Source organism: Lytechinus variegatus, chromosome 1 (genome assembly GCF_018143015.1).
Source record: "Lytechinus variegatus isolate NC3 chromosome 1, Lvar_3.0, whole genome shotgun sequence".
NCBI classification, from domain to species: Eukaryota; Metazoa; Echinodermata; class Echinoidea; order Temnopleuroida; family Toxopneustidae; genus Lytechinus; species Lytechinus variegatus.
Window position 1 is genome coordinate 44,209,465 of NC_054740.1, and position 288,358 is coordinate 44,497,822.

The 288,358-nt window shown below is 36.5% G+C and overlaps 5 protein-coding genes and 1 long non-coding RNA gene across 7 annotated transcripts in view; 4 read left to right on the forward strand and 2 right to left on the reverse strand.

Annotated features, from left to right (window-relative positions):
• The first annotated feature begins 11,106 nt into the window (after nucleotides 1-11,106).
• LOC121414944 (sodium- and chloride-dependent glycine transporter 1-like) lies at nucleotides 11,107-137,955 on the forward strand. Its single transcript, XM_041607993.1, has 13 exons — nucleotides 11,107-11,368; nucleotides 19,832-19,963; nucleotides 45,063-45,369; nucleotides 55,692-55,824; nucleotides 85,982-86,116; nucleotides 108,122-108,225; nucleotides 108,693-108,817; nucleotides 113,285-113,397; nucleotides 115,100-115,240; nucleotides 120,073-120,172; nucleotides 122,026-122,126; nucleotides 136,603-136,776; nucleotides 137,358-137,955. Exons 1-13 carry the CDS (start codon nucleotides 11,155-11,157, stop codon nucleotides 137,481-137,483), a joined length of 1,905 nt encoding a protein of 634 aa, XP_041463927.1. The 5' UTR covers nucleotides 11,107-11,154; the 3' UTR covers nucleotides 137,484-137,955.
• A 2,974-nt stretch (nucleotides 137,956-140,929) lies between these two features.
• LOC121430705 (flocculation protein FLO11-like) lies at nucleotides 140,930-144,851 on the reverse strand. Its single transcript, XM_041628064.1, has 2 exons — nucleotides 144,846-144,851; nucleotides 140,930-141,907 (listed from the first exon to the last, which is right to left on the reverse strand). The coding sequence occupies exons 1-2, from the start codon at nucleotides 144,849-144,851 to the stop codon at nucleotides 140,930-140,932; spliced, it is 984 nt and encodes a 327-aa protein (XP_041483998.1).
• Nucleotides 144,852-144,862: 11 nt separating this feature from the next.
• Nucleotides 144,863-147,027, forward strand: LOC121414955. Its single transcript, XR_005969931.1, has 2 exons — nucleotides 144,863-146,240; nucleotides 146,849-147,027. It is a non-coding gene; the product is annotated as an uncharacterized LOC121414955 (long non-coding RNA).
• A 19,755-nt stretch (nucleotides 147,028-166,782) lies between these two features.
• Nucleotides 166,783-205,755, forward strand: LOC121414962 (glycine receptor subunit alphaZ1-like). Its single transcript, XM_041608010.1, has 9 exons — nucleotides 166,783-167,326; nucleotides 185,334-185,419; nucleotides 186,005-186,072; nucleotides 189,467-189,684; nucleotides 190,496-190,578; nucleotides 191,190-191,321; nucleotides 191,733-191,984; nucleotides 198,426-198,580; nucleotides 203,292-205,755. Exons 1-9 carry the CDS (start codon nucleotides 167,232-167,234, stop codon nucleotides 203,670-203,672), a joined length of 1,470 nt encoding a protein of 489 aa, XP_041463944.1. The 5' UTR covers nucleotides 166,783-167,231; the 3' UTR covers nucleotides 203,673-205,755.
• Nucleotides 205,756-211,623: 5,868 nt separating this feature from the next.
• LOC121414973 (glutamate receptor 2-like) lies at nucleotides 211,624-241,424 on the forward strand. The gene is made up of 18 exons (XM_041608020.1): nucleotides 211,624-212,159; nucleotides 215,150-215,317; nucleotides 219,762-220,016; nucleotides 221,190-221,365; nucleotides 222,034-222,087; nucleotides 222,788-222,952; nucleotides 223,437-223,637; nucleotides 228,315-228,419; nucleotides 228,959-229,075; nucleotides 231,480-231,674; nucleotides 232,144-232,359; nucleotides 232,788-232,969; nucleotides 233,478-233,676; nucleotides 234,482-234,732; nucleotides 235,478-235,589; nucleotides 236,108-236,296; nucleotides 237,774-237,905; nucleotides 239,158-241,424. Exons 1-18 carry the CDS (start codon nucleotides 212,069-212,071, stop codon nucleotides 239,245-239,247), a joined length of 2,898 nt encoding a protein of 965 aa, XP_041463954.1. The 5' UTR covers nucleotides 211,624-212,068; the 3' UTR covers nucleotides 239,248-241,424.
• Nucleotides 241,425-246,410: 4,986 nt separating this feature from the next.
• Nucleotides 246,411-288,358, reverse strand: part of LOC121414984 (gamma-aminobutyric acid receptor subunit beta-2-like) — a 43,352-nt gene continuing 1,404 nt past the window's right edge. The window contains exons 2-7 of one of the 2 annotated variants that reach the window (XM_041608029.1): nucleotides 284,550-284,632; nucleotides 267,850-267,987; nucleotides 265,171-265,236; nucleotides 254,802-254,954; nucleotides 249,856-250,115; nucleotides 246,411-248,863 (exon numbers count right to left, since the gene is read on the reverse strand). In XM_041608029.1, the coding sequence (XP_041463963.1) occupies nucleotides 248,453-248,863; nucleotides 249,856-250,115; nucleotides 254,802-254,954; nucleotides 265,171-265,236; nucleotides 267,850-267,987; nucleotides 284,550-284,632 (1,111 nt within the window). In that variant the 3' untranslated portion in view covers nucleotides 246,411-248,452. The remainder of the gene's footprint in view (nucleotides 248,864-249,855; nucleotides 250,116-254,801; nucleotides 254,955-265,170; nucleotides 265,237-267,849; nucleotides 267,988-284,549; nucleotides 284,633-288,358) is intronic. The other variant, XM_041608034.1, reaches the window with a different exon arrangement.

The following is a 288,358-nucleotide window of genomic DNA, read 5'->3' on the forward strand; positions in this document are numbered from 1 at the left end:
GAGGGCAATTTTTTTTCAGCCATATTTTCCTTGATCGGCAGCTTAAAGTTGATTTTTGTTTGTTTCTTTGAAAGGGTAGTCCTAACAGTCAATAATTATCTTTATGCATATGAAATAAAGTAAATATGTAATAACATGATAAACCCTTTTTAAATAATGCGAGCGCGAGCTATATCTTTTATTGATATGATGGGCAATATGTTTGTGATCTTCAAAACGAGATGCCTATGTAACTAAATTTTAATAGATAACTGCGAGCAATTAGCGCAAACAGAAATTTTAAATATATAAGCTCTGACCTGATCTAAAGGGGACATTTTAAGAACTCTTTGCAGTTAGCCATGAAGACGATGCGTGTTTCAACCAGTGGCGGCGGAACGTATTTTCCTTGGGGGGAGGGGGGGGGGCAAAGCCAAAAAGGGGCCAATAGGGGCAATTTACAAACGTATATTTTCACCATGAGATTATCATCTGTGTAAAAAGAGGTTGTGTGTTTTGTAGTAATTGAATTGAGCAAAAAATGATGTTTCATTTCTGCGAGCGTAGCGAGCGAGTGGTTTAGGGGGAAAATCAAATCTGAAGATGTAAAATTCGCCTTTTTGGTCAATTACTGTTAAAAGGGCATCCTTGTGAGATGTTGCGAGCGAATCACGTGCTCAAACTTTTGGAAATGTCATGTAGGCCTATAATGATAATAATGATATAGATATTATTTACCCAGGGAAGCCACTTCAGTTCTGAAAACTGTTCTCCCAGCTATTATTATTTTTTTACAAGAATGCTTAGAATGTCCAGTTTTCAGGTTGGCAAAATCTGAAAATTTTGGCTCACGTTTCTCGCTCGCATCAAGTATTGTTTATTGAGGAACTCATTCTATTCCTGGTTACAAAAAAGTACAAAATGTCCAGTTTTAAGGTGGAATATCACAAATTTTTTAGCTTGCGGTTCGCGCTCTCATTATTTAGTTCGTGAGATATTATATTCTATTCATGAGTCACTAAATGCAGACCTTAAAAGATTACTTAGAAGCCTGTTGAACATAACTTTTTACCTGAGAAAACTCTGGTAAAAACTGAAAACTAAGATTAGTCTGATTTCCGCCATTGACTTTAGCACCGTAGGTCAAAAACTCTGGTAAAAACAACCTGAGTTTTCTCAGGTAAAACGTTTTATGCAACGGGCCCCAGGTTAGTATATAAACAAATTAAAGCTCGCACTCGAGTTAATTCTTTAGAAAGATACACATCTTTTTCACGATTACAAAAAAGGCTCAAAATGTTTAAGTTCACGTCTTGTTACATGAAATGTCTACTAGTTTGAGCTTGCGATTCGCGCTTTCAACATCTCACAAGGATCATTATTAGTATTAAATTTTATTTTTATTACCAGCAGAAGATGTTATTAAAAATGACATCCCATCCAATACAAATCCTATTATCTAGAGGTTACTCGCACGTGACCAACACACTTGATCCCCTGCATCTTTAAACCATTTGCTTAGGCAGCAATTGCTCAGATAAAATCGAAATTAGCCTATATATGCTTGATCAGGGCGCCTATTTTTAATGAAATACATGTTTTTGGCCACAACACACGCATGTATCATCGATCGTTATTACTATCATTGCATAATATCGTGTAATCTTGTAATGACAACACCGTTTTTGTTACCAAAATGAATAATTTTCATTTTCGGAAATACGAACCTTATTTAATTTTCGGATTAACGAACCTTATTTCGTTTCCGGATTAACGAACCTTCGGAATTACGAACCTTATTTCGTTTTCGGATTAACGAACCTTATTTCGTTTTCGGATTAACGAACCTTATTTCGTTTTCGGATTGACGAACCTTCGGAATTACGAACCTTATTTCGTTTTCGGATTGACGAACCTTCGGATTTACGAACCTTATTTCGTTTTCGGATTGACGAACCTTCGGAATTACGAACCTTCGGAAATACGAACCTTCGGAATAACCGAACCTTCGGAATTACGAATGTATGCGACCGTGTACAAGGTGATGGAATTTAGTACACATGCACTGACTTGACCGTGCGTGTACACGTGTACCCGAAACGGGCCTAATCGTATGTGATCAATCATTATTAAGTTAAAGTTACATTTCAATATATAATTCCTTTCATAATTTTGAAATATTTGGTAAAATGATCGAATCAGTAAAGTTCTGCCACATCAGGCCATCAATAATTGGACTTGTATTTTTTTCAGACCCTCATGATCATATTGATATCTCTACATTGTGCATGTAGAATTTGTCAAATCATTTTGGTATCTAAAGATTTAAATGATTTATTCAACACTATTTTGATGTTAGCATATACATGTACATGTAGTAATCGTTTTTAAGGAAACCATCTCCATAAATTATGAAAATTTATTTTCCGGGGAACCTTTTCAACGTCCACATGTGGTTTTTTGTCTCACCTGCGAAGCAGAGTGAGACTATAGGCGCCGCTTTTCCGACGGCGGCGGCGGCGGCGTCAACATCAAATCTTAACCTGAGGTTAAGTTTTTGAAATGACATCATAACTTAGAAAGTATATGGACCTAGTTCATGAAACTTGGCCATAAGGTTAATCAAGTATTACTGAACATCCTATTAGAGTTTCGTGTCACATGACCAAGGTCAAAGGTCATTTAGGGTCAATGAACTTAGACCATGTTGGAGGGACCAACATCGAAATCTTAACCTGAGGTTAAGTTTTTGAAATGTCATCATAACTTAGAAAATATATGGACCTAGTTCATGAAACTTGGACATAAGATTAATCAATTATCACTGAACATCCTGCATGAGTTTCACGTCACATGACCAAGGTCAAAGGTCATTTAGGGTCAATGAACTTTGGCCGAATTGGGGATATCTGTTGAATTCCCATCATAACTTTGAAAGTTTATGGATCTGATTCATGAAACTTGGACATAATAGTAATCAAGCATCACTGAACGTTTTGTGCAAGTTTCAGGTGTCATGATTAAGGTCAAAGGTCAATTAGGGTCAATGAACTTTGGCCGAATCGGGGGTATCTGTTGAATTACCATCATAACTTTGAAAGTTTATTGGTCTAGTTCATTAAACTTGGACATTAGAATAATCAAGTATCACTGAACATCCTGTGCGCATTTCAGGTCACATGACCAAGGTCAAAGGTCAATGAACTTTGGCCGAATTGGGTGTATCTGTTGAATTACCATCATAACTTTGAAAGTTTGTGGATCTGATTCATGAAACTTGTACATAAGAGTAATCAAGTATCACTGAACATCCTGTTCGAGTTTCAGGTCACATGATCAAGGTCAAAGGTCATGTAAGGTCAATGAACTTTGGCCATGTTGGGTTTTTTGTTGAATAACCATCTCTGTAAGTTTATTGGTCTCGTTCATAAAAAGTGGACATAAGAGTAACCATGTATCACTGAACATCTTGTGCGAGTTAGAGTAGTGTTCAAAATCTGCACTGCTGCTATATTGAACCGCGTGATGCAGGTGAGACGGCCAGAGGCATTCCACTTGTTTTAGTCATAAAATGAATACTCAATTTCATTTTTTCAGCAATTGAATGCTTGAGCCTCATAGGTTTGATACCCTTTTCATAAACCTATCCTCCAATTAGCCGCCTAAGAGTAATGCGGATAACTCAATAAAAATTGCGTTCACAAACTCCGAAAATAAGCCGCATTATTTTTACGAGCGCCCGTCCTGAAAAAGGCGGATAATCGTCATGACAACTGGACACGCCCCCTCCGATGTGGTTGTGTTGGAAAAGGGTGACCTTCTGACCCACCATGGCAATTATCCGCATTTTATGCGTTCATAAACTCAAAATCTTGTCCCGATGCTGCTAGTATGCGGATAATAGCATCAAAATAATGCGGATAACCCTGGTCCTCCTCCAATTTTACGACCAAATTATGCTGCTATTAGCCGCATAACTGGGTTTATGAAAAGGGTATGAGTTTGCATGATGCATATTTTGCCTCTGCTATTACGGTATTTCATTAGATGTATTTTCCAATTCATCAGAGTAATTGCAGCTTTATCATAATCTTGCTTTTCGAAAATTATGCTATTTTGTGTAAGGCTTTGTTTCGTCTGCTCTTTCTGCTGATACATGCAGTATTGATCCCTTGCGAGCCAGGGTTCTAGGCACTATAGCGGCAGTGCTAAAACTTTTGGTCTGGGTTTAAGCCGGGTTTTTCTTTCGGGCCCCAACGTTAAAGGTCAAGTCCACCCCAGAAAATTTTTATTTGAATCAATAGAGAAAAATCAAACAAGCATAAGTTCCCTGAAAATTTCATCAAAATCGGATGTAAAATAAGAAAGTTATGACATTCTAAAGCTTTGCTTTTTTTACAAAATAGTGATAAAAATGAGAGAATCAATGAGTTTGGATGAACTGCCATGCCAATCCCCACTGAAACAGCTTTATCATCACAAAATTGTACTGTAATGAGCATGTACTGTACTCAAAAAAGAGTCATTCAAACAGTTTGTTTACAGTTCTTTGGCCTATCATTCTTTTCAAATTGATTTAATGATACTGAAGGTGAGCCACTTAGAACATTTGTGCACTTAAAGCAACTGAATAAACAAGTAGATTACCAGACAGTTCGAATCGATGACAAGCTGGGCGGGTCGTGGAGTCATTTCCCGAAAAGTTCACAGGGGCGCAAAAATAGTCGCCCCCCCCTCGTAGTGCAAAATCCTGGATACGCGCATGTCCGTTGGGAATCGTTTCCAACATTGTACCTCTTTATCTATACCAGCGTGACACTATATAAGTCCATGGGTTTGGATGGGTTTACTTCCATTTCGTCTGATGCCAATTCGTCAAATTGCCAACTCGCCTACTATCATTTAGTCTATCATAAGTCCATCTGCTATCGTCTAGCAACCACTTTGTCCAATAGCCATTTAGTCCACATACTATTTGGTCTAATTGGACAACGTGCTATTGTGCAAAATGAATGAAAATGAATTGGATACTGGACCAAATAGTTGTTCGACGAAATATTGATGGATGGAATGGCTAAAGACTAAATGAAATTAGACCATGTGGTGAGTGGACGAGTTGGCACTTGGAAGTCGATGAATTTGCAATTTACCAATGGACCAATGAGGCCACTGAATTGAACTAGTCCGAGTGTGCCATAACACCTAATGCTTCCTCATATCCGATACCCCCCCATCCTCCACCGCCCCAAGAAAGGGAAGGGGGAGGACATGGAGGAGATAAGAAAGGAAGAAAGAAGTAGATTGTTGAAAGGGGATCAAAAGAACGATCAAACATGTCAAAAAGGAATATTAACGCAATATTATAATACTCTGTTTGAATCACTTCTCTTTCATGGAATTTATATTTTGAATAGATCGTTTCAGTCTTTCTCATTATTTTACCTTCAACCCTCTATTTAATCAGCTTTACTATTAAAAACCTGCGTAGCGAATTACAAAACATCCCATCCTCTTTTCACCAACCGTGATATTACGTAATTATCATTTTATTATTATCATGTAATGAAATTCATACTGTGTTTACACGCTGCATCGGCTGTCAGCTTGACTACCTTGTAAATATTTATTTACAAGGTAAAGCTTAGTTCCAAGGTAATATTTCTTTACAAGGTAAAGCCTACTTCTCCACTGGGAATAAGCTTTCGAGCTTTTGTGGATCATCCTGTGTAAGCCTGTTGTTTTCATGGTGACTTGCCAAATAAGATCAATCAATCAATATTGTGTTTGACCAAGGAGCTCCTTGGTTTGACAATGTTCAGTTGAAATCAGTGGCGTTCAACATAATGGGGAAGGATTGGGGCTATATGGATTCCCAAATTTGTCACGGTCAAGACAAAAAGAAAGCCAGAAGGGTAACTATCTGAATATTATGTAAAAATCTATTACCGATAAAAAAAATGATGAACCCCTTCATATTTTTTACGTTCATTATTTACGCCACTGGTTGAAATACATATACATTCATGCATGGTTCCTAACATCTTTCCTCATTTTTCGATGTTTATAAAATTCCTAGCCTTGGGTTGCGTGTATTCCTTATGTTGGCATTTTCAATGTTTTTTTTCTCTTTATGTCAATATCATTCTTTCCAACTTTATTATGGTATGACTATTCAAGGAAGTATAATTACTCGTTTGCTTGCATGCCTCATCATGCCCATGGCCCCTTTGCCTTCACTTTTGCAGATCGAAGTGTCTCTCAGTGCGTATTCAAAATTATTACTGTATTCTCATTGATCCCCCTGGAGTTGTAAAACACCCATAAAGGCAAAATATAATATTTTCATCGGCAGCATATGTGCATTACATCACCATAAATTAAGTACATCAGAACATAGGGTCCATGATCAGAAAAAGCGTATACCAATTAAACCTCTCCAGAATGGGCTTGCCAAAGGCAAACAACTATCTTTGTTTTGTTTCGAAAGTCACATCACCACATAGTTGAACCATTCCAACACTTTCTACAATCAATACGACCGCCTCGACTGATCTGATACGATTAATTATCCCGCGATTACATGGCCCTTGGAACCGGGGGGGGGGGGGGGGGGTGCAAAGCACCCCCAAGATTTTACAAGGGGGTGCGGCGTGTATTATTTCATAGGCTGCACCCCTGGAATTCTGGTAGGTGTCGAATTGGATAAATGTAGGAAAATTACCAATATTTTGTATTGGAATCTTTTTCATGTTTTTCTTTTGCTTTGTCAAATTTACCTCAGCACCGCCACAAAAAAAAAATTGTGACAGTGTGAACATTGGAACTTATTTTTCAATCACAAAAATTATTATATTATTTTCCCGCATGAGTTTCGAAATGTTGACACGCCGGGATCTCTTTGGTGATTGGTCCCAATATGAAAAATAAATTTCCACTCTATAAAACAACAGTTATCATTCGTTTTTTGTTTTTCGTTAGTCCTGGAGTACTTTCAGCTCCATGACATTAGATTCCGAAAGTAAGCCGTATTGAGCAATCCTTTGCTTCGTAATTCACGTCTGATAGTCAACGACTCAACGTGTCTGATTCATTATTCACGTACGATACAATCATGGAGCTATAGCTCAATGTAATATTCTCGTCCTGTGTGTGCTATCGCTAATAGTGGATTATATGTGAAACTAATGCAGAGCGCAAGCATATCGCTAGCCGGCCAGCATCGGCTCATTGAGCTTGCACGCACCGTTCGATGTTTGCTTTCTACTCAGCTCCACACACAGTACTGCACTTAGTTGATACGGGGATTTCTTGATACTGCGCATGCGCCATGACGTATATCATCAATATGCATGAAGTCCTAATGAATATGCATGATTCGAATGGTGTTCTAAATATCAATTTATTTCTTAACCCGAGAGGGCGTAGGCCTAAGTAAGTACGGTTAACCGATGGGCGTTATGATGTTTCACCCCTCAATATCATGAAAATAGAAAAGTTATCCAAGTTTCTTTTCCATGATGAAATAGAGCAATAATATAGGTATTTAATGAATGCAATAATTTCAAAATTGATTCATTGCCCTTGTCTGAGATCAACCAATCATACACTATACCTTTAATGTAGGCGAGCATACATGTACATGTAGGATTGCCAATGTTCACATGAATTCAGCTTCGTGACTTCAAGGGTTGTGCAAAAGGATTCTTCGTTGCAAATGAAATGTACATTGCTATTAAAAAGCCATCAGAAGTGACAGACAAAGTCTGGGCATGTTAATACCAAACTACATGTACCACTATTTGTAAAAGCTCTTGTGATAGAAGTTGGAAAGTTAGAAACCAATTTTCACTTGTTCTTGTCTACAGCACATACATGTAGATGCATTTTATTGCAAGCATGTAACAGTGATTTTGAATCAATAACTTGAAATTTTATTTTTAAAACCTTGTTTTATTATGTACTTATGGAGACCACTTTGAATTGGGGACGTCTGGTAACGTACATTATTCAATAATCATTTATAGTGAAAATATTGTCTAGAGGTCAATTCCAGCCAAATGTTGCATTTTTCCATTTTCAAAAATTTCTTTTCAGAGCAATTTTGTTTATACTGTTTATAAGTATACAGTTTAAGGTTTACAAAAACACACTTATATTTACTATACCCTCATTCATTCATAAAATACGCAATGTACACTCTGTTGCATTGTGGTACTAAGATTTCATAGAAAATGTACAACTTTCACCCATCCTTGGCTCCTGGCAAGCAAAGGGTGCTGATGAAAAATCCCACTGTCCATGTGACCTCCAAGCAATAATTTACCATTAGCTGTATTGTTTTACACGCTGCAGTGAAACTATGAGGCACAAAATACATTTCAAGGTGTGTATGTTTGATGTCCCATAAGTCACAGTTTTGAGCATTAAGTTTCCCTCATATGCTGCCATAGACTCCTGGAGACAAGTATTGGACTTTTTTATCTACCATAGTACATGCTTGCATCAACAAATCAAGCTGCATCTGTATTGGACTTGAAATAGCTATACTGGGGGGACATACATTTCAGTCCCATAAGTCACATGTCCCATAAGTCACATATACAGTTCGTAAACCATGCCACCTTAAAGCTGTCCTTGACAGCAAAGAGAGAGACAAGAATGCTTAAAATAAGCTGGAGAACAGTATGCTGACTGTCAGAAAAAAACAGTCTGAATATCAAAGGCAGTGCATTGAACAAAAAAAAATAAGTTTGCATTGTGTGCCCAGCCCAGAAAGGAGAAAACTTAATATGATCGCTAAAATGCAAAGCTGAGTGCAGGTAAATTGGGTTTGTTTCACCCTAGCTTTTAGTCATTTTTTAGGTCCAGATCATTCTCTTGGTTTTCTTGTCCCCTTAGAGTATGCATCAACTGTTTTACATATGATGTGAACTTGGTATATACACGTAGTTCCATGGAAACTATTAAAACCTATGTCAATGTCCCATCAATCACAAATTTTGTAGTTGAGCGACCCTCTGGATCCTGTCAAAATAAGAGCACCAGTCCTCAGATGCATTTAAGGCTACCATGAGCAGAGCTATTAAAGCCCCTGTAAATGCCAAAAAATTGTTCAGAAGCTTGCAATCAAGTTTTCTCAGAATCATTCCTGCCGCCTGCCAATAGAAAGGAACATGCGCATTTAAAGAGGACCAAAGGGTGGTGTCATAATGTCATGAACATCGAATCGCCGGTTCTAAACCTAGTCGCAGCTGCATGATCGTCTTACACATTTGTATTTGCAAAAATGGTGATGTGTGTTGTCCCTGGTTGTTACCATCATTCTGAGAGTCGTAAAAGGGCACTGGTTCATAAAGCTTTTCGTAACTTAAGAGCGACTTTAAGAACGACCGATGATCCTTGTGGTAAATGTCATCAATTGGCAATGTTTTAGCATATAAGAAAGGATCACTAGTCATTCTGAAAAGTTGCTCCTAACTTACAACAGCTTTATGAAATGGCCCCAGGTTATTTTGTTTAGAACCAGGCCGCCATTACACCATGACAACTAACATCACTTTGGTACTCTATAAATGATGATGTCCTTACAGGCATTCAGAATTTCTATGAAAGAGATGACATATCAACCCAAGCAGCTGGCAAAAAAAGAAGTTGTGATAGGGTGCATCCCCATGGTTTATTTTTTAACCAACATTTTTTGTATTGCCTGAAGTGTATAGTTAATGAATCTTGATGTTCCCTTTGTCAAATCGTGTCCCATGGGGTTCCAAATTGGCAATTTTGGCGGCCATCTTGGATTTTTCATGAAAATCAATTATTTTCATATTTTTTGCACAGACAATGGTAAATCTTCCGTGTAAATGAATACACTTTTTACTATACAAGTATACATGTACATGCAGTTTAGATAGTAGAAAGCGATTGCAACTGTTTTCTAGACAGTCCAGTTAATGAATTTTTTAAAAAGAATTTATGCCAAAATTTTAATATTTTTTGTCAAAAATTTGCCTGTGCACTGATATCCATCTGTTTTATCATAAACATCAACAGCTAATGAAAAATATGAGCATTTGACACAAAAGAGAGTATATTAACAAGAATATTGATTTACTTCATGGCAGCATTAATGTCTTAATTTCTCACTTGTAATACACTGTAAAGGTCATTTTCTTACCATACTGTATGAGACAGATAGAGAAAAGCAACATTTATTTGTCCCATCTGTAACAAATATGTCCTATCATTATGTCCCATCAGTCACAATTGAAAGTGTGTACATTCTTTCTAATTGTTCATTTTTCATCTGTTTGCTAAATATTTATGATTGTAATTGTTTATTGATTATTTTGTACTTATTTGATTACAGTTCTTAAAACTTGATGACAAGTTAGGAAGCTTTTTTTTGGTTAATGTTCCCTTTATATAAATGAAGTGCGTGAAAAGATGTTTCTGCCCTTTGTTGAATTTATTTCTGACACAATGGCATGAATTATTAAAGGTGTCATCTTATTAGGGAATATTTATTCATGCTGAAATTAAGTTTGACTTAAAAAGTCATCGAGAGGAAATGTTAATTCCATGAAATGAGATAGGGTCCCATCAGTCACATTCACTTGTCCCATAAGTCACACACGATTGCACACAACTACTGAAACAAATGAAATGAATCAAGTCCAATTCAAGTACTGTTAGTGAGCCCTATCACTAGTTAATCTCCAAGCCCAAATCTAAAAACATTGTCATAAAACTGAGATAGATATGGCACTTTGAACAAAAGAGCCCAATTTGTGTGGTCCATCGATGTCCCATAAGTCACAATGACATTTCTGAATATCTAGCACCCTATGCAACCAAGCTGAAAGCATACATTTTTGTATATAGTAAGTTTAAGTATTCTTCTTACAGTTTAATAAAGTAAATCCATGTTTGTGCAGCTACTATTTCAGATATGCACCTCAGTTATGTGGAAAAAAGTATCAAATGTCCCATAAGTCACAATGGAATTGACCTAGAGTGCTTCCCTTTCAAAATGTCAATTTCTACATGTACATGACTTGAAGAATGGCAACATGTGAAATCCTTCAATGTACAAACTTTTATCCAAATTTGCCATTGACTGTAAAAAAAACTACTTAATTGTTTTCTTGTCTGTCTGTAGGCAACCCTAAAACAATCATGAATGGAAAAGAAATGGAGGAAGTGAAGTATGATCTGTCAAAGAGCGCAGAAAAGACGGTTGATGGGAGCTTACCTGAGAAAGAGGGTAAGGCTACTGTTAAAAGGGAACATTGGAGTAATAAAATGGACTTCATTCTCTCCTGTCTTGGATGGGCGGTAGGTCTTGGTAATGTCTGGAGATTCCCCTATCTTTGCTACAGGAATGGAGGAGGTAAGCAATTGTCATACATGTAGATATTAATCATTTTTGCCATGCCCCTAATTTTAACTAAGTCAAAATCCTTTTTACTCTTTTGATAATTTAAAAAGTTCACACATCAATTTCAAACTTGGTTCAGATAGTCTTCAAAATTCAATTATTCAAGTCAAAGTGATGTCAAAGTGATTGTTCAGACCTGATGTGATTGGTTGAAAGTTGACTTTCAGCCCAATTGGAATATACTACAGGGAAAAAGAAACTTGGCATGATTTTGCGGGATGCGCATTTTCCCGTTAGGCACTTTTTGATCAAAACACGACGCAATCTCGTAGCAATCACTATGCAATCCCGTCATTTTTAGGCCATTTCAAAATGGATAACGGGATTTTCAACCCGCAAGATCGATATTTCAACACGCTATCAACCCGATAGAAAATCCTCAATTCCCGATAGACAGCGGGCCACTGCTAGCGCGCGCATCAAACGCGTCCCCGATAGAAATCCATGTGCGCAGCTCTTGACCGAGTGACCCAGTTATAGTTACGTCTTTGGCTTAAAGGACGAGTAGATTCTCTTTCCAATGTTTATTTACGGTGCTAGCTCCATGATTTATTTTCCAGTGTTTGTTATCAATGACGTCTTCTGTTTAAAGGACGATTAGATAATCCTTTTTTATCTTTTCTGTAATTTTATAAAACTTTAATCAGGTTCGTATTTCATTCAAACAACGAGTATTTTCATCATTTTCTGTTCATTACGTGTTTTTTTGTATTTCATCATGTCTTTTATAAAAGATTCGCTTTCTATCATTTTCTGTTCATTGTTGTTGTTTTTAATCAGTAGTAATTCGTTCATTTAAAGGACGAGTAGATTTGCTAACTATCATTTTGTGTTCATCAATTCTGTGTTTTTTTTGTTTCATCATCACTTACGTCTTTTATTAAAAGATTCGCTTTCCGCCATTTCCTGTTCATAAATTCTGTATTTCTTATTTTATCAGTTAGTCGTTCATTTAAAGAACGAGTAGATTTGCTTACCATCATTTTTCTGTTCATTCTTTTTTTCCCATTTAATCGGTTACGACTTTCATTCAAGGACGAGTATAATTCAGTTTTGAGTTTTATTATGGAGTCATGAAATAGAGATTGTAACAGAATTAATCGTAGTTATAGAAATTTGAATAAAAACACAACCTTTGAGATACGAAATCCATATTAAGAATGGAACAGAGATGACTATATTTGCTAACCATCATTTTTTTGTTCATCAATTCTGTGTTGTTATTTTCATCACTTACGACTTTTAATCAAAGAAGATTCACTTTCCATAATTCCATTATTTTCTGTTCATTAATTTTGTATTTTTTTATTTTATCAGTTACGTCTGCATACGTCGTTCATCTAAAGGACATTTAAAGAGCGAGTAGATTTGCTTGCCATCATTTTTCTGTTCATTCTTTTTTTTTTCATTTAATCGGTTACAACGTTCATTCAAAGGACGAGTATTATTCAGTTTTGAGTTTTTATCTATGGAGTTATGAATTAGAGATTTAGAATCAAGTTATTGTAACGGAATTAATCATATAGTTAAAGAATAACTTAAATAAAAAACACAACCTTTGAGATACGAAATCTATTAAGAATTGAACAGTGATGACTATATTGGCTAACCATCATTTTTGTCTCACCTGTGAAGCAAAGTGAGACTATAGGCGCCGCTTTTCCGACGGCGGCGGCGGCGTCAACATCAAATCTTAACCTGAGGTTAAAGTTTTGAAATGACGTCATAACTTAGAAAGTATATGGACCTGGTTAATAAAACTTGGCCATAAGGTTAATCAAGTATTACTGAACATCCTATTAGAGTTTTATGTCACATGACCAAGGTCAAAGATCATTTAGGGTCAATAAACTTAGACCATGTTGGAGGATTCAACATCGAAATCTTAACCCGAGGTTAAGTTTTTGAAATGTCATCATAACTTAGAAAATATATGGACCTAGTTCATGAAACTTGGACATAAGGTTAATCAAGTATCACTGAACATCCTACATGAGGTTCATGTCACATGACCAAGGTCAAAGGTCATTTAGGGTCAATGAACTTTGGCCAAATTGGGGATATCTGTTGATTTCCCCTCATAACTTTGAAAGTTTATGGATCTGATTCATGAAACTTGGACATAATAGTAATCAAGCATCACTGAAAATTTTGTGCAAGTTTGAGGTCTCATGATTAAGGTCAAAGGTCATTTAGGGTCAATGAACTTTGGCCGAATCGGGGGTATCTGTTGAATTACCATCATAACTTTGAAAGTTTATTGGTCTAGTTCATTAAACTTGGACATTAGAGTAATCAAGTATCACTGAACATCCTGTGCGCGTTTCAGGTCTCATGGCCAAGGTCAAAGGTCAATGAACTTTGGCCGAATTGGGTGTATCTGTTGAATTACCATCATAACTTTGAAAGTTTATGGATCTGATTCATGAAACTTGTACATAAGAGTAATCAAGTATCACTGAACATCCTGTTCGAGTTTCAGGTCACATGATCAAGGTCAAAGGTCATGTAAGGTCAATGAACTTTGGCCATGTTGGGGTTTTTTGTTGAATAACCATCTCTGTAAGTTTATTGGTCTCGTTCATAAAAAGTGGACATAAGAGTAACCATGTATCACTGAACATCTTGTGTGAGTTAGAGTAGTATTCAAAGTCAGCACTGCTGCTATATTGAACCGCGTGATGCAGGTGAGACGGCCAGAGGCATTCCACTTGTTTGTTTATCAATTCTGTGTTTATTTTCATCACTAACGACTTTTAATCAAAGAAGATTCACTCTCAATCATTTTTCTGTTCAATTCTGTATTTTTATTTTATCACTTACATCGTTCATTGCAAGAACAAATTTATTCCCTTTCCATCATTTTTTTAGTCCCAAAAATTATGTGTTTTAATTGTTTCATGAGTTACGTCTTTTATTCAAAGAAACGCTTTCCATCATTTTTCTGTTCAACAATTCTGTATTTTTATTTTATCAGTTACATCGTTCATTCCAAGAACCAAGAGATCCCCTTTCCATCATTTTTCTCTTCATCAATTATGTTTTTTCATCAGTTACGTCAAAGAACAAATAGATTCGCTTTCCATCATTTTTCTGTTCATCAGCAACTCGTTTTTTTCTATTTAATCAGTTACTTTGTTTATCCGAAGGAGGGATGGATTCGCATTTTCTGTTCATCAATTCTATGTTTGTTTTTTTCAGCTACGCCTTTCATTCAAAGAACATGTAGATTTGCCTTACATCATTTTCTGTTCATCAATTCTGTTTTTTTAATCACTTGTATCCATGGTTCATTCAAAGAACGAGTAGTTTTACTTTCCATAACTTTTCTATTCATCAAGACAGACATTGTACCTTGCAGCACTTCTTAAGAGGATTTGAATAGTAAATGGAAATGATCAAAACAAATTTTCGAAGCCTTCATTTTCTGAAAATAATAAATTGTTTAAAATAACGTGATAAGTAATTTTCCTATATTTCCAAATTTTCACGACATAATAAAGCACACTATCAGTAGATTTTATTTTCAAGAGACCAATCATTTTTATGGAAAGAGGGGTGCGATATTCCAAAGCTGGTGTCATATCGTAAAAAAATTGTAATAGGCCTATCTGTATTTTGGTGTATTTTTTCGGGGGTGGAAGTCTGATTGATTTTAAAAATATTTATGTATTTGATATGATGAGTGTTAAGTCATATCTATTGGCATTGCGGCATAGACCCCAACCGCCCTTCAAAGCATTATCATATTTTGTGCGAATAAATCTTTCATCCACCCAACTAATGTATAGTGAGTGGAATATAATGTGTACAACTTGTTATAAAGTTTTGTATATTTTTCTAACAACTGCGGATCGAATGCTGAGAGAGAAGAATATTGGGGATAATGGGAAATAAAATGCAGAATCGTGTGCAGGACACGGAGAAGATGACAAAAAGGACAACTCCATATTCCATATATACGTCCGACCGGGACATTCATGAAATTTTCTGTCCCTGATTTCTTTTACTTTTGACAGTCTGTGCACTGCAAAAACTGCGGTGTTAATTCAACACCAGTCTGGAATCTATATGACCACACTAGAGAGGTGTTAAAAAAACATCAGTTTGGTTTTGGACTAATTCCAAATATGCGTTTATACAACACCAATTATTATTAATAAATCATCGATTTAAATTCAAGCCGGTGTTGTTTCAACACTTCTTTCGTGTGGTCATATATTCCAGACTGTTGTTCAATAAACACCGCAGTTTTTGCAGTGTGGCCAGTTTATGAAAATGAAGTAAAACTTGAGAAAAAAAGGGAATCGGACGTACAAAAAGGTTGATAATTTTTTGGAATTGTCCAAAAGGAAGGGAAATAAGAAAGGACCAGGTTCAGGACATGGCTAAGAAGTCGAAGAAAATTATAAGGAAGATAAAAAAAGGAATAAACTACAAAAGAGGAGGAAGAGAAGAGGAAGAAAATATTTCGCACTGTGCAATGGTCTCAATCAAAATGAACGTCTCTTTTATTGCCGTAAACATGGTAAATGCGTTTGTTTCCGAACAATTTTGTTTTGGTGCCTTCTTCAAGATCTCAAGTCGTAACGAAACTCATTTGAAAAAAAATATTTTAGAAAAGGCAAGTACAACTCGTATCTTTCAAATGTTAGGGATGATTTCACGTCGTATAACATATTTTTGTGATATTTTTACCTCACAACTCTTTACGAATACAGAGATGCCAACTTTTGGAAATCAGAATTAGGGAGGATTTGCAACCGACACCAAATTATGTGCGCGTAGCACACATCTCGAGCGCGGAGTGCTCAACCCTTGCGGCCGGGGCCCAGGGCCCGCCTTAGGGCCTTGGAAGCTCTGGGTTTCTAGATGCTCTCTGGTGCAATCTGACCCTTATTTGGGAGCATTTCACATGTTTTTAAAAAAACGTTCCCACTTTTTAACATAAAAAATATAAAATATGCATTTTTACATGTAAAAAAAAATGAGGATTGAGGGGACAATAGAAGAAAAGTACCCGTTCAACAATAATAATAAGGAGGAATTATCAGCTATAGGCAGGTTATGTTCCACTATAAATCCAGTAAAGAAAAGCTTAACGCGGGTAACGTCTATCTGTGTAAAGAGCTTGTCTTGGGCAATGTCCGAATGCCGTTTGCTCCCAAAGTGCTTCCGAATATCATCACGAACTCCATGCTCAACTGAAATGTCCATGCTGCAAATTGTGCAAAATGCATGGTAAATTCCTCTTTTCGACTTCCGTATACACGGATACTAGAGACTCTCTTCAGTTTTATACTTCTGAGACCATTTCTTGGACTTCTTTTGTTGATTTTCCGCCATTTCGTGTCAATATCAACCCATCAACACGCCAAAATCACACACCGATATTCCACCGCACGACTCGACAAATCCAGCGGCCGCGAGCGCACACCACTCACAAAGCTAGCCGGGCCTACCGGCCTGGTGCACAGTGGATTCCTGTTGGGCATATCACATGCACCAGCTTTTCGCTGCTCCTTATTTGTCTGCCTTTCGCACAGAATTTAGTAGCAGCGAACGTAATGGAGTTAATACATGTACATGCTAAAGTTAGCAGACGATACATGTACTTCCAATCCAATTTGATCAATGCAAAAAAATCGTAATTTCGGGAGGATAAGAATGGTAATTGTAAGGGCGGGAGTTGGGATGAATTTTCGGGAGCCTCCCTAAGAAATCGGGAGGGTTGGCATCTCTGCGAATACGAACCTTCAACAATTCTTAGATTATCATTTCTTATACCTCTTTACCATGCAGTGTGCTCCAAGATCAATCGAATTTCGTATTATTTCGATTTTACGAATCCATATGTTGAAAACCTTCAACAATATTTCTAGATTATTCATACTTTTTATCAAGTCAGGGCGCTCCAATATCCAAGCAAAACTGGTATCTTTCAAAAGCTAATAATGATTTTTTAACTCTAAATTCTTTACGAATATGTTAAGAACCTTCAACAATTTTACATTATCATTTTCATGTAATTTGATCTGGCTAAGGTGCTCCAATATCCAAGCGAAACTCGTAGCTTTCGAAAGCTAAGAAAAATTATTTTACGTCATAGAAAATGAAAATGAAGGCTTTGAAAATTTGTTTTGATCATTTCCATTTACTACTCAAATCCTCTTAAGAAGTGCTGCAAGGTACAATGTCTGTCTTGATGAATAGAAAAGTTATGGAAAGTAAAACTACTCGTTCTTTGAATGAACCATGGATACAAGTGATTAAAAAAACAGAATTGATGAACAGAAAATGATGTATGGCAAATCTACATGTTCTTTGAATGAAAGGCGTAGCTGGAAAAAACAAACAAACATAGAATTGATGAACAGAAAATGCGAATCCATCCCTCCTTCGGGTAAACAAAGTAACTGATTAAATAGAAAAAAAGAGTTGCTGATGAACAGAAAAATGATGGAAAGCGAATCTATTCGTTCTTTGACGTAACTGATGAAAAAACATAATTGATGAAGAGAAAAATGATGGAAAGGGGATCTATTGGTTCTTGGAATGAACGATGTAACTGATAAAATAAAAATACAGAATTGTTGAACAGAAAAATGATGGAAAACGTTTCTTTGAATAAAAGACGTAACTGATGAAACAATTAAAACGCATAATTTTTGTGACTAAAAAAATGATGGAAAGGGAATAAATTTGTTCTAACAAAAGACCTAAGTGATGAAAAAAGAAAAAACAGAATCGATGAACAGAAAATGATTGTGAGCAAATCTTCTCGTCCTGTAAATGAACGACGTATTACGGATTAAAAAAACAATGAACAATGATGGAAAGCAAATCTTCCTCGAATAAAAGACGTAAGTGATGAAATAAAAAAAAACACATAATTGAGGAACAGAAAATTATGGGATACGAATCTCACTTGTCCTGTAGATGAACGACGTATTACAGATGTAACTGATAAAATAAAAAAATACAGAATTAATGAACAGAAAATAATGGAATTATGGAAAGTGAATCTTCTTTGATTAAAAGTCGTAAGTGATGAAAATAACACAGAATTGATTAACAAAAACATGATGGTTAGCAAATACAGTCATCTCTGTTCCATTCTTAATATGGATTTCGTATCTCAAAGGTTGTGTTTTTATTCAAATTTCTATAACTACGATTAATTCTGTTACAATCTCTATTTCATAACTCCATAATAAAACTCAAAACTGAAATATACTCGTCCTTGATTGAAAGTCGTAACCGATTAAATGGGAAAAAAGAATGAACAGAAAAATGATGGTAAGCAAATCTACTCATTCTTTTAATGAACGACTAACTGATAAAATAAGAAATACAGAATTTATGAACAGGAAATGGCGGAAAGCGAATCTTTTAATAAAAGACGTAAGTGATGATGAAATAAAAAAAAACACAGAATTGATGAACACAAAATGATGGTTAGCAAATCTACTCGTCCTTCAAATGAATGAATTATTACTGATTAAAAACAACAACAATGAACAGAAAATGATGGAAAGCGAATCTTTTATAAAAGACATGATGAAATACAAAAAAACACGTAATGAAGAGAAAATGAATACTATTTGTTTGAATGAAATACGTACCTGATTAAAGTTTTATACAATTACAGAAAAGATAAAAATGAAAGATTGAAAAGGATTATCTAATCGTCCTTTAAACGGAAGATGTCATTGATAACAAACACTGGAAAATAAATCATGGAGCTAGCACCGTAAATAAACATTGGAAAGAGAATCTACTTGTCCTTTAAGCCAAAGACGTAACTATAACTATAACTGGGTCACTCGGTCAAGAGCTGCGCACATGGATTTCTATCGGGGACGCGTTTGATGCGCGCGCTAGCAGTGGCCCGCTGTCTATCGGAAATTAAGGATTTTCTATCGGGTTGATAGCGTGTTGAAATATTGATCTTGCGGGTTGAAAATCCCGTTATCCATTTTGAAGTGGCCTAAAAATGACGGGATTGCATCGTGATTGCTTCGAGATTGCATCGTGTTTTGATCAAAAATTGCCTAACGGGAAAATGCGCATCCCGCAAAATCATGCCAAGTTTCTTTTTCCCTGTAGTGTATGTGCTAGCGCAACTTTACAGAGATTTCTTTTTTAAAGAAAGGACAGTACTCAGTCGCCTTGCTCTTTACAGGATTGACATAAAATGAACGTTTTATTTAATTATTAATTCATGTTTAGCTTTGTGGGGGTATCTAAAATAATGATAATATTTGATGATCAATTTTTGTGGGATACGTAGAAATATTGTTACTCGCTGATACAATATTTCCGCGCATCCCAAATAAGGCTATCCAATATTCCTAAATATTATATCTTAAAAGTTGGATTACATTTTTTGTATGCACTTCTACCCCATTACAGGTGCTTTTCTTGTACCTTATTTCCTCATGTTGGCATTGAGTGGACTCCCTTTGTTCTTAATGGAACTTGGTCTTGGACAGTTTGCTAGTCGGGGTGTCATTCAGATATGGTGTATGGCTCCAGCGTTTAAAGGTATGTGTTAACACACAGTCATCAACCACACCAGTTATAAAATCAGTAGGGTACAAAATTCAAGCATAAATTTGCAACTTGATAACATGGAATGGTCAAACAGTCAGAAAAAATACATGGTGACAAGATTAGCCAAATCACAGTTTATAAGCTCTGACTTAATAGTGCAAGCACAAAACTAATCGCACAGAGAGTATATCCTTCACTTTTCATTAATTGAATTACACTCCTGTAGACACGCTGTAGCTTTGTTGTCTTCCAAATAAAAAAAAAAAATATCTTGTTTTGAAATCAAATTACTGCAGCTATATGCAGAGTAAAATTGTACTTTTAGAAGGACTGTTGTCGATAACCTCTTTATCGCTAGTCCTGTCGTTAATCGCTTGTTTTTACCACCTAGCGATATTAATAACCTTTCTCTCGTCAATAATACCCGGTAATATGTAGGGACATGACAGTGATTTTCCACGGTTTGACAGAATTCATGGAAATGGCCCTTTGAAAGTGTCTTTTCAAAGGGAAAAAGTATTTTTCCTCAAAATGCACAGAATAGCAACAGAAATTACTCCACAATCTAAAAAAATTATGAATATTTACTAGCCACAAAACACGATCTCAGCTATAATCATGACAATCCAAACATCGTGACTGCACTCAACTCCATTCAGTTGGTAATTCACAAGCGCAAGCTCAATTTTATGGAAGTATCAACGTAGAAGGCAGCACAGATGTACAGCGCAATATCAAAATGGCGGATAGGCGAAAGACGTTGACTGCTCAGAACAATGTCCAAAAAGCCCCAAAATTATTGATTAAACTTTGTCCAACCCTAACTGAATTCTAATAATGTGAAAGGTGATATATTTATGCTAAATAATAATAAAACATGTTATGTAATCGTTTACACCCGGTGAACGCAGATTTAAAGCATTTTTGCGGCAGATACAAATTTGACTAACGTGAGTATTGTGTCATCACTATAATACAAAAGAAATGCGCATTGATTAGGTTCTTTTGTTGATTGTTGTCGATATTTATAAGATATTTTTAGCGATTTTCAGCACAATTATAATGTAGTTCAGAACTACACGCCAAGCCTTAATATGAATCAGGGAAATTCACTCTAACTTCATAAAAGCATGGTTTTGATAAAAGAAAAAAAATTGGAGGAATAAATTCATGAAAAAGTATTAGTTTTGTTTATGATGTGATATGGACTAGCTCCCCAAATGTTGAGTGACCATAATTTTGTCAGAAAAATGATTTTCCCTGTCTGTCACCAGACAACTGATATCAGACACACTTGCATGAATTTTTTTTTGATATCCTGAGCCATCAGAAGTATGAATTTATCAAAATTATGTTACATGATATAAGGGGTAGCTGCTCACATGTAACATCACAGTATATTAAAATATAAATGGTCATTTTCAAACAAAAGTGGACATGGGGGTGAAAATTAAAACTTGCTAGAAATCATTAGGCTTCAATGTTTTTTGAAACTAGACAACTTAAAGTATATTTTCCCATTTCATTTACATAAAATTATTAATTATGTCTTGAGATACAGTGAATTTTATGCAAGGGAAATTAAATGTTACAAAATGTTGATTTTTGCATTAAAATTCACATATTGCCTATCACAATATAAAATTTGTATTAGATGCACATTTGTTGGCAAGATACAAGCTGTGAATTGTATCTAACTCCTAAATAGCAAAAAAAAATTCTGTGAAGTGTTTTTCTGAAAAAAATTGGGTTTCAAAGTTTTCAAAACTGGTTGTCGTGTCACTCACGTTTTAAATGCAAAAAGTTTTCTAGAGCTGTGTATTCTTAAAATTAATTTATCCCAGTACTGGAGCAAATACAGTTTATCTGTACCTTATTGTATATAAAGTAACTTGGTCCAATGTGTTAAGGTAAAGCTAAATTTAACTGTTAAAGTTGTGTCGTGTCACTCACAATGTCGTGTCACTCACGAAATGTCGTGTCACTCACAGTATTATATTGTGTATAAAAAAGGACATCCAGTAATTTTTGAAGCGTTTTACCAGGGATACAGTCAGAATGTTGTTCCTGACATCATTTAGGCCTATTTTAGGCTAATAATTTCCTCCATCTTCCTAATTTCACTCCTTTTTATGGAAATATTGAATTTGACAATGAGTTCATCTATTTTCTCTCCTCTCCGTAGTTGCCTTGGTTTAAAAAATCCTGACAATTTTCCATTGGTGTGAAGACTCGGATCCTAATTCATATTTTGGTGAATGTACTGTGATTATTAATATAACAACATAATCAATCAACACAAAATTATGAATGTATCAAGAGAAAAACCACTATACTTTAGCAATGGACATACAATGCATAAAGGGTTGGTGATGGTTCAAGTCATACCTAGGTATTACTCGAACATTCTCTGTCTCCATTTACAGAAATGAGCAGAAAGTTCACCTTTCTTTTGAGCAATGTTATTTCTTTGTTATACTCATAGCTAGAAAAGTCAGGGATCCTTTTTTTAAAATTTGCAGAAATTTTAGTGGTAAAGTAGTGTACATGAGATATAAGAGATCACCATGAACACCAAACATTTTTTCAAATTTGGAAAAGAAATATTTTTTCTTTTCCTTCTGATTGATTAAATCAACCTTTTCATTTGCCATAAAGCTTGTATTCCAGGACATGAAATAAACAAATTTGCAAGATAACATAAACATTTCAGGTGAGAATGTACTGAGATTTGATAGAACATTTTGGATATTGCTTGAAGCAGCTACATGCCAAGTTAAAAATCATTATTTGTTCGGCCACCAATCATACCGCTAGTGATTAACTACATGTAGGGTCTGAACAGCAAACTACCGTAAGCAGGCCGATGTGTGTTCAGAGCAGATTTGCATTTACAAATATTCATTACAACAAAATGATGCATGTTCATGTAGGTCCCAGCAAGTCCCAACTGAGACCGCATTTTGATTTGAGCAACTTTGATGGGTTGCCATGTACCAGTAGATCAATTTTTTTTTGGGGGGGGGGTACCCTGATAAGATCAGAGCTGGACCTCGAGGGGAAAAAGCTATTGAGGTATAAAGGGAGCCTGGTTGGGATGCTGAATTGGATTTTAGTGTGACATCCAAGGGCTTAGAAAAGGAAAGGCTAATGACTTGTAAGTTGTAATAGTAGCAGACTGCAAGAATCAGGTACTGACTGCGTCTTTCACCTTGTGGCTTTCCCTGGATTCCCGTGGTATGGTATATGATCAAATAATCAGCAATGAAAAGGCACTTACAAGATTCCAGCTAAAAGCATAGCTCTGAATTTTGGTACAGTGCCTACATTTACTGCCTTGGGAGGGTCCACATACAAGCACTGTTCAGGAGAAAACCTATGCTTGTTGAGTAGAATTCCCAAGTTTCTCAAGGATTTGCTGATAGTCCATCTGAAGTGTGCAGCAACGTGATTGTGGTTTGGTACCAAAAAAGACATTGAAACTGCCATGTCCTATTTGGACAATGCCTAAAATATTAAAGGAGGATAATATTGTAATCCAATATTTCAAGAAAGAGGAGTCATACATGACATCATTGGCTACCAGACCATGCCAGATGATGTGACTATTATAATTGAGAATACCTTTCTTACAAGGAAAAATTATTCCATCCGTTGTGAATGCTGAATTATATAAACCCGTAAACTTTCATATACAGATAGGGAGAAAGAGTTAAAGTTTTGAATGATATCAGGCCACAAAAAGAATGTTTGAGTTGATGTCAATGCCAAGACCTCATAACATCTCCTTCAAGTGCCCCCTCTCCTCTAAAGAGGTGAGTGGTAGAAGCCCTAGTGTGACAATGTGGTATGGTATAGGGAATGTGAGTTGATGGGCAAATATGACCATAACCCAAGAATAAAACATCTGGATGACATATTCTGAACTTTAAAGAAAGCAGTTATTATGTAATCAAGCTTGTTTTTTGGTTAATGGTATTTTACTCTTCAACATCATGCAAAAAATACTTTCAATGTTGAGATAAATGTTGTATTTTGCACTTGTCGTGTCACTCACGTTTTGGATGTCGTGTCACTCACGGTATATAGGAGGGTACCATTTTCCATAGAGAAGGTTTGATTGATTTTGACTATATGTGTTAGATAGGTACACTATTTATGTCCATTTACTGGTACTCACAGTACTCCATGACAACTACTTGGGCACGAATCCAACCATATGTGTTAGTGGTCAGAAACCCATGTCCAAAATTTGTCGTGTCACTCACGCACCGTTTTTTAATCATATCTACTAAACGAATTGTTGAATTCAAATCAAACTGCGAGTGGCCCATGCCAGTCCTACATTGTATATAATATAGTAGTCATGATTGATTCGTAACCTTTAAGTTTAAAGATATGAGCCCTTAAACCTCTCCAATTGTCGTGTCACTCACGTTTGAAAATGACCAAATACAATTCTAAAAAAAGTACTTTTTTTTTTAACCAGACAGTATTACATGTTTCCGTCATTGAGTTTTCAGGATGAACCACCCAAATATGCATTGTAAAGTTATTCAGTTATTAAAAAAAAAAATGAGTGAGATCCACAGCACATATCGTGAGTACCATAACGCTCCAGTTGGGGGGTGGGGAACAATGTGTATTCCTATTCTTTAGGCCTATACATTGTTATTTTCCTTTCACAAGGGATTCACTTCCATTGACAAGGGATATCATGCATGTCCGAAAAAAACGCTTCAATCAGTGGAAGATACAGCACGTTAATACCGTAATACACCTGTCCAAATCATAAATTCTTTTTGTGTGGCAATTATGTGATTGGTGTGTGATTTCAAGTGTGTAAAAAAAACTAGAATTTGAAAAAAAGGTTAAACTTTGTTGCGGTCGTAGGGTGTGATTCACCCCCAAACCGATATTGGATCATCTGACACTCATTGCAAGTAAAAGGGTAAAATATAAGGTTAGAACAATAAAAAGGTTATGTTTCCTACCCAATACTTAGGGTGGCGTTCAGTAGCAAGGACATATAAGGGCAAGATTTTTTTTTCCAATACTTTATTAAAGGGATGGTCAAGGATATAGATATTTATATCTAAATCAATGGACGAAATTTCACAAAGCAAAATGCTGAAAATTTGATCAAAATATGATAACAAATAAAGTTATTTGATTTTAAAGATATGCATTATTGTGATGAAACAGTTCTAGGCGTGTCTTTATGAATATTCATTAGGTGGGCTGATGATTTCATATCCCCACTTGTTCTTTTGTATTTTTTTATATGAAATTAGGTATATTCAAAATTTTTCTACCAAGAACTAAATTAATTGGACTGATTGCATTATTAATTCTTTGCTGTAACTTACATGTATTTCATCACAATGGAGACACATCAATTACACATGTATGAAACATTCCTGATTTCATGTAATAAAATAAGAAAAAGGAAAGTGGGGATGTGACATCATCAGCCCACCTATGACGATGTGCATGTAACTGTTTTCACAAAATATTGATAAATTTAAAATTCATAACCTTGTATTAATTTGTTATCGGATTTTGATGAAATTTTCAGCATTTTACTCTGTGAACGTAACTCTAAAAATATTTAGATATGGATATTTTTATTTTATTGATTACTGCTCAAGTATACAGGTAAGTACTTTGATCCACTCAAAAGCAAAGTATAGGGCCTATTTTGATACTGCTCAGTGAGTTCAGGCCTGGCCAGGGGACTATTTTATTCTTGGTTTCTGTTTTAAAGAGCAAATGACATTAAAAAGGGAATCTTTTTATCATTTCTTTCCATAATTAATCCCACTTTTGGCTTTACAGATTTGTTTTTAGGAAGTCTGTTATTTTTTTTGTCTGTATGAATTTATCTTTTCAATCCTGCACAGTGGTTATATTCATCCCACTGATTCAATCAAAGCTATTTAAGGTAATTATAAGTTTGCAATCTGTCTGTTTATTTAATGTCTGCATGAATTTGAAGCATTACAAACAGCAAGTGGGGATGTGACATCATCAGCCCACCTATGACGATGTGCATGTAACTGTTTTCACAAAATATTGATAAATTTAAAATTCTATGACCTTGTAATTTGTTATCGGATTTTGATGAAATTTTCAGCATTTTACTGTGTGAACGTAACTCTATTTATTTAGATATGGATATTTTTAGCCCGGACCATCCCTTTTAAGGGCAAGTTTTCACTCTAAGCTCTTGTTAAGGGGTGCATTTTCAGATAACTGAAAATAAGTTTAGGGTGCCTTTTGAAACCCCGCGGACACACATGACAACCTCTGGATAATAGAAGTGCCCCCTAACCTCCCAAACATTTGCTTTTCAAGGGTCAGAAGAATGCTGTCCCCTTTGTTTGGTTTGTATTTATATTTTATTGATTACTGCTCAAGTATACAGGTAAGTACTTTGATCCACTCAAAAGCAAAGTCTATTTTGATACTGCTCAGTGAGTTGAGGCCTGGCCAGGGGACTATTTTATTCTTGGTTTATTTTTTAAAAAGCAAATGACATTAAAAAGGGAATCTTTTTATCATTTTTTCCATAATTAATCCCACTTTTGGCTTTACAGATTTGTTTTTAGGAAGTCTTTTATTTTTTTTTGTCTGTATGAAATTATCTTTTCAATCCTGCACAGTGGTTATATTCATCCCACTGATTCAATCAAAGCTATATAAGGTAATTATAAGTTTGCAGTCTGTCTGTTTATTTAATGTCTGCATGAATTTGAAGCATTACAAACAGCAAGTGGGGATGTGACATCATCAGCCCACCTATGATGATGTGCATGTAACTGCTTTCACAAAATATTGATAAATTTAAAATTCAATAACCTTGTAATTTGTTATCGGATTTTGATGAAATTTTCAGCATTTTACTCTGTGAACGTAACTCTATTTATTTAGATATGGATATTTTTAGCCCGGACCATCCCTTTAAAGGGCAAGTTTTCACTCTAAGCTCTTGTTAAGGGGTGCATTTTCAGATAATTGAAAATGAGTTTAGGGTGCCTTTTGAAACCCCGCAGACACACATTGTCATTATTATTATTATTATTATTTTTTAGTAAATCATATTTTATTGAGAAAAATCATCTCTGTATGTCTCTATTTCATAAAACTTACACAACTTTGGTAATTAGATGAATTTAATTTCATGTAAATTTCAAAACAATCTTCCAGTACAGATTATCTTTGCCAAATTTCAAAACTAAATATTTTTTTAATGTTTTTATTGAACAAATCACAAACAATCACAAGCCATCAACAGATTTACAAAATATTGTATCATTAAAAAAAAGAAAAAAGAAAAGGAAATGAAAAGAAAAAAAGGAGAAAAATAAAAAGGCAGCCTTTTTTATTAATCATCAAATTTTACATCAGCTCTAATCACTTGAAAAAAGAAATCAAACTTGAATTATCTTGCAAAGCATATACAATATAGTCATGATAGGGGTGATCAAACTTGGAATCTCCATTTTTAGAAGTGACAAGAAAGTGTGATAGTTTTCTTAGCAATAGAATTGCTGGTTTTTACATAACATTTATAACCTTCAAAGTTAGGTGGTTTGCTCTGAAATTTACAAATGTAAACATAGTATTTGAGCAAAAGAAATAAATATGTAAGAAATTTATCAGAAAGTAAACCAAACATTTTCTCAAATGCAGAGACAATTAACCTCTTATTAAAATTTCAGAACTATTACAATTCAGTATGTGAAAATTACTATGCAACTCGGTGTGTGAACATCACCTTGCAACTCAGTGTGTGAACATGACTCTACCACTCAACTTTTTATTACTTGACATATATTTGTAAAGCTGAAACTTGTTTTAGTGTGCTACATTTTTATCTTGGTGCCAAAGAAAAATATGTTTAACACCATTTATTGAAGACAAAGTATTTATTTGATACTTACCCTCAAAATTTTACATATGCTCAAAGTTTACTTCATAGATATGTTTTGTTACCATCTATATTAAACTTGGAGGAAAAATAAGTTTAGAAAGATCGTTATTTTCTGTTTCATATAAATGTTGCCACATCTACATGTACATATTACAAACAGTACCTGTTTCAGATATTAAACCCCTTTTTTCTGTTTTGTCTTAGTTACATGTACATGGACATGAAGTCCATGTAACATAGTTACAAATATTATTCCACATCATAGAAAAAACTCAAAAAAGTACATGAGGATTTTGTTTTTCCATCCTGTCTCTGTATTTGACATGTTTCGAGGTTTATATAAACCTGTTATGGGTCAGTTATCTATCAAAAAAATTATCACAGAAAAGATAAACTATGAAAAATTCAAAAACTAAGTGAGAAACTACTTGATGTTTGTGTAGTTTCTATAATCATTGTTAAAATGTCAAATGCATTTGAGAAGTTTAGTCATTGAATGTTATTCATCATTACCACAGGTTCCATGAAAAAATGTTTTGATAACCTTTTTGTGTCACTGTAGAGTATAATATAAGCAAGTCATTTACATTGCACCTTTGTTACATGGACAAGAAGTCCATAACGTAGTTACAAATATTATTCCACATCATAGAAGAAAGTACATGAGGATTATGAGTTTTTCCATCCTGTCTCTATATTTGACATGTTTCAAGGTTTATATTAACCTGTTTTGGATCAGTTATCTGTCAAAAAAAATTTATCACAGAAAAGTTAAGCTATGAAAAATTAAAAAAGGTGAGAAACTAATTGATGTTTGTGTGGTTACTATAATCATTGTTATAATGTTGTAAAATGCATTTGAGAAGTATTGTCATTGAATGTTACTGTCATGACCATAGTTTCCATGAGAAAAAGTATTATAATAATCATTTTGTGTTACTTTAGAATACAAAATATACAAATTGTTAAAAAAAGTCCATGTAACGTTGTTATTCCATTCCGATTGTTATGATGCATGACATAGAAGTATGAAGGTGAACACACATAATTTTATTGAAATCAGTTAGTTCAATAGTGCTGATCATTAAGGAATTGTTTTGGAAGAATTTAATTTTGCACTTCTCTGTCACACTTTTTGACCCAACCTCGTGGAAACACCCATTTATAAACCTTGGTCAACCAAGTATAGTAATGAAATATAAGTACGAAGCAGGATTTTTCATTATCATCACTTGAATTTATTGGCCTGAAGCATAATACATGTAATCTTGTTGCATATGTGCGCGCAGCCATATTGTTCTATGTTACCAATGAACGTAGAGGGTGTCAACACTTTATAACGTAAATGCAAATAAAAAACAATCAAAATGGCTGCATGCACAAGCAACACTTGGGGCTAATATATTCAAGAAAGAAAATTGAGAAATCCTGCTTTAACTACATGTATATAGTCCGGTAGCCCAGGAGATTTATACAACCGAAAGCCGGACAAGCAAATGACCCCATAGCTGGATGACATGGACCCTGAAGTTTACATAAAGGCATTGCTGGCGGGTTCTATCAGCGGTCTTCCCTCCGAAATAATGTAATATGTGACGTCACTACAAAATGGCCCTATTTCACCATTTTTCAGACATTCTACACATAGCATGAAGTCAAGGGAGAATATCTCAGCCAAACCATGCTCGTTTTCTATGAAACTTTCAAAATATATTGTTCAAGTAGTGCACAAGCGATATGCAAAATTTCACGGACAGAAATTATTGTTTACATGTGCAAATTACATAATGAAATTTGCATATCATTAGTTTCGGAGATTTCTTGCTTAAAAAATTGTCGAAAATCGATTCAGAAATTTATTTTCTTTTTTAGTGTATTTTCTTTGATGTATTTGCTCTCAAGCATGATATCATACTCTTCATCTATATATATCTCTACTTTTAGAAAATATATGTCAGTAAGTGGAAATGACATCATAGACTGATTTCAGCCCCCTTTTCAATATGGTGCGCACATAGAAATTGTGCATTTTTGGCCCATTTTCACCATATAGCTGAGGCGTGCGAATGCCTACTTTATTGATGTTTCCTGCATTTTGCATGATATTAAGGCTGCGTTTATGCGACCTCAACCCAGAATCATGATTTGAATCATAATTCAAAACAGCAACATGAATCACGATCCGACAGAATCAGCGTTTATACGACCATCTTTCTAACGCTGTTTCTCCCTGAATTCGGGCCGATCCAGTGCGCATCACAGTGCGCAGTTTGACCCAGGAAGTATAGGTCAACATTTTCGCTCGTGTTTCTAACTTCAAGTCGGCTGCTAGATTTTTGCTGCCGCCCGAGCTAACGCGCAATCGTTTGTGCAACGTTTACTCGGCTTCCGAAAAATAAATCTTTTACTTCCAGAATTCCGTGTATTGTACCTCGTATTGTTTTTGTTTACTTGTATTAAATCTTGTCGGTTCATCGAAAATGGTGTTCGGTAGCCGTAGTACTGGGTAGTGTTGTCAGTCGGTCCGGGATCGGGATGAATTCCCGGCGGTCTGAGGCTCCGAGACGGTTCCGGGATCAGTCAACTTAGACCGTATCCCGGCAGGAAAATAACATCAATAATGGCCAAATTCATGTTGTAATATTTCCCTAATTAGTTGTACTTACGAAATACGAGAGAACAATTTAGTTTCAACTGGCTGTGTGCACATGCACCTCGAAATATTACGCAATTACATAGCTACTCGTCGATCGCATGAGCATGCACGTAATTTAGCTTTGCACACGGCTCCGAGAGATCTACGCAGACAACAATCGTCTACTGTATAGTCTCATGTGCAGACCTCTTTCGCCTCAGTTCGTTTTACTGAGTCATTCATTTACTAGTACCCCATACTTTCGAGTTGAATCTGCTACGATATGTATGGACTAGTGAATTTATCATGAAATAATTTACTAACAATTGATGATGATGATCTATGATTATTTAGTCATTTAAAAAAGGTCGACATTAATTTTGTGATGATTGTATTTGTTGGGGTATTTTTTTGCGAAAGGGTTTGCAAATAACAACTAGACGAATGCGCATCATGTTTCAGCTGGTTAGAGCCGGGAGAGAGAGAGAGAAGGGGGGGGGGGATTACGGGAAGTGCTTGGTCGTTCACGACTGGGGACCATCTGTCATCTGTTGACTTGATGTTTACAATTGCAAACCAGTCGGTCAAATCATGGAGCTGTTAATAGCTCTATGGTCAAATCATTTCTCCTAGATGGGTCAATCCACGTCAAATCAACCAATTTTCAGACAATTTGTCACCCGACCCTCTTCGATTTTCTTTAAACTCGCACCAAATGTTGCCCCAAGTGTCTGACGGAAAAATCTGAAATATTTTGCCCCAAGGTCAAACGGTTGCTAAGATACGGCCTCCCATAGCAACCAATGCGCACTCAAAGAAATTATTTTAAATAAAATTGCCTATTTTTGATTGACTACTGCGGCAAAGTTTGATTGATTACAGTCTTCATTTTAAGTAGATTGGAAGAACTTTTTGGTCTAAACATGCGCAAATCAGCCCCTAAACATTCCGGTAGCAAAATTTCTCAAGTAACACTTGAAAATATGGGTAAATGTCTATCAAAACACAGAAATTGGTCCCCCTCCTCGATGGGATGGGAGGTGATCTGTGACCTTGAACTTGGCATCTTTTGAAAAAAATCCAACTTTGAGGGTGCCCTACAAGAAAATGGCACACACTCTTGGGTCAATTTTTTGTAATTCTGTTGAGTATATGAAAGTCCATTAATGTGCATACATGTAATATTTGGTTCTAAGCTAATTAGGTGGTCTGTCTATGACAGATCACCTATTGATTTCGTCAGAATTTTCTTTCTTTATTATTTATTTATTCTTAGCACCTATGTTTGTCGCCAACTTTTCTCGGAATTGGCTGAATCAATTTTGCTGATTTTTTCGTCATACATAGAATCTATCATAGAGACGGCATACTAAGCTTTTGAAGGTCATATGGTTATGATGACGTCATCTACGCGCCATTTTGTAAAATTCTTCATTTGATCATATCTTCATTATCAATTATCAAAAATTAATAATATTTACAGGACATTAACTTCATGTCAAGGGGCAACTGTCAATGTCATCAAAGGTCATGTACAGGTCATGACGCGCGCGTACGCGCGCGTCAAAGGTAAAAAAATCGTCCAAATGACCTATAAAATTTTTTGGGTACGTTTCAGGTCATTTTAAGCATTTCAAAAATTTGCGCGCGCGCATACGTGCGCGCGCGTTTCCGCACGTTACACCTTAACACAACGCAGAAAAACCGTTTCTTTTAACATCATTGCATTGCTAATAAAATTCTGAGCAATTTGATACCTTGATCAACCTTCTACAACCATTAATATAGAAATTAACACCCATTAAAGTTTGCAGCACGTGTGCGCGCGAGCTCTCACTATAGGCCATATATGGGCAAAAACATGCCTATTGTAAATTCACTGTAGCTCTTTAAAAAGTCCGTTGACCCCCAATTTTTTTTCATATATCGATAGAGTATGAGTTGTAAATTTGATTTCATGTCACCATTGTCCCTAAATTATATCGTGACGTCATCAAATAGGCGCCCAAACTAAAAATTTCATTTTTTTCAAAAATGACGTCATCAAATTTATGCAAATTTGGCTGTAACTTCTCGAATATATGTTGTAGTTTATAATGTACTCTTTCTCCTCAGTTAACATGAATATTCGTTTTGAGAAACGCATCATTGTGTAAAACAGAGATGAAAAGAGGCATGTCATTTTTCCTCATTTTGCGTGTAATCTCTATGGGACATGACTTTTTCCCAAAACTAGATTCGACATTCCTCTATTTCGTGAGCCATATCTCCATTTTTTCCTGTCAGCTTTCCTTGAGCTTTTAACATGTTGTAGCTGAGATTCTGGGCTATCGGAAGTGTGCCCTTCATTTTTTGATCAGATGCCGGGATCATGCCCGTATTTCACTTGCAAAATTGGAATTGTAATTCTCAAAATTGCTTACGTGTAATCTCTATGGGGAATATCGTTGCTCAATGGATAACGCATTTGACTTGCTTTCTCGAGGGCGGAGGTTCGATTCCTGGGGTAGAAAAGATGATTTTTTTTTCGTTTTTTTTTCTTTTTGCCACCTCTTACATGATCCTTTATGATAATTAAAAGGTATGAAAGTTAAAATTTAGCAAGATAAAACAGATTATAATTGTTTTTTTCATATCACATGTATTTTGTGTGTAATCTCTATGGGACATGACTTTTTCTCAAAACTAGATTCGACATTCCTCTATTTCGTGAGCCATATCTCCATTTCTTCTTGTCAGTTTTGCCGGAGTTTTTAATATGTTATAGCTGAGATTCTGGGCTTTCGGTAATCATCCTCCACTTTTTGATCAGATGCCGGGATCATGCCCGTTTTTCACTTGCAATATTGGAATTGTAATTCTCAAAATTGCTTACGTGTAAAGTCTATGGGAAACATTAATAATCACATTGAGCAATGGTCAAAATTTATTCTTAGGATGTCTAGAATCAAGATTATCAATCATATCTAAATTATTAATTTTATACATTAGCCGACTCTGAACGAAAAATCATGACAGACCACCTAATTCGTCCGCATGACGAATTAAATTCTAGTTTAGTTTTGGATTTATGAGCCTCCAAACATGCTTCTGAAATCATTGACACGGATGCTTAACGCCATTTTCGGTGACCTCGTGTGCGAAATCCGGTTGACAGGTCCGCGCTACAGTATACTCTGCATGTTTAGACCAAAAAGTTCTTCCAATTTACTTAAAATGAAGACTAATCAATCAAACTTTGCTGCAGTAGTCAATCAAAAATAGGCAATTTTATTTAAAATAATTTCTTTGAGTGCGCATTGGTTGCTATGGGAGGCCGTATCTTAGCAATCATTTGACCTTGGGGCAAAATATTTCAGATTTTTCCGTCAGACACTTGGGGCAACATTTGGTGCGAGTTTAAAGAAAATTGAAGAGGGTCGGGTGACAAGCATTGGTTGATTTGACATGGATTGACACAGATATATTTCGACTTAAATTATAAAATTGTACCAAAACGCTGTTAGAATTGGCGATGTTTAAAGTGGCGTTGTTTAAACTTTGAAACAACATTGTTTTGAAAGTCATATCATACCCTATATGTTGTAAAAATATGTTGTTAAATGCATCAAACAAATTTCCAATGATATTAACAGTTTTAAATAAAATCGTTGGAAATTGCAAAAAATATTTAAAAACAAAATGTTTAAATTTTTAAAAAATTCTATTGGTTTAATAGTTTAAAAATAGTTGTATATTGACTGGCTGAAACGATGTTTCTTAATATTTAAATAGTTGTTCAAAATATTTTTTTTTACTGTGAATAGTCTGAGTATCTATTCAAATAATGTTTTCTCGATCAAAAGTAATTCATGATTAAAGAAAAAATGAGTTTGTTGTTTTGATGCGAAGTGCCGGCTGCCGGGACTAATCTTGTGTAAATTTCCAAATAAGCTTCTCTGATAAGATAGTATTCACTTTTCTCAGTAGTAGTGATATCAAGGAGATATCTCCTTGGTGATATCATACTGTTCAGAATTACGACAGAGGGAGAGAGAGTGAAACTGAAAGTTAATCCATATTCCGGGCTAGCTAGGGCCACAGGCGCACTGACAAGACATTACGCAATTTGCTTATAACTGTCAACCACGTGCGCACCGACCACAGATCAGTGGCACCGACACGTGTGTTATTGGACTGTCAGATCAGCAGCTGGGTCGACTCAAACATAATTCGGGTCATGTCAGTGGTCATTAATGTTTACAGTTTGCGGTGGTGGCACGCTTTGACTGTCTCATCATTATTTTCCCCACGTTTTGAGTGAATGTTTACAATTTGCGGTGGTGGCATGCACACTTTGACCATGGAGCTAACAGTTAATAGTTCTATGCTTTGACTGTCTGGTGCACCGCCAGTGCGCAGTGTTTAAGGCTGGAAATGTAGGTATACACTTTTGGATTGCATTTGTGCGTGGAGATATGTTTCGGGATTCGGGACGAGCCGGGATCCCGATAAGGAAATTTTGAAGTTGCCGGGACGGTTTCGGACCGGGATTTTTTTTCTAGATAACAACACTAGTACTGGGCACGAATTCTGTTAATTTTGTCTCGACAGGCGGTGCCACATCTCCGTCGAAATCCCTCCTTCGCAAGCGCTGCCGGTAAGGGATGCTTTTGCTTCAGGCCAAAGCACAAGCAGAGCCCTGAGTTCGTCGTCAGTCCAATTTGTGCCTTTGGAACTTGAAGATATGATTGATGAAAACAATGAAATATACAAATGACGCTACAGTACGACCCCGGGGGTACAATACACAGAATGATAATTCCTAAATGCACGTGACAATTGGCATATACCGGTACTAGTACACTGGCAATACTGCTACACGAAAATTAACCAGTAAGAAACACAGCACGCGCCTGTGAGTCGAACCCGGAAGAAGCACGACACAATGACGTCATAGAATCATGATTCAAATCACGATATCGTTTATACGACCTTTTTCGTTCGTGATTCTACAGAAACGTCTTTCCAAACACCCCTTTTTCCGTGTTTCATGTTTGTGATTTGAAAGGCGTTTATTTCCACTTTCGACTAAACGCAATCGTGATTCTGCAGAATCGTGATTTAAATCATGATTCTAGGGTAAAAAAGTGTCGAATAAACGCACCCTAAATCTTCCAAACAACATATTTTCATCTTCATTATGTCTCTGCTGATATATAAATTAGTTCAGCAGAGATCGATTACCCGCTAGGCAGTCTATAGGCTTTGTTTTCAGCCTAGTTTTCAACATTGAACCTATACCATGTATACCATGTATGACTGCATTATTGTAGTCGAGTCGGAAAGGTGAGTTCCTTTGCACCATCATATATATATTTTTCACTCATCGTTTTTGTATTTCCTGAAGTGTCTAATTAGTGAATTTGAATGTTCCTTTGCAAAATCGTTTCCCACGGGATTCAAATTGATATCTATGGTGGCCCTTTTGGATATTTTTAATGAAAAGTAATCATTTTCATATTTTTTTCACAGAGTGTGACAGTGGGACAATCTTAAATGAATACGCATCTCACTATGATTCGGATAGTAGAAATCGATTGAATTCGTTTTCTGGACAGCTAATATATTTTGAAATAAAATTTATCCCGAAATTGGCATGATTTGGTCAAACATGTGCATGTGCATTGATATCTTTCTGTTCAATCATTAACATCAGCAACTATTGCAAAATATCAGCATTCAGCACGAAAGAGGATATAATGTATCGCTAATACTGGAACGCTTCATGACAGTATACTTATGTCTTAATTTGCTTAGTTAAAGGGCAAATGTTTTATTATACGATATTGCGATAAAATGACACCAAAAAGCATCCTCTGTAGCAGTAGATTTATCTCTATCAACTACATTATAAAGAAGTGAGGGCGTAGCAAAGCCTAACCCCCCCCTTTATGGGACCGCCAGAATCCCCCATCCTTTTTTCGTATTTTGCCCATTTCTTGGAATATTCTACATTTTTGGAGCCCCATAGAAGGGAAAAGACATTTCTGCTTTGCAGTAAAGTCACTTTTATTATTTATTAATCACTTAGGGATAAAAGACTAGAGTTTCCTCTATCTGCTACATAGAAAGAAGTGCTGGTACAGCAAAGTCTATACCCTCTGGGGACTGCCGAAGTTACCCACCCCTTTTACGTATTTTACCAATTTATGGGAAAATATGCCAATTTGGAGCCCCAATTGAGGCAAAAAACGTTTCTGATATGGAATGAAGCCACTTTTATTCTTTTAAAACTATATGATGATAAAAGAGTATAGTTTCCTCTATCTGCTTCATATAAAAAAAGTGCTAGCAGATTGAAGCATACCCCCTTAAGGGAGCGTCAAAATCACCCACCCTTTTTTCATATTTTACCTATTTATGGGAAAATATGCTATTTTCGAGCCCCCATTGAGGAAAAAAGTGTTGCTGCTATGTAGATAAGGCCACTTTTTTGTTTTTAAACTATATGGAGACGAAAGCGTAGAGTTTCATCTATCTGCTACATATAAAGAAGTGCTGGTATAGCAAAGCCTACCCCTCTGGGGACTGCTGAAGTTACCCGCTACTTTTACGTATTTTGCAAATTTATGGGAAAATATGCTATTTTCGAGCCCCGATTGAGGCAAAAAGTGTTTCTGCTATGTAGTAAAACCACTTCTATTGCTTTTTAACTATATGGAGATGAAAGCGTAGAGTTTCCTCTATCTGCTACATATAAAGAAGTGCTGGTATAGCAAAGCCTACCCCTCTGGGGACTGCTGAAGTTACCCGCTACATTTACGTATGTGAGCGTGATCGGTTCATCACGGACGGACATTTGATAGATTATGAAAGTTTTGAAGGCTTGTAACAAATTAGGAATAAGATGAACAAGGTTCCTTTGTGTTTTGTGGTGAAGGGTAGGACAAAGTATGCTGAATGATGAAAGTTTGTTGCCATGGTTACCTACAAACATAGGTATCCACTAAATGTGCCATATCACGGACGGACATGATAGAAATGTGGTTTTTAGAATTTTTGTACATTTTTATTGTTTCTATCTAAACAGCTTAACATGGACCAATAATTGTTAATGCAACTAACACTCGGGTATGTTAGCTTCTATGTTCAGCAAATTGAATTCTTAACCAATATCAAAGTTCTGAGAGAATTGCAAATATTTTCCATCACGGACGGACACAATCAAAATATATTGGAAGTACCCTGTAAGAAGTTCTTAATACTTTCTAGGGGGAACAAATGCTATTGTATTGATGATTTGTACATATCTTAATATTATCAAACATTATTAGTTGCACAATCGAGTTGCTACAACTTCAATCAAGTTGCTGCAACTTGAATTAAGATGTATAGCAACTTGTTTTCTATGCTAGACGCACAGTATAATCTAGACATATGATTGCTCTAAACACAGTTCTTGTCTAATTAAGAATATTGTCTTTTTAAATTGTAGAATACTACATGTACATGTAGGTTCCAAATCAACAGCTAGTTGATCAATGATCATGTTGATACAAGTATTTTTATGATCTTGATGATTTTTAGGCATTAATTTTCCAAGAGCAAAGAGGGTTTTTTTTAAGGTCAAAAATCTAAATAGAAAAGATCAACAGGTCGCTGATCCTTATGCTTGTTTGTTGGATCAACACTTGTCGGGGCTCTCTTTAAATCCATCTTTTGCACATATCAAAGTTGAGACACCTCATAATATCAACAGCCCTCATGTATTTAGGCACTGACCGAATCCAAAATTGAAATTGATATACCAATCCAAAGCTTATTAAAACTTTTAAACACTGCAGTGCAAGCTTTATGCATTTTCACAGTTTACCAGATATTAAGCGATTTGCTTAAAATTAGCTCCATAATGAACTTCAAAAAAGGTATTCATGTAATTTTCACAAGCCTCAAGACTGTGATGTCATGTTCTATTAGAAGCATTGTGAATCCATAGGTTTGAACATGGAAAAATTGATTTTTCTGCTAATATCAGATCATGCATTGCATTCTAGTTTCTTCTCCATCACTTTCTGCAAGCTTGAATTGATGAAATCTACAGCTTTGGACTTGTTCTTCCCATATTTTATTACCTGATTTTGGCGTATACATGTACATGCAGCTTTCCAACCCTATCTGCATTCCAATAATTTGTAACAATTTTTCCTGACAAAAATATAGCCCCAATAACGGCCAAACAAAGATATCACAAAAAATGTGACGAGTTGTAGGTAGTTACTCCATTTGAGTTCTGATTCTCAGAGCCACTTCTCACTGCAATTAGAAGCTAAAATTAAATTCATAATCTGCTCAGCAAAGTTTCTCATTTGAATATATGAATCTTTCCACAAGTATTTCACTTGTCCGTCTGTGATGAAATTAATGTCCGTCCGTGATCATTTTTGATTGATTTATTGTATGCATAAAATGTATGGATTTTAGCTATGTTCAAATAAAATGATATAGTGTCCAGTGAAATACTTCTACACAATTTTATTTCTGTTTCTATTCTGATAAAGAATAAAAAGCTGAATCCATAGACATTATCCTAATAAAAATGATCCCGGACGGACATTAATTTCATCACGGACGGACAGAAATGTTAACATCTACAAGGAAAGTTTACTTCCCATATTTTCTTCCTATTAATTTATGTTTGATGATAGATTAATGTTCAGAGTGCAAGACCATTTAAAAAAATTGGAGTAACTTTGAAAACAATAAAACTAGAGTGAATTGAATTTTTCAAAGGGAACATCAAGATTCATTAACTAGACACTTCAGGCAAATACAAAAACGTTGAGTGAAAAATATTTTGATGGTACACAGGATCCCCCATATCCGACTTGACTAACACGATGCAATCATACATGGTATAGCAACCGCGTAGCCAGGATTTCATTTTGGAGGGGGCGGTAAATGCACGCGAAGCGTGCCAACACTTACAGAGCGCGCAAAGCGCGCTCCCTAGGGGGTGGGTGCAGGGAGGGGGAGCTTCCCCCTCCCGCGCGAAGCGCGAAGCTTTTAGTGTTTCATAAATTAAAATGAAAAGGAGCCGTTTCTCTTGTCTCTAGTACCTCCAATTCGGTTGACTATAATGCGATTTTGAACCTTGTTTTCAAAAGTGATTGTGAAGGCACAAAAGAGGTATACAATGGAGGAAATTAAAATGATAATAACTCCGCGCGAAGCGCGGAAGCTAAAGTGTTTTATCAATTTTTCTTGCCATAAAAAGGGTCCCGAGAAAAGATATATTGAAACTGTCTTTGGAAAGATCAGATTTGATTACAAACAATTTAGCATCAGTGCATATTTTTAACTCGCAAAACAGAGGAGAAGATTGGTAGAGGAAGATATTCCTCCCCGCGCAGAGCAATGAAACTCTGAAATTTCAAAGGGCGGACGTTTCATCAAATGTAGATATCTCTAATACCCAATCGTCTCTAATTGATTTTCTAAGATTATTGAACTTCATTACAAAGAAAATGGTGCGCATAAAGTTGAAACTTCTTGAAACTATCTATCTATATAATAAAGGATGATTAATTTTTTTGACTTATCCTGAAGCGCTTCATTTTGAATATAAAGAAACTTAAGTGTCATTCAAAATTTCAAACTGAGGGCGCAGGACAGGAGATGAATGTATACAGGGAAATGACATGAAGTTTAATACAATTTGATAAAAAAAATATTGTACTTTTTTATTTAATATGACACGAATTCCATACCTTCCTCTTTTAAAATTAGGAACCTGTTTGCCCCCAAATTATGGTTGTTTATAGTAATGAGCTGAAAAGCGGGAGAAGCTGACTTTATGGAGGTGACGGCAGAAACTGATATAAAGATTTTACCCGCTCGGAGCCGACCAGACCAGAAGTTGCGCGATCAATTGAAAAAAAAGATAACTTCATATATGGCCTAACCTTACTCAAATTCATGCCCTAATGTATACAATTTTAACTTTAACTGGCAAGAAGCACATAGCTGAGGTGGAAAAACAGGGTTAGAGAAAAGGTGGGGAAACAATGGAGAACTTCAATATTGTCATTTGACCGCGCACAGCGCGGAAGCAAAATTCATATATGAATTTAGAGCAAGAAGAGTGAAGGATCGAGTTTCTCTTTTGAGAAAAAAATAAAGAATAAAAAGAAAAAAAAACACAAAGCTACCTTTCCTCCCTTCCCTTTTCCTTTTCTCCTCTCTTTTTTCCCTTCTTTTTGGGGACGTTTTGGGGGGGGGGCGACCGCCCCCACCGCCCCCCCCTGGCTACGCGCCTGTGGTATAGGTTCGTTGTTGAAAACTAGGCTGAAAACGTAGCCTATAGACTGTCCAGTGGGCAATCAATCTTTGCTGAAATCATTTATTTATCAGCAGAGACATAATGAAGATGAAAATATGTTGTTTGGAAGATTTAATATCATGCAAAATGCAGGAAACATCAATAAAGTAGGCACATCGTTCACACACTTCAGCTATATGGTGAAAATAGACCAAAAACGCACAATTTCTATGTGTGCACCATATTGAAAAGGGGGCTGAAATCACAGTCTATAATGTCATTTCCAATTACTGACATATATTTTCTAAAAGTAGAGATATACATGTAGATGAAGAGAATGATATTATACTTGAGAGGAAATACATCAAAGAAAATACACTAAAAAAGAAAATAAAATTCTGAATCAATTTTTGACAATTTTTTAAGCAAGAAATCTCCGAAACTTATGATATGCAAATTTCATTACGTTATTTGCATATGTAGAATATTATTAACGTTCGTGAAATTTAGCATATCGCTTGTGCACTACTTGAACAATATATTTTGAAAGTTTCGTACAAAACAAGCATGGTTTGGCTGAGATATTCTCCATTGACTTCATGCTATGTGTAGAATGTCTGAATAATGGTGAAATAGGGCCATTTTGTAGTGACGTCATATACTACGTCATTTCGGATGGAAGACCATGGATAGAACCCAGCAGCAATGCATTTTTGTAAACTTCAGGGTCCATGCCATCCAGCTATGGGGTCATTTGCTTGTCCGGCTTTCGGTTGAATAAATCTCCTGGGCTGCCGGACTAATACTTCGTCAATAGTTTCATGCGAACATTTTTATACATTGATCAAGATAGGGAAATATAGGCTTAAACTCGGTTAATCATTCATCCATTGGTGACACTGAATTTCTTATTTATTTAAACGACCCACCAGTTTCCGCCAAAAAAAATCTGGGCAGATACTGGTAAAAAAAAACACACCTTGCTATGAAGTAGGTCCATGCTATGAATAATCACTGTTTCACAGAGGAAACACAACTGGTATCACAGGCATTGCTGTTTGAATAATGATAGTTATCACCTATTGTATTTTCTTATCGGAATTGATAAGAATCATTAGGTCATTGACCTTGTAAGGTCATAGCCATGCAAATCAATCATTCCAATTATGAACCTGAATTTATACCAACCTCTGCACAGCTAGTACAATTCATCTTCCATACATATGGAATATCTTTCCATTAAAGTGATTGGTTAACATTGGTTTGACTTTTAAAAAATCTGAGCTAGAAGGTCACACTTGTCACCTGTGTCTGTGATATGTTACATAAATGAAGCCTAGAAAAAATTGCGTTCCAAAATGATTATTAAGTGCTTCAAAAATTGGAATATAAAGTGACCGGAAACACCATCTTAATTTCATCCCATACACTTATGTGTACTATTTAGGTGTCTATAAGATGCCTATTTACAAAATCGGGGTTTGCCTTGTAGTTTTAGCTTTTCATTCTCAATAATGGTTGTTTTCAGGGTTTATTAGTTCTACATGTAATACATGCACTTGTACACATGTTTCATCTTGGTTTGAGAATTTTTTAGATCGGCTGCTCACAAAGTTAAACAGTACCTTTAAGGGTTTTAAGATGAACTGTCAGCTTATTCCTGGGGCTCAAGAAAGATTGAATTTGAATCAAACATAGTGATTTGGGCCTTTATAGGTGTGCAGTACTATTTACTCAATGATGGTTAATATTCAAAACATCAATTACTCAGAGCCAATAAGGTACAGATATTAAAGTCCTCTCAGTTATTGTGATATTAAATGACCATATCAAACAAACTTTGGGAGACATTTCATACATTTTCAGTAAGTACATGTGAACCAGTATTGAGTATTATGACAGTTTTGTGGATGTTTCTACTCATTGTAATCAACAATAATCACATGTGAAATAATGTTTCTTCCCATTCTATTTCTACCCAAATTCCCTACATTGAATTTGTTAATAAAAATCCCTCACATGTACTAAAAAAATAGTACTTTGATGTTGAAATTGCAACTCCACTGATTATCCCACAGAGACCGAGACTGCTGAAAGACCTATGAAAGACCATGAATTCTGGTTGATTTTTCAGAGGTCTCTCAATGAACCTACAATGGTCTTTGAGGTCTTTCATGAGTCCTGATCAATCTTTTAGTGGTCTTTGTGGTCTTCATGGGCTCCAAAACGTTTGGAAACAGTCTTACAATGTCTTACAGGAAAATGGTCTTTCAGCAGTCTTTCAGCGGTTTTCAGTGAACTTTCAAGGGTCTTAATAGTCTGTCAATGATCTTTTGGCAGTCTGTCAAGATATTGGTGGAGATAACTGTAAGACTCATGAGAGATCATTGAAAGATCATTGAAAGACCAGGCAAAGACCATGGAAAGAATTCTGAAAGATCACTTGTTGCATAAAAGATCTTTGAAAGATCTCTATAGGACTAGCCTAAGACCAGTAAGACAAGAAATATCCATCAGTCTTTTAGAGGTCTTTGAGGGGTCTTTTGAGCCATATCACAGAGATGCACAATTTCAGTGATCTTGAAGACCGCTGTAAGACCACCAATTTTAAGTCTTTCAGTGGTCTTTCAATGGTGTCCGTTCTGTGGAATGGGGGTGGGGGTGTAGCGATTGAGGAAGATGCAAAAAAGGGGTTGTTTTGTGAAATAGAATTCACCATAGCATGTTCACTATAATTAATAGCACACAACCCAGTTCTTTTTTGTATTTCTTGGTGCAATACAGTGCGTATCAAAAAAACGGGACAGATTTGAAAAGTCTATAAAATTTTTGTTTCAAATAATGATGTCTATATTCTGGTGTTAATAGATGCTCTAAGGTCTTATCTTTGAAATGCAATTTAAAAATAAATTTTATTCATTCTTGAGCGAACACGGGACGTTTTTGTTGGGGGTTCAAAAAGAGGCTTGTGCCAGAATTGCAGAATATGTGTAATACAATGATCAGACTTCTTGCTAATCAGGAGACTTCCTCTTGACCTTTTCATTATCTGTGCCACAATTTTCAAATTATGCTGTCAAATTTCATTTACAAAGTTATTTATTTAATTGAATTATTTTGTTTTTTCATTTAAACTTCTCTTACCTTTTAATTTTCCTTCATAAGTAACTGAGAAAAGAAGATTTTTTTTTGTCAACCCAAGCAAGAAAATTTGAATTGTTAATTGGGAAAACTTGTGATTATTCAAATCGTTTTATTATGTGAAACAAATAATGTTATGTACCTTTAAAAGACATGAATCTATTTTTCAAGGGGTCATTAATTCCTTGACCAAGTTTAATTGCTTGACAGGAAACGCAGGAAGGGATTCATGTTTTCAATAACAATGGTGTATTGAGTCAATTTTGAGGGAGCTAGATATGGCAGATCGGGTAAAATTTATTAAAAAGTTGTGAGCGAGCGAAGTGAGCACGCAAATATTCCCACTTTTTTTAATTACAATATCAAATTTTGTGATAGATTTTGACATAATATTCAGAAAATGATATCATATTTTACTTTCTATCTTTCCTTATTTCCTGTCCACTTTTTTTCTTGGTCATGATTTTTTTTAATTGAGGGGGGTTGGGCAACCTTAGCACCCGCCCATCTGTGTGGCTTTGTTCAAAAGGCACCGTAACCTTTGTAGCACATAATGAAAGGATTTGAAAAAAAATCCATGCTCTCCCATAATTCGGTTGATAAAAAATAATTTTAGCTTGAAGAAGGAATTCCTTTCAAAGCTAACAGAGAGCATATTAAAAAAGAAATAACAGAATAATTCAAGCAAATAAATAGATCCGAAAACGAATTTTTGACCGCATGATTTGATAATTATGGCAAAGATAATGAAAAGGTTAAGAGGAAGTCTGCTAATTAGCAAGAAGTCCGAACATCATATTACTCATATTCTACCATTCTGGCGCAAGCCTCTTTTTGAACCCCCAACAAAAACGTCCCGTGTTCGCTCAAGCATGAACAAAACTAATTTGTTTTTATAGCATTTGAAAGACAAGACCTTAGAGCACCTATTAACACCAAAATATAGACATAATAATTTGAAACTTAAATTTTATAGACTTTTCAAATCTGTCCGTTTTTTTTTATACGCACTGTAGACATTAATGCTATGACTGTTTTGATAGATGGTGCATAATTGAAACTGTTTCGTTGTGTTCAGGTATTGGCTTAGCCATGTGCATGATTAACAGCTTAGTAAATATCTACTATCCTGTCATCATTGCCTACATCTTCTACTACTTCTTCATCTCCTTTGCGAGAGAGTTACCATGGAAATACTGCGACCCTGCCTGGGCCACCGAAAACTGTACTGACCCAAGCACTCGGGCCACAATGAATGAAACCTTTAACGAAACCTTTGGAGAGTACAGTGTTAGCACGTGGTCAATGACCACCATGCTTCCAAACGCCACCAATGGCTCCGATGTTGAGGATTATGCCACACGACCCGCTCAAGAGTTTTGGGAGTATGTTCCTTCTTTTTCTTTCATTTTTTTACTGAGCTTGGTGTGTGTGAGAGGGGTTGCCGTGTTACGAAGCCTCTTTTACCTGTTCATGGTGATTAGGGGATACCCACACCTTACCCTCTCACATACATGTCGCTCTGCTGTTGAAGGAAAGGCACTCAGAAGATTTGGACAAATTTGAGCTACTTTTGACGATATGACTTTTATCATGGCAATTATACATGTATGTATATTGCATTTTAAGTTTGATATTATGTTTTGAGGATGGCTCTCTCCTTTTAAAGATTCAATGTATGCAGTCTAGCATAACCATTTTTTCACTTAGATTTTGTCTATTAGAAACTACAGTACATGTAGAATCAGCACATGATCAGTTGCATACATCACTAAAATTGAAGAAAAAGGTTTACAAAGGGTTTTTTGTGAATATTAATATTTAATTGTATTTGTCTACTTTAAAAAGAGACTATGTTTGTGTTTGTACATGTAGTGCGAACACTGTATTGTGTGATGCACATTTTACTTTTCTAATAATTTCAGAAGGTAAAGGACCCTTGTGTCCCATTACATGGTTTTATTGTCATTCATTCTCATATATTTGTTTTATGAATACTCATGGATGACAAGTTCAAAGTTGGAGAATGTATTCGCTCTATGGTCTATGCTACCAAACATTTTGGCAATTACATGTATTTTATATATAAAAAAATGATAATTCAGACTGTAAAAAAGTTATTTTTTCTTGGCCACAAAATAGTTCTTTGTCAATACAAGATTGAAAAGTTATGAAATGCAGTATTGTTTGAATTGGACCATGAAATTTGGGTAGAATACATAGAACATTGATGAGTTTCCCCAAACTCATCTTGTGTTTTTGCTCCATGGTATGTTTGTGTACTCATGTAGGTGGATCACTGGTGGAGGTATTGTTTGATATTTTTAGGCAAAGACACAAAATAATTTGTTACTTATTTGGACTTAAGTCCAGAGCTTGTGTTCCTAAAATAGAGGACATGCCTGGTGAGAGAAGGATATATGTTTTCAGATTATAATTACATGTGGGGATTTAAAAGGGCAAGTCTATATAATCAGTAAGTTTGATTTTTCATTAAAATAAACAAGAAAAAGGAAACATGCCAACAAAAACCTCCAGAACATTATATTTACTTAAAAGTCTTGAACAATACCTATGTGTGATTGAATATGTGGAAAACTGTCATTACATGAGTTGCTTCATATTTCATATGCAAATGATACAACCATAAAGCCATACATCAATTTAGAAACTTTTAGCGTTAAAAAAAAAATCTTCCCAATTTTCCTCCAATATTTGTGTTTTCAAATTCATGAATATTCCACTTTTTTATACTTTAATTTAATTTAGATATTTTTTTTTTTACAAATTAGCATTTGTTTATTTTAGACAATCATGTATCAGGCAAATACATGTACATGTATGCCTGTATGAAATGTTTGGATGGTGACTGCCTGTTGTGTATAATTGGCAAGAAATACAGTATTCTTTGAAATGTTTACAAACATTAAATTTGTCTTGTATTATTTGATTTTGTTTTTAAAATGATGCTGTTAGGTTTTTCATCTGATTGCACAATACATACAATGTGCTTGATGAATCACCATGTTTTCATTAATAGTGCAAATGAAGAGGATTGTCGGGAAGAACAAAATCAATGAACTTTGATATCGCGTTGAAAAATTAAAGTGATGTATGCATGTAAATATCTGATCAATGTATGCTTAGTTTGAACAAAATGACAAGTATGAACTCCCTTTTGTTTAAACTATTCCGGGTAGCCTTTTCTTCACAGTGTTTCATTTCATACCATACCATCTGAAGAGAACTGGAAGCAATACTCCTATCATGAATCCGTCCAATAATATTAGATGCGGCTCAGAATGATACATCTCAGCAATAGAAATTGCATTCAGAAATGGCTTGCATTTTTTTATCAGAGTGCAGCTAATCGTCATGATGTTAGTTCCTGAATGTAAAAAACCTGTAGCTTACATGTAGGTCATACATGTAGGAAGCAGATTGAGTGCAGCTCAAGTCCTCATAAAGGACTCAAGCTTGTTGTGGTCTTCAACCTTTCATGAATATAAATATTCCGAGCTGCATCTATGGATTTATGATAGGGGTACGTTATAATATCAATAGGTTTCACCTATCCGGTTGTTTCCAGACAGTATTGGTAGTAATATTTTTCTTTATTTTTCTTAATTGTACCTTCAATATAATATCGGGTTAACAACATGTACAGTATGACAGATTAATTGAGTTTCAATAACAATTTCAGACCTTATCTGGGTGGAGAAATTAACTTTAATGTCATAATTATTTTTAACCATGTCATACATATGCTTCACACATGATAATTGGATTGTTAGGAATTCAGTCAGGAAATATTTCTTGAAAAAGTCTTTAATAGACAGCACATCATGCTCTATGTGATACATGAAGGACTTTGAAATTTGAAAGCCTTAATTTGAGAAATCATTTTAATATTTACTAGCTGTCACAACTCTACATAACACAACACCATATGGCTTGAGAATCACACCATGCTTCATGCAATCCATACCTACTTCAAAGTATGATACCGACATCCATCATTGATCTCTCTTTATATTGAAGCATGTATGAATAAGAGTGTACTTGAAAATGGACCTTACATATTCTCGTGATGATTGTAGAAAGGGTATAACTCCTCTGTCATATTGAGGAAAGTAACATCTTACTAGTTTAATAATAATCAGATCTTCTTGGGTAGCCAGCCATACATGTTGCCTACTTTTGGCTGACCAATATCTTGATATAAAAGTATTTTATCTACATGTACATAAAGGTGATATGTTGAGTCTGATCAAGATGGGCTAATGTTTCACCGAGCTTCAGCCAGCTTAACAAAAGTCATGCCTTGCATCAGGTAATTTAACACTAGAGGTGTCCTGACTGGTCTGAATTTTGACAGTAGTGAGGAGCATTTGGCAGACCTATTAAAAGCTTGGCATTGTGAAAAAAAAGAAGTGCCAAATAGATTTTGGCCATCAAAAATAATCTTTTTTGCTGACTGTTTTTGTATTAATTTAGCCTGATAGGAAAGGGGTTTCCGGGTATGAGGGTAGGAAAACAGAGAGCCGGAAGGAAGATAAAATCAAAGAGTGAAACAAAGAATATCCTAACCAGGTCATTTACCTATACTTCCAAAAGCTGGTAAAGTCCTTGAGCAGATTAAATCACATAGTGGAATAATATGATGCTAATCGAAAATTAATTTTTTTTAATGTTTATAAGTACATGCAGAACATTGTGTTTGTATAATTTCTGCATTTGTGTATACATTTTAATTTATTTACGAATTTATTGTCTTATTGTTTTCTTGAATGAAAATGGAGTTTAGATCCATTCAAAAAGCCTGCTTGACAGTAATCATTTATAAAAAGTATAATGATGTTTTAAATGAATGGGATTGCCACTTTTGAGGATCTGATAGGCTTACAAAACAAAAAAGAGAGCCCACAATACTGAAATAAAAGAAATAATTCTGGCTGTACTTCTTGTCCTTTATTAAAGTCGGTCTAGATCATACATGCTTCATTTTTGCTGCATATGGTTCATACATGTACTTTACTGACAGCATGCAGTGACCCTTCCTCTGACAGAAACAAATGAATTTCTTTTGGCAGTTGTTTCTCTTTAACAGAGAGAACTCCAATAGATTTTGTATTGGGGCTGAGGAGTAAGACCAAGAAAGACCATCTCTTTCCCCTCAGATAAACCTAGAGAATCACCAGCCATCATTCCAAACGAGTGTTGTCAATTTCACAAGGCATTATTTACACGCATCACCTTTTACATCACATCATCCTAAAGATAAACTACATTATACACCATATATCAATAGGTGGTGCTGCACCATCCCGAGTTTGCTCAAACTCAAGATTTTAGCGCAATTGGCTCTCTTTGCGATTTATTTCAAGATTCAAGAAACCCTGTCTCCACCATCGCAAGAAGAGCGATTCCTGTTCGAGCAGGGCATCGAGGCATCGATGCATTATGGTCTGACGCCGTGAATAAATAATCTCGAGTGCGTCTGCACCTACGAATTAGCACGATAATTTGTAAATAGCTTGCTTTTTTGCAAATAATCCCAAGTTGACTTGGGATTGCTATCTCGAGATTAATCCTACGAATTGTGTCTCCATTGCAAATAATCTTGAGATTGTTGAGATCGGGATAATTTGCCGGATCAGAAATAGCGGCGCTAATTTGAAAACTCAGGATTGTGCAGACGGCCCTATTGAGTGAACTATTAATCTGTTGACTCCCAGTATTTGCTTCCTTGACCTTTAATCAGGATCTCTTTGTGTACAGTACAATAGTACAAAATAGTACAATATTGTAATTTAGGAATATACAGGCATACAAGACAGTACACTATTTTTTTCAGTAACTTCTCTAATTGACAATGAAGCCCCCCCTCTCCAAAAAAAGTTTTGAAAAAATGATATTATTAACAAAGTTGGGGCACATGCATGTTTTAATATGACATGTTGCTTCAGTCATTATTGTGGAATAGAATCTTACAAATCCAGGCAACTTAGAAATTGAATGTCAGAGATATAGAGAAATCAACTAATGTCATAGAGTTTTGGTCTTAATTGAAATGGAATTACTTAGGGATCCAAATGTCGTCCGTCGTCCATTCCTAACAAATCTAATGACACATAACTCCACAACCGTAAGGTGCTTTTCAACCAAACTTGGATGGTAGATGGACTTGGGGGACCTGCATGTTATGCTGCAGTTGGAGGTCACATGGTAAGTTCAAAGGTCATTTTCAGGTCAACATTAAAGTTTACATGCAAGACTCTCTTATGACACCTAACTCTGCAAGCGTATGGTGCTTTTCAACCAAACTTGGATGGTAGATGGACTTGGGGGACCTGCGTGTTATGCTGCAGTCGGAGGTCACATGGTAAGGTCAAAGGTCATTTTTAGGTCAACGTTAAATTTACATGCAAGACTCTCTTATGACACCTAACTCCGCAACTGCAAATCACTTTTCAACCAAACTTGGATGGTGGATGGACTTGGGGGACCTGCATGTTATGCTGCAGTCGGAGGTCACACGATAAGGTCAAAGGTCATTTTCAGGTCAACGTTAACGTTTACATGCAAGAGTCTCTTATGACACCTAACTCCGCAACCTTAAGGTGCTTTTCAACAAAACTTGGATGGTAGATGGACTTTCGGGACCTGCATGCTATGCTGCAGTCGAAGGTCACATAGTAAGGTCAAAGGTCATTTTCAGGTCAACATTGTCATATTACAAAGAAGTTTCGATACAATTCAGTTGCGTGCCCTCGCAAATCACGATATTTCTGGTTATTTCATAAGTGGGCGAGACACAAAATCGCTTTTGCCTTGTTTTGGGTCTTAGTGATTTTGTTAAGTGAGTTGCTCTATTGCTTCTTTTTGTTTGAATCCCTTATTCTGAACAATTTGAGCACACATTTATAATGGCAATGTTATTGATAGAAGAAAAGCTTTTAAAATAGCAACCACGCTCCAAAACTTGTGAAAATACAAGTTACATGTATGATATTAAACTTCTTGTGGAGAACTTTAAAAAATACGCCATTGAAAATGAACAGTAATATATCAGCTGTCATAACATAATTAAGTTTTCTACCAATTGTTATCGGTAATTCATTCATTTCAATGGGAGTTGTATCCCAAGGTGTTTTTCAAATTCAATGAACATCTACATGTGAATTTATCCAAATATATGTATGTCAATCTTGTTTTCAGAATGAAATAAGCTGGATTTTTTATCAATCATCATCTTCTATCAAGACGGTCACATTGTCCCACTCACACAACCTGGCAACATTTCATTATTCAAGGGGGAAGGGTTTGTTACATACTACTAATCATATTATGAATCCTTGTTTCTTTCTTCATAATCGCAGTAAACTCAAATCACCTTTACTTGCAACAGCGGTTCCAGATACTTGTGAAGCCGTTGTCTCTGTGGTGAGATTATCAATGAAATAATGGAAGAGCTGATACTGTGTGCTCTTGGGTGTTCATAGATGTGGGAATATGTATCATGAGTTTGCTGTGGTGTGTGTGTGTGTGTGTTTGCAGGAGGTTGTGGGTGTGTGATGCAGTGGTTGGTTAATGTGTTTTCATGTGTCAAGTCTTGTGTTTGATGGTGATGGCAATTTTCACTTATTTGACATCCATGCGGAAGTCATTGCCTCATGACGAGCTTAATGCAGTTAAAAGTGTCACTAATTATGCATTATGATATCTTTCAATTCAATCAAAAACATCTCCTTTAATGAATACTGATATACTCCTGATATCCATCTTTGTATACTTAACATTTACATTTTTTTATATCTTTAATGTATTTCTCCCAATCTGTTCTTTCTTACAAATCAGATGATCAGGATTGTCATGCTTAGAAAGTATGCTTGAAAATAAATTTGCTGTTTGCAGATTATTTTCTCCCCATAACATATTTTATTTTGCTTGTGATAAAAGAATAAAACAGGGCTGCAATTATTTCAAATAGACTAATCATAGTTTTATAAGATTGTTTTTACCTTCGGTGCAGTATTCTTAAAATGTAGGGGGAGCTATGATTTAGGCCTACATTTTAAAGTCAATAAGCTCAGTTCTTTACAAAATATTTTAAAAACTTTATAATGTATACAATTTCTTTTTGCCCCCCCTCCATTTTTAGATATGAACAACCTAGGCCAGATATTCTGAATGTATAATATTCTAAAAGCCTTTGAACTTGCAAATTACCTCTTTTAGGAATCAAATATGTAAGCCATGGAATATAATAATAAATTTCCCAAATATTTCCAACACGTATGAATTTCCTTAATAATAATGAAAAGCAAGGCTATTTCTGCTTAAGCCTTGATTTATTGTTATTTTTTTTAAATCTTATTCCTCCTTATTTTCTAAAATGTTGATTGTCCCAGATGCTTTTTTCCTTCTATCATCATCTCTGAGCACTCTCTCTCTCTCTCTTTCTCTCTTGCCCCTTTTCTTCATCTTCTTTTTTCTTTCTTTTTTCCTCATTTCATTTTTAGCTCATCCGGCCCGAAGGGCAAGATGAGCTTATGCCGTGGCGTCTGTCGTCTGTCCACAATTTCAAAATGCTACTACTTCGCCATTTCGAGACTGATTTCAATTCTGTTTGCTTTATATGATAGCACTAGGTGGGGCATTCAAAAATTCTACACAGAATTTCGAAATTTATTAAACACGCTAATTTATGCGCATTTTTCAAAATTCACAAAAAATGCTACTTCTTCTTTATTTGTTGACCGATTTTGATTTTTTTGCTTCCATCTGGTAGAGCTTCATGAGGTTCACCAAACTTCTACACAGAATTTTTGACCAGAACAATTTTTATGCAAAATTAATTTATGCATATTTTCAAAAATTCACATAAAATGCTTCTTCTTTATTTGTTGACCAAATTTTGAATTTTTTGCTTCCATCTGGTAGAGCTTTATGAGGTTCACCATTCATCTACACAGAATTTTGAAATTTTGACCAGAACAATATTTATGCTAATTTATGCAAAATTAATTTATGCATATTTTTAAAAATTCACATAAAATGCTTCTTTTTTTTGTTGACCGATTTTGAATTTTTTTGCTTCCATCTGGTAGAGCTTCATGAGGTTCACCAAACTTCTACACAGAATTTTGAAATTTTGACCAGAACAATTTTTGTCTCACCTGCGAAGCAGAGTGAGACTATAGGCGCCGCTTTTCCGACGGCGGCTGCGGCGTCAACATCAAATCTTAACCTGAGGTTAAGTTTTTGAAATGACGTCATAACTTAGAAAGTATATGGACCTAGTTAATAAGACTTGGCCATAAGGTTAATCAAGTATTACTGATTATCCTATTAGAGTTTCATGTCACATGACCAAGGTCAAAGGTCATTTAGGGTCAATGAACTTAGACCATGTTGGAGGGATCAACATCGAAATCTTAACCTGAGGTTAAGTTTTTGAAATGTCATCATAACTTAGAAAATATATGGACCTAGTTCATGAAACTTGGACATAAGGTTAATCAAGTATCACTGAACATCCTGCACGAGTTTCACGTCACATGACCAAGGTCAAAGGTCATTTAGGGTCAATGAACTTTGGCCGAATTGCAGATATCTGTTGAATTCCCATCATAACTTTGAAAGTTTATGGATCTCATTCATGAAACTTGGACATAATAGTAATCAAGCATCACTGAACATTTTGTGCAAGTTTCAGGTCTCATGATTAAGGTCAAAGGTCATTTAGGGTCAATGAACTTTGGCCGAATTGGGGGTATCTGTTGAATTACCATCATAACTTTGAAAGTTTATTGGTCTAGTTCATTAAACTTGGACATTATAGTAATCAAGTATCTCTGAACATCCTGTGCGCGTTTCAGGTCACATGACCAAGGTCAAAGGTCAATGAACTTTGGCCGAACTGGGTGTATCTGTTGAATTACCATCATAACTTTGAAAGTTTATGGATCTGATTCATGAAACTTGTACATAAGAGTAATCAAGTATCACTGAACATCCTGTGCGAGTTTCAGGTCACATGATCAAGGTCACAGGTCATGTAAGGTCATTGAACTTTGGCCATGTTGGGGTTTTTTGTTGAATAACCATCATATCTCTGTAAGTTTATTGGTCTAGTTCATAAAAAGTGGACATAAGAGTAACCATGTATCGCTGAACATCTTGTGCGAGTTAGAGTAGTATTCAAAGTCAGCACTGCTGCTATATTGAACCGCGTGATGCAGGTGAGACGGCCAGAGGCATTCCACTTGTTTTGCTAATTTATGCGAAATTAATTTATGCATATTTTTAAAAAATCACATAAAATACTACTTCTTTATTTGTTGACCGATTTTGAATTTCTTGACCGATTTTGAATTTCTTGCTTTCATCTGGTAGAGCTTCATGAGGTTCACCAATCTTCTACACAGAATTTTGAAATTTTGACTAGAACAATTTTTATGCTAATTTATTTGAAATGAATTTATTCATATTTTTAAAACTTCACATGAAATGCTTTTTTTTCTTTAATTGTTGACCGATGTTTACTTTTTTTCTTCTTCCATCTTGTAGAACTTTATGAGGTTCACCAAACTTCGACACAGATTTTTGAAATTTTCAGTAGAAAATTATCTATGTTAATTTATGCAAAATTTATTCAGAAATCACAGAAAATGCTTCTTCTTTATTTGTTGACAGATTTCGATATTTTTTCTTCCATCCGGTAGAACTTCATGAGGCCCACCAAGCTTCTACACAGAATTTTGAAAATTTTCAGTAGAAAATTATTTATGCTAATTTATACAAAATTTATTCATAAATCACAGAAAATTCCTCTTTTTCTCAATTTGTTGACAGATTTTGATTTTTTTCTTCCATCTGGTAGAGCTGCATGAGGTTCACCAAACTTGTACACAAAATTTTGAAATTTTGTCTGGAAAATTATTCTAATTTATGCAAAATTTATTCATAAATCACACACAAAAAAATTCTTCATTTGTTGATCAATTACAGTTTTTTTTTCTTTATTTGATAGCTCGAGGTGGTGAAACAAAATTTAAACATAGAATTTTGAAACTCATTGAATCTGCTATTTATTCATATATTTTCAAAACTCACAAAAATTGCTTACTTATTTCTTGATTTATTTTGGTTATTCTTATTCTAAGAGCCAAATTAGGTTCACCAAGGTTCTACACAGAGTTAAGAAACTTTGACTAGATAATAATTAATACTTAATTCAAATGAAATTTATTCATACATCACAAAAAATGCTTCTTTGTCATTTCTTCATCAATTTCAATTCTATATCCTCAATTTATGTCACCAATATAATCCACTACAGTGTCAACTGGGCTGAAATTAAAATTGTGTTAAATTGTGTTGCGAGATGCCGGATGAGCTCCACATCATTGATGTGCTAATTTATGTCTTTCAATTCTCTTGCATTTTGTCTCTTTAAAATTTGTTTTTAACCCTACATATACGTCCTTTGTAGTAATTGTTGTGTCCCCAAGTTATATCTACATAATAATTTTTTTGGGCTGACCTGAGGCAATATTCTTGCATTCTCTTTTGTAAATATTTTATAGCCCCTTCCACACTCTAACTTTAATAATCCCATGCTAATGCTGGAAAAATGTTTTCATCTTCTTTTTCTCCAAACTCTTGTGGGTTGTGTGTGCGTGATGTGTGGGTGAAACAGCAACTTTGTTCTGCAACGTAGCTCTGGCCTTCATGAGACCGGGATCGTCCGATGGCAGCTTTTTCTCTGTTTGGCTCTGGTCTGGGTTCTGACTTTTCTTGCTCTCGTCAAGGGTGTCAAAAGTGTTGGAAAGGTAAGATATTCATTTCTACATAGCACTATCTTATATGCCTCATTTACACTGAACTTAGTTCCTGCTACCTTGTTTAGATACAGAAAAGTTTGTGCAGGACACAACCTTCATTGTTCCCCCCCCCCTGAAAATGAAATCCTGTTGCATGTTACATGTAATTGCTGAATGATGGTGTTTTCAGTTATCTTTGTGATTGATAAATTGTTCCCATTTGAGTATGAAACGAGACCTTTCATAATAACAAGTTTGAAAGTATTAAAGGGATTTATCTTTCAAAGTTTTTTTACCAGGCAAGTAATTTAAAATGTCTTTTTGAAACTGCCTCGGAATCATTATAGACTGGGGTTTTTGGCTGTTGCTGATAATTTTTCCTTTTCCTAAATGCAGCTTTTGTTCCTCAAAATGTTGCAATGCATTTTGCCCCATGCAAAATATATAACATTACATGAGGTTGATGTGAAACATGTTATCCTGGAAATAAATAGTTCAATGACATAATTTGCTCCCAGTGGGTGTTTCATAAAGCTGTTCGTGTAACTTTAAGAGCTACTTTAAGAACGACTGGTGAACCTTTCTTAAAGGAGAATGAAAACTTTGGAACAAGGTAGCTTGTGTGGAAACAGAAAAATAAAAGAAACAGATCAACGAAAGTTTGAGAAAAATCAGACAAATAATGAGAAAGTTATGAGCATTGGAATATTGCGATCATTATGCTATGGAGATCCTCACATTGGCAATGATTTGATTTTTTTCTGACAGTATTCAAAAAAAGAAACAACAACCAGAAAATAACTCTATGGTCACAATAGTACCAGATCTTGATGATTGAAAGCAAGTATTCACGTTTTCAACATACTGGTACCTATTCTTACACCAATTTCACTTTAAATGAAAAATTTGAGGCGTTCTGTTTTGCATGTTTGATTTCTAAATCCAACATAATAATTTTTCATAAATATTCATGATTTAGAGTGCAGTGGTGGACATGGCCCGGTTTGACGCGATGTTTTCCGGGGGCATGCTTTTGTTTAATTACATTGACGTGCCCCTGGAATGAGCTGTGTCTGTCCTCGCTGGGTCTACCAAGACTGGATTTTTTTTTAAATTTAAAGATCAAGTCAACCTCAGAAAAATGTTGATTTGAATCAATTTAGAAAAATTAGACAAACACAATGCTGAAAATTTCATCAAAATCGGATGTAAAATAAGAAAGTTATGACATTTCAAAGGTTCGCTTATTTTTATCAAAATAGTTATATGAACGAGCCAGTTACATCTTTTGTTTCAATTTTTACGAATTTGACGATTAGGACCTCCTTGCCTGAAGCACAAAATGTTAAAATGATGGAATTCCACGTGTTCAGGGAGGAATGAAACTTCATTTCACATGACAATGACGCGAAAATCAAAATATTTCATATAATAAAATACAAAAGAAATAGTGAGTGATGTCATCACTTCCCTCATTTGCATACCGACCAAGATGTGCGTATAACTGTTTTGTGAAATGAAGCAAAACTTTAAAATGTTAAAACTTTCTTATTTTACATCCGATTTTGATGAAATTTTCAGTGTTTTGCTTGTTGATTTTTTCTCGTTTTATTCAAATTAAGTTTTTGTTGGGGTGGACTTGTCCTTTAAATACCAGTTGTACGTCATGTATTCACTATTTCAATCCTTAAATTCTTGCATACCTCTGTTATTGAATAGTGTCCGTCGACTGGGCTCTGACCGGCTCCTTATTTTATCTTTAGTTGGGTTTTTTTTATCCCCAGCTTGTACAAGAATTAATGCATTTTCCAGTTGCTTGAACTCTTAATTGATATCATGGTCATCTCCAGTAATTTCACTCAATCCCAGCTTTTATTTTTGTCTCACCTGCATAGCAGAGTGAGATTATAGGCGCCGCTTTTCCGACTGCGGCGTCAACATCAAATCTTAACCTAAGGTTAAGTTTTTGAAATGACATCATAGACTTAGGAAGTATATGGACCTACATGTAGTTTATGAAACATGGCCATAAGGTTAATCAAGTATTACTGAACATCCTGCCTGAGTTTCATGTCACATGACCAAGGTCAAAGGTCATTTAGGGTCAACTAACTTATACCATGGTGGGGGAATCAACATCAAAATCTTAACCTAAGGTTAAGTTTTTGAAATGTCATCATAACTTGGAAGATATATGGACCTTGTTCATGAAACTTGGACATAAGGTTATTCAAGTATCACTAGACATCCTGCCTTGGTTTCAAGTCACATGACCAAGGTCAAAGGTCATTTACGGTCAATGAACTGTGGCCGAATGGGGGTATCTTTTGAATTACCATCATAACTTTGAAAGTTTATGGGCCTGATTCATGAAACTTGGACATAATAATAATCAAGCATCATTGAACATCCTGTGCAAGTTTCAGGTTACATGATGAAGGTCAAAGGTCATCTAGGGTCTTTGAAAGTATATTGGTCAAGTTCATAAAACTTGGACCAATCAAGTATTGCTGAACATCCTGTGTGCATTTTAGGTCACATGACCAAGGTCAAAGGTCAATGAATCTGTTGAATTACCATCATAACATTGACAGTTTATTGATCTGACTCTTGAAACTTGGAAAGATTAATCAAGTATCACTGAATATCCTGTGCGAGTTTCAGGTCACATGATCAAGGTGAAGGGTCATGTAAGGTCAATGAACTTTGGCTACATTGGGGGTATTTGTTGAATTACCATATCTCTGTATTAGTATATTTCATAAGATATGGAAATAAGAGTTACCAAGTATCACTGAGCATCTTGTGCGAGTTTTATAGTAGTTTTCAAAGTCAGCACTGCTGCTATATTGAATGGCGTGATGCATGTGAGACCGCCAGAGGCATTCCACTTGTTTTAAACAAGGAATGTAAATGCCAGTGCGTAATCTTTCCTTCTTTACATTCAACTTTCCAATGTATATTAGGAGCAGTGTCATTAAGGTTATTTACGTAATACATATGCTTTTCGTCGCAAAAAAGTTTTATTTTTTGTTGATCGATATATTAGGATGACATTCAGTTCTTTATCCAGAGATTTCCTCGACCTCAAACAATTTTATTTCTGATGCTGATAATGTATCTTACGATAGTTCTCACAAAATGACAATGCCAACAGGGCTTCATTTTATATCTTCACTTTTTCATCTTGTGTTTACTCCCTGTTATTTTCATATTCATGTTACTTGTCAATGTTTTTCAGTTTCTCATTTTCAAAGCTACATATGGATTCTCTACTCCTCTTTCCTCATTTCCTTCCCTCTTTGGTAGTGCCAAAATTATTTTCATATTTCATCCTACACGGTCGATTTACATGTACTGTAATCTGTTAGTGTTATCGAATGCATGGTAGAAAGCCCAAATAAGCAGCTACCTTTTCATAACGTAAGTTACATGTATGATGATTTTTTTTATTATATAGCCGTAAATAGGGATATTTCAGTTAATTTGTATGACAATCTTGTCATGGATAACATCAATTCCTCATTTGATGAACTTGAGTTTGATTTCGATGATCCTGCTCATCACACCTTTTCCAATTATGTTTCTGTCAAGTTTTCTGATACCGGTATTTAAAAAAAAAATAAATAAAATAATAACATCCCTCTTTTTCATGCAAACGTTAAAAGGTTAAATAGACATTTTGACGATCTGCTTTTGCTCTTAGATAACCAGTCGCAAAATCCTATATCAATTGGCTTGACAGAAACTTGGCTCAGTAGTGATTCGTGCCTCCCATTTCATATTGGTTATTACGAATACATTCATAAATATAGACAAAATATGGTGGGTGGCGGCGTTGCCTTGTATCTTTTTAAGATTTTTAATTACACTGTGCTGGACGAGATCTCGTTATGCAACCATTCATTTGAGTCTCTTTTTGTTGAAATTGCTATCCCTGGTAACCGTAATATAATCGTTGGTGTTATTTACAGATACAAATTCAAATGCTCAAGAATTCCTCCTACATTTAAGTGACTTGTTACATAACACTCATTTTAACAACAAAGACATTTTTTATGGGGGATTTCAATATCGACTTGATGAAACATAATTACAATACTGTTGCACAGGATTTTCTAGAATTGATGCTATTGGCCTCATTCTTGCCACTTATATTGAAGCCAACTCGTGTTGGAAATACCTCTGCCATGTTAATCGTCACCTCACATACTGATTCTTACATTGTCCTCTCAGATATTTCCGATCATTTTCCCATTCTAGCAGACTATCCCATTGTTCAAACACTAAACAATGGCACCAGTCGAAGTAAGCGTAAAGTCACTGCAGAAAATTTAGCTCGTCTCGGGATTAGTCTTGAGAATATTGAGTTGAGTGGTCCAATGTCTATTCTAACAATGATGTTGATTGTTCATTTAATTCATTTTCTGATGTAATTACCTCTCAACTGGATCTAAACTTACCAAAGCAAAAAATCAAGTCAAATTATAAAAAAACACTTAAACTTCCCTGGATTTCGAAGTTTCTACTCAGGTCAATAAATAAAAAAAATAATCTCTACTACAAATACAAAATAAACGGTACTGAACAGTCTAAGCAAAAAATACACAAACTATAAAGACACATTAACAAGACTTATTCGTTTAGAAAAGATAAATTATTTTGTTACTTGTTTAAAATGCTTCAAAAATAATACGCAAAATACCTGGAAAATTATTAAGCAGGAATGAACCAAGTAAATAATAATTGTGATGTTACTAAAATAAACCATGAAAATAAGATAACAGTAGACCCCAAAGAAATTGCAAACATTTTTAATGATTATTTTTCTTCAATTAGAAATATTCTTGCTAAAACTATTCCACAAACAAATATGAATTTAAGGATTTTTTAGGCAATTAAAATCCCAATTCCTTTTTCTTTTTACCAGCAAATAAACAAATCATAAAAATCGTTTCAGATTTGAAAAATAAACAGTTCAGGATATGATGAAATCAACAATGTTAGGTTTAAATCCATAATACCGTTTATCGTTGACCCTTTGGTCCATATTTTTAATCTTTCACTATCGTATCGTGTGGTCAATTTCCCATTGCAATGAAAATTGTAAAGGTCATTCCACTTTTAAAAAAGGTAATAAGCTTGATGTTGGAAACTAAAGACCTATCTCTTTATTATCTTTGTTTTCTAAGATATTGGAAAAGATTGTATATACTCCTGTTATTTCGTTTTTTAAGAAGTTTGATATATTTTCTCACTTTCAGTTTGGCTTCCGTGTGAAGCACAATACTGTACACGCTTGTCTTTTGTTGAGAAAGTCTCTCGCTCAAATGATTTATCATCCCACTTTATAGGTATATTCCTGGACTTCTCCAAGGCCTTCGACACCATTAACCATGTCATTTTATAAACTGTCGTACTATGGTGTGCGCGGGAAGGTCTTGGAGTGGTTCAGGAGTTATTTACTGAATAGGAAGCAATATGTATCTTTAAATGAATATGAATCTGAACTACGAAACACCAAGTGTGGTGTACCACAAGGAAGTACATGTATACTTGACCCTCTTCTTTTTGTTTTGTACATTAAACGACTTCTATAGATCATCAAACTCCTTATCATTATTTGCTGATGATACCAATATTTTCTTTTCACAAAAAGATCCAAATATTTTAGTTGATACAGTTAATACTGACTTACTACATGTAAGTATATTGCAATGGATACATGCAAACAAACTTTTACTTAATTTACAAAAGACAAATTACATGCTATTTAGCAGCTCTTACCTTCAGATATAATTCTAACAACACAACATTAAAACAAGTTTCTCATTCTAAATTTTTTGGGGGTCATAGTTGATAACCATCTTACATATTAACAATGTATGTATTCAGGCGCGCCGGAACACTTTCAGTTTTGGGGGGGCAAAATCACGAAGGGGGCACAATATTTTTGACAGCGTGAGATACCGAAGCGATCGAGCGGGAGAGGGTGTGGGACCCCCACGGTAAGGACTTTGTGTAAAAATGGAGTATAAAAGTTGCGTTTCTATAAGAGCATTCAAAAATAAATTTCTTGAGAATTAAACAAGTCTTGGAGTTCTTTTTGCTCCTTCTGTTTCCTCCCTTCTGACCCAGATTGGTGTTTCTTCATGATCAGGGTCGCAGTTCCAGCAAATTACAAGCCTTATTGCAAACGAAATTGTTTCAAACCAATGTAATATATTATAGGCCTTTACGACTTTAAGATGACAAACATGACCGTACGCAGCCGGGGGCCGCCGATCGAGAGGGCAAGATTCACCAAAATTGTGCACGAAATCCTTCAATTTTATTCTAGAAAATGCAAAAGCTCCCCCATCACCATGGGCGGAATTCCCAGGGGGACGCGCCCCCCTACCATTTTGGAAAGGGGGGACATAATATCAAATGTCCCCCCTACTATTTGTGCTCTTTTATTATGGAAAAAATACATAATTCAAAATCGAAATTATACACATGTATCCTCGAATTTCGAAATATATATAAACAGATAATTTTGTTAAGAACTTGGTTAGGAAAAAAAGGCATACCGGCCCAACTATTCTCGAACTCGCATCTAGCCCTATATGCCTGCCAAAGAGTGATGACATTGATGACATCGATGGCCATTGTCAATTTCATAAGTAATAAAAATGACGAAAAAAGAAAATCGCCTCTGGATACTTATAAGTAAATTTAGTGCATAGACGGTTAGACGAGAATGTTCCATAAGCCAATTCACTTTCCCTTTATTCCAAATTTACTTGGAATATAAGAATATTTTCATTATTCGTGTACTCAGTATATAAAAGAATAATTTTCATGAGTTATGATTATCCTTCACAGTGAACTTTAATTATGTTTATCCCCCAAAATTTGTTTTTAAATACGCTATTAACGAGACTTAGACTTTTATATTCCATTTTTACACAAAATTCCTGCCGTGGGAGGGGTCATCATAGTTAGATCAAGGGGCGAAGCGGCGGAAGGTGAGGAGAAAAATAAGAAGAAAGATAGGACCGGGAAGAAAGTTGAATGATGGAAGGGAGGGGAATAATTGGAAAAAAAAGAAAACTTTCAGGTCATAGTATAAAAATTTAAAAAAATCGCTCGCGCTTTGCATAAATACACAGCCATCTCTTTATTTCAAAACGTACTTGATTTTTTGTTCACTTTTTAGATCGAAATAATAAATCAAATCATTTATCTAAGAAGATATCCACCTTTTTCATAATTTGTAGGTTTAGATATCAAAAACAAATTAGCTTGTCATTCGGTTTCAGTCTGAAATGTATTCATTAAAAGGTTAAACGTTATCACACTGTAATAAGATGGAAAAAGGGCTTATCAAAAGTATGTTTCATAGAGGAACTATTCGTCAATTAAGACGCGAGGCTTACTATGATAATGTAATTGCCCCATCAGGGGCAAAAAATTTTCATTTTTGACAATGGAAATGACAATTTTTAGGCAGAAAAGTGCCTTCATCGTTTACTTTTGTCCTTAAATAATTTATCATTTTTCTACTTTCAGGGGGGCACATTGGGGGGGGGGCAAAATCTTTTTTTGCCCCCCAAAAATTTTATTAGGGGGGGCAAGTGCCCCCCCGCTTCCGGCGCCCTTGTATGTATTTATTAAGGCTATCATTAGAATGAAATTTCTTTTACCACAATTCTCATTATTTATGCTTTATTTGTCATTGATTTTGCCATACTGGAATTACGGTCTCTTGATTTAGGGTAATACCCATCAACTTTCTCATTTAATGTTCGATTTTTCTCAAACTTTCTTTGTTCTTATTCTTTGATTTTTCTGTTTTGACACAAGCCTACTTGTTCCAAAGGTTTCATTCCCCTTTAAACACTAAATCACAAATGAACATTGAATGGTGAATGGTGAATATCATTTACCACAAGAAAGGATCACCGGTCGTTCTTAAATATAAACAGCTTTATGAAAGACCCCCTGGGATGATTGCTCAGCCATGAATTCCAAATACTCTACTCAACGAATGACCAACTTCAACCCTCAATTTGACACTATATCCTACTCTAAACCTAACCTAAACCAGACATAAAACCATAGTGTAACCCCTAACCATAACTTTACAATCTCTACATCCAAAAAAAACCTAGAGTAATTTTGACTGGAGACAATTAGACAACCCTTAGTTTACATAGTGGTTCTCATGTGTGTGCCCCTGATGTTTGATGCAATCAGCATTTTATTACAGAGTTTGGGGAATTTGATTTAGTGCCTTTAATACAACAAGGCATTTATTTCTATGGTAGGCATGCATAATTCAATCAATATTGAAAGCGAATAGGCCACACTCTATAATAATTGTATCTGATTGTGTCCATCTTCGGAAGTATTGTGAACCACATCTTAACAGGTTATGTGTGATTGTCCCTAAGGTCCCTAAAGGCCCAACTCCTCCCCTAGGATGACTCCCCTAGGATGACTCCCCTAGGAGGAGTTAGGCCTTTAAACTAGAGATTTTGACATCATTGTAATATCTAGTTCTTTCATATTGGAGGCAGAACCTTTTACCTAACAGTATGGCTTTCGTGTATGCTCACAAAAACAGGAAATCTGATTAGGTGAGAAGTCTGATCCTGGGTAAAATCTTTTAAAAGAGATGGGGAGACAGTATTTAGATGACTAGCAGTTTGTCATCATTTTGATAGTTACTATGTTTTTTTTTTAACAAAACAGATAAAATAGAACAGGAGATCTAATCCTAACATCCTCTTGTCAATTAACAGTTAATTATGAGAAGAGAAATCATAAACCCAACTAAACCCACTGCAATATAAATACATTGGAACCAACATGCAATTGCCAATATGCAGAATTTTATCTACATGTATAATAGCATTTTTAAGGGAAAAGTGACACTAGGGATTTTCCCTAGAAAAGGGATATTTCTCAAACTTTCAAGAATGATTTTTTTTTTTTTTAGGATTTTAGGCTTGAAAATAGGATAAAAAGAAACTATTCTTTTTTGCAATTGATGTTGGCAGCTCTAAAATGTAGATTTTGTACAAAGTTGTTATTCTAGTGACCCTCTATCACCAAACTCAGGAAGCAAGCAGTCAAAAAAAAGAAAGGTAAAAGGATAGATTTAACAAAGGGAAAAAGAAAGAACAAGACAGATAGAAGAAAGGAAGGAATGAATGAAAGAAAGAGAGGGATGAAAGAAGGAAGAAATAAAAAAACCGAGAAAGGGTAAATAAATGATGGATGGAAGGAAGAAAGAAACAACGAAAGGAATGAAGAATGAAGAAAAGAAAAGGGTAAAAAGAAGGAAGGAAAGAAAGGAAGAAGAGAAGAGATGAATATAGGATGGACTCAAGGATTTAAAAAAAATATCAAAAAGAAAGGAAGAAAGAAAGAAAGAAAGAGAAAAAATGAGAGAAGAGAGGGAAGAAACAAAGAAAGATTTAAAAGAAAAATAGGAAGAAAACAGAGGAAGAAAGCTAAAACTATCATCATACATAATTTATCAGTATCTTTTTGGCTCAATTAAAATAGCTACAAAAGAAAGTCGGAAACCAAGTGTTTATCAACACACACATCAATGCATATGTGGGGCTAATGTGTAGTCAGACGTTATCATTCGAAACCAATCTGTTTTAACCAAACAGAAGTGAAAATTTTTCCTTTTACTGCTTACAAATAATAGAGTTACTCCAATTTTTAGGAAATATGGACATTATAAGAGCTTTTCATGAGTATGAACCGTGAATTTTGACAGTTCTGTGAGAGATTTCTGCCAGAGTTTAGCCAAGTTTCGTTCGCGCAGCTAGTAGAGAATACTGTATCTACTCTAATAACACTTACGTGCGATTCATTCTGTGTGTGAATTACAGAATTTATCGGGGGGGGGGGGAATGAATTTGACCATTTCTGGAAAAGTTATTGGCTCAACAATGGTTTTTATTACTGGTCATGTCGGACCCTTAAAATCTTGCTATTTTTGGAAAAATTACTGGCCCGACAACGATATTTTTTACTGGTCATTTTGGACCAGTAAATCTTCCTATTTCTGAATACCGTATTTTCCGGTATATAAACCGCGGCCGTGTACAAACCGCACCCCCAATTTTTGACTCTTGGAAAAAAAAAAAAAATTGAGAAAACCAGAAATAGTGAAATCTGTGTCATATTCTATATATTTGAAGGAATATCTTCATGCATTCTACGTGATATCAAAGCAATAAAATATACGGAAAGATATGATTTGTTCAATGTAAAGTGTTTTCACTTCGAAAATTTTGACGCAATTATCTCGCTCATGCACAGCGATAATTCCTGTGCGTGATCGATGCTGAGTCTACGCCTACGGTACGGGCAGCTGCCGGCTGCACCGAGCTCTGCCTCAGGCTCTGGTACATGTCCAAAGTGATTCGCCCTGACGTATGAATTTTGCATAAATACTCATAAAACAGACTTATTACCTGTTGACGGGGAAGTGGAATTGTGTTTACTTAAGGAACTCAACACCATCACATGACCAAATAATTTGAGAACGGACTCTTGGCTCATAACTTTTTTCTGAGCATACATGGAGAGAGCGCATGCGCGTTGAGTTATATCGCGAACGCGAGCTCGCCGGGGGGGGGGTGGTTCGAAGGGACGATCGAGCATGAATCAAAAGGGAAAGCACGAGAATGAACGAGAATACTTGAAAAACAAAAAGCTGAATGAGCGAAGGAAGTTTTAAAAAAAAATGAGAAAATGAGGTGATGTGGATGAAATAAAAAAAAAAAATAAAATAAAAATTGTTGTGTTGCTGATCGAGCATGAATCTAAATAGGGGAAAGCACGAGAATGAACGAGAATACTTGAAAAACAAAAGCTGAATGAGCGAAGGAAGTTTTAAAAAAATGAGAGAAATGAGGTGATGTGGATGAAATACAAAAAAATTGGCTGTCAATTACACTAGCAGATAGAGGGTAAAATCTTAACTACGTCTAGTCTACGGTACTGCGCGACGCTCCGCCTTCAGTTTCCTTGTACGTCGTCGCTAGGCTGTGGCGCGGCCAGCCATGACAGTAGGCGCTACCGAGGAGCGCTCACCGAACATGGATTGGCCGTCCCCGCGAACGCCACGACAAAAATCATTAAATTATGAAAAGAGAAAGACAGAGATGATGTAAAGTGAGTTTTATTTCATTCTTTTTACAAGTCCACGTTTCAATCATGTCACACATTCATTATATATGCTAAATTTTCGTCAAGGCAATCAAGTTTCTGAGGTCTGAATTCTCTGTGTTCGTGTATAAACCGCACCCCCCATTTTCAAGGTTTTCCCCGACGGAAAAAAGTGCGGTTAATACACCGGAAAATACGGTATCTACTGGCCCGACAGCGATTTTTACCGGTCTGGGACCGTCGGACCGCCGCTGGTGTCGAGCCCTGATGTAAGGACCTAATACTGAATGTCAGTAAAATAATTTAGTACATGTAGATCACCCATATGATTGCGTACACTGTTCGAAGCTCACTATACAGTGCGTATCAAAAAAATGTTTACACTTAGAAAAAATCCTGTAAAATTATACATTTATAATATCCTGAAAGTTTTTCAACATTTTAACATTGGTACAGATCCATTTAAGCAAATGACGATATAACTGTCAAAAAATATTTCCGCTTGAGTGAGCACCACTTACTTTTGAAAAGTTAGTGAAATATGATTTGCGCATAACTTTGAAATATTAGTTATGCGAATAAAATTAGACCTAAATCATGAAAACATGTGGAATTGAGCTAGTAAAATTGATTTGAAGATATGTTTTACCTTTTTAACTTCTTTCCTTTCCCAAAACACTTCGAAGAGTGCATTGCGCCCCACCCCACTCCCCCACACACCGAGGCCATCGTGACGATATTTGCTTTACACTGAGCTGCGATTTACATGAAATGGCTTAGGCTTGATTTTCATTTTGTTAATCATTTTCAAGCTTGGGAAAAGTGTGGAGAAATAAGTATTAAATGAAAAATGACATGTAAACTCACTTTAAATGTTAAAAACTTAATGAAAAAAGGTAAAAATGTTTGAGATACACTTTTATTCAGATTCAGTTATGTCCTCAGATCCAGCTGGCACAAAAGGGGTAAAGGTTGTGCTAACTAAGTGTTGAAATTTCAATTTGGGTGGCAAAATTGTTACAAAATGCTTGAATGCATCCCTTTTATTTCAACTGACCAAAAGTCCGAGGGAAATTTATGAGAAATGTTTCGCAGGGTAAGTTTGATTTCGCCCTTTTCCCTTGACACAGCGTGAAAACAAGCATTTCTGCGCAAACAGATTTCTGCGAGCTTTACAAAAATGGACATTGCTCACTCAAGTGTAACATTCTGTCAAAACTTTTACTTTCATTGGATAGATGAGACTCAAACCCAAGATAATATGTGAAAAAAATACCCACATGTTGTATAATTTTTAATTCCCAGGGCTTTTTCAAAGTGTAAACTTTTTTTGATACGCACTGTATACTTCTATGGATATCTTGGTCACTTTTTAAGTCACAGCGTTAAATCTGGTATGGCATGAGTACTTGTAGATAAACTTTGGTGTGGTTTAAAGATAAATGGTCACAATTTCAAAATGAATTACCAGTAGTACAGAATCCATTAATATCACCACCCATATGTATTCATAAAAAATCTGTATGTATTCATAAAAAATGTGTGCCTAAGAAATTTGGTAGGAATAGTGTAATTGCTGAGAAAGTACTAAGAAATTTCAAGCAAAATGAGCATGATCAGTTTAAAATCTTTTCTAAAGTCATTTCTCAGTTCCGCTTAAAAAGATAATTTAAAAACATAACAAAGTAAAGATCAACATTTAAAGCTGTATGATCACTATGTTTAGATTTTTTATGATTTCATTTTTATAGCTTCCTTGAAATAAAGAGCTCCTCAGCCCTCACTTTTTCACAATGAATCATTTAAGTTTAACCAAAGTTAACATTATTGGAGGAAAATTAAAAAGTTACATGCAGGTTGGTTTTATACATCTCAACAAAGTGCAATGTAGATACATGTACATGTTATAAGTTTGTGACATCATCACTTCTCTCATACCTGCTCATGATGTGCATGTTACTGTGTTGTGAAAATGAGCAAGAATTTACAGTTTTGAGCCTCCTTTGTATCTGATTTTTACACTATTTTCACTGTTGCTTTGGTTATATTGTATCTATTCAATTCATTATAGTTTTGTTTGTGTGGACTTTATTTATTAAATAATACCCCTCGAGGCTTTGAGTGGAATTAAAGCAAACAAAGCTTGAACCAATGATAGTCTACCAACCAAATACAGTTGAAGTCCTTTAAGAGTTGGTAGGCAAAGATCAGGCCAATTGTGAAGTGTAAGGAAGCCTATAGAAAGCTCCTCATTCATGGATTTCAGCATTCTTTCCCTGATCCCATTAAAAGGGTATTAAAAAATGAACAAGAATATGACATGCTATTGACATTTAGAGTATACAAAGATACAATGTATGTTTAATAGGAGTCTAGATGACTTAACCCATCAAATATGGGTTGCTGTGTGTAATGAAGCATCATTGGTTTATTGAAGATTCATGGATGTGTTTATGTATCATTGGTGTATAGACCAGTTCGTAGTTTAAAGGTCAAGTCCACCTCAGAAAAATGTTCATTTAAATCAATAGAGAAAAATCAGACAATCACAATGCTGAAAATTTCATCAAAATGGGATGTAAAATAAGAAAGTTATGACATTTCAAAGTTTCGCTTATTTTTAACAAAATAGTTAAATGAACGAGCCAGTTACATCAAAATCAGAGATTCGATGATGTCACTCACTCACTATTTCTTTTGTTTTTTATTGTTTGAATGATACAATATTTCAATTTTTATGAATTCGATGATTAGGACTCCTTGCCTGAAGCACAAAATGTTAAAGACCCTGACCGGTGTAAAAACAATAATAAATCAAAAGAAAGGTAATGATTCATAGAATACAAATATACCAAAAATATTACACATATCTCCTTCCATTAATTAAAAATATTAAATAAAAATCAAAGAAACTTCTCCAAAGTACGCTTCGATTGAGCACCCCCACGTCACCTGGAAATGATGACGTCACGTTGTGTCTGTAGGGTTGCGATTCCATACGTTTGTGTACAAAAGCATTGGGCATTTTCTTCCATTTCCATATTATGAATCCATTTTTTTTTCGTTTTCAGATGAAAATGGCCTTCAAAATTATTCACTGTTTAAAGTGATGTAAACCTACAACTATTCACTACCTTTTTTGTGATTTCTTTGTTTGGCTCTTATTGGGCCTAAATCGCTATGTCAGGAAAAGTTGTTATACATAATCTAAATGCAGATATAATTGAAATCTGCGCCAAATAAGCAGGAAATAAAATATGGCAAAAACTAGTTCAAAACTGTAGATTTCATAAATTCAAGCTTGTAGGAAAAAAATATATGTGATATCCCTCTGTGATAGAAGTGAAGAGAATGAAATGCGTTATTTGGAAAGCAAAAAAATCACCCAATTCTTCTGTGTACAAACCTATGGAATCACGACGCTTCTTACACAACGTGACGTCACGGTCTCGAGGCAGGTGAAAAGCACAATAAAGCCCATTTTCTAAGCCGGGTTCGAAGCCCGATAATTGGAATATTTTTAAGCAAAATACTCAGCTGGGAAGCGGTGAACATGCATAAAGCATACATTGCTGTATTTAGTAGCTTATAAGCTTTCGATTGGTATATAATTTGTCAATTTCATTTTTGGGTCCGGTCTGGATCTTTAAGCTAATGGAATTCCACTTGTTCAGGGAGGAATGAAACTTCATTTCACATGACAATGATGAGAAAATAAAAATATTTCATATTTCACATAATAAAATACAAAAAGAAAAAGTGATTGAGTGATTTCATCAGTTCCTCATTTGCATACCGACCGAAATGTGCTTTTACGTTCTGTTTTGTGAAATGAATGAAACTAAAAAATGCCATAACTTTATTTTACATCGATTTTGATGAAATTTTCAGAGTCATGCTTTTTTTTCTCTTTTTATTCAAATCAAGTTTTTGTAGGGGTGGACTTGTCGTTTAATACTTCATAGCAATTTTGGTCAAATGACCTTTCATTTCCTTTATTATGATAGGCAGATTTCAAAGAAAGATTCTAAGCACCAACTTAATACATGTAGTGCCACAGATAGTACCAAACTACTTGCCAATTCTCTTATTCTTCCATATTATGACTATTGTTGTACTTCATGGAGTAATTGCACTAAAGGAACAAAAGATATCCTGATAAAGCAGCATAAGCAGATGGCAAGAATCGTACTCAAAGCAAATATGTTTACTCCCACCTCCGAAATGTTTCGTACTCTAAAATGGATTTGCATGGAAAATAGATGGGAGTTCCAGAAGAGTAAATTATTGTTTGATATTATGAATAACAGTGCACCATTATATTTGTACAATATGTTTTCATTATCCAGCCATACTCACAGATATAGTACAAGAAGTTCAGATAATTATGGTGTGATCATTCCAAGAGTGAAGACAAAATGTGGTAAACGTGCACTATCAATTGATGGTGCTTTACTTTGGAATAGCCTACCCCCATCAGTGAGAAGTGCTAGTAGTAAGAATGCTTTTTGTTCCCAGTACTTGAATTGGTGCACTTCCAGGAAATAGCCCCTTCACTCTCTGCAACATGCAGATATCAGTATGTGAAGCACAGATATAGGCTTTTTAATATTGTATGAATTACATGTATGTGGGGGGTTCCTGTATTGTAATGCTGATTGAAATCTAGATGAATTAATGTTACTTCCCTACATGGTACCTATGTACCATCATCTTTTTTCCATGTATTCACTTCTGATTATTTTTCATGTTCTGTTTGTTTTTCCTTATGTAATTTGCTTGTTTGTTATATTGTAAACATTTGTTTACAGGGCCCCCTGGAAAACAGTACATGAACTACTGATGGGGCTACCTGTATAAATAAAACAAAATAAATAAATAAACAAATGTATGTAAGCATGCCTTACATGGCAGGATGGCAGGATGAACAAAGATTAACGATCAATCGCTTAATGAACTGACCAATCAAGATCAATATTACATGCACAAAATACTGCCCAGGAACAAATCAGAAGTGTTCTCTCATATTCGCTATTCATCGCTTATCTGTGTTACGGGACACGATTGACTAGAATAGCATACCAATTTAATAATCTAAGAAGGTATTAGTGGCATTTTTACTTTGAATACATTAGCATATTGCTATAACAACAGCAGTTGACGCATTGTTTTTTCTGATGTAAATGAAAAACAAAATTCGAAAGAATAAAAGAATAATCAAGACATCTCATTGAATATTTCACCAATGACCTGATCAGAATGAAACTGTGAACTGGCATATTGAAGCATCATTGAGAATGAATCAGGAGTCCCATTGAATTCTTATGTGGATTATTAAAAATATCTCATTTAATATCAAGCTTGGGGCACATCATGGGAATTTATTCAAACATGGATTTACAGTAGTAGGTCCATGATTCAAAAGCAATGAACACTGTACTGTATAGAGAGTGGGTAAATAAAGGTCACAGTGTAAATAAGGCAGCCTGAATAGTTATAAGCTACTCAAGAATGGTAGGGTCAAATCGATCAACTCTTTGTGTAGTATTTAGCCCGATTGGCCCTCTTCGCAATTAATCTTGAGATTCAAGAAACCATTATGGTCTGATGTCGTGAATAAAATAATCCCGAGTGCGTCTGCACTTGCGAATTAGTGGGATAATTTGTAAAATAGTGTGCTATTTTGCAAACAATCCCAAGTTGACTTGGGATTGCAATCTCGAGTTTACTCCTATGAATTAGCGCGATAATTGTATCTCCATTACAAATAATCTTGAAATTGTTCAGATCGGGATAATTTGTCACATCAGAAATAGCTCGCTAATTTGAAAAATAGTCGATTTGACAGTCCCATAGGCTCAATACACCAACCTAGTAATGTTCTTTCCGATTAAGTTTTTTTCTTGATTCGTGTTCCTATGGGGTCTGAGAACAGATTCAGATTGGTTGCCCAAAGTTACCGTTTGGGCAATTTTGCTAATTTGCATAAATCCAAAATGGCCGCCAGAGGGCATCTTGAAAAACTAACTTTTGAACCCCTTGACCAAAAATGACGAGTACAGACTCTTTTTAGGGGTTTAGGGGTGTGTAGAACGGATTTCTATTATTTTTGCAATGTAAGGTCATCTTCAGGTCAAATCCAAGATGGCCACCACTCCCGCCAGATCCCATTCTGAAAAATTGACTTTTGATCCTCTTGCCCCAGAATGACGAGTTATGCCTCTGTTTAGGGGTTTGGGGTGTGTAGAATATCTTTCTGCTATCTATTTTGCAATATAATGTCATCTTCAGGTTGAATCCACGATGGCAGCCAGAAGATGCCATTTTGAAAAATAAACTTCTGAACCCTTTGTCCAAGAATCATGATTAATACCCATTTCTTTGAGTTATTTGGTACATATATGTTGATTCCATTTCTGTCAATAATTTTGCAATATTAGATCATCTTCAGATCAAATCTAACATGTCCAAGATGGTCGCTAAACGCAATATAAAAAAATCTTCCTGTGACTATTGAACCTTGAAGAAGCACTCTCCCTAATAGCGTACACGCTGTCCTGAAGAGGTTAGTATTATGTGTAGATCATGTAACATTTCAGTAAGAATGATTCATTTCTTTTAATCACTCCATTTTTAGTTCAAGGTCAAGTGTTTAAGATGGTCAGATGGTTGATAGATTTCATCATTAACCGCTCACTTTAGAATGAAACCATTTAAGGTCTTAGCTATGATCTATTTCAGAAGTTCTAATTCTTGTTTATGTCCAACCATACTTTTCTAGTGAAAGGACTTGTATTATTGAATTAAAAAGTGATTTCTCCATATTTTTCAGAAAATAGTTAAGTTATTACCTTTTTTTATAACTCTTGCTTTATAACTATTATTGGACCTTTTGTCCTGACAAGAGCCATTGACTTGGTGAGCAGGAATGCACTATTTAGCCTCCTGTAGAAGTTCCCCCAAGTCTGTTCCCTGGTCATATCATTCCATGAGCACAGTTTGCTACAACACTGGAACACCTGGTACCTTTCCTCAGTTCCTGTGAGCAGTGGCGTGAAGCAAGGCTGCGCCTGGCACTGACACTCTTTGGGAACTTCTCCAAGCTTCCCCAGTATGCATTTGGCGAATGCACAGAGGGCTGCTATATCCATACCAACGCAGAGGGGAACTTAACATATATCGACCGACTACCTGCCAAAACAATGGTAAGGATGGTTCTCATTCGTAAGATATTGCACTGAAACGATGTCACCCCTGCCTCTCAAGAAGCAGGAGTACAAGACCTAGTCATGCAACCGCCTGTCCTGTGCATGTAAGGAGTTTGGATCACCAATCAGCCTGTGAAACAGAAAACCTGATCGACTCAGGACACTGACTGACCTCCAGATATCTCTATCAACAGCATGCACTCATCTGGTTGTGGTGGACTCCTCACCTACCTTGGATCACCTATCTGTCTCTAGCTCCCTTTCAAGGGACAAGGAGATAAAGCACCAGGATAGGAAAATCTGCCACAGTCATGGCAAAGCTCCTGTACCGAAGTAAGTCCTGGAAAACGTACGCCAACTAAGAAAAGGGGCTAAACACCTTCCCTGTCAGCTGCCTCAGACGTGTCATGCACATTAAATGGCAGGACAAAGTGAAAAATACAGAGGCCCTTCAGTGTACGTGCTGGCATCCCCAGCTTATTTTCGCTCCTTTATAGTCAAAGGTGCCTCATGAAACCTTGGTGAATCCCAGAAGGGATTCGCAAAGATAAGGTGGGCTGTGTGCTTGGTCTCACCCCATTTGTAGATCACACATTCGTTATAAAGACACCTACAAACGTGATATAAAACTTACCAGCTTAGACACTAACACTTATGAAGATGTATATGATGGTCGCCATTCTATGGAGAGCTAATAAGTACAGTGGTCAAGACGTCAGAAAATAATCGGAATGATAAATTGGCAGACCAAAGACCTAGGAGGAAGGCTAGGGCAGCATTTCTATCTACCCCGGTATACGTTTCTCAGCACCATCCTCCTTCACCTGTACAAACTTGCTCTAGAGACTGCCACTCTAGAGCTGAGTTCTACAGCCACTCTCAAAAATGCAAGACCTAGCACTACACCATCGTCTTTTAAGACGAACTGATGCCTACCAATCATTGGACACATTGAAATAGGAAAAATATGGAGAAAGTTATGGAAGCTTAAAAGTGCCACCCAGATGTTGAGATAACTATCTTGGGAAGTCAACATCTAGCTAGTGATAAGATCAGATGTGACGAGATCCCGGATCTCATCATGTCCACATCTTTTAGAAAAGATGATCGGATGACAAGATCCCGGATCTCATCATGTCAACATATGATCAGATGACAAGATCCTGGATCTGGTCATGTCGACATCCAGTGGAAGAGATGATTAGATGACATGATCATGGATCGAAGATCTTGTCATCTGATCATTTCTGCTAAAAGATGTCGACATGACGAGATCCGGGATCTTGTCATCTGATCATCTCTCCTAAAAGATATCGACATGATGAGATCCTGGATCTTGTCAGCTGATTATCTATTCTACAAGATGTTGTCATGATGAGATTCGGGATCTTGTCATCTGATCATTTATTCTAAAAGATGTTGACAAGACGAGATGAGGGATCTTGTCATCTGATCATCTCTTCTGAAAGATGTGGACATGATGAGATCCGGGATCTCATCTGTTCTTTTGCTATCAAGATGTCGACTTCCCAAGATAATTATCTCAAAATCTCGGTGGCACTTTTAAGCTTTCATAGAAAACACTTTTGAATTCAAATAAGACTAATATAAAAGCCTATTCATTACAAAAGTATGGATAAACAAAAAAATACACTAGAAATGGATCATAGAAAAAACCTTAAGAGGATTCATTCAAAGGGGAGCAGTTAATGTCAAAATCTGACATCTCAGATGTGACTTCACCTTGACCTACATATAAAACGTGAGAATTAATGAAATATATGAGTATTCTTACTGAAATCCCTTTACATTAGCTCTCACACTTATAAGCCTCGGAAAGTAGTTTTTGTCTCACCTGCATTGCAGAGTGAGACTATAGGCGCCGCTTTTCCGACGGCGGCGGCGTCAACATCAAATCTTAACCTGAGGTTAAGTTTTTGAAATGACATAACTTAGAAATTATATTGACCTAGTTTGTAAAACTTGGCCATAAGGTTAATCAAGTCTTACTGAACATCCTATGAGAGTTTCATGTCACATGACCAAGGTCAAAGGTCATTTAGGGTCAATGAACTTAGACCATGTTGGGGGAATCAACATCAAAATCTTAACCTGAGGTAAAGTTTTTGAAATGTCATCATAACTTAGAAAATATATGGGCCTAGTTCATTAAAAATGGACATAAGGTCAATCATGTATCACCAAATATCCTGTGTGAGTTTCATGTCACATGACCAAGGTCAAAGGTCATTTAGGGTCAATGAACTTAGGCCGAATTGGGGGTATTTGTTGAATTACCATCATAACCTTGAAAGAATGTTGGTCTAGTTCATAAATCTTGGACATAAGAGTAATCAAGTATCACTGAACATCCTGTGCGCATTTTAGGTCACATGACCAAGGTCAAAGGTCAATAAACTTTGGCCATAATGGGGGTATCTGTTGAATTACCATCATAACTTGGCAAGTTTATTGATCTGATTCATGAAACTTGGACATAATAGTAATCAAGTATCACTGAAAATCCTGTGCAAGTTTCAGGTCGCATGATCAAGGTCAAAGGCCATGTAGGGTCGATGAACTTAGGCCGAATTGGGGGTATCTGTTGAATTACCATCATAACCTTGAAAGAATGTTGGTCTAGTTCATAAATCTTGGACATAAGAGTAATCAAGTATCACTGAACATCCTGTGCGCATTTTAGGTCACATGACCAAGGTCAAAGGTCAATAAACTTTGGCCATAATGGGGGTATCTGTTGAATTACCATCATAACTTGGCAAGTTTATTGATCTGATTTCTAGATGGCGGCCATCTTGGATTTGACCTGAAGATATAGGCCGTGGGCCAAATGATCAAAAGTGCTTTAGTTTTTAACTTTTGCTGCAGTTGACCCTGAGGTATTTTTTATATGCTAAAAAAAGGAAGAAAAATACATTGATTAGGAAATAGCTTGTTCCCAACAGTAAACCCGCTGCAGTTAGCAAAATATGTAATTTAGAACTCCGGTTTCATCATGCTGCCTAGTTATTGTACGAGCCGCACATAGACATGCGCACTGCAATTGCACAGCGGGGAAATGTGAGCGCTGTTACTGCCGAACTTCGAGTCAATTTGGTCAGTAATAAATAGTATTAGTATTTCTACTCTCAGTATATCTTATCCCTGAAAATCTCATTGGATGTTAATCACCTACCTTTAGTTGTAAATCATAGCAATATATGAATATTCTTTCATAACATCCTCAAATTTACCAAAACTGTCGAGAAAATTGTTGCTTCGCGTTTTGAACTGAAACTGAATACACAAGCAGAAAATTTGCGTTGCCAATTCAGCTTTATGCATATACCGTTAGTAGTGTGCTGCGGGTCTGTATTATGCATTATGATGAAAATATGTATTCATAAACTGGTTTAAGCACAACAAACACTTGGAAACGGACATATAAACTAGTCTTTATAGAATTCTGGTATAGCATAACATTTCGCCGTGGACTTATTTCAAGAAATGATAGCAATTCCCTTTTCAAGTGACAAGGTATTGGGCAAGATATATTTAAAGAAGAAGGCATATTGTCCACTGTATTTGTCTAGACCTGCCTTTTGATCTTTGTGTTTCTGTGTATGTGTAGTTAAAGAGAAAGTGAGAAATGAGATATTATATAGTGGAAAGCGAAATAGAGATAGGGAAAAATGGAAAGATAAATGTCCCTAAAATTGTTATTTTGCTTCTCAAAAGAGGGGTGCTTCCCTCGGGATCTGCGCCTGTCTTCCATTGAACTTACTAAGATTAACATTATGCATTTACATTCATTTTTCCCTCGTTCTTCATCTATATTTTTTTTAGTATAATCTCTTATTTCTCTCCTCTCATCCCCTCATTTTTTTTTCTCTCTCTTTAACTCTTGTAACTACACACAGAAACACAAAGATCGAAAGGCAGGGCCAGAAAATGCATTCATAAAAGGATGCAATCTGCCTTCTTAAATCACATTAATGGAATCTATACATCTTGTCACTTTGTAAAAGGAATTACTATCGAAATTGGTCCAAAGCGAAATATTATGCTATTATACCAGAATTCCATCAAGACTAGTCTAAATGTTCATTTTCAAGTGTTTGTGAATAAAATAGCAGAAATGGATTCTACACACCCCGAACCCCGAAACAAAGGTATTACTCATTCTAGGGCAAGGGGTTCAAATTTAATATTTCAAGATTCATTGAAGATGACCTTACGATGCAAAAATGATAATAGAAATGGGTTCTACACAACCCTTAACCCCTAAAATTAGTTATTGCTCATCATTTTGGGGCAAGGGGTTCAAAACTTAGGTGTTTGAAGATGGTATGTGGCGGCCATTTTGGATTTTTGCAAATGACCGAAATTGCCCAAAGTTGACTTTGACAACCAAGCTGACTTTGTTCTAGGACCCCATACGAACATGAAGCAAGAAAAAAAAATCATCGGAAAGAACATTTTTAGGTTCTGAAAATGTCAAATAGACTACTCAGGCTGGTGCATACAGCCCTTTTGAGACAGTCCTTTAGCACATATTTTGAGCAAACTGAATGTTTCACAGGAGATGCACAAAACCAGCAGCACCTCAAAATCAAAATTTTGAAAGTAGCCACATTAGAGCTCTAGGCGAGTACTGTACCTACCCAGTAATGAGTAATAATTTTACTGGTATCTTAGTTTACTTGTGTACATGTGTGATATTATTGTGCATGCCAGAACTGTAGTTAACCTCATCACTTCCCTCTTTTTTTTCCCCCTCTCTGACTGAACACATAAGAACTCAACATGTCTGATGGGGCAAATAAGTACACCCAGATTGATACATAAAATGACTATGGTTACATATATGTTTAATCTTTAAAATACACTGTAAACATCACCACACTTGATGGTTGTATGTGTCCACTAGCAATGAAACACGTAGATACTCCATAGTATAAAGGTGGTAATAGAAAACATAATCCCATAATTTTTTTTTTACATACTATTGGATAGGAAATTCATCCTAAAATGTGGGTGTTTGGGTAAATGAATAACTAAATGTTTGATTGTTTAATAGTAAATGTTTAGTGATTCTATCAAACCATTTGAACTATTTTTTCTTCAAATACAGCAACATTTGCACCATTTCATTGGAGAAAATAAGGCCACCCAACAAAAATATTTATGGCTTATTAATATGAAAATCAGGCTGAATAGTTTCATCATTTCTAATTGTAATGGATAATGTTGGTCTAATCATGTTTTTACTGCTTTACATTAGAAAGATATAATTTGAATTATAAAAAGGTGGCCTTATTTTACCCCACTCCTCGTGCATGCATGAAAGTCACAAACCATGTGGGGGAAAAAAGGGACTTGCAGAATTTGAAAAATGCTTATTGACTTGCACTTTATAATCTCACCATCATGCAAGCCTGTGGTAAAATTCAGACAGTGCAAATTTATTACCAAATGTGGATTCCTTTTTTATGGGTTTTGGACATTTTCAATAATCCTAAGTCCTAGAATTTTACTACATTAGTTCTAATGAATGTTTTCCAAAACTTTCACAGATGTTTTGCATAGACTTATGCAGTTATGCTTGATTGTACAATTAGATGTTATGATGTTTACCAAGAATAGATGCATGAGTGATTCATAATAAACTGGCTGGGTGAGATTTGATAAACCCCTACAGCCATATCAATAGATGCTTTAATACCTATTCAACTCCCCTCCCCCCCCAAAAAAAAAAAAAATATATATATATATCTGGCACTTTTGTAGTACTTAAAGAAAAGAGAAAGTAGTTTACCCTTCAAAGAAATGAAAGTACCTTATTCTTGATAGAAAGGAAGTACTTTTTCTTTGAAAGTCTCCAGGATAATAGGATTTTCTGAGTGAGAGGAATGTAGGAATGTGATTCACGATGCTGGTTATGGAAATTTCCACTTCAGATGGATGTGATGTAATCAGGTATTTTAAGGCCTGAAAAAGTTCATAAAAATTAATTGGTATTTTTGTAATTTGGAATTAAATGAGTCTGAAATTATTAACAATTTATTACTCTTTTTTTGGACCTTTGTCACTAGTTATTATTTTATTAATAAGATTAAGGTTGTCATGTCATATGAGCAAGATAATTTTTGTCTTGCCTGCATAGCAGAGAGAGACTAAGTTAGGCACCGCTTTTCAGTTGGCTACGTTGTCAGTTTTTTCAAAAGTCATCATAACTTAAAAGTATATGGACCTAGGTCATGAAACTTGGACATGAGGGTAATTATTTGCTGAACATCCTCCAAAGTTTCAGGTCGAATGACCAAGGTCAAAGGTTTTTGTGTCACCTGCGAAGCAGAGTGAGACTAAGCTCCGCTTTTCTGACGGTGGCGTCAACACCAAATCTTAAACAAAGGTTAAGTTTTTGAAATGACAGCATAACTAAGAAAGTATATGGACCTACTTCATGAAACCTCGCCATATCAAGCATTACTAAACATCCTGCTTGAGTTTCAGGTCACATGACCAAGGTCAAAGGTCATTTAGGGTCAAATAGACCATGTAGGTGGAATCAACATCAAAATCTTAATTTAAGGTTAGGTTTTTGAAATGTCATCGTAACTTAAAAAATTATATGGACCTAGTTCATGAAACCTGGACATAAGGTTAATCAAGTATTATTGAACATCCTGCCTGAGTTTTCGGTCACATGACCAAGGTCAATGGTCATTTAGGGTCAATGAACTTTGGCGAAGTTGGAGGCATCTGTTGAATTAGCATCATATCATAACTGAAAGTTTATTGATCTGATTCTTGAAACTTACATATAGTCCAGTCATTTTAACTTTTCACTTGGAACAAATTGCAACAGAATTTATTCCAATGCAAAACATTTCTTTGAGGTACATAGAAGACTATACAAAAAGTCCCCCAAAATCCAAATAGGGGAAATTATTCTTATTTGCATGAACATGGTCAGTTTTGGTCATATTCGCTCATTTAGTTACACATAGCAGACGACACTAGTATATACTATGTAATCAGAACCAATTGCAAATCAAATCAATTCCGGACTCGATACTACTACAAACATTGGCCTCCTCAAATTATAGCTATATCATAAATATCACTAAGCTTAGATTTATACAACAAGAACATTGTTACTTTTAACATTAAATGCATGAATTTGATTCTGTTTTGGACTGTATCAATTATTGTTAAACATGAAATTGTATAGGAACAAACTATCATACGCAAGTCTTGTGACGTTGTGCACCAAAATAATGACATTTTCTGCCTGCTCGATCTCAGATCTAGACTTCAAGAGAAAAATGAAATGTAGCTATTAGACCTGTCACATCCTATCATACTATTATTATACTACCGAAGTCACCGTATTTTGCAAATTTATGGGAAAATCTGTCAATTTTGAAGCCCCTGAAGAGAGAAGGGGTCGATATGCTAACAATTTGTTATATGTAGCTAATACAAGGCTCCACATTAACTTTTTTTGGTGGTGGCCCGTTCGGGCCACCAAAACCTTCAAATAATTTTTTTTGGTGGCCCATTAGTAAAGTTTGGTGGCCCGAAAAATATAAAGAAAAACATTAATTAAAAATGAATAAAACAAATTGAATTCTGCAGTCACTAACACGTACCACTATTCTTTGTACATCTTGTATGTAAATCATGCTTGCTGTTTTACTTTGCTTATTTTGTGGTAATATATAAATTGTTCTATCATTGTAAATATGAAATGATTGAAAGAGAATAAAAGAATTGTATTGTTCCCAGGTTTTGTGGACTTTTAATCTCCGTATCGGCACACACTCATAATGGTAAAGTAAATAAATAGTGCATATAGCAAACTCAGATAGATACAATGATTTTTCCTTTCTTCCTTTTTGATCATAAAACCTAGATTATGCAGGCCCCAAATCCAGTTATTTTCTCTTTTCCAGCATATTATAGCAGGAGAAAATCACAGAAAAATATGCTGCAGAATTAGAACAATGTGTAAAAGGGGGAAATAAACAAAAATCATTTTTAGAATAGTATACTGAAAAAAGAAATAAAAAATTGTAAAAAAAGAATAAGTGAAATAAAACAAAAGAAAAAATGAAGAAAGAAAAAACAAAGAACAGGAAAAAAAATTTGAGAAAAAAACAAAAGAAAATGTAAGAAAAATGAATAAGACAAAATGATCAAAAAATGGGGAAAATTATTATTATTCAGTAGAAACATGTTCTTTAATCAGGCATATTCAATGTGAAGGGGTATAAATGGTTTAATCACTGTAAAAAAAATGAGAAAATGGCAAAAATTATCTGGGAAAAAACAGTGAGAAAATTCCTTCCCTATATTTGACAAAATGATGGAAAAATTCACATTTCATATCAATGAAATGCCTTCCCAAAGTATTTACTTCCTTAAGAGTGGTTTAAGAAGTCATTTGTAAACAAGAAAGAAAGAAGCTGCCTATTTATTTTTGGCTAGAATAGACACAGCTCCGAAATAAACCAAATATCAACATACATACAAATGCACATATGGGACTGTGATGTACTCACCTATGTGTTTATGTGTATTAATGCATTTGGAAATCGGTCTTTTTGAGTCAAGAGAGGTCATAATTCCTCCTTTTAATGCTTGCAGATAATCAGGTTTCAGTAATATGGACTGTAGAAGGGCATATCATTGGTGTAAAATGTGACTTTGACGTAGATTTTCAAAGTTCTGGGGAAGATTTCTTAGCAGTATCATTTCGTATCGCAGCTCCCTGAGTCTGAATAGTCTGCTCGCGCACGCACAGGTAACTGCAGTGGTTTCATGCGCTATATGCATGCAAAGCTCAGCCAGACAGCCGGCATGGCCGGCTGAATAATAGTTACTGTATGCTAGCGGTAGGCCTACGTACTGTCATGACTGTGCAATCTTTGTGTGTGTGTATTTGTGTGTAGATTAACAAAAAAGGCGCATGACGAATTGGCTTGCAATTTGAACTGTAGAAAGTTGATAAATACATGCAAAATCGGGAGAAAAATTGCGCTACTTTGAAAATTATTGGTTGCCCGATTCGGGCCACCAAAACTTAACATTTTTTTAATAATGGTTGCCCGAGATGAATTTCTGGTGGCCCCGGGCCACCGGGCCACCGCTAATGTCGAGCCTTGGCTAATAGAAAACAGCCTTCTCTTTCATCTACAAGTGGTTTTAAAAAATTAAAGAGACTTTACCATATTGCAGAAATGCATTTTTGCCTGAATGGGGGGGGGTCAAAACTTTGATTTTGTTTTAATAAAGAGGGAAAATAGGCGAAAGGGTGGGGAAACTTCGTCAAGCCCTGAAGGGGTAGGCTGCTGAGCCAGCACTTCCTTATAATTGTAGCTGATAGAGGAAAATCTGCTTCTTTTTTTAACTCGAAGTGGTTACAAAACAATGAAAGTGGTTTGCTATAGAGCAGAAACACCGTTTTGCCTCAATGGGGGCTCCAAATTGGCAGATTTTCCTATAAATTGGCAAAATACGGAAAGGGTTGGGTGAAGTAATTCAGAAGCCCTCTGAGGGGTAGGATTTTATTTGCCAGAACTCTTTTATGTGAAGCAGATAGAGGAAAGGCTACACTTTCGTCTCCAAGTGGTTTTAAAACATTGAAAGTGCCTTGCTATATATCAGAAAAGCAAAATATGGAAAAGGGTTGAGTGACTTTGGCAAATGCCGTAGGGGGTAGGCTTTACTGTGCCAGCACTTCTTTATATATAGCTGATATAGAAAAATCTATTTTTTCATCCCCAAGTGCTTCAAAAAAATTAAAAGTGGTTTACTACAAAGGGGAAACACCTTTTGCCTCAATGGGGATATAAAAATTGCGAACTTAAATGGGCAAAACACCAAATGAGGGTTGGTGACTTCGGCAGACCCTTGAGGGGTTAGGATTTTCTGTACCATATCATCTTTATATGTAACTGATAGCAAAAAGCCTACTCTTGTGCCTTCAAGTGATTTTAAGACAAAAGTTGTTTTCTCTGTAGGGAAAACACATTGGGGCTCCAAAAAGCACAATATTTTAATAGTTAATACCTCAATACCTTTGACAGGCTGTTACGGGAGTATGCTCTAATGTTCTTGAACGTAATTCAATGCATCATGCAGAGTAATGCTTCCTCTAACTTTTCTAAAGGATTTCATTAACATAAAAAGTTGCTTTAATGTGTAGGAAACTCCCTTTGCCCACATACTCATCTAAATAATATACACCTTTCTATCACTAGTGTATTTATGCGTGTAAGTCCCCCAACAAAGGGGAGGCAAGACTGATTTTATTGTACTCTCTTTAAAGGCATGCCAGCGATCGCATTGTAGTTGAATATCAACAGTGTAGCTACACACGGAGTTTGGTTTTTGGTGTCACTTTATTGCAATATCGAGTAATACATTCGGATGTACATGCCCTTAATCTAAGCAAATTGAGACATTAATACTGATATGAAGCATATCAATTTTCTCGTTGATATATTCCCTTTCTTGTCGAATGCTGATAGTTTGCATTAGTTGTTGATGTTAATGATAAAACAGAAAGATATCTACGCACATGAAAATTTTTGACCGAAAACATGGAAATTTCGCATAAAATCTATTTTTTTCGAACCGGACAGTCACAAAAAACGATTTCAATCGATTTATAATTTCTGAATCATACATGTAGTTAATTGCGTAGTCATGTCAAGATCATATTCATGTCCAATTATCTGTGCAAAAATATTAGGGAAAAGGCATATCAATTAATTTTGGCAGCCATCTTGGATTTATGCAAATTAGATGCCTTTCCCCTATTCAGTTTGGGACATTTAGTATGTTGTACTAGGGACCCCACAGAAATGCTTTGTGGTGAAAAAATCTGTTACAATTTGTTCCAAGTTTGGTCAAAATTTGGGCTAAAATGACTGGACTAATACCCAGTTACGGAGTGACGGTTACAGAGTGGCATCAAAAATATCTACTCACAGACAACGTAACATGAACTAACATTTTAAAATTTTTGTTTGATATGATGTAAATGATGGCCTTCAGATTTTCCAACAGAAAATTTAACCAAATAGCAATAGTTTTCTGTTAAATCAAAATTAACTTAAAAACAATATATGTAGTCCCATGTATAGAATTTCTTGTATGGTTTGGATTCTCCTATAGAGAGATGCACAAGAAAAAAAGGTGGCTAATAATGTCCCCCTATTGTATTTATGAAATTCCGTATGAGTTTTCATAGAAAAATTTGATCCAGATTTGAAATAGAGTCAATATAAATTTTTGGAAAATGTCCACTTTTGCTTTGAATTGCCCAAATCACTTAATAAAGACTATCATCTGATCATCAAAAATTTTGGCAGGGACTTTCAGTACTGTCAATTATTGAGTTGTAAAGTAAGAAAACTCTGTCGTGTCCGTCTTCTGGAGTGAAGAACTGCCTGAAACCTCAAGTCTTGCCTCCTGCTCCTGCTATACAACTCCCATTCGCCGACTCAAGCCAGCCTTCTCTTCTCAAGACTCTGACAGGTCTACAGAGAATACTCTACTTCCTAACCTCTACTTCTTGCCTTTCCATTTTATTTCACTTCTCTCTCTATCCATGTATTATCTAAGTCCTTCTAAGACTTACTACATGGGTACCGTAAACCACTTCCATGAAGTGGAACTATGGAGAAAAGGACTGACCAGTAAGACTTGGTCCTCATAAAGCAAAAATAATTGTCGTTTTCCTACTTGTCTATGTTGTTTAGGTGGTATACTTCACTGCTACCTTTCCCTACGTTGTGTTGACAATCCTTCTGATCCGTGGCTGTACATTACCAGGATCTTTAGATGGTGTCCTTTACTACATCAAACCTGATTTCACCAGACTACGAGATCCAAGGGTAAGTCTAAAACCTTGCTTGCATTAACCCTAAAAAGACTGGGGGGGCTGATTTAGCCCCCCCCCTCGACATTTTTAGTGATAAATCCGCCGCGCGAAATTTTTTGACCGCGTCGCTCGCTGACTTTTTACTTTCAAGTCTCGCGCAACTTTTGAGACCAAAATTGTGACCCCTGGGTATGCAGTTCCAAAATTACGCAACATTTCGGAAGTGCATGGAGACCCAAAATTACTCAAAAACGTGAATTTGTGTACAAATCCAATGCAAATAGTGTTCTTAGCCAAAATTCATAAATGTATCATTTTTCCTTTTACTGCTTAAAATCAATTAATTTTATCTTTTTATTGTCTCACCTGCATAGCAGAGTGAGACTATAGGCGCCGCTTTTCCGACGGCGGCGGCGTCAACATCAAATCTTAACCTGAGGTTAAGTTTTTGAAATGACATAACTTAGAAAGTATATGGACCTAGTTCATGAAACTTGGCCATAAGGTTAATCAATTATTACTGAACATCCTATTAGAGTTTCATGTCACATGACCAAGGTCAAAGGTCATTTAGGGTCAATGAACTTAGACCATGTTGGAGGAATCAACATCAAAATCTTAACCTGAGGTTAAGTTTTTGAAATGTCATCATAACTTAGAAAATATACGGACCTAGTTCATTAAACTTGGACATAAGGTTAATCAAGTATCACCAAACATCCTGCATGAGTTTCACGTCACATGACCAAGGTCAAAGGTCATTTAGGGTTAATGAACTTTGGCCGATTTGGGGGTATCTGTTGATTTACAATCAAAACTTTAAAAGTTTTTGGATCTGATTCATGAAACTTGGACATAATAGTAATCAAGTATCACTGAACATCCTGTGCAAGTTTCAGGTCACATGACCAAGGTCAAAGGTCAATGAACTTTGGCCATAATGGGGGTATCTGTTGAATTACCATTATAACTTCGCAAGTTTATTGATCTGACTTTTGAAACTTGGACATAAGAGTAATAAAGTATCACTGAATATCCTGTGCAAGTTTCAGGTCACATGATCAAGGTCAAAGGTCATGTGAGGTCAATGAACTTTGGCTACATTGGGGGTATTTGTTGAATTACCATCCTATCTCTGTAAAGTGTATTGGTCTAGTTCATAAAATGTGGAAATAAGAGTAACCAAGTATCACTGAACATCTTGTGCGAGTTATAGTAGTTTTCAAAGTCAGCACTGCTGCTTTGTTGAATCGCGTGATGCAGGTGAGACGGCCAGAGGCATTCCACTTGTGTTCAAAATAAATATCCCGACAATTTCCATTGAAAAAACAATAAAAAACAAGAAGTCGAAAAAACAAAGAAATACATAAGAAATTGAGAAAACAATAGAATAGATAAGACAATAAATGTGATGAATTTTTTTAAAGATAAATTTGATCAGAGGCCTATCTAGAGTATGTGAAACAAAAATTAGCATTTCAGGGGCATTATTTTATTAATAAGAGCAAACATGTGATTTTACGCATAAATTAGCATTATTTACTTCAATAACTCCATACATCTACTTGATTCGCTAGTCCAGCCCTCTGGACTGCCATACCCGAAAAGAACTCCCAAGAATTTAAAAAGCGCGCCCTCTGCCGTTCAGGCTTACTACCCACGATCACCGCGCAATTAGCGTCCATCTTCCTCTTTTGCTTTCGGCAAGCCACCTGTCAAGACGTGCTCAGATAAGTCTCCTAAAAGCTCAAATCTTTTTTGAGCTTTGGTATATTATTTTTGCTTATCTGTTGTGCATTCTCCCTTTTAAATTCAATCTTTCCGTTTGTGTGTAAGATTGTGTTCAGAATTTACACCTGGCGCGACTTTTTAGCGTGTTTTTGGTGACACTTAAATTGTTTTTCTAACGTTTGGGTTCTCGTCGCGCCGCATCGCTAGCGCGTTCGCGAGGCACCGGGTTTGGCCTGCCTACGTGGCAGCAAGCCTTCACCACCTGCCATGGTTATTGTTCTTCACGTTCAAAGTGTGGTGGTTTTTGGTGCCGTTTTTGAATTAAATTCTAGACAGCCTTTACACTTTGTTGTCGAGGGTGTTATTGTTATTTCTTTTTGCAGGTTGGGATCTTCAACTCTGTTCCTTCCTTGCTTTCCGGAATTGATTTATTAAGATTTTCGATTGATTATTGATTGATTAATTCTTCAATTCTCTTTCCTTTCTGTTCTGAATAAATTTCTTGATTGATATTTTTATTCACAGGCGGATCTTAAAGCTCAATTCCTTTTCCTTCTGTTCTGAATAAATTTCTTGATTGATATTTTATTCACAGGCGGATCTTAAAGCTCAATTCCTTTTCCTTTCTGTTCTGAATAAAATTCTTGATTAATATTTTATTCACAGACGGATCTTAAAGCCCTTTTTCTCTTCTGGGATTGTTTAATTCGACTTACGCAATTATAACTTGATTGATTGGTCATTCAATCCCCCCCAAAAAAAAAAAAAAATTTTTTACAGGTGGGGTCTTCTTCCTGTTAGGAATTTTTTGACCTTTCCCGGAATTGTTTTCTTCGTTCAATTCCCTCTCCCCTCCTAGTCTTATATTTTTTACTTCGACAGGCGGGCTCTACGATTCTTTTTTGAGGATTTACTGTGTCGTGCTTCCTCTTGGAATCGTTACTAGAGACGTTCCTCCTTCCTCCTGTTCTGAATTTCTTTACCTTTCCACAGGAGGTTACGTTTTTTTTTTTTTTTTTTCCTCTTGGAAATTATCGTAAAATTTCTCTTATCTGGAATTGTTTGTCTCAATCCCTTTTCTTCCTGCTCTGAAATTCTTGTTTTTGTGTTTCTTCGCAGGTGGAAACTTCGTTCTCTTCTGAGCTTGCATTCATTTTTGAATTCTTGCTTCGATTTTTTCCTTCGGGCACAAAAAAAAAAGAGAATATAGTAGGGGAACCTTGTAGGAGTTTCTTTTTTCAAAGTCTCCGACCTCCTTTCTATTTTCTTACAGGCAGATACCTAAACTATTCTTAGGTTCTTCTTCCTCCCTACCCCTCCCCTTTTGATTTGTTCTGTTTGCTCAAACAAATTTCTTATAGGAGGAGGGAAAGACCACTCCGGTCTCCACTTTTAATCTAAGCGAGATCTTTGTAATAATAACAAAAAAAAAAAAAGAAAAATTCTTGTTTTTCTTTTTTCAGGGTAGAGAGAGGTACCCCAGAGGACCTGGTGCCCTCCACGGGGACCGTCCCGATTGCAAGTTTACAGAAGTCGGCCGCTTCCTACCGGCGGCGGTGAGTATGAGGTTGCGTCAATCAGCATTCCGAATTTGCGGTCGGATGCTAAGAGTAGGAAGGCCGAGACTGTGGTGCCACGGTCTCGGACAAAGAAAAAAGTGGTAGCCAAGGCTTCCAAGCCTAAAACCAGGTCCTGCCGCCGCAGCACCCAAAGGGCTATGCGACCCACCGGCTACCGGGTCACCGGAAGTCCGGGGAGAGAGTGCGGTTCTCTCCCCCCGGCACAGGTCAGGCTCTCTGTTGTATAAGACGTCCTCCGTGATAGCATCGGCAGAGATCGCCCAGCCCCTGACCGCGAGAGGCGTCACACATCAGACTGTGACCACAATCTGACCCCGTCAGATTCGGGTGAAGTTTCGTTGTTGGCGGCCGCCCTGCCAGGGGCGGCAAATCGTAAGAGATCACCCGTGCCTCTTGTGCCTTCTTCTGCTCCGGCCACGCCGGCGGAGCCCGCAAAATAAGAAGAAGAAGAGGTCGAAGGAGAGGTCGGCCAGCCCTGCTGCCATGGGCGTTCCTCCTTCAGACCCTTGTATCGGTGGTCAGATGTTACAGCTATTCATGCTACTACATTCTGCTACCGCGAGAGGCGTCACACATCAGACTGTGACCACAATCTGACCCCGTCAGATTCGGGTGAAGTTTCGTTGTCGGCGGCCGCCCTGCCAGGGGCGGCAAATCGTAAGAAATCACCCGTGCCTCTTATGCCTTCTTCTGCCCCGGCCACGCCGGCGGAACCCGCAAAAAAAGAAGAAGAAGAAGAGGTCGAAGGAGAGGTCGGCCAGCCCTGCTGCCATGGGCGTTCCTCCTTCAGACCCTTGTGTCGGTGGTCAGATGTCACAGCTATTCATGCTGCTACATTCTGCTACCGCGAGAGGCGTCACACATCAGACTGTGACCACAATCTGACCCCGTCAGATTCGGGTGAAGTTTCGTTGTTGGCGGCCGCCCTGCCAGGGGCGGCAAATCATAAGAAATCACCCGTGCCTCTTGTGCCTTCTTCTGCCCCGGCCACGCCGGCGGAGCCCGCAAAAAAGAAGAAGAGGTCGAAGGAGAGGTCGGCCAGCCCTGTTGCCATGGGCGTTCCTCCTTCAGACCCTTGTGTCGGTGGTCAGATGTCACAGCTATTCATGCTGCTACATTCTGCTTTCGAGCAGTGCGGGTTCACCCCACCCTCGACGTCTACTCACCCCGCTGATGCCCCCGAGCATCAAGCGAGACAAGTGGGCAATAACCACCAGACACCCGGGAAATCCTCGAGCGATTCTGTTAAATCGCCAGCCAGTGCACCGGCTAACCGGGCACCTCAAGATCGCGTGTGCTTTCCAGCATTTTTGTCGATCTCAGAGCACGTGTCCCAGCCGACACGCGTGGCCACCCCGGCGCTTACTGGACTCCCTTGCCTTCATGAGAGCTGGCCGAGAGGCCGTACGGCTCCCGCGGCTCTCGGAGCTCCTCCAGGGGAGGAAACTTGTCATGGGGACAACCTCCCGGTTCAGTCCATGGAGCGAGACTCCCTTTACGAGGAGTCTCTCGAAGGCGGCCAGTGCGAGGATAACCCCTATCCCGCGTTCGTCTCCTCAGTAAGCGCTCAGGCGCTGCTTGACAAGTATCTACCTCACATCTACCCTCCGAGCGGGGGTATTGATGAAGCAGGGGAGTCCTTATTTTTCGCCCCGCCTCTTCAGGCGCTCCGAGCTCAATCGGCCGAATTGGGGGTCTCGGAGAGTGACGGGGTCGCCCTAGACGAGGCGGCTCCTACGACGAGGAAGCCTCCAGCTCCGAGGGTGCAAACCCACCCCCGCTCTGCTGCTGCCCGGAAGCGCCAGGCTCCGGCACCGCCGTCTCGAAACTTTCAAGTCTCTCGAGGCCAGCGAGAAGGCAGAGGCAGGGGAAGAGGGGGGCGATTATTATGCAGGTACTCCCGAATTCGCCCTCTACGTCAAGCTCACGTACGGCGACGACTCCTTCAGCGGTAACTCTCCATTCTACCCCCTAAGCGGGCCCGTAGATTGGAGGTATGAATCTCTTACATACCGCATGCCGCACTTCTCTCGTGAGAATGTTTGGCTGCTTTGAGAGGGCAACCTATCACGTCCGCGGACCGTCCGCCCAGGCGACGGGACCGTCGTTTTCTGGCCTGAACCTCACTTTCTATTCGAAAGTAAGGGTGCCCTGTCTTACTTAGCTCCTACCCTTGCAAGGCCAGAGTCAGGGCTAGTACAGACACCCGTTCTCCAGCGATCGCCGCTGAAGAGAGGGCGACTCTGATATGAGCACCATCACCGCTCAGCGGTATGTCCCACTATCTCATAGCTCTCCGAGCTTATGAGTATGTATTTTTATGTTTTTTAAATTTTCTTAGGCTTACAATTGAAAACATGCCTCCCTGCGGTTTGAGTCCGTGTTGGTCTAGCAAATCAAGTAGATGTATGGAGTTATTGAAGTAAATTATGAAAATACTTACCTGATTTTCTTATTTACGAGATAACTCATACATCTACTTGATACCCTCCCACCGACCCTCCGCCTTGCGTAGCAACATGTTTCAACGTATGGGCTTGCAAAAGTTGAGGAAGATGGACGCTAATTGCGCGGTGATCATGGGTAGTAAGCCTGAACGGGAGAGGGCGCGCTCGCGCTTTTTAAATTCTTGGGAGTTCTTTTCGGGTATGGCAGTCCAGAGGGCTGGACTAGCGAATCAAGTAGATGTATGAGTTATCTCGTAAATAAGAAAATCAGGTATTTTCATAATTGATGAGACATTACATTTTTTACAGAATTTGATGTTATAGTTTTGTAGATAATGCCATGGGTAACGCGTGTGCCAATTTTGGTCGCGATCGCGCTATCGATGGCCGAGATCATAAGGGGGGGCTGAATCAGCCCCCTTCTCCCCCCCCCCCCCAGTCTTAGGTGTGGAAATAGCCCAGTCTATGTAGGGTTAAAGCACCAATCCCTATAATCATGTTTTCACAAAGTTTCTTTTGAACTGAGAGCAATACATTCCAATCCAATGTAATAGTGATACAGGAATTGTATTACGTGTATGTAGTTTTCTAAAAGTACTGTTATAATTGTTTCAAACAATGGTTATTCCAAAAATAACAGTGCAATTAATGCAATATACTGAGTAGTTACTTTAAAAAAAACCTATATAAGGTAGATCGATGCATGTTTATGAATAGTGAAAATGCATGTATACAATAAATGTTATTTCTTATTGCTGTAGATGACTTGAAATAGATGTACAAATTGGAGAAAAATCTTTGGTACATTCATACCATAGAAAACAATGACAATATTTTTAGAGCCCCAATATGTTCACATAAGAAAAAAAAAACAGGAAGAATGTTTTGATTTTAACCAGGGAAAACAAAATTATTGACTACTTTTAGATGTACCAATTGATCGAAGTTGGCTCAGTGGGTAAAGTGTCTGCCTGATGAACCATAGGTCGTGAGTTCGAGTTCATCCCAGGTGGATTACTGAAGCTTGATTTGTTTGTATATGTCTCGTCCGTGGATCGGATGTTGAATGGATGCCCCGTGTAGAGGAGAGTCACCGCCTTAATAGCCAAACCCCACTTCACCATAATAATAATAATAATATACGTATTTATATTGCGCACATATCCACCTTGTTAGGTGCTCAAGGCGCTCCTATATTACCCGGCTAAGCTAGGCGTTCATAGTGCACACAGCTTTTTAAGGAATTACTTCCTACCGGTACCCATTTACCTCACCTGGGTTGAGTGCAGCACATTGTGGATCAGTTTCTTGCTGAAGGAAATTACGCAATGGCAGGGAATTGAACCCACGACCCTCTGTTTCAAAGTCCGAAAACTAATCCACTGGGCCACAACGCTCCATTCATATATTAGAGAGAAACCCTGTATGTAGTAGTCCACCTGCACTCCCCCAATCAGTTACTTTGGAAAGAGAGACCTGCTGGTCATTGTGATTCAGTTCATTTTTAGCTCATCCGGCCCGAAGGGCAAGATGAGCTTATACCGTGTCGTCTGTCGTCCGTCCACAATTTCGAAATGCTACTACTTCGCCATTTCAAGTCCGATTTCAATTCTGTTTGCTTTATATGATAGCAATGGGTAGGGCATTCAGAACTTCTACATAGAATTTTGAAATTCATTAAATATGCTAATTTATGCGCATTTTTCAAAATTCACATAAAATGCTATTTCTTCTGTTTTTGTTGACCGATTTTGATTTTTTTGCTTCTATCTGGTAGAGCTTCATGAGGTTCACCAAACTTGTACACAGAATTTTGAAATTTTGACTAGAACAATTTTTATGTTGTTTGAAGGTTTGCATGGTTGACTGTCCGTCTTCAGGAAGACGGACAGTCAACCTGTCCGAAACGTCGAGTCTCTCTACTACTCATCATCTCTACTCGCCGACGCAAGCCAGCATCTCCTCATCAGCTCTACTACTCAAGCTGTTCTCACTCAACATTCCTTCTGGTTTACAGTCCTTTTCAGGACTATTCTCAAGAAAGAATACTCTATTCTCAAATCTCCACTTTCTCGCCTATCCACTTCCTTCTCTTCTTCTATCCACTACTTCTATAACACTCCACATGGTGTACCGTAAACCACATCAGCAATTCTGGGCAATGTTGTGTGATCCTGAACAAGATTCGTATGTAACTAGATGGTTACTGCGAATGCCAAGCACGAGCAGAAATTTGTATTAACTGTTCTAGCATTATCTAAAGGGGACCTGTTAAGGACTGCTTACAGTTACCCACGAAGCTGGTATATATTTCAATAATGCGAGCGCAAAGCGCGAGCCAATTTTTTTGACATTCTGACTTAAAAAATGGTCATTCTAAGCACTTTTTGTATTAATAAATCGGATCGGTATGTAACTAAACAATTGATGCTTGCGCGAAGAGAATTTAGACCTAAAAGCAGGACACTCTATTCATATTTTGTAAATCATTGATAGGATATGGGTATCATTAATAATGCGATCGTGAAGTGTGAGCAGGCAATTATCGATATTCTGATGTGAAATTTGATAATTTAAGTACATTTTGACTAAACAACATGCAGGCTATCGTGCATGTTTTAGATTTAGACCTAGAATCTGGGCATTCTGAATACATTTGTTTAATGGAACATTATGGAATACACGTAGACAATATGAACTTGACAAATCAAACAATGTGACAACGCAGCGTGAGCTGTAATAATGCTCATATGTAGACCAAACGGACATTTTACAGAGCACTTAAATTTGTAAATGAAAAAAAAAATTGAAAGCTCGATATCCGAGCTAAAATATGTTTAATATATTGACTTCAAAACTTGCTTCATATCAGCCTATTGAGCAAGATATGAATTTTATCGAACAGGCAATTCTGGCGCGAAGTGCAAGCAAAAATTTTATATAGTAACATGAAAGATTTTTTTGCAAGTCTTCCCCTCACATTGTTTCATTCACTTGTCTTCCTCCTTAGTTTTCTCTTCTTTTTTCTTCTCTCTTTCTTCTTTTCCTTTTTTCTTTCCTGCTTTCTCCTTTTTATTTGCTCTGCCAATTTTTTTCTGGGGGGGCACGTGCCCCCCCAGGCCCCCCGTAGCTACGCCACTGGTGTTGTGAATATACACGTTACGGGGCCTTGTATTTTGCCTTCTCGAAGTTTCGAATGAAACTGCTGCGGATCACACCGTGCACCATTGTTGGCATACAAGCGCAAAAAGCAGCGGCTCAAATCGCGATATTTTGCGACTGGTAAGTACGTCTGTAAGGATGATGATGTCATCCAAGATGGCAACTTACGTTGACCAACGAAAGGATCGAAGATGATGATGTTTCGATCATTATTTCAAAGGAATTAGCGGTAACTGCGGTCTAAGGTACGATATTTCAGAATTTCAAACATTTTTCCGTAAATATGGATGTGATTTCTTTTTAATAATGTGACATTTATGTACAAAAAAACGATCGGAAAATCGGGTTTCCACTGTTAGATCTAACGTTGTACTGCTAAAATACGTTGTCTGTACGTAAGGGCCTCCAAGCTCTTTAGTCTATGTATTGGTGAGTGAGCCAACGCAGTTCAGCGGAACAACCAAAATACAGAGACTGAAGCTTTTGGTCTAGAATACACCGTGAATCGTGATGGGCAAATGCAGCGGCTTGGCGATTGTAAATAGTAAGGTAAATTTTCAGATTTTTCCGCTATTTTGTTGAAACCCCACTCACAGGCCTGTGTTGACCGATTTTGATTATTTTTCTTCCATCTGGTAAAGCTTCATGCGGTTCACCAATCTTGTACACAGAATTTTGAAATTTTGACTGGAACAATTTTTATGCTAATTTATTCGAAATTAATTTATTCATATTTTTAAAATTTCATTCATGTAAAATGCTTTTTCTTCTTCTATTGTTGACCGATTTTTATTTTTTTATATCTTCCATCTTGTAGAACTTTATGAGGTTCACCAAACTTCTACACAGAGTTTTGAAATTTTCAGTAGAAAATTAAAATTACTTATGCTAATTCATACAAAATTTATTCAGAAATCACAGAAAATGCCTCTTCTTTATTTGTTGACAGATTATTATATTTTTTCTTTCATCCTGTAGAACTTCATGAGGCCCACCAAACTACTACACAGAATTTTGAAAATTTTCAGTAGAAAATTATGCTAATTTATGCAAAATGTATTCATAAATCACAGAAAATTCCTCTTCTTTATTTGTTGACAGATTTTGATTTTTCTCTTCCATCTGGTAGAGCTGCATGAGGTTCACCAACCTTGTACACAAAATTTTGAAATTTTGTCTGGAAAATTATTCTAATTCATGAAAAATTTATTCATAAATCACAAAAAATGTGTTTTCTTCTTCATTTGTTGATCAATTTCAGTTTTGTTTGCATTATATGATAGCTCGAGGTGGTGATAAAAAATGTAAACATAGAATTTTGAAACTCATTGAATCTGCTATTTATTCATATATTTTCAAAACTCACAAAAATTGCTTACTTATTTGTTGATTGATTTTGGTTATTTTTGTTTCATCTGAGAGCTACATTAGGTTCACCAAGGTTCTACACAGAGTTAAGAAACTTTGACTAGATAATAATTAATACTAATTCATATGAAATTTATTCATAGATCATAAAAATGCTTGTATGTCATTTCTTCATCAATTTCAATTCTAGATCCTCAATTTATGTCACCAATATAATTCACTACAGTGTCAACTGGGCTGAAATTAAAATTGTGTTAAATTGTGTTGCGATGCCGGATGAGCTCCACATTGATGTGCTAGTTTCTCTTGTCAGGCACAGGTGATGCCAAAAAATAATGCTAATTACACATTATAGCAAAGGGGAATATTTTAGGTGGGCTGCTTTTTCATGTTTTGAAAGAAAGAATCGCCTTTGATAAAAACTAGCTTAAGCACTCTCCACTCCCAGGCATGATTATCTCTTGGTATTTGTGATTTTACTCAGCTAAAATTGAATTTATCTTTTTACCCTCTCACTCCCCTCTTCAGAAAAATATGACAGGAATGATTTGAAAAATGAAGGAATTTATTAAAATTTAGGTATTTTATGAGGTAAGACGAGGTGATTCCTTTCTTAATGCTATCATCTCAGCTTCCTTTGTTTTCTTTATGGCCCCATTATAAGAAGGAAATTCCCACTGGATACATTGCAAGTCTTTTTCCTGAAAAGAATCATACCTGAAATATTAAGCACCAATTTATTTCAGTTTTTGTACCGGTAATCTTATTCTAAGAAGAGAAGAGAACCCTTTAAATACATCCGACCTATCAGATATTTATTTTTATTTCTTCTGGTTTGTTATCTTACTTTTCCAGTGTTGGCAACTCTGGTGTCAGCTATCAAAGCTTTTATTTCCCTAAAAACTGCACATTCAGATTTGGGGATTTTGTATTGATTTTGGTGCATTTATTAGTATGTCAATATAAAAGAAAACTTCCATCAGTTGGGGATGATTAATTAAATAAATTTTAAGGAGATACAGTCCACCACAAGAATCAAAACTTTGTGACTGATCAATTGGCTTGAGAAAGTCTACAGGTGTGGAGAAAAGCTTGCCCCATATAATCAATAAGGTTGGTTGAAGCTTGAGAATTATTTAATTAGTGTGTCAATATTCTTTATTCTAAAAAAAAAGGTACATAATATACATTTATAAGGAGCTTACTACTGGTGTTTCTAAGCGCACTGTGTTCTGTTTATGGTTTGTACATGACATCAAAAGAAATAAGAAATGTGGTAGTGGAAAATGACACAGCAAATGCAATTATACTAATAATACAAAATCAAAACTGGTGTGCACCTCCAATTGACCCACCCACAACTGTGAATCATCTATTAAACAGGTAGGTTTTGAAGTGATTCACAGATTTGACATGAATGTAAGATGGTAGCTTATTCTAAAGGGAAGGGGCAGTTGAAGAAAAAACACGGTCACCATACTTTGTAGAGGTTGGAGGTCCAGGAGGTTAACTTGGGTTAGAATATATCCAATTATCCATTTCGGTATCCTGGTTAAGCAAATCATAACCCACCCAGTTTCTTGAGACAAAATTTTCAAGGCATGCACCAGAATTAAAACCGTCGTATCATACATATTACGGTGCAAACACATGTCAGAGAAAATCAAGTTTACTATAATTTTCATATTTGTTTTCCCAGCCTCACAACATATTCATTGCTAGAAAAATACATGGTTGGAAAGACCAAGACAATGCTTGACATTATTATCTTTGTTTTTGTCTCACCTGCGAAGCAGAGTGAGACTATAGGCACCGCTTTTCCGGCAACGGCGACGGCGGTGTCAACATCAAGTCTTAACCTGAGGTTAAGTTTTTGAAATGACGTCATAACTTAGAAAGTATATATACTTTAGGTCCATATATATAACTAGGTCCATATATGGACCTAATTAATAAAACTTGGCCATAAGGTTAATCAAGTATTACTGAACATCCTAATAGAGTTTCATGTCACATGACCAAGGTCAAAGGTCATTTAGGGTCAATGAACTTAGACCATGTTGGAGGAATCAACATCGAAATCTTAACCTGAGGTTAAGTTTTTGAAATGTCATCATAACCTAGAAAATATATGGACCTAGTTCACGAAACTTGGACATAAGGTCAATCAAGTATCACTGAACATTCTGCATGAGTTTCACGTCACATGACCAAGGTCAAAGGTCATTTAGGGTCAATGAACTTTGGCCGAATGGGGGATATCTGTTGAATTCCCATCATAACTTTGAAAGTTTATGGATCTGATTCATGAAACTTGGACATAATAGAAATCAAGCATCACTGAACATTTTGTGCAAGTTTCAGGTCTCATGATTAAGGTCAAAGGTCATTTAGGGTCAATGAACTTTGGCCGAATCAGGGGTATCTGTTGAATTACCATTATAACTTTGAAAGTTTATTGGTCTAGTTCATTAAACTTGGACATTAGAGTAATCAAGTATCACTGAACATTCTGTGCGCATTTCAGGTCACATGACCAAGGTCAAAGGTCAATGAACTTTGGCCGAATTGGGTGTATCTGTTGAATTACCATCATAACTTTGAAAGTTTATGGATCTGATTCATGAAACTTGTACATAAGAGTAATCAAGTATCACTGAACATCCTGTTCGAGTTTCAGGTCACATGATCAAGGTCAAAGGTCATGTAAGGTCAATGAACTTTGGCCATGTTGGGGTTTTTCGTCTCACCTGCGAAGCAGAGTGAGACTATAGGCGCCGCTTTTCCGACAGCGACGGCGGCGGCGGCGTCAACATCAAATCTTAACCTGAGGTTAAGTTTTTGAATTAACTTCAATAACTCCATACATCTACTTGATTTGCTAGTTCAGCCCTCTGGACTGCCATACCCGAATAGAACTCCCAAGGATTTAAAAAGCGCGAGCGCGCCCTCTCCCGTTCAGGCTTACTACCCATGATCACCGCGCAATTAGCGTCCATCTTCCTCTTTTGCTTTCGGCAAGCCACCTGTCAAGACGTGCTCAGATAAGTCTCCTAAGAGCTCAAATCTTTTTGAGCTTTGGTATATTATTTTCGCTTATCTGTGGTGCATTCTCCCTTTTAATTTCAATCTTTCCATTTGTGTGTAAGATTGTGTTCAGAATTTACACTTGGCGTGACTTTTTAGACGTGTTTTTGGTGACACTTAAATTGTTTTTCTAACGTTTGAGTTCTCGTCGCGCCGCATCGCTAGCGCGTTCGCGAGGCACCGGGCTTGGCCTGCCTACGTGGCAGCAAGCCTTCACCAAAGCGTGGTGGCTTTTGGTGCCGTTTTTGAATTAAATTCTAGACAGCCTCTACACTTTGTTGTCGAGGGTGTTATTGTTATTTCTTTTTGCAGGTTGGGATCTTCAACTCTGTTCCTTCCTTGCTTTCTGGAATTGATTTATTAAGATTTTCGATTGATTATTGATTGATTATTTCTTCAATTCTCTTTCCTTTCTGTTCTGAATAAATTTCTTAATTGATATTTTATTCACAGGCGGATCTTAATGCTCAATTCCTTTTTCCTTCTGTTCTGAATAAATTTCTTGATTGATATTTTATTCACAGGTGGATCTTAATGCTCAATTCCTTTTCCTTCTGTTCTGAATAAATTTCTTGATTGATATTTTATTCACAGGCGGATCTTAATGCTCAATTCCTTTTCCTTCTGTTCTGAATAAAATTCTTGATTAATATTTTATTCACAGACGCTTCGGGGATTGTTTAATTCGGCTTACGCAATTATACCTGATGATTGTTTGGTTATTCAATCCCCCCTAAAAAAAAAAAAAAAAAAAAAAATTTTTGTTCTTTACAGGTGGGGTCTCCTTCCTGTTAGAAATTTTTTTGACCTGTCCCGGAATTGTTTTCTTCGTTCAATTCCCTCTTCCCTCCTAGTCTTATATATTTTTTTATTTCGACAGGCGGGCTCTACGATTCCCTTTGAGGATTTACTGTGTCGTTCTTCCTCTTGGAATCGTTACTAGAGACGTTCCTCCTTCCTCCTGTTCTGAATTTCTTTACCTTTCCACAGGAGGTTACTTTTTTCCTCTTGGAAATTATCGTAAAATTTCTCTTATCTGGAATTATTTGTCTCTCAATCCCTTTTCTTCCTGCTCTGAAATGCTTGTTTTTTTTGTGTTTCTTCGCAGGTGGAAACTTCGTTCTCTTCTGAACTTGCATTCATTTTTGAATTTTTGTTTAGAATTTTTCCTTCGGGCACAAAAAAAAAAAGAGAATATAGTAGGGGAACCTTGTAGGAGTTTCTTTTTCAAAGTCTCCGACCTCCTTTTTATTTTCTTACAGGCAGATACCTAAACTATTCTTAGGTTCTTCCTCCCTACCCCTCCCCTCTTGTTTTGTTCTGTTTGCTCAAACAAACTCCTTTTAGGAGGAGGGAAAGACCACTCCGGTCTCCACTTTTAATCTAAGCGAGATCTTTGTAAAAAAAAAAAAAAAGAAAAAGAAAAATTCTTGTTTTTCCTTTTCCATGGTAGAGAGAGGTATCTTTGAATCGGACTAACACAGCCCCAGAGGACCTGGTGCCCTCCACGGGGACCGTCCCGATTGCAAGTTACAGAAGTCGGCCGCCTCCAGGCGAGCAGGAGGGACGCCGCGGTGAGCGCCCAGCGGCGGTGAGTATGAGGGTGCGTCGATCAGCATTCCGAATTTGCGGTCGGATGCTAAGAGAAGGAAGGCCGAGACTGTGGTGCCACGGTCTCGGACAAAGGAAAAAGTGGTAGCCAAGGCTTCCAAGCCTAAACTAGGTCCTGCCGCCGCAGCACCCATAGGGCTATGCGACCCACCGGCTACCGGGTCACCAGAAGTCCGGAGGGAGAGTGCGGTTCTCTCCCCCCGGCACAGGTCAGGATCTCTGCCGTATAAGTCGTCCTCCGTTGACAGCATCGGGAGAGATCGCCCAGCCCCTGACCGCGAGAGGCGTCACACAGACTGTAACCACAATCTGATCGTGACCACAATCTGACCCCGTCAGATTCGGGTGAAGTTTCGATGTTGGCGGCCGCCCTGCCAGGGGCGGCAAATCGTAAGAGATCACCCGTGCCTCTTGTGCCTTCTTCTGCTCCGGCCACGCCGGCGGAGCCCGCAAAATAAGAAGAAGAGGTCGAAGGAGAGGTCGGCCAGCCCTGTTGCCATGGGCATTCCTCCTTCAGACCCTCTTATCGGTGGCCAGATGTTACAGTCATACATGTTATGCTGCTATATTCTGCTACCGCGAGAGGCATCACACATCGGGCTGTGACCACAATCTGACCCCGTCAGATTCGGGTGAAGTTTCATTGTCGGCGGCCGCCCTGCCAGGGGCGGCAAATCGTAAGAAATCACCCGTGCCTCTCATGCCTTCTTCTGCCCCGGCCACGCCGGCGGAGCCCGCAGAAAGAGAAGAAGAAGAAGAGGTCGAAGGAGAGGTTGGCCAGCCCTGCTGCCATGGGCGTGCCTCCTTCAGACCCTTGTGTCGGTGGTCAGATGTTACAGCTATTCATGCTGCTACATTCTGCTACCGCGAGAGGCGTCACACATCAGACTGTGACCACAATCTGACCCCGTCAGATTCGGGTGAAGTTTCGTTGTTGACGGCCGCCCTGCCAGGGGCGGCAAATCGTAAGAAATCACCCATGCCTCTTGTGCCTTCTTCTGCCCCGGCCACACCGGCGGAGGCCGCGAAGAAGAAGAGGTCAAAGGTGAGGTCGGCCAGCCCTGTTGCCATGGGCGTCCCTCCTTCAGACCCTTGTGTCGGTGGTCAGATGTCACAGCTATTCATGCTGCTACATTCTGCTTTCGAGTAGTGCGGGTTCACCCCACCCTCGACGTCTACTCACCCCGCTGATGCCCCTGAGCATCAAGCGAGACAAGTGGGCAATAACCACCAGACACCCGGGAAATCCTCGAGCGATTCTGTTAAATCGCCAGCCAGTGCACCGACTAACCGGGTGCCCCAAGATCGCGTGTGCTTTCCAGCATTTTCGTCGATCTCAGAGCACGTGTCCCAGCCGACACGCGGGGCCACCCCGGCGCTTACTGGACAACCCCCCGGTTCAGTCCATAGAGCGAGACTCCCTTTACGAGGACAACCCCTATCCCGCGGTTGACTTTTCAGTAAGCGCTCAGGCGCTGCTTGGCAAGTATCTACCTCACATCTACCCTCCGAGGGGGGGTATTGATGAAGCAAGGGAGTCCATATTTTCTCGCCCCGCCTCTTCAGGCGCTCCGAGCTCAATCGGCCGAATTGGGGGTCTCGGAGAGTGACGGGGTCGCTCTAGACGAGGCGGCTCCTACGACGAGGAAGCCGCCAGCTCCGTGGGTGTAAACCCACCCCCGCTCTGCTGCTGCCCGGAAGCGCCAGGCTCCGGCGCCGCCGTCTCGAAATTTTCAAGCCTCTCGAGGCTAGCGAGAAGGCAGAGGCAGGGGGGGGGGGCGATTATTATGCAGGTACTCCCGAATTCGCCCTCTACGTCAAGCTCACATACGGCGACGACTCCTTCAGCGGTAACTCTCTCCATTCTTCCCCCTAAGCGGGCCCGTAGATTGGAGGTATGAATCTCTTACATACCGCATGCCGCACTTCTCTCGTGAGAATGTTTGGCTGCTTTGAGAGGACAACCTATCACGTCCGCGGACCGTCCGCCCAGGCGACGGGACCGTCGCTTTTCTGGCCTGAACCTCACTTTCTATTCGAAAGTAAGGGTGCCCTGTCTTACTTAGCTCCTACCCTTGCAACGCCAGAGTCAGGGCTAGTACAGACACCCGTTCTCCAGCGATCGCCGCTGAAGAGAGGGCGACTCTGATATGAGCACCATCACCGCTCAGCGGTATGTCTCACTATCTCTTAGCTCTCCGAGCTTATGAGTATGTATATCGGATCTGAATGTCACGGCGATTAAAAGTTCTCCTGTGCTTAATAATCGCTATGCCTTCACCACCCGGTGCATTATGGTTATGTTAACCTATTTGTCTCGTATTCGGGCGGCTCGTACGAACCCTGCCCGAGCTGCCACCACCGGTCGTCCCCCCGGACACCGCCGGCAGCACCCGCACCGAATACGTGGAAGGAATCAGCTTTTCATATGCTAGATATCCCTCCTGTTGACATTCACAGCTGTTCCCCGAGTCTTTCCCGGTTGGGTAAACATCATCTCGGAGGAAAGTAACCGCCGTACATCTCATGAGATTGTTGGCTATGTACGTGCGTTCAAACTTGTTTAAAGCCCCAGGATTCTCTGTCGGCATTCTACGCCTACTTTCTGGGCACACCCACCGTACCGGGTCGGCGAGTTCACACCAAACTGTACACCGCCAGACCATCGGTCGAGCTCTAACTGTCTATCTTATAGACTGCCCTCTATGTGGGTCAATCTTGCGGGCGTCTCCGCCGCTCCCTCCTTGTGCGGAGTGGTCTACGGTGGATGTCTTTACCGTGCCCGTTAGTCGAATCGGCTTCTTTCTTAGAAATTTTTTCACGGCACACTCGAGTCGCCCCGCATGCTGCTTTCATCCTCCTTCCATGCAAGGCATGTGGCCAGGGTCACCGCACGACCGAGGATGATGTAACAGTGGATGGATGTATGCTTATGCCTTCCTAACCACGATCACTACGACCCGCCGAGTGTGGATGAGCCTCTCCATGTAAGTGATTTACTTCACTGGAGCTCTTCTTTTAGAAATTTAGATTCTCATCCCCCGCTGCTTAGGGCGTCATTTTTGCCGCCCCCCGCAGCTTTTTGGAGCTCCTTATCTTACCGATATCGGACTGTTCCACGCTGCCGCAACCGGCGCCGGCGGTGCTCGCTCTTACGATCACCTGAGAAACAGGCCTTGTGACTGTTTTCATAAACAACTGGTTCTCACCGCAGACTGATGGAAATTTTGTGATTACTTCCTCAAGTCTCCTTCGCTTGTTTCTTCAAGCGAGGACTTCGACACTCTTAGCCAGTTTCCGTCCCTAACTTGATAGGACAGGGCCGTTGCTACCTCATTCGATTCCGTTGGGAATGTAACGGTTGATGTATCATATCTGGCGATGTCTGTTCGTTTAGAGCATCTCTTGATGGTCGTTTACACGTAATATCGTGACAGATTTTTTTTCGCCAGCTCCCTCTGGCGTACACTTGCTGCTGCTAGGGATTCCCCCGCACAGCGGACAGCCATCGCAGCCTAGCCTCACGGGCTCTCTCGGCGATGGTGGCTTGAGCCAAGCCACCTCTTCCACCGCGGGCACTGCACCCTCAGATGGGTGCTTCAATCAGTATGGGAGAAAGGGGATCCTGAGTTCTCTCTCGATCACTTGGTCTAACACACTTTTGTCGTGATGTGTACCGCGCTGTATCCCTGACACGCCCGGTTGAGCTGTTTTGACCAGACTGCTCTATTCTACATAGGCAACATGTCCGCGGCATTCCTTATTAACAGGATGGCACTCAGTCGCTTTCTCGACCCTTGTCTGCCTTACGAGTGGTTTTCTTCCTAAATCCCTACTCTCCGTCGTTCCTGGTCCCCTTCGGACCGCTAGTAACTTTTTACCACAGCTCTCTATCAGAATTCTGCAGATTTCTGCCCTCACGCATTTGAGACAGATATCGAATTCTGGGCGCTTTCTCCCACGCGGAGGCTTCCCCTACAGAAATTTCCAAGCTTGCGGGAAGCGTGCGACTAGCTTGCGCAAGCTTGCGGCATGCTAGTAACTAGCATGCGGTTAGCTTAATAAGCGTGTGATATGCGTGCAGAGTAATAGTTAAGCGATCTTTTAGCGAGCAGGGACTGTTCGCTAGCATGCACTCGCTTATTAAGCGAGTGCCCTGCTAGTCGCATGCTAGTTACTAGCAAGCGGCACGCTTAAATTTCGGTAGGGGTTCTGAGATATCTCGCCTTCTCAGATTGGTCGATTGATCACTTACTGAGCCTTGAAAGCTTCAGTTTTCCGATCACGATTCTTGTTGAAATTTTCAACAAATTTCGATTCTTACGCTCTAGTCAGCAGGTGATGTTGTTCTCCTGACACTAGGCCGAGGGCCCATGATACTTAGTATTCCTGAGTATACAGGGCATTCCTCTCGAGGACATTTTTGAGGGCCGCCTTTTGGCGCTCAACTAACTCCTTCACTTCTTTCTACTTGAAGGACATTCCGTCCAGCGAGGCGAGATTTGCTGCTTCGGCGCTTAAAGCAGCTGCGGCTTTTTCCCCCTCTCCCTAAATTTCGTTGTTTTTGTTTTTTCTTTTAAATTTTCTTAGGCTTACAATTGAAAACATGCCTCCCTACGGTTTGAGTCCGTGCTGGTCTAGCAAATCAAGTAGATGTATGGAGTTATTGAAGTAAATTATGAAAATACTTACCTGATTTTCTTATTTACGAGATAACTCATACATCTACTTGATACCCTCCCACCGACCCTCCGCCTTGCGTAGCAACATGTTTCAACGTATGGGCTTGCGAAAGGTGAGGAAGATGGACGCTAATTGCGCGGTGATCATGGGTAGTAAGCCTGAACGGGAGAGGGCGCGCTCGCGCTTTTTAAATCCTTGGGAGTTCTATTCGGGTATGGCAGTCCAGAGGGCTGAACTAGCAAATCAAGTAGATGTATGAGTTATCTCGTAAATAAGAAAATCAGGTAAGTATTTTCATAAATGATGTCATAACTTAGAAAGTATATGGACCTAGTTCATGAAACTTGGCCATAAGGTTAATCAAGTAGTACTGAACATCCTATTAAAGTTTCATGTCACATGACCAAGGTCAAAGGTCATTTAGGGTCAATGAACTTAGACCATGTTGGAGGAATCAACATCGAAATCTTAACCTGAGGTTAAGTTTTTGAAATGTCATCATAACTTAGGAAATATATGGATCTAGGTCATGAAACTTGGACATAAGGTTAATCAAGTATCACTGAATATCCTGCATGAGTTTCACGTCACATGACCAAGGTCAAAGGTCATTTAGGTTCAATGAACTTTGGCCGAATAGGGGATATCTGTTGAATTCCCATCATAACTTTGAAAGTTTATGGATATGATTCATGAAACTTGGACATAATAGTAATCAAGCATCACTGAATATTTTGTGCAAGTTTCAGGTCTCATGATTAAGGTCAAAGGTCATTTGGGGTCAATGAACTTTGGCCGAATCGGGGGTATCTGTTGAATTACCATCATAACTTTGAAAGTTTATTAGTCTAGTTCATTAAACTTGGACATATGAGTAATCAAATATCACTGAACATCCTGTGCACGTTTCAGGTCACATGACCAAGGTCAAAGGTCAATGAACTCTGGCCGAATTGGGTTTATCTGTTGAATTACCATCAAAACTATGAAAGTTTATGGATTTGATTCATGAAACTTGTACATAAGAGTAATCAAGTATCACTGAACATCCTGTGCGAGTTTCAGGTCACATGATCAAGGTCAAAGGTCATGTATGGTCAATGAACTTTGGCCATGTTGGGGTTTTTTGTTCAATAACCATCATATCTCTGTAAGTTTATTGGTCTTGTTCATAAAAAGTGGACATAAGAGTAACCATGTATCACTGAACATCTTGTGCGAGTTAGAGTAGTATTCAAAGTCAGCACTGCTGCTATATTGAACCGCGTGATGCAGGTGAGACGGCCAGAGGCATTCCACTTGTTGTTGAATAATCATCATGTCTCTGTAAGTTTATTGGTCTAGTTCATAAAAAGTGGACATAAGAGTAACCAAGTATCACTGAACATCTTGTGCGAGTTAGAGTAGTATTCATAGTCAGCACTGCTGCTATATTGAACTGCGTGATGCAGGTGAGACGGCCAGAGGCATTCCACTCGTTTAAATATCTATATTCAATTGTCAATTTCTGTATTCTGGTGGAGCAAATCATAACACACCCAGATACAGTCATTCTTGAGGCTGAATTGCAGATTGCACAATTTCTTATTCTTTGACTTTTCAAGAGAGATTTATTTGTGGAGTTGTTTCTTTTTTTTACATGTAGATTACGCAGTACTTAAACAAATAGTGAAAGCAAACACACATGTATTACCTCTTAGAACAACCTTGATTACCCAATTTTGAAGCTGATTTCAAATTATATGTCGATCTATCCGCCATTAGCTACCCTGTTTATTGTTTATACAAGCTATGATGTGAAGAAATCGTATCAATCTTAAAATGAATTGCAATTGTATGGGCTAGACTGAAAGTAATATCATTCAGTTGTAATATTAATTCAGGAAGCTTGAATTCAACCCCCCAGAATCCTATTCACATATAAACATACATGTAGATCCTCAAGGATGTACACAGCAATGCTTGCACGATCCGGGGAGGTCTGGCATACAGTAGTTATGCCATGAATTGAATATCAGTGAGCATTGATAACTGTACTCATGGCATCAAGACAGTATTTACAATGTGCACATGGACCATGCCGACAGAGTACATTGTCAACACGAACCATTATTGCAGCTACATGGACACCTCAATTACCAAGGATGTTTTTGACATCCAAAAAACTGCCATGTTGGCATCCAGATGTTCGGGGACCTGCATGGACCTCTAATGAAGTGCAATATTTCTTTCTCTATAGATCACGCTTGATCTGATCCATGTGGTCCTGCTTTGACTGGCGCTATAGATTAGTCAATTAAATGCCACTTAAAACTGTTTTCAAATTTGATTGTTTTTCTCATCACTAAGGTATGGAAGGATGCTGCAGCTCAAATCTTCTATTCTCTTGGACCATCCTGGGGTGGTCTCCTCACTATGGCAAGTTACAACAAGTTCCACAACAACTTCTACAGGTAATATTGTCCGTCTCTAATCTGTGATCTGTTTTTTTAAAAGAATTTCTGATAATGATAATTATAGTAATAATAATAATAATGATGTTGATGAAGGAGGAGAACGAGAAATGGTTAGAGTATCGTAATAACAATTGATATTATGATTAAAGTATCCGCCATTAGCTACCCTGTTTATTGTTTTTACAAGCTATGATGTGAAGAAATCGTATCAATCGTAAAATGAATTGCAATTGTATGGGCTAGACTCAAAGTGATAACATTCAGTGGTACATAATATTAATTGATTTTTTCAGTCTCAAGATAATTTCCTTTTAATAGGCTATTGTCATTCAGGAAGCTGTAATGCAACCCCCTAGAATCCTATTCACATATAAACATAGATCCCAACCCTCCAACCCCAACCCCAATCTCCAAAACTGAAATGACTAACTGAATGATTTATGATCATTTCTTGTTTTCTATAGAGATGGTATCATCATCGCCATTCTCAATTGCAGCACTAGCATCTTTGCAGGGTTTGTCATTTTCTCGGTCGTTGGTTTTATGTCATATGATTCTGGACTCCCAATTGAGAAGGTTGCTACTTCAGGTCTGTACCAAATTAAACTTCTTTTTCCCCATTTTGCTTTTAATATTGTAAGTCAGAGTCATTTTAAATTTCCTTTTCTCAGGGTTCCCACAGTCATGGAAAATCCTGGAAAAGTTTTTGGTAATGGAAAGTCAGGGAATTTGGAAAATTTGTGATAAGTCATAGAATTGCATTTACTTCTTGGCTATGGCAGCTTTCCAGTTTGTCTTGTCTTGCAACTCTCATACTCTGTTACTTACAAGTGGTGTTCATGATTTCCATTTTTCCCACTTTTGTGACATCCCAAATTCTACTGAACTCCAGGAAATCACAGGAAGTCCTGGAAAGCAGCAATTTAGTCATGGAAAAGTCTTAGAAAAGTCATGAAATTCTGTTTTCAAATTTCTGTGTGAACCCTGTTTTCTGTATTTGTGTACATAGTGCTATTAGGATCATGCTGGGACATGTGTCCGCTAGAAGGGTCCACCATTATCATTTTTGTCTCACCTGCGAAGCAGAGTGAGACTATAGGCGCGGCTTTTCCGACGGCGGCGGCGTCAGCATCAAATCTTAACCTGAGTTTAAGTTTTTGAAATGATGTCATAACTTAGAAAGTATATGGACCTAGTTAATAAAACTTGGCCATAAGATTAATCAAGTATTACTGAACAACCTTTTAGAGTTTCATGTCACATGACCAAGGTCAAAGGTCATTTAGGGTCAATGAACTTAGACCATGTTGGAGGAATCAACATCGAAATCTTAACCCGAGGTTAAGTTTTTGAAATGTCATCATAACTTCAAAATATATGGACCTAGTTCATGAAACTTCGACATAAGGTCAATCAAGTATCACTGAACATCCTGCATGAGTTTCACGTCACATGACCAAGGTCAAAGGTCATTTAGGGTCAATGAACTTTGCCGGATTGGGGATATTTGTTGAATTCCCATCATAACTTTAAAAGTTTATGGATCTGATTCATGAAACTTGGACATAATAGTAATCAAGCATCACTGAACATTTTGTGCAAGTTGCATGTCTCATGATTACGGTCAAAGGTATTTAGGGTCAATGAACTTTGGCCGAATCGGGGGTATCTGTTAAATTACCATCATAACTTTGAAAGTTTATTGGTCTAGTTCATTAAACTTGGACATATGAGTAATCAAATATCACTGAACATCCTGTGCGCGTTTCAGGTCACATGACCAAGGTCAAAGGTCAATGAACTTTGGCCGAATTGGGTGTATCTGTTGAATTACCATCATAACTGAAAGTTTATGGATCTGATTCATGAAACTTGTACATAAGAGTAATCAAGTATCACTGAACATCCTGTGCGAGTTTCAGGTCACATGATCAAGGTCAAAGGTCATGTAAGGTCAATGAACTTTGGCCATGTTGGGGTTTTTTGTTGAATAATCATCATGTCTCTGTAAGTTTATTGGTCTAGTTCAAAAAAAGTGGACATAAGAGTAACCATGTATCACTGAACATCTTGTGCGAGTTAGAGTAGTATTCAAAGTCAGCACTGCTCCTAAATTGAACCGCGTGATGCAGGTGAGACGGCCAGAGGCATTCCACTTGTATTGATAATTTAAGGCATTTCAATTCTTATGTATACTATTCATCAACTTGTTCATGATTTTGCTTAGCACTAGAAAAGAAATTCAGTATAAGTTTTATGATTTTTATCAAATTTTGTGGGATTTTTAAAAGAAAATTTCTGCATGAATATCATTCAAAATATTTAGCTAAAACAAGTACTTACAATATTTAAAACTATCATTTCAGAATAAACTCAGAGATGTAACTTTTCCGGAAATTGCCGGATTTCCGGTATTTTCATGAAATCTCAACTTTTCCGGTTTTCCCTCCCTCGAAAGTTGCCGGAAAACCCGGCCCCATCGAAATTTCACGATCGGCACGTTCTAAAAAAAGACGATCGATCGCCAATGTGTTTTGTACATGTGCTTTGCTTGCCACATGAATCGCGACATCTCGGCTACTGAGAAATTCGCTCTGATTACGTTACGGTCAGTATACAGTGTATACTGACCGTAATTACAGTATTCAATGCACAGAACGCTCGCTGTCTGAAATTCTGATGGTCGAGCTGTCGCGAGTTGGCTTGAATGCGGAAGTGAACCCTGGATCGCAATTTCCACACACAAACACATGCACATGTGCCGCACATATTTTGTTTGCCAACCTCTCGTTCGGACTGTGATTTAACTCGGAATTAACAGCTTAAACATTGCTTGGATAATTTTGTTATTGAAGTGATCGGATCAGCATTACATTTTTTTACGGTGCTTAATATTTTTTGTGCAAGAATTCGCGAATTTGTTTGAATTGTAACTTGCAATTTGACAGTACTTTTAAATTCGTTCTCGCTTGAAAATGGATGGTACCGTACATCGTGTAAATCAAAAGGACCTACACAAAAGGTATTTTTTTTTACAATTTAAACCCTGAAATGGCCTCTCCTGTGGCCCCAAATGTGCAATAATGCTCTGGCTTCGGGGGGCTTCGCCCCCCGACCCCCACCGGGGCGTTGCCCCTGGACCCCTCCAGGGGCCCTTAAGTTAAGCGGGCCCCTGGACCCCCGGCCGTAAGGCGCGAGAGCTTCGCTCGCTCCGCTTCGCATTTTCAGGTTTTTATACAAAACTCCAGTTACATCCCTGTAAACTGCTTACATTTGTTTAAAATGTAACAGAGTTTGAAACCTCAAGGGAATTTGTATTTTAATACAATTGTTGAAATAATGTTGATTAGGTCTTAGAAAAGTTTGAAAGAATTACAGTTATGTACCTCAGAATTTGATTACAATTGGTTATTATATTTGCTCACTCGGCTGTAATTGGCTGAAGGTTTTTCTCTCAGTTTCATTTTAATAATGTTAATACAATTCAATTCTATAGAAGATGAGATAATAGGATGAATATCAAGAGAATATGGACCACTTCAATTGTTTTGAAAGCTCTGAATAGTGAATATAACCTGTAAAGCATACCATTCTACACTAAATGGGCACTGGCCCATGTACTTTGATATATTGTCAAAATATTTTACAACTGACAAAAAAAACCTAAACCATAATACCCATTGTGAGAATATAAACCAATTGGATAGCTTTGGAAGCACTGAACTGAAAGCAAATCTTCATGCAATAGATGTGTGCTGCCCCTAACACTTCCATACATTGTCAAAATGTTTAATATACCTGATAAAAAACCTAAAGATTTTGTGAAAATGAAAATGAATTGCAGTTCTGAAAGCATTGAAAATTAAAGCAAAAATTTGATCAATGTAAGGGATATGCGGTATGAACATTAGGATAGCTTTGAAAGCACCAAACTTAAAGCAAATTATTTAACTGACCCATACTGCTGTACCATATTTTGAAAAAATAGCTCATTGTAAAAAGAGAGGTTTGTCTCACCCGCATAGCAGAGTGAGACTATAGGGGCCGCTTTCCCGACGGCAGCGGCGTCAACATCAAATCTTAACCTGAGGTTAAGTTTTTGAAATGACATCACAACTTAGAAAGTATATGGACCTAGTTCATGAAACTTGGCCATAAGGTTAATCAAGTATTACTGAACATCCTGTTAGAGTTTCATGTCACATGACCAAGGTCAAAGGTCATTTAGGGTTAATGAAATTAGACCATGTTGGGGAATCAACATCAAAATCTTAACCTGAGGTTAAGTTTTTGATTTTGAAATGTCATCATAACTTAGGAAATATATGGATCTAGGTCATTAAACTCAGACATAAGGTTGATCAAGTATCACCAAACATCCTGCATGAGTTTCACGTCACATGACCAAGGTCAAAGGTCATTTGGGGTCAATGAACTTTGGCCGATTCGGGGGTATCTATTGAATTACAATCAAAACTTTAAAAGTTTTTGGATCTGATTCATGAAACTTGGACATAAGAGTAATGAAGTATCACTGAATATCCTGTGCAAGTTTCAGGTCACCTGATCAAGGTCAAAGGTCATGTGAGGTCAATGAATTTTGGCAACATTGGGGGTATTTGTTGAATTACCATCCTATCTCTATAAGTTTATTGGTCCAGTTCATAAAACGTGGAAATAAGAGTAACCAAGTATCACTGAACATCTTGTGTGAGTTATAGTAGTTTTCAAAGTCAGCACTGCTGCAATGTTGAATCGCGTGATGCAGGTGAGACGGCCAGAGGCATTCCACTTGTTTTTAAGATTATTTTAGATTTTTTTTTTTGTAAATTATTATTATATAGAATAGACATCAAAAGAATAAACCATGTATTCTTGATAAAGCTGATAAGTGGAAATTGCTTACCTTTTTTTAAAGAAAAACCCTGTATGCCTGTGTGTGTGTGTGTGTGTGTGTGTGTGTGTGTAATATAATATCAAAATCACTGTCCACTTTGATACAGACATTGAAATATTGGAAAAGATTAAGAGTATTGAACATAATTTGTTTTTACAGGGCCTGGTTTGGTGTTTGTTGTCTATCCTGAAGCGTTAGCTCGTATGCCTATTGCTCCACTCTGGTCCGTCTTATTCTTCTTTATGTTCATCACTATTGGTATGGACAGTCAGGTATGGTAAAACACACTTTTATTTTAATTACAATTCCAATTTCTGATTCGATTTCAAATTCAGATGTTCAAATCCTCTCTTTTTTCCCCCTCTATTTTTCTATCCCTTCTCCTTTCTCTTTCTTTTTTTTAATTCCATGTCTTCCAAATTTCCAATTTAATTTCTATTTCTTTTTATTTTCGTTTTCATGTTTCATTTTTTTCCCTTTCCCCTTTCCTAATACCTTCAAACATTTTGTTTTTCTCCTTTTTTGTCTCGCCCACCAGAGGTGAAGGCGAGACTTAGGGATCCAAAAGTCGTCCGTCCGTCACAAACCTGTAATGACACATAACTCCCTAACCCTAAGTCGCTTTTCAACCAAACTCGGATGGTAGATGGACTTGGGGGACCTGCATGTTATGCTGCAATCTGAGGTCACATGGTAAGGTCAAAGGTCAATTTCAGGTCAACGTTGAAGTTTACATGCAAGACTCTCTTATAACACCTAACTCCACAACTGTAAGTCGCTTTTGAACCAAACTTGGATGGAAGATGGACTTAGGGGACCTGCATGTTATGCTGTAGTCTGAGGTCATATGGTAAGGTCAAAGGTCATTTTCAGGTCAACGTTAAAGTTTTCATGCAAGACTCTCTTATGACACCTAACTCTGCAACAGCATGTCGCTTTTCAACCAAACTTGGATGGTAGATGGACTTGGGGGACATGCATGGTATGCTGCAGTCGGAGGTCACATGATAAGGTCAGAGGTCATTTTCAGGTCAACGTTAAAGTGTACATGCAAGACTCTCTTATGACACCTAACTCCACAACTGTAAGATGCTTTTCAACCAAACTTGGATGGTAGATGGACTTGGGGGACGTGCATGTTATACTGCAGTCGGAGGTCACATGGTAAGGTCAAAGGTCATTCTCAGGTCAATGTTAAAGTTTACATGCAAGACTCGCAACCGTAAGTCGCTTTTCAACCAAACTTATATGGTAGATGGACTTGGGGGACCTGCATGTAATGCTGCAGTCGGAGGTCACGTGGTAAGGTCAGAAGTCATTTCCAGGTCAACGTTAAAGTTTACATGCAAGACTTTAACTCCGCAACCGTAAGTCGCTTTTCAACCAATCTTGGATGGTAGATGGACTTGGGGGATGTGCATGTTATGCTGCAGTCGGAGGTCACATGGTTAGGTCAAAGGTCATTTTTAGGTCTATGTTAAAGTTTACATGCAAGACTCTTAACTCCGCAACCGTAAGTCGCTTTTCAACCAAACTTGGAAGGTAGATGGACTTAGGCGACCTGCATGGTATGCTGCAGTCGGAGGTCACATGGTAAGGTCAAAGGTCATTTTCAGGTCAACATTAAAGTTTATGTGCAAGGCTCTTATGACAATTGTTATTCCATCCCAGTCATTTCACAATGAAGTTTCGATATAATCCTTTTGCGTGCCCTCACAAATCATGATATTTCTGGTTATTTTTTTCATAAGTGGGTGAGACACAAAATTGCTTTTGCCTTTTTTTTTCTTTTCCATTTCTATTTTGATTTAATATACCTGTATGATTTATTGCCTTTGCCTATAAATGACCTTTCTATTTCGTATTGCAAGCACGTAATATCAGCGTTTTGACTATGTATCATGTATCAGTTTATATACTAAAAAAAACTATTAATTGATTATTTATGTATTTTTTTCATTGCATTTATTCTAGTTTGTTGATTTAGAGACTGTCATATCTGGTCTGTATGACATAGTAGAAGAGAACATCCCGTTCATGAGAGGAAGAAAGACGTTATTGACTGGAATTGTCTCTTTCATCACTTTTCTCATTGGCATCCTCCTTGTAACACAGGTATATTAAATATACATACATACACACATACACCCATACATACATACATACATTTTAATAACAATTTCCAGAACATCTGCAACTGATTGGTGCAAAGCCATGTATTGAAACAGAATTTCTGCCAGCTTCGTGCAAAGGAGCAAATTTGCTGAGGATATGCTCATCTTGCTATCCATAAATATTATTTTGGGGCTTTCCATTCATGGTTGATTGTGATAAATAAAATTAAAATCAGTGAATAACTTGGAATGTGATGTTCAGAGTTAAGAGGGAAAAAAATGAATTGGCATAAAAAAGGAAAACTGGGATCTCTCAACTTGACTCTATAATTGCATTCATTTAGTAGTGTAGTCACACAAGCTCCAGTAGAATTATAAAATCAAGGTTAATGAAAGATAGATTTGTCACTTACAGGAAGTATTGCTTCCTTTTGCCCTTTCCCTTGACCCAAATTATGTATTCCATTGTCCGATTTGTTTTAGGGAATCAGGCCTATGTTTCTTGAGTGGAAACCCTTTTATTTCTTGTAAAGCATTTCCCTAGTACAAATAAGATCAGTTCCAGGTACATGTAGATAGGATCCTTTCTTTTGGTCAAAAAGCTTGAAAAAAAAAATCTTTTTTATGAAATGCTGGATGTGCCTCAGAAAAAAAAAATGCAGTTAAATACCAATTTGATTGCCACATGCACAGTAGATTTTGAAGTATGCTAGCTCAGCAAATTCATATTCAGTAATTGTGAGATGTTTTATCTTTATTGATTCATAAATGAGAGATTGATAGTGTCTCCAAACAAATAAAGTTTACATTGATATCAATATTAGGCACTTCAATATGGCTGTGCTAAATCTTTGCCAAATTTATTGGGGGTATTTCATAAAATAAATATACTTAACCTAAAATGACTGCACTATTTTTATTGCAAACAAGGATAGCTATAGATAAAGTAATAATAGTAATAATAATGATAATGTTCAACACTTATAAAGCACTTAATACAAGGTTTCTAACCACTGCATATTGATACCCTGGATCTTGATCTAGCTAGCTAGATCTAGATCTCGGTGATTCAAAAGAACACACCTTATCTGTGAGGGGAGGGGAGCTTGAAAGATTTTGATGAGTACTTTAGAGAAATTTTTCTGATTTTCAGATCTATTTAGTCAACATTTTTGCAAAGGATGTTCTATACCTCCACCCACTGCATGTGATTACCAGATGCATTATACAGTGCGTATCAAAAAAAAGATTACACTTAGAAAAAAATCCTGTAAAATTATATATTTGTAAAATCCTGAGAATTTTTCCACATTTTGACATTGGTACAGATCCATTTAAGCAAATGACGATATAACTGCCCAAAAATATTTCTGCTTGAGTGAGCACCACTTACTTTTGAAAAGTTAGTGAAAAATGATTTGCGCAGAACTTTGAAATAGTTATGCAAATAAAAGTAGACCTTAATCATGAAGAACACACATAATTCAGCTAGTAAATTGATTTGAAGATATCTTTTACCTTTTTAAAGTTGTTTCCTTGCCCAAAACACAGGATGCATTGCGCACCACCCCCTCCCCACACACCGAGGCCATCGTGACGATATTAGCTTTACACTGAGCTGTGATTTACATAAAATGGCTTGGGCTTAATTTTCATTTTGTTAATCATTGTCAAGCTTGGGGAAAGTGTGGAGAAACAGGTATTAAATGAAAAATGAAATGTAAACCCACTTTCAATGATAAAAACTTCGTGGGAAAAATGCTGGAGATGTCTGATATAAACTTTTGTTCAGATTCAGTTATGTCCTCAGATCCAGCTGACACAAAAAGGGTAAAAGGTTGTGCTTACTAAGAGTTGAAATTTCAATTTGGGTGGCAAAATTGTTACAAAATGCTTGAACGTATCCGTTTTATTTCAATTGACTAAAAGTGGAAGGGAAATGTATGAGAAATGTTTCGCAGAGTAAGTTTGATTTCGCCATTTCCCCTTGACACAGCGTGCAAACAAACATTTCTGCGCTAACAGATTTCTGCGAGCTTTACAAAAATGGACATTGCTCACTCAAGTGTAACATTCTGTCAAAACTTACTTTCATTGGGTAGATGAGACCCAAACCCAAGATTATATGTGAAAAAATCACCAACATGTTGCATATTTTTTAATTCCCAGGGCTTTTTCAAAGTGTAAACTTTTTTTTGATACGCACTGTATATCCTTGCTGTTATTCATGCCTGATGGTCTATTACGGGGGGGGGGGGGGGTTCTTGTGATAGCTTAAAGAACTGTTTGATGAATCAATTTAAACTGGCTTGTGACTATTTATAGGGACAATGGATCTGTTATGATTTTGGTCACAAGGTTCGAATGTTACAATGTGATAGAAGAAACATGCAAGGGACAAACTTCAGACTTGTATTCATGGCCGGGATCCGATAAGATTGCAGGTCATGTGAAGGCCAAAGATCAGAAGAATTTTTTTTTTTTTTACAATTTCAGAAAGTGGATCAGGTGTGAAGTGTATCTGGCAATGATGGAGGCATTAATTTTGACTGCATAGTGTACATGTAAAATGCATCTACTTTAGTGTGATATGTTAATACTGCAGTACAAATCACCCAAGATACTTTCTAATCTTTCCTATTGGTCTGCGCTATGGCTAACATTGGGCTTTGTATTGACATTTTTTTGTCTCACCTGCATAGAACACAGCAGAGTGAGACTATAGGCGCCGCTTTTCCGACGGCAGCGGTGGCGTCAAAATCGAATCTTAACCTAAGGTTAAGTTTTTGAAATGACATCATAACTTCGAAAGTATATGGACCTAGCTCATAAAACTTGGCCATAAGGTTAATCAAGTATTACTGAACATCCTATTAGAGTTTCATGTCACATGACCAAGGTCAAAGGTCATTTAGGGTCAATGAACTTAGACCATGTTGGGGGAATCAACATCAAAATCTTAACCTGAGGTTAAGTTTTTGAAATGTCATCATAACTTTGAAAATATATGGACCTAGTTGATTAAACTTGGACATAAGTTTAATCCAGTATCCCCAAACATCCTGCATGAGTTTCACATCACATGACCAAGGTCAAAGGTCATTTAGGGTCAATGAACTTTGGCCGAATTGGGGGTATTTGTTGAATTACCATCATAACTTTGAAAGTATGTTGGTCTAGTTCATAAAACTTGGACATAAGAGTAATCAAGTATCACTGAACATCCTGTGCACATTTTAGGTCACATGACCAAGGTCAAAGGTCAATGAACTTTGGCCATAATGGCGGTATCTGTTGAATTACCATCATAACTTTGCTAGTTTATTGATCGGGGGGGGGGATATTCTGAAAAGTCTTGTAAGTTTCCACTTAAATTTCCTTTTAAGTTACCCATTTAATGGTGCGCTAATGTACCTCCAAATTCGTATTCTGAAAACTCTATTAGTGCTCAATTAAGTCCCTTTAGGCCACTCCCCTACTGAGCCGAATTAGCCAATCAAATGCGCTCTTACAACTTTTCTCCTAGCGCGCAGTGTCTCTTCACTTTGCTGCCTTGCAGCGCCCGGCTGCTGCAGGTGCATTGCGCCGCGATCTAAATACAAAGAATTTTTGCTGAGAAATAATGCTAAAAGCATTTGCATCGGAGATTAGAGGTTCGTTATGTTGTTAAAATTAACTGTTTAAGGTTTACTGTTTAACTGTCTTTTCCCTTTCTCTCTCATTTATTAATAAAAGAAAATATAGAAAAATAATAGTCATATTTTTCCCTATAAGTACACAATTTCTGTCTCCTTTTCCCCCTTTTCTAATGTCTTTATTACCAATATAGTCCCTATTCATTATTCTACTTGTTTTTATATACCACCTTTTCCCCCTTTATTCTATTCCCGTTATATACCCCTCTCCTTTATTCTCTTCCTTCCTCCTAATTTTTGTTGCAGTATTAAACCGATTTGATGATATTTATACAAAATGAAAGCCACATTTAGCAAGATATGATGAGACTTAATGGACCTCTTATCACCATTATCTTTCCCCACTGGAAAGTCCGCTAATTGAGCGCTATGAGACTTTTCAGAATACCAAAAGTCTTGGAACTACTCAATTAAGTCTTCGCGCGCTCATAGCATGTACTATTGCAAGTGCGCGCAACGCAACCCTGCCAAATAAGGAAAGGGCCACTTAAGTGACTTTTCAGAATACCAAAATGCTAATTGACCGCTAATTGAGCTTTCAGAATACCGCCCCTGACTTTTGAAACTTAGACATAGGAGTAATCAAGTATCACTGAATATCCTGTGCAAGTTTCAGGTCACATGATCAAGGTCAAAGGTCATGTGAGGTCGATGAATTTTGGCCACATTGGGGGTATTTGTTGAATTACCATCCTATCTCTGTAAGTGTATTGGTCTAGTTCATAAAACGTGGAAATAAGAGTAACCAAGTATCACTGAACATCTTGTGCGACTTATAGTAGTTTTCAAAGTCAGCACTGCTGCTATGTTGAATCACGTGATGCAGGTGAGACGGCCAGAGGTATTCCACTTGTTAGTGGAATACCTGCCATTTCAATGAAAAAAATAATATTGAATTACAATGATACCTTTCTTTTTGATAAGCAGAGATCATACACTAGTATGTAATAGATGAAACAAATTTTAGTGCAAAACAAGATTGAATAAAGGATGACAGAGTGGGCTAAATGACACTGCTAGTTGATAGAATAATCTGTACAGGTAAAGATGGCCAGTCCGACAGTTGCTATTTACATGTAGTTTTATATTTCATGATTATGGCTATGATGCTATTAAAGTAATTGATTTGTTTTTGCAGAGTGGAATCTATTGGCTTACATTGATTGATAATTTTGCAAGTACCTTCACCACGCTATTAGTTGCTGTGTCGGAGTGTATCGTTATATCTTATGTATACGGTAAGTAATAATGATATGATATCCTCACTTCTATACAAGCTTATTGAATATATACATGGTGACAAATTTTGTAAATTGAATCATCAGGGTTTGTTATCCTCTGATTATGATTTTATCTTAAAATGATAGTATTTTAGAAGTCTGTTTACTGGTGCATTTTAAAAATAGAATGATTCTTTTTATTAGAAGAGTCTGGATTTATTATTGAACAAGTGTCAAAAGGAAATTAATCGCTCTTGTTATATTTTGATACATACAACCTTTTTGGCTCAGCTTTAATCTTCCATCATTTAGAGTAGTAGGTATAGTTAAGGAAATAAGAATGATCATGTAGTATAAGTACATAACAAATTAAGGTGTGAATCATGTTATGTCATGCACAGGGATTAGACTTCACTTGCACCCACACTAATACTGTTCCTAGCTCTCTTTCTAATGTACCCTATTCAGTGCATCCTCCTCCAACAATGTTACTCTAATCTACGTCTTCTATGCCTTACTTCCCTCTGACCATTCAACCCAACCCTCCTACATGTACTTCCCTCTGACCATCATTCAACCCAACCCTCCTACATGTACTTCCCTCTGACCAACTGACCATCATTTAACCCAACCTTTCTTCCCTCTAAACCAACTGACCATCACTCAACCCAACCCTTCCCACTGACCAACTGATCATCATTCAACCCAACCCTTCTTCCCTTTGACCATCATTTAAACCAACCCTCCAACTTTACTCTCACCAACTGACCATCATTCAAACCAACCCTTCTAATTTCCTCTGACTGACTGACCATCATTCAAACCAACCCTTCTATCTGACCAACTGACCATCATTCAACCCAACCCTCCTTTCCTCTGACCGATCAACCGCCATTTAAACCAACCCTTCTAATTTCCTCTGACTGACCATCATTCGAGCCAACCCTTCCGTCTGACCATCATTCAACCCAACCCTCCTACTTTCCTCTGACCAACTAATCATCATTCAACCCAACCCTTCTTCCCTCTGACCAACTGACTATCATTCAAACCAACCCTTTTTTCCTCTGACCAACTGACCATCATTCAACCCTTCTTCCCTCTGACCAACTGACCATCATTCAACCCTACTTCCCTCTGACCAACTGACTATCATTCAAACCAACCCTTCTAATTCCCTCTGACCAGCCGGCCATCATTCAACCCAACCCTTCTTCCCTCTGACCAACTGAACATCATTTAAACCAACCCTCTAACTTTACTCTGACCAAATGACAATCATTCAACCTAACCCTTCTAATTTCCTCTGACCAACTGACCACTTTCAACCCTACCATCCTACTTTCCTCTGACCAGCTGACCATCATTCACCCCAACCCTCTTTTCCTCTGACTGACTGACCATCATTCAACCCATCCCTCCTACTTTCCTCTGACCGACTGACCATCATTCAACCCATCCCTCCAACTTTCCTCTGACCATAAATCAAAAGAACCATCCTTTCCTATGACCGACTGACCATTATAAAACCAACCCTCCTACTTTCCTGTGACCGACTGACAATTCTAACCAACCCTTCTAATTTCCTCTGAACGACTGACCATCATTTAAAACAACCGTACTTTTATCTGACCGACTGACCATCAATAAAACGAACCATCCTTTCCTCTGACTGACTGACCATTTAAACCAACCCTACTCTCCTCTGATTCACTGACCATCATTCAACCCAATGCTTCTACTTCCCTTTGACCAACTGACCATCATTCAATTCAACCCTCCTACTTCCCTCTGACTAACTGACCATCATTCAACCCAACCATCCTACTTTCCTCCATTAAACATGTTTCTTTCATGTTTTATTGTTGAAGGTGCTGGCCGATTTGTGTCAGATTTGAAGGTAATGCTTGGCTATGGCATCCCTATCTACTGGAAGATTGCATGGATGTTCATTGCCCCATTTGTCATTGTGGTAAGAAAAATAACCCCAAATCTCTCTTCATACAAAATAATGATGATTTCAATATTAATTATGATTATATTGACGACGATGCTCATGGTTATAATGCTTGAGATTTATATAGGCATTTTTCAACCTAATTAAATACTTGAGGCACTTTTAAAAAAATGGGGGGTGTAATGAAAATGAATAAGTAACTTAACAAATGTAAGAAATAAAATAAGCTCAGCAGGCAGTTCGCTGTAAGATGTAATATGTTGTGCGTTTCATGACCTTATAAATCGCTGCAATACATTATTCAATGCATGTTTTGGATACCTCTCTGAATTTCCTTTTGAATGGTACCAGTTTCATGAAAATTGGTCAACACGTTACGATGCAATGGCCATTGAAAGTTGAAGGTCTCGCCCATTTTTGTTAAAACAAGGAGAAAAAGGTGGGCCGTAGCGCGAGAACCGACAGACCGATTTGACTTTGGTTTTGTGCTTGGACCATGGGGAATTTTATGTGTAACAAATACTGAGAGGGTCGGGTGCGAAATTGCACATTCATTGGGTGAATTGGCATGGAATGACCCTTCCTTCTTCCCCATCTGTGATTGGTTTTAATTCACATTTTGGCGAAAAAAAAATCTATTTTCTGATCCTCATTCCAGCTCTAAAGCAGCGTAATTCAGCATTGTTTTGATCCAATCATGAGCTCTTGTGACATTGCGAGGCGGATTGTGGGGCGGACATCGGGGAAGGCAAAACGGATATGATTTTGGGGTTCTAGCTTGATTGCTAAAATGTCTCCCTCTATAGGTCATATTATGCATTCTCTTTGCCAAAATGATACACGCAATTGAACCGCGGTTCAAAACTTGAATTAAAATATATGTTCAAAAATTTGTGTGTTTTTAAATTCTCGCTCGCCAATCTTGCCGCAAAAATTTCCACTTTTACAGTAGTTTGTTTTTAGACGCACTGTATATCAGTTGTGTCTAAGTTTCCATTTGTATAAAAACCTGATAAAACCACACCATAGTGGGTTGCCAATGGCATTATGTTTTTAGGTTTTCTGTCCAGCATTTTGTTCTTGTGATACCTAAAGGTCCTAAAAGCTAGGAACCAGGTCAATAATACATTGACTTCAATGAGGCTATTCATGAGGTCATACATATTTTATTATCCGCCCGTCCTAGACAGGACGTATTATGGTATCACGCTCGGTGTCCGTTCATCTGTTCGTCCGTCCATCTGTCTGTCTATCAGTAAGTGAACTTTTTTTTGTAAACGCGATAACTTCAGTTTGACTTAACCTATGATCATATGATTTGGTGTGTATGATACTAGCATGGATCCCACAAAGCCTTTTGATTTTCAGGTCAGAAGGTCAAAGGTGAATTCGCCACCTTCCACTTTTCTTGGTTCACCTATAACTCCATTTTCTGCGTTACAGGCGGGCATATTGTGTGCTCGCCTTAGCAACACTCTTGTTAATTAATTATGCAAGTAAGCGTATGAAATGTGCCCAAAATATTTGTGTGTATGTTTTTGCCTTAAATACAATTTATTTAGCTAGTAGAATGCTTATTTTTCATGAGAGTATCAATTTTTACATTTCTAACAAATATCTACCCCAAAAATGCATTTCTTACATGTATGTATTTTACTGTTTTTTTAATTCTTATACATGGATTTCTCTGTTTTTTTAGACCTTTGATTTTTCCAATGAACTTTGTCGCGTACCCTTTTATAGCATAAAGTAAATCCATTTAAACCAACAGAAGTAAAATCAATCATGCATTTATGATTTTTGGTTGAAAAGCACAATTTGCATTGACTTAGTACACAGAATCACGTTTTTAGCACTTATTGGTCTGACATGCACTTACGAAATGTTGCAAAATTTCAGAACCGCGTACCCAAGTGTCACAAATTTGGTCTCAAAAGATGTGCAGGGCTTGAAAGTAAGTCAGCGTGGAGCAGTCAAGAAAATTTGCGTGACAGCGCAGTGACAAAATTTGTCAAGGGGGGGCGGTCAAATTTACCCTCCATTTTATCAAGGGTTAATGAAAGGAAAAAGTATAAGGATACAATAAATAAATGTCTTTTAAAACTGAATACATTTTTCTATTTCATTTACTTTCTTCTAGACTGATACAAAGTTTATTAAGATTGTACTATAGTTTTAAAGGACATGAATTATATTGTTTTGCTAACCATTAGAATCGGGTGATGGGGGACAGTATTGTGACTTTTTACTGTCCTTTTTTTGTCATTCCATAATCAGATCAGGGGGTGTTTCATAAAGATATAAGTGTAACATACCGCCCTTTCACACAACAAAAAAATAGTAATTTGATTATTTGAACGATGATTCCAGTGAAAAATAAGGTTCATAACAAATTTTTAGCATGTGTGAAACCAAACAAGAATATGATTAGAATCATGAGTACATGCAATCATAATTACAATGATGATTCAAGATTCACATGTGAAAAGGCCCTCTGTTAGGTGATATGAAAAGAAAAGTAGCTAGTTCTGAGTTTCATTATAAGACAAAACAGAAAAAGTTCCCACAGACTAAGGCGGCTTGTCAAAGGTGTGCGTGCGTCTTTACCTTTATATTCCACGGCGATCCCGCTCAACGTTCCATTGTCCATTTTTCTTTCCTACGGGTCAGTGCTCTTGCCATTCAAGACGCCACCGTTCCCTTTTGCAGCGAAAACGGAAGCGTGCGCTTTGATCTTTTCTTTTGACACCACCCGGTTGTCTCTCCGATAAGATGTTTCTGCATGAGCGCCCTCTATGTCCACGATATCGGCATTTTAGGCAAACTATTAAACGCCCGATCTCTAGTCACTGATCTGAATATTGTTGTGTCCTTGTATCGGTGTGCGTAGTCCAGTGGGGTATATATTTTCAAAAGTTACGCTTTCACATTTTTTGGGGAGAATTTTTCGTTTCGGGTTTCAGTATATGACAAATTTCAATTAGATTTAGATTTCATTTTTTTAATAGAACAATTAAGCTTTAGCCCTTAATAGCACGAGCATGTTGTTTCATTTTGAAGAACATACCGTTAACATATTGAATTTCTGAAAGTAAGTGTTCAGGCGAGGGTAAGATTTTTTTTCATCACACTGAGCCCACACAGTCAGCATTGTCGGGTGAAGAGGAAAAATATGGAATTTTCCTTAACATCTTTGTAAAAGAAATGCAAAAACCCACGCAAAAGATACAATATAAATCATACCTTGGTCCAAAAATGATGGCATTTAAAGATATACATTGAAACGCTACCGTGACAAAAAATAACAATAAATACATAAAATGCAACCGTTTTTTTTTCTGGAAAAAAGGTTGAAAACTAAGGGCAGCGTTGAAATTCAAATTTGAGCTTAACATAGGCCTATGTTTAATTTAGCCCTCTTATATATATGTTCACTAGCGTACCTACAGGGGGCAGACCCCCCCCCCCCCCCCCCCCCCTGACGAGTCACAACCCATGCAACGGACCTATCCCTGCCCCCCCCCCCCCCGACGAGAAGTTGAAGACCTTTTTTTTTGCTTGTCAATTTGTTTTAGCTGTGAAATGTCCTTTATAGCTGTTGAGGACTCTTTTAAGGCGATTTTGCCCCCCCCCCCATTGTGGAAAATCCGAGGTACGCCACTGCATTTGTTTAAACATTGGAATTCTAGAAACTTATATATCCGCACATAATAAAGATGCCGTGCAAAACAAACGAATAAAATATCATTAATTTGAACTTTAAAAAATAAATTGGATGCTCAAGCTGTCATATCGGTAATTCTAGCTTAAATGCACAATTCTTGAATTTCATTACCCGAAATTCAGAACAAAAAGTACTTTCGTTACTTTTTAAGACCATTACAAAAATCTTTACCTTCGAACGAAATCAAAAGCACTTAAAAATAAATATTGAAATTATCAAAGTTGAGGTAGTCTTGACCATGAATAGAGTTGAGTGTTTATAAAGGAATTAAGCGTCTTCTATTAATCCCATTCTAAACTTTGAATGACCGATGAAAAATATCGCGTGAATTAAAATGAAACTTAACACATTGAAGTGACTCCGACATGACACTGGACAGGAAAATCTATACTATATCTTTTTACCTGTGATCCGTCTTTATTCTCTTATATAAATTTCCCCTGTGATCTAGAGTGCTCTGTGACCTAGTGTTCTTGATTACCATCCAGGAGCCACAGAACCGAAGGGGATCTGGGGCTGAGGCCTCCACAAGTACCATAATTTTATGCATGGTGACCCACCCCTTCAAACCAGTCCGCTCGGGGGAGGGGACTTAATTATTTCTTTCAATTTTCCTGTTCTACATACAATATTCAATTTTGTCAACTTAATTCTGATGGTTCCTTTTTTTATCCAACTTCATTTCTTCCTTTGAATTTTTCTAAAACTTTTCTATACCTATTTTCTTTTAACCTTCACGTTTGACTTGAACAATACGTGTATATTGCCGTTGATTTCTTCTTCCTATCAAATATCTGAATTAATCTGCAATGTGTGTCTGTCAAATTATTGCAAATTAGATTCCCAGTGTCTAAGGTAAACATAATTTACCGACGTAACACGAAAGCCTCTTTGGCCTAGTTTCCCTTCCAACTTTGTACCTCACCTCTTAATTGTATAGCTGCATTCTGTATAGCTTGCATATTCAAATGCGCACCAAAAATAAATTAACGTACAGGAAATGGTATTACCTCGGTCATATTTGCTTTACGGCGGCCATACAGCGAGTCGAAAACAGCCGTTTTATTCATTTTATTCAAATTTCCTATATTTAGCTGGTACAAAAACTGTTAAAATGACTGTTTTCGACTTGCCTTAGAACAAATGTGATCGAGGTATTTAGCATACTAGATCAACAAGGATGGAGTTCATGCTGGTGCGGATCCTGCCGGAGTAACACAATACAATCCAATAAGCGCCGTATTTATTTTGAACAATAGTTGGGCTCTCAAAAGTATTGTGGTCTATTTTGTGACCTCTACTAAAAGAAGTAGTGGGTCTGTACGGGGGTCTATATTCTGCACATGGAGGGTACAGTTATGTAGTGAATCCAGGGGGGATCCGGCCCGTGTGCCGGCCCCCCTTTGAGAGCCATTATCAATTTTGTTAATGTAAATATGCCATTTTACACAAGTGTGCCCCCTTTGAAACTCACAACATGTATTTTAATGAGAATATGTCGTTCATACCCAAATGAGGACCTTCACTTTAGCCTGGTAAACACCCCTTTTCAAAATATATTTGGTTATTAAAATCCCGGGGGGGGGCCACTTCCATTCACGAGTGGATACCATGCGCGACCATGGGGTCTCGAAAAGCACCCTAAACACGTAATTTCCATTTTCTGAAAATGCACCCCTTAACAAGTATTGGCGTTTGAAACCCTACCCTTTACAAGTATTGGAAACAAAACGATACTCTTGGCAAATGTTCCCTGAAATGAACCCCTAAACAAGTAAAGGAATGTTTTATTGTAACGGGTCCTTCGGTCGTCGGCTTGACCTTATTCGGTTTAGAACGACCCCACCTTCGATCTACACCTCGCGCAAATCGGACCCTAAACACGAAGTGTTGGGGCAAAAAAGACATCCTTTATAAAACATTCTATCTTTGTTTTATCATCCCCGCAAATTCGACCCTAAACACGTAATTTTCCTTGCGAAATAGATACCCTTCTTTCATTATTTTTGTGTTTTTGACACCCTTATCACGTTACGTACGTAAAGTGCCCTATCGTGAAAAAGACATCCTTTTTACGTGTTTTTTGGTCGCGCATGGTATCCACTCGTCAATGTAAGTGCCCCCCCCCCCCCCGGGATTAAAATGCACAGAGAGATGGTAGGCAATAAATATAACTCGAATGTTTACATTAAGAGTAGACCTATCATGCCTATAAAGAGGGAATTTACATGCTTAATTAAAAATGTGTTGATAAAATATCATTCGAACGTTATGTTATAATCTGCTTCGCCAAGCAGGTTTTATGTAATATTGCTCTTTATAAAGGCAAGCATTAAACTACATTAAATGTCGAAATGTTGAGAAATATATTGGAAACCATATCAAAATGCACATTACGAAAAGAAACCAAATCAAGGTTCTAGTATATATGGGGACAAAACGAGAACAAGAGAACTACCCATTTGATGCTAATTGTAATTCCCCGAAAGCCGGACGTTGAAAATGACATGGGCCAGTGCATTGCAAGCTGTATTTAACGGCTTACCCCATTGTCAAGGTAGATTTAAATTACCCCATTCTTGATTGCGGAGATTACCCTATATTCTTGAACATATAGAGGTGGTCTGAGTGGTGGCGGATTTCAATAGAAAGATGACCTCTTGATTGGTATATAGGGGTATGTCAAGGGGAGATTATCAGCGCTGGTGACTGTCTTGTTACTTTGATGTTCCCCGATGTGCCTTCTATTCGAAAACCGTGTTTGCAACTAATCCCAATTATGAGACTATTTGGCATCAAAATGAAAGCCTAACTGCACCTTTTTCATAGACTTCGTTTGAAAATAAAATACTTACATTTAAGGTAAAATTGGAATATAAGAAGGCGCTTTATAATATGGTAAACCAAATATTGTCACTTTTAAGCTTTATTCTTTAAATCAAATGTAAAATTAAATGTAAAATAATCTCACAAGCCTAATCTAAATAGTGCGAGCGCGAAGCGCCCGCTTTTTTAAAATTTTGTATTTCATGTATTTTGTCCTAAAATAGCATTCTGGCAATGCTTCTGATCCTAAACGAGATGAATGAATTTAGTACGCATTGATCGTTCTGATAAAAAAAGGAATCTGTTAACGGCTGCTCGTAATTATCCGTAAATTAAAACGTTACATATTTCAACAATTAGATAATGCGAGCGCGAAGCGTGAGCTGAAAATATTTACTTTTCTACCTGAAGAATGTAAGTTCTAAGCAATTTTTGTAATCATGAAAAAGGTACATACATAACTAAGTAATCGATGCGAGCGCGAAGCGCAAGCGGAAAATTTGAGATTTGTAGGAGAATTGTGAGTGGATATGGATCACATTTAAAAAGGAACATATATGATTCATTATTATTACTTTGAGTTTTGACATAGGGCCGGAAAATTCTAAGAACAATATTCCATCATATGAAAATTATGACTGTCTTCCTATTTCTCTTATCAAATCGCGAGATGAAACTTTTTGATATTCCATTCTGAAAAAGGGACAATTTATCATTAAATTAATTTATTAATCTAATAAGCCTAATCAGAGCGCGAAATCTGTCAATATTATAGCACTTCTATAATTATGAATAAGATGCATGAGTTGATATATTTTCAAAAATCAATGTGCGCGCAAATCGCCAGCCGAAAATTGTTGATAAAATGTCATAAAATGGAGATTTTAATTAGTTTGTAATATAATTAATATTGAAATTTTCATAACTCACCAATCAAAATGCGAGCGTGCAGCGCTAGCTAATATGTTTTCACAATCTGACATGAATAGGGATATTTTGATAACTAAAATAGAATACAGGAAAATAATAGGTACCTGACAAATCAAATTTTGTGAGCGCGCAGCGGGAGCAGAAAATGTTAATATTCAGACAATAAATTTTTTTTTTTCAGAACACTTTTTAAAAATGAAAGTTCGATTTCCGAGTTAAAATATGTTATGTATATTGACTTAAAAATTTGATATTTTAAGTTCCATATGTGTAAATCACCTAAAAGGCAATGCGAGCGCGAAGCATGAGCGAAAATTTTATTTAATGACATGAAAGAATTCTTTTTAATTGTTTTTCCCTCATCTTATTTATTCAATCGTTGTCCTCCTATGTTTTTTCTCCTCTCTTTTCCTTTTTTTCTTTCTTTCGCCGTTTTTTTTGCTCCGCCAATAGAGGGAGGGGCGGGCCCCTTGCCCCCCCCCTAGATCCAACTCAGGAACAATCTAACAGAAAGTACTAAACAAGCAGATTCAAGAGAGAAATTCAATTTTTTTTTTTTTTTTTTTTTGGGGGGGGGGGTAAATAGCCTTTCCCGCCGCATGTGAAGCCCCCTATCGTTTACAGCCTACTGTTAACTGTGCAACTACTTTAATTTTTGGTGAAATTCATTCTCTCTTTCTATTTGTTCCGTAGCGTTTAGATACATGTTTTGTGCTTCACTTGTAAGTGGTATACAAATAATGTAAATTCCTATTAATGGCGTGCGCTTCCCGATCTCCTTATCGAAATCAATATTAATGAAAGAGCACAATATTGTTCTCGCTCTAATGGAGGGGGGGGGGGGTCAGTGTTCTATCAAGCAAAAGACGTAGGCCTATATGTGCATAAGTTCATACCATTGGTGTAATGATAAAGAACCTGATGAATTCTGTTTTTGTATATCAACGTTATCATAAAGTTAATACAAATGACAATCAATATGATTCAGACGTACACCGCTTTAACTGATATAACATGCATCCAGAAATCGAAATGTCCGATGAATTCAAAACGTACGTAGCAGGAATGCCATGCAATTCGGATGTTACAGCACTCTAAAATTAGAATAATCTCGTATTACAAATGTCAATTTTGCTAAAAATGCACATAAACTCATAACTTGATAGACTCTTGGGGATGATATCGTTGATATAAGAATCGCATCGACCGCGATATGCAATCAATTTTTATACTGCATCGGACTTGACACCCGGGGGGGGGGGGCACTTCCATTCACGAGTGGATACCATGCGCGACCATGGGGTCTCGAAAAGCACCCTAAACACGTAATTTCCATATTCTGAAAATGTACCCCTTAACAAGTACTGGCGTGTGAAACCCTACCCTTAACAAGTATTGGAAACAAAACGATACTCTTGGCAAATGTTCCCTGAAATGAACCCCTAAATAACAAGTAAAGGAATGTTTTATTGTTACGGGTCCTTCGGTCGTCGGCTTTACCTTATTTGGTTTAGTACGACCCCACCTTCTACACCTCGCGCAAATCGGACCCTAAACACGAAGTGTTGGGGCAAAAAAGACATCCTTTATAAAACATTCTATCTTTGTTTTATCATCCCCGCAAATTCGACCCTAAACACGTAATTTTCCTAGCAAAATAGATACCCTTTTTTCATTATTTTTGTGTTTTTGACACCCTTATCACGTTACGTACGTAACGTGCCCTATCGTGAAAAAGACATCCTTTTTACGTGTTTTTTTTGGTCGCGCATGGTATCCACTCGTCAATGTAAGTGCCCCCCCCCCGGGACTTGACATCCCGCAAAATCTTTCCCATAATTAGATTGCTATCCATTCTCTTTCTTTTTAATCTAAATATAATCTATGTCTTTCAGGATCATGATATGAAAACCCTTTTATAACAAACATGATAAAGGAAAAACGCGTCTCAAGTTATACATGGTTCATTGCCTCAAATATACCAATCATCTTCGCTTGTTAATGTTTACATTATCACTGATATTATTATTCATGTTATTCGTATTATCATGTCCATTAATATCACTTCAAAGTTCTAATTATCACCATCATCATCACTGTTATCATTCATTCATTATCTATTTCCAATCGTTCTCCAGTATCAATTTATAGTTTATATCATTAAAAAATATGAAAGATAATAGTAACGATTATGGTGATGTTGGTAATCATGAACATTATATCCGTTCTGTGAGATAATTTATGCGATTTTACACGCTAATCGCTCCTCGATGATGGTGAAAGAAATCTTTTAAATAGCACAACAGAAGTCGGGATGGGAGTTACTGCATACACGTACTTTAATACACTACATTATTACAAAAGATTCCCCATCGGGCGGGCCAACGGTCTTTTGAAGTAGGTTTATCTATTGAAATTACGACAATAATCACGACAGCGGATATGGGGAATTAAAGACTGTGAGCGTCTAGCTCTCTCATTGTTTTCTGTGGCGAACCCGCTGAGCATGCTATTGTCAATGATTCTCTACTATACGGGTGAGTGATCTTGCTCTTTCATGATCATAGGCCTGGGCAATGACTAAGAACAGTTCGATGAGTATCAATGCCAAGCAATCCTGAAAGGTCAATAATGTTCAATTCTCTTGATGGAGAAGTTTATATCATGGCCCTATTTGCTTTGGCTTTTAGGCCAGTAAGTGTACCAACTAATATTAGTTATAAATAAATAATCACGTTCCATCTATTTTAGAGTAATGATCTGATGCTAATATATCACTCTACATGTCTCCCTGCAGCTTACGGCCCCATATCTTCACCCGTAAGGTACAGAATTTTGAAGCTTAAATTATTGAACATAATGGCATCCTAGTATTGTAATCATGTAATCACTGCAATATAGATAAAAACATTAATTTAATTCTACTCACATTGATTTTACTTTAGAACAAACTCACCCCCCCCTCTTCTATTTCTTCTGTTTCTCCGTCGTTATTCTTCTTTTCCACCTTATTATTCTTCTTGTTCTCATCCTTCGCCCCCTTCTTCATCTACTCTTCTTACTCCTTCTTTTCTTTATCTTTTTTTCTTCTTCATATCCTTAGTCGTCTTTCATTATTCTTTTTTCTCCACCTCATTCTTTTCTGCTGCTTCTTTCTTTTCCCTCCTCCCCCTTTTCTACGTCTCCTCTCTCTTCTTGTTCTTCTGCCCACCTGCTCTTCTTATACGTCTCCTACTGCTTTTCCTTCGTTCTTCTTCTTTTTCTTCTTGCATCTCCTTTTTTTCTCTATCTTTGTTTTTCCTCTCCATATATCCTTCCTCATCTCTCATTATTATTATCATCCCTTTTTACTGCTCCCCCATTCTACATGTACGTCTGCTTCTCCTTGGTAATTCTCAGTCTTCTCCTCCTTTTTCCAATTCTTCCCCTGGGCAATTCCACAGGTTGGGACAAATCTGTAACGTGAGTAACCGACACATTCCAAAGATTTGCCAGGAGCATAATAGAATTTCCCAAGTTTTGTTTTTATACAAAGGATAGTCAGACTGTGTACTTTGTTGTGATACGGAGATGTTTAGTTCCTATCAATAATAATGGAGTTACAGCTCCAAGTATGAGTCAAGGTTTCTCAAATGTAACGTGAGTAACCGTGGAATAGCCCCCCTCATCTTTTTCTTGTTTCCTTTCGGGGTCGGGCCGGCCGTTACGAGGCTGTAAATTACACATCATGGGTATAATAGCTCTTTCTTACTTTTCTTCCTGCTTTTCGTAGTTTCTATCAAGAAACACTTTTTTCTGCAGGTTGTCAAAAAATAGGGGGGGCCGGGGCCGGCTCGGCCCCCTCCTGGATCCGCGCCTGCACTTATCTTTGTAGAATAATGAAATCGCCGCTCAATATCGATAATTCTGATGATTGCTAAAACATGTGAGGGTGCCGTGGCCGAGTGGTCTAAGGCGCCTGGCTATACATGGAAAGTCCGGGGTTCGATCCCCGGCTACGACACCTGTGCTCTTTTATCCTGCATTCAAATAAATGGAAATGCTTCACGCATTATTTGTAACTAGGTGTGTACTTGTTTTTTTTTTTTTTTTTTTAAAGCATACGTGGTACAGTGTGTTATAATATTGCCTCAAAAATACCTGACATTTGATGGAATTCTGTGCTTATATCGGTCATTTCTCAGCACTTTTACCATTTTCTTTCACAGGGCTATTTGGCAAATATTTTTCATTTATACAAACAAACACTTCGTTGGTAAAATTCATTGCATTCTGATCGAACTAATTTTCTGATCGTTACCACAATTGGTATTTATCTTTAATTCCGAACATTACGTTTAATACGTTAAACCAATTAAATGAAGTTATACTTTAGTCTGTTATATGTTTTTATGTTGTACACTCATGCCCCGAGAGGGGATCGATAGTGTGAATAAAATGTAAATCTAAATCAGGGGTGGATCCAGCCTCCGCCAATAGGGGAGGATGATTTCATTTTTCACCCATATTTTCCCCGATCGGCCGCCCAAGGTTGATATTTGTTTATTTCTTTGAATTGGTTGTCCCAGTAGCGTAATGATTATTAAAGTTATTTTCTAAGTCTTCGCCTCATCTTATTCACTCGCCTTCCTCCTCTTATGTTTCCCCTTCTTTTTCTCCTCTCTTTTTCTTTCTTTCCCCTTTTTTTGCTCCGCCAATAGGGGGGGGGGGGGCGGGCCCTATGTAAATGTAAATCCAACCAAGAATTGGGTCTATACAACATAATGTCTAAAGGTCGGTGGCGGATCCATGACAGGGGGGGAAATTAGGTTCGCTTTCAAGGGGGGGGGGCACTCTTCTGTTTTGGCTGCATTTTGCATTACAAATTTTAATTGTGCCTCTCATAATGGGGGGGGGGTAGAAAGGTAACGGAAATTTGAGGATGCTGATTCATTCATGGCATACAATATTCAAATAGACGACCACAATTTCGTAAATATCCAGTCCACGCGCATGCGTACTCTCATTCCGAAGACGCAAGTCATGAATTTTGGGGAAAATGTTTTTAACCCCCCCCCCCCCCCCACCTGATCACGAATTCTGCGAGAACACAACTCTGCTTTCTCATGAATATTGATTTCGATGCAGAAGCAGCAATCGGGATGCGCACGCATTTGGTCAAACAACGAAAAAAAAAAAGATTAATATTAATCGATGACAGTCGTTTTTAACACAATCGGACATTGATGTCGAGGGACATGGAATCGCTTATCTGGAGAACCCCTCTCAAATTTCCGAGTTTTTTCCCACTCTTTCAACTGTATTTCCTCCATTTTTTTTCTCACCCTTCCTCTTTTTCCATCCCAATATTATTTTCTTATTTCTCTCTATTTCCCCTTCCTTTCCTCTCCCTTTGACTTCTTAGTTTTCTTTTTCCTCTTTTCACAATCTCTTTTGGTCCCGCTTCTTTACAACATGGAGATAAAGAAAATTAAGAGACAATATGTTATCATGGGGAAATTGTTGCCCGTCAAAAATTTTTAGAAACTATTTAAAACAGTTTCTAATAAATCTTTGATCTATCTATGCCTAATAGTTTCAAGCTGTTCCGGTCATATTTATTTTATCATTCTATTTCCTTCTGGTTTTTTTTTGGAGGGGGGGGGGCTCTCGACACTTGTTTGAGATGCGAGTAATAATTAATATTCTAAGTCGACGTGAATTATACGAATGGCTTGGGCCTACGAAACGAAAATATGTGGAATCTTATTTTCCCACCTAAAACATCATGAATAGACTCTCTTCCAATTGCAAAAAAGAGGTTTTCATGTTTATTGCAGCAAATTCGTAAGATCAGTAACGATTAATGACATGTGCGTGATTTTTTATTAAGCTACCGTGGCTTTATGAATGCACCAGAACTTCCATTATAGATGCGAACCACAGTTCAGAACAGTGACGCGAAATCTCGATCCAACAGTCAATATGAACATGATGAAGGCACACATTTGTTTTGGTCGTAGAGGGAGCTATTTAGAATAAATTCTTCGGCCTTTCGACAGAAATTAAGACTTGCAGGAAAGACGAACAAAAGAACGGTGGCATCAAAGGGCCTTTGATGGCGACCGTTCTTTTGAAGAGAAGGGAACGTTGGGCGGGAAAGCCGAAGCGAAAACCCGGATGCGGGAAGAACGATGAAGAACGGTGCATGGACTTTTGACATGCTACCTAAACTAGGTTAATGGTTTTTAAATTATCTGCGATGAGCATTGACTATGCTGGGCAAAAATAATCAAAATATTTTGGGAAATTAGAAAAGGCCAAATGATAGCCAACTTGCTTATACATGTTTGCCCTCTTTTGCTACTGAACTATTTTCATTGTGTATCAGAAGGTATCTCTTGTTTTTTTAAATTTAAAGTATTCCTTTTGATATAATGCCTGCCGTGTAGGTTTAAAGGTTGTTCATAAGGTTAGTTTCCGGAGGTATATCCTTTATTTAGTTTGTACAGCTTGGAAAGTAATTTGTTTGCTTTCCCGTCCACAAGTATTTACTCAGAGAGGTATAAATTTCCTAAAGGTCATTATTCCAAAAATCTTCAACTGCCATTCCTCAAATTGGCAACCATGTCAGTATTTATTATTTTGTCCACATTTATTTTTTTTTAATCTACTTTATTTTAGTCGTAAAAATAAATAATTGCAAGGCTTTCATTAAAATTTCCAATATAATTGATACTTATTCATTCCTAGGAATACAACTATGGCAATAGCAAATATATATAGTATATTCATAGTTTTGATTAAAAATACATGCAGAATACAATAACAGAAGAGAAAGATAATACACACAATAAATCAAGGTTCTATTAAATGATTCTCCCTTATTATCAGGACCAATGTTAATAGAACATAAAACTGTTTGATGAAGTAGCCAAACTGGAATACCGTGCTTTATGAAGCACATATTAACTTCCAAGAGAAGGTGTAATAGCAAAACATTTGATGAAATTTTGTTTTAATTCTTTGCAGTTCATTTTCATCTTCTTCTGTGTGGTGTATCAACCATTGATCTATGATGCAAGCTATACATATCCTCGGTGGGGTGAGACCCTCGGATGGCTAATGGCTCTCTCTGCCATGATCTGGATCCCGGGATACTTCGCCTTCTACTTCCTATTCAAAGCAGAGGGATCAGTTCGTCAGGTAAATAAACTCATCTTTAACATTTTAATTTATTCATTATTTACAGAGTTCTTCACTTGATTCTTTGTGGTCTCCCTTGTCCAAAGAAATCATTTTCTTGTTTGTACATCAATGATAACATCTTTAAGAATAAAGTTTCAACTTCAAGAACGGCTCTTTTGTAGAAAGAGAATTAAATTCTTGAAACAAGCTAGCTTGTGTGAAAAAAGCAATGTTAAGAATTAGATCAGTGAAAGTTTGTGAAAAATTGAAGTAGCGATAAGAAAGTTATAAGCATTTGAATGTCAAGAATCCATGTGCTGTGTAAGAGATAAAAAATATATTTATGAGATGAAAACGCGACCAAGACATGTGTTGTCACACATGCATAACTCTCCATTTTAATAGAAAAAAGAATAACCCATGCTCATTCTAATAATAGCACAAACTCTTGATCCAAGATAACAATGTTAAACCGCTATTCCATGTCATCCCATAAAAAACGGACACCTGATATATATATATTTGATAAAAGAGACATTTCAAGTGAAAAAAATGTACAAATGTGATATAGAATGTTTAACTTGATTGTTTGTGAACAGAGATTCGAGGCATGCATCTCACCATCAGAGAAATGGGGACCGTTACGTAACGAGGATCGGATGAAAGCAGGTTATCCACTCCTTGAAGGACATGATGCTGATGATATCAACCAGGCTAATATTTAACAACCACTTCACTGCCTTCTTTTGAGTAGCATGCTTCTCTCAGCGGTGTGTTCACATTTTATTGCACTCGATGTAAAACAGAGTACCATTATGGTTGTCAGCTATCTGTGACTTTGGTCTGCATTTTGAATGATAGCTATGTAGAAATGTTAATGTAGTTCGCTTCCAATTATTCTCAAATGACAAGACAAATGATATCACAATGAGGTATTTCAATTATCATATTTTGATTCTTTCCTCTCCAGCAAAACAAAAATTACAATTCTAACTGAAAAATTGAACGTGGAGTGGTTTGTTACATGAGATGAGTTAATATTCACATTGGACAGCCTGTGACTTCTTGTCAATCAATATTTTGATTGTACTTAAAATTGATTTCAGTATAATATTTTTAAAACACTCAAAGATAGTCAAGGTCAGTTTGATAGGGCATATCCTTTAGAACTTATTCTCAGGACTAAAGCCCTTTAACCTTTTTAAAGGTCAAGTCCACCTCAGAAAAATGCTGATTTGAATCAATAGAGAAAAATCAGACAAGCACAATGCTGAAAATTTCATCAAAATCGGATGTAAAATAAGAAAGTTATGACATTTCAAAGTTTCGCTTATTTTTAACAAAATAGTTGTGAACGAGCCAGTTACATTTAAATGAGAGAGTCAATGTTGTCACTCACTATTTCTTTTGTTTTTTTATTGTTTGAATTATGCAATATTTCAATTTTTATGAATTTGATGATAAGGACCTCCTTGCCTGAAGCACAAAATGTTGAAATAATGGAATTCCACGTGTTCAGGGAGAAATGAAATTTTATTCCACATGACAATGACAAAAAAATCAAAATATTTCATATAATAATAATATACAAAAGAAATAGTGAGTGAGTGATGTCATCAGGTCCCTCTTTGCATACTGACCGAGATGTGCATATAACTGTTATGTGAAATGAAGCGATACTTTAAAATGTCATAACTTTCTTATTTTACATCCGATTTTGATGAACTTTTCAGTGTTATGCTGGTTGAATTTTTTTGTTTTTATTCAAATCAAGTTTTTGTTGGGGTGGACTTGTCCTTTAAGATTGGATCCAGAGAGCTTGAATAATTTTGCACAAATATGTACATGTATTATTTTCTTTTTAAGTTTAACGTATCATAAGAGGAGGCTGATTTAGTTCTTATACTGGAAGACTTAATCCATCACTTTCAAAGTCATTTTTAGCTCATATCCGGCCCGAAGGGCAAGATGAGCTTATGCCATGGCGTGGCGTCCATTGTCTGTCGTCTGTCCACAATTTCAAAATGCTACTTCTTTGCCATTTCAAGTCCGATTTCAATTCTGTTTGCTTTATATGATAGCACTAGGTAAGGGATTCAAAATGTCTGCACAGAATTTTGGAATTCATTTAATATGCTAATTTATGCACATTTTTCAAAATTAACAAAAAATGCTTCTTTATTTGTTGACCGATATTGATTTTTTTGCTTCCATCTGGTGGAGCTTCATGAGGTTCACCAAACTTCTACACAGAATTTTGACCAGAACAATTTTTATGCTAATTTATGCAAATTTTGAAAAATTCACATAAAATGCTTCTTTTATTTGTTGACCGAATTTGATTTTTTTTTCTTCCATCTGGTAGAGCTTCATGAGGTTCACCAATCTTCTACACAGAATTTTGAAATTTTGACTAGAACAATTTTTATGCTAATTTATTTGAAATGAATTTATTCATATTTTGAAAATTCACATAAAATGCTTCTTCTTTATATATTGACCGATATTGATTTTTTTCTTCCATCTGGTGGAGCTTCATGAGGTTCACCAAACTTCTACACAGAATTTTGAAATTTTGATCAGAACAATTTTTATGCGAAATTAATTTATGCAAATTTTGAACAATTCACAGAAAATGCTTCTTTTATTTGTTGACCGAATTGATTTTTTTCTTCCATCTGGTAGAGCTTCATGAGGTTCACCAAACTTCTACACAGAATTTTGACCAGAACAATTTTTATGCTAATTTATGCAAATTTTGAAAAATTCACATAAAATGCTTCTTTTATTTGTTGACCGAATTTGATTTTTTTTCTTCCATCTGGTAGAGCTTCATGAGGTTCACCAATCTTCTACACAGAATTTTGAAATTTTGACTAGAACAATTTTTATGCTAATTTATTGGAAATTAATTTATTCATATTTTGAAAAATTCACATAAAATGCTTCTTCTTCTTTATATATTGACCGATATTGATTTTTTTTCTTCCATCTGGTGGAGCTTCATGAGGTTCACCAAACTTCTACACAGAATTACAAAGAAATGTTTTTTCTTCATCTGTTGATCAATTTCAATTTTGTTTGCTTTATATAATAGCTCGAGGTGGTGATACAAAAATGTCAACATAGAATTTTGAAACTCAATTAATTCATTCATATATTTTCAAAACTCACAAAAATTACTTATTTATTTTTTGATTGACTTGGATTATTTTTGTTCCGTCTGAGAGCTACGTTAGGTTCAGCAAGGTTCTACACAGAGTTAAGAAACTTTGACTAGATAATTATTAATACTTAATTCATGTGAATTTTTTTCATAGATCACAAAGAAATGGTTCTATGTAATTTCTTCATCAATTTCAATTCTATTTCCTCAATTTATGTCATCAATATAATTCAATACAGTGTCAACTGGGCTGAAAATAAAATTGTGTTAAATTTTGTTGCGAGATGCCGGATGAGCTCCACATCATTGATGTGCTAGTTTTTTTTCAGAATGTCCATCTTCTTTTTATTTTGGCGATACCTAAGGAATTGTTTACTAGACCAACTTCAGACTTGGTCAAGTATACATATCAGAGTGACGGTACATTTTTTTTTTGGGGGGGGGTTGTCATGGTTATAGGTCATTATGATTGAATATCTAAAGAACCATAATGCTTGCGAAACAATTATTTTCAGTAGGATTTATTCACAATCGCCACTACTATTCTATAGCTTGGTTTGTGCATTGACAATAAACCCAAATAATGTAGAATAATGAAAGTTCTGAAGTGCTATCCTTCCATTCATAAAGCATTTGTAAGCCAGTGCTTTTTCAATGTTAAGCAGTTTTACTCATTCTTAAACAATTATTTGGACCAATGGCTAAATAATTCCAAAGTACCGATATGAGACCATAGTAGTTCTACAGTGTGCGTTGCCTCTTGGTATTTTGTTTGTTTGTTTTCTTATTTATAAAACCTTTGCAGCATTTCTTGATTTGTCCAAGGCATTGGCAAATGTGATTCTTGATATCATCTTCTAAAAAAAATTGTCAAATGATAATGTATTATCTCTCAAACCAAACAAGCGCTCTAATATTATATGCTTTTGAATACTATATGTGGTCTATCATGATGAATTTATTGAATCAGTGTAATTATTCAAATTATGTGATGCAGCAGTTACTTCAGCAAATGTGATGGCCAACCTCAACTCTGCTCGTTAGTGGAGTTGGAACCTCAAGTCTGCTTGTTAGAGGAGTTGGAACCTCAGCTCTGCTTGTTAGTGGAGTTGGAACCTCAACTCTGCTTGCTAGTGGAGTTGGAACCTCAACTCTGCTTGCTAGTGGAGTTGGAACCTCAGCTCTGCTTGTTAGTGGAGTTGGAACCTCAACTCTGCTTGTTAGAGGAGTTGGAACCTCAACTCTGCTTGTTAGTGGAGTTGGAACCTCAACTCTGCTTGCTAGTGGAGTTGGAACCTCAGCTCTGCTTGTTAGTGGAGTTGGAACCTCAGCTCTGCTTGTTAGTGGAGTTGGAACCTCAACTCTGCTTGCTAGTGGAGTTGGAACCTCAGCTCTGCTTGTTAGTGGAGTTGGAACCTCAACTCTGCCTGTTAGTGGAGTTGGAACCTCAACTGTGCTTGCTAGTGGAGTTGGAACCTCAACTCTGCTTGTTAGTGGAGTTGGAACCTCAGCTCTGCTTGTTAGTGGAGTTGGAACCTCAACTGTGCTTGCTAGTGGAGTTGGAACCTCAACTCTGCTTGTTAGTGGAGTTGGAACCTCAGCTCTGCTTGTTAGTGGAGTTGGAACCTCAACTGTGCTTGCTAGTGGAGTTGGAACCTCAACTCTGCTTGTTAGTGGAGTTGGAACCTCAACTCTGCTTGCTAGTGGAGTTGGAACCTCAGCTCTGCTTGTTAGTGGAGTTGGAACCTCAACTCTGCCTGTTAGTGGAGTTGGAACCTCAACTGTGCTTGCTAGTGGAGTTGGAACCTCAACTCTGCTTGTTAGTGGAGTTGGAACCTCAGCTCTGCTTGTTAGTGGAGTTGGAACCTCAACTCTGCTTGCTAGTGGAGTTGGAACCTCAGCTCTGCTTGTTAGTGGAGTTGGAACCTCAACTCTGCTTGTTAGTGGAGTTAGAACCTCAACTCCGCTTGTTAGTGGAGTTGGCTATTGATAAAAAAAACATTTCTTTCAACAGATTGAATAGCAGATCTTGAGCTTCAAAGTGTTGAGTAACTAGTCATAACTCACCTACATCTATTAATACACCATATAATCATTTGATGGAATGTTAAATTTCGAGGGGATATTCTAAGCTCAAGGAGGAAAAAAAAGATCTTCAAGAAATTCTTGTATCCGGTGTTTTGTTGTATTTCTCAGCTTCACATTCTAAGGGAAAATAGAGGAAGAGTTCCTCCTTCAAATCAGCATATTTCTGAATTTTTACAAACTTAAACAATCCAAAAATGATATAATGTCCATTCTCGTGAAGCCTGTGCTTTCAGCTAGGTGGTCCCAAATGTTGATATATTAAATCATTATTATGCAATGGAAACTTGTATATTTTGACAGATCTATTAAGATACCTTTTATTATTTAACATGTACTTATCATCTTGTACTTGCCCTACCAATAATCCTTCATCCTTTGTCTTATATAATGTGTTTTGGTAGTGTTTTTCCTAGATATATTCATATATCATTATCCCTTATTTTCATTAATCAAAAGGGGCATGTAGAAAGTAGCATGCAATCAAATTGTTTAATATATAAATGAAGTGGGCATTTTGGGTTTTTTTTTAATTATTATTACTGGGTAGTATAAGATGGTCAATCTGCTTTTTATTTTTCTATTATGCTTACTTCATATTCATATAGAATATAATGTATTGACATGCTCCATGTATTATTTTGTATGTTATGCCTTTTTGTTAATTTAACAATGATCGAGTGCAATGGATGAGATATTTTATGATGGTTCCAGCACTAGTGAAGATGACCTTGGCATATTCCATGAAATAGTTTCTAATATTACATAGGTTCTGTAGATTCGAATCAGTGGTAGGTCAATATGCCATCATGTGACCATAGCTGCGAGGATCGCATTTGTCATATTCTGGGTTTTGACGTCACCTCAGTAAATATAACTGCGTTGTATTGTCAATTGTGGCGTTTTGTCCACTAAGGTGACGTCACTTGCTGCTCATATGTTGTAATGAGGTTATTTACTTGATGTACCTGCTAGTGTTAACGCATCGATTGCATGAAGAATGCGCTTGATGTATTTTTTTTAAAAAATCTATTATGATGTAGATGGATCAGAGATGTAGCAAGAATTTCATGTTGGAGCCAGATGATGAATGCAATCTCTGATGGCAAATTCACATAGACTATATAATATAACATAACAGATATTGCCTGGTCTATCATTTTAATAACAACATTTCAACTCCCCTCCGAAGCAATATTTTCTCTCAGGAGAATATTTTTCTGCAATAAATCATATGACATATTCATCTTTATTTTGTTCATGATCAACTATGGATGGATGCTTTTCACTAAAATCCACTCAACTGGTAATGGTGATTTATCTAGTGGCTGAAAGGAAATTTAACTGGAATACTGCTTAGAATACATCACCACAACATGATGTTCATTTGAAAGGGAACTGAAATTTGGTGGTGCATTTAATGGCTGATTGGAACGATTAATAAATGCGCAAAGGAAAGCACAAGGTTGGGAAATTGGTTCTTTAAATTTGATTGGGCAAGGGGCTGCTGCTTCGTATATGTATGAAATTAAATATGGTAATACATAAGAGAAAGAAAGTCATTGATTTTAGTTATGCTTGTAATGAGGTTCTATTTGCTGTCAAGTCTAATATGATAGCGCATGCACTGAAGTATTTATTTGGTTAATAATTTTCCTGTATATAACATGCAGTTCCCATAATATTAACATCTTTGGTTTGCTCAGTTTGAATTATACACAGAGCGATTGAGATTGTAGAGTGTTATTTTCAAAATGATAATTCAGATGAAATGCAAGCATTTCCAGATAGAGTTACAATGTAGTTGATTGAGAATATAATGAAGCATTTGTGTACTAGTATATTATTTAATTGTAAATGAATAAAGCCCTCGATACAATCAGCTATTTAATAACCCCAAAACATTGATAAGCATGTATTTGATATTTATTTCATTATTATGAAGCCAACAATAACTTTTTTTCCTAAAGTAGCTGATTATTAAGTTATAAGGCAGTCCTTGTGCCAGTTAAAATGAAACTTTAAAATCAAATATGAATTATAAAATTCAAGCTAAATAAGAATAATTGCAGGTTTGCAATCATTGCATGTTCATTTACAGGGCATTGAGTTTTGAGTGGATGTTATCAAATCAATAGAATTAGGTAACTTGTCAAAAGTCACATCTGCTATCAGGTATCATACAGGTAACACATCACAGCATTCCTATACTCAGTTAGTTTAGTCCGGGATTTTTTCTAGGGTGAAATTTGATCATTGTGTATGAAAAGCCGCACATGAGACACTCATTTCTGTGTTATGGCAAGTTGACTTAATTCTCTATTTTAGTCAGATTTGTATAACTTAAAGTGTACTCTTTAAAACCAAATGTAATGTTGAAAATGTGATAGCAATCAATTGTAAATTCATTTTTATGTTTTTATTTTTTTACTTGATGGTAGTCGCAGTTTAAGAAAAACCATGAAACAAACATGTAAGCTCTTAATATGGATGTGTAGTCTACTGCAGTGCTGTATTGTGGTACTCATTACTTTGAACCATCTTCAATGTGAATTTTAAGCTTGGACCAAGTATAGATTACGACTTTGTGATTACTATGCACACCACGTTATTTAGTATTTCATTATCTTCTGCTCTCATCAAAGCTGTGGATATTCTGGGCATTCAATGCAATTTTATTAAAGATATCTGGTACATTTTTGATAACTGATATGGGTCATTCCATGGGGTTGGGGCAAAAATTGTGACATCAGGGTAAAAAAATAGAAATGTAATAAATGAAATGTTTTATTTCTTATATGTTTCATGGGACAATCCTTCAACTAAATCCACTTACAGGCATTTCATACCACCCTGCATATTAAAGTAAACTGAGAAATAAGATTTGACAAAATACCACCGTTACATGGACATCATTTATCATCCTTACTAAGACTATGCTCTCCCACTGTCAAAATAAAGGGGTTGATCTCCATTACTCTTGATAAATATTTTGCTAACAACATTGTTAGTCACTTTATTCCACACTTTTCAACATGGCATATATATTTTGAAAGATTTAGCATCAATAAATGGAACTTGATGCTCTGTGTGTATACCAGTGCCATGTTCTGTGTCATTCTTTTTTCTCACCAGTCTAGAAAATTGAATTTATGATGGCATGTAGAACTAACTAGTTGAGAGAAGTCATGCCTCAACAGAATGGAATATTCTCTTTGGAAAAACTAAACTACTCTTTCGGGCATAACCTTCTATTTTTAGTGTTACCACCGTTACATGGACATCATGTCTCAGTAACAGAGGTATACTTAGAAGCAATGTTAAGTTAATGTCCATTAATGGCCATTACACACCAAATTCCACTTCATGCCTTAGAATATTTGCACAAGATCAATTGATTACACTAAAGAAAAACATTTTGCATGTCAAATTCTTTGCAAATAAAAGCAAATTAAATTAGAGTTTAAACAAGGAAAAATGTACAAAATTATTGACAAATTATATTTAAAATCATACTACGATAATCCTCAAGTTTCCACTTCCGTCTACCTCTGGAAACATTTACGTTTCTGCCTAAAGGGAAAAAACAAAACAGTGCTATCTTATGATCTCCAATTCTTTTTACTTTAAAATAACTCCTTCAAGATATTACTTTCAAATGTACATACCACCGTTACATGGACATCATGTCTCAGTAACAGAGGTATACTTTGAAGCATTGCTAAGTTAAGGTCCGTTAATGGCCATTAAACACCAAATTCCACTTCATGCCTTAGAATATTTGCACAAGATCAATTGATTATACTAAAAAACATTTTCCATGTCAAATTCTTTGCAAATAAAAGCAATTTAAATTAGAGTTTAAACAAGGAAAAATGTACAAAATTATTGATAAATTTATATTTAAAATAATACTAAGGTAATCCTCAAGGTTCCACTTCCGTCTATCTCTGGAAACAAATGTTTCTGTCTAAAGGGTAAAAAAACAAAAGAGTGCTAGCTTATGATCTCCAAATCTTTATTACTTTAAAATATCTCCTTCACGATATTACTTTCAAATGTACATACCTCCGTTACATGGACATCATGTCCTTGTAATGATCATATTGAATAGTATTACATGTACTTGCCATTCTTTTAGTATCAACACACTAATGCGAGTTAACTCATCTTACTCAAGTGTAGAAATACAACATCTACAGGCAAGCTTCTAAAATGCATCAATGAACAGGTAAAATGTTTTTTTTTATTCATACATGTACACGATTATAATTTTGATACCTTTGATACAATACTCGGTGAAAAAGATGTAGGGAAAAGGTACTAGTTTAGTTCTTCTAAGCTACATGTATGGTTTTTCAAGACAAAACAACACAAAGTTGGCATGCAATTCATGGACAATGCATTAATACATTACACATATAACTTGTTCAATTTGTTTACTCTAACTTATTTTACCTCAGTTACATGTACATGGTAATGTAGTTCTAAGTGACATTAATTAAAATATAATCATGTCATCACTGGAATAAATGCATTGGATAAAACAGTAAGTTCCAGCATGCCAAAAGGACAATTGTAAAGTACTTAGTGGACAAATTGAATAAAAAAACTTACATCTGTTGTTTAAACATAGAGTCGTGAACAAGAAAGTAAAATGTACTATTTCTACTAAGCTATTCTAATAAATGTTCAAGAATAACACTGCAAACTACAATCTTTTCCTTTGGTTAAAAACTCTATGGTAAACTTCTTACTGGCAAATGCAAAAAAAAGTATTACACTGTACACTAAACCTGACAATAAGAAATAACATGCAATATTTCTCTCTGCATTCAGGTTACAAGTTTATGAACTTCAAGATGATCGGTGACCCAATGACAACTGTGTGGAAGAGGACTCTGTCAATGTCACAAAATAGATAGAGGTAGAATTGTGCCTCGCCATCAGGCCAGGAGTACAGGTCACCAGATTGACACTTCATGTACTGAAGATATATATTTTTACCTTCAACAGAGGCTACCTGTAGTTATTTGAGAAAAATAGTATTTGGAAGTTTGACTATTTTTTTACACAATTCAAATTATTACATTTTAATCAACAAAACTTGCTGGATTGTTTCCACTATATTTTATATTATATGAAATCATTTACTCATGTACATGTCTTGACATTTTCTCATTAAAGTAAGGGGGGTGGATTACTAGGGCAATGACAAGGAATCTGATCTGTTCTTGCAAAATACACCCTCACTTTGTATTTTTTTCATAGCAATTAGAATTCATCATTTCCTAGTTCATAAAGTAAATATAAAGTTATGTTTTATACAAGGTTTTTGTATTTGCTTTCTTGTGTTCTACTTTGTTTTCACAATACAATTACTTGCCCATTACCGGTACCTTTTCATAAATTATCTTTACTTTAATTTCGTTTCTCAATGGATGAATTTAATCTAATTTTATTCTGCATTATAATCTAGGGTGGTTATCTCGACAATTCCATTTAGTTTTGTATGACCATCCTATTTAATTTTCAACTATGAAGTTTAATTGTTCAAGCAATTACATAATATATTTGTTTTATTGGAATTAAATGAATTAATGGAATTCAAATGTGCAATTTACCTTCTGATACAGCAAATAAACTCTTGTGAAACAAACTCGATTGTGTCACTTTTTCTTTTCTTCGCTTGTACGTTTTTAAAATGTTGTTATATTGCAATAAAAAAAATCACATTGAAAACAATCACAAAGGCTTTTGCTTTCTGATAAAACAAATACCCACCCCCTCTCCTAACAATTGAATAAATATAAATTAAAATACGATTGAAAAAAATCCTTAACTGAATATATAGAAATAAAAAAATACAATTGAAAAAACGGAGAAAGAAATGAGGGAAAAAGAATGAGTGCTGAAAAGTATACCAACATTCAACAAGATGAAAAGTTTGGGGAAGGTTAAGCCTATAGCTAAGAATTACTAGTAATTGAATTATTCCCATGCTTCATCATACACAAAGCCCATCTACTATGTGTAGGGGGGGTAGTAACAGAAAAATTATTTTGCCCCTCCCCCCTCCTTTCGGGCTGGGATCAGCTGACAAGCAAAAAAAAAAAAAAAAAAAATTTTTTTTTTTTTTTTGGGGGGGGTCTGCCTCCCCCGTGGCGCCGCCACTGGTTCTAAATTCTCATTTTTTTGCAAATTCAAATTTGATCATCAGGTCTTTGATACCCATATTACCTAGAATCAGTAGGAGCCAATTTAAACAAGGAGAAATTTTGTACCAAATTTGAGATGTCACCGTCATGATCATCAGTGAAAGAGCTGTTTCTGAGTATCCATTGGCCTATTGAATCAACATATTTTTGTGTAAAAAAAAATCAACTAAATTACGATTGAATCATGTCAGCTACCATTCAAAACATGTTTGCACAGAATCACATTAATAAAAGCATTATTTTCTTTGGAACCATTCAGCAAATCTGGAACAAACACGGCAATGTCTCAATCACATATTTCACTTACACGAGAAGCTACATGTGGGACCGAAGTGAAAGATGATGGAAAATTAGCGAGATTTTTCAAACTTAAAAACACTTTCTGCATGGTAATACAGTTCCACATTTTAAAGATAAGGTTTAACTAGTTTCAAAATACGAGTATCGGGATAAATCTCCGTACTTACGTCGCTTTGAAAGGGAAAACATCGTGGATATCCAATCCACCGTTACAAAGACATTGCAGGAATATTCCCAATTGCAATGCTTCAAAACGCCCGCTGTTCATGTGCATGTGGATTTCGGCTAACAACCCGTCCGTCTGATACAACGACGGTCTCTTCTCCGGTGTCTCCTTCTTACATACGCGATGAAATGTGATCCACCGTTACAAATTTGGCCCGGACATCGCCCAAAACATCGGCGACTCTCGATTAATTTAGATGACATTACCATAGGTTTTCAAAGCTAATCTTTTGATTAACAGTTGCTTACTGCCTGCCCTTTATTTCTGACACATAATTTTGGAAAAAATGATTTCTGATTTTTAGATATTAACCACATTACCGCCGTTACAGAAAAAATAAACGAGGACATCGCATGTAACGGTGGTATGCCGATTGGTAGGAATGATTTATGATATGAAGTCTCTTTTCATGTGCTATCCCATTACTGTTTTGTTATTAAACAAATGTTGCTTTATCAATCATTGCCATTTGAATTTGACTAAGTCTATCTTTTGACTAGATATCTTCAACTGAAAATGACCATTTTGGATGTCACACTTGGTACCCCAAAAAAGAGTCTGGACATCATCATTTAAAGTCTCACCATCAATAATACTTGCAGTTCAACATTTTTATTTCTGCATCAAGTAATTGCTTACATAACTGCCTTCCAACAAAACCACATTGCAACATCAAAACACCAAACACATTTTCAGGATAAAGCTAACAGTTCATAAGGAACACAAAAAAGTGCTGTTGCCCCAACCCCGTGGAATGACCGATATGAGTTATGAATTCAGAGGGCCTTTCCATCATATTATTGATTAGTCATAGGGCTGTAAATCGATTATAGCTGAAGTGTAAGTGGTAAACTGTGCAGTAGTTATGTTGATTGTTAGTAATTGGAACTGGTGAATGATAATTAGTGAATGCACAGACTAGAGGAAGTTTAGGTAGGAACATATTGTTGCCTTCGTTGGTTAATTTGATACCATGTATGAAATAACTCGATGAATACAAGGCATTTCAAGTCTTACAACTTTCTTATGCATGTGCATGTACAGAGTAAAATTACCAAAGAAAACCCCCTATAATTGTCTACATGTGCTCAGTATAATGCAACTTTGATGTCAACAAAGATTTGTAATATGTGAGAACAATGTTTTACAGCCAGTTTAATGGTGGAATAATACTGGCTTCAATGAAGCTTGATTAAGTAATCAGTCGCAGATTATTTTGCTTCCAAATAATCCACTCGAGGAAATTGACCCTTGTCTGTCAGAATGGCTTGTGAGAAAAGGTGACATGGTCTATACATGGACCTATTGTAGTAGGTTCATGGTTCATACGCGAGTGGGTAATTTTGAATCATTGCGACATTTTGAATTCAGATGAATGAGATTTAAAGGCGTTTGTGTTTTAATCTCAATCAACCATTCCAATCTGTTTCTAGAATAGTCATCATTGCAGATTTCCAATGTAACATTATGAATATTGACAACCATCAAGTATATTTCTTAATACCACAAGATCTTGAATTTCAATCATTTATATCCATTCCTACATTTCAAATTCTTCATTTCTTGGACATTGCAGACCTGGGGGAGGTTTCATACAGTCATATCTAAAGGCTAAATGCATGCATAATACTGAACAAATGATCTGATTGCACTTGTGAAACACTGCCCCCAGAGACAGTCAAATAATACCTGCAAAGTATAGAAACACACAGTAAGCAAATAACTTTAATTTTGAACCTTTCTTTTAAGTAATAAAAATGAGGTAAAAATGTAATAAACCAAAGTAAGAAAATCATCTATGCTTTAAATTTGTTCCGATCCATAAACCAAATTTGAATGTACATAATTTTTGTTAACTGTTTGTTGTGATTTTCAATGGCATCCTTAATTTAATGTTGCTTTTTTGAATAGCAAAGATGGTCAAATATAAAAAGTCACATGTTGTGTCCTTTGATACACACTTGTAACTGTAAGTTATAATTTTGCATTTTCTTTTGTATACAGCTAGGCAGATCTTGATTTAACCTTCAGTCGTGCTTGTCACTTGATCATAACTCATGAACTCATCAGTAAAATATTTAGAAATTGGAAAAAATTATATATTGTGCTCTTAAAATCTGTAAGTTGCTTTCTCTGTTTTGTTATTTGGCATGCTGGTGGTCATGTATATAGCTTTCATTGTAGGTGTCATTGTTTCTATCTGCTTAATATATTATTTGTGTATCACGGATATAAATCAATAAACCAGTCAAGAAACATGTTTGTGAGCTGGAATAGTGATTATTCTGTGTTATAGAGTGTGGGTCATTTGTAAGGAGAGCTGTATGTATGAGGGTGCGTGTGTGTGTGTGCGTGTTAGTGAGAGGGGTGGTTATGGAGATGAGTGTATCTTGGGTAGCAATCATTATATCGAACCTGGGACCCTTTTTTAGCCTCTCAAATGGCTCCAAGAACTAACAATATTGGATTGGCAACTTCTTTAATACATTAGATATTCATTGTGCCAACTTATATTATCAGAGAGGCATATCACACATATGAAAAGTGAAATAATTATTGTCACATTGGCGGACTCCAAATAAAATTCAAGTAAAACTCAATGTGTAACAAATCACAATTTATTTATATATACAAAACTCCAATATCAAAACATCTCTCTTCGAAGTTCAATATTGTCCAACGTATGAAGTTTAAAAGGGAAATAAAACTGTAACACCTAAATAAATGATAAAGTATTCTGAAAAGTACTCTGATTCACAAGTTTACAATCAAAGGATCCTGCATTGATCCAAGCTATGATATTCCACTCTCGATCTGTCTCTAACTCCAATATAACTGAAAAGATCCTGCACTGATCTAATCACCAACGACAACGTCCAGTGTATTAAATTTGGTTACACTTCGTAATTTCGAAAGTTCTTTATTCCAAAGTTTCGTAAATCCGAAACACATAAATTGCCTATACCTCGAAGTTCGTTAGTCCGAAAACGTAAAAGGGTTCGTTAATCAGAACATTTGTGGCGTTACTCCGAAGGTTCGATAATCCGAAAACGAAATAAGGTTCGATGTTCCGAAGGTTCGTTAGTCCAAAAACAAAATAAGGTTCGTTGTTCCGAAGGTTCGTTCATCCGAAAACGAAATGAGGTTTGTAATTCCGAAGTTTCGTAAGTCCGGAAAAGAAATAAGGTTCGTTAATCACTACGTTTTCGGACTAACGAACCTTCGGAATTACAAACCTCATTTCGTTTTCGGATTAACGAACCTTCGGAATTATGAACCTCACTTTGTTTTCGGACTAATGAACCTTCGGAATTACGAACCTTATTTCGTTTTCGGATTAGCAATCCGGCCTTTTACGTTTTCGGATTAACGAACCTTCGGAATTACGAAGTGTAACCGTTTAAGACAATATTTTTACTCGTATATCACAGTTATATGCATTTTATGATTCTCACTCTTGTAAAAATTAGTTTCTCCATTCGCATTGTACATGATAAATATAGGGCCTATGGCGGCCATTTTGAATGTCAAAATACAGCATTTATCACAATGACATAAATGGCATATTGATGGCAATGATGTTTTTAGTCAGTAGTCCACTCGTTTATCTTAATAATATGCATTTTAGTGCTCACTCTTTGCCATTTTTTTGCCCCGGCCATTTCCATTATACATAATACTCTTTGGGCCCGCAGTGGCGGCTATTTTAAATATCAAAATCCCCATATATATGACATAATAAATTATATATCTCGTTAGTAATGATGATTTGCATATATTACTTCGTTCATACATCCCGATTTTTTGCGGTTTAGAGCTAGTTTTTGTGAAAATTAGTTTTCCCTATTCATATTGTACATAATAGAGTGCACAATGGCCTATGGCGGCTATTTTGAGTGTCAGGAAAATAAACATTTTGTCAAAAATTATTTTTTCAGAGTATTTCAAAGTATTTATTTCATGCATTTCATAGCCAATGTGTGGACAATTTTATGATTTTCATGGGTAATTTGCATATTTTGGCGGCCATATTGGATTTTGCCAATTTTCGGAAAATGCTCAAGGTTACACGAGTGGCATCATCCAGATTCGTAATCAACACCCTCGAATTGACAAGAAACCGTCAACAAACATTGTATACAGTGTATATATAAAAAGCAAGGTTTGGTCAAGTTTCTATGGGGCCTATCCTGGACTATAGTAACATTGTGAGCTAGATGAACTGAAGATAAAAAGTGTCTTGTGTGACTGGAAAATATTGATATTGGTTATAATCCATCTGATAATAAATTTTACGCATTATGTACATTTTATATACCGTCAATTTTTTTAATCACTAAGACGATACAGAACTTAAATTGACTCAAGTTTGATACTTGTATAGGCTATGTACATACGTAATATGGGACTGCAAACATACCCCCATTCCAGCATTATAATCGGTCACTTTTCTACTTAATTAGTATGCATTGTATGACATTAACCCTAAATCTAACGGGGTATTTTTATTCTTATCATTCGGGGGGGGGGGGCATTATGGCCCCACCTTTAAGATTGCGCGATCACAACGAACATTTGCATGATGGTAGAGAATGACGTGATCTACGCAGTTGCATTAGTAAATTTCACTAATTTCATATATTTTTTTATATGAATTAATTATGCTGATTTATTCATGAAATCATACGTTTTGTTCATCCACTAAATAAAGCTCCTAGAATGTTATCTTTTTGGTGAAAATATTCTTTATAGCATTCCTTAAAATTGTGAATGAAAAAAATTCTGGTACCATGACCGATTTCTTATGTATTTTTTTTAATTTCTTATGTATTTCTTTATTGTTGTTTTCTTACTCTTTTTTTATTGTTTTTTTCGATGGAAATCGTTCCAGACATAATTCTTATCATAAAATAAGGAAAAATTGATTAAGTTTAATCAGTAAAAGTAGAAATAATGATACACTTATGAATTTTGGCTCATGCACAACTTGCATTGGATTTGTACACGAAATCACGTTTATGAGCAATTTTGGGTCTTACATGCACTTATATAATGTTGCGTAATGTAGTAACCGCGTAACTGGGCGTCACAAATTTGATCTCAAAATTTGCGCGAGACTGGAAAGTAAAAAGTCAGTGATCGGCTCGGTCAAAAAAATATGCGCAGTAGATATATCGCGAAAATTGTTGAGGGGGGCATTACCCCCCGGAGAATTAGGGTTAATTATGTCTGCTCTAAAGCTTGTATGGTGTAATTGACAAGAAATAAGAACTTTTCTTAATTGGATTTCTTGTGATTCTACCTAAAATTTAATTGATCAGAAATAAACTTTTTAAAGCACGAAATGGGATGAGCGTTTCTACAATAATTTGTTTTTATATCTCTCTGATACATAAGCACTGTATTTGTATTACAAATTATGCAGACCTTTTTAAATTTGTTTTTGTCCGAATAGCAAAATCATAAAGGAGCGAGGAAGCTGAATATTTAAACAAAAGAAAAATCTTATTTTCAAAATTAATAGACTGACAATAAAGATTTAATGGTTCCAGAAGGTTAAATTTAAGAGTTGATACTACAATTATGATTCACATTGTTGAACCTATATTATATGGATCTCGATAAATATCAGTAGAGGTGTTGTGGCTCAATGGATAAGTCTCCGGACTTTTGAACCACAAGGTTCGGGATTCAAATCCCACCGCAGCACTCGAGTCCTCTGGCAAGGCGTTTATCCACATTTGCCACTCTCCTCCCAGGTGTAGTAAATTGATATCCAGTAGGAAGTAATTGAATGCTCGAGCCTCCGATCAGGATAGCTGTGCTATAAAGCTGAGGTAATAATATGCAGCGCTTAGAAACAATTGTATTATTATTAATATCACTATTATCATTATTATTGTTATTATTATCATCATCATCATTATCATTATTGTTATCATCTTGATTATTATCATCATCATTTTTATTGTTATCATCTTAATTATTATCACGGTCAAGCGTGATCCTGTTTTTTTATATATATTTATTAACATATTTACAAGTTAATACATTAACACAACACGAACCCAGAAGGGGACATCCCGATAGACCGCGGGTCCGATAGACCGCGGGTCCGATAGTCCGCGGGTCCGATAGACCGCGGGTCCGTTAGACCGCGGGTCCGATAGACCGCGGGTCCGATAGTCCGCAGTGCGGAAGAAAGATAAGAAAGAGAGAGATGGAAATGAATGTCGAATGTCCCATTTAATCGTTGAAATATGTATCGTCTAATGGCTAACTTTTCGACCAGGTCATAATATGTAACATTTCTGCTCGCGCTTCGCGCTCGTGGTAATTATCTAGTTACATACGCGTCCTGTTCAGGTTCACAAACATTGCCCAGAAGGTTAAATTTTCAGGACAATATACATGAAATTCAATTTTTAGCTTGCATATGGCTTATGAGATTATAAAACATTTATGTTGCTTATAAAGTAAATCTAGGAAATGACTGTTAGGACATGGGCGTTTGCCCCCTCCCCCCAACAAAAAGAGAGAATCAACGCTAAGAAAAAAATAGAGAGAAATGAAAGGGATATTAGGATGAAATATACTATTATTTTCCAAATATTATGTCAAAATCTATAATACTATCACAACCTTGTATTTTTGTAATAAAAGTGTCAACATATTTGCTTGCTCGCTTCGCTCACTGCCAACTTCTTATTAATTTTATGCGATACGCCATATCGAGCCCCCTCGAAATTGCTGGCTCATTACGGCACTTGGACAAATCAACTTTGAGCGGCCGATCGGGGAAAATATGGGTGAAAAAAATGGCCCCTCCCCCATTGGCGGAAGCTGGGTCCGCCCCTGAATTAGGCTTTCAAGATAAAATACAGGAAAAAAAATCAGATCGCGCTTCGGGTTCTCATTATTTATTTAGGCCTTGTGAGATACCTCAATGTGTTTTTCAAGAATAAAATCTCAGATTTTCTTTAACGTCTACCCCCAATTTCATCTATTTTTATATCTTGGTGCCCTCGGCCCCCCCCCTGCACCCATGCTGAATAAATACACCACTGATGAGGATAATTAGTCGAGATTGCATATTCCCTAGAGGTTATCATTAATAATATTGAAGGGTATACTAAAACAACAGTACAGAAACTACAGCTCCGGTTCACAATATTCTAGTAGGGCCTAATCTGGTGAGAAGTTAAACCAAATTGAAACCCCCCAAAATCACTCGTGCTTCGCGCTCCCATTGATATTACATCATGGGCGAAAATCCCAGGGGGGAAGGGGGGGGGACGTGTCCCACCTACTCAAAATAGTCGGGGGGACACAAAATGTCCCCCTATTTTGGTCTTTTATTATCATAGAAATACATTATTCTAAATCGAAATAAAACATGTATTTTGGGACGAGATGACCTTACTTTGGCGATGATAACCCTTTTTTTTTTGCTTGTCATATTTTCCCGCCCCTTGTCCCCATAGGCGGATCCAGGGGGCCGAGCTCCCCCCTCCCCTTGGCGGAGCAAAAAAAGAAAAAAAAGGAAAGAAAGAAGGAAAAAGGAGGAAAAAGAGAGGAGAAAAGGAAGAGAAGGACGACGAAGACATGAAATAAGATGAGGGGAAGACTTGGAAAATAAAAAGAATCTTTCGTGCAACTATATAAAACTTTCGCTCGCGCTTCGCGCTCGCATTGCCTATTAGGTGATTTACATATCTTGTTCAATATGTAGTTCGAATATCAAGTTTGGAAGTCAATATACAACACATATATATTTCACCTCGGAAATCGAACTTTCATTATTTTGTGTAATTTACAAATTGGTTTTTAAAAAGTGCTCTGTAAAAATGTCAATTTTGTGGTTTGAACGTTAACATTTGCTGCTTGCGCTACGCGCTCGCAAATTTTGATTTATCATGTACCTATATTTTCGTGTATTCCATAAAGTTTTCAAAATATCCCTTTTCTTGTCTGATTGTTAAGACGCATCAGCTAGCGTGCTGCACGCTCGCATTTTGATTGGCGAGTTATATAAATGTTTCAATATAGTTTATACAACAAACTACTTAAAATCCCCTTTTCATGACAGTTTATCAAAAATTATAGGTTGCGACTTGCGCTCGCATTAATGGTTAAAAATATATTAACTGATGCATCCTATTCATAATCACAAAAGTGAAATGTCCAGTTTTTATGCCATGATATCATCAGATTTCGTGCCCTCATTTGGCATTAATAAATATGATATCAATTTAATAATTAAATTGTCCCTTTGTTTCATCTCGCGCTTAGCAAGATGAATAGGAAGATAGTCATCATTTTCATATGATGGCATGTCGTAAGGATATCCCGGTCCTATGTCAAAACTCAAAGTAATAATAATATCAGCTCTTTTTTAAGTGCGATCCATATCCACCTTACAATTTTTCTACAAAGTGCTAGAAATATAAAGCTGAAATTGACTCTTTTTTTCAGATCGGACTATCAAAGTTTCATGATTTTCATGATTAAAGTTGTATTTAGAATGCCTAGATTCTAGGTCTAAATATGAAACACGCTCGCGCATGTTTATTCAGATACCCAACTTGTTCTCTAATTTAAATCATCCAGTTTCAGATCACAATATCAAAAATTTTCTGCTCGCGCTTTGTGCTCGCATTATTAATGTAGAAAGACCCCATATTACTCATCCTTTTGATGATTTACAAAACATGAACAGAGTGGCCCCCTTTTAGGTCTAAATCTCATTTTTTTCTGCTTGCGCTTCGCGCTCGCATCAATCGTTAAATTACATAGGTATCCTGATCACGATTACAAAAACTGATTGAAATTTTCCATTCTTTCTTTAAAAAAGTTCAAAAATATTCAGCTCGCGCTTTGCGCTCGCATTTTTTGATTGTTAAAATATGTGACGCTTTCATTGCTAAGTGCAAGCAGTCCTTAACAGGTACATTTTCAACAGGTACCAGTTCAAAACGTATAATTTTTTTGCTCGCGCTTTGCGCTCGTATTATTAATACTCATATTTTTAGGATTTACAAATCATGAATAGAGTGTCTCGTTCAGTAAATATTATGGGACTAAATCTAGAAATTTTCCGCTCGCGCTTCGCGCTTGATTTAATTGTTTTCTCATATACCTATTCTGCTTGAGTTAATAAAAAGTGCTTAGAATTTCCTTTCTTTGGGTGAAAATTTCGAAGAGATTCAGCTCGCGCTTCGCGCTCGCATTATTTGATTGTTAAATCAAATTTAACAGGTATCTTTTTCATCAGTTCATTTCCCTTCGCGCTTTACGTTCGTAGTAATTATTAAGTTGCATACATGTACATGTCTTTTTCAGGAAAACAAACATTGCCCAGAATCAGTTCAACTTTTAGGAAAAAATACATAAAATTCGCGCTCGCATCATATAAATGAGGATTATGATATTATGTATTAATTTATGAGAATAAAGCCAAGAAGTGACTAATAAGGACTACCCCTTCAAAGAAACAAACAAAAATTATCTTCGAGCTGCCGATCGGGGAAAATATGGCTGAAACAAATTTCCGCCCCACCCCCCACCCCCTATTGGCGAAGGCTGGAACCGCCCCTGTGTCCCCCTACCTTTTGGTATTTATGTATTCATGGAATTTTTTTTCAAGAACACATTAAAAAGTGGTCTTTATTTTTTCTATGTGATTATAAGATAATTTAAGTTAGTCTGACCGGGAGGGAGTAGGCGCCATTTTTCGAAAAGTACACATGGGCGCCAAACATCAGGTCAAATTTGCTCCCCCTCCCTCCCCACGAAATCCTGGATCCGCGCCTGCATGGGTTCTATAACAATAACCCAATTAGGGCAATCACCCCCTGACAACTACTTCAAGGAAAATATTATCCCCATATTTTTTACCGCCGGGGACTGTTACCCCCCCCCCCCCGGAAATTTACTCTCCAGACAATTGCCACAGATAATTATGAAAATAATAATTGTGAAAATGCCTTAACGTGACGACATGGCGTGGTACTTTATCTTACCATGTCTTAATTAATCATTGGCGGCCGAAGGCAAAACATTTAGGGGGATCCACCTGAAACTTTGGGATGGACACAGGTAAAAAAATTGACAAGCAAATCAACCAAAATTTTAGGAGGAACCACCAAAATATTTTGACAAGGAAAAAAAAGAGAAGGTTATCAACCAAAATTAGGGGGGGGGCAAAAATATTTTAGGGTGGTCTACCTCAATTTAGGGAGGGGGACGTAGAAAAGATATTGACGACCAAAAAAAGGTTCTCAACTAAAAATTTAGGGGGGAAAGCCTCCCCCCCGCTTCCACCGCTTAAGTAATTAATAAGCTTATTATTTCGACATAGCGATATATTCTATCTTGTCAAGTCGATATGTCCACATGGCGAGATATGAAGTGTACAAGTCCCGGCAAGAATCCCGATGAATCGCCATGTTGACTGTTGACATATAACTTTTTATAAGTGGACTGACTTGGCAGGATAACGTATCTCGCCATGCGGACATAATAAGGTTATTTAGTCGATATGGCAAGATAAAGTATCTCGCCATGTCGTCAAGTCGATGGCATTTTAGAGGCTCCGTATGGCGTGTAGAGTGTATATTTCCGGGGGGGGGGGTAACAGTCCCCGACGATGAAAATATGGGGATAATATTTTCCTTGAAGTAGATATGTCAGGGGGCGATTGCCCTGTGGGTCATCGTTATAGAACCCCATGGACTCGTATCATTGACCTTTTGACCTCTTTATGACATGGATTTCACTATATTGTCATGATGATAATTTTACACACACCGCGGACTATCGGACCCGCGGTCTATCGGGCCCGCGGTCTATCGGACCCGCGGTCTATCGCGGGCCCGCGGTCTATCGGACCCGCGGTCTATCGGACCCGCGGTCTATCGGGCTGTAACCATTACCAAAGAATCTGGACTGAGTCTGCCCGGGGGGGGGGGGGCACTCGACCAAAAAAGTGGTAGGGGTGTGCCGCGGGAGAGACAAAAAACGGGGGCCTTGGAGCAGGCTTATTGTTAAAAGGAGGGTCCACGGAACTGGCTTCGCTACTACAATTATGTAAACGGGGGTCCTTGGAACGGATCGCCAGCGTGTGAGTTCGTGCGTATGCATCCCTATGGAACGGGCATCCGTGCATGATGCAGCTAGCGCGGCCTCCGCCGGGGCGCTCGCGCAGAGACGATGGTCGGACAGCGCTCTGCAGCAGATCAATGCGACCGGAATGGCGTAACGAAAAATATGCGAAGCTTTGGAGCGGATCTCTTTCTTCTTTTTTCTCGTTAAGAATGAGTCTGAGGCCTCGTAGTTTCAAATGAAAAAGACCATTTTCTAAAGTGAATACTCAATTTATATCCTTTCTCTGCTATTTTATATTCAAGCGTATTCCAGTTGATATATGCCAGGCAGGAATGGATTACCGAGGCATCTTCGCATTAATTAATTCAACAAAAACTCAGAACAATCGATTGGGGTGATGAATTCAAAAGAAAAATAGAGACTGTGGATAAATCACCAAGATTTATTTCAATTTATTTCATAAATTTAGTTCATTTATACCTCAGTAGGGACCAAGTCACATCTCCAAAACAACCAGATAACAATCAAAACTATCATGTTATCCCCCAATACATACCATCGGTATATATTTGGAATCGGTTTGTTAAATGTGACTGTAGCATCTCAAAGCTGATGACCGAACAATTAATATTTAGACACGAGTCCGGCAAACAAAATATAATCAAAATATAGCTTCTACGTTTCATAATTTATTAAACCACCCACACGTCCCGTGTGTTTAATGGTTGGTATCAATTGGGTCACCACAGTAACAAAAATTCAATGAGGCTTAACAAGACACAGATCACTTTGACAATGGTTAGTAACAATGCTTAAAGAGTGTTTCTTACTTATATCATAATTGTACATGATCTGGCAACCAATATTTTTTTTCTTATTTTGTTATTTGCATAATATGTAATTTTCAATACCTCATTATGAAAGATTTCTGCCTAATTGAGACAGAAAATCGTGTACAACTCTTGAACGCACACACAGGTCACGGAGTGACCCTGAGTGCAAACAGCTGACTGTGTTACAACTTAGGGGTGATACATTTTCACAATAGGGGTGATCAAACTCACTGGAGGGACTTTAATTCACTTATAACAAAGAAATGTGTACTACAGTACTCCTGTTGAATGCTCTGATGAAAATTATATGAGTTTCACATTCATTTGAACGGGAGGACAAGATTATTGTGTATATCGAGTGCATTATGCATAAATCATACTGCCATTGCGACCCCTGCCTGGCCGATGGTTCAGGCATGACAATCCTGAGTGACGTAACCGATAGAGACCTCAAATGCCAGGAGAGCCTATTCGACAACTAACTTCATCTATAAAACACGTATTGAAGATAACATCCAATGGGGAAACGGCTTTCATTTTCATGAAATATACATTCCATTCTTCAATAAATCTTTCACCCCGTCGTTAACTGCCCATTCATTCTCGAGCAATGGGGGAATGAATACAGAGTGTCTCAAAGTTTGTGTGAAAAAAGGTGCATTTTCCATAGAACTTCTGCCAAAAAGCAATGCGATAAGGGAAAGACTAGCCCCAAAACACGAATAGATGAGTTAATCAAATGGGATGAATCATGAAAATCAGTGAAATATAGTTTCTCCTGTACTCATTACTGAATACGGACTTGATACAATTAATTTTCCCCCCTCTCCATCAACTTTTAAGAAAAAGGGTGCATATTTTCATAAAAATATCATGTGTTATATCGACGGACGCCCGTGCGTACGAGCAGGAGGAAGTCAAATGTCTCGTATTTTTCATAATGTGACTCATAATTCTAAAATTTCCTTTTTTATGTTTCAATTGTTTTTGTTGATGTTATGTTTTGTGATTATTACCATTAACCTCGTGTTGAACTGTTTATAAAATATGTTATTTGGTACACTATGTTTCCTCTATTCATTTAAATGTATATTATTTTCAATCTTTTGTAACTCGGCTTCATGTAGTGATTCATATTTTGAACTGAATAAACAGAGTGATTAAAAATGTTTAGCAGTTATTTTTTATTCGAATTAGAGTAATTTATACTATCATATTTGAATAGAAATGAAAATAAAAGTCTTTAATCGTGAATTAGAGCAATTGTTTAGCAGTTTAAAACCGGGAAACTTTTATTAAAATATTATCCTTGCTTATATTGGGACTGTTATTGCAATTTTCTGGAAAACATAAACATGTGGACTGGTGGATCTGAAATGATTATGGACAGAAAAGAATAAAATCTTCAAATATAAAGAAATTCTCTCTTAGTTTTATTTTCCTGCTTATAAAAAGGCATATCCGCATATTTGATCTTGTTGGTACATCATCTCTATAAGGCCGCAGTGATGTATTAATAGATGATAAAATTTTCTCTCTCGCTATTAAAAAATACCTTTGTGTAAAATCTTGGCGACAAAATGCTACGACTGCGCGCATGCCCTTAAAACATGAAAGATACTACGTGCCCGAGCGGAAAACTACTTCAAACTAAACCACATTTCTACATAGTTAGAATGAAACAAACTATTGGTGGAATTTGATAATTTCACTTTTCCAGTCAGACACGTCATAAGCCTAAACGAAAAGTTAAGTTTGATAAGCGCATGCATTTTAATTGATTATGCACTACATAAGAACCAATTTATTATAAATCAGAGAATCTGAACCATGGATTTTGATTCCGGGACGGAGTGAGAAGGAGGGGAAGGGGAGGGGGGGGGGGTTGGAGGTCCCTTCGACGAATTAAAAGATATAACGAAATCGCCGCTAAGTGTCTAAACCACTTGCCCAAAATATTATTACGTCAAATAGATTCTGTAATGCTTATATAAAACAAGTGGAATGCCTCTGGCGGTCTCACCTGCATCACGCAATTCAATATAGCAGCAGTGCTGACTTTGAAAACTACATAACTCGCACAAGATGTTCAGTAATACTTGGTTACTCTTATTTCCATGTCTCATGAAATATACCAATACACTTACAGAGATATGATGGTATAATTCAACAAATACACCCAATGTGGCCAAAGTTCATTGACCTTATCTGGCCGATCTGGATTTAACTTAAATCCTTGGAATTTAGAGTGTTCAAAAACATAGAAAATATATTGTCAAAATTCCTTCATGATAAAGAGCAACCGAACAGTCTTTGTCGAAAATTTGTGAATCAGAACATCAGTCATGTCAGTTTCGTCCTGGATGATTCTGGAAAAACGACATATTCGATTTTTTTTCGTCAGCTCCGAAACTTACGAAACTGTTGTTTTGATTCACCAATTATCTACAAAGACCTCCCAGCAGCTCTTTGTCATTTGATGGGCATTACCAATATATCAACTTCTCCTTGATTCCGTTCATCGTAGCAGTGTGAAACTCTCTAATGTCTGCGCCAGAAGACGGACGGAAGTGGGATATACAACTCTCTTGAATTATATATCAGAATTATAGTGCAAGGTGTTTAAGTGCATAAATGGCATTCTCAGAGGAAGAACAGAATCAGTAAAATAATGGATATAATCTAATAATAGGGACATTTTGGTATTGATTTTGCTTCTTTCTCCCTCTATCTCTCTCAGTTTTCTTGCAGCTGTAAAAACAAACAAGTTGCAAACTTGAGAATTCAGGGAGGGAGGGAGGGGGGGGGGGGGGCCAACATTATTGTTGATATTCAGAAGGGGGAGTGCTTTGCTTTAATACAACGTCTATTCGACTATGCGGCTTGGTAAGGTAGTCTGGGTGTGACGGATAAAAATAAGTTAAGAATAATTCAGAATAAGATTGTAAGATTCATGTAACGTTTTAGGCCCAAGAACACACGTTGAATGTAATGAACATGAAAAAGCAGGATTAATCCATCTACGTCAAACATCTAAATAACTAGTAATGCATGTGTATAGAATGCTCTATTCAGATACATTAGACCGTTACATAGCCGAAAATTTCACCCGTTTCCCAAATATCCACGGGTACGATATTAGTTATAGTAATTTTGATTTTGTATTACCAAATCGCAAAGGTCATATAGGGAGCTTTTTTCAGTGGCATCCATTTCTTCAAATGTCTTGCTAATAAAGTTAAAAATGTTTTCAAAATTCTTCACTTTAAGAGTGCGTTAAAGAAATACCTTAACTGGAATCTACGGAGCCTTTAGAGTGCCATCGACTTGACGACTTGGCGAGATACTTTATCTAGCCATGTCGACATAATAACCTTATTATGTCGACATGGCGAGATACGTTATTTCGTCAAGCCGACTTATAAAACGCTATATGTCAACATAGCGAGATGCTGTATCTTGCCAAGTTGACTTATAAAACGATATATGTCAACATAGCGAGATATTTTATCTTGCCAATACGACTTATAAAACATTACATGTCGACATGTCAAGATATGAAGTGTCCAAGTCCAAATATATCGCCAAGTTGACATATAACTTTTTATAGGTCGACTTGGCAAGATAAAATATCTCGCCATGTTAACATATAACTTTTTATAAGTCAACATGGCGAGATAACGTATCTTGCCATGTCGACATGTAACTTTTTTATGTCGACTTGGCGAGATACTTTATCTCGCCAAGTCGTCAAGTCGATTCCGTAGGAATCTACTTGAGAATAGTATTCCCAGTAAAAAAAAACACACACACACACATTTTGTACAATGTTGGTTTTCGATGTTGTAGATAACTTAGGGTGCGTTAAAATATAATCTTATATCTAATAAAGTATATAATTGTTCTTTGCTTCAGGCTTTTGCAAATTAATTAATTAATGGATATGCAACCTTTTAACCATGTTCTTGTACTTGTCGTAGACAATACACTTTGTTGTTATAATAATGTTTTCATATTACAATAGTACCCCATCGAAAACAATGCCTTCGGGCCTTCATGAGTTATCCTGTAGGGTATTCTTGGCATGTATATCTTGTGATATTCTTGACGAATGACATCAAGCAATCAATCAATTTGAAAATAACGGACAAGGAAAATATATTACAACAATCTGTATGACAGCATTAGGGACGTCTCCCGGCCCCCCCCCCCCCCGAACGAGTCCCAACATCTGACGACCTTCGACCTTTTTTTTGCTTAACATATTTTTTTCTGGTACGAAATGAATGTTCTCTATTTGCGGTAGAACGCCACTGTATGGCAGTAATGGTTATTTATTAGTTGTTAATTATCATTCATCAGGGGATCTCCCCCCCCCAAGTATGATGTACTAATAAGAAATAGGTTTAGAGAGAAGGGAAGGGGGTTGTTGTTGGAAAAAAAAGAGAGCGTAGAAGATGTAAATTGAGAGCTTTATAGATGTCGGTTTAGGGCAAAGGGACGAGAATAGAAGGGGAGGGAGGCCGCGGGTTGGAGTAAGTTTAAGGAGGCTGTAGGGGCGTATCTAGCTTTTTTTCCAAGGTTCCAATGGGAATGACCAGAAGGATCGTCACACACGAGCCGCGAAGCGACGAGCCGATTTTTATTTCTATTTTCAGGGGCGGATCTAACTTTCGAAAAAAGAAATATTTATAAAGAACACGAAGTGAATAAGTACTTCATAAATCAAATAATGTGAGCCCGCAGCGTCAGCTGAAAATTTTCAGAGGGATTCAGATCACAAAACGAGACATTTCTCTATAGCACTTCTTTTTAAATCAAACGAAATTTCGAAAGGTCAATGTCCGAGCTGAAATATGTTTTGTATTTTTACTTCAAACCCGGATATTTTACGTTTCATTTCAGCCTATTGAACAAGATCTGCAATGCAAGCGCAAGAGAAAAATTCACATAGTGCCATGAAAGTTTTTTTTTTCCAATTCTTCCCCTCACATGTTTTATTCACTCATTTTTCTCCTATTTTTATCTTTCCTTTTTCTTCTACTTTCCTCCTATATTTCCCCCTTCTTCCCCCTTTATTTTTAACTTGGCAGCACAAGAGGGGGGGGGGGGTGTTAAACCCCCTTCCCCCATAGATCCGCCACTGGGCAGAGAGGGAGGGGAGGGTGGAGTCATGATTATAGTCGAACTTGTCGATGCTTATCGAACCACCCTTCTCATTGATTTTCCTTTGTTTTCTGTTCTTTAACTGATTACGTCTTAGATGGAATTCGCTACACAGTCCTTATTGATTTTACAAACCGTCTTTTGTAATAAAACCTATACGGTTCAGTATGAGTTCAGATGACAGTCTTTTGTAAAAATCAATTTGGGTTTTCACTAACTACAGAAATGGTCTTAAAATAAGCGCTATAGCTGTATTATCAAGTTAATACTACTCTATATGCAATTCATTTTCTGAACACAGTTTGATTTTTTTTTGTTCATAAATTTGCCATTATTACCATGGGCCCGGGTATGGTTATCAAAGTGGTGGTGGCGGCCGGGAGGCTAAATGATTTTTTTCCTACATTTCTTCCCGGCGTCAGAATCAGGTTTATTTCGTCAAAGACTGCACATTTTTATAAACACGAATCTACAAGTTATAGGCAGTTGGCGGCAATGCGCCAGCATGGGGGTAATCATTGTGCTTACAATGGCAAGGTTGTTGGTTCGAGTCCCAATAGGCAATGACTTAATGAAATATTTCTACTTTTTCAAATATTATTGAACAATAAACAAGCCAAAGTCTTGTATAACCTAATTCAAAGCGGATTCAAAGACTCCATTACCATGAATACGGCTTATCTCTGATACTTATCTTCTGATATACGGAGAGATAAAAAGGCCGAAAGGTTTAAAGATTTAAGAAGGTGAAATGAATGACTGACTGAATACATCATGAATAATCGTTGATCAATGTGTTTGACAAACTACCCATGATTTAGGTTTGTTCGGTCAGGATTGAGGTTTACTGTCTTAACACGAACCCCTTGACAATTAATAACTGAATGAACTTAAGTCCCGCTAAAGAAAGGGGGCATGGATCAATACTTTTCTTGTACCGTTATATACGTAGATGTTACACTGAGGTTAAAGCCAGTTTCTTATTAAACATGTTAAGTACTGAAACACTTGAAGGCGATTTTTAATGTGCAAGTCGATCACGCAACATAAATTACAGTTGGAACAACTATAGTTGATGATTGTCTACGATATCGCTTCTACGCGGTAGCTGCCTTTTGTTTCCGACATCCTTAAATATCGGGACCCTCCTTCGAAAAGGTCATTTGAGACACTTCTAATTGTTTGCGTTGGAAACTCCCGCCTGAACATCGATTGAGACGTGTGATTACATTGTGACACATTGACTACAGAGAGTAATATAATCATATACCAATTCAGTCTCACCACAAGCTAGTCAATTATTCTAGTTTAGGAATGAACTATTGCAATCATTAATATAGGAAGAGTTAGCATTCTAAACATCGAACCCGACGATGAAATACGGAGGGGTGACGTATGTCTTCTTATTCCTCGTCGTTGTGCCCCTGATCGAACAATGCCAAGCAGCTTCGAAATCAAACGATGACGAGTAAGTATCTGAGTCATTTTATTTCACTGGTGAATACATTTTGTAGGCTTATAAGCAAAAAATTCCCCCAATCGCTCTGTCATTTAGACATCGGATAATTTCTGGAGTGGAGACAACGATGGTTCGACACATAGACAATACTTTCGAACCTATCGGACTTCACTGGAGTCCATACTAATGTAGGCGCCTCATTCACGTTCATGCTAAATCTTAGCATACTGAAGATATATCATTAATACATGAGATATGACATTTATTTTCCGATTTATGTCAGTATTGGGCAAAAGTTAAATGAATATAATAAGATAATAATGATGAGTGTTGCTTGTATAGAACACATATTATACCAACATGATCAAGAATGTTTCTAGGCTCCTACAGCTTAATGTATGTCTGGTATATGGAGATGAAATAAAAATAACATTCCCAAAGATATTTAATTTGAATTAAGATTGATTGTATATCGTTAAGTTTACATGGCACTGTAAAAGTGACATCTATCATGCATCTAATTATATTGATATGAAACAAAGACAATGTGCGAGCTCATCTGAAAAAAAAATTGGAGATGATTATAATATTTTATTTATAAAATATTGGTTCGTTTATCATATTCATTCAAAAATTGTTAACATGAATATGGTGTGAAACAGAAGATAATCATGGGGTGAAGGGGATAAGTTTAAATAAAAATGAAAAGATTTAGTATTGCTTGGCACTCGCATATTTTGTGAGGGGGATGGAAGGGGATTTATTAAAACTTCTTCAACAGGATAAAACATTGATGAATGGTATGAAAATAAAACATAATGGTTCTGTATGAATAGGAAATCAAATACACAAATTGAAAAGTAAGATTCTGCAAAATAGTAATAATTTACAACACAACAAAAGCCAAGAAAGTAATTACAAAAAAATAAGATCACAAGGACTAAAACAAACAAAAGTGAACAAACAGTAAGATTTAGCTTAGTGTGAGATAAAGGCGTGAGGTGAAAAGAAAGAGAATTTATACATCGAGGTTCGTATGATATAATGAAAACAATTGGTATTCTTTCTTTGACTTTACCAACGTGGGTATCTGGAATTACTGAGGAATTGAGAAGAGAGAAATAGAGGGGACAGAAAGGGAGAGAGAGGGGGTGAGGATGGAGGGGGGGGGGCGTTTAAACTAGTTTATACAAATGCTCATGCTGCTTTCATTCTGGCAGCATTATACATTATCAAACAAAGACTGAATATGTACTAATAAGAAAAATAAATCAAACCTCAATAAATGTAAATATGATAAAATAATGTAGAGTATGAAAGAATAGGCATTTAAAAGGTACTACCACTCATAGTAACACTGGCAGTAAAACCAGTCACTTGCCCAACTTTTCATTTATTTTGAAGATGTGAGAAGCCTAAAACAATAAAGACACACATGAATTCGCCAAGAATTTCCTGTTAAAAGTAACGTAAGTGAGGAGATTCTCATCTTTACCTTGCTACAATTGGACCATCCTAACACACTAATGAAAAAGTAATAACTCACTACCATAAAATGTTTTATCTTTGAACATGATAAATAGAGGGGAAAACTTCCACATACCCTATACTGTTGTGCAAGGGTGACAAAATGAAAACTAGGAATCAAAAGAGTTTCTGAAAAGGACCCGAAATCATTCATCAAATTACTTCCAAAGTTGGCATACTAATTAATCACACGATTATGAAGGAGAACGAATGTAACAACAGAATTTCAGAATTGGTGGGTAATTTGGACATACATCAAATAAACAAAATTTGCGTCTTTACCAAAAACTATAAAGAATAGTACATTGTGTTTTCTTGGAACATCTAATTATGCACAGTATGAACATATAGAAGAAAGTATAACCCTAAAAGAAAATATTGCAATCCGAAACTGATCAAAACCACTCTTGGTGGCCTCTAATACAAATCATATATTTGGTTGCAAAGCCTGGTCACGTGACATTACATACTATCAAGATCACGTGACAGAGTATAACATGAATTATAGGGTATCCCGCTATGTTTGATAGCTTATTCATGCCTTATTACATCGAAACGTTTAATAATGGGGAAGGTTGGATTCCTTAGTGGACGGGTAAGGGACCCCCCCCCCCCCGTATAGAAATGTGGAAACTTTGTGACTTGGCTTTCTTTGAAGTAACGAGCTGTAGCATTCATAAATACCGTCAAGATATAACAGTCTTGTATTTTTATTTGTCACCACAACCACCGGCATCACATCACCATTATCCATTTATCCTCATCACTATTATCACCATCATTATCATCATCATCATCCTCAAGACGACGACCACCACTAACATCACCACCATCATCATCATCATCGTCATCATCATAGTCATCATCATCTTCATCACCATCACCGTCATCATCATCATCCTCATCATCTTCATCATTATCATCATCATCATCATCACCATCATCATCATCATAATCATCATCATCATCACCACCATCATCATCATCACCATCGTCATCATCATTATCATCATCATCATCATCATCACCACCATCATCATCTTCTTCTTCCTTTTCTTCATCCTTACCACCACCTCCACCACAATACTTTTGTAATAATCATTTTTCACGACCATTTTATCGCTTAGAAAGGGATGGTGAATTAAGCCATGCAGTGCCGCTTCCAATACGTATTAAGCGCTATATAAATGTTAATTATTGCTATTATTATCTACGCTACCTCATAAAGCTTTATTCAACTTGGATGTACCCAAAATAAGACCCCATATGATTGTTTTACTCTTCTTCATGTGATATGTTAATTAAGACATCCAGCGATCATCATGCATCAAGCTTGCTTGAGGTAGCACCACACATTGGTTTGTTCATGCTTTCCCGAGGCAATATTATTACTTCCATCTCCAACATTCTCGCATAATGACCTTTGAAAAGAAAGGCCATGTGCAAAGTGAAACAACTGCTTTCAAGGTGTTATGATCTTTGGATTTATTTGCCACATCAATTCGCAATGCATTTCTGTTTTTTAAAGAACAATAAGTACAAAAAAGCACAATTCCTTCATCATAATAATGAACTAACCACCCTGAAAATAAAAAATGCCGGTAATTCTTACTTTTATCGTATTTATTCCATTCCATTTTACATGTTTTAGGTGTCATGTACAGATTATTGATAAAGGACAATATGAAGTTTGTTAAACCGATTCACATTTTGCTATTATACAGATATTGACTAATGGGGTGTGTAATATAAACATTCTTTGGACCGCCGGATTTGTATTTTCCCGAGGGGTTATATTTTCCCGAAGTGCGCAGCGCGGAGGGAAAATATGACCACGAGGGAAAATATTAATCCTTTAGGTGGTCCAAAGAATGTTTTTTTTACACATCCCATCAGTCAATATCTGTTATATTAGATAGCCTCTAGTGATGAAGATAAAGTTAGGCCTAATGATGCGTGCAGCGTGTTTATGATATTCAAAGTGATTGATTGAACTGGTATAGATCTAACATTAGATCTTGATCTATATATATCTAAGTAACGTTAGTCTAACGCAGTGAATGGCCCTTTTCTATTCAAATCAACTTTGTTTAGGCCTAGCCCTAGATCTAAATCTAAGTTCGAGCCCAGTCCAGGTCCAAGGCAGGCCGATAATGCATGGTAACATCTAATCCCCAAGAGGGCGCCATACACGTAAAAAATATATTCATGGACCGGTTAGTCAATATATTCATCGAAGGTGGACAGGCTGAGAAAATACATGGATTTCGATCATATCACGTGACGCGCAATGGACCAATCGCGCTTGGCTATCTAATATATTGTAAGTTTGCATAGAATTAATAAAGTGAAAATGAGAAAACAACAATATGGAAGATGGACTGGTAAAAACCAATGATGCATGGCTAAGACGCATCACATACTCCCAATTCAGAATCTACGGACTGTCCACGAAAATGCAAAATTAATATTTCGAACATATTGTCGCATAATATGTCAAATCATTGTGGGTTTTCTATCCTTTTATTTTAAGTTGAATGTTATAAATCGATTTGCATGAATATGTTATTTCAAATGTTATGAATGTGTAATTGATGACGATGATGATGACGATGGTGATGATGATGATGATAACGATGATAATGATGATGATGATGATAATGATGATGATGGTGGTGATGGTGATGATGATGGTGATGAAGATGATGACGATGATGATGACGATGGTGATGATGATGATAACGATGATAATGATGGTGGTGATGGTGATGATGATAATGATGGTGGTGATGATGATGATGGTGATGGTGATGGTGATGGTGATGATGCTGATGATGATGGTGATGGTGATGATGACGATGATGATGATGATATTGATGATGATGATGGTGATGACCTTGATGGTTATCATGACAACAACTGGAGATATAATGGTTGATCAATCAACAAACAATACCCTGGAATTGATGATGACGATAATCGTGACGATGAAGTCAATGATCTCGACGACAAGGATGACAAAGATAATGATAAAGCCAGTCAACTACCTAAAATACATGCGTTGTGTTCTCAGAGCTAGCGCTTGTGGGAAGAATAAACTGCTAAGACAACGTCTATATAAAATACCAACCCTGACCCGTCACTTTGATACACAACCATCATAACAAACGAGATAATCGTCTACTTCATGTCCTTAGACAAGACACCTGTTTAAGAAACATATTTGTGTCATATCTTATTTACGACATCATAATAGGCTTAGCATCATTATACAAACATACCGGGATTTTCGTTCCTGATCAGATATTAAAAAAAAAAAGAAAATTGAGATAAATAAAATCAATTGAAATGCATCCAAGTAAAATTGTAACAAAATGTAAAGTAAGGTATTTGTAAAATAAGACATCTGAATAAATAAGATTTAGAGTAAAAAAAAGTCGACGAACGGCTTCGCATATTATAGATACATAACAAATGCACGAATTATATGTGGATAAGTTGAAATAAATATTGAATACTGAGAGTTGTTATCGAATATAGGGTGTGAATGGATGGATGAATGATTCAGTAAGTGATTAGTATTATATTACACATAGTACGCCTCAAGGAATATAAAACTCATTCATGCTAGATTACTAAAAGGTATAAAAAGATTTGATTTAGAAAATCTAAAGGCCTGGTCACACCGCCCGTATGGCAAGCCGTATTGATATATATTGTGATTTTGTGATATCACGAATTCGAATTACTGATATCACGAATTCGAATTACTGATATCACTAATTCGATTTAGTGATATCACTAATTCGATTTAGTGATATCACTAATTCGATTTAGTGATATCACCAAATCGAATTAGTGATATCACTAATTCCCATATGTTTTTCACACAAATCCCTTTTTTGATATCAAGAAATAGAATTTGTGATATCACTAAATCGAATTAGTGATATCACTAAATCGAATTAGTGATATCACAAATTCGAATTTGTGATATCACTAAATGAATTTGTGATATCAAAAATTCGAATTAGTGATATCAGGAATTGAATTTGTGATATCACGAATTCTATTTCGTGATATCAAAAAAGGGGTTTGTGTAGTAAATGAATAGAAATTAGTGATATCACTAATTCGAATTTGTGATATCACAAAATGAATTTGTGATATCACTAAATCGAATTAGTGATATCACTAAATCGAATTAGTGATATCACTAAATCGAATATGTGATATCACTAATTCCAATTTTTGATATCACAAATTCATTTAGTGATATCACTAATACGATTTTGTGATATCATTAATTCGACTTAGTGATATCACTAATTCGAATTAGTGATATCACAAAATGACAAAAGAAATTTAGCACTCATGTTGTGAAAGATATCGCTTTGATTTCGAGCTTTACCTCAGTGCTAGAATTCACGTGGTATTTTGAGCTTTACTTTAGTGCTAGAATTCACGTGGTATTTTGAGCTTTACTTTAGTGCTAGAATTCACGTTGTATTTTGAGCTTTACTTTAGTGCTAGAATTCACGTGGTATTTTGAGCTTTACTTTAGTGCTAGAATTCACGTGGTATTTTGAGCTTTACTTTAGTGCTAGAATTCACGTGGTATTTTGAGCTTTACTTTAGTGCTAGAATTCACGTGGTATTTTGAGCTTTACTTTAGTGCTAGAATTCACGTGGTATTTTGAGCTTTACTTTAGTGCTCAAATTCAGCTCTGTTTCTATCGCTAGTTTAGCGTTTTAATTCACTTGGTATTTATTACATTGATGCAAAAAATAACCTGTGATCTAAACCTTTACATTAGTGCAATAATTCAGTTCTGATTTTTTTTGCACTTTATTCGTTTAAATCGATTGACAACATATCAAGAATGAAATTAAGGATATGTTGCCAATTTCTATGTAATCATTCAGTAATTCTCTTTTGACGTATGATATTTTGGGGGTTGTTTTTTTTATTACAAAAAATGAACAACTTATACTTTATTTGCATTTTTATGGTTGAAATTTAGTTGGCGAATTTAAAGAGATATTTTGTCACCGCTGAGCAGTGTGGCCAGCGCTCAAAATGAAATTATGCTAGGGAGGACCGCAAAGTTATGCTAAAATTATGCCAAATGAAATAACAACATGGAGCAGAAAAAAATACTAAATTACGCTAAAAATTTATGCAAAAATGGGTGAGATAACTTAACAATTTTTTTAAATCAAATGAAATAAATAAATATGTCTATATAAATAAAATAAAAACTATTAAAAAAACAAAAAATTGAAAAATAAAATTTGATTTTTTTTTGAAGATTATAAAATCAAATATAAAAAAATAATAAAAAAAATTGACAATTTATTTACAATAATCAATTTGCTCAGTAGATGCAAAAATGCAATGACTTGCACGGTTCTCATGCACTGGGAGAAGCCTGAAAGAAGGGGCGGGGGGTATGAAAACCTGTATGTATCTTGTCCAGATTGTGAAGACTTAAAAAAACATAAACAAAATATTGGCCTGAGCCCCCCCCCCCCCCACAAACAAAATGCATCCAGCCTTGCATCGCCACTCACACCCTGCCTGTCTTTATTCTAATCTTTAATAAACAAAATAGTCAAGCTTGCTGAAAAGGGGTATAGTTCTATATTCAAAATAAGTTTTTTAGATCCTGCATGGGAATACTTGGTTGACATAGTAACCGAGGGGGAAACTCTCTTGTCGTAAGCATGTAAAATTCATGTTATATCTTTTTTCTGTATGATGCTGCAGGAATTGCTTCAAATCTATAAAAGACGATTAACAACATTATTGAATATTTCTGTCTCAAATTTTGTGACTGCTTAAAATAAAATTTAAAAATGGTATATTTTTTTTCTCAACCCATTTGTTCTTTAACTGCGATTATTACATCATGAATCAACATCTGTCATGCGCTATGCACAACTGAATTACAACCAGAGAAAGAACAACACAAAATGACGCATATAGATGTCTGGTATAATTATTGGCATCTGCAGCTTATTTGTGAGGTATTTTCACAAAGACCCTGAGTCAACATAAGTATTTTGATATAATCTATAATGTGTGCATGCACAAAATGAAATACCTCAGACTTCTGACCTTTAAACTCATGACTTAATATCAAATCTATATACAAGCATAACAATGCATCTACCAACATGTATAACAATTACATAGCTACCAAAATTCAGAAGCAGATAACAGTCTTACTTCATGAAAACAGGAGTACACATGTACTTGCCAACTGCATACATTTTACATGGGAATTGACCGACATATAAGCTAGATTCTGCAATTCGCACACTAACGGGAGGAAGTACCTCTTTTTGGTTTTGAATAGAATTGGTTGTAAGGCTATGCAGTTACTTAATAAGGTATAACAAGGCATGTATATTTGTTAGTTGTCAAAGTTTGCAAAGCATATGAAAATAACTACAAAAGTAAAGTTTGAGGTATAACAATTAAGTCATCAAGTTTGAGGTATGGCAAGGCATCTCATAGTAAAATTCAAGTGTAATGTATAAAAAAGACAAGTGGAAAGACAGCAGCAAGTTTCATGTATGTACCCGGTATATCAAGGTATCTGAACACACGAGTTTCAAGTTTAATGTATAAAATAGCATGTGGAAAGTGAATTAACACAGAAGTCAAGTCAAAGGTCCAAGGCATCTGATGACACATGTACCTAAACCATTCAAGTTTAGGTATATCAAGGCATCTGAAAACACCTACAACATTCAAGTTTAAGGTTTAACAAGACATCTGGAAAAAAAAGTTTAAACAAATTTCGAACATCAATTCTAAAAACAGATAATTAGACTTGCCAGTGGCGTACCGTGGGTCACGGCATGGGGGGGGGGCACCAGCAAAAATCTCGGGTCACTTAGGCCGGAGCGCGCGAAGCGCGCTCAGTTGTCAGGTATACTGACCTAATAGAGATATTTTAAGGACATGCAGTGCCATCAAACGAATATGTAACTCTCTGATTAAATAATGCGAGCGTGAGCTGAAAATTTTTGATATTGAGGGCTAAAAATTGACATTATAAGCGAATTGTTTTGTAATCATGATACTTAACTGTCTCGTTAAACAAACAATGCGAGCGCGAAGCGCGATCTAAAATTTTTGTATATACTGACCCTAAACAAGGAAATTTTAAGGATTATATGTTAGAATCCATTAAGAGTATAAATATCTCACCATAGTCATCTAATGCTATAGTGCCATCCTTTGCTGATTTAAATTGTTAGAATTACATCTAAACACAGTCATGAAGCACATTTTGTAGTCATGTAATCATGATTATCATACGTATCTTACTAATCAAATACTGCAAGCGCGAAAGTGCGAGCTGAAAATTTAGGAAATATAGACCTGAAGAGGGGCATTCTAAGGGTTGTTTGTAGGAATTCTCTAAGACCCTACGTATTTGACTAACCAAATGATGCGAGCGCGAAGCGCGAGCTGAAATTTTTGTATATATTGACCCCAAACATGGATATTTTAAGGACTACGAATCCATTTAGTCAGAGTGTACATATCTCACCATAGTAATCTAATGCAAGTGCCAAGCGCTTGCTGATTTTGTTAGAATTATATCTAAACACATGGAGCACTTTTTGAAGTCATTGTAATCATGATTATCATACGCATCTCACTAATGAAATACTGCGAGGGCGAAGTGCGAGCTAAAATTTTTTGATATTCAGATCAGAAAAATCTACATTTTAAGGACTGATTTTAGGAGTTCATGAAGAGCAGAAATCTCACCAATCCACTAATGCGAACGTTAGCACGGACAGGAAATGTTTTATATTAAGACCTTAAAATAGGGCAATAACTTTCAGTAGTCATAAAAAAGAATATATTACTACTTAAAACAATAATAACTCTAATTGAGAGGAAATGTATTATTTTGTTGTACATTGATTTGAAAACGGGAGGCTTTAGTACAGCAGTTTTATATATCTCGTTAAAAAGTCTATGTGAGCGCCAGGAACAATGAAGACACAATTAAGCAAAAAAGTAAAGTTGTGAAAAAATGCTTCTTATGTTACATAACATAATACTATGATAAACAATTTCTTCTTTCCCCCACTACGTTTCTCTTCCTTTTTCCCTCTTTTTCTCCTTTTCCCCGTTTTTTTTTTGCCAACCGATTGGGGGGGCACGTGCCCCCACATGTCCCCACATGGTTTCACCAAAAAAAGTCCAAATTATGCTAAAATTATGCTAAATTTTGTCAAATTATGCCAAGCATAATGCCAGATGCTGAAGCGGTCCAAATTATGCCAAAAAGCATAATTATGCCAACTCTGGCAACTATGCCGCTGAGCGAGAGTTGAGTGAGCTTAGAGATTGCGTTGTAAGGGAACTTCACTACTTTGAATCGAGAATAAAGTCAAAATTAGTGTCATGAAGGTGGGTGCGTTTGTTATGGACAACATTTAATTAATATTGCAATAATCGCTTCCCATTACCTGCGGCTCATACCCCTCTAAACGACATTGCCTGGGCGGCTACGCCCGGCCACTCGATGTGTTGTGAACTGGCAGACATCGTACATGTACGGGAGGGGTTACGGCGGGCTGGCTCAGACCCGTCACCGTGTATAAACCGCACCCCCGACTTTTGCTTCTGCCCCGCCGAGAAAAAGGTGCGGTTAATACACCGTTACTTACGGTACTCAAATTTGGAATTGTCCATAAAACATGAAGAGATAATTAATGATGGACTGGCACATGAAAATTTTGGCAACGTGAGTGTAGTTTAGCGAGAGTGTGTAGTAGACGCGATGTCGAAAAAATAATAATAATATTTAAAAACAACAAATTGGCAACATATCACGAAATGAATTACTGATATGTTGCCAATTTTTGCACAATTAGCGTTCATTTTTTTTGTCTAATGTGCCACTCAAAACTAAATTTCAACCATAAAAATGCAAATAAAGTATAAGTTGTTCATTTTTTGTAATAAAAAAAACAACCCCCAAAATATCATACGTCAAAAGAGAATTACTGAATGATTACATAGAAATTGGCAACATATCCTTAATTTCATTCTTGATATGTTGTCAATCGATTTAAACGAATAAAGTGCAAAAAAAAATCAGAACTGAATTATTGCACTAATGTAAAGGTTTAGATCACAGGTTATTTTTTGCATCAATGTAATAAATACCAAGTGAATTAAAACGCTAAACTAGCGATAGAAACAGAGCTGAATTTGAGCACTAAAGTAAAGCTCAAAATACCACGTGAATTCTAGCACTAAAGTAAAGCTCAAAATACCACGTGAATTCTAGCACTAAAGTAAAGCTCAAAATACCACTTGAATTCTAGCACTAAAGTAAAGCTCAAAATACCACGTGAATTCTAGCACTAAAGTAAAGCTCAAAATACCACGTGAATTCTAGCACTAAAGTAAAGCTCAAAATACCACGTGAATTCTAGCACTAAAGTAAAGCTCGGAATCAAAGCGATATCTTTCACAACATGAGTGCTAAATTTCTTTTGTCATTTTGTGATATCACTAATTCGAATTAGTGATATCACTAAATCGAATTAGTGATATCACTAATTCGAATTAGTGATATCACTAATTCGAATTTTTGATATCACAAATTCATTTAGTGATATCACAAATTCGAATTTGTGATATCACTAATTTGATTTCGTGATATCACTAATTCGATTTAGTGATATCACAAATTCTATTTCTTGATATCAAAAAAGGGATTTGTGTGAAAAACATATGGGAATTAGTGATATCACTAATTCGATTTGGTTATATCACTAAATCGAATTAGTGATATCACTAAATCGAATCAGTGATATCAGTAATTCGAATTAGTGATATCAGTAATTCGAATTCGTGATATCACAAAATCACAAAATATATCAATACGGCTTGCCATACGCCCGAGCGTCGTTGGAGCGGTCATGGAGCGGTAGGGACAGAGGGTCGAATTTCGCTCTCGAAATTGGGGGAAAAAATCGAAAACATAAAAAAAAACAATCGAAAATGGTGAACGGTATAGCGAGCGGTGATGATTTTTTTCTCTCCGCTCCACGACCGCTCCAACAACGCTTGGGCGGTGTGACCATGCCTTAAAGAGCATAATAAACCGTTGCCGCTAGTATTGGAGGACGGGTTTCACTTTCAGTACCGTGGGTCCATATACTTTTTAATATAAAGATCGTATACCATCGCCTTTGGGAAGCAGTGGTGCTGGGGGACACCCTCTAATACCCCTTTCAGTAACTCATGATTTTTTGGTCCGCACCAGGCCCGCGCTAAGATAGTCCGCACCAAGCGATAAAAATTGCTTTCAGTAACTATAGCAGAGCCGCACCACTTTTACGATCACCCATTCAAAAACTCGGGCACGTAAGCTAGGGCAAACTGTCATGGTAACTGAACACGCCATATACAGAGCAGAAGTGTTCCGTATTCGCTGAATATTCGATGCGGAGGCACGGCCAGAATTGTGTGACCTTTGACCGTGCGAGGAATTTTGGCCGGGGCCTGGTGCTGCTATCGTTCATAAACTCTTTGGTCGGCGCCTGGTGCGGGCCTGGCGCTGGCCTGGTGCTGATAAAAGCAGCACCAAAATAGCCCGGGCCTGGCGCGGGCTATTTTGGCCCGCGCCATTTATATCAAAATTTTACGACTTATAGCCCGGGCCTGGCCCGGGCGCGTCTTTTTTTCCTACCGTTACTGCGTAAAATTGCAGAACTTCACTCAGGAGCGACTAGTGCGAGAGGCTATTATCAATATAGAAGTTATAGAGAATATGAATTACGCAGTACACCCGCACTATACGCATGCGCGTGGACTTTGTTCGTCGATCGCGTCGGCTTGCAATGCATGTTATATGGGCTAGCTGCGTACACATAATGTAATCTAGATGAGTACAGTGCATGCAGTGGCAGTATAATGGTATCCATGGAGTTGTACACGTAACAGACGTAGTAGTACTTGTAGTGAAGTCCCTTTCACTGTCAGTGTCACTGACACCGACCGTGATCAAGCTCTCCATGGCAGGGTCCATGGTGTTCTCAATTGACATTATGGTAGACTATATACCTATACACCACAGCTAGCTGTACTTCTTTCACGGTGAAAATAAAACTAACGTGGTTAAAATTAAAGATTGCTGGGCAACTTGAGAGCGAGACGTATCAAATGCACATATTCCATATGACCATGCACTCGATCTATCTACTCGACTCGCGTACGTACGTACGTACTCTGATATATCATGCATCTAGCTAATATAGCTAGCTAGCGCTAGCTAGTTAGCTTTAGCTCAGCTCAGCTCAAATCACGCGCGCTAACGGTTGCTATACACATATTGCATGGATGCATGGAGTCCACGCTCATGCGTACTGCGTGTGTTCTGTGTAGCCTCTCGCACAAGTCGCTTCCTGAGTGAAGTTCTGCAATTTTACGCAGTAACGGTAGGGGGAAAAAAAAGACGCGGCCCGGGCCAGCGAGTTACTGAAAGGGGTATAAGATTTTTTCAGGGGGCAGCTTATATGTCACCATATCCAGCAGCAGTACCCCCTGGAAATCAGGTTGAAAAGCAAAATATGAATGAATGAATAAAAACATTAATGAATAAAACATTAAAAAAAGGAGTATTGTTCCAAAATCTGTGTCATTTGGGAGCAATAACTCTTTTTTGCCTTTCAATTTTTTTATACCAACTTCAAAAGCATCTTGGAGTGAAATATTTTTGCTTTCATTTTTTATCTGAACAAAATTAATAGTCCAGAACCTCTATTTTGAAAAAAATTGCTCCCAGTGCCATGGGTTATATGCAATGTGATTTAGATTTATTGTGTCAGGAATCCATAATTTATTTTAAACACGTATATCAAGGCATTCTTTCATTTTATCGCTAACATTCCAAAGAGATCGATTAGGCACCGGTTGATTTTTTTCTTCTTAAACGAACGTGTTGTGAATATGGCAGCTTTTGCATGAGATGTGCAGTTCAGTGCACGTACTGATTTCTATATTAATACCGTTACTTAGACACTTTAGATTTAGATCATTAAATTGCATTTTGTACAACATCCACTCCCAACCGCGCATTTTTTCCATACGATTGCCGTCAGGGTTTGTGTCATGCATCCATTGCAGATCCGAATTTCTTACTGTAAAAGGATTATAATATCATCATTTAAAGAAATTCTTATTTGGAAACAGACATGCGCGCTCTCACTTGTAATAAATTTACGATAATGAGATGACTCTTCATATAGAGAAGATGTTACAATTTTTAACTGATTCATTCTGATAATGACTGCGAAAGGAATCCATGACCATGTTTACACATTTTATTCTTATACTCCTATATACTTGGAAAGGTAGTAAAGCCTTCCCCCAAAACAACATATTTTATTGAAAATCTTAGGCATATAAAAGGACAATTTTTCTTCAATTATGTTATTACCCTCAGTTGGCACTGTTGCTTAAAGGCCGTTTTATGAAGGAAATCGACTGCTTCATTATTATATTTTGTGCTTAACGAATTTGTTGAAATGTCCCTTTCACAAAAATGGGTAAGCTTTTAAAATGAATAATTATTGATTGATCGATGAAAATAGCATAACGATAAAACAAATATTAAACAGGAAATCGTAGTTCATAAAAAACGAAATGACACCCTTAAGGTTTCATTTGTGCCTAATTATTGTGTGGGTCGTCTATATACTCAGAAGATCATTTTCAATACAACGTTGGAGACGTTCATTATATAAAATGAGTTAAATTGTATAATATGAAAACGTTTTCCGGCGGATAAAGAGGCAATTATGATTTGATATGATATGTCATGGGAAGAGAGTCTGGCAGACTTCGGTGAGATTATTAGTGAAAGCTTATTCGGATATCAGTGTGTCATTTTTGCAATCTTTATTACCCAGTTCATATCAGTATGGCAAGATAATATCTTTACATCTTAAATAATCAATGTAATACGATTCTCATTGAAAATCAGGCATGTTAAACAACGTTTTCTTCCTTTAAATTGTCATAATACGTTTAGATGATTATGATAAAAAAATGATGCAGAAAGACATGAAAGAAAAGGAAAGAAGGAAGAAAAGGAAGATGGGAAATAGTGAAATACGAAAATGACAATCATTTATTCATTGATTGATTGATTTATTTACTTATTTATTTATTTACTTGTTTATTTATTTATTCATTTATTTATATTCATTCATTTATTATGTTTAATTTATTTTATATGGTCGAGTAGGCCTATTCAATTTTGAAAAACTGCTTTACAAAAGCGCCCCAACACAACAACATCAGTCTTATGTAATAATGATAGAAAAATACTTTGAGGAAACAATTTATTCGGCTCCTTTTTTGAATGTTTCTTTCTAGATTCATAAACTGTCTGGGGCTCTCTATGAATTAAAGTCAGACTGTTGTACACATAAATCTCCAAAGTTCGACAGCTGAAATACATTTATCCTCGTGAAATTAGTTTTTGTTTATGTAAATAAATATTTATACATTAAAGTACTGAATTTCACAAGTTTAATTTTCCTCTGCAAACTGTATAAAAAAATGTAATCTATAAATCACTCGAACGATATGTTATTTTCTACTTGCAAATGTATGAAACAAAAGCCCCACCTGGCATAATTATTACACCGCATAAATTGAGACTGTTATGATTAAAAATAAAGCCGATTTTTAAACCAGCTAGTAATTTGAGTTTTTCATAAGCAATTACATAGTTGGCAAGAGACTAACATGCATAAAGATTTTGGATCATTTTGTTTTTATCAATGATTTGTTTCCGATTGGTCAATTTCACTTCTAATTTCCTTTGGGGTTTTAAGAGTTTTACAAGACAGGCAGCTGCATTTTTTTACAGAAGCTGAGCGATATCTTCATCCATGTTTGCATAAAATCCGATATAATAGGTCTTACAACAAATGTTTTGTCAACGTTTATTTTTTTTTAGCCGGGGGTGCCGATCTCAACTTGACAAGGAAAAACAAGTTTTCACTACAAAATGATGGTCATTTTATCTCTTACCTCCGTCACTTCTGCCCCATTCCCTATTTCAAATTCCTCTGTCACTGACATACAGCTATTAAAAAATGATTACAGTTTGATATTTCAAGCCTTATTTTATGTTTAGATGAGATCTAATAAAATTTTGCACTACGCCCCGCCCTCTCTTCCCCTTTATTCAAGTAATTGTTGACAGGATTCATCATGTAAACAGCAATTGACTGACAAAACAAATTAAATTTGACTAGCAGATAAAATATTCTTTTGACAACATTAATAAATATTACGCAGTTTTATGACTGAAAATCTGACCGGTTTGTTGGCTAGGTTAATCCAGTTTACTTCCTCATGAAAATTTATTTTAAATTCCTTGAAAATTTATAGGTCTTTGTGTCTTTTTGCTGTATGGCGAAAGATGTTTTTTATGATCTCTAAATCAGCTTTCATGCGCTAAATTCATTTTCAGAATCAGGAATATTTATCAATTTCGATATCCACCAACAAAATAATTTCAAGTTGCGCGTGGGAGAAAAAAATCATTTCAACGCTGCAATCACGTATACGCGAATGAATCGGTAAAAAGTTATAGCTATATGTAAAAACTGCTAATTCTTGCACATGCCATGACAAACCAAAAACCACTTCATCATCGAAAGTACAGGTTGCAATATTTTTTGTCCCAAAATTTATGACAATAAAGGAAATAATTCATTTTTTTAAACAGTTTGTGAAATCGAACTTCGTTTAAAAATGGGTCGAAAGGAGTCAACTTCGTCGCTTTGGGGACAACCTCATACAGTTTCCTGCGAGTGGCCTTTAACTCTAAAAGGACTGAGGGGTCATGATGCCCCCCCTCCCCCCCCCCCCCCCCAGTCCTCAGTACATCTCAAATAGCCCAGTCCTTTTAGGGTTAAGTGAACATGACATATTCACGTGAAATTTGTTTTCAATCAAGAATCATAAGAATTTTAAGAACACGATACGATGATTTTAAATGTCAATTAGACATGTTAGTCACCCCGATCCCTATACCACCACGCACCCACTGGTGCACGCACCGCTATATGCAGGCGTGTCTTTATGACACCAACTATTCATTTTGAATGAAGAGATTGAGTAAGAGTCAAATTATAACGTGTTGGGAACCCTTCAGGGTTTGGAAGCGTTGACTTAATTGCAGACTGGAAAGCTCTTTGCACTGCCCAATATCATACTAAATGGATTTTTTCAATTAAAGTGGTGAGTGGATTTTTACTCAAAGATTTCTGGGATTGAGTAAATTCACTCTAGGATAAATGCAATATCAAGAGATTAATTATATAGTCACTGCGGTATTCTTGAAAAGCAGAGTTATGCTAAAAGAGGTTGGATTGCTTGCTTTGAGACAAACGAGGAAGTGGAACTAAATCATGAATTTTTATTCAAAACATTTTCCGCAATATATTTCAATTTAGAAGAGATTTCATCGTGTTGAAAATTATTCATAGATTGTCCTACAGCCTCTTACAAAGATCCCTACAAGCATTACTATGTCTTAGAATGTCACTATAAATTTACAGAAAGTGATAGGAAACAAGGAAAGGGAAACAAAAGGGGGAAGGGACAGTGAATTAAAGAGTGAGAGAGGTAGACAGATAATAATGAGGAATAGGGAGTTAAAGAGAGAGAGGGGAGGGGTGAGGGGGAGAAGAATAGAGTATGAAGAGGGAGAGATAGAGGGGGGAGGGAGAGAGAAAGAGAAGTAAAGAGGGGGTATTGTATTTATAGGGGCTTCTAATTGGGTTATACATATTCATATTCCAACATCACGAACAATACCCTCATAGTAATTGCAATTATTTGAAACAATAATATATGCAAAATATTTGCACATCTTGTCTCGTAGAATACTTTCTATAATATTTTGTGCATTTTGTAGGAAAGAAATATTTCGAATAAAAATCGAAAGTTTAGTAATTTTCATAATCAAGGTAATTATTTTTGTATCGTTAATGACATAAGTACAATAAAGGCCACCTTCATCCTTCTAGAAAATCTATATAAATAATTTTGGATTGCATCACACGGTCTTAATATTTGTTGGTTTACTAGTAATGTACCGATCTCGGTTTCTTTCAGCGTTACAATATATATTACCTTTGAATAGCATTAAGCTAAAATGATTAGGTAATAATTAATTACTAATCTCATGAGGATTGAAATCATTTTATTAAGGGAAAGTTGAAATGTTTTGAATTTTATCTGATTAAAAGGCGCATGTTTGACATCCGACTTTAATCAAATTCTCAGAATCATGCTTCACATCTATTTTCTATTTATAAAGGTAAACTTTTCTTTTTTGCTAACTTGACCTATATTATTTATTGCGGCCGGTATTTATTATTTGATTTTTTTGCTCTGATTTCTTCCCTTTTATAGCGTAAGAGAATTACAGAATCAAACGGTCACAATTTTAAACGGGATACTTGATGGTTATGATAAAAGGTTACGGCCTGGGTTCGGAGGTAAGTCAACTTTGCTAAAGATAAATAGATTTGTTTAATAATCACTTAATGTTCGGCTTTAATTCAATGTTCAAAATGTTTCTTTATAAAAAAATGTGTCCCTCCACAAATTCTACGAATGACTGAAATATATAAGGCAATCCAATTGTGATTTCAGTATAAACATCATATAATGATAAGTTGATTTTTTTATAGATTAATAGTACTACTGTAATTTTCATATGGTTTGCTTTGTGTCATTTTAATTGATTTCCCCCTTTGTAACTAATGTTTGAGTGTACAAACGTACATTTGCTTATTTTTCAACATTAAAAATTAACATCTAAAATCGTTTAAAATCACAAACTGACAAAGATGTACCAACAAATTTAGCCAGGACCTCCAATCAGCAACTTATGCTTGTGGATGAATTATTATTACCTTTGTATAGTTTGTTGATGTTTCATTAATAAATATTAAATGGAACATGACAAGTGCAAGTATAAAGCTAATTTATCCAGCTCATTTTGTAGGAAAAAATGACCCCCAAATGACTTATAAATTTGAACATTGTGTTTAATGTAGTACGTTTCCCTCTAAATATAGGACCACCTATTACGGTTCGTGTTAGCATGTATGTTTACAGCATGGGACCAGTGACAGAGGCCAAAATGGTAAGGATAGGGCCTATTCATCAAATTTTTTAATAATATAAAACCTCAGGTTAAATTAACAACAGTGGCATTGACCAATTTTGATCCTCCTTAATTCATTGTCTTACAACTTAATCCTATTTGCCCATGAAGATGGAACAACATCAGGGGCGGATCCAGCCTTCGCCAATAGGGGGGGGGGGCGGACTTTTTTTCAGCCATATTTCCCCCGATCGGCCGCTCGAAGATGATTTTTGGTTACTTTGAAGGGGTAAATCTAATAGTCATTTCTTAGCTTTATCCTTATGAATAAACATAAATATAATACCATAATCCTTATTTATATAATGCGAGCGCGAAGCGCCCGCTATTTTGTTGGAAATCTTATGTATTTTTCCCGAAATTTTGAACATTCTGGGCAATATGTTTGTTATCCTGAAAAAGATGTACAATCGTTGATGTGGTTTACGGTACACCATGTGGAGTGTTATAGAAACAGTGGATAGAAGAAGAGAAGAAATGGATAGGCGATAAAGTATAGAGATCTGAGAGTACACTATTCTTTCTTGAAAGTAGTCCTGATAAGGACTGTAAACCAGAAGAGATTGATGAGTTGAGAACAGCTTGAGTAGTAGAGCTGATGAGGAGATGCTGGCTTGAATCGGCGAGTAGAGATAATGAGAAGTAGAGAGACTCGACGTTTCGGACAGGTTGACTGTCCGTCTTCTGGAGTCTATAACACTCCACATGGTGTACCGTAAACCACATCAGACGGACAGTCAACCTGTCCGAAACGTCGAGTCTCTCTACTACTCATCATCTCTACTCGCCGACTCAAGCCAGCATCTCCTCATCAGCTCTACTACTCAAGCTGTTCTCAACTCATCAATCTCTTCTGGTTTACAGTCCTTATCAGGACTACTTTTAAGAAAGAATACTCTACTCTCAAATCTCCACTTTCTTGCCTATTCATGAATCTCTTCTTCTATACTCTGTTTTTATAACACTCCACACGGTGTACTGTAAACCAGCGATTGTACATGCCACCATGCAAACCTTCAAACAACATCTGAAAAAGATGTGTATGCAAATGAATAATTACTACGGACGAGAAGCGAGAGCAGAAATGCACTAATGGAAAAGGTACTGTTAAAAACTGCTTGTTAGCCATGAAGACGTTACATATTTTAAAAATCAAATAATGCGAGCGCGAAGCGCGAGCTGAATTTCTTTTTGACATCTTTACTTCAGGAATGGAAATTCTAAGCACTTTTTGTAACTTAAACAAATAATATAAGAATATAACTAAACATCAATTGCGAGCGGAAATTTTCGAGATCTAGACCTACTGAACTAGACACTCTATTCAAGTTTTGTAAATCATGAAAATGATGAGTAAGTGGGGATCTTCCTTACATTAATCATGCGAGCGCAGAGCGCGAGCAGAACATTTTTATACACGTTTTGAACTCAGTGATCGAAAACATACCTGTTACAGACTGCTTGCACTTAGCCATGAAGACGTTACATATTTCAACAATCAAATAATGTGAGCGCGAAGCACGAGCTAAATACTTTCACATTTCTACATAAAGAATGTAAAATTCTAATCAATTTTTGTAATCGTTAACAGTATAGATATATAACTAAACAATTGATGAGAGCGCGAAGCGCGAGCTGGAAAAAAATGAGATTTATACCTAAAAACAGGACACTCTATTCATGTCTTGTAAATCATGAAAAGAATGAGTAATAGGGGATCTTCCCACATTAATAATGCGAGCACAAAGCGCCAGCAGAAAATTTTTGATATTGTGATCTGAAACTGGATAATGATTTAAATAGAGAACAAGTTGACTATCTGAATAAACATGCACGCGCGTGTTTCATATTTAGACCTAGAATCTAGGCATTCTAAATACATCTTACATCATGAAAATTAAAGCGAGCGCGAAGCGCGAGCTTAAACTATTTGACATTCCGATCTGAAAAAGAGTCAATTTCAGCTCTATATTTCAAGCACTTTGTAGGAAGATTGTGAGGTGGATATGGATCGAAATTTATAAAGAACTGATATTTCTAATTATTATTACTTTGAGTTTTAACATGGGATCGGGACATCCTTAGGACATGCATATGAAAATGATGACTATCTTCCTATTCCTCTTGCTAAGTGCGAGATGAAACAAAAAGGACAATTTAAATATCAAATTAATATCTTATTAATTAATGCCTAATGAGGGTGCGAAATCTGATGATATTATGGCTTAAAATCTGGACATTTCAAGCACTTTTGTAATTATAAATAGGACGCATCAAGTTGATAAATTTTAACCATTAATGCGAGCGCAAATCGCAAGCCGAATTTTTTGATAAACTGTCATGAAAAGGGGATTTTAAGTAGTTTGTTGTATAATGAATATTGAGACATATATAACTCGCCCATCGGAATGCGAGCGTGCAGCGCTAGCTGATACGTTTTGTCAATCAGACCTGAAAAGGGATATTTTAAAAACTTTATAGAATACACGAAAATGATACCAATCAAAATTTGCGAGCGCGCAGCACGAGCAGAAAATCTTAATATTCAGACAATAAAACTGACATGTTTACAGAGCACCTTTTAAAAATCAATTTGTAAATCACACAAAATAATGAAAGTTCGATTTCCGAGGTGAAATGTGTTTTGTATATTGACTTTTAAACTTGATATTTAAACTCCAAATTGAACAAGATATGAAAAATCACCCAACAGGCAATGCGAGCGCGAGCGAAAATTTTATGTAGTGACATGAAAGATTCTTTTTATTTTCCAAGTCTTTCTCTCATCTTATTTTATTCACTCGTTTTCGTTTTTTCTCCTCTCTTTTCCATCCTCTATTCCTTTTTTTCTTTCCTTTTATTTCTATTTTTTGCTCCGACAATAGGGGGGGGGGGGCCTCGCCTCCCTGAATCCGCCTTTGAACATGAACAGGATTGCAACGTTGCTAAGATGAAGTGATCTCAAAAGGAATATTTCGGGGTTTGTTTGGTGTGGTGAGGGGCAGCACAATGGGATTCATTTTAAGGGCATCCATGATAATACGTTTGATGACTACAAGCATGGTAATTAACATGTTATTGAGACACTGGCTTGTTCTCATGTTGCTGATGGTAGGGCCAAGTATTTAATATCATTTTAGTTTCTCTATTACCATAACTTTAAAGGAAACAAAATATGCAGCAAGATTTTGCACTCATTAACGAGAAGACAGGTGGTGGGGATTTGGGTATTGTTATCTGATTGCTAAGAAGGCTTTAATGTTTGCAATCAAGCAACCAGAGGATAACATCTTAATTATTATTAATAATAAAAAATAATCATAATAATATTAGGTTATTACTATCATTACTGTCATTTTCATCCATCCTTTAGGAGTACACAATGGACCTTTACTTCCGTCAACAATGGCGTGATGAGAGATTACAATTCAATGCTGACTTTGGTTTGGCTCTAAATGCAGAGATTCTCGATAGTTTTTGGATACCTGATATCTATATTATAAATGAGAAATCAGCCAATTATCATACCATCCTTTATAAGAATTCTCTCCTTCGTATTGAACCCAACGGAGACATGCTCTTCAGTACAAGGTAAATATATACATCACTGCTCCTTCCCTCATCTCCATTCCCGGTCTCCATGTCTCCCTCTCCATTAACATTTTATTAACCTCTTTTTGTCTCTCCCTCTCTCTCTCCCTCCCGACACTCATATTGCGCATTCCTCAATCGTATTTCCGCATCCCCCTCTCCCCTCCTACTCTCCCTCTCTCTTATTTGCTTTGTTTCTATCTCTCTTGCTTTCCTTTTCTTCTCGTCTCTAAACTACCTCTTTGTTTTTATAATGAATAATTTTCTGTCTAAGTTAACATCTCTGGAGTCTTATATGAGTACAGTCATCTTGTCATTTTTTACCTCTTCCTATCAAGTAACTCCTGACTTTTTGTCATTGTTGTTTATGTTTTCCTCTCACATCCACTTCATTCTTGATGTAAATCAAAGTTAATTTATCATGCATTCTCAGTCGCTTTTTTAGCATTTTATTCCAACGGTCACATCACAAAATGACCCCCAACCTATCAAAGATAATACCATTAATGAGTCTGATTGGAACATTAAAGATTTTGATTTAATTAGATTAAACGATGTAACTATCGTTATGGTTAATATGGTAATGATATGACTAAATCATTTTTGTTTTGATAGAATAGCAAGTGTATCATCATTTTCTGGGGAGTTTCACACGTCGAGCTAGTGTCTTTTTTTAAGCATGCTTTCATCGTTTAGACTGGTCAAAGATCATCAGTATCTATTAATATTACTTGTTTTTGGTTTTTCAAACGGCATAAGTGTGATGTGTAGTTTTCCATTTTCTTATTGTCCATTTTTATTTCTGTTTTAGATTGACCATTACGGCTAGTTGTAACATGGATCTTTCACACTTTCCCTTTGATAAACAACGCTGTTCCCTAGACATGGAAAGCTGTAAGTATTATTACAACTATTTTCTAGTAAATTCCGTCATAGGGCTTATAAGCTTAAAAAAGTACTCCAGACTGATAAGACTTATATCTAGGGAAATAGAGTAAAATTCATCGATCAAAAAGCTGGCAATTTAATCAAGATCTAACAGCAAACAACAAGGTTAGGTAATATTTCGTGAAAATGGTTACTGTAATGAATATTCAATAGATTGGCTGCATGATGCCATGTCCTCGTTTCCCTTTCTAATGTTATTACATAGAATCGTGTAAAACAAAAATAAGTTGCAGCACTGATTATCATACACATTCAGCCAATCCATTTTCTTTCATTCTTGGAGGATTAAATTTTAATAACTGCATTTTTTTACAAAACTAATACAGGTTTCGTTTTTTTTTTCTGGGACGCAGTGTATATTGTGCATTATCGTAATTATAACTATTCTTATTTTAAATGTATTAACCATTTTGCTTGTAAATGAAAACTGACCCGGTGTGTTATGCCTTATAAAACAAATGTAATTTAAATTGATAACAAAACCTTTGAAAAAAAACCGACATTTCAGTAACAGTAAATAATTTTCCTCTTCATTACCATTCCCTTTTTGGTTTTAGATGCATACAGCGATAATGATGTTCAATTTATTTGGCTTGAAAATAGTCCAGTCTACGTTGATCCTGCTATTTCACTACCTCAGTTTAAATTCCTAGCCTCAAGTACCCGTTCAAGAATCGCTGAATACTTTGGTAAGTATTATGTACTGCGAGGAGGAGGGGGGGGGGTATGTTTTATTCATCCAATGTGAATATTCATGACTTGTGTATTCGGAATAAGAGTACGCATGCGCATGGACTAATCTAATTTACAACAACAACAAAAATTACAGGTGTTTTTTTTCTCTCATTTTGATTTTCTCTGATTGCGCCACCCAAATGAATGTCGTTCCATTAGATATCGGCTTATTTGACCTCATAGGCAGGGCTTGCATAAGTCGCTAACGAAATGTAATTATGAATATTATTTTTCTTACATTTTCCTTATTTTCATTTATCGAAATTATAAATGAGATATAGCCTAATGCTCGTCACTTTTTTTTAGTAACAAGGCAATCCTAAAGACCTATTATCACCACTCTTGACACTTCTTACAACCTGCAGTTGGGAACTACACGGTCGTCAGTGCCGACTTCTTCCTCGGGCGTGACATCACTTATTACGTCATCCAGACTTACATTCCGTCATCAATGATCACGTGTTTATCATGGCTATCATTTTGGATCAACCGCAATGCCGTACCGGCTCGTGTTGCTCTTGGTATTACTACGGTACTGACGATGACCACGCTGGTTGGCAATGCAGGCAACTCCCTCCCTAAGTTATCTTATATTAAAGCTATCGACTTGTTTCTTGGTAGGTCTCTTGAACCCTTTGTCGCATAACTATACTAGCAATTTAATTGGCACTCTAATAAATTGTCTAATTTGTCACTGGTTTTGAAGTGGACTTAAGGGATAGTCCTGGCTGAACATACTTATATCTAAATAAAGCAAAATGCTGAAAATTTTATCAAAATCGGAAAACAAATAACGAAGTTATTGAATTTTTTAAGTTTATCAATATTTTGTGAAAACAGTTAAATGCACATCGTCATGAATATTCACTTGGTGGGCTGATGATGTCATATCCCACTTTCCTTTTTCTTTTGTTATTATATGAAATCATAATTGTTTCATTTTAGTTTCATACATGTGTAAATGATAATGTCTCCATTATGATGAATTAAGTTGCGGCAATAAATAACTAATGCACTTAATCAGTTGTCAATCCAATTGTTTTGGTTCTTTGTAAAAAAAATGAATAAACCCAAGTTCATATAATAAAATACATAAGAACAAGTGGGGATATGACATCATCAGCCCACCTAACGAATACTCATGAAGACATGCCTACAATTGTTTTACCGGAATTATACAGCAAATCTTTGAAATTTAATAATTCCGGTATTTGTTATGCGATTTTGATCAAATTTTCAGCATTTTGCTCTGTGAATATTACTGTAATATTTTTTTTAGATAGAAATATCTCCATTCTGCACCACCCCTTTAATATTTTACATTATTGAACTCTTGTTTCTTGTAACATCATTTGGTGTCCTTTAATAGTTAACAGGGCCTCGTCCTCATCCATATACCCTGATCTTATTATTTCTAATAGAAAGTTATCACTTAGTTTAATTATATACTAAATTCATTTTCTTTAACGTCTATAACTAGTTTCTATATTTCATAACTACATCTGTACCCCTTCTTCCTGCTCCCATATTGTTTTGTATTCTCTTGACTCAAACTCCTTCGCACAGAACATTAATGTATCATACTAGCCATCATGAGTTGACGCTGAACTACAACATTATTTGAACAATCAAACCATAATTGGATTAAGCGATCAGCAGGGGGGTACACTATAACAACAGATCATTTAATCAGCATGATCATTAGCTTATTTCAATAAATGAGCTGTTTCAATTTATGCACCGGTACGATTCGACCTTTTTGAACTCTATTAGAATAATTGGATTATAAAGGAGGGACACTCTTCGTCACGTCGCGTGTATCACGGAAGGGGGGGGGGGTTGATTATGATCTACATAGTAAAAACGCTGTTAAAAATTTATACAATGCTGTTTACTATAATATAAATCATACAGTAGCTGTTTAATAGTTTATACATCCACACTTAATTTATTGAGAAATGAATATTAAACTTTGATGTTTAAGATTTTAAAGACTTGTTTAAATATACACTTTTGAAATGGCTGCCAAGTAAAAAATGCAGCACTTTAGGGGAAAATACTTATAGATATGGAAAGCCAGTAAACTCAACTCTCAAATGAAACAAAAAAGTTGAAAAACTATTCATGCATGAGCGAGCACTGCCCACTTTAACAAAGGGTATGAAAATTCGGGTGGGCCGGAATTAGCCTTCCAATTTCTTTCAGGTTTGTTTGTTTGGTACTTGCAAAGTTGAGAGTTATTTGGTGAATTAAAGATCAGTTGTGATCAGTTTGTTGTTTGTGAAAATTTAATGCGTTATTAAATTGAAATTTAATGCATGAGTGATCATGAATTGCAATTTTTAGTGCAGCATTTTGTCTTTATCATGTGGATCTCAACAATGTGTTCATGACAGTCAAGAGAAGAGGGGGTAATGTGACCTAGGTAGGTGAAGTACGTGGATGGTAAAGGTCTACAGAACTAGCAACCCCTCTCTCCATCTAACCCCCCCCCCCCTGCTTCTCTTCTGAGAGACTGAGCTCGGCTAGGCTGGGCAGAAATTAGCCTAACAGTTTTTTTGTCTCACCTGCGAAGCAGAGTGAGACTATAGGCGCCACTTTTCCGACGGCGGCGGCGGCGGCGTCAACATCAAATCTTAACCTGAGGTTAAGTTTTTGAAATGACATCATAACTTAGAAAGTATATGGACCTAGTTCATGAAACTTGGCCATAAGGTTAATCAAGTATTACTGAACATCCTATTAAAGTTTCATGTCACATGACCAAGGTCAAAGGTCATTTAGGGTCAATGAACTTAGACCATGTTGGAGGAATCAACATCGAAATCTTAACCTGAGGTTAAGTTTTTGAAATGTCATCATAACTTGGAAAATATATGGACCTAGTTCATGAAACTTGGACATAAGGTTAATCAAGTATCACTGAATATCCTGCATGAGTTTCACGTCACATGACCAAGGTCAAAGGTCATTTAGGGTCAATGAACTTTGGCCGAATTGGGGATATCTGTTGAATTCCCATCATAACTTTGAAAGTTTATGGATATGATTCATGAAACTTGGACATAATAGTAATCAAGCATCACTGAATATTTTGTGCAAGTTTCAGGTCTCATGATTAAGGTCAAAGGTCATTTAGGGTCAATGAACTTTGGCCGAATCGGGGGTATCTGTTGAATTACCATCATAACTTTGAAAGTTTATTAGTCTAGTTCATTAAACTTGGACATATGAGTAATCAAATATCACTGAACATCCTGTGCGCGTTTCAGGTCACATGACCAAGGTCAAAGGTCAATGAACTTTGGCCGAATTGGGTTTATCTGTTGAATTACCATCAAAACTATGAAAGTTTATGGATTTGATTCATGAAACTTGTACATAAGAGTAATCAAGTATCACTGAACATCCTGTGCGAGTTTCAGGTCACATGATCAAGGTCAAAGGTCATGTATGGTCAATGAACTTTGGCCATGTTGGGGTTTTTTGTTGAATAACCATCATATCTCTGTAAGTTTATTGGTCTCGTTCATAAAAAGTGGACATAAGAGTAACCATGTATCACTGAACATCTTGTGCGAGTTAGAGTAGTATTCAAAGTCAGCACTGCTGCTATATTGAACCGCGTGATGCAGGTGAGACGGCCAGAGGCATTCCACTTGTTTGAGTGGTTAGTCCTTTGGAACTTGCTACGCTAAATTAATGAGTGAGATAAGTTTTGGATTCCTAGACAAATTTCATGAGTTACTAAATTGAAATTTAATGCATGAGGAAGAGGTTTTGTAATTTTAGTGTAGCATATTCATCTTGTGGACCTCAGAAGTGTGTTCGTGGGAGTCAGAGTAATGTGATGGTACCTGTTACAAGCAAGAGGGCGAGATATGCTAAGACTTGGTTAAAAGGGCATTCCTCTTCTTTTTGTCCTTATACAACTTAAAAGTACCTTCCCCTCTCCACTTCCATTTCCCAGCCCAACCTCTCCCTCTCTCTGTCTCACTCACTGGATTGTAGCCTATTCAAAACTTAACTGCCAAGTGATCGGTGGCTGTTGGTCAGTTTTTTTTTATTGAATGATTACCAAGAAATTTAATGATTATGATGATTAATGAAATAATTTATTGAAAAAACCCCTGAATGTTTGATTGATCACATTGCACATTGAATGAGTTGATTTACTGATAAATTGTTGATTAAATGATAGGAAAAATTTGATGCCCCAATTCAGAATTAATCATTAAATCAACATTCTGCTCTGGACTTTGCGTAAATGACAATAGCCCTCAGTCGCTCAACAGGAGCGAACGGCGAGAAAGAGGGAGGGGGCGGGGGCTGAATGTTCTCTTGACCCCGATTCCATCAACCTACTTCTCCCACTTAAGTCCTATCTCACCCTTTATTCTCCCGACTCCCATGAACACATTGCTGAGATCCACATGATCAAGTTGAAATGCTGCCCCAGACGAGATACAAATGATAAAGTTGAAATGCTGTCAAAAAAGTGTAATTTGTGTTCACTCATGCATCAAAGTTCAATTTAATAATTAATAAAATTTGCTTAAGCAACCAAAACTGGTCACAGTTGATCATTAATTTATCTCAACGCCCTTAACTTTGCAAGTTCGAAAGGATTCGCCTCTCAAAAACTGACTTAAATTGAAGGCTAATTCCAGCCCACCCTAATTTTCATACCCTTTGTTTCAGCGGGCAGTGCTCGCTCAAGCATGAATAGTTTTCAAACTTTTTGGTGTCATTTGAAAGTTGATTTTATTGGCTTTCCATATCTATAAGTCTTTTCCCCCAAAGTGCTACATTTTTTTTATTTGGCAGCCATTTCAAGTGTATAGTCTTTTTTGGGACGCACTGTATAAGGTTCATCAAAGGAGTAGGTCCATGATATAGTAAACAACCTTGCGCAAACATTTTAAACAGCGTTTTTACTGTGTATAAATAAATTGATTAAAAGTCAGTGAATATATATAAATAATTGATTAGATAAATGATTAAATAAAATATATTGATAAATGAATATAGAAATCGATTTATGAGTAAACAAGCAAATTAATGAATAAAAAAGTTAATGCATAGATAAATCGATACATAATATGTAATGTGCTTCTAGCTTTAGTCTAAGCAATTATGCTAATGTATTAACGGACACAAAACTGAAAGTTATCCCCCATCTGTTTAATATCCGTACTGATGATTTTGTTTTATCCATTATAGGTAAATTTGAGTATCCACTTTGTTTGTATAGTGTGTGTGTATGTGTCTGGATGCGGGGTGAGTGTGAGCGCATGCCTGGGTATATGACTGTTTAATGAGTGTGTCCTTGTGAATATTTTTTTTTAATAATTCTTTTTGATTATCAATATTCCTTTAAGTAATATGCAATGTACAATTTTATTGTAAATTCATGGCGCAATTTAGTTTTAAAAACTACTATGCCTGTGTGTATTTTATATGTGATTTTGTATTAATAAAACCATTTATCTATCTATCTATCTAAACTATTATAATAACCAGCTTATTCTCGATTTCAAAGGGGCTTAAATGTTCGCTTTTCTCATGCAGAATATGGAATTCAAGCGTCTGTGAATTGTTTCAACCATGTTGTTTGTCGAAGAAATGAAGGGTTTGAACACTGTTTATAAGGTTTCTCTTCTACAACTCCAACGATGTGCTTGTTATGGGTAGGAGAAATTAACAGCCGATCAATCAATGAAAATAATGAAAGTCAAGAAAATTTGTTAAATTATAAATTTTGATTTCTTTCACTTGTTTTGATACATCCTTATACACTCAGCAAAAAAAGTTCTTGGACACTTATAAAAGTTAAAATATTCGATATCGATATTTGATTAAAGGCAAATTATTGTATGTCAACATGACCGATGACCAGACAATATTCCTCTTCCAGTATGACATGACATTTTCATGTGAACAGTCATGCATGGATGGTTAAATGCTTTAAACAATAGCAATTTCAGTAAAAGAAAATTGAAAGAAATGGATCAGTCAGTGCATGGCTGGTTACAGGCATTAAGCAATAGCAATGTCAGTAAAAGAAAAATGCAGGAAAACGATCAGTCATTCTTTCAGATTGTGAAAGTTTGTGTGGCATAAATATCCATTAAACGATAAAAGTAAACTTAAAGTCAAATACCACTCTAAAAGTGAAGAGAAAGTTATCCACCTAGGATGCATTACTATTCCACTGGAATTTTAAGTCAAAGTTAGTCGATGAAAAAAATTGTCAAATTTCATTATCTTGGCAAGAGCAAAAGAAAATTATCATATCCTCTTATCTTCTGCAGGGGTGGTGGCCCTAGGTCGACCACTCCTAGGGCGGTCTCTAATTTCATCAGTAGCCAATACCGCTGGTTCAAATTTGAAATTGCTGTTGGTGAAACTTGGAAATATCCAGCCACTTGTTTAAATGACTGCCCAGATAGCAACATTCCTATTGCTCTTGCAACGCTCTTGGTTAGAAAGCTTCATCTTGAAAGTGAGTGTCCAAATGATCCATCTCATTATGCATCTCATGATGCATCCCTATAATCATTCAATTCAAATAATAACCACAGTCTGTTGAAATTGTTGTATGGCCGTGATCATTAGCATTTGAATGGTCCATTTCTTGCAATTTTCTTTTATTGACATTGCTATTGTTTAAAGCATTTAACCACCCATGCATGACTGTTCACATGAAAATGTCACGTCATACTGGAAGAGGAATATCGTCTGGTCATGTGGACATACAATAATTTGCCTTTAATAAAATATCTAATTGGAATATTTTAACTTTTATAAGTGTCCAAGAACTTTTTTTGCTGAGTGTATTTTCTAAAATCACATTTACATCTAAAAACTTTGTTGTTGTTGAAAATTTGGTTATTTTGTCATTGAATTATCATTATCTTTTTTTTTATTTCATGTTTACTTTATATCTATCTATGTTATATTCTTAAATTTCTCCATTCGGTTAAAAAAAGAAATGAATCTCAATCCTGGACTGAAACTCGTGTTCTTGCATTCATCTATTCTCAACCTCTCTACAGGAATGTGTTATATTTTCGTGTTTGCTGCCCTCTTGGAGTACGTAGTCGTTATTTATTATGATCAACCTCGTTACCAGAAAGCTCGTCAACTCATGAAAGAGTTCTTAGAGAATGGACAAACAGCAAAAGAAGATGCAGCCAAGACAATTGACGTGGTAAGTCACTGTGATGTCAGGGAAGATGCAGTACAGGAAACCCATATAGTCCAGGATAGGCCTCATATAAAGTTGACCAAACCTTGTTTTTTTTATATATACAATATTTTTTTATGGTTTCTTGTCAATTCGAGGGGGCTGTTTACGAATCTGGATGATGCCACTCGTGTAACCTTGAGCATTTTCCGCAAATTGGCAAAATTTAATATGGCCACCAAAATATGCAAATTACTCATGAAACTCATAAAATTGTCCAAACATAGGTTGTGAAATGCTTGAAATTGTATGGCAGGAGTGAAATACAATCTTAAAAAATAATTTTTGACGAAATATCTATTTTCCTAATATTCAAAATGGCCGCCATAGGCCTTTAAATACACTATCATGTACAATACGAATAGGGAAAACTAATTTTCACAAAAAATAGCACTAAACTGCAAAAATCGCGATGTTATGAACGAAGTAATACATGCAAATCATCGTTACTAACGAGATATATTATCTATTATGTCAAATATGGGAACATTGTTGAATTTTGATATCTAAAATACCGCCACTTGCCCAAAGAGTATTATGTACAATGGCAATGGCCGGGGCCAAAAAGAAATGACAAGATTGAGCATTAAGCATTAAGATAAACGAGTGGAATACTGACTAAAAACATTATTGTAAATATGCCATTTATGTGATAAATGCTGTATTTTGAAATTCAAAATGGCCGCCATAGCCCCTATATTCATCATGTACAATGCGAAAGGAGAAACTAATTTTCACACGAGTAAGAAACATAAAATGCATGTAATTGTGATCTATGAGTAAAATATTGCCTGACAACATGTTTTATAGCAAAACATATCATTTCTTTAGTCATACATGAGACATCCATGTAATCCTGTTGTATGAGTAAAACGTTATTTGAAAACATTTCTTTTTTAATCATCGCATTTCTTCTTCCATATAGGTGATAAATACTTTTTTGACATTCAAAATAACCTCTAAGGCCCTAACTAAATACGTAACATGCGAACAGGGAAACTAATTTTCACAAGAGTGAGAATCATAAAATGCATATAACTGTGATGTACGAGTAAAGATATTGTCTTAAACATTATTTCTAACTAAATACATCACATATTGGTCGTGGACATGGTGGAGGTAATAAATGCTGTACTTTGAAATCTAAAATGGCTGCCATAGGTCCTAAAAGTATTGTGTACATTGTAACATGGGACATATAATTTTGACAGAATTTGGTTTTGCTCGACTCTAAATATTGCATATAATTGTGAATTGTGATATAAGGGTGAATTATTGTCTAAAGTCATGGTTTCTAACGAGATATATCATAATGTTGTGTAATGAAGGTGATGAATGCTGCATTTTTTAATTGAAAATGGCCACCATAGGCACTTATCGTATAATATACAATTTGGGGGAGACAAATAATGTTCACAAAATGGGCATATGGCAGCCATTTTGAATGTTGAAATACAGTATTTATAACCTAAATTACATAAGATATGATATACTTTGTTATAAATCATGTTTTCAGACAACATTCCACTCATACATCACCATTTGACCAAGCAAACTCAAATTCTGTTGAAATGATTTGTTCCCATTCATATTGTGCATAATACCGTAAGGGACTGTAGCAGCCATTTTGACTTTAAAATAACCGAATTTATTTATCACCTAACTGGGAGAATAAATGATATATCTTAATAGAAATCATGCTTTCAGACAATATTTTACGCATAGATCACTATTACGTGCATTTATGGTGCTCACTCCTGTGAATATTGGTTTCCCACTATGCATTGTACATAATACAGTTAATGTAGATGGCGGCCATTTTGAAAGTCGAAATACAGTATTTAACACAAACTTGAAACCTGAATGATATATTTCATTTGAAAATACGCTTTTAGACAGTATCCAATTAATTTATCACATATATATGCATTTTAGCGCTCACTCTTGTGATTTCCTTTATCCCATTTCTCATTGTGCATTATACATTTAGAGCCTTTGGCAACCATTTTGAATATAAAAATACAACATTCACCACATACATGGCATATAAATTATATATTCCGTTAATAATTATGTTTATAGTCAGTATTCCACCTGTTTAATCTTCATAATAAGCATTTCAATGATCACTCTTGTGAATTTTTTGGCCCCCATTGCCATTGTGCGCAATACTGTTTGGGCCATGTGGCGGCTATTTTAGATATCAAAATACAGCAATGTTCCCATATTTGACATTATAAATGATATATCTTGTTAGTAATGATGTTTTGCATATATTATTTTGTCCATACATCGCGATTTTGTGCAGTTAAGTGCTCATTTTGTGAAAATTAGTTCGCACTATTCATATTGTACATAATAAGGTATACAATAACATATGGCGGCCATTTTGAATATCAGGAAAATGAATATTTTGTCAAAAATATTTTTTTCAGAGAGTATTTCACTCCTGCCATACAATTGCATGCATTTCACAGCCAATGTGCGTACACTTTTATGATTTTTATGGGTATTTGCATATTTTGGCGGCCATATTGGATTTTGCCAATTTGCGGAAAATGCTCAAGGTTACACGAGTGGCATCATTCAGATTCGTAATCAGCACCCTCGAATTGACAAGAAACCATCAAAAAATATTTTATATATAAAAAAAACAAGGTTATGCCTCTTCTATCCTGGACTATTATCCAGAGAGAGAGAGAGAGAGAGGGGAGGGGGAGAAAGAAAGGGGGAGAGTATGATCATGGCAGTCCCTCTGAAATGAATAGCTAAAATGCATTTAAAAATAATAAGGGGCTCACATCATATTGCATTTTCAAATATATCATATCTATTTGACCCCACGAACATGACGAAGTAGTTAGGACACCGTCAACCTACCCCGCAATTTATTTTTTTTCCCATTAAACTCACATATTTATTTCCTTCAATTTCACAAATTTCTACATTTTTGTAAACAGCAATCCATACAAGTATCAGTTTATCGTGAAGAAATAAAATATATGTACATGCTATGTTAACATATAGGCCTACTGTATCCTAAAAGCAAAGGCTTGTGGCGGTTGGTTGGGTGGTTTGTTTTAGAGATGATGGCGCTATTCCATCAATATCGATGATTTACGCCAGGATTTGTCTATAGGCGTAAATTCAATACAGTAAACAATACAAAGGTTTTTTATGTTAAAAGAGAAAGTTGATTACAAAGCTCCCCAGCTTTGTGCGAAGCGCCGAAAATGAAAGAAAAGTACAATTAAAAATCGGAAAAATCAAAGCAAAAAAAAAAAAATAAAAAAAAAAATAAAACAAAATCTACCCATGATCAAACTTGATCACTTTGTTTAAACTGTTTACCATGTGCCTCTAATTACTGTACATTAGAAACTGGTAAATATGTGTTATTTATGTGAAACAAAATCACTTTTCTAGGCTGAACATGCATCATTGTGTTTTATTTTTTTTTGTCACTGAAAAATATGGAATGAGGTTCAGAGTACCAAAGAACACGAAATTGGCATTTTGGAAAACGGAAAACTGGGATCTGCATCATTGTGTATTGTTTAGTGTTTTTGGTACTCTGAACCCCATTCCATGTTTTTCGGTGACAAAAATAAAAGAATGATGCACTACACCATATCTCTTCCCATAAGCTGTTTTAGTAATGTCTATATTGTGATATAAACATTAAAGGTATTGTTTAACTTTGTGAGCAGCCGATTTAAAAAATTCTCATACCAAGATGAAACATGTGTACAAGTGCATGTATTAGAACTAATAAACCCTGAAAACAACCATTATTGAGAATAAAGAGCTAAAACTACAAGGCAAACCCCGATTTTGTAAATAGGCGTCTTATAGACACCTAAATAGTACACATAAGTGTATGGGATGAAATTAAGATGGTGTTTCCGGTCACTTTATATTTCAATTTTTGAAGCACTAATGATCACTTTTAAACGCATTTTTTTCTGGGCTTCATTTTTGGAACATATCACAGACACAGGTGACAAGTGTGACCTTCTAGCTCAGATTTTAAAAAAGTCAAACCAATGTTAACCAATCACTTTGAATCATTAGTCATGACTTGTCATGAATTTTCGGCAAGCACAAGGTAACCGCATTCTTTGGTAATTCTATAAAGTGTTTCAAGTTTACAAAGGCTGGTTTTCTTGCAGCGCTATGAGCACTAAAAAGTGCACCTCCGTGAGATACAATTAGCCACTATTATCATTACTATTAATATCATTATTATTATCATCAATATCATTATGATTATTATTATTAATATTGTTATCATCATCATCTTCATCATCATCACCATCATCTTCTTCATCATCATCATCATCACCATCATCACCATCATCTTCATCATCATCACCATCATCATCATCATTCATCATCATCATCGTCGTCGTCGTCATCATCATCACCATCATCATCATCAGCTTCATCATCACCGTCATCTTCGTCATCATCACAATCATCATCATCATCATCATCATCATCAATTAACCTTGCATGCCTCCTCAAATATTTTCCTAAAGCAGATCAATAGATGGCTTTTATCCAATCTTATTAACGTATTAACTGTTTAAATATTCCATTTTCTTTGTTTATGATTTCTAATATCTGTCTTATTTTCTTCCTTGTATTCTACCCGCCGACCCTTGGACTTCAGGCTATTGATATAGAAGACGAAGGAAACTCACGATCACGATCCGAACAAAACGGACGAACGTCGAGTCGACCTCCTACATCACAGGACATCTCCCGGAGCATGCAGGCGGATGCCAAGCGAAAATCGGGCGACGATTACGGGTTCATTGAGGGCAAGGTATCTAAAGAAGAGCCAGATTGCATGGAAGAGACTCTGTGCTCGTACACGCAGTCGTTCAGGGAAAAGATTTGCGTCTTTGGGTTCAACCCGTACTCCGTCGATAGGGTATCTCGTATCGTCTTCCCGCTCGTGTTTTTCACCCTAAATCTAATATACTGGTTGGTCTATTTAGTCTTTGATAACATTACAGTTGAAGATCTCAAACACACGAACACATTATAATAATAACTGTTTGGATTACAATAAAATGGAACTGAACATTTCCGTTGCTTCGGATTTGAATCAGGAACCCTGGCTCTCACGATCAGTACCTGCTGAGCTATTTGTGTACCCGTCGAGATATAGCCATTAGAGCTGCTTATCATGCAAGCCAGGATCCCTGGGTTCAAATCCAGGTCGGAGCGGTGGAATTTTCTTGACGCCTGACTTTATCTTTGGTAATACGTCAGTCACATTTGCTTTACTTCGGCCGTCCGGCGAGTTGGAAACAGCCGTTTAACCGTTTTGTAATACATGTAGCTACATACTGTATAGGTGTTTTGAAGAAAAAAAAAATCAATAAAACGACTGCGCGCGATAGAGCAAATGTGACTGAGGTATAAACGGTCAGTAGGCCTAATGTGATAGATCTACACTCGAGTATAACTTACACTTATTGAATGCATTTCTATTAACTATTGGGATAATGATATCTTTTTAGCGTTTAGGATTGGAATTTGAATATATGCACCCTCTCTTAGTTATGCTTTATTTTATTTTTTTTTTGGATAGCCGTTTGAGAACTTACTAACATATTTATTAATTGGATATCAGAAAGCTACTGACAAAGATTGTTACCTAAAATTTCCATCTCATCCAATGGTTGAGAAGGTGTTTTATATAAACATAACTCATTTTCGCAGAATGATATTCTATTATGTCCGGGCGCCCGCTCAAATGAAAATCTGACGTGAAATCAAAAAAATGAAAGTGAATCCCTTCCATTATTTTGATTGCCTGACTTTTTTAAAGGAAATTATCATTGAAATAATACGGTTATCATTACACTTGGTTGAAAATACAAAGTGGTTTTTCATTAATCTTTAAATGAAAACGCAAAACATGCATTTCTTATCATTTCTTCGACTAAATAAAGTCCTCAGTAATATCCATCGACTGAAGCTTAAATCTAATCGTTTATTTGAGATTTCGTTGTTTGCCGATCCTAGCTCGATAGGGCATAGAATTCTCATTAAACTTACAACATTCCTTTTATCACTCATTTATTAATAAGTGTACGCGAATTTTATAAGGCTTGTCATTTGATGCAAGGTAAAATAGCAATACCACGGACTTTCATGGTGTAGTCGGGCTCATTAGACCTCCGCATTAGACCATTCGGCCACGGCACCTCTCTCTGCCAATAATAATGAAGTCAATCGTGTTAGTCCTAGAGAGATGATATTATTTGATCATTTGAGAGTTCTCTGGTCATTGTATTATTCTTTGTACTAAAGAGACTTTCTTCTCTGGTGAAAATAATGCATTTGAAATGATATTGCATGTTTTGTGTCATTGATTAACAAAATCTATGAACGTTTTCTATACATTAATACATTTGCATTCGGAATTAGTCATGATGGTCAAACATATTTTACTGACCTGCTGACCTAATATTCGATATTCAAGACAAAGGCCTATACGTATTGATTAATTGCATGCATTTTATACACTCATAAAAATATGTTATTCAAGCAATATTATTTTCCCCTGCTTCATGAATGCTGTTATCAATATAACTGACATAAAACATGAAAAATTAAGGTCTACTGTGAGAACCTTATGAATGGATGAATTTGAATGTTTCATTCTGGACTATTTTTAACAATGTGTATTCGTAGATTATAAGCGCTTAGATGAATTTGCTTTCGGTGATAAACGCTATATTGTCAAATATTATGGTTATTATCATCATTGTTATCATTGTTGTTGGGTATAGCATTTGGCAATGGTAATGATAAGCACCGTACGAGTATGTTGGTGTTATGATTATCTTTGTAGTGTAAATAAGTCAATGATGGTATGTCTGCATTGAACAATCAGGAGTCCGTTTCACAAAATTTGTTAAAATAACAAATAACAGTACAAAGCTACTGACATCCTTCAAACTGATTGGCTGATAGCAAATTTGTTATAGAACTTGTGCATTGGTTATGAACAAATCTTTCAGAAACGGGATCTAGTAGAGTTATTTAAAACATCTTTCAAACAAGTTTATACATCGTACTTTAAAAACATGATCTTTTCATACGAAAAATACATGATTCATTGTTGTGTCTTGTTTGTCTGTCTGTGTCTGCTTGAAAAGAAGTTGTAGTTCCTCAATAGACTCTGTAATCTGAAAATAATTTTTTTTTGTCCAAGGTAGACGATTTTTTTTTGCACTGAGGAGAAATAAATGCAGATCGCTGGGAGTGATTACCCGGGCGTTGCATATACTCACGTTCAGCGAAACTTTAAGGAGACGTGATGAAAAAATCTTTTCTTGAGTTGGACTTACCGCGCAAAGCATTGGGGATGGGGCTAATACACCTTTCCCTCTAGTAAAAGCGATAAAGAAATCCAATTTTGACATCAGTGGCGTACCAGGAGGGGGCAGTCCCCCCCCCCCCCGGGGCAGCCTGAAAAATGAAACATTAAACTACCAAAGGGAGAAAGAAAGAAAGATAGATAGATAAATAGAAAGAAAGAAAGAAAGAAAGAGAGGGGAATAAAAGATAGAGAAATAGAAAAGAGAGAAAAGGAAAAGAAAGGGGAAGGGAAAGAGACAGAAAGAACAGAGATATTTATAAGAATTGAAAACGGAAGGAAAGGGGAAAGATTGGGCGCACGCACGTCATATTTTTTCAACGGCGCCGAAGGTGAGAAGATGAGAGTGAAAAGTAAGAGATATATTAAAAAAATTGGCGATTATCTATACAAACAAGGGCAGCGGAACTATTGACAAAAACGCCTTGTTTTTCAAAATGAAATGTGCTCCTTTTTTTAGTAAAACTATTGCAATCTGTGCTTTTCGTCCATGAAGTTGATTTTCATCACAAAGCATTTCCTTCTTTTTTATTCACTTTTTTTCAAAGAACATGAAAGGGTAATTTATCATCTGATCTTACTGATGGGCAAAATAGCGCTCTCCTGCTGTTTGCCTCACTTTAAAGGCAGGGGGCACCCCAAAAAAGGCGAAAGGGAAAAATGCTTAAGATCCCTTACTGTGAGCCACTTACAACACCCCCCCCACACATTTCACATTGTCCGTGATACAGGAAATTAGATAAATACACTCGCTCGAATTTTAACTTTCCCAACCAATTACAAATGTATTTTTTTCAAGAAATATAGCAATTTGCACAGCAGATTAATTTTCTGCTCGCTCGCTTAGCCCTCTCTGGTTAAAACTTTAAAGTCCCCTATTATCCTTTTAAAGTAATACTTTCCTCTGCATTATTTGAAGCAAAATCGTGTACGGTTGAAATTGCCTAAATATGAGCAGTAAAAATAATTATCCTCCCCACCATCCTGCTTAGTGAGTCTTTACTTCAGGATTGAATTTCTACACCATTTCCCCGCAGTCGGTGATATTCCTCATGAGTCATTCATTAGCAGCGGAATGTAGCGATCAACAAGATACCAGATCGGTTTTCAGGCCAGAATAGAAAAAAAATCGATTAGCGCTTCGCGCTAGCTCGCATAATATTTCTGTGCCTCTGATTTTTTTTCAATTAAAGTGCTCTTTTTGTCTCCCTTAAACCAAATAATACAAATAATATTTATTGCTTGAATAAGGGCACCCCTTCTTCGATGTGATAAGTAATACTGCTTTCACAATTTTTCAAAAGCGCTGTCATTACTTTACAAAATGGGCGTCGATCAATCGCACCCCCCCCCCCCTCTTTCCTGCCAAAACCTGGCTACCTCTATGCCCTGGATGATCCATGGAGAGAAAGAGATATCTAGGTTTGGAAAGTGAAGCTCATCATTCACGGCTCGTTTCACATCATCTCTTATGATCGACTGGAGATAAAGAAGAGAAAATTATAAGGTGATGGAGATCGCATGTGGGAGCAAGTGATTGGAATAATTCATTTTCAACGCGTTCGTTGTTTAGGAAGGAGGGAACTCATGAACTACCCGAGTATTTGTTACCAAGTGAGAATGAGTACCTGAATTTTGCGCATCGTTCTCATCAACCACCATTTTGTAAATGTTACCATCACATCCATTCAATACCCATTTTAAGGTGAATATTACTTTGGTCTTCATGAAATATACAAGGCGTGGATTGGGCGCACTCCGTCAAATTTAAAAATGTAATGGCACACGTACTTCGCCTCGTTCTCAAATTTAGCGCACACGGCGCAGTCTTTGCAAACAGACTCTATTTGCTAGTATGACGAGCCAACGTGGAATTATATGGCGCTATACGAGTCTGCATAGTTGTATGATTCAGACCCTAATGTCTACAGGCAGACTTTATTATTCAGACCCTGTAAGCTCCGTGTATTGGAAATGTATTTCAACCAGACACTTGAGTGGTTTACACGGTTATTGGTGGGCCTATGTGATAGAACATATAAAACATTTTGTATTGTTTTATATTATTTAATTAGACCTTGTATTGTTGTCATATACCATACACTGACTGCTCTCTCTCTCTCTCTGTGCTTGTATATTTTTGGGGTTAATTTTAGTGATTTAAATGACGACTGTGCACACATACATAATAACTTTCTCTCTCTCGATCTCTCCATTATCCAAATATCTCTGCTTGTTTTTTTTTATATCTCGCCCTGAACATAGAAATAATATGAATGAGACGCCCACATGTCCACGTTTGATTTATATTGTAGATACTTAAAGGGGTACTCCGTAAAAGAGAACGTTCAGAGAGCAAAATCATGACATTTCCATCAAAATCGGATAACAAATAATTAATCTATTAAATTTCAAAGTTTAGCAAAATATTTTGTGAAAACAGTTATATCAGGATTCGTTTCAAGAAAACGAAATTCCCTGATTGTTTTTGTGTTTTCGCCAAGAAATTTTTGTAGTATAAAATACTAGTCTGACTCGTTAGATATTTTGGCCAATCAAATTTCCCTGATTTCCCTGATGGACTGGATACCCTGTATATATGCGCGCCATCATGATTATTCATGAGGTAAGCTAATGGCATCATGTCCCCATTTTCCCTTTTCTTAGATTATTTTTTTTCTTTTTTATACATGTGTGTATGATATGTCTCTCTTTTAAACAGAATAATTTGCAGCAATGATTACTTAATACATTAAATCAGATGTCAATCAAATCTTTTCCATTCTTGGTGAACAAAATTTGAATAAATATATTTTCATATTATAAAATACAAAAGAATATGTGAGGATATGACTTCATTAGCTTGCTCATTGCATATTCATGAAGAAATGCAAAGAACTGTTTCACCGAAATAATTAAAAACTTTAAAATAGATCATAACTTTCTTCTTCCTTGCCTGATTTTGATGAAATTTTAACTGTTTTGTTTGTCTGATTTTTTATCTTTAATTCCTATTATTTTCAGCCCAGATTACCCCTTTAAGATTATTATTATTACTGTTAATATTTTTCAGTGTTGACCATGGTCAAGTTGATTACAAGATAAGTTGATCATTGAGTATCGGTTTAATTGTTGATGAATCACTTTAATTATTTTGATAACAGACAGCATCAGATATTAAAGTTATAAGAAGTTTTGTGATATTTTGTATAAGCACATGAGCACATATAAGCCACATTGCTCACTCCCCTTTTTAATGTAGGCTTATAAAAAGGTAATATTAGCACCAAATTACCTTCTCTCGCGCGCGCTCTCTCTTTCTCTCTCTCTCATTGACAATGATTAAGCATTAATTTTGCAGTGCAGGCAAATATAAAAACAAGTTCTTTTTATCCTTTTCAATTACTTTTAATCCTTTTCCTTTCAATCCTGAAGATTTTCATCAAATAATTAAATGATATAAAACAATACAAAATGTTCTATCACATAGGCCCACCAATAACCATGTAAACCACTCAAGGGTCTGGTTGAAATACATTTCCAATACACGGAGCTTGCAGGGTCTGAATAATAAAGTCTGCCTGTAGACATTAGGGTCTGAATCATACAACTATGCAGACTCGTATGGCACCATATAATTCCACGTGAGCTCGTCATACTAGCAATAGAGTCTGTGTGCAAAGACTACGCCGTGTGCGCTGAGTTTGAGAACGAGGCGAAGTACAAATTTGGCAGTACAAATTTGGCAAAGTCCAAACGCATGCGCACATGGGTTTATTGCGCATTAAAGTACGGAAAAAAAATCGCGCCCCGCTCCCAATGCGATGAAAATGTAGTCCAGATTGGACCTTGCTGTTTGGAAGTGCCCTCTCCCAAAGCTAACATAGAGGGCACATGTCTCCCAATCTCTAATCAGCGCCGAAAGAGCACACGAGGGTAATTCATCTGCGCGCAAAGCATGACGGACAGGCGTAAGTAGATATCACATGACTTTATTGATTAAAATAATTCATTGAAAATAGATCAAATGTTTGTATATCAAAAGAAAAATGATAAAGATAATGCCACGTTCATACTCTTTCATAATTAAGGCGTTTGGGGAGGCTACACTGCATTTTTGTATTTCATTTTAATTATTATTACCCACAATGCAGTTCTGGTTTTTTGGCAATGAACTGGCCGAAATTATGGTTAGTCTTATTTCAGGCCATTTAACTTTTGATTGAGCTGGGCAAGTACCTGATTAACATATCAAGTCTTAATGTACTGTTAATTGTGACTAATGTCTGTGAATTAAATCAAAATCTATCGAGGGATTGATTTTAAATGATTTTTTTTGATGAGCTATGATATAACACGTGAGTGAATGGGGGTCTGTAATACTCATGTGTGCCCCAAACCACTCATCTTCCCTCCCCTTGTTGGGGAGGGAAGATGGGTGGTTTGGCGCTGATTAGAGATTGGGAGACATGTGCCCTCTATGTTAGCTTTGGGAGAGGGCACTTCCAAACAACAAGGTCCAATTTGGACTACGATGAATGCCTTGACCGCCTTGACCCACGGTATCTATAGGAATACAAATGCATCCCAATCATTGAAAAACACTAGCGTACCTACGGGGGGGGGGCAGACTAGTCTACCCCCTGACGAGTCACAACCCATCCAAAGGACGTATCCCTGCGCGCCCCCCCCCCCTGTGGAAATTCTAGGTACGCCACCGTGGATAATGCATTCCACGATGGTTTGATATTCCATATGGCATGCTGATATTAACCCTTCGGAGCCGACTTGCTACTGCAGAAGTGAAATCTAGAAGCATTGTCTTGGATCCGTTTTTTATTATGGAAAAAATGGAAAACCCTTCTGATATTTTTATGTCAATTTAGAACAATCGTGAAAAAAGATATACAATTTTATGACTACTTACAAAATTGACTAAATTCTGCATTAATTTTTCCGATAATTTGCGCTATTTTAGAGCCCACACACTATGAAACATGTATAAATATCAACATACTTTGTATAGTAATTTATGCGTGTTCTTGCATGAATCTGAGGTAATTAACGTTTTAATATTACTCGATTAATGAATTTTTGTTCGCTGATATCCGTTATACCCACAAAACGTACTAGTGCGTCATTAAGAACTTAATAAGCCAACTTAAGTTAGAATCTGACTTTGTCTTGTTGTTCCGAGAAAATGTCGTCAAATAAAAATGTATATATTATTTAAACACCTGAAACGAATTGTTGAAACACCTGTCGTCGGCTCGTCATATGGGGTTAAAGCAGCCTTGTACTAAACAGGTACATTCCTATCATTATTAACACATCCCTGATAGACTCCATGACATTTGCTCCGGCGACAATTGCTCCACTATAAATCCCATACACAAGTCGAATGACCAACTTTTACCCTGGGTTTAACAATATACCCTATACCCGAAACTTTACCTAAAACCCTATTGCAACCCTAACCCTACATCTTGGACGAAATTAAGCCAGGAGCAATTGTCGCAGGAGCAAATGTCGTTTCACCCCTGGTAATGACTAAGTTTGATGAAACTGTGTCAGCGAATATCAAGCATTCTGATATTGAGTATGGTAGAATTCCGAGCAGCTGAGTACAATGTAGTTCGCGTTGCTCGGCATTCAGTTTGCTAGAATCTTGATCATATTCACGTCATTAACTCAGAAGGCCAAAATATAGAAGTAACGGTGTTGACTGAGAGTAAAGGGACATTGTTTCTCACCAATAGATTCACTTCAAGAACAATAAATTATGAATATGCATACTCTACAGATTACCTGAACGATTTGGAAACATTGGCAAACATAATTGACAACGTAACCATTCACTGGTGGCGTGCACCAATTCAACTTGAGACTACGGAGATTCGCATTGCATCTTTTCTGGAGAAGCCGTTTGACGCAGATTCCAAAGTTAACTTCCATTGCATGATCCAGATAATACAAATTGATTCATTTAATACTGCATTTTAGGAGCATTTCCAAAGGGATTGATTCTAGAAGAAGAAACATCGAAGAGTATGGCAAATCAAGCAAGAAAGCTTCATTTTATGATGTGTGTTCTATTGAGTCTAGTCTACGTAACATCTGCAGGTTACCAGATTACAATATGTAAGTATTCAAAGTATTTTATTTCGGGATTAATTTCATTACTTTCTTCATTCATGATCAAAATCAATAGTTCATGATTAACTGTTCGACGGAGTCCATCCAAACCACAGAAAGCTATTATAGCACTGAAAATAACATAAAAGCTGATTTAACAGTTTAAGCAGGACAGTTTTAGGCGTTACCGTTTTTTAAAATATAAACATTGATGAACATATATATATTTCGTGTCTAGTATGCACGAGGAATCCAAAATATATCTAATTTTTCAATTTATACTAACTTATGTTATGATCATCAAAAACAGCCTCTCCCGATTATATTTAGTGGCATAATCCGCTAAGAATTGAGGATCGAATTATATTTTAAGGCCATCGCACACCTTACGACTGGTTCACGATCCGATTTTGGAACTAATTGCATTTTGCTAATTTTCTGAAAAAGAGAATGAAAAGTACTTTTTTAAAATTTAGGATCAAATTAACTGAAAGGATAATAATATAACGATTTTCGATGATTGCAAGCATTTATTTTGGAGTATGGCCGAGTTTCAAATCGTAGCGAATCGTCCGAATGCTTTGATGTCATTACGACTAGATATTATTCGCTTTTATTCTAATAATGATGTAGCATAGTCACATATTTGAACATAAATTATGTATTCGTACGATGATTTAGAAAATTACACATTAAGATATTCCATATTAGCATCAAGGCCTACTACGTTTTATTTCCAAAATCGGGTCGCATAGCAATATAGCATATTTCAAAATCACACCAGGGATGTGTTTCCACCAAGGAGTCTGTGATGTCATCGAACCCATCATTGTGCATATCACTGTTAAAGCACAAAATTACAATTTTATGAAATCATTACACTAAGTTCTTTCTTTAAATCGTTCTTTTCTTTCTTTAGATCATAAATGTTTTCATGAATTATTTATATCTTAATGATTTCCAATATTTTATTTCCAATCAATAGGATATTGTTTGGCGAAAGGGCCAGGGAGAGAAAAACGACCACTATGAGTTTTTTTTTTAGTGGAGGGGAGAAGGAAAAAAAGAGTACAAGCCGTGGAAGCGCAAAGATAATTTTATGATAAAAGGGGAAAAATATACCACCAACTTCAGGATGTCTTGCCCACTCCTATATATGAAACATATTTAAAAAACAAATGGGGGAGAAAGAAAGGAAGGAAGAAAGACAGTGAGGAAAAGAAAGTATTAGCAGGGGAGAGAAAGATAAAGAGATGAGGTCTGGGAAAGAGGAGAACTCGAAGGGTCGGGAAATAATAAGTGATATAAGTAAGGGAGTGAAACGTAATATGATTTATAATATCCTACCATTCCACTCAATCTGTAGTTAAGTCACGTTGAGACAGTGGGAATAAACCCATGATTAGTTCATGAATAGTTAATGATCCCGCGGGAAATCATAAATCTTTGCCAATGCCTACCGAATATCAATTTACCAGAATGTAATTTGCAAACAATAATGATACACCGGATAGGAAGAGTAAGCTCGTAAGGAATTGTATTTAGAATGTTCGAAAATATACTCAATATGAGAGCAATCTTTATTGAACTCGCTCTCATGTAGACTTGTAATCTTCCATTTTATCATGATAAGAACTTCATTGGGAAAGTATTCGTTAAAGGGGGTGCTCACATATCTGTATAAGATCTGTTAAAGATTCAAAACAATACCTATCTATTTACCCGTTTATTGTATTTTTCATGATTGCCTATGATCATTCATATTAAAAGGGCAAATCAGGTGGTAGCAAAATTCGGTGATCAATTCAATTTGAAGAAGGTTGATTTATTTTCTATTCTCTATTCCCATTTCTTTCACAGTATTCCAGCATATTCAAAAAAAGGAGTTTTCAAAGCAGTTGTAAATGTGATTACGTAGGTAAAGTAATCACATGTCTTGGCATAACATTTTCTGTCTTTCCCAAATTAATAACCTAATCTGAAATCCGCTCTTTCGTTTGCATAAAGATCCATGATCTGCACTTTTCTGCTTTTATCATTCAAAGAAAATCAATCTTTCAATTTAACAGATGCCATTCCTTATTTGATATCCGATTTTCAATATTTCGAATTGTTATGCTAGTTTCATTTCACTTAAACCAGCTTATAATAATAATAATAATAATAATGATAATAATAATAATAATAAATTGGTACTTATATAGCGCATAATCAATTGAAATCGCTCTTTGCGCTTTACACAAATTGCTCTCCAATACTACAGTTACACTACAACAAAAATAAATATGTTTTTAAATTTATTCTAAAAGATTCAACAGAAGTACATGATCGAAGGTGAATTGATATACTACCTATTCCATAATTTGGGACTGCAAAATGTTCCTTGCTTTAATTCTTCAAAATATGTTAAGGTTGGAAGTTTGAGGCCTAATAACATGAATAAACAATGCTCCTGATTATAGATCTTAGCTGCACGATTGATAATTCTTCCGCATTTTACCAAACACAACATAAGCAATATCACTATATTTGAGAATCTATGTACATGTACATGAACGAGAACCTATTGAATGGAATACGAAGAATTATGATATATGCATCGATGTTAAAGGATTTTGATAAAAGAAAAATAACAATGATAACATATTGGTATTGTCTTTACCATTTGCCTCAATAATGACCACCAAAGCTTCAAATGTTGCATTTTTATGAATTTATTTACCTCACATTTCAAATAGCCACAAGTCTTTCATCCATTGCTTGATATTTTCAAACGACCATTATCCTGTTTCTGTTCCTTTTATCTCTATGTTTATATCTTCATTAGATTTCATATATTGGATTTACTTTGACATAGGAAAACGAACATGGAGCTTTAAATACAGTTCAATATTTTTCTTTGCATAAGCCCGACGCTTATGTTGGAGAAGCAATGTTTCCGGCTTAAATCAAGTGTCATGGAAAATGATTATTTTGTTTGTTTTTTATTGAAACAGTCGGGATATTTGATGAGGATGTGACGGAGCATGACCCGAAGAGTGTTGGCTTCAGAAGGGGTATGATCAAGTATAACGTTCAAAGTAATAGCACCGGAAGTCCTTTCCAACTGATGGGGTTTGAAGTTCGAATCCCAGTCAACAACAGTTTTATTCTCACCAATCTAAGTAAGTAAAAGTAAAACAAAGCTAAACACTACAGATGAAACTTATCCATGCATGGTAATTATTTGTTCAGTATGACCAGTCCTAGTAATACTACAGTTCTACATGAAATTGTGTTCAGTTTTGAATATGCCAAACAGTAAAACACTCTTCAACATTTTATACAACGTTGTATACTATGTACAGTTTTTTCATTATTTATAGTAGTTGATTAACGGTTTAAAGAACAATACTTAAAGATTCATTTGTAAATTAAGCTTCGTTATTTAAAATTGTTTAGTCTGTGAAAAAACTACTGTTAAGTTTATGATTTATAGTACGCAAATTAAGTAATATACAAAATTAAACAATGTTATCAATTCAGACTCAGAATTTACATCAGTCAGTAGAGGTGGCACCAGAGGGGGGGGGGGGGCAGAACAACTTTAATGTCGTAAATTGTACATAATCAATTGTTAAGCATTAATTCGTGATCAATACTTAGTTGATTTGATGCAAGAAAGAAACAAAGATGGATTTCCATTTTAAGTTTCTTTAAAAACAGGTTGGACCTGACGTGAATGTGTTCAGAAAAAAGGGTATAGGCCTTGTACATAATTATAATCAACCGGTCTGATACTTCTATACTAACGTCATCATAGTCACTGATATATTGGACATAATCATATTTATTACTGTAAGTAAAGACTATATTCAACAGCACATAATCGTCATCTTGCAATTTCTGAAACTTTGAAACTTTTGAGCTAAAATGACTGGGTTCATGTATAATAGGCCTAAAAAACGACACATTTTAAACACCTTTGAATTCATGAAATTGGTAGCAGAGGTAAATTCATTGGATAAAGTGACATAAAATGTTAGGCATACAGCGGAGTTTTGGCTCAAAATTTGTTCAAATGAAGTGAAATATGAAACATCGCAGGAACTCACAGGAACAGTTGTAATGGATATTTTTAAACCCATTACACTGTTAGCGTGAGAGAGGGGGAAAACTCGGGAATATGATTACTTAAAATTAAATAAAATCATGTTAGATCTCCCTCCTTCAAAATTAACTTGACCATTGTCTTATTTCCCATTTTAAAACAGTTTATATTGCACGGTACTTGAGTGCATTTCAACTCAAGAATGGAAATGCACATGTATATTTAAAACAATCAAGTACCTTCAAGATCGATTATAAGGGTCGACGTTATTGTAAATTCCTTTCTGGGTATACCACATGACACCCATTGATGGTGCAGTTAAAATTAGCATACAGTCATTAGAATTCATGTTTCCATACTGCGGGTATGATAAGTCGTTAACAGTATGTCTGTTCAAAATTCCATAAACGAAATAGTATTGATGAAAAATAAAAAAAATCTCTGTACAAGGAAGAAATGTTTAGATGGTATATACTTTGCTTACAGGCAAGAGAACTTTAGTCGTGTTTTCAAGGTTTGCAAAATTCTATCATTCAAAATGTATCTCACTACTAAAGCGTTACTAAAAGAATGTGAAATTATCCGACCCCTCACCATTATGCAGCCGACAATTTTAACAGTCAACAGTGTGAAAAGAAAAGGATGTGCATAGTTATTAACAGATCAGTGATTTGATGGTAATGTTAGTATCAATAGCATTTCTATTTGTAGTTTTGTTTTCCTTTAATAATAATCTAAGTATCTCTACATGATGTAATTGATCTTTTGATGAGAGCACAAAAATGTAATATCTGTAGTTAGGTTCCAAGAACGTGTTAAGGAAGCGCAATTTTAATTTTTGCATAATTTATTAGAGGCCGCAGAAACTGGGGGGGGGGGAGCTGGGTGGACTTAAGCCCCCACTCTTTTTCCCAAAACCGTGTTAAAAAACATAAAAATGACCATCTGATTGTGATTTTTTGCATGGACAGCCCACTCCCCCTACTTTTGGCTCCACTTTCAAAACCTTTCCCCTGCTCTTCAAAATGACGTTAAAAAAATGCAATAATATTCAATAGTTAATAGTTGACAACTTTATGAGAGAGTACTAAGAAAAAGGCAAACTATGTTTTAAAAAAAAGTGTTCATAAAACATGATCATGTATAGGACACAGCACCCCAACATGTATACCGGACGAGGGATCATGGTGGATAGGGTTATTATTCAGAGAGACAGAGTGATACACCGCAAATCTCAAGTGGTTTAGAACCGCTCGAAATGTCACACCATCAGTGCCGCGACACCATTCATTATTCAGACCGTGCCTCCGTGTGTCATGAAAGACTTGATGAGACAGATCAGTGGATAAAAAACAAAACAAACAGTTAAGTATAACGACACAGTCAGAAGGATAAAACTGACTCCAAACAGATCAAAGATAAAACGTTAATTTCAATGACATCTATCGATCGGTGTGGAGTAGGTTTTGTTGGTGTGACTATAGGAATAAAAAAGATTAAGAGGTATAATGTTCATGTTGTTATTATGGACAAATTAATTAATATATATCAGGTATATCTCTGCTGGATGGAACAATACACTGTCACACAAACAGTGTGATCACAGTGTGTTCACATAGTGGACTATGTGAAAATATTATACACACTGTTAAAATGCTCAAGTTCAAAAAAGTGTGTGACTGTTCACATCATGTTCATATGGAAACTTTGTGAATATATGATTCACATTGTTGAAATGTGTTCAGGTGATTTCACATATTGTGTTCCACACTGTGGCGCACACGTACTGTGGGAAACTTTACACGCTGTCGAAATATCAAAACCCGACTACACCAATATACGTGATGAATGTTATCATTACGATAACAAAAAAAAATCTCGATAATCATGCTAATGACTGTCTTGCTATTTTTTCATCGTTTTCTTTCAAAGTAGTTGGTGTCAACATAGGCAATTTTGCATTCCAGTTTTATCAACTATATCATCAATTTTCATCAATAATGAATCTCTTTTCATATATTATGTAGGCCTATTTATTGAAATAAACCACACAAAAACATCACAATCTTTAAAAAGGATTTACATGATGGAAAACATAAAATCAAGAAACATACTTGCTCGATAGCAACTATGGAAGTTATTCGATTCTCTAGAGCTTACATTTCAATATCTATCCTTTTATTTTAACTTAATGGTCAAATTTTTGCTCGCATGCTCTCATTTTTTTTTAAAGCTTTCGCGCCATCCACTTTGCCATTCTAAATTCCAGGTCATCACGCCATTGATAATGGTTGGGTATTTTGATAGGAAGAAGGGTCGAGACAAGCAGGTGGCATCATGATTATTTTCTATTCAACATATACAGTGCGTATCAAAAAAAAGTTTACACTTTGAAAAAATCCTGTAAAATTATACATTTGTAATATCCTGAAGATTTTTCCACTTTTTAACATTGGTACAGATCCATTTAAGCAAATGACGATATAAATATCGAAAAATATTTCCGCTTGAGTGAGCACCACTTACTTTTGAAAAGTTAGTGAAAAATGATTTGCGCAGAACTTTGAAATAGCTATGCGAATAAAACTAAACCATTATCATGAAGAACACGTAGAATTTAGCAAGTAAAATTGATTTGAAGATATCTTTGACCTCTTTTAACTTGTTTCCTTGCCCAATACACTTCGAAGAGTGCATTACGCCTCGCCCCACTCCCCCACACACCAAGGCCATCAAGACGATATTTGATTTACACTGAGCTGTTATTTACATAAAATGAATTAGGATTGATTTTCAATTTGTTAATGATTGTTAAGCTTGGGAAAAGTGTGGAGAAACAAGTATTAAATAAAAAATTAAATGTCAACCCACTTAAAATAATAAAAACTTAGTGAAAAAGTGCTGGAGATGTCTTGTGTTCAGATTCAATTATGTCCTCAGATCCAGCTGGCACAAAAAGGGTAAAAGTTGTGCTTACTAAGTGTTGAAATTTCAATTTGGGTGGCAAATTTGTTTTGAAATGCTTGAATGTATCTGTTTTATCTTAATTGACTAAAAGTGCAAGGGAAATGTAGGGAAAATGTATCGCAGGGTAAGTTTGATTTCGCCCTTTCCCCTTGACACTGCGTGAAAACGAGCATTTCTGCGCAAACATATTTCTGCGAGCTTTACAAAAATGGACAGTGCTCACTCAAGTGTAACATTCTGTCAAAACCTTTACTTTCATTGGATAGATAAACCAAACCCAAGATTATATGTGAAAAAATACTCACATAATGTATATTTTTTAATTCCCAGAGCTTTTTCAAAGTGTAAACTTTTTTTTATACGCACTGTAGATTTATACAACTCATACCATTTAGATTCCCTTCTCCTTTTGTCAATTTTGTACAAATTTGATTCTTTGTCCCTTTTTTAGAACTTGAATATCAGCCACCTCGCATGCCATGTCAACGGTTGAATTTTAGAAAATGAAATTGATATTGGCTCACATTATTCATAATTTTCATATTCTTTAGTCTGCGGTGCATTGAGTGATAATCGAATGCTAATAGCCGGTGATGCTGACGTGAATACTATCTACAACGCAGCCTATGCCAGCCGAGAGGTAAAGATCCCATACTTCATTACTAGTTTTGCCCCTCGGGACGTATACCCGGACTTCTCCGCTGAGTATCTACTAGCCATGCAGCCTCAAGTCTTACAGCCTTTAGTTGATTACATTGGATATTTTCATTGGTCCAGTTTGGCATATATTTACGAGGGTCAAACAGGTTAGTATAGGCTTAGGACAAAGTCATACCAACAGAACTGAACCCACAGCGTCACACGGTGCGTCATTGGAAATAACGCAGGTCGGTCTGGAGTCGGTATCGTTGGTATGACTATAGTGAATCAAGCATTTTCGAGTACTACTATAAAACGAATAAATACCTGCAACCATGACAAGACGGAGTCCAATAAAGAAACATGACGATTTGCTGTTCCCGATAGTGTTTTTGGGGTACTTCACAAGGAAAATCTTGTTAAAAGCCTTTCCTTACAAATCAGTATTTGTCGAAAATCGTTGATTCAAAACAGCAGTTTCATCCTGGGGAGCGTTTCATCAACACTTCTGTCTGACAAGTTGTCAGATCTGACAACTTTCTTTGATATTGATTGGCTAGGTATTTTTGTCACAGTGGAAACTGTCGGATAAAACAGGAATTGACGGATAAAACGTCTGACAAGTCATTTCATTACACGCTCCCTCTGGACTTTGGAAAACCGACATAATTTGTCATTTTTCGTCAGCTCAGAACCTTACGACGTTCGGTTGTCCCGGTTCACCAATATTCGACAAATACCTCTCAGCTGTGTGATTTGACGGGCATTTTCAATAGAATTTCTATGTTGTAGAATCCATCCCAGGCGAAAACTAGATCTTTGTCCTAAACCTCTAAACCTCTTTGTCCTAAATTGGGCAAGACATTCTCCGTAAGGTGCCTAAAGGAACCAAGGAATACAGGTCATACTGTTTCCAAGGGAAAGGGGAATTAAACCTCTTAGTAGCCCTGCATAATTTGTAGCAACCACTAAATCTTGTTTGACAATGCAGTGTGTATGAAAGAAAATGGCATACTTATGTCTTAACAAAGTCAATAGCATATTTTGTGCTACTTGATTCTCAGATAAATAACCCTATGGCATAAATCCCAAGAACGACACATGATGTTAAAGACAAAGTAGAGGCTAGCCTCTTAACATCTTAGTTTCCCTTGATAAGTTAATATTACTGGCATATATTACTCAAAGATGTAAGATATAAGTCGAGTATATGAAACCTCGACAAACCTATTCCTCAGACACATTAACGACACTGACTCTGAATAACCTCATATCGGCCTGGAATTGGTTTAGCCGATGAAATTGCATCTTTGAGTTCATGATTTCCTCTTCCAATCTAGGGTTTCTCCGGCTTCATAACTTCTTAGATTTGATTCGACCTCTGGGTATCGAAGTGACCCATCGACGTATCAACATTGATTCGGTAAACGAGACCCTGAACGAACTCAAGGATACCGGTAAACATAGGATCATCTGTGATGCCAATCTACCATTGACCGATACTGTTCTTCGAAATGTAACTATTAGTTTTGGTTGTTGCTTCACATCACTGATTGATGGTAATCAGTGAAACCGATTCCATACTGACAAGATGCAAAACATCGACCAGCATATGGAGTCGGTTTCACTGTAGTGACTGTAAAATGATAACGACAAAGTGCAGAAACACAGACAATACGCGTACAGTGAGAAATAGTGATTTAGAATATAGACAAGACTCGCGATATGAATTTTACATAGCAAGTTGGATATGGTACAACAGGGATTAGGTTTAATTTCGGACAGAATACCGTAGCCTGTGTAGAAAATATTATTTAATTTTGGGAATATGCGGAGAATCGCAATGGTCGATAATATTCGAACTTTAAACTGACATTGCATTTCAAAGCAGCATTCTCAGGACCCCTCCATGTGGTACATGTATTTTAAAAATCTTGAAATGGTTACCAAAATTATGTTTGAAAAATTGCAAATTGATCTGATTATTATCTATTGGTTTGAGATATTGCCTGACTTTGGGATGTAAACCCCCCCCCCAGTAGTGATGCTAAGGTGTTCATTAAAACGGATATGTATGTCCCTGTGACTAATGTAATGTTGTAGGAATCTATAGAAGTAATCGTTGTGTTGAAATGATTGCAATTGTGACTCGGTTTGCATCGTTTTCTTATTTATATTCAACAGTCCATAGATCTCGAAATGACAACTGCATCTTATCACATGGTTTATCTGAATTTGGTAAGATATCATTTATTTTTATGTGTTGTTCCAATACGATAAATTCAAAGCAAGGCTAAAAAGTACTTCACCAGAATGAGGAAAACGAGAGGACACATACTATAAGGAAAATTCTTTTGGACGAAAGACGTACGTAATTTTATTCCTTATAGTACCAAATACTAACAATAATTATTAGTTATGATTTTTATTCACTCTGCTATATGAAATGATGATGATAATGATAATCAGATTTCTAAACGCTTTAGACATCAGTTGAAAAGCGCTATTTACATTCAAATTTTGAACAATTGACATGTTGAATTATGATTGGGAATATTGGAAAATATCTTGATATACATGCATGTCACATGCGACTTCAGAACAACTTATGACAGCCATAACTATAGGGGCTTCCAAAAAGAACAAAACCCTCCCATCGGTTATGCAATAACAAGGTGTCTTGCTATTTCAGTTAATGCATTATATTTTGATAGGGAGGCTTACCAGAAGGCTCCTGTTCATTATCATTAAAAAATCCTTGTAATCAAACTGGAAGCGCACTGAATTGTCAAAACAACGATGAATGCAGAGTATGCATTATTATCTAGAAAATATTTTGAACAAACATGCTTTCTAGATTACGACGTTGCTGGCAATCTGTAGTCTTGGTTGATCGGATCTATCGCAACCGTTAAGACGGGCCTTGTTTTTTTTACAGGATTTCGACACGATAGATACAAGTAACATGTCTTTTGGAGGAATGAACCTGACTGGATTCTCATTGATCACCAACAAGAGTAGTGAAGCATATCATGAGCTATTCGGTGATTGGTCAGACAAGTTTAGATACTCTCATCCAACGCTTGCAAATACAGAAGTAGGGGTAAGCAAATAGCAAGGATGGGTAAGGAAGAGAAGGCGTCAACAGTCATGACAGTCATGGTCAAGCTGCTTTTCTTTTACGCCAAATTATTTTCAACTGTAAAAATACTGAAAATATATGGAAACACGCACGAACAAAATAAATCATATCAAAGATTTTCAATCATTGATTAAATGACAGGACATGAAAATGTGAGCAAATTATCGGAACTTCAATACTGAAATGTTGAATTTTTTGTAAGAATCTCATTTTCTGTGATCGACTCTGATGCACACTTTATGAGATGTGCATGATGCTTAATTTGATTAACTTGCTCGATGTCCTATTTCTAGCACAATCCATTTAATTATACATCATCATTTAAGTGTTAAAAGGGGGCAGGCGAAAGGTAAAAATAGTTTAATGCACTTTAACGAGTTATCGATTACTTTTTTACTTACCAATTTTATGCATCACTTATTTTTCATTTCTTTTGATATAACAGTACGAGGCGATCCTTGCCCATGATCTGTGTCGAGTAGCCGTAGCTGCAGCTCGTTCAATACATGAAAGTGGTAGACAATTACCGCTACCAAAGGTCAATACCTTTCACACTTGTTTTAAGCATGTCAGGGATGGCACAGATATCATGACAGAGACAGTATCCTCAACGGTGGGACCGGAACTACTTGATGCTATAAAAAGGGTATGAACTAAAATCTTTGAACCGAAAGATAATTATTATATGGGTGAATCGGAAGCTCAGTGGTAAGGGGATGATTGTAGTTCAGCACTAAAAAGGAGCATGCCTGAGGATGGACGAGGAGAATTAAGAGATGGAGTTACAACGAAATGTAGAAATGGTAGATTAATTCATGTAGCTCATACATGCACAGGTGCACTGTAGCCTTTGGTGGCAACCTATGCTGCCAGTTTCAAGGGAGAAATAAAAAGCGAATTGTGTAGAAAATACATAATTTGAGAATGAATTGTTATTTCCAATTTTATTTGATCACAAAACAACGATATTAAACACATGACGAAACATATCTTAAAGCCTTATTTTCTCCAGAAATTGGGCGAAATATTATATGATAAAACCCTGCAGAATTTGACAATTTTCAATCAAAGTTTTACAGATTTTCACATCATTACCAAAACTGATTTTTGATTTGTAGGAATGTATCTATATGTGGTGTGTCACAGTAGCCGTCACATGCGCCCAGTCGAGTGATTTGTATATTATATTTCAAGAATAATTAATGCCATTTATTTTTGATTTCTCCGGTAAAAGTTAGCAGTGTTGCTGCTCATAATATGTGCCAGGGACAGCGCGAAGTGATTATCTTTTTTACAATAGCATATTCCCCTTTGTCACTGGTCAGTAAGTCCGTTAAAAGGCAGGAATCTTTGTCTGAAATTGGGCAGCAAAAATCAAATAGAGCCTGACATACTCTATCCTCGTGGCGTCTAAGTGGCTTTAAAGGAACTGTGTTGGATGGTTCTCCATCTCTTAAAGCTCCTTAGGACTGCCTATTAAAAGATAATTGAAATTGTTTTCCATCTATTCAGCTTGTTGACGTGTTCAGTCAGAGCCGGGTGGAAGAGCGCTTAAAAACTTTCTGTTGCAAGCAGTCCCTTTATTCCTATAAAAAAAAAATATATGTGAAACCGCTTTACGCGATAAGTGGTCATTTTATCTATCTAAGGATGATGTAAACTTTTTTTTTGGGGGGGGGGTCGACTACTGAGTGGATATCCCAGGAGATGCTTAGGTAACTTTGGTCGCTGTCACGTGACTATGTCTCTTAGTTATCAGATTCCGGCAAACCTTCTTTCGAAATATTCAGGATCGGCTCATTGCGATAATATTATTTTATCCATCCAAGCGTGATATTAACTTTTTTTTTGATCGACTACTGAGTGGATATTCGTTTTTATAAATTCATATGATTACAATACCCCTTTTCCACTAGGGCCATGACAGCGTCAGGACAAGGCGCGGAATGTAATAATTGCAATCCGCGACCCTTCCGCAACCTGTCCGGACATTCCTGGGAGTGTCCGCACGCTGTCCTAAAGCCTTCCTGGTGTTCGGGAAATCAAAATTTGTCCGCATCCAAATTTTGGTCTCGATCAAAATTTCGACGCGGATATTGAATTCCTGACACCTTCGGGACCTTGTCCTAACGATGTCCTGATGATGTCCCGCCCTTCCTAAACCCTTCCGCGTCTTCCGGAAACCATCCGCGATCAGGTCAGCTTCAAGTAGCGAAGAAAAAGCCATGCGGAATGTTTCAAGGCGGTTTTCCACTAGGGCGCGGACAAGACCATGAAGGGTTGCGGAAGCTACTTTTGTCATTTCGGCATGCTGTCCGCAACCAAATTCCGTAAAAGATTATGCAAATGATCTTGTCCTAGGACACAACCAGGACTGTCTGTGTATTGTCGTAGGTCACTCCTTGGACTCTCCTAGGACAAGATTATCTAAATAAATTTGTCGGCGTTCGGTGCGGACAGCATGCAGATCGTATTAGGACATAACCGGAGACATTTAGGACAACGTCACGAGTGTTAAAATTCAAGGACTAGGACAATCGGACAACTTGCGAATACTCCATGAAAATTATCATCCATATATTTTTTTTATGAATTTAGGGGTGTTATTTTGGTCTTCTTCGACTACAAAGACTATATAGGATTTTCTTTTATTTCAAATCAAATTGCATACATTGGTGGACATCCCAGGGGGACAGGGGCGACGCGTCCCCTCACTTTTTGGAAGGGGCGCGGGCATTTGATATCAAATGCCCCCCTCCCCAATATTTGGAACGAGAAAAAAATTAAAAAATGGACAGAGAGGGAAAAGAACCAGAAGGGAAAAGAGAAGAGAAAACGAAGAGGAAAAACAAGAGGAGAAAGACGAGTGAATTATATAAGATGGGGGGGGGGGGATTTCATGTCACTACGTTAAATTTTCGCTCACGCTTTGTGCCCGCATTGCCTAATCTATGAGATGTATAACTTGCTCAATAGACTTATATTGAGCTTAACAGATCTATAAAATCTATTTGTAAATCAAACAAATTTAAAACTCAGTGTCCGAGAAATATTTTGTATATTTACTTCAAACTTGATATTTTGAGCTCAATATAAGTATATTGAGCAAGCTATGTATCCAATAGAGTAGGCAATGCGAGCACAAAGTGAGCGAAAATTTAACATAGTGACATGAAATCCCCCACTTCATCTTATTTTATTCACTCGTCTTTCTTTTTCCTCTCTTTCCATTTTTTAATGTTTGCTCGTTCCCAAAAATGGGGGGGGGGGCATTTGATATCAAATGCCCCATATTTTAAAAGCGTGAGGGGACGCGTCCCCCTGTCCCCCTGGGATTTCCACTAATGTATGCAATTTGATTTGAAATAAAAGAAAATCCTATATAGTCTTTGCAGTCGAAAAATGTTTAAAAATAGCGTAATTTCATGCCGAATTTCTTTATTCTCGACTGCTCCTAATTCGGATTTAATAACAAGATCAAGGTTTCTTTTTAAAAACGCACCCCAAACCCCAAATAACACCCCTAAATTCATGACAAATATATGAACAATAATTTTCTTGGAGTATTCGCAAGTTGTCCAAAAATTATCATGATTGTCCTAGTTCTTGAATTTACCACTCGTGACGTTGTCCAAAATGTCTCTGGTTTTGTCCTAATACGATCTGCATTCTGTCCGCGCCGAGCGCCGACAAATTTATTTAGATAATCTTGTCCCAGGACAGTCCCAGGAATGTCCTACGACAATACGCAAACAGTCCTTGTCGTGTCCTAGTTCTGAGAAAAGCGATATTTATAAACTTGTTATTTATTATAATTATTTCCTATTAATGACATCTCATTTATGATCAAACAAAGTGCTTAAAATGCAATAGGAATATAAACTTGAATTAAAATTTGAAATCTATACCTGTATTATTAGTTTTGTTATGATATTTGTCCTATTCGTAAAGTCAAGCGCTGCCTATACGTTCCCTTTTTTCAGTCGAGTACAGTAAAATAATCTAGTTCACAAAAGTTGCATGAAACATCTTTTTATGTTTAGTACAGAACAAAATAATCTGCTCGCATCATTGCCAGGTGAGCTTAACTATTGCAAGAGATATTTGAAAAGTCCACTTTTCGGATCAGTAGAAAATTCTTGAAATATTCCTCCTTCAAGTCTGTAACCCCCCCCCTAAAAAAAAATCAACTCGTGCTTTGCGCTCGCGTAATATGTTTAAAACACTGCTTGAAATATTAAGTTCTCAGGTTTGTTTAGTGATATACTAATTAGGCCCCTTGACCCCGTACTTCGTTACATTTTGTAATTTTATTGTCTTGTATTTTCCCGTTACCTCACTGACCTCAAATGGCTTTTGCTAATAGTGTACTCGTTCCATGCATATTAGCATTGGATCCACACATTCCTGAATCACTCCGCTTGCCATCCTATTCCAGTCCGCATGTTCCTGAAACAGTCCGACTGCCTTCTTATTCCTGTCCGCACGTTCCTGAAACTGTCCGCTTGCCTTCTTATTCCAATCCGCACGTTCGTGAAACATTCCGCATGGTTTCTTCTTTCCTTCTTGAAGCTGACCTGATTGCGGTTTGTTTCCGGAAGACGCGGAAGGGTTTAGGAAGGGCAGGACATCATCAGGACATCGTCAGGACAGGATCCCGAAGGTGTCAGGAATTCAATATCCGCGTCGAAATTTTGGTCGAGACCAAAATTTGGATGCGGACAAATTTTGATTTCCCGAACATCAGGAAGGGTTTAGGACAGCGTGCGGACACTCCCAGGAATGTCCGGACAGGTTGCGGAATGGTCGCGGATTGCAATTATTACATTCCGCACCTTGTCCTGATGCTGTCCTGGCCCTAGTGGAAAAGGGGTATTAAAAGGCCAAACAATTCTTGCAATTATTTCAGTCTTTAGATTTTCTAGGATTTTGATAGAAATTTTTCATGAATGACCTGTCTCATGTGATCTGAAACTCAAGCAGGATGTCCAGTTGCACTTGATTATCCGTATGTCCATGTTTCAAAAACTAGGTCTACATTTAAAAATCTTAACCTCAGGTTCAGATTTCCATGTTGACGACGCCGTCAGCAAAATGGCGACTTGGTCTCGCTTCTGTTATGGAGGTGAGAATAAAAGCGACTGAATATATAATTCAGTACCAAGGTAAATAATGTTACTCTTTTGTACACTGGGTTTATATTCAGGAGAACATAATTCATTTCGTAAATTCATTTCGTACTGGATGGACAGGGACAACAGGTCTATTCCTAAACTCTGATCATTGCAAATTCAAATTGTTTTGGTGTTGTTGTTTTTTCCAGACTGCAACAGATCAATTAAGTGGACGGGTACAATTCGATGAAAATGGATCGAGGACCAACTATTCTCTTCAGATACTTGGTCTTCATAATGGCGTCCTGGAACAAGTAAGAATGTGGATACACAAATCCGTTAATGCGATACAATCACCAATGAAAGCGACTTCAATCCGAGTTATGATAATATCATTGGATATAATGTAATACTTTTAGAATGTCTAGAATCGGTTTGGCCGGTGAAACTGTGGCAACATTAATTCACTTTTACATGATTTGCACTTCACATCTCTGTTTATAAAAATGGAGTGGAATCCCCCCCCCCCCTCGATACGTTTTCTGCAGTGGTTTGGGAAGTTCAATCTGTCAAACACGGAAAAAGGCCGGTAACGTTAGAGGTCAACCGGAACACAGAGGATTACACCATTCATTTTACCCTAGTGTTAAATTTACAGTATTAGTTCAACATAAACAGGCCAAAGGTGTTATTTGTATATGGTTCTAACTGTATCTCATTTTGTATGTCCAATCTTTAATTCTAAGGTGTAATAATGGTGACACCTTAGGGAGGTGTCCTTTAGAGACACGTTTTAACACCCCGTTTTAACAGTGTTAATCTTTGCATCCCTCGCTCCGTCGTTTTACTCCAGGTTGGCACATGGAATCAGAAAAACGACCCTTCAATATCCTTCTTTGATAGTGACACCCACGGCCGAAAAGGAAGTCATGATTACGAGAACCGAACTTTCACTATTACATCAGTTTTGGTAAGTGGACAGATTAAAGAGGTAGTTCTACCAGGGGCAATAATAGTTTTCTCGGAGTGAAATTGCATTAGGGCCGTGTGTTGATAAATGTCGCACTTATATTTTCAATGTTTTTATTTATTATTTATTGAGCGATGGAGAGTTACTTAGTGGCTTTGTCTCCGGACCTTGAAACATAGGGTCGTGGGGTCGAATCCAAGCTATGGCATAATTTCCCTATGCAAGAAATTAGTTAACCTTCAATTTATTAAATGAGTAAGAAAAAAAAGATGCATCATGACTGGAGAGCTAGCAAAGGGTGAGTGGTTCCAGATGGCTTAGCCAAAACCACTGTTGCGGGCAGGACATTCCATAAGCAGATGCCCGGGGGGGGGGGGGCACTCGACCAAAAAAGTGGTGGGGGTGTGCCGCCGGCGAGAAAAAAAACGGGGGCCTTGGAGTGGGCTTATTGTAAAAAGGAGGGTCCTCGGAACGGGCTTCGGAACGACAAATGTTTGTGAAAACGGGGGTCCTTGGAACGGATCGCCAGCGTGTGAGTGCGTATGCATCCCTATGGAACGGTCATGTGTGCATGATGCAGGAAGCGCGGCCTCCGCCGGGGGAGCTCTGCGGCCGCTTTTCACCAAAATTTCGGCTCATTCAATGCGATCGGAGCGGCGTAACGAAAAATATGCGAAGCTTTGGAGCGGATTTCTCTCTTTTTTTTTCTCGATAAGAAGAAAATGCTATGCGTTCCCTGAAGGAAATGCCAGTAAGACCAGTAAATTTTTTTTACTGGTTTCCAGTATATTTTTACTGGGCCAGTTGATTTTTAACTGGACCAGTAAAAATCAACTGGAGACCAGTTCCAACAATTGCATTCCAGTTGAAGCAATTAGTAATACCAGTTAAATTGTTTTTCATTAAACTGGTGTTACTGGTCGAATAAATGGTTTCCAGTAGATTTTTACTGGTTTCCAGTATATGTTTACTGGACCAGTTGATTTTTAACTGGACCAGTAAAAATGAACTGGAGACTAGTTCAAACAATTGCATTCTGATAACTGGTCCAATAGATAATGACTTTATTTCAAGTAGATCATTTAACAAATTATGAAAAATGAATCTTGCAATTCAGAGAAAGTTATTATCGTTTTCATTTATCATTGTTATCATCATTGCTCTTATAATTATCACAATTATTATTATGATTATTATGATCATTGTTGTAATCATTCTTATTAATGTTATTATTTTTATTGTAATTATTATTAATATCATAATTATCAAGTATTGATATTATCATTAAAATAATTATTTCCTCTAAAAAATGTATGATGAAGATCAAAGCAAGATATATTCCTCTGATATAGTCAACTGGTCTAAAGTAATTCAATGTTTGAAATTAAACTGGTCAAGACCAGTAATACCAGTGATTCTGACGATGCTGATCACGTGGTTTACCTCATTTACATATTTCCTGGGTTTTTTTTTAGAAAAATCAGGATTTATAATGGAATATCCTTGCAATAGCACTCATTGTTGTTTAAAAGCCTTCAAAAAAAGTGTGTGAACTTATTCACAATGAAAATGTTTAATTTCATACATCACATTCAAAATAACAGCAGAAAGATTAATTTACTAACCATCTTTTCCATCACATTTCACTGTCCATGGTATATAACAAACCAAATGCAGGTAATAAACTGATCAACTGGGCGTTGTGGCGTGCGCCTGTAATCCAAGCTGTGGGGAAGTTACAAATTGATGCAGAGGTTCGAGGTTCGAGCCCTGGTCACGTCTTTCGGATGGTGACGTTAAAGGTCGGTCCCAGACGTAAATAATCATATCTGACTGATACACGTCTGACAAAATCAAATACACACACACAATAAACTGATCCAGTAAGACCAGTACGAGGACCACTTCGACCAGTTTGAAGACCAGTGAGACCAGTACGAAGTGAGACCAGTAACAACCATCAAAACAACGAGGCAAAAATGCAGCTATGCCTTGGAACGGAAATTTGCCCACTATACCCACTATGCATTATATACTGAGTGCCCCCCCCCCCCCGGGGAGCAGATGGTACTTGACTATCGTCTTTCAGTCACAGGGATCTGATTTCGAATCCCAGTCAAGGCGCATTTTACTTCAGCAAGAAGTATACCCACATTGCTGGTGCTGCACTCAACCCTGGTGAGATACCCGGCGGGATTAATTCTTTGAATACACCAATCACCTTCACCAAGCACCTTCAGCAGCTGGAGCTATATAGCTGGGGTGACATATAGTGCGCCAATGAATAGGGAGCTAGATAATTAGCACCTCATAAATACTATATATTGTCATTATCATTTAGTTTGACAAGCAATTAATGTACATTTTTGTTATTCTCTCGATGTAAATTCATATATCACCCTAGGATGATCCTTTCTTGATGAACGTGACCCTACCGGACGGAACGAGTCGCTATGAGGGATTCTGCGTTGATCTTCTTAAGAAGATTGTTGAGATCTACCCATTCAAGTATCGCATACAGCTAGTTAAGGATGGAAACTATGGAACACAGCAGAAGAATGGAAAATGGGACGGAATGATCGGGGAGCTCATGTATGGAGTAAGTAATGGACACCATTCCACTACCCCCTGTCTCCCCCCCCCCCCTCCTTTTTACGTTGGTATGTGTTGTGGAATCTCGGGGAGAGGAGTGTTTCGTCAACACTTTTCATCTGAAAATAAGAACCAAATCTGATAATTTCCTTGATTTCGATTGGCTGAGAAGCACATATGACTGACTGTCACTGTCGAGTGAATGATTAAAGACATGGCGAGTTATTTTGCATGAAATGCTCTCCTGTCCTGATCACATTTACTTACTCTGTCCTTTTAATAACAGCTCTTTGCCAAAGATCTATTGTTATTTGTCGATATTATGAGTGTAGATTACTTATTGTATAAATTTCAGAAAAAGATTGCAAGCGAACGTTCATAATTCACAAATGAGATATAATTATGTTTTCCGCCCCTAAATGAATAAATTGAATAATTATTGAAATTATAACATACTGAATATTCTCCTTTTATAGAGTGCTGATATATCGGTTGCTCCTCTAACAATCAACACCGACCGTGAGCGTGTTGTCGCTTTCACTAAACCGTATATGAGTTTCGGCATTAGCATCATGATCAAGAAAATGAAATCACCTCGTCCATCGGGTTTCTCCTTCTTTCAGCCGTTTACCAATGAGATATGGATTTGCCTTGCCTTAGCTACATGTGGTGTCAGTATGATCATGTTCCAGGTAATCATTGAAATAATGTGGTTTCAGTAAATCAGACACTTTCCTTCTTATCACCCTGCCTACTGAATTATACTCAAAGCCTATTTTAAGTTTTGGTATATGCCCCTCAACTGAATGCCGCAATAAGAGCCAAACAAAGAATTTTTTAAAGCTGAATAGTTGTAGGCATCCATCAATATGAGCACTGTGTAAATGTTGTTGCCATTTTCTTCTGCAAATCGATAAAAAATCAATTTTTAATCCGTATCTTACAATCTAATGCAAATTATTTCCTTTACAGGCTAAAAGAAAACTTTTCACCTTGTTGGTGTTAAAATATCCATGTAAATGATCTCTTCGAAAAGTCAAATTCACTCAAGTCATTTGGCTAATTACTTTATGACGCTTCCTTTCTGTAGGTTTATTATATCGATTCTTGTGTCACATAGATATGTCGCTTTAGCTCATCAGAATGGCGTATCGAAACAGATAATTCTGATGATGTCTCTAACGGCAACAGAGTAGCAGGTGCCGGTAAGGGAGTGAAGTGGACGAACGACTTCTACATCTTGAATAGTCTCTGGTTTGCTTTGGGCGCCCTCATGCAACAAGGGAGTGATATTCTACCAAGGTAACTATCATCATCATTTTACGTTTTATTTTCGGAGCTCCTTATCATATAATGCAATGCCTGAGAATCTATTTTCATCCCTAATAATAATGATAACTTGATTTATTAAGCGCCTTTTGCCTGAGGATACAAAGCGCTGATATTATTACCCTGGCTTTAGCCGTGCTACGCCCTGAAACATTCAAGGCATTCATTCACCCATTCACCTCACCTAGGTTGAGTGTAAAGCACCTTGTTGGTAGATTTCTTGCTGAAGGAAAAAAAAAACGCCATGGCTTGGAATCGAACCACGTCCCTCAGATTGATAGACGAGAATCATAACCACTAGACCACTACGCCCTTCATCCTTCCCTTCCTCAGACCAGAAGAGAAAGTACCCTATACTTGCTTCATCAGGGGACCTTGCTCTGCAAAGTGAACCTCCCTAACCGCCGCTATGCAATCATCAAGTCTGGCAATGACAATAACGTTATTTGCACAATTTTGTTGCCTCCTCTGAATATTGTAGGTCTATCTCTGGACGCATTATGGGAGGAGTATGGTGGTTCTTTACTCTAATCATCATCTCATCATACACAGCTAACCTAGCAGCCTTTCTTACAACTCAGAGCATGCAGTCACCTATCAAGTCTGCTGAAGATCTGGCTGCTCAGACCAAGATCCAGTATGGTGTCCACAAGGGTGGTTCCACTGTCGAGTTCTTTAGGGTAGGTATAGTCCAGAAAGGTAACGAGACGACGACGAGGTCTGTCTCCAGGTTACCATTATGTTAGAGTCACACATACGGAACCGACTCTATTGACCGAATAAAGTTGATCTAATTGCCAATCAGATGGTTTGAAGTAGGTGTTCTTGGTGTGGATGTAACATATTAAGCGGGGTCATCTTCGTCTTTGTCCGAAATGTCAATTCGATTAACTTTAAATAGCGGTTAGTGATTCGGACTCCTAGCTTAGACTCGAAGTAAAACATTTAGCTTAATGGGATAAGATGCTTTAATATAGTTTGATGGGACTGACAGGGGGATAGACCGAAGAACTTAAGAGTTTTGAAAGTTTGATTTTGGACTAACCATAGTATACCGCCACCTACGTGTAGTGTCAATTTTACTATGCATAATGATATAGAGTGAAACGAGGATTTATGATTGTCCAAATGTGCATGTGTGACGGTTGTCAGCTGCACTTAGTATCCATTGATATTCTCAACACTCATCATAGCAACGCCAGTCATTCATCATCCATAAATTGCCTCCTGTAAATATTACTACCCACAAAAACTAGATAATATTATTAAACAGTCAGCTGTAATATCTTTACTTGTTGAGACAGTGTAACAACTCAATAGTTTCCCCCACATCTACAATCAGCCATTAAAAAAAACATGATGAAGTGTGTGCATTGGGATCCAAAATGAACCACCAAGCACCTAAGTGACCAGTAAATAATCATTACTTATAGTTTGAAATACAAAATTATGTTTGTCGTAATTACCTTTCCTGTGAACTTTCAGAAGTCTAGCCATCCGCTGTATCGCAAGATGTGGTCATTCATGGCTAACACTGAGCCCTCCCCTTTGGCAGAGAGTACGGAAGACGGAGTAAATCGCGTCCGAGAGAGCGACGGCAAGTATGCTTACCTCCTCGAGTCTAAGATGAACGAGTACAGAGAAACACAGAAGCCATGTGATACAATGGCTGTAGGAGATCCGATAGGTACAAGTAGCTACGGCATTGCGGTGTCCAAGCATCTTGTAGAACTTCAGTAAGTTATACCAGGGTTTCATTGTTTCCGATGGGGGAGGGGCATTATCATAAAACAAATTGTGATTTTTATCCCAATATTGTAATAAGCTACTGGAATTCTTGCACTGATTGCCTCAGAACAAAAATTTTTGTAATGAAACACTTCATGGATATTATAAAGAATGATCGAGAACCAGTCACGTTGATCGATGGGAGTGTTCTAAGATGAAGAGTTGGTCAAATTCTGTTCATGTGGATGGGTAGTCCAGATCCCGACCTTTTCTTCTTTTAATTCTCCCCATCAACTGGAAGCCTCCAAAAAGCTTGTCAGACGAGCTACGAAAAAAAAACTTCCGAGAGACGGAAAAGGGCTTCAATTTGGCGGTGACCCCATCTTTAGCTTGTACCAATCAGAGAATGACGTAATAGTGAATATTATTGAAGAAAAATATACCCGAATATATGGTAGATGGTGGGTAGTCTGATACCTTAAGGAATGAACCCATTAAACTCTTAAATATACGATTCGGTGAGTCTCTATACCCATAACCTTGGCATTAAAATACTACTGTGGTATTATAGTTTTCACAATATTTTTAACCTAATCAATATTCCAAAAAATAGTTCGGTTATTATCGGTAAGTAATTGATATATTCCCATATCCAAAGCAGTATTTTGCTAACCCAAAAAGTGAATTATTAAAACGAATAAACAGTATAGAAAGGAAATTTATCCAAATTGATATAATTTTTCTGCCATGCAGGAAAGAACTGACTGTGGCTATATTGGAGTTAAGAGAAAGAGACATCCTCCGCCGACTGGAAGAGAAGTATTGGGTCAATAGATCACAGTGCGTCAAGGATGACACAGATGGAGTGAGTCAGTTGATCTATTACAGGCCTATATGCCATCATACAGCTCAATCAGGGATATCAATTTTTGTTTTAAATTCTAAACGAAGTAACCAAATGACTGTACAGTTATGGCTTTCATATTAGAAAAAAATATTTTTAAAGTGGGGACTGCAATCTACACCGAGCACAGCTTTTCAGCAGTCCCGTCCATACCAAACCTCTTACATGAACTGCATATTGGATATTATTACGAACTCATTGTTTTATTAAGTTTAATGTTCTACATTGTACAATACTATGTCACTTTTCTCTTTGATTGTTGCATATGGAAATAAAAGTGAAATGAAAGTAAATGGTAGTGTTTTGGGGAATAGCATATTTTGGCATGAACTCTGTACAAAACGTTGGTATTTTTGCAAATCTCTGACTTGCTTTGCGAAAGAATCTTGTCATGAATCGCCAGGATCTGTAGTCTTTATCACAAAACTATAGACATGATAAACCTGAAATAAACTTCTGCTTTGATTTCTCCCTTATAGACGGACACACGAGCCTTAAACCTGGACAAGCTGGCTGGAGTATTCTATATCCTGCTAGCAGGGACAGCTGTAGCGCTTTTGGTGTCCATCGTTGATCTCATTTATCGTTCTAAAAAACAGATCAGGGAGGAACTTGGCTCCTGTGGGCTTCGAAGGATCTGGCTGAACGTCCGTGCCCGCATCGCTCATGTAGGTATAGATGGTGACAATGGCTATTTTGTTACCGGACAGCTAAGCATTTTAGTGTTTGTTAGGAAGCAAGCATGGGAAAGACGGCTCAAGGTCCTCTCTAAGGGACCTGGTAATGAGAATAACTGCATTACCAGATATTAATTATTTATTTTGCTTACTTTGGAGTTCACAATCACCTATAGCCCTATTAAAGTGTATATAAGGTAATAAAATTATTTGAGTAGACAATAATGTTAACAGCTCGTGAGTATGAAGGAAATAGCATATTTAACTCTATTTTCAAGTTGGAGGCGCGCTCTCAATGGTATAAGAGATATGTTGACTTTACTTGCTTTCCATAGTTTCAATTGATTGGATCAATTGCAATTCTTTGTATGACGGGGCCCTGGAAATACAGAGTTGTTATCTTGGTTACCTTAGTGTTAAGAGTTGGCATTTATTCTTGAATTATCTCTTTCTCACAAAGTCCAAAGACCAACTAAGAAAGTCTTTATTCAAGAAATAAATCGCTTCTGATTCATGAATAATGTTTTGTATTATGTTTATAGTTCGAGCTATTACTCATAATACATCATGAAAAGTGAATAAAGTTGGAAAGTTCCTTGAACAAATTGACCTTTGAAAATATGAATCACAGTGAAGGCCTTATTGAGGCAATGAATTAAAACGTTCATTAATACATGCTGATTTTTCGTCTCTCTCCTTCACTTAACAAGTTCATTGGCCCGTTTCACAAAGCGTTAAAGGGGAAGTTCACCCTGACAAAAAGTTTATTGTAAAAATAGCAGAAAAATTAATAAAAAATATTGCCGAAGGTTTGAGAAAAATTCATCAAATAATTAAAAAGTTATTAGAATTTCAATTATTTGAGTTGTGACGTCATATGCGAGCAGCATTTATACATAGCGAATGGTAAAAAATCAAAGAAATGTCATTTTCTCAGAAAATAGAAAATGTTTTTCACTGTACCTTTTGTATATCAATAGACAAATCATTTCACACCCGATCATGAAAAGAAAACAAAATTAAGTAATCAGGAACCATAAAAAATTTTAAAGTCATGCATTTTATATTACATAACACATGGGGCAGCTGCTCGTTTATGACGTCACAGATCCAAAACTTTGAACTCTAGTAACTTTCTTACTTTTTAACGGATTTTCCTCAAACCTTCACCAATATTTTTTACTAATTTTCTGCTATTTTTACAACAAAGTTTTCTTCAGGGTGAACTTCCCCTTTAACATTATGGTAACTTTGCCATTATGGCACCTTCAAACATGATAAAAGGTTGTAACAGGGTTACACAAACGCAATTACAATCGAGGTTACTTTGGTAGTAACAATAATAGCAAAGTTACCATAGTTATAATTCTTTTTTAAATGGGCCCCATATTTCACTGTATAACATCTAACATCGTCCAATATATATTTGTTTTCTTTTTCGACAACCACGAACTGATGCGGAAAACAGGAGAGGCTGGTTGCTTCACTCCGTCGTCGTAGCATGCCTGCTCCTACTAAGTCGCCCTCTGACGGCACGTCAGAGACAGGCACAGATGAACTATCTACCCCTGCCACTGCTCAGAAGTCAATTGTCCCCTCGGTCAGTAAAGTGTTAACCCCCCCCCCCCCCATCGCTATTCTGAATAGATTTTTACGTCAAGATATAAAGATTATAAAAATTGAATCCCCCCCCCGTGGGCATGTCAACGGTATGTAGTGGCGGATCAAAATCAAAATTTATATTGCTTTCAGGGGGGGGCACATCTGGCTTGCCCCCCCCCCCCCCCGAAAACAATATAAATTTTCGTGTATACTCAAGTGAAGACTTTCTTTTCAAATTTTTCGAGATATAAATCACCTTCATTTGGGAGTGAAGACTTTCTTTGTTGTTGGTCGAAATTGTTCTCTGAATAAAAATGCCCCCTCCTCTGAGAAATGCTAGATCCTTCCTTGCCAGTACGTCAATGGCCAGTGCTCTGACGAACGAACGTCTTCTACCTGTTGGACACTCTCATATACCCTTGTGATTAAAAAAAAATGACACCTCGAAAATCACTAATTTACGGAATAAACATGTCATAAATATACATGGTTATTATTTATAGCCTGAAAGAGTATTTTCTCCCAAATAATTTCATACCATATTTATGTGGTATGTGTTAACGCTTTGATGACCAGGAGATATTCTTTGTAATGATGTCAATTTTGATTTGCGCCAAATTAAGGCATGACTGCAATAAAGGAATCAAGATGTCAATGGTGTCATAAACCTACAAAGGTTGCATTAACATCCATTCCACACCACCTTTTCAATAATTTCCATTAATAAACACATGCTAGTATTAATTTTCAAGTTAATTTAATTAAAATGGATTAGCAGATATGTTCACTGATTCGTGTAGGATTATGACATCATTGGCATCTGGATTCACTCATTGCAGTCTTGCCAATCAAACTTTACATCACTGCAAAGAATATCTACTGATTATCCAAGCATGAATTACATGCAACATGAATATCGTATCAAATTATTTGGGAGAAGACACTCTTTCCAGCCATATACATGTATAATGATTATGCATTCATTATGATATATCCCCCCATGTACATTGGGGATTTGTGAAATGTCAAAGTTTTTTTTACTCACAATCATGGTAATCATGTCAAACTAAAGTAGACAATTTAACGAGGGTAAAACAAATATTCCATTGGTCATTGTAGAAACTTCAGAAGCTCCTATATAAGTCCAATGCAATATTTTGCTTTCTTTTTAATTATTTGATTCATGACAATTTTTGATGTTATTTTTTATTTGAATTCCCTGTTTCAAATTTTCTTTCTTTGGATTCCAGATTGCCTCTGAAGAAGGAAATGTAAATAGCGCCCTCTGTAAGAAGAAATCCGGCAGTCAAGGGAGTGCAGTGACCCACACTGATGTTTGAAGAGTGAAATCAAGAGAAGATGGTTAACAATAATCTCTTACCTACAAATATAACAATCAAAAATGGAAGTACATTTTTAAAATTATTCATTCATTTCCCCATTGCATGCATTATCCTAAAATTATTCGTCAGTGTTAAAAAATATCACCATTTATCAATCGGTGTAAGTTTAAATTGTTTATTGACTGAGTCAAGGTGCAATAATTATTTAGCTTAATACGCTTAAATTTCAAATGTATATTATTAGCTTTTGCCATATACAGTAGCATTAAAAACAGACTTAGGCGGGATAACTCACGAAAGCTCGAAAGTTTTCAGTGGGGTCCTATACAGTAATGTACATGTATAGCATAATGAGTCGCTTATGATCTTTACTGTACGTAGATATCGTTTTCTTTTTTTTTAATTCTGGTCAAATTTATTCTGGTGTCAAGTGAAAATAGAGATGAGAAAACTTAGAAAGTAATAAGTTGATTATGATTGCTGGAGGTTGTGATGATGATATGATGATGGTGGTGGTGGTGATGATGGTGATGATGATGATGAAGTTGAAGATGAAGATGAACTTCTTGAACGAGAAGACCAACTGATGAACATCCTCTCCTATCATAATGGTGATGTCTTACCATCAGGGATGTTAGCGGATAAACTCGGTTGCGAATCTGGGTTGCCGGATTGCGATATCACTATCTGAACCATCGTGTCTCCAGCTCAATCATATTGACCATCATCATGATGATCACTGGGGTATAAATGGGGGAGGGGCATGGGGCATCCCCCACACACAGACAATCACGATTAAAAAAAAGCAAATGAAAAATGAGGTGAGAAAGGAAACGAACAGAAAAAGGTGAATACGATATTATTTTCTCAATATTTGGTCAAAATCAATCACAATATTAGATATTCATTAAAAGGTCTGTCGAAATTCTTGGCTCTTCTTCTTATGTTGGTTTGAGTGGCGATTAGTCATATTTGACTATTTTGCCACCACTGATCATCACGATGGTATTGGTAATGGTGACAATAAACAATCCTGATGATGATGGTGATGATGACGATGATGATGATTATGATGGTGATGACGATGATGAAGAAGATGAAGGAGAAGGAAAGGAAGAAAGAGAGGAGAAGAAGATGATGATAGTGAATATCATTACGATTATGATGTTGATGGTTGCAGTTAAGCGTAGCTTTACTCGTATTAATGACAGCTGACAGATAAAATATTCGGTTTTTATAAGAAAAACATTTTATTTCTTATAGATAAAATCACAAGCATTGTATGTAAATTTTGTACATAGATGTATAATATTGACACAATATAATGTTAAACATAGTGATATATCATCCTATATATTTAGTCATTTAAGGCTTAAAACCCCAATTCCATAAAAAGGTACAAAACGTAAATAAAAAAGGATTTAATGCACTATAATCATGATAACATTCTTAACCAATGCGATAGCCGAGAATAAGATTTGACGGGATATCTATTTTACATGATCATGTTCTTGTTACAATCGAATCTTAGATATTTGGTTGTGAAATAGTAGAATTTCCTTTTTGACATGATTAGGAGGTAAATGAAGCCTTACGCTTCCGACAAAAGGGCAAAGGAAATTGAAATTAAACACAAACGAATAATGTGATTTTTCTTCTAACAATAATATATCCGCTAATTGTACAAAAATATTGTAAATGATATATCTTTTAAAATATAATATAAAAAGAAAATGAACACATGATTCTTAATTCATTATAGCAAGGAACATCGCCCCCCCAAAAAAAAAATGCCCCTCTGATATACGGCTGAATAATAATAAAAAAAATCATTCTCAATTACATGGGCGGATATAGGAAATGCATTTCATTATTCTAGCTTCTATAAAAGTTCATTGGTCTGGTTCTAGCGGTTTCGAATACACAATCTATTATTTAACAGTGGAACTTTTTAGCCCATTCGTAGTTTGCATGCAACACTGCTGTATCTTCTACACTGTCTAGCATCATTCTGTATGCAGAATCTGATTAGGGAATTCTTGATCTCATCAGGGTCCTGATGCATAAAACTTTTTACCTGAGAAAACTCAGGTATTTTTTACCTGAGTTTTTGCCCTGTGTTAAAGACAATGGCAGTAGTCAGACTAGCCTTAGTTTTCAGTTTTTACCAGAGTTTTCTCAGGTAAAAAGTTTTATGCAACAGGCTGCAGGGAATTCCTTTATCTGACCAGGGAATTCCTTTATCTGACCAGGAAATTCCCTGATCTGACCAGGGAATTCCTTTATCTGACCACGAAATTCCCTGATCTGACCAGGGAAATGCCATCCTCTAAACTAGCCTCATCAATTCACAGCCTTGGGCATGATTAGAAGGGCAACAGCAGTGCTTGGTGTCTCTTTTTATAATAATAATTATAATAATAGTAATAGTAATGATAATAATAATAATTAGACTTATATCGCACCAAAATCCACCCTGTAGAGTGCTCAAGGCGCTTTTTTTTTTGGGGGGGGGATTATAGAGGAAATTAAGAAGAATTGAAGAGAATTGTTTCAGAGGTCAAGCACTGTTTAATGTTTTCAGGGAGATTCCATACTTGGAGGATGAGTGGACAAAATATCTCCCCCCCCCCGGTTATGGAAACTTTGAGGATAAAGAGAGAACTGGAAGAGGAGGAACGAAAGGATCTTGAAGGGGAATAACTGCATAGGGTAACGCATAACTGTATATTGCATTGGGGCACACAAGTAATTTCGTTATAAATGTGCTTACATGGAAATGTTGGAATATGTAATGATATTTGTCATGATTGATAAGAGTCGACTGGCGAACGCAGTAAAACAAAATAATCAGGTTACATAAATTTTAAACAACCTCGTTGGCCAAATCTTGGCCTAAAATGACTGGGCTATTGTAGCCCATTTTTGTTCTTCTTCAAGAGCTTAAAGAAAATTGAAAACAAATTATTGTCTTCAAATTTAATCGGATATATTCAATTCTAAATATATATTGAACATTTCTGTTTAGCATGTATAATATTAAAACCGACCTGATTAGAGACTCGTTTCATAAACGACTTAATATCATGCTTACGTCACCAGTAGTATAATTCCCATGGTAACAGTACTCAGTACAGCCAATCAAACTTAATGTTACCAGTAAGTGCAATGTTTCTACGAATCGGAGACTCAGTAGGCTTACATTTAAAACCAGATAGGAGAAAGGATATATACTGCTTATCATTCTTTCAAATGTCTAAATATATATCAAATCTGTGATACTGATAGAAAATAAAGAAAGATGGTGAAAAATAATCATTCACTCACTTGTTCGTTATTAAATTAATGCTTCTATGTGCTCTTATCATCTCATCTTAATAATTTCGTATGTCTAAGTATCAGATTTTCCTCAATTTATTGGATCCCTTTCCTCTCCCCCTTATTTACCCGATTCTTTTCTTAAACTGCCACTTCTATACCCTTTATGTTATCACTGCCCTGGGAAGCGGGAGGGGGGGGGGTGCTGGGGGATTTACTTGGGGTGTTTTTTGTGTTATCCAGCACACCCTAGAAATTTGGTAGATAATGCTAAATAGCAGAAATGTAACAATTTTTTTTTTGGCTTGTCGAATTTCTCGTGACCCAAAATGACCTGCATTTTGTAGTGACAACTTTTTTTCTTCAATTTAAACCAACTGTTTAAACCTCCTGTTTAAAAAAAACCCCAGGGTCCTTTCCCCTATCGTTCCCTTTGTATTCCATCTGCAAACTTTCACTTCTACCACCTTTCCTCTCTCTTCTTGTTCTCCTCAAACTCTCACTTCTACCCCTCCAACCCTTCCCCCTCTCTCTCTCTTTATTGTATTATTTCCTCAAGCTTTCACCGCCTCTCCTCGTTTAATTCTTTCATCCGACTTTCACATCTCCCATCCCCTATCAATACTTTCCTCAAACTTTCGTTTTTACCCTCCCCTCCCCTCCTTGCTATCAGATTCTTCCTGAAATATTAACTGGTACCTCCTCTTTCTCTCTCCATTTGTTGTCTCTCCCCTTTTCTTTTACCTTCAGTTTATCTTCCTCTCCTTATACTCTACCTGTTTTCAATCACACTTGCTGTTTCTGCACACACACTCTCTTTTCATTGCTCTCTCCGTTTCATTCTGTCTTCCACCATCTTCTACCTCCCCTCTCTCTCACTCTTTCTCTCTTTTCCTCATTCTTTGTACGGCCTACATCCATTATTGTCTGATATAAGGGTAAAACAGGGTCCATTTAACATGTTTAATTCAATTATACTTGCCCCGACTTATTAGGGGATTTAAATCGGTATAATAAGTCGACTATAGGAAATCCAAGGGAGTGCAAGAGTAAGATACAGAGAGAGAGAGGGGGGGGGGGGGTGTAGGCTCTCAAATATTATTTCGAGAAGCGTTCTTGTCCAACGGGTTTCACGGGCCTAATTACAACTGGCAGGCAAAAGATATCCAACCCATAGCTCAATTTTTGAAATTGATATTGCTAATTGAGAAAAACGAATGAATATGACTGAATGACTGAATATACCTACAAATGAATGAGCTTCCTTTTTTCCAAATTGGAAAGATATATCACTTATTTGGAACATTTTCTTTAAATGGCAGAAGAATTAGGGCTATTTTACTCTCTCAAGTGATAAATTTGATCCTGTCAGGTGTATAGTCTTCATAAATACCGATTTCTAAAATGAGCCGGTCGAGGTACCCTTTTCTGGCCAGATATGGAATGTCAGACGTATATCCTGTCCACTGGTAGTAAACTTTCAACCCTCGAATTATCCTTATTTTTTATGATTTTTTAAAGTGCCGCTTTAACACACGAGTCTATGGGAAATGAATAAGGCCTGTGATACCAATAGGAATGTCGCCTCTTATTGCGCACGGGGACTCTCTAGGGCACACACTAGTAATTAATTAAGAGCACAATTCATATGAACAGACCTAAGGTAAATATCATGTGTTCCAAAGTAAAAAAAAATCGTATTAATTATATGACATGATAAACCAAAATAATAAATGGAATTCTTTATTCGCACTCTTTCATAATACGAACCTTTGGAGAATCTGTTTTATTTTATTCTAATTAATTCTCTAATACATTTCTGGTTTTCTCTCTCTGAATTTTTTTTCACGTTTAATAAACAACCTTTCCTATTTAGATATATTTCTCCACATTTAGGGGTAGAGGTAATAATTATGATATGTTCATGCAGTTATCTCTTTTCGGTTCTTTCCTATTCTCGCCTTGTCCTTATCATTCCTTTTTTTTTGGTTAACATGATAATATTGATCTGTATTCTTTTTTTTTCCTTTCATTATTTTTTTTCTTATCGAATACAAATCGAGTTAGTCTTGTTTCATGAGTAAAAATGGCATTTTCAGTACTTATTTACATTCTAAAAAAATCATAAATACATATTTGTATATATATTTTACAACGGTTTCTCTATATGATTTATTATCAATTGTCATTTAGCATCCAAATGAATGTTAGTATGGATCATTCTTGTGTGTCTAGGGGTGATGACATTGCACGTCACATTAACCAATAGCGAACTCTCTCTCCCTCGAATGCATATACCAGGAGGATAATAACATTTACTGACGTAAACAAATTTAACATAGTTATTAAGGCAATGATTATCTGAGATTTTTGTTCATCCTCTGACACGAAATCGGTTTGCAGAGGAAAAAAAGAAATAAACGGAACAGAAAATTGCAAGGCGCTAAACACACTTACATATATCGACCGTGTCGAATAATTTCATAGGTGGATAAATGCATGTAATATGATGGCACTTCATAATTGGCTTTGGCGCTTGCTAATTCAATTTGCCGTATTGGGTTTGTAGTTTGAAGAGTACCGACAACCCAGGTAGCTCTTCATAAACCTATTGGGATGGAAAATGTTAGATCTTGTTGGTCTCTCGCGCACTCCCCCACCCCCTCTCTCTCTCTTTCTATCTCTCTATGATCTTCTTGAGAATGGTGAGACGACAATTGCAAAGGTCAACGTGTGTGAAATGTTTTTCCGCGTCTTTTGCATTAAATCAGATGGATTTTTAAGGCAAAATATTGATTTATTAAAATAAGCTATTATCTAACTTTGAAGTAGAAAAACAAGCTTCCTCTGAACGAAAGATAATGAAAAAAATAAAATGTTTTCAGTCTCCAAACCAAAGCGACAGCTAAGAATTAGATTTGTCGGGATATCTATTTTACATGTTCACATTGTTGTTAATATCGAATATTAGATATTTGGTTGTAAAATAGAAGAATTTCCTTTTTGACATGATTAGGAGGTAAACGATCAGCCTTACGCTTCCGACAAACAGGCAAAGGAAATTGAAATTAAACACAAACGAATGTGATTTTTCTTCTAACAATAATATATCCGCTAAGAATTGTTCAAAAAATATTGTAAATGATATATCTTTTGAAATATAAAATAAAAAGAAAATGAACACATGATTCATAATTCATTATAGCAAGGAACATACAGCGCACCGCCACCCCCCCCAAAAAAAAAATGCCCCTCTGATATACGGCTGAATAAATAAGATTAAAAAAAATCATTCTCAATTGCATGCGCGGATATAGGAAGTGCATTTCATTATTCTAGCTTCTATAAAAATTCATTGGTCTGGTTCTAGCGGTTTCGAATACACAATCTATTATTTAACAGTGGAACTTAGCCCATTCGTAGTTTGCATGCAACACTGCTGTATCTTCTACACTGTCTAGCATCATTCTGTATGCAGAATCTGATTAGGGAATTCTTGATCTCATCAGGGTCCTGATGCATAAAACTTTTTACCTGAGAAAACTTAGGTATTTTTTACCTGAGATTTTGCCCTGTGTTAAAGACAATGGCAGTAGTCAGACTAGCCTTAGTTTTCATTTTTTTCCAGAGTTTTCTCTGGTAAAAAGTTTTATGCAACAGGCTGCAGGGAATTCCTTTATCTGACCACGAAATTCCCTGATCTGACCAGGGAAATGCCATCCTCTAAACTAGCCTCATCAATTCACAGCCTTGGGCATGATTAGAAGGGAAACAGCAGTGCTTGGTATCTCTTTTTATAATGATAATAATAATAATGATAATAATAATAATGATAATAATAATAATTAGACTTATATCGCGCCAAATCCACGCTGTAGTGTGCTCAAGGCGCTTTTGGGGAAAATAAACAGAAATGAAGAGAAATGTTTTACGGTCAAGCACTGTTAAAATGTTTCCAGGGAGGCTATTCCAGAACTTGGAAGATGAGCAGCGAACAAATGATCTTTCTCCTCAGGTTGTGGAAACTTTGAGGATAAAGAGAGAACTGGAAGAGGAGGAACGTACGGATCTTGAAGGGTATCAGTGCTTAAACCTTTTATATTGTTAATCGAAATATTAATCGTGAAACAAACTACTCTCTTTCTTTTTTCGTCGTTCGAAATATTCCATATTTTGCTTGGCTAACCAAACTTCTGCTCTGTTGTTTTATACCCCCTCCACTTTTATCTCTCCTCTCTCTCTCGCTCTCTCTACTAGCATTCTCATGCCTGAAGCTTTCCTTCAACTCATGCTCATTCCCCTTTGCATTATCTTCTTTCTATCTTTATCCTTCGAAACCTCTTCTTTTCAGATTTTTTTTACACCCGATACTAGATTTATTCATATCGACTATTCCACTGCCCTCCCTACATCTTTTTGTCAGGTGTTACTCTTGTCAAGTCTCACTCTCATCCTTCGAGTTTGTACCTCCTACTAATCTCTGCTCATCCCAAGTCTCCATAAGAGAAGGCGAAAATAGAGAGGACTGGTATATTGGTAAGCATACTATAATTATGCAATGAATGAAGACATGGTTTTCTGAACGTCTAGATCTAGACCAAACTCCCCCTCTCTTTTATCCCTTCTCTGTATCTTACCCTCTCCTGCCTTTCTTCTCTTCACTCCCTTTCTTATACATCAACTCCCCCTCTCTCTCCCCTCTCCCATTTCTTCTGAGTTAAATTACTGAGATCGAGCGGACAATTAACTGGTCCTGTATTCACGAAACTCGGGTTCGAACGCTGCCTAAAAAGGAAAATCCATAGTTTCTTTATGTTAGAAAAAGATATAATAAATAGAAATACTCCGAAAATTAATTTTGCCCAATCGATCGTGGGTCTGGCAGGCACTCAGCAGAGCCAGATCGATGTTTCTCCATACCTTAAATCGTTGAGCGCTAAACAGGGTAGCAGCAACTCCCAATTTTTGGTCTGATGCGGCCGGGGTTTGAACTCCGAACCTCACTTTTTGAGACAGACTCTCTACCAGCTGAGCCAACACACCAGTTATACTTGTCCCTCGGCAATGAAACAAAATTTCACATTACATGATCTGATGCAATATAAGGGGTGTGACAGCAGAAAAGACTCTATGCATTGACGTTATCACAGTGCCTTATGTGCATTGGTCATCTGCAGCTGATTCATCTCTTAAAACTTCGCTTACTGGGTATACCCTCTGAGATAGGACACTATGAAACTGTGTCGTCACATACATAAGGTCTATTGGAAATTCTATGATTTAGCAATATGGTGAATGAGAGAGGTATGAGGAAAATTTTTATTTGCGTGATGTGAAATCAGTATTTGGGGAATGAAAACTTAAATTATTGAATTCTTTTTTTAAAACCATCTGAATCATTGATGTATGGTTAGGATATCATAAGACTAATTCAATAATATAAGGATAGAATCAAATTCATATTCGTCAATGTTTTCAACATAAATATGGTGAAAGAACAAAAAAGAAAATTTTATAGTGAAAACGTTAGTTCCAAAATAACTTAAAAGGTGCATATCATAATATTTGTGAGAAATTTTGGTCAAGAACTGAGTTCAATATGATCAGAGATATCTAATGGTGTACAATATTATTTTTGAAGAGGCCCAAAACGTTTGCTTTCCCTTCTTTTATCATAATTATGAATAGTATGATGTAGAAAATATCTAACATTTCTATTAGCTTGCAAATTCTGTATATGCTATGCTATATGTAATTCAGATGTAGAAAAATTAGGGATTGCGAGTTTATTCTTTCTACGCAATAACTATGCCGTGGAGATACAATGTAATCTATGTAGTTTGAGATAAATATTTAATGCTGATAATAAGTGTATATAGAATGGCTATTCATGTTTTGACTTATTAGGCAATACATAAAGATACCCTACCCAATATAATACATTAAAAACTAAAAACAAAAAAGGGAAGAGGATTCGTGACACTCGGTCTACTGTATTTACATTTCGGATCTTCGGCAAAACTCGGATCTTCTTCGGCTTCTTTTTCCGACGCCGCGTAAGGCTCGGATTGACGTTCGTGTAACGCGGTCCGTATGACGTGCTGTTTCTTGCATTGTTTTGTGTTGTGCTTCTGTGCTGTGGTCTGTATGTCAGTGATGTTCGGCGATGACAGCGGTCGTTACCGTTGATGGCGTCTAAACCTATGCTGTTTTTCATATCGCCGTCGTCGACGTTATCCTCTTCGGAATCCAGTTGAGATAGTCGTAGCGCCACCTGAGGGTTGAACTGCTGTAACTGTTGAAAATAATGGAGTTTTCAACAGGAAAAGCATGAGTAATCATAAATACAATTTTATCAAATATCGCTATAAATATTCTGATGAGTACATATTTTCTGGGTTCTGATGTAAATCTTAAGAGTTTAGAAACGCAAAGGACAATGTTTCAAACTTACTGAAGAATAATTTTAAATAATCATTCTCGTTTGATTTTGGAATGATGATTATTATTCTCTACTTACCCTCTATTTAGTGTGTTGCCAAACTTTCCAGCTTGAATTTTTTAGGGAATCTTTAAAGATTTGTTCTGCTTGTATATTTTTAAATTTACATTCTTCGCATTGTCTATAAAGACGTATGTAACTGCTAATTCCCTCGAGATTGAAGATTTTCAATGAAACATATAGATCACTCCGAACCTTCTGATATTGGGATTTTCGCACTGTCACGCAAAACGCTTTAAAATCAAAGAAAATGTATCATATGGCCTTCTGGAGTGATAAAGAGCAACTAAGAAGTATTAGTAAAATAAATAGTAAAATAAAACGGCAGTTTCTTCGTGGACTTTGGAAAAGTCACATATTTCTAATTTTTCATCAGCTCCGAAACGTAGGCCGTAACTGGTGTTTCGATTTATCTATTTTCGACAAAGACATTCCAGTGATCATTGTCATTTAATGGGCATTTTTTGATAAATTTTCTATTTTTGATCTTAACATTCACGTAGTAAAAAAAAAATAAATAAATAACTGAGTCTACTTTTCCACTGGTTGGTTCCAAAAAGGGCAAGTTCCCTAGAGTCATACTTTTAGCATATAAAAATTCATATTCGCATTCGTCAGGTCACGTGACATTTAAAGTACAACACCTTCCTTTAAACATCAATGCTTCAGTCACATTAATGAAATAGCTCCCAGACGTTCAAAGCTAATACATATATTTCGAATGGCAAATCATAGGTCGGTTTGGGGTCAGTTTCATTGGTGTGACTGTATTAAAGTGGACAAACCTGATCATATCTGACCTCAGGCTGCTTCTTATTATTGCTATTTGACGAAGGGTTATTCTTGATGCCATGCGCCTCTTTTACTTTCTTCTTCTGTTCCGACCAATAGTGGAAGTTGACGATGGCGTACTCAACCAGGGCGGCGAACACGAAGGAATAGCATGTGATGACGTAGATATCGATGGACTTGACATAGGAGATTCTTGGTAACGATTGCCTCACTGCCGTGCTGATCGTGGTCATCGTCAGGACCGTAGTTATTCCTAGTAAGATCAAGAAAATGGAATGGTTGTTAAAACACATACGTGTACCTCTAAGTCGCGTTTGTCTAGCAACAAGTAATGTTTACGTTATTTCTAGTGAAGCCCACCAAAACCAAAAGAACAACGACCGATTCGTGATCGTTTCAATTATCGATGGATTCGATCCCCCTGTGTTTGCTTCGCTTTAAAAGAGAGAGAAAAATCCTAAAAGTGTACAATGATGAAACGTATCAAATAGGGATTTCAACCCATCAATTTTTTAATGTAAATTGATTTCGAATTGCTATTGATAAAATGATAAAAAAATACAGGTTATGTTTTATTTTTCGGATTGTTACTGCTATCCTGATTACAATAGCCTGATAGCTGCATCCAATAAGACCAACGGAGTACAAACGAACAGGATATCATTTTCCATGCTCGAACGGAAATGCACGTAGGCCGTCCCAACACTTCCATCAGAAATGCCTAACAATAATAGACAGAAGTCGCTGCCCTCAATTACATTTTCCCATTTATCAAAATAGACGATCAACGGATTGTAATAAATATAAAGTCAACGATCTGAAGGAAATGGAAATGCTTTTCGAGACAATTCATCAGGAGGGGGAGGGGTACGAATGGATTGGGTATATTGTGATAGCAGCAGATAGAGATAGCAGATAGGGGGACAGCACAGAAGGAGATGTGATTGAGAACGGGAGGGGAGGGGTCGATATGAAAATGGAGGCACAGGTTAGAACGATCCCCAAATAAAATAAGACATTCGACAGATAATATTTCATAATAGCTGAAGGAACTGACACCTACAAATTGGAATATTATGACTATTACCAGTTTGTACTCGATGAAGCGGTAATTCTTACACGCTTGGCCACATCCTATGAAAATTCCGATATTAGATTCTGGCGAACATTAGTCAATCCAGGCGTAAACAAAATGGCCCATCGTTGACATAGAGGTTACCAATCCTCAGTCGTGACGGTAGTAATATCCTCCATCAAGAATTTCTTTTAAACTTGACTGAGTTGGAACCCTTAGGGTTTCCTGATTTCCTTGGCCGACGTTCTTTAATTTCCCGTTGTGCACGAAGCAGGTGCCTATTCTGACTCTGGGATACTACAGTCACACTCCAAAGAAACCAACCCAAACCGAGCAATGGTATGCCATTCGTAATAATGTAATATCTGTAATCGATCGTGAGTCCTTTAGCTGGTGGGACTGTAGCATAAAGAAAGCATTTTTGTCACACCCCTATTCTCGTCGATCCTTTATTTCCCCGTATATCGTTTCGAACATCATTAAAATTTGATGAAGATATCAACACGATTGTTTTCTTTTGATTCCCTTGTTATTATGGCAGGAAGAAGATTAACTTCATCGACTGAGTGGTCATTCACTTCTATATAAGTTTGGAATTATATTCGGAAATCGAATGTAAATATGGAGCAGAACTATCACAAAGTTTATCAATACACTAACGATGCTGGAGTATCATTGATGTTTCATCCTATTTTCAAAATTATTATGTCCAACAAAAGGAAGAAACAACACGAGGAAAACGTATTGGTACCCCTATCATTTTGTTGTTATGAGGGGTGCTTTACTTTTGGTGGTAGAGCAATAGTCCCTAATCCTGCAATCAGGATTTGATTCAAAATTGATGCAGCAGTGATTGACTTCCAATTGCCCGGAAAGATAGATTCCTCCCCCCCCCCCCGAAAAATATGATCATTTATAGTCATGTGTTTATCGAAATATACACCTAGGTTCTTAAATCTGTCTGAAGGATTAATACTGAGATCATCAATTTTAAGTTGAATCTTCGGCAATTTCGTCAAATTATGTGAGAAAGCAGTGCAGCTATGAAACATTCAGTTTTTGAATCGTTGAGCTTTAGTTTGTTCATGGACCTACTATGTGTTAGTAGGTCCATGGTTTGTTAAACGTCATCCACTGTTTGATGTCAAGTATGCATCTATGCAGTTCCTACAGTTCAAAACTAAATTTATCTGACCTTAAGGTATTTACAGATTGAGGTATCCTTTTCCTATACCATAGTATATTTACATCTATACACTCTAGTGCAGATTCACTTTAATCACGCGGAAATTACAATTTTATGAGCTAGATCCCTTTCCACTACAGTAGTAAAATTCAGTTTTAACGAGATACAATTTCCCTTTTCTGAAAAAAACCAACTTCAAAGAGAAACTAAAAAATGTCCATTTCAGCAAAGGTACAGCAGTTCAACTTTCTTGCCAAGTAATTTCTTTGACCTTGAACTTGACCATGAGGTGTGTTTCACTCCTCCTCGGCTGTGAGACCATTAAATGCATGGACACACATCATTTCAAGGGGGAAGAACCATGAAAAAGAAATGCATATTTTATGATTTTATGAAATTGGTGTCACGTATAAAATGGAGGTTTGCGGCCTTGTTTGCGCAATGGATTAGCAGCTAAAGCGCAGACGTGAAAAGCATAATTTGTTGTCACCCCCTTCCCGCGCTTAATCTGTGAAGATTTTACGATCGGAAGAGCAATCGATTCCGTCAAGGTGATCGGCGATAATTGTCCCTATTAGCCCGAACTGAGTGATTGAATAAAGGGAAGACAGTAGAAACGATTGAGCAACTGGATAATGTAAAGAATAATAATGACTCAAGGATACCGGAGACATTTTTTTTTATTGATGGGAAGCCCCAAATCGAGGATTGGCTAAGAAGGAAGGGGGGGGGGGGTGGCTTTGTCTCCATATAAAATAAATGAGGACAAGCCAAAGAAAGGCTCACAATGTTATGAGACGGGTGAGAGTTACTCGGAAGAGCATTTTAATGCATTTTTTTCAAGTCAGTAAGCAAGCGGAAATATTTTTTTTTTCTGGAAAGTAAGATTATGTTTTTTTTTCAAGATCTTCGAGGACCATCTTAAGGACTTTCTTCTGAAATAATCGACAATAACTTTTACAAATTGAACACACCGTTGCTTACTTTGGCCACATGAAATTGGGTACAACACTTCATGTGATTTTTATGTGGTCACCGATGAATATAATGTGATGATGTGATCTTTCGTAGCAAGCGTTCTTGGTGAGAAACATCGGGTAATGATGAGTTCTAGAATAGCAGATTTTGATATCGCATGGTTTTTCGAGTGAAAGGAAGACGGCGCTTGAGAAGATATTACTGTCTTGTATATGAACTCTTTGATCTCAGGTCACTGATATCACCAATACCCAATGGCATGATATACATGTGCTCTATTAAATGATTGGAAGCGATTCTGAACAGAACTTTATCTTGTATATGCGTCACCTTGCCCTACTTCAGATGTTTAAGAGGTTAAAACTCAATACAATAATTTTTCCTTGAACATTAGAAGAAAAAGGGTTGGAATTATTAAAATCTTATAAACTAATAAAACAAAAAATCCATGAAAGCAATTCTTATTCTTGACAACTTCATATGTTTTTAGTTTTATCTCTTTTGTGTCATTGATTTGTTTATAATTTTTATCTATTCATGTATCACTTTCTTTATATCCGTCATTAAACATTTCCCTTTTTTGAAAGACAAATAAATGTGACATAGATTTCACATAGTCCCGTTGGAAATGTAAAGTAATATACACGTTCAACCAAGTAAATGAATGCACTCTTCGCTTCCAGTGAATCCAAACCAAATATTTTCAAACTTAAGCATAGTTTACATACATCCATGTTAGGCATTTCCACGTTTTTCTTCCATTGCTTTTCTCACGATATTCAATCCACGCATTGTCCACACGTTTGGCCAGCCCCCCTCAATAATTTTGTTGGATATATTACGATTGTGATTTATTTCATTAAACCCATTCTTCGAAAATGTATTTGCTATCGACAACATCATACAATGACTATCGGATGAGTATTTTATCAATATTTTGTCATCTATCAAGCAGATAGAGACAAATTTCACTAGTCGTTATTGGCTGACAAACACACTTACTATGAATTTGTCGGATAAAATAGACTGATAACGCAAGCCAAGTCCTTTCATAAAATTATTCCATCTTCACGAATAATATTGATATGTCGCTCTTCATAACATTTTTTGGAGGGTTAGAACATTACTTCAAAAGTGGAGGTATCTAAGTCAATGCTTTAAACCTCGTTGCACAATATCAAAATCCATACAGGTTTAAAATCTCTTCCATCTTGTCCAACCAATTATTTCTGACATCATTCGTACGAATTGATTTTAACCATTAACTTGAAGATTTAACTTTGAAAACTGGGGATGCTAAAATGGCAACACGACATTTGCTCCTGGGACATTTGTTCCGATCTTTATTTAGGCTAGAGCAAGAATTATAACATAATTTTTTGTTCAGAATAATGTAATGATTATGATTAGGGTTTATTTGGTTTAAGAGGTCGGGATTTATGTTTGGCTTAACGTATAGATTTTTCATCGGAGCAATTGTCGCAGGAGCAAGTGTCATAGAACCGCTAAGTTGGTTTCTCCAATCATGCCAATAGGGATGCCACACCAAGGTGCTGAATTTACAGGTTTAACATAACACTTAAGAGTGCAAGAGTATAACAACCAAAATGTGTACACATAGGTATTGAAATAACACATCATATTGGATTAAAATGACTGGTATGGCTCAGCCAATCCACACAATTCTTTGTATCCCTTACCTAATGAAACTCTTGCTGATGTTGCTTCATGATTGATCCAGAAAGACACCCATGATAACATGACGAGTAAGATTGATGGAAGATATGTCTGAAGGAAGAAGAATCCCACATTTCTCTTGATTCTAAACGTTAAAGCTAGACGAGGATACGAACCTGAAATTAGAAAATCAATTCAAATATATATAGATTATCATATGATGCCTTTTCTAAGATGGAGAGAAAACAGGGTTTGTTCAGTTCTGTCCCTTCAATCTTCAATCTGTAGGGTGTGTTACGGCTCGGTTCATGTTGATAAAAGAAATTTGTTACCTAAATGTGCCGATAGTGCACCTATGCCTGACAGGATTTTTGGTTTACCAAAATGTGCAGTTATAACGTGATGAGCCTGCACATTTTGGTAACAACTTTAAAAAACAGATTTGTCGGTTATATTGGAGTAAAGACTGATGATTATACATGTATGGTATTGAGTTAGAGACAAAGTCAGTGGTAGTATTTTTCTGTGTGTGTGTGTGAGGGTGCGTGTGTGTGTGTGCGTGCGTGTGGTTGGGTTTGATTTGCCTCTAAGTCCTATGCTATTTCGTTCGATGGTTACTAGTATGTCGTGTAATGCCGTTTGGTCTAATATCATTTCGTTTAATAGTAAGTTCATCCTATAGCCAGTTAGTCTAAGAGCCACTTCGTCCAAAGTCCACTTCGTCTAATAGCCATTTTGTCCAATAGTCACTTCATCTATGAAGCACTTCGTGCAAAGCCACTTCTTCCAATAGCCAGTTCGTCTAGATTAATTGCCAGAAGTTCCAATTCCCATTTTGGTCCAATACCCACTTGGTCCCAATAGCCACTTCGTCTAAATTCATTGCCAGCTGGTCCAATTGCTTTTTTTTTGTCAAATACCCACTTGGTCATAACTGACAGTCCATCCAATACCCCATTATTTTGACGCACATAGCAATTTGTGATAAACGTCTCTGCGACAGATTCAGCTTATGCCCAGTTTTCTAAAATTTTATCACTTTTGGTGTTGTAATTTATTCTTCTCATGAACATTAAATCATGTAAAATTTGATATGACTTAAATTTGAGTCATATATGCATAGATTTTTACGAAAAAACCCCATCAAAACATAATACTTTGACTTTCCCCATTCTTAAACGTTTTGTTTGGATTTTTCAGAATTATCCAATGAATGTGATAAAATATAGAAGATTCCATTATTTGTTTTGCCTCATTTGATTTCTTTTACTATATAGGGGCGTATTTTATTTATCTGATATTAAAGTTAAAACCAATGAATTGGGCAGAGTAATTAATGTTTATGAAATATTTAATATTTTTGAGGAACTGTAGTTTTTGGTCTTTTGTTTATTTTGGGGGTGTTCGTACATATATTGCTCTCTCCGCTTCCATCAGTTAATTTGGACAAGAAATCATTATTATTTATTTGTTTTTTAATCCATAGAATTGTAACCTATTTTGTTCTGGGTTTTTTTTGTGTGTGTTTATTTTGCATTTGAAACAAATGGCAAGCGAGAAATAAGTCCACGAAAACAAGTTTTCAATTTTGAGGTCTGAAGTGAAAATTAATGCATATTGTATATCTAGCATTGGAAAAGTCACTCGTTTTCACAATAGGGTGAATGTGTGCATACAGTATGTGGTGGCGTGAAAGGCAATAGCCGGGGCGTTCACTCCTGCTATTGCTCAGACTTACACACGCATTAGACCAAATGGGAATTAGGCCAAGTAGTCATTGGACCAAATGGTTATTGGACCACGTGACAGTTAGATCACGTGGGTATTGGACTAAATGGGTGTTGGACAAAATGACATTATGACAAATGGTCATTGGACAAAGTGGCTTTTGGCCTAACTGGCTATGGGGTGAAATGGCTATTGAACAAAATATTCATTGAACGAAGTGGCATTTAGATGAATTAGCTCTTAGACGAAGTGGATTTTTGAAGAATTGACTCTACGACGAAGTGGCTTTTGGACAAAGTGGCTCTAACACTAAGTGGCAAATGGAAAACAATTCTTATTGAATGAAGTGGCATTTATATGAAGTAGCTCTTACACGAAGTGGCTATTGGACGAAATGGCTCTTAAACAAAGTGGCTTTTAAACGAAGTGATCTCATCTTAGACGAAGTGGCTATGGACAAAGTGACTTTTCGACAAAGTGGCTATTGGACGAAATTGCTCTTTGACGAAGTGGGGTTTGGACGAAGTGACTCTAAGACTACCTAGCTATTAGACAAAATCTTTATTGAGCGAAATGATAATGGACTAAACAGCATTAGACGATATGGTCATTGGACGAAATGGCACTGGACGTAGTGGGTATTAGACCGTGTAGACCAACCGAGGATTGCATTTGCAACGTATTTTTTTTTCTAACGCAATGAAAGAGTACATACAACTGAGCAAATAATCCCAGAAGTTACCAAAATGTGTCCTCAGTGTTCTGCACATTTTCGTAAATTTACCAAAATGTGCAGTTACCAAGATTTTGGCAACTACACATCTTTGTAAACTACCAAAATGTGCCGTGGCATAGTTACGGCACATTTTGGTAAGTTAGCAAAATGTGCCATTTACCAAAGTGTGCTGTAACAGGATGGCTGGGTAGGGAACATCCATTTCGTCTTACTACTCTGAGGCATTAATAGGTTATTGTATAATAATACACTAGGAAGAATTATGGTATACCTCTCACTTAATCAAAAGCGAACATTCTCCTACTTATTACAAAGCTAATTAATCATTTTAAAATTTTGTCAAACATTTGAAAATGACCCAAAGTAGTCAAAAATTTAAATTCAATCTTGATATGCTATTCATTCCCTTCAAAAGTGTAGAGAACAAGAAAGAGAGATGTATAATTGATTGTTTTCCTATTGAGATGTGTTGAATAATATGAGTGTCATACCAATAAAAAAAGAATAGTGAAATTCAATTTCGCAAACAGAAGTACATGAATTGTATATCGATAAGAATATTCATACATCGTGGAAGTAGTAATGATAGGCATTCAATACCCTGGGTGATAATAAAAAAAAATACATATGATTTGAGATATTGGGAACACCCTAGCCAAGGCCCCCCTCTTCTGGTCGTCTCGGTAATACCTCTCAATCCTCAAGTACGTGATCGCTGTAAATGGAAACTTTCGAGGGGACCCCTAAGGAAGATGTGCAAGAACGTTTGCACACACAATAAAGGTGCGAAAGGAATGTGAAAAGAATATGAAAAGAAAGACGCCGCCCTCTCTCCTCTACCTCTCGCGATTATTGATTGAGATTTTTTTTTCTTGTTGTCTTCATGTGTGGAAGAATGTTGAAGGATTAGAGAAATTGTCACGGAGAGCCGGTCCCAAGAGAATGAGGGGAGTATTTGTCTTTATCGACGAGGAGATGCCTTGTCGGCAGCAACCAGTATGCCGTCATGACAGCCGGGTACCATGTAGCATCCATCTAACAAGAACCGTCATCGAAGGATGAAAAGGGTCCCCAGGGGTGAAAAGGGAAGGAGGATGGGGGTGATGATGGTGGTGGTTGTGGTGGTTTCGGAAAACTTTGCTGACTTTATTAATGGGATGTATGTCATGGGAATTATTGGGGTAAGAGACGTGACGAGGTTCCGGAAGAGCGAATCGGTTGAAAAGTTATACTATTGGAATTTTAAAGTTTCATGAATAACATTATATAAACACAAACGAGTGTATGCTGAGTATAGTCCTGATGACATCCCGTCATTTGCATTCTCGATATCAGGGCGACACAAATTTCCTCTAAAAACGAGTAGTCTACATTAATTATTCTCACTTACATGTAACGGTCAAAAGAGATGGCATAGTTTCTTTGCTTTCTGAGACATAAACCTTCCTGGGGCCTGTTACATAAGATATTTTACCTGAGAAAACTCTGGTAAAAACTGAAAACTAAGGTTAGTCTGATTTCTGCCATTGACATTAACACAGGGCAAAAACTCTGGTAAAAACAACCTGAGTTTTCTCAGGTAAAAAGTTTTATGCAACGGGCCCCTGATGTAACTCGAGAAGCTAGTCTATTTGGTCATTATTGTGCAACCTATTAAATATTTCGAGGAAACTCGCATATTTTGTTAAAAGAAAGAGGTCATTATTTCACACGAAAAGTGTTTTTCCCTCTATAAATTCCTTGTGGAAATCAAAACAGCAGTAAATTCTGCTACTATACAAAAACTATTGCTACTACCACTGCTCCTGCTACTGTTGTTACTGCTGCTTTTACTACTATTAACATTTCTGACATCATTTCATTTCGTCTACTCTACTACAAATACCTCTATACTACTGCTACAACAACCCCAACCAAATCTACTACATGTACTTCTACATGTACTTCTTCCTCCTCCTCTTCTTCTTCTTCTACTACTACTACTACTACTACTACTACTACTACTACTACTACTACTACTACTACTACTACTACTACTACTACTACTACTACTACTACTACTACTACTACTACTACTACTACTACCACCACTACTACCACTACTACTACTACTACTACTACTACTACTACTACTACTACTACTATTACTACTACTAATTCTACTACTACTACTACTACTACTATTACTACTACTACTACTACTACTACTACTACTACTACTACTACTACTACTTCTACTACTACTACTACTACTACTACTACTACTACTACTACTACTACTACTACTACGACTACTACTACTTCTACTTCTACTACTACTGCTGCTGTTGTTGTTGGTTGCTACTATATACTATTACTACTGCCACTACTAACTGTATTGTAGTATAATTTCCACAGTCACTGTATAATTCCCTCGACAAAGTCGACGTATTTTTTTGTACATTTATTCAGTGCTTTGTAAATTTAGCTTAATGTCAACCAATGTATGTATGTACCCCTAACTACATAATGACTCTATAAGTCAATCCCACTCTTTATTACACACAAAACAAACTCCAATAAACATCGGATGCTTGCACCAGATTTTAAATCTCGTTTGATGACGCTCTTTACACCTAGAGCATAGAGGAATAGCTCTATGCCTAGAATATAACCAAACATGATAGTGGAATGCCTCTAGACTGCATTCCATGTTAATCTCATTTGGGTGCATGTGGCTCGACGTAATCGTAGAAATGGAGGTGGAACGCTTGGGGATCACTCAACAAAAGCGGTATAGGAAGGGATTCCTAGGGTCATGATTTACACAACTGTTCCTCAAAGAAATCTATTTTCAACACTGCTAGCAGGGATGTGTCAACGCCAGCCATATAGCGTATTTCGTTCATGGGTGCCGATGATAAGAAGACAACCCCACATGACTCCCAATGATTGGAACGCCTCTGGCAGTTTTGCCTACGCGATTTGATAAAGTTTAGTGCTGACTTTAAAAATAGTTATTGAATAATCATTCACAAATGAAAACATTCATAAAATACTATGCCCATTGACCTATGACCATGATAAAGTGATCATTCACACTTGACTTCCCTTATGTCTTTGTTTCATGAATTAGATCCATTAACTTTTAAGTTACAATGCCAACTCAACAAATACCCACCCCCCCCAAAAAAAAGGCAAAAGTTCACTGACCTTATGACCTTTGATCTTTGTCTTGTGACCTGAAATGCACACAGGATATTCAGGGATACATGGATACTCTTATGTCAAAGTTTCATGAACTAGATTCAATAAATTTCAGTTATAATAATAATTCCACAAATTCCCCTAACTTGGCAAATCCGTTGACCCTAAGTGACCTTTGACTTTGGTCATGTGACCCTGAAGCTCAGGCAGGATCTTTAGAAATACACCATTATCCTTATGTCTCAGTTTCATGAAATAGGTCCATGTACTTTTTAAGTTACGATGAAAAACTTGACATTGGTTAAGATTCCGATATTGATTCCCCCAACATGGTCCAAGTTCATTGACCCTAAATAACATTTGACCTTGGTCACATGACCTGAAACTCAGGCAGGACGTTTCATAATACCTAATTACTACAATGTCCAAGCTTCACTGATATACTTTCTAAGTTATGATGACATTTTACAAACTTAACCTTGGTTAAGATTTCAATGTTGACGCCGTCGCCGCCGCCGTCGGAAAAGCGGCGCCTACAGTCTTGCTCTGCTATATGCAGGCGAGACAAAAATAATAAAGCGAAAATGAAATATCGATGGGAAAGGAAGAGGGAAAACAGAAACGAAATGTCGTCTTCATGAAACTATATTATACGACTATCTTCATCTTTTAATCATATCTCCCATAGCCCCCCCCCCCCCCCACCCCGCCTGTATCCCGGGCCTTTCGCAATTCCTAGGAAGAAACTCTCCACAACGCATCAATTCCTTTGAAAATGCAAGTCAAATCAAAATGGAGAGCTGAGAGGCTTCTGTCGAAGGTTGATGGACCAGGACAGCATCAGAATCTCTTGACTCTGGACAACGATATATTTGCAACTGTACTTCCGCGGCAAATCTTTGGATGATATGCTGTCCCAATCCACCAACTTTCGACAAAAGCCTCATTGTGATCTGAATTGCATTTTCAAAAGAATCGATGCGTTGAAGAGAATTTTCGCGTAGTAAAAGCAAAAACTCTCAATTGTCTATTGCTGGGGCACATTGGCATCCCTGAAACAATTTGTTTAACATAACCAATACATTTTCTATCCAAAGATGATAGTCTATCATTATATATATATATATATATATATATCTTCTAGAAGCCTCCAGTTTATCGGTTCTTCTTCAAACGTTCATTTCTCGAAACATCCTAAATAACCTCATGATAAATAACATTTGTAAACAGAATACCGGTTTTATTAGCCTTTTCCTTCCTAGATATCACTGTCGTCTGCTGAGATGGATACTATTCTTCATTCAAAATACTCAGAATTCTACTGCCTCATTAAATCTGCCTATTCTCACATACCATTAAATTGACTGTTGCTACATTACTTAATTGAGACATGTCGAACATTATTTTTCACATGAATACTACAACAATTCTTAACTTGTCACCATCACCATCAAAGGTGATTTCCCATACGCAACTATTTTTGTGTGTTTATGAATACCCAAACGAATGAAAATAATGCATCTTATTATTCTTTTATGTAGCAACCAAAAGTCACGATTAAAGGTGTTTATAAATGACCCAGTCTCGGGCCGAGCACGATCCAACAGAACGGATCAAATAATTGAGTCCATAACTCCTTCATTCATCACTTTATGAATCATTAATGACTTTTTATTTCATTCCAATGATTACCAATCAAACTGAATACATCAAAAACCTTCTGCTTCGATGATGAGATCTAGAAAGTGTAGTCAACTAACCATTAATGTTGGCCATATCAGTATGACGAACTATTTCAAAGAATGAAATAAAGGGATACGTCATTCTATGTCTTCTTGTGTCAGTTCTAGTCCTACTTGAACACCATATCATCCAGATAGAAAACGACTTTCAACAATTTTTACTTCAGGCCCTCTTCCCAGGAAAGTTGTTAGGTGTAATCGAGTTAAACCATATGTAAAAAATTGTCCATGCCGACAATTCGATACATTTCGAATAATGTTCCAAGCAGTCCAAGGAATTTAAGGCATGTAAGTGATGCACTGTGTATACTTCAATAAAATCAGGTTGAGGTGAAAGTAAAATAGGCTTACGAACGTGACAACAAGTAAAAAGACGAAGAGACGAATATTGGGTTGATATATCCTATGGCTTAGATTATAATTTACTCAACTTAATTCCCTAAACCATGGCTTGCATGGGAGGGGTCATAATCTCGTTAAGGTATTCAATCATATCCGGTATTCTGAACGCTACCACTATTAAGCATCTTGGCAAAATGGAGCCCAAGAGAAATACAAATCACTTCTTTACAGACACTTTGTTAGGGTTGGAAAAAGAGTACGAATGGAAATAGATAAAAATCCTATCGTACGAATGTTCCTATCGTATTAAAAATCCTATCGTACTCAAGGCAGCTCGAGCTAAAGCCGAGGTAATTATAATAATAACAACGCGCCTCGGAATAGAATATTTCTAGATAGATTGCGCTATATTAATGCCTATTATTATTATTATTAATGTATTTATATGAAAATGTTCACACACTAAACTTATTATCAAAACAATTTTATATAATCAGACCCTTGCATACTTGCCTAGAACTAATTTACCTTTTAAAACATATATAATGATTCACCCCGGCCAATGACTAAAAAATGAGGTGTATAAAAGAATCCTCTTGGTAACCTACTGCCACGATCACAACGTGCAGGTTTTAGTTGGTAAGGATCTTTCAAAGACGCCCTACAATTTAACTAAAAGGTGATTAAGAAAGGTAGCTTATAAATCTTCTGAGTAAAGGGATTAGTGCGGTCAACAGCTTTGCATTTCAGAAGCGGATCTAGAGGGGGGTTTGCAACCCATCCCCCAAAAAATCCGGGGATCATTTTTTTAAATCTTATCTTTTTTTTAAACTTGTAATTTTATTTTATTCTATTTCTATGTATTTATTTCATTTATTATTATCATTATTATTATTATTTCTTTTGGGGGAGGGGGGGGGGCGAACAAATGTCACAAAGTCCCTTGCCCCCCCCCCCATCAGCTTTTTTGAGGATACGGGCCACCGCCGAAGTGACAAGCTAGGCCAGCGTTGCCGATTCTCATCCCCCAAATCCCCACATTAAAAAAGAAAATTGGGGGATTGTTGAAGTCTTTGGGGATGAAAAATAAATATTTGGGAATGAAAATAATATTGAGTTTTATGAAAAACGAATTTGGGGATTTTCTGTCAAAATTTGGCAACTTTGGGGGTATTTTAAGTGTCGTTTGGGTGGGGATTTTGTGAAGATTTAACCTGGCAACGCACTCTGAGCTGGGCTGCTCATTTCCTGGATTACTTGTTCAAGTTGCTCATTTTTTTATCAGTCTGATCTGAGTGTAGTGACAAGCAATATGGAAGCAAACAGGGCAAAGAAGTTGCGGCAATCCAGTCTCGCATCTTTTTTTACTGGAAGGTATGTTTGAATCATGCAAAAAAATTATCATTGACAAGCTGTTGTTAATAAAAGTATTAGGCTAACAGTGCTTATTCCAAGGTCCCCAATTCTTTGTATCTGTGTTGTTAACTGGCTTTACATTGCAGGAAAATGCAGCTTAATTTTACAAATTTTCATGGGGGTTAGTTTGGCAACGACCTCTATACCAAAAATAGGGATGTTTTAGATGCAAGAAAACGCCATTTCAAAAATTTTCCCTACTGTGGGAGGGGGGACACCCCCTCCCACACCCTCCCCCTCGCTCGCTCCGCTCGCTTGGACTCGGTCGCTACGCTCCCTCGAATACCACCCCAACCCAACCCCCTTTATAAAAAGCTGGATCCGCCCCTGCATTTTGTTCATATAGTATTATGCACTGAAGTCTCGCAAAATAAAGTCCATGCCCTTCACTTTGATATCAAAAGGCATGTTGTGCGTCGACAATAATGTTCTAAGATAATGAGGTACGTGGATAACGCCCTCGAATTTAAGTAAGTGTTGGGTCAAACAGTGAAGAAGTATTTGTAGTAGTCATCACTTCGGTACTATATACCTTTGATCGGTCTGGGGTCTGTTTTGCCGGTGTAATTGTAACATCACATGTTTAGTCTGTCTGTGTCAGTGTTGAAATCACAACATCAAAGTCCATTGTCTCTTAATTTACGAATTTATGATTTATTGTAATATTTTTGTTTCCATTTTTTCATGGTGTAAGGGATTCCAACATGGTCTGTCTCATTGGTTCATCGCACTGGTTCATCTCAATATCTGAATTAGATAAATTCTTTCGTTTGACCTGAATTTGAAAAAAAAAGATATTTGGAATTTGATTTGAATTTGAAGACAAAAATGTTTAGAAAAAATATATGTAATAAAAAGAAGAAGAAATGGGCGCAGATTAAGTATGATGAAACGTTTTAATCTAGACGGCCCATGTTAACTAAAATTTCGTTTCTTCTGAGGGCAAGTTATTTATTTCCAGAGGAGGAGCCCCTCCCCCAGTAAAAAATAAATAAAAAATAAATAAATTTTAAAAACATCAAACAATTTTGCATCACCATGTAGCAAGCCATTAATCATATCACAGTATCTGATGTTAAGATATCGGGAAGTTTTATTTGCCTTTACATTTCACTTGCCAGATAATAAAACAAACGCCTATTTCGGTTTCTACTCCTCTTGTCCCACTCAACACAATATGCGTATACTTTTATATATCACATTTCTAAGAAAATACCTCAAAAATTAATAGAACAAACTCACTTCTTCTTGTACGTGGGTTTCTCTCTACCTCATCATACCTCTCCACGTGAGGAGACGAGTGTGCCCCTTTAATGAAAATAAATAAAATGAATCAATATAATAGTGAGGTTTAATGTGATTTTTCGTTTGTTTTCCTTGTTTCTATGCGAAAGGTTATTCAGGTCAGTTGTTGTTCAAGACCATATAGAGTTAGACCCGATATCATGTAAGCACAAAACTCGAATGCTTCGTGCTGTTACCGTAAAAGGTGAATGGGGTGAAGAAAACTTCAAAGACAGGAATGAAGCGAACGCCATGAGAAGACACCATATTTAAATAAGATAATGTTTGTTGTTAAATTACGAAATAAGGAAACGGGTGGTTAAACCCAAACATGTATGGCCTCTTCAAATTGCACGGGCAAACGGTTAATACAAAAGTATAGGACGTCACTGTTATTTCCCCCAAACTAACAATTAAATGTTTCAAGTGCGTCATATTGCAACTGATGATTTAAAGTCTGGTGTCGACTATCGACCTAGTGGTGTTGGTGTTAAGAAGACTTTCACATCGACCTACATTAGCTCCAATATAAAATTGATCCAGGCACAAATCTCGTCGGGTGTCTTGGGTGTGTAGCCAACCAGAATGTGTTTTGGATTATCATCTGTTAAAGCTTAATTTTTAGATATAAAGCTTGGGGAGGCAATTTGAATTACAACTCCAGTAACAACACCGAATTGGAAACTCCCTTAGATTTCCCATTCCAGGCTAAAACTTGCGATGTCAATTCGTTATGCAAGGACTTCTTGTTTGGCAACAAACAATTTTGTGTCATCATTAGATCCAATCAATGTAGTCAGTAAGTGAAAGTAAACAGAGTTATACTATTATTAATTACCATTTCATTCACAGCCTATATTAACCAAATTCTGGTTTTGATTTTTTTTTTTTTGGGGGGGGGGGTGGATATGTACCACCGAACCTTTCTTAAAATGATTATGGCATCTCTGTCAGAGCACACACGCTTCTGCATATTTAATCTCGTCCATAATTATCATTAATCTGAAAAATGAAAATCCATAATTTATTGTTCAAAATAGACATGAAATGAAATACTCCGAAAATTTGCTTTGCCCAATTGATCGTGGGCCCGGCAGCCACTGTGCAGCGCCAGATCGACGAGGCTCTATCCCTAATAATCGTGGAACGCCAAACAGGGTAGCAGCAACTCTCATCTTTTAACGTCTTTTGGTCTGACGCAGCCGGGGTTTGAACCCCTGACCTCCCGGTTGTAAGACGGACGCTCTACCAACCGAGCCACCACACCGGTTCTTACGCCAACACACCGATTCTAATCTAATGAAACTAGTAATGAAGCCTGAGACAGCACTTCCATTCATCTCTTCAAGCTTAAATAAGATGAAAATGTAATGTCGGGCACTCCTTACTAATTTCTTTATTCTGTGGTTATTATGTTAACTGGAGAGTGTTTCATTACCATACCTCGAGGCTTACCCGACTTTTATTCCTCAAATCCCTCAAGTCTACATCTTTTCCCCATCTTCTTTATCTTTATACTTTGTCCTTTCGTCATCCTATGTGTTGCCTTGATGACCCATAATTCCCCCGACATCCCTCGTGTCACAGAGAATGACGTCACAATGACGTGATTGAAGGAGAGAGGGGGGAAAGTGACGAAGCAGAACAGGTTCAGTGGGTGCTGCACCGGCCCACCACTTAACGGAATTGAAGTATGACATGGCAAGTAAATAATCGTTCACAAGTCATATCGATTAGGTCTTGGGGCCTGTAGTAGGCAGCGGCTTAGGGGTAGTACTAGCACTACGAACTCAGGGCCCTTCTTGATGGCGGATCCATGAATTCGTATAGAGGAGGTTAAGGTTAAATGTTATTTGGTTTCTTTCTTAAATTACTTTGTCAGAAGAAAGATACCAAATATTTTGGTGGGTGCGTCTATAGAAGCCAAAAGGAGTAAGCATAAATCTGTGATCTGCCCCGAACTAAATCCTTGCGAGAAAGATGAAGTGAATAAGTGTTTGTTGCCCATTTCCACGACCGGGTAATGGTCACCAGACAGTTTTGCACTCAATACTAGAGCGTTTGCAAGAAAACTTACCGAAGGACTATCAACTGACACTTCATCTCATTTTCTAAAATCTTTGTATACCATCATGTAAAGACATCAGGAATGACGATTCTTCCTCATGCAATTATGATTGTGAGACACGGAAAACAATGATTTCAATATAATGTAATAACGTCGAGAGTAACAATGAATTCATCTCATGCAATTATGTCGATACACCAAGAACATAAAACTGCAAGTAAATGAACTATAACATTTATCAGCCAACTTCCTTTATCCATACCAAAAAGATAACATGGTCCACTTGCATTGACATAGTTATATACACGAACACATGGTTCACATTGTATGAAACTCACATCAATGTTACCAGTTCCCCGTCATAACTTACATGGTAATATTGCTCAACGGACATATTTTTCATGAAAGTTTGCAACAGAAAAAAAATCAAAGTAACAATAGCCGAGCGCCCTCTATCGATTGTTTATTTGTTTTGTTATCGCCTATTCCCTCAAATTGTACCAAATTAGATCTATTGGCTTTGCATGCATGATAGGGTCATACCTGTAGCAAGATTTGGGGTGACTTACCTGTTGAAAAATTCTGCATTTTGACTATAAGTTTGTAATCGCTAAGTGTAAATTGGGCCATTTCGATATTGCTGACTCCCTCAAGTGAATCGTCGCCATACTTCCATACTAAGTTGACATCTGCTGTCGTGTAGCCATCTGGGAAATAGAAATTCGATCAACAAAAATGATAATGTATGATGGAGAATGCCATATAAAGCATATTACCAAGACAGTTATAACAAGAACTATTGAAAGGGTTATGAAAGATATTTATTTAATAATGTTGAAGACGCCTTCACTATTTTTTAAAATATATTTCTTACTTAATTTGCAATGGTTACTTTTAAATGCGATCTCATTAGAAGATGAAAATGAGTTTATTTTAGTGTCTGAAGTCAATTTACAGTGTAGTATGCGAATACTATTGATTTAAAGAGCTATAATACGAACTAGTTTTCTTCCAGGCTTTATCAATTATTTATTAATCCATGTCGCACTGGGATTAAAAATGGTAGTGCGAATGATGTATTCACCACGTTCATACAAATCCACCGGTTTGATGCATAGGACCATACGAAGCTGCATTTTAATAAGTTTGCTAACATGAAAACGGCAATCGTATGAACGCATATTTATTCGAGAGAATTTGAGGTTGCATTTTCATATACACACAACACAAAATTTAGGTGAAAGGTCAAGGCGAGTGATAGAAAGTGACAGAGACGGATATGAAAGATAAAGAAATTGGATGAGGCCAGAATATAAGAACAAACATATTCGCCAGTTGTGGATCGTAGAACTTGCAAGGCTATATCAATTCCCGCGATGTACCGATGTATAATACCGGAGTCCACGTGATGTTTACCGAACCAACAAGGATCATACTCTATTTTGGCGACAGAGTCGTGATGGTAGAAAGCTTTATTAGTCCGCCATTCACGTTCCCAAAACAAGGAGTCCAATCGAGGCTTAGACCAGACTTTATTGCTACCACTGAGTCTTTCCTCACTACGTATTCCCGCTGAGTCGAATTGTAAACTTCGGCATGTTTTCTTTTATACGGCGCGTAATACTAATGATATTTTGGTTGTCGAAGCTCGCAAGCCCTGCGCTCGGCCATATTTGCAGAGAAGTGATGGTGGTGAACGTGAATTTAAACCCTTCATAGGCGCGATAGCTCAGTCGGTAGAGCGGGGGATTCGTATTCCGGTGACCCGGGTTCGATTCCCACTTAGTGCGCTAGTGCCCTTTGGTAAGGCATTAATCCTCAGTACCAGGTCCTTCGGAGAGGACCTTAAACCGTCGGTCCTCTGGTTGGTTGCTTGCTTACAAGCATTCATGCTTTCTTAGCAATCAGGTAAAAAATCACCAATAATAATAATGAAAAAAAAAATAGTGGCAAGCCGAAGGTAAAAAGGGGTGGCGGTAGTGAGTTGGTCGACTTAGTATCAAAGTAGACGTGATTCTTGTTAGGTTTTTTTGTATGATAGGATTCCATCTACTGGTCAACAAAATGATTGAAACTGAAACACATGAAAAAAAAATATTGAAACTGAAAATATTCTGTACTAGTTTTTAATCTCATTATCCCTTCCACTGCCATGTATATTACGTATAAAAATAATATACATGATAAACCAAACTCGACAAAAACTTCCTCACTAATCAAAGTGGTCCAGCATCTATGAACGAAAGTTATCATGGTAATGTTGGAGTCGTGTCTGTAGATTCATTAGGTTATATACATACAAAGAGATCTTTGGTTACCCCACCCCTCCTAGCCACCTCCTATTTTAAAATAACAAGAGCTTGGTGGAAAGGAGAATAAAATATTATACAGATATTGACTGATGGGGTGTGTAATATAAACATTCTTTGGACCGCCGGATTTGTATTGTCCCGAGGGGTTATATTTTCCCGAAGCGCGCAGGGAAAATATTAATCCTTTAGGTGGTCCAAAGAATGTTTTTGTTTACACATCCCATCAGTCAATATCTGTTATATTAGATAGCCTCTAATGATGAAGATAAAGTTAGGTCTTAGGATGCGTGCAGCATCATTTTTATGATATTCACAGTGATTGATTGAACTGGTATGGATCTAACCTTAGATCTTGATCTATAGATATCTAAGTAACGTTAGTCTAACGCAGTGAATGACCCTTGAGTAATCAAATCAACTTTGTTTAGGCCTAGCCCTAGATCTAACTCTAAAAGTTCAAGCCCAGTCCAGGTCCAGGACCCAAGGCAGGCCGATAATGCATGGTAACATCTAATCCACAAGAGGGCGCCATACACGTATAAAAATATATTCATGGACCGGTTGGTCAATATATTCATCGAAGGTGGACCGGCTGGGAAAATACATTGATTTTGATCATATCACGTGACGCGCTATGGACCAATCGCGCTTGGCTATCTGTCTTGGCTATCTAATATTAATAATAATGATATGCAAAATTTATATAGCACTTAATGCAAATGTTTCAAAGCGTTGTATACTATTAGCCCGGCTTTAGCACGGCTAAACTGATCAGACACTCGAGCATTCAAGAAATTCCTTCCTACCGAGTACCCATTTACTACACCTGGGTGGAAAGTGCAAAATGTAGATAAATGCCTTGCTTAAAGACGCAAGTGCTGCGGTAGGATTCGAACCCCGGACCTTAAGGTGCAAAGTTCGGAGACTTATCCCCTGAGCCATTACACCTCTAAAAACAAAGAAACGGTCTTTGGTATGGTTCCAAAACAATTTTCAGCTTTATTGGGGAGGGGGCACAAAATCGAGAATCACACTGGCTCCATGTTGGCACCCTCCTGCTGTCGTGACTGTTGTCACTCTGGTGTAATATCCTGAAAGTTCGGATTTACTTCTGTATAGATGGAAAGTATCTGAATCGAGGATGACACCCCCATGATATATTCAATACAAATGGTAATAGGACAAGAAAATTATCATAGTTGTTAACTTTCTATCGGTGGATGTTATTTTTGATGCCGTCTTAGGCCACCCCCACCTACCTCCCCGCCTCCTCAGAAATATATCAACGTATAAGATATCACATGGAGACCAAGTTGTAGAAGGTGCAAATTTACGAATAGATCGACTGGTATATGATAGACACTGAAACAATCTTCCAATCAACACATTCACATCTAACGTAGATCTATGACCGTCCGTTAAATGTGGTTGTCGGAGATCGTTGATGTTGGGGGTGGAAGTGCAACTTGATATACTTATCTGATAATCATTACGAGATCCGGAGCATCGAATATCTACGGTAGATCTGAACTAATTTTCATGCAAGATAATGATATCTCTTATGAGAATACGATTGAAAGAGATCGGTTGGTTATGTATGCTTATCTTAATAATAAAAAAGAATTTACGGTTATGATAACCAGGTTTGGTTAGCCCCCCCCCCCCTTCACGCACACAAACACACCCATGTCCACCCACACCCACTCACATGATGCGTGCAATCATTCATCGATTAACGAAAAAAATCTTATTGTAAATAGAATTGTTTTAATCTTGAAACAACGTCCATCAAGATACAAATAAGATTAAATCATCCCTCTACGGATTCAAAGGTTAAAAGCAAATAACCATCAACCTAATCTTATCTGATAATCATTACGAGATCCGGATAGGGCTACTATAATTATGTCATCAATGTTCATAATATTGAGGTGATTACCAGGCGTATCAAGGGGTTATTTGTTATGAAAAATATACATTCTGTGATGGAGCCAGTATGTGTTAAATCTTCCTATATTCACTGACACTTTTTAAGTATAATTAGATGCCTATAAAGTTCCAGCTCATCACCATAGATAACATGGTTATCAAAGGAAGTGTCATATTTCGATCGACAGTGACATAAAAAAGTCATCTATCTGCAGTGCGTATTAGGAAGGTGGGACATAATAATCAAGATTTTCATATTATTTATTCAAACGATATCTTCAACGTCGAAATGTGTGATTATAACTATTGTACATACAATTCTTTCCGTTGAAACCAAGTCACTTGGACAAGCCTCATTTAAAAGCATTACTATTTATGGAAGCTTCTTCCGTTTTTGGTACTTCCTTTTGGTGGGAATCTCCCCCCAAAGGTAGGGGGACCAGGGGCTGGGAAATGTAACAAGCCCCCTGTTACACCCACAAATGTAATAATCGCCCACAAATGTAACAACGCCCACAAATGTAATAACGCCCACAAATGTAATAACACTTTACCCACAAATGTAATAATTTCGCCCACAAATGTAATAATGCACTTTACCCACAAATGTAATAATTTTTGATCGCCCACAAATGTAATAATGACTTTACCCACAAATGTAATAAACTTGAAGGGATTTTTGACGAATCCGTTCTAAACTAAAATCCTATAGGAATGCATTCATATAGCACAAAAGTGCAAAGTCTTTATTGGGGATAAGTCCAATTTTTTTTTCCAGACCCGATTAATTAAAAAATTATTATATAAGTCCAAAGTCTTTTTTCCAGACCCGGTTGTTTAAAAAACTAGTGTATAAGTCCAAAGTCTCTTTTCCAGACCCAGTTAATTCAAAAATTACAATATCAGTTCAAAGTCTTTTTTCCAGACCCAGTTGTTTAAAAAATTATTGTATAAGTCCAAAGTCTTTTTTTCCAGACCCGGTTGATTGAAAAATTATAATATCAGTCCAAAGTCTTTTTTTCCAGACCCAGTTAATTGAAAAATTATAATATCAGTCCAAAGTCTTTTTTCCAGACCCAGTTAATTAAAAAATGATTATATAAGCCCAGTCTTTTTTTCCAGACCCAGTTAATTAAAAAAATTATTATATAAGTCCAAAGTCTTTTTTTCCAGACCCAGTTAATTAAACAATTATAATATTCAGTTCAAAGTCTTTTTTTCCATACCTGGTTGTTTAAAAAATTATTATATAAGTCCAAAGTCTTTTTTCCATACCCGGTTAATTAGAAAATTATAATATTTAGTTCAAAGTCTTTTTTTCCATACCTGGTTGTTTAAAAAATTATTATATAAGTCCAAAGTCTTTTTTCCATACCCGGTTAATTAAAAAATTAAAATATCAGTCCAAAGTCTTTTTTCCAGACCTGTTTATTTCAAAAATTATAATATAGGTCCAAACTAACATACGATAATGATATTCTAGTGGAATAAAATGAGAATCAACATAGTCTTTTCTCCATACCCAGTTATTTAAAACTGGTGGAATCAGGCAAAAAGTAACCCAACCCTCTTATTAATGTTTAATAACATGAAAATATAGCATAGTCTTTCATCCAGACCCAGATCTTTCAAATAACACATGATGAATAATAATAATAAATTAGTAATAATAAAAAAAAGCAAACAAAGACTCACGATCCTATTTATGTTGAGTAACATGGAAATATAGTGTGGTCTTTCCTCCAGACCCAGTTATAAAAATCATAAAAAACTCAACAACAACCAACAACAAAACAAAGACCCTGTAATCTTATCAACATTGAATAGCATGGAAATATGGTGTAGTCTTTCTCCAGACCCAATTATTTCAAAATAACAAAAATTATTTTAAAAAAGAACAATATAATCTAAGCTCCAACTATCCTTCAAACTAATAACCTTCAATAAATAAAAGTTTAGAGAGTTTTCTTTATTCCAGACCTTGTCATTTTGAAATGTAAAATAAATGAAATCTTCATAACTAAGACTCAATCTTATTCTCGTGCCTGTTCAACATGAATAAGATGATTGTGATGTTCAGCTGGCTAAGATGCAGTGCTTCCACGGTTAGTGTCGGATAAAATGGGACTTGTCTTGTCGGATTAAACGTCAGACAACTCCTTTCATGAAATGCTCCCCGGGCTCTAAGTTTTGATGGTTTTTATTAATTATAAATTTCTTTGCCTGGAAGAAAAAGTGAATGTTTAAATACATTATATATTACAGGATCTTAGGCTGTAAGAGGGTTTTACTTTTAAATGTTTGTTTTGTTGTTCTGTTTTTTTTTAATAAGCTGGTCTGGTCAAATTAAGTATGCGTTATCACGAGGGTTTTATAGTTTGGAAGATGTTGGTCTCTAAGTTTTAACATTAATGTTTCGCTTAATTTGTATTTTTAAGAGAACTGGGTGAGGAGTAAAGACATTACTCTAAGCCCAAGCATTTATACTGGGTTTAATTTTGAAGATTGGTCTTAGCTGTGATTTTTTTTCAATATTTGTTTATCTTTTAAATAACTGGGTCTTGAAGAAAGACTAAGTATAATACTCGTCTTATTCCACAAGAATGAGAATATGACAAAGTCTAATGTTTTTAAGATTGTTTAAATCATTTTTAAATGACTGGGTCTGGAATAAAGACAACGCTCTAAACATGTGCTTTTCTACATGCATGGTCTTAATTTGGAGGATTGTTGGTTCTTAGATTCGTTGTTGGGGGTTGGGTTTTATTGATTTTTTATTCTTGAAATAATTGTGTCTGGAGGAAAGTTGATCTTCGACAATTGGTCTTCGTGTTATTCCACAGTAATCAGATTATTGGGTCTTCGTTTTAGAATATTTGTAAAAACTATTTCATTTTTTTTGAAATAATAACCAAGTCTGGAGGAAGGATGTTAATTTGCTTTACCCATGTAGTCCAGGATAGAAGAGGCATAACCTTGTTTTTTATATATACAATATTTTTTGATGGTTTCTTGTCAATTCGAGGGTGCTGATTACGAATCTGAATGATGCCACTCGTGTAACCTTGAGCAATTTCCGCAAATTGGCAAAATCCAATATGGCCGCCAAAATATGCAAATACCCATGAAAATCATAAAAGTGTACGCACATTGGCTGTGAAATGCATGCAATTGTATGGCAGGAGTGAAATACAATCTTAAAAAACAATTTTTAACAAAATATTTATTTTCCTGATATTCAAAATGGCCGCCATAGGTCATTGTATACCTTATTCTGTACAATATGAATAAGGAAAACTAATTTTCACAAAAATGAGCACTAAACTGCAAAAAATCGCGATGTATGAACGAAGTAATATATGCAAATCATCATTACTAACGAGATATATCAATTTTAATGTCATATATGGGAAAATTGCTGTATTTTGATATCTAAAATAGCCGCCATTGGCCCAAACAGTATTGCGTACAATGGCAATGGGGGCCAAAAAAAATTCACAAGAGTGATCACTAAAATGCTTATTTTGAAGATTAAACAGGTGGAATACTGACTATAAACATAACTATTAACGACATATATGATTAATATGCCATGTATGTGGTGAATGTTGTATTTTGATATTGAAAATGGCTGCCAAAGGCCGTATCATGCACAATGAGAAATGGGAGAAAAGAAATCACAAGAGTGAGCGCTAAAATGCATATACTGTATATGTAATAAATTGATTGGACACTGTCTAAAAACGTATTTTCTAACGAAATGTATCATTCAGGTTTCAAGTTTGTGAAACCTTTCGAACAAATAGACCTGTGTAGAAACAGAAAAATCAAAGAATAAAAATACAGAAAGTTTGAGAAAAATCGGACAAATAATGAAAAAGTTATGAGCATTTGAATATTGCAATCACTAATGTTATGGAGATCCTCCCATTGGCAATGCGACAAGGATGTGTGACACTGATGAACAACTTTCCCTTTGGTGGACTATAAAATACCCTCAAAATGTCTCTTTTTGCTTTTTCTAATGATGATACAAACTCTTTATCCATGATGTATTTTTAAAAAAATATGTAATACATGCCCTCATGTAGAAAGAACACATGATCTATGGATAGATGTGATAAAGGAGGCAATTCAAGTGAAATATATACTAAAGTAATGGGGAGATTTGTTCTGTTTTCACACAAGCTATCTTGTTCGAATGGTTTCATTTTCCTTTAAATACTGTATTTCTACTTTCAAAATGGCCGCCATCGACATTAACCGTATCATGTACATTGCAAAGTGGGAAACCAATATTCACAGGAGTGAGCACCATTAATGCACGTAAATAGTGATCTATGAGTAAAATATTGTCTGAAAGCATAATTTTTATTAAGATATATCATTTATTCTGCCAGTTAGGTGATAAATACGGTTATTTTAAAGTCAAAATGGCCGCTACAGTCCCTTACGGTATTATACACAATATGAATGGGAACAAATCATTTGAACAGAATTTGGCTTTGCTTGGTCAAAGGGTGATGTATGAGTGGAATGATGTCTGGAAACATGATTTATAACAAAATATATCATATCTTATGTAATTTAGGTGATAAATACTGTATTTCAACATTCAAAATCGCTGTCATAGCCCTTTTTGTGAACATTATTTGTCTCAACCCAAATTGTATATTATACGATAAGTGCCTATGGTGGCCATTTTCAATTTAAAAATGCAGCATTTATCACCTTAATTATCGTTAGAAACCATGGTTTTAGACAATAATTCACCTTTTCATCACAATTCACAATTATACGCAATATTGAGAGTCAAGCAAAGCCAAATTTTGTCAAAATCATATGTCCCATGTTTCAATGTACACAGTACTTTTAGGACCAATGGCAGCCATTTTGGATTTCAAAGTACAGGATTTATTACCTCCATGTCCACGACCCATATGTGATGTATTTAGTTAGAAATAATGTCTTTACTCGTACATCACAGTTATATGCATTTTATGATTCTCACTCTTGTGAAAATTAGTTTCCCTGTTCGCATGTTACATAATTTAGTTAGGGCTTGTACAGGTTATTTTGAATGTCAAAATACAGGATTTATCACCTATATGGAAGATAAATGCGATGATAAAAAAAAATGTTTTCAAATAACGTTTTACTCATACAACAGGATTATATGGATGTCTAGTCAAGCAAATCCAAATTCTTACAAAATTGTATGTCCCAATTCACATCGTAGATAATATTGTTATGGCCTATAGGGGCCATTTTGAATCTCATAATACAGTATTTATCTCATGAATGACAAAAGAAGTGATATGTCTTGATGTGAAACATGTTGTCAGACAATATTTTACTCATAGATCCCAATTACATGCATTTTATGTTTCTTACTCGTGTGAAAATTAGTTTCTCCATTCGCATTGTACATGATGAATATCGGGGCTATGGCGGCCATTTTGAATGTCAAAATACAGCATTTATCACATAAATGGCATATTTACAATTATGTTTTTAGTCATTATTCCACGCGTATATCTCAACAGTATGCATTTTAATGCTCAATCTTGTCATTATTTTTGCCCCGGCCATTGCCATTGTACATAATACTCTTTGGGCCAGTGGCAGCGATTTTAGATATCGAAATACAGCAATGCTCCCATATTTGACATAATAAATAATATATCTAATTAGTAATGATGATTTGCTTCTATAACTTCATTCATACATCGCGATTTTTGCAGTTTAATGCTCATTTTTGTGAAAATTAGTTTTCCCTATTCATATCGTATATGATAGTGTATACAATGGCCTATGGCGGCCATTTTGAATATCAGGAAAATAAATATTTTGTCAAAAATTATTTTTTAAGATTGTATTTCACTCCTGCCACACAATATCATGCATTTCACAGGCAATGTGCGGACAATTTTATTATTTTCATGGGTAACTTGCATATTTTTGCGGCCATATTGGATTTTGCCAATTTGCGGAAAATGCTCAAGGTTACACGAGTGGCATCATCCAGATTCGTAATAAGCACCCTCGAATTGACAAGAAACCATCAAAAAATATTGTATATATAAAAAGACACGGTTTGGTCAACTTTCTATGGGGCCTATCCTGGACTAATGCACTATTGCAATGTTTTGTTGGGGTCTTAGTATTATTAAAAAAACTGGGTGTGGGGTAAAGACATATTTCTTTACTGGGTGTAACTGTGGACGATTGGTCTTAGATTTGAAGTTTTGTAAATTAATTTTTTAAATAGCCGAGTATCATCGGAGAAAAGAGTACGTTTTAAAACTTGCGTTATTCCACAAGAATAAGAATATGATAGGGTCTTATGTTAGAAGATTTTTTTTGCGTATTTGTTTTAATGATTAGGTCTGGACTAAAGATAACGCTCTAAACTTCTTTTTAAAACATTTCTTAGGTTGAAGGATTGTTTGGTCTTAGATTTTGATTGTTTTATTATTTCTATTGGCGTAATTTTGAAAAATAAAACTGGGTCGGGCTGAAAGACTACGCTACATGTATAAGTCCATGTTATCCAGCATTAATAAGATTATGGGGTCTTTATACTGTTTTGAAAATGTACATGTAATTCATAATTTTGAATAACTGGGTCTGGAGGAAAGACTATGCTATATTTTCATGGAATTCAACATAACCAAGAGTGGAGGATCTTTTTTTCAATCATTTCTTATTTTGAAATAATCTGGTCTGGATGAATGTCTACACTTTATTTTCATGTTATTCAACATCAATAGATTGTGTGGTCTTTTTTAAAAGATTTGATGAATGTTTTAAATGACCCGGAGAAATGTCTTTGCGCTATATGAATGCATTAATATAGTGTTTAGTTTTTAGTTTTAAGTAACCGGGTCCAGAGAAAAGACTTTGCATTTTTGTGCTACATGAACGCTTACTATAGGGTTTAGTTTTTAGTTTTAAGTAACCAGGTCAAGATTACGCTTGATTCTCAATTTACTCTTAGTGCATATGTTCACAATAATACACCAAATAAGTTGAAACAACTACAGACATTAATTCCACCAGTCTTCATTAAATGGGTCTGGAAAGAAGACTAGGCTCGGTTCTCATTTTTATTCCACTGGAATATCATTATCGTATCTTACTTTGGACTTATATTATAATTTTTGAAATACCCGGGTCTGAAAAAAGACTTTGGACATATCGTATAATTTGTTTACAACTGGGTCTGGAAAAAAGACTTTGGACTTATATTTCAATTTTTGAATTAACTGGGACTGAAAAAAGACTACGTTTGATTCTCAATTTACTCTAAGCGCATGTATTCACAATAATACACCAAATACGTTGAAACAACTACAGACATTAATTCCACCAGTCTTCATTAACTGGGTCTGGAGAAAAGACTAAGCTCGATTCTCATTTTTATTCCACTGGAATATCATTATCGTATCTTAGTTTGGACTTATATTATAATTTTTGAAATACCTGGGTCTGAAAAGACTTTGGACATATCGTATAATTTGTTTACAACTGGGTCTGGAAAAAAGACTTTGGACTTATATTTCAATTTTTGAATTAACCGGGTCTGGAAAAAAGACTTTGCACTTATATTTCAATTTTTGAATTAACCGGGTCTGGAAAAAAGACTACATTTGATTTTTAATTTACTCTTAGCGCATGTATTCACAATAATACACCAAATAAGTTGGGTCTGGAGAAAAGACTAAGCTCGATTCTCATTTTTATTCCACTGGAATATAATTATTGTATCATAGTTTGGACTTATATTATAATTTTTGAAATACCTAGGTCTGAAAAAAGACTTTGGACATATCGTATAATTTGTTTACAACTGGGTCTGGAAAAAAGACTTTGCACTTATATTTCAATTTTTGAATTAACCGGGTCTGGAAAAAAAGACTACGTTTGATTCTCAATTTACTCTTAGCGCATGTATTCACAATAATACACCAAATAAGTTTAAACAACTACAGACATTAATTCCACCAGTCTTCATTAACTGGGTCTGGAGAAAAGACTAAGCTCGATTCTCATTTTTATTCCACCGGAATATCATTATCGTATCATAGTTTGGACTTATATTATAATTTTTGAAATACCTAGGTCTGAAAAAAGACTTTGGACATATCGTATAATTTGTTTACAACTGGGTCTGGAAAAAAAGACTTTGGACTTATATTTCAATTTTTGAATTAACCAGGTCTGGAAAAAAGACTTTGCAATTATATTTCAATTTTGGAATTAACTGGGTCTGGAAAAAAAGACTACGTTTGATTCTCAATTTACTCTTAGCGCATGTATTCACAATAATACACCGAATAAGTTGAAACAACTACAGACATTAATTCCACCAGTCTTCATTAACTGGGTCTGGAGAAAAAACTAAGCTCGATTCTCATTTTTATTCCACTGGAATATCATTATCGTATCTTAGTTTGGACTTATATTATAATTTTTGAAATACCTGGGTCTGAAAAAAGACTTTGGACTTGTATCATAATTTTTTAAACATCCGGGTCTGGAAAAAAGACTTTGGACTTATATAATAGTTTTTTAAACAACCTGGTCTGGAAAAAGACTTTGGACTTATCTCCAACAAAGACTTTGCACTTTGTGCTATATGAACGCATTACTTTAGGATTTTAGTTTAGAACGGATTCGCCAAAAATCCCTTCAAATTTATTACATTTGTGGGTAAAGTCATTATTACATTTGTGGGCGATCAAAAATTATTTGTGGGTGAAATTATTACATTTGTGGGTAAAGTGTTATTAAATTTGTGGGCGTTATTACATTTGTGGGTAAAGTGTTATTACATTTGTGGGCGTTATTACATTTGTGGGTGCAACACCCCCCCCCCCAAAAAAAAAAGGCTGTCACCCCAAATGTAAGGTCATTTCTACCAAAATAAGTTTGACAAGCAAAAAATGTTTTATTTCGATTTTGAATGATGTATTTCTTTCCATCATAAAAGACCAACAAGGCAAAAGCAATTTTGTGTCTCGCCCACTTATGAATATAACCAGAAATATCGTGATTTGAGAGGGCACGCAAGAGAATTATATCGAAATTTCATTGTGACATGACTGGGATGGAATAACACTTGTCATTAGAGCCTTGCACGTAAAATTTAGTGTTGACCTGAAAATGACCATTAACCTTACCATGTGACCTCCGACTGCAGCATAACATGCAGGTTCCCCAAGTCCATCTACCATTCAAGTTTGGTTGAAAAGTGACTTATTGTTACGGAATTAGGTGTCATAAGAGAGTCTTGCATGTAAACTTTAACGTTGTCCTGAAAATTACCTTTGACCTTACCCTGTGACCTCAGACTGCAGCATAACATGCAGGTCTTCCAAGTCCATCTACCATCCAAGTTTGGTTGAAAAGCGACATACGGTTGCGGAGTTAGATGTCATAAGAGAGTCTTGCATGTAAACTTCAAAGTTAACATGAAAATGACCTTTGACCTTACCATGTGACCTCCGACTGCAGCATAACATGCAGGTCTCTCAAGTCCATCTACCAACCAAGTTTGGTTGAAAGGCGACTTACGGTTGTGGAGTTATGTGTCATTACAGGTTTGTGACGGACGGACGACGGACGGACGACAGACGGACGACATTTGGATCCCTAAGTCTCGCCTCTGGTACGCGAGACAAAAATAGTAGAGGGACATTTGACATTGTGCCCACTACTATTTTGAGTAGGGGGACGCGACCCCCCCCCCCCTGGGATTTCCGCCCATGGTTGAAAGAGAAAGGATTTATTAGCTTAATTTTAAGTAATTAATCATGCCTTGCAAAGGCAAATGTGAAGGACAAAGAGCATTATTGTCGATGCTTTAAATGGGTTGTTTTTTCGTGTCCTTTTTTTCGTATCGATAAATTGATCAAAGTTTTGTCATAGGATTGGTATCGATCTAAATGAATAGAACTCACCTGTTTGTTCAAACAGTAGCATCACTTTTATGATATTTAAGATGGTAATGAAAAATAATCGGCGTAGAAATAAAGTGGTATGCATCTTTTCATCCTATTGTGGACGTTGTTAGAATAAAATTAAATGGTGACGATAAGGCGGTTATGGAGGAAAAAGAGGAGTATGAGCAGGAGGAGGAGAAAGAGGAGGAAAAGGAGGGGAACAGGAGGAGAAAGAGCAGGAGGTGAAGGAGGAAGAGCAGGAGGAGAAGGAGGAAGAGGGGGAAAAGGAGGAGGAGAAGAGCAGGAGAAGTAGGAAGACGAGGAGGAGAAAGAGAAGGAGGAGAAAGAGAAGGAGGAGGAGAAAGAGGAGGGAGAGAAGGAGGAAGAGGGGTAGAAGAGCGGGGGGGGGGGGAGGAGAAGGAGCAGGAGATGGAGAAAGGGCAGAAGGAAGAGGAGGAGCAGGAGGAAGAAGAGCAGGAGGGGTGATGAATACAACAATAAGAATAACAACTACTAGTATATCATGTTTTCTGAATTCCTTTGACCTGCCGAAATTCATAAATCATTGCATCTGATTGGCTAAGAGGGAATTGGCCATTGAAAATCACTGGTCATTCTTTTTTTCAATGTTATTAATTCATTTATTTTCAGCTCAATTTGCAAAATTATTGGGAAAAACATTGAGCATCGTAAATATTCTTCTTTCTTTATCACGAAATAGACCAGCATGAAGCCAAGCTTTTCGAAACGCTAGTCCCTGACATGCCTGAAACCCGTAACTTTTAGAAACAGTTGGTACTGATGCAAAAAAAATATATAAGAAAAACATGATATAGTAGACGTTAGATTTCAAAAAGACAGAAGAATTGTCATAAGTTACATAGAAAATTGTGAGCACTTCAGTACCAGAGGGAAGGATTCTAGATAATTATGAAGAATAAAGCAGGCGTGTAATCAGGGAGGGGCGGTGGAGGCGGTCGCCCTCGCCTCCCCCAAAAAAGCCCTCAAAAAAGAAAATGAAAAAGGCGGGAAAAGCGAAGGGAGAAAATTTTTGAAGGGTAAAGCTTTATTGTCTTTTCTTTTATTTTTGCCTAAAGAATAAAAATCTAAACGAGACGCTCTTGTCTCTATTTATATAATATTTTTTTTTGATATCGAAAATGCCTTTCCCCTTTGCTTCACAGACCCCTTTTCTACTCTATTTTAATAATAATAATAATATTCCGCATTTATATAGCGCTTAATACATCGGAACGACGTCTCTAAGCGGTTTACAGACATATTATTACCCCGGTCATCGGATCCTTGCATGCCCGCATACAATGTATGCACCTACTCCACTTCCTGGGGAGCATTCCAACAAGAGTTCCGAGACTCAATTGCTAGGCATACTACATATAGGCTTTCACATCCTACCGGGTACCCATTTAACACCTGGGTCGAGAGTGGCAAATTGTGGATTAACGCCTTGCCAAAGGACGCTAGGCCATGGTGGGATTCGAACACACGACCCTCTGATTATAAGGCGAGAGTCAGAACCGCTACACCACGGCGCTTTCTCCTCCCCGGCAATAGATCACGTGTTATTCTTGCCTGAAATTATAAAGTATACATTGGTATGAAATTGTTTTTTAAGCGCATAAACTGGCACAAAATTTCCGATCTTCTGGCCAGGACGGGTAAACACTACCACCTCTCCCCGAGTCCGGATAGTTCTGCTTTTCAGCAAACAATTTTTGGCATGTATCTGCTCAAGGGGGCAGGTATTAAATTCGCACCGTGTTATATGCAAAAGTACATTCGATGAAAGCCTATTCTTCTTCGCTGCACATCCATCTTCTGTCTTGTTTTGCGCCATCAATGTGAAACTATGACTATTTCTAAAGTTTCTTAACCATACAAAAGGAAGCGCTTGATATGAGCGAAATCACTTTTTTTTCTTCCAAAATAAATCAGAGGTTTCCGTGCTTTGCGTGAGTGGTAAGGAAACGTTGCTCTTCAAGCATGCATCATCTCTTTCACATTTTGAGTTCTTATTTCTTCGTAATCGAGTTAAATAATCTAAGAAATGACAACATAAGAGCATGCTAAGGTTTCAGAGAAATTTCAGACAATCGATTCCATTCGCGGGAAGGGATATTTCCTCCATGCATAGCTTACCTTTCTCATACTCTGTTTTGCAAGTGTAATGCGGCTAAATCTTTTGCTATCAAATCTGACCAAAGTAAGCATTTTACACTTCTGTTCTCAATTTTTATAAAACTTGGATGCGTGAAAAAACTTGGATGCACATTACAAATGAGGAAAACTATTTGGGGTGCTCATAATTTCTTTAAAATCAAGTTTTCTAATCTCAACATTTAAATCGATTAGATAAGGATACTAGAGACGCAACAGACGTCTTCTTTTGATTTGAATACTATGGGACATCGTATTCCTTCCTGCACCCTCCCACCTAGGGAGCGCGATCTGTAAGAATTGGCACTCTTCGCGTGCAATCCCCGTCCCTCCAAAACTAAATCCTGGCTACGCGGTTGGAATAAAGTCCAAAATAATTAGGTTTAATAAATAAGAAAAGGCAAATGATGAAGAGAGCGGCAAGGGATGGTGTTGTTTGATGGGAATATATTTCCCGGAAGGGATCTCAAGTAATACATCTGTGTAGTGGTAACATGCCCATTCAATAAATTTCTGCTATGTTTTGGCAGCAGCAGTTCTGTTGATAGCATGGTATCGCTGTATTTGAATCGGAATGCGAGGAAGCCTGACTACTATGTGTGGTATTTGTCGACGTCCTATATTTAAGAGCACGAAGCATGCATGATCGTTCATTATCCTTTGAGGTGGTTTACCAGAACAATACTATTTTTTATGATGTGATATAACTTTTAGTCATGGAACATAAAGATGTACTATAAAATTAACGTAATTACTTACCAAGAAAAAAAAAAGAAAACGGCCGAACTCAAAGCAAGCTCACCTCAGGGTTGCCATATATATATATATTATTGTATTCGTGACGCTCAATGGGAAAGTTTGGAATATTAAACAATTAAGACCGACATAAATCAGAGTACTTACAACTTTCAATTTCTAGAGAGCAGTTCTGTTCATCCATAGGGTAATGTACCAAATCCATATAGCACGAAGCAACAGTTGTTATCCTAATATCAAATTGAAAGTAAACATTTAAACATAATTAGACGATAGAAAGTAAATCTGAGAATGAAGAGGGACTTTACATTAAATTTTGTACAATATTTAAGAAAATTACATTTTCAGAGGCCCATCACAATAGCAAACTTGTTTTTAGACTGTTTACGCGTAGAGAAATCGCCCCTCACCCGACCCCTCACACACACACACACCCTCACCTTTAATATTTCACTCTGTCCTTCTCTCTGTACCACTAGCCCCGCCCCCCCCCCCCTCTCTCTCTCACTCTCTCGGAGGATTTCTCTTTCATACATTTTTATTTAACAAGTTACAACTCCCAATATACTGGACATGCATAAGACATGTTCTACAGTCATACGCTCTTTTCTGAATTATCTGACATAACTATAGTTGATTGTGTTAACATAAAGAGCCAATGGTAGAATGAAATTCATCGACCATCAATATGTATTAATAGAAAAAAACGCGTATAAGGCACAATGTTTGCAATCCCAAATATGTAAATATTGCTCAGCATTAGTGAATGAACACCTCACTTTTTCTTCTTTTTTAAAAAAAAATTCATAAGGAAATTTTCATATAGGGACTGGAGCATTAAATCAAACAAATAGCTACATGTCCATTCGATTCAAGCAACAATGGTTAGTTATTGATATTTGTATGTCTCTCTTTCTATTCTTCGTTTTCCTGCAATTCCGAACACAAAAATTTCACAGAACAGATGAAATCGAGAGCTGTGAGCACATAAAACCCAATGAAATTTCGACTAGTTTGGTTTACTCAGCGTACTTTACGTAAGTAAGAGAAAACCTTGGCCAGGTTTGTTTTACGGGCTGTGCAATACGATTCTATTCAGATACGAGCGAATGCAGACGATAGCCACAAACAGAATGAAAATAAAAATATCTTCCCGCCTTTTCTCACTTTTTTTTCTCTCTCTCTCTCTATTTCTCCATTCTCTTACCGTCATTCCCTCTTCACTCGAACTCCCCTCCTCTCGCTCCTTGGAGTTTGTTCACAAGGCCCCATATGTCCCTATGGGAACGTCGGTACAATATTTGAAGAATCATTGAAAAGGGGGGCGTTTATAGAGACTTAAATTTCGACGACTGATAAAGTACAGAGACTCTCGAAAGATGAAACCTTTCACGTGAATCGTGTTTGTAATTTAGACGAGGAAACGGTCTTTCTTTCCAATCTCGTCGGAAAGTCATCCATTTCTCTTTCTTCATATCCGTTTTCTTGCTCGTATGGGCATCGAATCGCCAAAATGAACAAAAGGGATGTTAATAGAGTCAAGATTGAAAAGATTAAAGGGACCTAAATCGCAGTGACTGTCCCTTCTTAAGTTATCTCGCTGGATGATCATGTGACTTATGGGGAGCTCTCATCTTAGTCATCTAACATGACATGGCTTTTCTTGAAAAGGGGAATATTAATTGAAGATTTTTATCTTCAAACAAGAGGATGGGGGTTTCTAAATTGCACGGTGTACAGCTATACACTGTAAAAAAATATGAACCAGTAGTTAATACTTAATGAATATAAGTAGAATTTATAATGTGTAATTATTTTTTTAAGTAGTTTTAACTTGTCTTTTAATTTACTTGATTTATTTAGGTTCAATATATATTTAAGAAAATTCACGTATTGCTGGCTTGCTTTGATTGAGTAAATTTAACTTAATTAGGCAAAGATGATTATTACTTTTACATTCCAGTTGAATGTACTTATATTTTGCAATTAATGCCTTATTTGAATAATGCATGAATATTCATTAGACATGTTAGAGCAAGTAAATGTTTGGGGTTATTTTTGATATCTGTCATATTTATTTGTGTTTGATTTTTTTTCCGATAAGGGTGTGCTAACTATTTTATTCTTTTGTTTAATCAAAGAAAGACCAACATTAAATAGCCATTAAGTAGAAAATTTCAGATGTGTTTTTAGGTTTTCGGAAAATGATTATACTGTTCCGACTGTTTTATTTGTAAGAATGAAACGATCGCATATAAATATCAAAGTAAATACCTAGTCATGTAACAGAGAAGTGAAAATGCACAAAGTCTAATATTTGGATAAAAGATGTCTTAAGATGAAATGATGCCAATAAAGTATAAGTGGGACGATGGGGAACGGACTTTCGAATAACGAAAGTTCACTCCCCCATTTGATTTTTTCAAACATTTTAGTGATTGTTTTACTAAATTGAACTAAGTTATGTAACTTAATTTTCTTGAGTGAAATGGATGCAAAGAAAATAAGTAAAGTTTACTGAACTGCCAAACTCATAAATACTTGAAGAAATTAAGGCAATCTGTTGAAACAAGTTTATTGAGTAATTTCAACTATTTTTTTTTACAGTGTAACGGCACAATGAGGAGAAAATCTTGAAGACACCAATGAGTTGATTGTTGTTGCGCATGCACACAGATCATATTCAGAGGCATACCCTCACACTATGTTTTCAAAAATAATCATTATTTTTATATATATCAAATTAAATGTGTATTGTATAACATATAAATCTTTTTCCATACATACTATGGGAGTAACCTGGATATATATGTATATATATATATTTTTTTTTTGGGGGGGAGTATTGTACATTAAATAATTTCTTATAGGCCTATTAATTATGTCAAATGATATTTCAATCACATCAATGATTTATCCACTGACTATTATATCCATCCTCTTAGACTCTCAAGGATTTAAAAAACCTTTGAGGACACTCAGTTCATGTTATTTTAATAATGCATAATGAATACAAAGAATGTATATCATTCTGGGGGCGTCAGGGTCTAGTGGTTATGACTCTCGTCTTTCAATATGAGGGACGTTGGTTCGAGTCCTAGTCATGGCCTTCAACAAGAAATTTTTCCACACTGTGCTGCATTTAACCCAGGTGATGTGAATGGGTACCCGGTATCCTCTGAAGCTGTATAGCGCCTATAGGTAGCAGAGCTAAAGCCGGGTTAATGATAATAGCAGGTGGCTGTTTCATAAAGCTGTTCGTAAGTTAAGGCGACTTTAAGAACAACTGGTGATCATTTCTTGTGGAAAATGATATTTATTGGCGATGGTTATGCGCGTAAGACAGGTTCACAAGTCGCTCGTATCTTAAAGGACAAGTCCACCCCAACAAAAACTTGATTTGAATAAAAAGATAATAATTCAACAAGCATAACACTGAAAATTTCATCAAAATCGGATGTAAAATAAGAAAGACATGGCATTTAGAATTTCGCTTATTTTCAACAAAATAGTTATATGAACGAGCCAGTTACATCCAAATGAGAGAGTTGATGACATCACTCACTCACTATTTCTTTTGTAATTATTATATGAAATATTTTCATTTTCTCGTCATTGTCATGTGGAATGAAGTTTCATTCCTCCCTGAACACATGGAATTCCATTATTTTAACATTTTGTGCTTCAGGAGGTCCTAATCGTCAAATTCGTAAAAATTGAAATATTGTATAATTCAAACTATAAAAAACAAAAGAAATGGTGAGTGAGTGACATCATCGACTCTCTCATTTGGATGTTACTGGTTCGTTCATATAACTATTTTGTTGAAATAAGCGAAACTTTGAAATGTCATAACTTTCTTATTTTACATCCGATTTTGATGAAATTTTCAGCATTGTGCTTGTCTGATTTTTCTCTATTGATTTAAATCAACATTTTTCTGGAGTGGACTTGAC

Bases quoted from the DNA above. Each gene is read 5' to 3' on its own strand.
- LOC121414962 (XM_041608010.1), top strand. From the start codon at position 167,232: ATGAAATACGGAGGGGTGACGTATGTCTTCTTATTCCTCGTCGTTGTG. The intron at 186,073-189,466 runs GTAAGGATAGGG...TCCATCCTTTAG, and splicing joins CAGTGACAGAGGCCAAAATG to GAGTACACAATGGACCTTTA. The intron at 198,581-203,291 runs GTAAGTCACTGT...CTTGGACTTCAG, and splicing joins CAGCCAAGACAATTGACGTG to GCTATTGATATAGAAGACGA.
- LOC121414973 (XM_041608020.1), top strand. From the start codon at position 212,069: ATGGCAAATCAAGCAAGAAAGCTTCATTTTATGATGTGTGTTCTATTG. The intron at 212,160-215,149 runs GTAAGTATTCAA...TTATTGAAACAG, and splicing joins AGGTTACCAGATTACAATAT to TCGGGATATTTGATGAGGAT. The intron at 235,590-236,107 runs GTGAGTCAGTTG...TCTCCCTTATAG, and splicing joins TCAAGGATGACACAGATGGA to ACGGACACACGAGCCTTAAA.
- LOC121414944 (XM_041607993.1), top strand. From the start codon at position 11,155: ATGAATGGAAAAGAAATGGAGGAAGTGAAGTATGATCTGTCAAAGAGC. The intron at 11,369-19,831 runs GTAAGCAATTGT...ACCCCATTACAG, and splicing joins TTGCTACAGGAATGGAGGAG to GTGCTTTTCTTGTACCTTAT. The intron at 113,398-115,099 runs GTATGGTAAAAC...CATTTATTCTAG, and splicing joins CTATTGGTATGGACAGTCAG to TTTGTTGATTTAGAGACTGT.